This window comes from Perca fluviatilis, chromosome 19 (genome assembly GCF_010015445.1).
Source record: "Perca fluviatilis chromosome 19, GENO_Pfluv_1.0, whole genome shotgun sequence".
Taxonomy (NCBI): domain Eukaryota; kingdom Metazoa; phylum Chordata; class Actinopteri; order Perciformes; family Percidae; genus Perca; species Perca fluviatilis.
In genome coordinates this window covers 25,240,726-25,481,586 of record NC_053130.1, presented here as the reverse complement: position 1 = coordinate 25,481,586, position 240,861 = coordinate 25,240,726, and the positions used below count along the sequence as shown (strand labels likewise).

Here is a 240,861-nt window from a genome sequence, read left to right as displayed (position 1 = left end):
GAAACGCGAAAAAAGAAGAACAATGATGTGTTCCGCTGTCCGTGTTGAGTTGCTGTAAACAGGTAAGCATGAGAGGCCATATAAGTTAGGCTATTTTAACTAACACATACTGACACTTCCCTTTAAGGTATCGTTATGTATGTGCATGCATGTGTGCGTGTGTGTGTGTGTGTGTGTGTGTGTGTGGGTGGGTGGGTGTGTGTGTGTGCGCGCGCGCGCGCTCGGGGGATGCACTTTAGAGAGGTAAATCATACAAACATGGGAAGTGCTTTTGTCTCATGAGTGGGACATGGAGGTGCAGATAAGGGGTTCACTTGAATGAACACAGACATGCTTGTCACCCCACTTGACAAGTGCATCTTAACCAAACACACCTGCCTATGTTGGTTTTATCGTTCTGCCGCAACCAGTGCAGTGTGTACACGCCACTGGCCAGAGGCTCCGGCTGGGCCATCCATCAAACTGAGATTATTGCACTTATCTAGAGTACATCTCTGAATGAAATGCTAAGGCTTAGTGAAATATTACGCTGTAGCCTACAAAAATGTGAGTCAGATAGCATTTAATACATTTGAGGATCTCACCCTCATGTTTTGCATTAACTGTTGTTATTATTATATTATATATTATTATATTATATTATTATTATTATATTATATTATGATATATGTTACTGGTGAATAATTACAGTACAATGCCAAAATGTAGGCTGTAGATATCACAGTTAGTGTTTAAAATTGGGTTTGAGGCTCAGCTATAATTAATTGGTAAAGTAAAAACTTCTTCTCACCAGACAATTATTTGAACCAGTATTTAACCAAAGAAATAATTTATATAAAATGTAATGACAATACATTTACACAAACAATATGTTTATAAAATTTTATTTCAATTAACACACTTTAGGTTTATGTTTCATCATAAAATACAACTCCATTAAAACCCTTACACATCCAGTTTTCTTATTTATTTTTCCCCAAATAGCCATAAGGTTGGAAAATGGTCTTATTCCATACAGTCTGACAGTGTTATGTTTCTGTACCACCATTTAAGCTATATGTTCACATAGACTGAATGATTCAAATCAAAGGTGCCATGTTTTTTTTTATGCCTGCTCCACTTAATAATCTAGATGTCTTGTGCCTCATTTTTATACACATTTCCCCCCAAATCAGCAAGACATATTTGGTATTTTTGGAAAGACGAATTTAAGGTTAATAGCTATCCCTTTCCTATAGGCTATGTGGACAATGTTGTGAATCAGTGAGCACTGCAAGACTGTTTTATTTATTTATATATAGTTATAGTGTGATGAAGTAACAAAGATACGTGAAGAAATTTTTTCAAATTTTAATTCAATTGATTTAATAAAAACCGACACTGTTTTATACATTTTTTCCAGACAATTCACTGTATCACTATATAGATATTGCTATAAAAAATTATAAAGGACAGAGGATTTTATCTAAATTACTCACACAAATACTAGAATTTAAAAAGTTTTAAAATGTTTTGTTGGTTTGCACAAAGTGTGGCTCCACAGCGTGAGTGTAACTACAGACTTAGCTATGGGTCGAAATATAATTGCCAGTCAGCATTTCGAAGATTTGACTGGCTCTTGCGCCTGGGTGTATGGTGGCCAGCAGGGACAAAGTTTGAAGACAAGCAAAACCCCGAAGACTGTAACAAGTCCATATTTTGTTTACAATTTGAAGGTGAGATCTGATAAGGCTTCCCAGTCTAACAATAAAATATACTTCAACTGTTTTATGTATTCACACTGCAGAGCTCCTTATTGACTTCCAAGTGTTTGTGATTTATCCAGGCAGTCCCATCACTACTTACATTCCTTTTCAGGAATATTTTATTATCTGTTGTGGTTAGCAGTGTCAGGTTGAGCTGAATGAAATAACGACCAGAGGCATCCATATACACCATCAGGGTCATGACCCTCTTCCTTAATTTGACAATAAGTCAAACACTTTCATAGATTACTCTTTATAGGAACGTAACACCACTGTACTGCTCCTTTTGTGAGATAAAACATGAAAGACACTGCATTCCAACATCACTTGTATCCTTTTATTACTCTCTTCTACAGAGAATACATTGGTGCATATAAAAACAGAACATCACGCTGTAAATTAGAGAGTAGTAATGTTAGGACCCAGTCTACTTTCGGAGGGAATAACACTGAAGGTCATAAACTGTCCGACATGTAAGTGAACCTGCATGCATGGCCGGGTCCACATGTTGAGCCATATTAGCTGTAGCCCGTAACGGCCGGCCGCCATCCACTCCGTGCACATGGTTCTGGTTTAGGCCCCTTTCTCCAACACTAGATAGGTTGTATTACATTTATTAAACACTTTAAAAAATCCCTGGCTGCAAGATTGTCCATCTGTTGAGGACAAGAGAAAATATATGAAAGAGGCATAAGGCACAGCGGGAAGAGGGGAAACAGTTGTGATGTCAGTGCTGGTCTTAATGTGGTGCAGGTCTAAGTCCTGGACGGATGACTGATTTAAAAGGTATAGCTTTTAGCCGAGTGAACAGTTAGATCACAGATGAATTTTAATAAAAAAAAGGAGAAAGGCACACAAATCACCTCTGCTTCGCTCTCAGGAATGTTTTTGTGCACGGCTTTGATATATAGGTGCAGATGTGCGACTGCAGCGTGACGAGCAGAGCTAAAAAGGGCAGCTAAGCTGGGGCAACATGTCAGTTCGGTGACTCCCTAAAGGCCTTGATTTCTACATCGTAACCTCAAAAAGAGTAAGTGCAACCAAAAAAACTACAACATCCACAACTCGCTGGTCAATGAGGTCCACGTGTTGTTGTTTACTGACTCATTTTAAAAACAAAAAAGCAAGTGACGAGTAGGAACATCTAGAGAAGCAATGGGGAAATCTAAAGCTGCAGCGTTTTGATAATATTTGTTGAATTTCTCATCAGATCCCAAAACTTATCAATAAAACACGAAAAGAAAAGGAAAAATCCCACTAATTCTGAATCTAACCATCCAATTATCACGGGTTTGTTTGTGCAGGAGGTGTTTCTTCCTGCATGTCAATCATACTATGTGCACAGCTCTCTACTCTGCAACCAATAATTACACAAGACTCCCTCTCCTTGGTTTACCATATTTGACTGTACCACTAAAGCAAAGCTGTGCAAAATTATTTTCCTGTCTTTGCAGAACAGCGTGTCCGCGTGTGTTGTGGAAGCCGGGCTGCATCCGGTCCTCGTATGACCAGAGCAATTGTTGTGTCTGCATTTTCAGCAGTGGGTATAGGCTAGTCTCGCTTTGCCAGACCATCCTTCACACTCTGCGGAGGAGGGTCTGGCTAGTCCACACAGCATTCCAGGATGGGAGAAAAACGTGCTCTGGTTTATTGGCATTTCTTTAAACCAATCACAATCATCATGTATGTGCTGCACGGAGCCGCTGCAAAATAGCCTCGGGAAGGAACTTGTTTTGGTGGAACGTGTACGTTGTATTAGTCAGGCACCAGAAAACTCAGATTGGACAGATAGTCTAGCTAGCTGTCTGGATTTACCCTGCAGAGATCTGAGGAGCAGTTAAAGTGATGGTTTCGGAGTAATTCACCCTAGGGTCCTTTGCACCATGACCTCGAGCCAAACACCCCCCCAGAAGCTTTTTTCACCTGGGTCGAACATTGGGAGAGTTAGCGTTATCAGCTGAATGGGCTAATGGACCCACGTTTGTATCTCGTAAATGACCCCACTAATAATGCCCGAAATGATACCAAACGTCTACAAGTAGTACAAATAGGTTATGCTCTCATAAAACGATGGATTGGAAAGTTTGTAAATACACCAGAAGTTTATGTAAATAACACTTGCCTGCTGGCTTCTGCTCTCTGCCTTGTTGTTGCTGCTGTGAGACGATGCTATAGGCCGTCTTCACAAATTACAACACCGAAAGAGATGCAACAAAAATATTTATTAATTAAAAACATTTTTTTAAAGTAAGTGCTGTAGTATAACTAGCAGAAGACAAGTAATAATTGAGGTAAGTTTGGACACATTACCTTATTTAATCATTGAATTAATAAATATTTTTGTTGTAACTCTTTTCGGTGTAGTAAATTTGTAGACGGCCCTAAGCACTCGTCTAACTGCAGGTAGCAGCAACAGCAGCAGAGAGCTGAAGAGAGCAGGCAAGTGTTCATAAACTTCTGGTGTACTTACAAACTTTCCAATCCATCGTTTTATGAGAGCATAACCTATTTGTACTACTTGTAGACGTTTGGTATCATTTCGGGCATTATTACTGGGGTAACTTACAAGATACAAACGTGGGTCCATTAGCCCCTGAGAGTAATTCACTTATGATTCGAAGTTAACATGTTTTCATTCTGGAAGTTATTGGGAAAGCAGAGTAGCGTTATCAGCTGAATAGCTGTTAGCGCGGGGGTTATGGACGTGTAGGTTCATGACCCCACAATTGCCCGAAATGATACCAAACTTCTACACTAGTACAAATAGGTTATGCACTCATAAAACGATGGATTGGAAAGTTTGTAAGTACACCAGAAGTTTATGAACACTTGCCTGCTCTCCTCAGCTCTCTGTTGCTGCTGCTGCTGCTACCTGCAGTTAGACGAGTGCTTAGGGCCGTAAAAATATTTATTAATTTAATGATTAAATAAGGTAATGTCTCCAAACTTACCTCAATTATTACTTGTCTCCTGCTAGTTATACTACAACACTTACTTAAAAAAAAAAGTTAAATTAAAAAATATTTTTGTTATCTCTTTTTGGTGTTGTAATTTGTAGACGGCCCTAAGCACTCGTCTCACAGCAGCAACAACAACAGCAGAGAGCAGAAGCCAGCAGGCAAGTGTTATTTACATAAACTTCTGGTGTACTTACAAACTTTCCAATCCATCGTTTTATGAGTGCATAACATATATGTACTAGTGTAGACGTTTTGTATCATTTCAGGCATTATTAGTGGGGTCATTTACGAGATACAAACGTGTGTCCATTAGCCCCTGCGCTAAGCTATTCAGCTGATAACGCTACTCTACGCTAACTCTCCCAGTGTTAGACCCAGGTGAAAAAAGCTTCTGGGGGGGTGTTTGGCTCGAGGTCATGGTGCAAAGGACCCTTGGGTGAAATTACTCCGAACCATCACTTTAACCATAGTCCTCATAAATCCACCGGAGTTTAAAATTCTAACACAAAGATAGCGGAAGGAAATGGACTTCAGCTAAAAGACATGCATCCTGCAGCACCGGAGCAATCCCGGAAGTGGAACATCATGGATCTAGACTAGGTATAGGCCTATGCCTTGTCCCCAATTCTGTTTGAGATTGTCTTGGACCAAGGCTGCAGGCGCAGCTAGTTTGGTGACCTCAGGACCATATTTTTTGGTGATGTAGTTTTATTGTGTTAATAAATGGTAAATGGACTGAACTTATAAAGTGCTTTTCTACCTTAACAGACAAAGCACTTTTTTGCACAATTTGCATTCACCTATTCACACACCCATGGCAACAGACACTTTGACATGTGGACAGGAGAAGCCAGGGAACAAACTGTCAACCGTGTGAGTAGTGGACGACCCGCTCTATGTCCTGAGACAAAGTCCCCCCTCAGCTCAGCATGAAGGACTATGAAGTGATAGGGACAAGGGTCAGCACTTCCAAATTTGAGACTATGGTCTACTGGAAACTTGAATGCCCCCTTGGTTAGGAAAATGTTGCTACCCCAAGTGAAGAAATTCGAGTATCTCAGAGACATATCTTGTTCAACATTGAGGCTTAAATGAAGGTCTGTGGGGCCGTCTGGTTAGCTCACCTGGTAGAGCGCGCGCCCATATATAGAGGTTCACTCCTCAATGCAGAGACCGCGGGTTTGACTCTGACCTGTGGCCCTCTGCTGCATGTCATTCCCCCCTTTAAAAAAAATAAAAAAGATCTAAGGAGCAGTTAACCATAGTTCTCATAAAACCACCGGAGTTTAAAATTCCAACACAAAGAAAGCAGAAGGAAATGGACATCAGCGAAAAGACATGCATCTGGTGGAATATTTTTTGGGCCTAAAAATGCCCATAAAATAATCTTAAAAAAAAAAAATTAAGCTCCAGTGCTGCAACAGCAATGACGTAGGTGTTGTCCCAGACTGCCATGAGGAAGGACATTAACCAGTTTCAACCCTCACCTATTGTCATGAGCTCTGGATAGTTATTGAAAGAATGAGACCCAAGCGGCCGGTATGAGCTTGGTTTTAGAGGGTGTCTATAAACGCACTCTTCGGGAAAGGGTAAGGGCGCTCTGAATAAAACCTCTGCTCCTTTCTTTTTTTGTGATCAATTTTTTATTGATAATATACAGGTAGAAATTCATCATGATAGTACAGGTTTTAAGACATCATAAAACCTTAGGCCTATACATCACAGAAACAGAACAAATATCCCCACCCTCCCCCAACCCATAACCTCTGCTCCTTTCAATGTGAAGTTGAAGTTGAAAGGAGTTGAGGTGGTTCAGGTATCCGATCAGAATGCCTCCCTGTGAAGATATCTCAGGCATGTCCAACTGAGCGAAGACCCATAAAAGTCTCCGAACATGCTGGAGGGATTTTGTATCCCATCTTCCCTTGAAGCATCTTAGAATTACATATTACATATTACGGATTACGGATATCTCACCTAGTTATATTATTTTGCCATTTACAAAGTATATACTGTATAAGTGCCCAGCTCACTGTAAGACACCAAAACGCTGTTCTAGAGGTGAAACAGACATACATATAACTTCGTACGTTGAAAACAAAAAACTTTGCCTTCTGTCCCAAGTTTGACATCTAATATATGTCACAAAAAACACAGCTCAAGTCTTTTATAATCACCCATCCAGCTCATCAGAAATGGATGACATTTAAAGTGGCGATATGTAACTTTCAGTTTCTGTTGATTCTAGCGGCCCCTTTGGACAACAGTGGTATTGTTTTTACCACACGTGCTGTCGTTTTCTTTACGGTGCTGTATTGCCCACTATAGAATACTGCGTTAGCGTTACCGAGAGGTCATATAGTCGGGATGAATATTTTGCTCAGACAGAAAGTCATTCATTTATAATAAGAGAATACGTATGCATCGTTGCATTTCAAGTGTTGCATATGGTTACTTAGCCTTCTTTGGATGTATCTAAGTAGCTAAACCGGCTATTGCTGTCACTGTGTCACGAGCAACCAACGATGTAGCAACCACCATAGTAATAATTTATATAGCGCATTTTATGAAACCCATGGACGCTTTACACAACTGCCGGGGGACAAGGGAAAAGAAAATAGTAGGCCAACACAAACACGGACTAAAAGAAATAAAACGTCTGCGCTAAATGGAAGGTGGATGTAATTCCAATCGGAAGGTTGGTGGTTCGATCCCTGGCCCTGCAGTTCCATGCCGAAGTGTCCTTGGGCAAGACACTGAACCCCGAGTTGCCCCCGATGCTGCGCCATCGGAGTGTAAATGTGTGTGAATGTTTATCTGATGAGCAGGTGGCACCTTGTACGGCAGCCTCGGCCACAGTGTATGAATGTGTGTGAATGGTGAATGGTTCCTGTACTATGTTAAAGCGCTTTGAGTAGTCGTTAAGACTAGAAAAGCGCTATATAAAAACAGTCCAATGAAATATACATATTACATACCTGAGGGCCAATTCTGGGACGCTTTTGAATCATTTACAATCCCGTAATTGCGTCTCCATCTTGCCCGTTGTCTTTCACTTTCCCTTTTAGCTTTTAGTTGTTCTTCGTTTAATTTCCTTTTTTTCTGTGATGGCCCTGCCCCAGTATCAGCCATAACTACAGCAGATAACTTCTAAAATAAAATTTAAATACAATTATGCCTATATAAAGACATCTACTGCTATCTTTTATCTGGCTGGATCTGTGACCTGTCAGAATGTGTGCTCTGTAGCGCCGTCTACCTGCCATAAATAATTTTATGACTTCACAGGAAAAATCGGACCTGGGCAGAGGCGATAATAAAAACTATATAAAACTAGCGTTCTTTTCACTGTTAGTCTTTTTTGCTGTTACAAGTCATTTATGATCATCAGATGGAACATTACAGTTTCAGAAACATTTAAAAGTTACATATAGTCACTTTAACTAGAAAATGTGATTGTTTAAAGTAGTGCTGTCAGTTAAACGTGTTATTAACGGCGTTAACGCAAACCCATTTTAACGGGGTCAATGTTTTTATCACGAGATTAACGTTCTTTTTGGCCTAGCAAACTTTGTCGTTTTTTTCACATGCTGTTGCAACAACTAGTAACGTTAGAAAAACTACAACACCGCCAGACACACTTGTTTGGGCTTGCGAGCCGGCCAAAGAGTAGTAGGCTAACATTACGTTTTGAGTGAAGACGCCGAAATGGATGCCAATAAGATTCTGGATGGAAAAAGTTGGAAAAGTTGCCAAATGGTTCCATTGACAAGACCAAAGTGATCTGTGTGTTTTGTCGTTGTCAGGGGCGTAGCACAATATTCTGGGCCCTGTAGAAAGGCATTTTCTATGGGCCCCCCATCCACAGCTATTCATTCTAGCATCTTTTTGGGCCCTCCTCACATGAGGGCCCTGGGTACTCAGTCCCCTTTTCCCCCCAGTCCGACGCCCCTGGTCGTTATGAACTGAGCTATCATCGCAGCACGTCCAGTCTGAAATACCAAGCACACATCTGATGCGAATTCTCCACCCCCTCGTCAAAGCCTGGCGACAAAAGCACAAAGCAAGCCGATCCACTTTTCCATGTTGATAAGAGCATTAAAATGAGAAAAAAATAACGGGACAAAAAGAAATCAAGGGACATTTAGAATAGATAAAAATGTGCAATTAATTGTGATTAATTGCGAGTTAACTATGACATTAATGTGATTAATCGCGATTAAATATTTTAATCGTTTGATAGCACTAGCTTAAAGACAACTTTAATAGTCTATAAACGCAAGAAAAGAAATACAGATAGTAGCCTTACTGTGTCCCCGTAGGCCTCTAAATGAATCCTTTCTTACATGCACAGTTTAATGTCAGCAGCACACTCTGAGGTCATGTTTAGCGGGGCAGGGGAACAGGTGTCCGTCCTGCACTAGTATGAAAAGACTCTACCCAGGCCAGAGGAAGCACCCACACGTGTATGCCCCGCAGTCAGCCCTGTCCAGGATGAAATAATTCATCAGGACTGTTCAGAAGAGACATTGTGAGGCAAAGTTCAGAGGCATGCTAATGACAAGAGCATGTTCACAGAGAAAAGGAAAACTGTCAGCTCTGAATGAATTGGGAACGGCAGAACAGAGGTTAGGCCTTTTCCAACTCCTTATATCTTTGTATAATCCATGTAGAGGGCTTGCAAATGTCCAAAAGAAATTGGTGGTTTTGTCGCACATGGTGCATGCATTATGTTGTGCTCTCTTGGCTTGTGTGAATTTCTTTAGTCCAGCCTGTTGGGTATTCACAGATGAAAAATGTTGGAGAAAGAATGTTGCTTTTTTTCCAATCCCTGTCAATGCTATTTTATCAATAGAAAAAAAAAAACATATGGGCTACTATATTTTTTTAAACCCTGCAGCTGAAGAATTTCCCATCGTCAGAATAAAAATGCAACTGCATTTGCTAGCGGAATGATTAATCATATTTAAAGTAATGAATGTAGAACATGCTCTAAATGAGTCTCTCCAGATTACCATTTTTATAAAACGGTGGAATGTATGGTGTGCAGGCATTTGCATAGCCAATAGGATCTATGTTTATATATCTTAACTTAACAAGCAGTCAGACATTTAAATGTAAAACAAATATTGCATTTAGAGAGAGAGCGTGTTAAAAAAAATGTATAAAGTATAAAGTAGTATTACCAAAGCCCTACAGAAAAAAACAAGTGGTATACTGTATATCATTACGTTTACCAGTCTTCAAAGCTAGAAGCAGAATGGAATCAGCTTATTACCAGTTTCTACAAGGATAAACATCCCACACAGCTACTCAGTCTGCACAGTTTTATAGCAATTTGCCTATATTAAGTATCAAATTAACATTTTCTTCACACATATAAACATTTAACACAGTATGGCAAAGTCAGACTTGTGTTAACTTTAATGATTCCTGTTGGAACAAGGAGCCGGTGCAGCTAAAAACTGGAACTACAGAAGTAATGACAATAATAAATAGGTATTTATATTCCGATTTAATACGTACATGTGTCCTCTTAATTTCATTGCAATTGCACAGTGATTTAAACACATATGGTAGTTTATGTCAAATAGGCCATGGAGTTGCAACCAATTACAACATAGCATATCAAGACGCATGTGAATAACTATTTTGGGGGCTAATCCTAATATGTAACAAATTTGTTGAACATTGGAAATATGTAGGAAGAGAACCAAGGAATCAAGGAACCACGGGGAACAAAGTATTTTATTCGTAAGTGTCACTGATCAGGAGTTCATGAGCCAACAGACGAAGGGCTTTAAAATGCCAACAAAATCTAATCACCTGTTCTTTTTCCCATGGCCCCAACTTTCCCCCCCCAAAAAAAATCTGAAATCTGTAAAGTAGTTTTTGAGATAAACAAATAAACAGCTTAAAAGGGTCTTATGTTTGTTTTTAAAACTGTAAAACCCCTTAACCACTAAATTCACTTTACAGATGAAAATAACAAACAGATACTGATAAAGTAAAATTTTAACAAAATCTAGTACAAAATGTATTTGTTCTGTTTGAATAGTAATTAAATAACCTGGGTGATTGAGACTAAATGTATGCATGTGTGTGGTTGCTAGTTATTTCATCTATATTGAGTGATTGGTATTTATATAAAAAATGTATCTGTAGGTAATAAATTAAAATCCACTGACAACTGTTTCTTATAAAATAAGTTATTGCTTAGGGTCATCCGACTGGCCCTCTGTTACTGAATACAGTGCATGCTGAAGTGTTAGGGTGCATCTGAATGAATAATCTACCAGAGACATAATGTGAAAAATGGATAGATGATTTTGGTGCCTATGTTTTCACCCATGGCAATCTCCCAAAAACTTTTAAGGATTGTGTTTATGAAATGAGATGTAGATCTGGACAATTTCACAAAAGTTGCAGGTACATAATTACACTGTAATAGCTTTAGCAATTGGTACCAAAAAGCTGAAATATGGCCCTAAATGTTTCCTCGGAAGCATAATGTCAGGAAGATCATGAATGAAAAGATAATGTTCCTCCACCTGTGGGTAATACATGCCCAAATAGTTGACCTTTGTATTCACTGTGCTAAAGGCCAAGAAAGTGTGAGCAGCTACAATCATGAACCATTTCACAGATTACACTATGGATGTCTTGTCAGGTTAGATGATAGCTGCCATGATCTGCCATCACGGGTGTCAGCACCTCGGTAGCAGTGGGGATCAAGAGTTGGAAACGCATTGTATAAGTCCGAATTTTAAGCGGCAAAAGAAAAGAAAAAAAATGATGTTTAATGCCTGTTTTTGTGTTTATGTCTTGCAGCAGATTGGTGATACCAGTAAAGAGTGTGTGTTACTCAGACCCGCCAGTGTCTGCTGAAGGTATCTGGTCATTGTTCCCTGGAATCGTTCCTGTCTCAGGTCAGACATACTCCTGCTCTGTCAATCATTCCTCTTGTCCTTATTCTTCTCCGGGACACATCACCGATACTTTCTAATCTCCACACACTACATCTTCACATGGGTTAACATATCTTCCGGATGTGATCGTAGCAGCTTTGGCATGTTCACCACCTTTTGTGGCGTGTTTTAGCGTATGTTCTAAACAGTTAGTCCCATAGGAAAGTGCATTTTAATTAAAGTCCTCATACTACTACTGTGAGGTGATGATATATATAAAATTGGGAAAATCATTTTTACATTGCAATGTAATGTGTCAACAAAGGTCAAGGTCTGTGATGGAGAAATGCTGAAGTATTGTCTCTTTTGTGTCATATCAACCACAAAAGGTTACCCAGATGACATTAAGCAGAGCTGACTTCTCTGATTGGCAATTTGAGGCTCATGACCTTTTGTGATGTACACAGTCAGAACTGTACTGTGATTTCTTGATAATAAAATGACAATGGATAATGATAATTTTAGTAGATCTCGTCTTTGTCGGAGTATTTTTAAGCATTAAGGTGAGACATTTATATTCAAAATGTTTAAGTCAGCTGAGGTGTGTGATTCACAAAAGCTCCCACAATACCACAGTTACCTGTGCAACACACACACATGCACGCACGCACGCACGCACATACACACACACCACACACACAACGTGTTGGAGTAGGTAATCACTAGAAGAAAAAGGAAACCAGAGTCTTTATCAATGAACGTGGCAATGTGGCAAATTGAGTGCATGAAAAACTTCCAGTTTGGCTCCACTGGGACTATCAATAATATACGAAACAAACTCAATCCACATATGTTGACGGCACACCTGACAGCTAATCTCTTAAATTTGAATTGATTCCGATAACAACACGGTGCACTGTAAGCCTTTCCGTCTGTTTGTAAATAGTCACCCATTTTCAATTATAAATATGTTAAAAACCTCATTCTAATGCCTGCAAAAAAAGTCACATTCAAACATGGCTTTTGCCACAAATATGCTATGAAAGGCCAATTTGATGCTCATCATGTGCCCTGGTGTACCTAAGAGCTGTTTAAAGAACATCAATGCAAAGAGGGATTAAATATTCCTGTATTTTGCTAATCATTTATGAAATGCATAATTATCTCAGCCGCTTGTTGAGTGGATTAGGAATCATTGATTCTCTCTCTCTCAGTGTATATATATAGTGTCTACCTAACTCCCCAATAGAAATATTCTGAATAATACGTACGTATATAGTTGGCAGAGCTGCACTCCAGTTCATATTGCATGCAATGTGAATGACTAATCCATGAAGTGTGTGGGTGGGATGATTAACACAGACACCAGCACTGAAAATATGTTTGCTTTGGAACTCTGAATGTGATACAAACATGAAACTATGAATAATTGGCAGAGAATGGGTGCCTGTGTAGATTTAGAACTCAGAAACGCAGTTTATGACTAATTGTGTTAAGTGAAATAAAGTGTACTTTTGTTCCTGGGATAATTAGCTTTTTAATGTTGCGAAGGTGATTGGGGAGGCTCTCCTGGGCTCCTCTGCTTCTTTAGGGAGCCCTCTAGCTCTCCCATGGGGGTAGGGTGCTTGTTACATGTCAGACTGCAGGCCAGAGGAGAGGAGGGAAGGCAACACTTAGGAAACCAGCATGTACAGAAACCATTCCGACAGATAGACATCACAGTATGATTTCCATACTTTATCAAAGTTGTTTCTAATTGTGAAACATCATTCAAGTCCATTTCAGCAGATTATTTTACACACAGTTGACACAGCTACAAATACGTTGAAAAAGCGCCAAAAAAGTTGAAAAAAGCGTCAAAATTGTCGGAAAAACTAACAAAAACATCAAAAAGCGCCAGAAACTTCCATAAAAGTGGCAAAACATTGAGTAAAGCGTCAAAAACGTTAAATCAAAGTGCCTAAAGCATTGAAAAAAACTCTTAAACCGCCGGAAAAAGCGACAAAAACAACGTGGGCCTAAATGTATTGTGAACCTAAATTGAAATGCGGGCCGGCTCAAAATCTGGGAGGGGCCGGATTTGGCCCCCGGGCCTTGAGTTTGACACATGTGAGATAACAGGTCATTTTTTGTTTACAATCAAGATGAAGAAGTTTTGCTAGAGAGGATGTGCATTTTGTAATAATAACAGTAGACAAAATAAAGTAAACAATGCATGAGAAAGTACTTACCTTTAAAGCAACTAAATCATAATTGCAAACACCGTTACACTGCTGGAACATATTATTTTGAATACCACAACGATTTGTCAGCCCGCTATACCACTATATGTTCCTGTTGGTAAGTTTCAACAAGTGTTTTTCTTTGTCAGTGTGTTTTGTTTGTATCTGGCATATGATGTCATGACTTCCTTAGGCTGTTCCCATTGATATAATTTATAATTTAGCCGTTTTTTAACTAATGCACCAAGAGTTTTGGTCCTGGATAATCTGGCCTGTTTGGAGCTTTGAACAACTCACATTTCAAAGTGCTGACTGTTAGACCGTTTTACTACTCATAAATACCTCCAAATAACAATCAACATAATTCTAAATATATGGCATTACTTCTAATGTTGATTGAGTTATTTCCAAGTTAAAGTAGTCTTCCATGAAGTCAAAATTTTGCCCACCCTCTGTAAGGATCACTTGCACATGCTACTTAGGAAGCGCTAGATAATTAGTTGAAAACCGCTTTAAATGTGACTGAAATGTATTCACATAGAAGGAAACTATTAAAGGAAGGAAGCAGGGAATTTAGCTTCAGAAAGAGGTGAAAAAAGAGGAGGATCTAGGGAAAGGAGAGGACAAAATAGGAGGCGGCGAGGAGAGAGCGAGAGAGTAATTACTGTGTAAAGGCCACAAACAGAGCTCCTGCTGTCGCTGAAAAATCAAATCTGTCAGCAATTAGAAGGAGGCCAAGCAGCACTTGTCAGTGGACAATGAGGCAAGAGGAGAGGGGGTTAGCAATTATTAGAGCTGATAGAGTACCTTTATTTATCTAAACAGCAGGTTAGTTGCCCAATCTCCTCCTTTGTCACTTGTTGCTTATGTGAAAGGGGCACCACTTAATCCGAATAGTGTTCCTTGTGGCCACCAATGGGTATTATGCCCGGGCCAAGAGCTGGAGAGGGCTGCTTTTCAGCGTATAGTGCAGAATAATCCAGGGGTTGATCTCATGCTCTTGCAATGCTTCCTTTTCTCAAAGCACTGATCAGGATCCCTTACGTTTGAAGCTATTTATTAAAAGTTTAGGGAGGGGTCTAAAACATAGTAGTCTCAAAGACTTCTGCTCCTTGAAGGGGCAAAAGCCCACAGAGAAGGGATTTGAGATGCGTGGGGCTTATTTTCTTTTAAAGCCAACTGCAAATACAGACTACTGAACTCAGTGGTTCTCACAAAATATATCAGCATCACGTGAAATTAGGGAACACTCTTCTTGTGTTGTTATTAAAATAAATGTTATTAAATGGTGGCTTGGGGGGGGGGGTATTTTGGAAGTAAGGTTGTTATTAGTGGTTGCTTAGAATGTAAACTTCTCAATTAGTGTCAACATTTTATACTTTATAATTTGTGAGAGAAAGAATTCACAAGTTCTAACCTAAGGGTTTTTGACACTGTGGGAAGATGTGTTAAGCCAGTTTAATAACAAGATAAAATGATGTAGTCAAAAATATTGCTTTATTCTTAGCTACCGCGCCATCATTAACAGTGCACATAATGTTTTAGTTGACTACAGCGCATCCTTCATGCATGTGGATATTTATTTATTATACATGTGCCATTTGTTATTTATTTTTCCCTAAAAATATCTTGGAAAAAATAGTTTCTTGCACTTTGTAAAGGTTACTGAGTGCAGTTTGATGTGTCCTCTGTTTCTCTGTTAGTACAAGCAGTCTACGCTTATGTCACATTAATACCATAATGTTTTCTCACCGTGTCCATTAAAAGGTAACATTTGTTCGTGCAGTTAATTGCATCAGTATCTCTCGGATGCAGATGAAGAAGCTTCGCCGCAGTTTTACAGCAAGCAGCAAGAATACTTTTGGTCAGCAGTAGGCCTACTATGAAGAAAGAAATGGGGTGGAGTGACTATCAATTATTAGATAAACTGTTAAGTTTATGGTACTTTAAAATAAAATAAAAAATCACATGGAAGAACTCGTGTTAATAATTAAGACCAAACTGAGAATTAAACTATGTAATTTGCTGATGATGTGAATTTGTTCCATTAATGACGCGTGTGTATTTGTAATGTTTCTGACTTGAACTGTAGAAGTTAAGAGCTGAGAAACATCAACTCAAATGTGCAGTATCTTATAATGTGGTTGATAACTCTTGTGCTGACACAGGCTAATTTCCTCAAACATCCTTAACTGCAGACGGAATTAATATCAACTGCGCTCTCTAGTGCTCTGTTGTTCAATTAAAATTGGAAATTGGAAATTTTTATCAATAATGTTTCAACTAACTTTAAGAATAACAAGAACTGGCAAAGTTTATTTGAAGTATCGTTTTGAGTGAGGAGGTTATAGTTTCTGGATAAACGTCTAAAACAGCTTGCTAATATTGAATATAAATATTATTCATTTGCTCATGAAATTGCCTGAGGAGGCTGGGAGTCATTTCCAAACGTGTTTGCGGCAAAATTACAGTAAAGTTATTGCCTCGTGTTGGTGAGTGTTGCCTCCTCTCGGTAGTGCCTGGACACGCTATCTCCACACAGTCTCACCAATCAGCCCTCCTTACATCTGGCTTCTACCTCCTCAATCGAAAAGAGGGAGCATATTTGCAGCGATACAGTCCGATTGTCAATAAAGTATGCAGCGCGTAGTAAAGTGGTGTCTTAAATATTCCTTTATATATATGGATCCCAGATGTGAAAAATATGAAATCCCATAAATCACTGGAGGCTGATTATCTCCCTACATTTGGCCATTGAAAAATGCATAAGTACATCACTCATGGCTCAAAGCAGATTTCTGGAGATTTCTGGAGATTACAGAGTTGCGTACTTTCTAAATAGTGGCATGTTTTAATGTGGTTTATAGAGCACAAGCAAGCAAGATTCATAAACTGCTGATTCTTTAAGTCGACATTTAGGTATTTTTCCGTTTCTCACCCATATGAACATGTGCTGCTGAGATACATTACTGACATGAGACAGAGAATGTGAAGAACTCAACGTGTACGAAGTGATGTCTATTTATTAGTTTTCAGGTTTAAAAAAAAAAAAAAAAAAAAGAATCCGTTAATGTGGATTTGGGAGTTCAGTTAGTGATGTACTGCGTTGGGAAGAATAAATCCAATTCCCTTCCCACCTTAATTTGAAGAAAAATGTGTCTGATTGGAAACTTTGTTGAGGAAAATTGGTGGTCATGAAGAACACATGAAGAACATTGTTTCTTCTCTTTAAATTGCTTTCACAGCTTAAACAAATTTAATAAGACTTCTTTTGATTGACAGGAGAGCGCTCTCCCACAATGTCTTCTTTTTGCTCTCACATTCCTCGTCAGCAGCTGTGCGCCGTTTTGAATGAGATGAAGGCTGAAAATCTGCGCTGCACACACACTTGGAACAAGTGGGACTTTTATACAAGTCTCAGCAGGCCTGAATGTGCTACTCATGACACATTTCAGAAGTGTTATTTTGTGTCATTGAGAGTTTTGTAAATCCAGTTGGCGTACAGGACAAGCTACATATCACAGCGGTCGTCATTAGATGGTGTTTTTGGGTCAAAAGTCTGCAAATCTTTAAACATCATGTAAATCCTTTGCTTGTCTGACATTTGCATTCCTGGGAAATGCTGCACAGCAAGCGATGCATTTAACGTTACTTGCAGCGGCAACATGTTTGTTTGCACTAAAAAAAAGGCAGAACTTGTTAGCATGAACCGTGACAGCCAATAGAATAATAACGCCAACAAAACTAAAATTAAAAGAATGCACGGTACCGGCCACGCATCGGTGATTGCTTGAGTGGTCTCTGGCACAAAAACACACAGCAGGCGAGCACCAAAGATACCTCACAAATTAAAGCCAGATTACCACTTTAATTTGTCGTCAGTGGAGATTATTTGCTAACTTTTCCAGTGGTGTTTTTAAGTGCTAGTTTTGTTCGTTAGGTTTCCCATCGAGTCAGAGGCACAGTGGAGGTCTGTGCAGGTGTCAAGCCCGGCGGGGGTGTTCTGCTCCCCCCCACCTCTCCACAGGTGCTTATTAGCATATATGAGCTGCCACATGTTCTCAACCCGGCCACCGCCCGAGGGGGCAAAATCAGTCTTCGTCCATAATCTTCACAGCCTGACCAGGCCCTCACTCCCACTAACAGGGGCACATGGCGTAGCGTTTATGAAGCACAGCAGAGGTATTACCCCGGCGTTTTCTCTCTTTTTTTTCCTTCACTCCTCCCTGAACTGCTGGATAACCTTTCTGAGCATCTGCCCCTTTATTTCCATATTCCAAGTTTAAGGTCAGGATGAAAAAAGATATCGATGCACATAATACATCTTTGTAAGAGATATCTACTCTCAAAGGCAAAGAGTCATTTGGTTGCAGACTTTACGTCGCAAATGTTCTGTTACCAGATATCAAACATCTTCGTACTTGGCCAGCAGTTGAAATGTTTTGCACCTGGTCGGCATGACAGAAACCCATTGTCATCTTAACAGCCCCCCACTCTGTGAGACATGTGAATGGTTCCGCTGTGTGTATGTGAGAGGGCGAGAGGGGGAGCGCGGCTGGATGGGAGCTGTCCGTGTTTGAAGTGGGCATATGGTCGCCGCATTTGCATTTAATGCCCTTCAGATTACTTGTTTTAACTCGTGCTAAACACTTCACTCGGTTGGGGCTAATTTGATGAGGTCATGGTATGACCCCGTGACCCCCTCTCTCCATGTTCGCTAAGTGAAACCAGCTGATTCACAGAGGTGCAGGGGAGTGGGGAGGGTCTCTGTGTTGTGGCTGGATTGTCCTGACAGTCACCGAGCCTCACTTACCCATCAATCTGGAGCGGCGTGTTCGCTGCTCGGCGGGCTGGTGTGAAGAACCTCTCCCAACCGGCACAGAGCTCAGCAGCTCCGCAGCTCCGCAGCTCCTCTCCCAAGCAAAGCATCTAGTCAAAACACATTCAATAGACCTGGAAAGAATAACAAATGCCCCGGCTTCTTATCGCTCCATTTTCCACTTTGAAGATATATGCCAGAACGGATTTGCGCCAATACACTTTCAGCCAAAGATGTGTGTGTGTGCGTGACCTGCAAGACCCCTATTAGGACATTTGTTTTCCTTTGCATGGCTATACTTTCTTGTGTTTCAAAATTCTTAACGAGAGGTTTACCTACAACTTTTCCAACACAAGCAATCTTAAAATTCTAATTTTCTAATTGGGAACAATGTGTTTAGGGTTGATTAAATTTCACACTAAGGTAGTTGCTGTGCAATTTATTATAATTTTGAAATAATGTTAGCTTGTTAAAAACAACACAGCCATAAGTATACATAAATATGCATACCTACACTCACACACACGCACACACACACACACACATGCGCACACACACACACACACACACACACACACACACACACACACACACACTCCTCAACATGAAAGGCCGTCTATAGGAATAGTTAAAGCCCTCTTATGGAATGTTAGTGAGGCCCGTTGAAGTACTGATCCACAGCGGCAAACCGGCTCTTTTCTATTGCTGCAGACTCAAGTGTTGTCCAGACTCCAGAGAATAGTCCCGTATGGTCTTAGAGGCTACATTTTCCTAACCTCCAAGGCCACCGCCGCGAAGGCGCCTCAAGAGAGCCTCTTTCGTGTCAAAGGGGGAAAGCCATTCAACTCAAGAACGGCCTGTGGCTTTTGATCAGTTCACAAGTTACAGTTTTGCAGAGGCCCTTTTTACATGCAAATGGGAAATCTTCAAACACTGTGCGGAAATACATCTCTTTCGGATGTACCTTAATAGGTAGTGCTTTTAACATGGGAACTTTCACAGCCAAGGACTTGCTTGAAAAGCCTCCTCAGAGTAGTGAAAAGCACGCTCAGCGCCCAGGTGTAGATGGTCCCCTTTAATAAGAGCTTCATTCTGCTCCGAGTTCCTTCTAGCCAGCGTCTTTGTATGCTCACTGGAGACATTATTGACTCCCAATTAAGGGATTAGGATAAAGATTATTGGAACCATTTTCAAAACACATAACATTTACTGGCTTTCCCACAGCACTTTGGATCACCACTCGTGTTTTGGCACACATTAACGTTATTGTTATAGATGGAACAGCTGTTTCTAAGCTCAAAGTGTTATTAAAAGCGGTGCTCTAATACTCGCAGCATCCAGGATAAACTGTTTTCATTCCTATTTGGAGAAATTGTGTTTTGTTTTTTTATGAGCTTGTGTGCAATCATAAATAGTGTATACATTATGTATTCCCCATATATATGCTCAAATCCATACATAATCCTAATTTGCGAAGTTATTTGCAGTGTGGGGTTGCGTAAATACAGTGCAAACTCTATTCCGAGAGGTCTTTCCCATGTGGGTTTAAATCCAAAGGTGTTGGAATGTCAGGTTTTATTTGGGGTGTCTCTGTGTTTCATGTGTTTCTCTTGGCTCTCTAAAACTACCCATTATGCTCATATTGAAGTTCATGTTGCTGGAATATTGGGAAGAAGGAGGGGTGAACCAAACTCTCGTCAAGGTCATGTTCCAATGGAAAGAGCCAACAATGCCAGTGCTAATCCCTCCCCCACCACCGCGCTCTGACCCCATCCCGTGGCTTGTAGAACTCTGTGGTGGGAGAGGACAAGAGGCCCGACTTGTTCCTATACTCAACCCGGCATTAGGCAGCCCAGAGCTCCTGGATTATCTGCCAATTAGCACCAATTGTGCCGGACGGCATTAATGTAATGTTCTATATTTTTTAATACCGTTTAATTTTTGCTCCTCTCCTCTTCCCTCCTTCTCTTTCGCCTAATCAAGATTGTCAGCACTCTCTTTTGCCTTTTCTCATTTAAAATAAAAGACTTGGGGTTTAATTTGGCATTAAGGAGCGTAGAATATGCCTTGCCAGCAGAGCGTTTGTTGGAGGGAGAGAGTTAGCAGGGAAAAGGGGGGAGAGAGAAAGAATGGAGAAAATCATTTTATGGGAGATACTGTGAAGGACTTGTTTGAACAGGCCACGAGCCTCAGTGTCCTGCTATATTAGTGGGGAAGTCAGCTTTGTGCCGGAATAACGTGTTGCCTCACTATTGTGCCCCCTACGGTGGAAGGGTTTGGTGGGTTTGGATTAGAAGACTCCATTACATTACCCTAATAACTGGATAAAGCCGCCTCATCCAGTGCAACTGATCCTCAAGTATTAGCGCTCATGGCTCGTTACAGCATTTCAGCAGCTGATCTGCAGACAGTTGATTTCTCATTATAACAGACTGATAGAACATACAGCTGCAGTAGACGGTGCCCGAGCATGCCATGATGTGCAACTTTCATCTCAGAGCAAATGTGTTATTTATAAGAGAATTCCAAGAGACTATTACAGTGGTTTTAAAATGGCATGGCAATAAACAAAGTCAACAAACCTCCCCACAATTTAGGAGGCTAAATGATAATCTTTAGTCTGCTATGAGGGAATTTCCACAGAGGTGAATTTTATTACCACGAAAAATGTTTTAAACTTTACACATAATTGACTCTGTACTATCCATAAAAGGTAGCTAATCATTATAAAGCGCGGTAGTTTCACACAGTTTAATTATACATCGGTTGCAGATGTTGGGGCATGCCAGAGGCTGCATTATGAGACTCGCAGTTATTTGTATTGTTATCTTTTTTTCAAAATAGTCTCATTTACCTTGTGAGAGTTGTGCGAGTTGTTTTCACCACACCGTGAGAGGAAAAAAATAAAGACGAAGGAAAGAAAGAGGGAGAGAAAATGAAAAAGTGAGGGAAAGAGTGTGTAAGACGACAGCAAACCGGGGCGGTGAAAGCAATGAAGATTTCTTTTTTTTTTTTTTTTTTATTAAAATGCTAAATTTTTGTCATTTTAGATCAAAGTGAGTTGATGGAGAATGACCTTCATTACAACGTTTGAACATATTAAAAAAAAGCGCCGGCATGAGAATGTGGCAGAGGAGCGAACAGATTACACATAAAGCCCAGCTTCTTTGATGTTAACTGTCCAGACCAATTAGGCCCGAGGACATGTGTGAGTCCTGACGCTTTCATGGATGGATTCAGGTTGACTCTCTGTGTGCTGCAACCACAAACCAACCTATCCCAGAAATTTCCTCTAAATTAAATCACATTTCTCACTATGATTTTTAAAACGTGAAAATATTTGTATTAGCATTAGTAGAATTAGTAGTAATAGCAGTTTCTAGTTGAATGTACATTTGTAGGATGATCAAAATATTCACAAAAAAAGTGAATCAAAACATGCAACTAAATGCTCCTACGATAAAAGTCATCTGATTTATGAATACTAATGCATCCAGAGTGTAAATGAATAGTGTTAAATCTCCTTACATGCACTCGGAGGTCTGGCTGCTGTATGGGAGGAGCTCAGGTGAGGCCAGAGGCCACCGGTTATTAGCGATCCAGCTTCCCTTCATAGTGTTAATATGGGGTCAGGCTGTGGACTAGAAATCCACAATCCCAGCTGGCACATTCAGCATCTCCACGGTTGCTGTTTTCACTAGTGGAGTGAAAACAATCTGCCTGCTGTTCCCCCCAGTCTGCCGGGCTGACCTTGCCCTTGGGCCACACCACCATACACCACCCCAGCTGTTGTCACTCTGCAGCAGGGGGAAAAAAGCCCCGCCGCCTAGCCTGCCCCTCATGCTGGGCCCTTTTTCTTTGCTGTGGGCCCTTCCTGCAGGTGTGCTAAGGTCCTAGCTCCCCCTGTTTGATTACGGCACAGGCCAAACACCAGGGCTCGCCTCCACCCCGGTCCTGCGGGTTTGATTCAGGGCCTCCAAATGCCTTTTAGATCCCTAATCCTAAACACTTAAGCCCTTCCTGATGGGTTCAGCTCCAGGTCCCAGCGATTTAACCAATCCAAATAGTGAGAGCACTGAGGGGTCGAGTTCGGCCGACTTGCCTTTTGCCCTTTTTTTCTTTTAATTCAGTGTATTAACCCTTTCCCATTGATTGAAGATCTATAGATGCAGTTGTTGTATAAAGTGTTTCTTACATTTTAGGAAATGTTCTCCACACTCTAAAACTACAATTGCTACTGGCACTTGTATCCTCACAACTCCATCTTCACTTTCCAAAAGAATCCATCTCATTCAGTCAGAGATGCTATAATGTGTGAACGTAGAGGAAACCGCTTTTCGTAGTCTGAATAAGAAGTAAATAGATTCTGAGAACACTGGAATGTGAAAAGATGTTAATGAATTCTAAGAATCAGTGTCAGGTACAGTACGGTGCTACATATACATGACCATAAAAAAGAAACAAAAAAAGCTTGTTTTTCTCACCAAGCGTATACATTTAATCTTTCCCACTTTCCCCGTGCTGTTTGAGTAAACAGGGCTGTCCGGGCCTCCACCTGTTTCAGGGTGCTTGAGAAATGGACTTTTCCTGAAAAGTCTGTGACCTCTGACCCCTGCAGAGCAGGAAGGGGCTGCCAGCAGGCAAATGCCCTCCTGTGTGGCCAACTGCCATTTAACCCCATAATTGTTACAAGGCAGCTCCTGGCCATTCAAAACTTGGTTTCCGGAAATCGCTCTTAAACAATCAAATAAACGCACATGCGGGGAATTTGCCATGCCCAAGGCCCTGAGATGGAGCTTGTGAAGCAGTGATTACAGATTCACTGGTTGGACTTGACACCTTTGAAAACATATATAACAATATATAAAAAAAAAAAATATATATATATATATATATATATATATATATATATATATATATATATATATATATATATATATATATATATATATATATATATCTGTGTTGATTATGTAAGAAATGTCTTTTTTTAAAGCATTTTTCGAAGTTATTTCAACCACAACAAACATAAGCTCATACGGTTTTAATTTCCCATGTCAGAAAATGCTTACAAGTAAGATTAGTATGTCATTTAGAGTTATACAAACTAGTACACTAATACAGTTCTTAATTGAAATAATGGGTGAAATAATTCTCTTATTTCAGCCAACATTTCACCAGTTAAGATCATTTAATTCTTGTGTGGTGTTGAATCACAGCTGGCCTCAGGCTGTGTTGTAGATACAGTATCCACTTTACCTTTATCATGCAGCGCTCTGGCCCATCAGGCTTTCTATGTGGTTGGCTGCACTTGGTTATTTTTTCCATCCCTGCACATTTGCTTTTTGCTCGGCGCTCACCTCCAGACTCGGGCTTAGAGTGTTTCCCCCAGCAGCCTTTCTGATAGCGGTGCGCTCGCTGATTGCTTCCCAGGATCAGAGCGGCATGCAGCACGAGCAGGCGGCTCAGCATACCACACATGCTGCAAGATCAAAGGTCATTCTTGGAGGCCTGGGATTATGGCGGAGGTAAAATTATATTTTTTATCCTCCTGCTTTGTTTTTGATCACCCTATCTGACCCACCTCAACTGGCACTCCCACGCCACCTCTCACTACAGCCCTTTACACTCAGGTGTTAGTTTTCAAGAGGGGCTCGGGGTTGAAGGAGGGTTGAGGTTTCGCTAATGTAGAAAAACAACAGACAGATTGGATGCAACCTTGAGCGGCGGGTTTGGAAAGAGCTCTAAAGAGACTCCAAGGTCAGTGGATGTGGGAACTGCCGCTCTCTCCTGGGTCTGATGGAAATAGTGACCAAATCAAAGACGGCTCGTGAGTGATACGTTCACTGAGGTCACATCTATTTATTACTGCAGGGGGAGAGTATCACATATACAGCAGGTCTATAATGGAAGGGACAGTAATGATGCCTGATATATGTCATCAGCAGGTGTGAATGACTTGTCATCATGGAAGTTATTATCCAAGTGACTACAGCTTATATAAACCCTGTATTTATCTGTGAGTATATATTCTTTAGGACCATCACGTAACTGTGTGTGTGTGTGTGTGTGTGTGTGTGTGTGTGTGTGTGTGTGTGTGTGTGTGTGTCTGTGTGTGTGTGGTTTAAACTGTAGTCATAGTTTTATTTTGATATTAGTAATCAGGACAGGAGACGATGCTCTCCTCTAACTTTTAACTACGCAGAGCTCCACCTCATTTGCATGCCGCAAAGTGTGTAATTACCACAGAAAGCATTGCATTGTACTAATGTCAAAATTGTTCACATTTGTAAACAAATAAAGCCAAAACACAGTGAGAGTGTGTCATTGACTTAGTCTTGTAATTTCAAGGCTATTGCAAAAAAATGTCATGGTGTTCTCCACCCAACATCAAACACTTTTAAAAGAAAAAGTGTGTATTGTAATTATTAATTCACAAATATATCACCCTATGTGTCAGAGTATGTCTCTGGGGCATATTTGTTTTGTAAATATTTTTTTTTTTAAATATGTCTGCCACCCTGCTTGTATTCATTCATCTGGCAGAATTAATTAGGATGTTTAGTAAATGCTGGATTTTAATGTTGATATTCAGGATTTATTTATGAATATTTATTCAGATTAAACAACAAATATAAGTTTAGAGGCAAAGAAGAGGAGAATAATAATAATTAAAAAAATACTCGTGTTTAGTTTTACAAGTATTTAAGCACATTCAGAATTAAAATGAATTATGCAAAATATGGAAAAGGACAAAAATGATAATTACATTCGAAATCTACATGTGTTCATCCTTTTGACACAAATGTTTCATAAAACATGCAATGGCTTAAATGGGAATATCCCAATTCATTCAATAAAGACATGTGCATGCATCTGCAACTATAACAAATACTCATTTACAGATACATAAAAGTTCTAAACAGTTATACTTATGTACAGTATTACCCTAATAAGTAGCTTCAGTAAAGTTTGATTTTGCCTTGAAATGTGCATTTTGAAGACAAATTGTGTGTTTCAATGTAGCATATTTTCTTTGTTGCATGTAAAATACCAATAGAACAGATTGTTTTTGTTTTGATCAATATTTTGTCCTACGTATATCTTATAATTTAGTTTTTATACTGGTGTGTCTGAAATGATGAGAGGAAAGAAGGTGAAAACAAAAAGACAGAGTTGGTCGAGGAGGTGGAAACAACTCTAGTAGAGATTTTGCTCTAGAATACAAAAGAAACATATTTCACATCTATCCCCACAACCAAAAGAAATAAACAGTAATATGCTGTCAGAACATTTAATTGTAATATTAGTGTAATCTCTGTTTTTTTTGTTTTTTTATAAATCTCTCTTAGCTGTTTTGATATTCTGTGGACGAAAGAGGCGAGCTGGATGAATAGTTGATGACGAGAGCCTGTGGAGAGGAAGACGCTGCCCTCCGTGTGATTCAAAATGCTCTGACAGAGTGGGAGAAGACCATTAAGTGGCATGTTATTTACACATCATAAGCCAGTCTATTATATTGACATCCAGACGACCCAGTCCACCACTGTTCTGTGCACGCCGCGTCCTCTCTCTCTGTTTGCTTTCAACACCAGCATGCTGATTGGGTGATTTTCTGATATGACATTCCAATGCTCCGGACTATGTGCAAGATCTTTTTGTCTGAAATAGTCCCGAAAGCATTCATTACCCGCCGAGAAATGAGACAAAAGGTCAAGAAAGCGGTGTGACAGGGTGGAGCCATGTGAAGTGGAGGTGGGGTTTACAATCCAATTGGGGATTAAGTTATCTCTTATATCTCTTACTTACAATAAATCCACACGTCTCCATCAGAAATGTCTTGTTTAAACTGTGGAGGAGCATGAAGCAAATGTTTGACTTTATTTAAAATTCATTGTTCAGTATTACATTGCCGGCTGGGGTGAGCCCTGAGATTGGGAAGGTGAGCAGACAGGCTGTGTATTTTTTATTCTGATCCAGAAATTGCAGAATTGCCATCCAGTTGTTGTGTTCCACACCATTCTGCCATTTGCCAATAGCATCAAAATATTTGACATCCTATAATGGGATCGCATCCAGAGTAATTCTTGTAACTACTGTTGACATAGGTGCCCCAAGTAAAATAAATCTATTTTGGCCATTGATGTGAATGAACTCTCTGTGAACCATTTAAAGCATTAATGCAGATAAAGGAGAATGCATTCCCTTTACCCAAGATCATTAGAATATAACCACCACAGAGTTGTTACTGTGGGCTCCGCTGCGAATACTTTTTCAATAACATCTCAATAAAACTGCAGGAATGTGGAACAATTATCTGCTCAGGAATATGTACAGTTCAAAGCTACCCTATAAAAGGTGATTTCAACATGTCTTTTTGCAGAATATGAGAGGTATTACTAGAGTTTTGCATCCAAACACGTTCAATTTACAGAGCTCAAGAAAATGATGTTGCTTTTTATATTCTTCTGTCTCTCTCTGTCACACACACACACACACACACACACACACACACACACACACACACACACACACACACACACACACACACACACACACACACACACACACTAGTATAATACAGTAGCCTTTGAAAATAGCCTTCACAAGCAGGGGAGAAATGCAATTATAAGAGGTCATCTTTTACCCCAAAATATTTGCTTAACCGTTTCAAGCACTGTAGGCACAAGTACAGTACATGTTATGAATTTTGACTGATTCATCAACCAACCATAAGCACTTATGCAAAGTGTTTCTGAGAGAGACGTTCTTTATAAAAAAAAAAAAAAAACATTCATGGCTTCAATTTATGATCACAAGTAATCCAGCTGGGTTTTATAAATGAAATATATATTCAATAGGCAAATTGAGATTTCACTTTCATATCTGGATCTTTTTTTTTTTTTCTTCCTCACCAAATCATTATTGTTTTGTTTGTCAGCATGGTGTTGAATATATAACACACCAAAATAAGGATGCTGTTGAGACAGATTCTCAACTGAAGATTTTTGTTATTTTTCTGAACTGTAGGAGATGATAGTAGGGGAAAGAAATTCAGATCAGAGCAGACAGTCATGTCGATCCTATTACAGGTTAAAAGTCTAGTGAGTAAAATAATAAGTCCTTGTTATACCGAGGATCCCTGCGAGCCCCTGGGAGACCCATAGGAGTCCCTGAGCCCCAGTTTTCGGCACCACCAACACACTAGACACAAGTACATTCTCAGCCGTTCCAAACATTGTAGACGAGTCATAATTCCAATTAATAACCATTAAATCTCTTTTTATTTATGGTGTTATACCATTGTTTTTTATCATTAATTCTTTGTTAAAAAAAGTATTTAAAAAGATACATTTTAATCAAATTGTTTTAATCTGTTTGAATCTGTTTGAATCTGTTTTCATGTATTTATATATATATATATATATATATATATATATATATATTAGAAATTAGACTTTACATACTCAGAGATGAAGTTTCAAAGAGTAAACAAAACACATTTCAATGTTTATTTCCCTGTTTTACAGATCACTATCCACGAGTCAGATCATGATCCAGACAGAGAGATCAGAGGGTCATGTCACTGCAACACAGCACTGGTTGTAAAAGGACCATAAGTGTGTTTCTACCGAATATATTTAACTAAAATGTGCGAACTGACTGAAACCTCACAAAGACTGTAAATTAAATTATAGTACATCCCAGCTGTACGTTTAAGTTACATTGGACACCAACTTTATTAGTTTCCTTTTCCCCTTTAAACTAGTGAAGAGGAATGGAAAAGCACTCAAATAAACAAGTTTTATCATAATATCATAACTGTTTATGTTCAATCAAGTTTTTTAGAGCTGAGATTCATTGCGGTCATCAAATCAACTGGATTAAAGAGTTTACTAGTATGTATTGATTTAAAAATGACAGTTTTGCTTCCCTCTTATCAAATACATTTAAAAGGAAATTTGCACACACACTATAATATAAATTGTTCTTGCAGGAAGTGAAGTATTCCAATAAAAATGGAAAAATCTGGAGCTAAATTGCAAAACTATTAGGTTAATTGATTTAATAGAAAATCTTCAGCTACTGTAAACTGATAGCCAATCTCATCGAAGAAAACTGCATTAGCAAAAGCGCCAGCATACTGTTACTATCTATGTGTAATAAATACCATATTCTACGAGTGAGAACATTAGATTAGTTTGAGAGTTGTTCGACTAGGAAAAAAACAATAAACACTAATGAGAGGTTGATTGGGATCTGTGGCAAACTTGGCAGACAATTTCCTCTCCTCACCTCTCCCAGGAGAGGCAGCACCCACCAGAGCAGGAGGCGTCCCACTGGGAGAGCCTCTCTGCGGTTATCATACCCCATCTAGTGGTAGCAGAGGGTTAAAGGAGAGAGGAGGAGGACAGTGTCTGCAGCACCTTTTAGACCTCAACTAGCTGCTCTCTAGTCTAACCTAGTTTAAAAACACACAAAATAGATAGATAGATAGATAGATAGATAGATAGATAGATAGATAGATAGATAGATAGGAAGGAGGAGGAGATTTAGAGGAAATAAATCAAAACATCGTCGTTGGAATAATATCATAATAGAGACTTTGGATGCAAATGACTGTAAAATTAAAAGAAAAACAGAGACATCATTTCATTCAATTTGTTTGAATACTTAATATTGAAGAGCTTCAATTTTGTCTGACAATATAGTAGTGCACAACGTAACACTCTTTTAGGTGCAAATTGAATTTGATTTAGGAAAAAAAAGGCTTATGTAGGTGCTGAGACTGAAGCGGTACCCGGTTCGTGTTACAGAGATATGAAGCCATAAGAATGTATGAAAGCAATGCCCTCTAGATCCCCTCTTTTCACAACCCTATTATCCAATTGAAAACTGATCTTCAGCGAACTCCCATTGTGTGCCTCTCTCAGAGAATAAATGCACCAAAATTGATCTCAGGTCTGTGAAGTGGGCCCGCAGAGCTGGAGTTTACACATGGGACCATTTTATTCTCTTCTGGTGGCAATTTACAAACATGCAAAACTGAGAGCTCTCCACCACAACCTGCAAGCCAAATGCAGGAGCTCCACCTGTCTCATAACCTCGTTGGAGCAAAATTTTCCTGCCTACAAAGGGGGGAAATGTAGCTGTGACAGTGTCAAACAATGTGTGTTAACAATTCAACAGTACAGTGAGACTGTCATGCAGAAAGAGCAGCCAGTTGGAGGATCTGCTAATGTATTGTGACTCCTGCTGTCAGCAGTTCAGCTCTACAGTACACTCTCTTCCTGTAATTTTCAGCCATCTCCACTGCACTGATACCGTTTCAAAAGGCTGCTCGCTATCACTCATGCTGAAGCTGTGGGGGCTATTAACTGTTTGGTCTGGTTTTGATGTTTTACATTGTATGAGAGTAAAGAAGGATGCTTTCAAAACACGCATGTGGCCCAGCTGAATTAAAGATGTTCCTGTTGAAAGGATGATCAGACTGTTTTGTGCAACATTAAAGGTCTCCTTGTAAGTCCCAGCTTCCAGTCTCAATATTTAAACACACAACCTGGTAATACTCATAAATGGACTCTGCGACAAAGGGACTGTTTTGGAAATCAAGCATCACTTGTTTTATGTCACAACAAGTAAATATGCAAGTCTGTTAGCAATTTAAAGCCCAAACTTGAGTGTATAAAATAAATTAAATAGAGGTTGATGTATCAAAAAAGAAAATGTATTATGTAACTATAAAGTTTGGCATTCATAAGTGATATATGAAAAATCGATATATTGTTCACACATAACACACTATAATGTAGTTGTAAGCAGATAAAAGGACATTTTAGGTGTTTATATATTTGTCAGCATCTATAACTCTGTAACTGGTGTATAAACAGATTATAAATGATTGACATATAATATGACAGTTGCAATCTAAATTTGTCTCCATATATTATTTGATTTTTATATATATATATATATATATATATATATATATATATATATTATTTATTTATGACTATATATTTACACAAGTATAAATAAATAGTATATCTACATTATACAAGATTTTTACAACTTGACGAACAAAATACACACCGCTATAAATTAAATATAAATTTGCACTACTTTTTAGTATTAAAGGTCTTTTTTAAGCCTTTGACATCGTTGATCATGATATTTTGTTTGCCACCTAAGGTTTCCATAATACATTTAATGGTTAACTAGCCATATGTATTAACAAAAAACCAAGTCATATAACATGCGGTGCACCACAAGGATCTATTTTTGGACCTTTGTTATTTCTTTTCCACCAGTATATTAATGACTTTTCTTTAGGATGTAAATTTAATTTGCTGATGATACCAGCATGATTTCATCACCTAGATTTCCTTACTCTAATGAGAAAATGTATGCTGACGATTGTGCTAAATTATCAGTAAATTAATTTATTTACATTTCATTCTAAGGCAATTTGGTTAATGATGAGAGATTGAACTGGAAAAATCATTGAATTTGCTTATAATAAACTGTTAATTCAATGGGGATCATCAGCAAATGAGGTTTGAGATTCCACAACTTATTCATTTTTAAGTTATGATGGCATATTATTTGGGCCAATACATACTACTCTAATCACTGTAAGCTTCTGCAAAAAGATTTATAAGATTTGTAATTTTCTCAGAGTCATATATATAATTAAAGAACATATTACTGTACGTTCTTGACATTTTCTCTTATATCATAAAATATGATTAAAGATATGTAAAACTGTGTAATTAATCATTCATAAACTTTACATTTTCTTTTGTGTTAAGTGGTTTATATACCTCTAAATGCTAAAGGGCTGTATGAAAATGATTGGGTCAAAAGGGAGTCTGAATCTCATCTTTGATTAAATTAAAAACGGAAGCCCTCCACAGTGTTATTACTTAGAGAAAAACAGCAATACTCTCCCCCCAATACCTAAAAATAAGTTATTTATGGCAAACATAGTGAAAGTATAGCCACTCTCTACAGTACTTTCTTGGTAGTGATGGAAACAAAACCCTCTCTGGCTCTCCTATAAAATAACTATCCTTCTCTGAGCAACATATGCTCATACAATGGTTTGTAAAACATCTGATAAAAGGTTATGCACAACTTTTCGTGCGTTATCATACGAATGTCCAGCAACATAAGCGATCAGTGCGCCTCTGCAAGAACCGGTTTAGGACAGAAAAAACTATGATTGATTTGTTTGGTTTAGGAAATGATCGTGGTTAAAATAGGTAGGATAAGTAGTAAGTTGAAGTAAGTCAACTTTGGCTTCCACATGGGACACGAACAGCAGTTTCCTGGGTAAAAGTCCTGCTTTAGTTTGACCCATCCATCCGCACCGACAACCTTCCTACGCAGCCTTTGTCTCTTTTACTACGTCACCTAACTTCCTCCTAAGAGGCAGCCTTGCATGTCCTGCCCTCCCCCTTTTTTTGACCCCTGTACCCTTCCTAATCATTTTCATACAGTCCCTAAACAGAAGGGACTGTATGAACTAAAGTAAAGCGTTACCGTAATCCTTTTTACCTCTTTGTTAGGGTTGTTCATGTGCACTTACAGTAGCTTGAAATTTCTACATCTCTCGTAGCGTTCAAAATAGTATAGTTCTACTCTTGACTATACCTCAGAGTCTGATTTAAAACAAACCAACAGGAGCATCAGGATTGAGCTGTAAAGTTTCTCTGGTAGATGAAAAGCTGTCACAAGCTCGATTATATGGTTTATAATTATAAAGCCCTCCGCTGTTTCACCCTATTTCCTGAGCATCCTTTTAATCAGGCCATAACCGACCATTACATTTGTTCGTCCAATGGGTGATGCAATCCCTGAAGCCAAGCTCTCTATTCATTAGATTGTTTTAATGTGCCTGAAAGCGGTTGTCCAAATAAACAAGCGGTTACAGTGAAAAGAGAGGAATCCCTGAGTAGGATGGACTACAATTCCAACTTGGACCTTTTATCTTATTAATCCCACGCAACGTCATTTTGCAGGTCCCCGAAAAGGACTTATAAATTGCGTCTAATGGGCTTCAAATCAAGCAGTAATTAAAACTGCATTAACCTTAATGAATCAGAAAAATTGAGACCCCAATTTATTGGAGTTGTGTTTATACAAGGGCTGGTTTCAATAATACATGACGCAACCGGCTGTGTGGGATGAGCCCAGCTTCCTAATGTGAACCTCCTGTGAGTGTGTATGTATGTGTGTATGTGCGGGTGTGTGAGCATCAGTGTGGTGTGTTTTGGCCCTCGTCGTCATTACAGGCCTTGTTAGAGGTTAACTTTAGCAACATTCAGGCGTCTTTAGCGCCGCGGAAGGAGACGGTGCCGCATGGTGCCAATCAGCGTCACAGGTGTTCATAATTGTCTGTCTAATTGCTTCATTACTAGTGAGGAGGCCTGAGCCCCGTCTGCCCTTCCACCACATCTGGATTTTGGGAAGCTCTCTCCAGCTCAAATGAGAAGCTCTCTCCTGAGTTTCAACATGTATCTGCTTGTTGCCGTGATTTCCCAGGAGCGCGTCATTTATTTGTACGCCGATTCTGACTCAAACGCCTTTAATGGAAATTCCCATGGCTGCTGGGGGTGGAGCGCTTATGGCAATTTGTTGACGAGGAGAACTCATTTGTATTGCCATGAATGAATGTGAAAAGACGTTTTAAAAAAATACAACACACAAATGATGTGTAGTCTTGTGCTCCAGTGAAGTACAGGGAGGTTTTTCTTCCCTGTGTCTGAGTGTGTTTTTGCATGTTATCCCAGTCACTTGTATGGTTAGAAGACCCTTGAGATTTCCCTCAAGAGACCTGCTGTCCTAATGAATCAAGCCTCTCCAATGTGGGAAGGACCTGAGGGGAAAAAAACTGTGATTCTTTATTACTGAGGCTTCAGCAAACCTGCCAAACTCAGAAACCCCTATTCACTCTTATGTCAGATTACTGACTGAAATTACAAAATGACAAAACAAAAACCTAGACCTTTAAGATCTTTAAATTCACTCCCTGTCTATCTGTAAGTCACTGTGTAATGGCTGCAGTACTTCTCCCCGTAAGGAAACAGGCGATGGATTAGGCTGAGGTCACCGCCGTTAATGAGACATTTAACATGCCATTTGCAGGAAGTGCCCCAAGATCTCCCCTCTCTCTCTCAGATAAGCTCCATGACGCCCGTGTGAAAGAGTACGAGAGGGGACCAAGGCTCAACCTCAAACCTCCAGCCACTTTTGCCCACCCACACAGGCTGGTATGTATCCATGCTCATGTCAAGCCCGGGCCTGCGCGCGCCAATTAACTCCCAGCCATATGGATTTCAACTGTGGCTTTTGGCAGATGTTTGTCCAACCCATCGCTCAATTTGGCGCACGAGGGAGTTGGTGTCACCTTTTGGGAGTTTTGGAGATTTTCTGTCAGATTTTGATTATCTGTCTACATCAGGTTGATTTGTGTTTTCCCAGAGGTGAAGTTATGGCCCAATGTGGCTCTTTTTTATAAATCAAAGTGATCTCAGTCGCCTGCAGTGCCAGCAGTCACTCATAGGGGTGGGCGCCATTGTTCACCTGTACAGTCTCACATTGGATGAACACTGTGGATTTTTTTCATGTCCAATGATTACATTCTCCACTCAAATCTATTAAGTTAATTCAATTATTAAAAAAAAACATTTGCAGGTACAGTTCCTTTCTCCCTAACTGTCAGATGTAGATGGGCATGTCCTGACTTGATTCTCCCTGACAACAGACCTACAGGCTGCAGAATCTTCAGTCAGGCATGTTGAAGTCCTCTGAGGGCTCGCTGCTGTTTCATGTAATGTCAACACTCTAACACAACATGCTAGTCTTCATTTGTATCATGCTTCAGACTTTTACGCCCCTTACTGATGCTTGAGCATTACACGCAGGAATCCAGCTTTTATGACGTAATTAGATATGACATAATGGCCAACAATGAGCATCTTACTGTATGCATATCGATTGTGTGATCAGTCTTCTACAGGCTGTACCTTGACCCTAACTACCAACTGGAGTCAACATTTCCTGCCACTGTCTGCCCCAAATTGACTCGACAGTGGGTATTTCAAATACAAGTGGTGAAATGTTGCATGTTCTTTGCAGCTTATGTGCAATAGACTTGGCAGCAACACAATAGCTATGGGAGGTGATTTATTTTCTTAAAGTAATTAAATGCCTACTTGATCATTTTTTTCTGGGAAAATGTGAGAATGTGGCAAACAAATTAAAAGAGCACTCCATGACTAAACCTATCCCTAGGATTGGTGGAAACATCACAAGCGAAACAGGAGCCAAACCTTCTTAATCTACGTAGCTACATTTGGGAGTTTCTGAAGAAACAATTCGGAAACATGCATTCTATTTCTGTTTGCGCCCGATTATTAATTTCAATTTATGTAACCCCACTTACTCCCACAGTTTAATTAATGATGCTTGTTATCAGCTGTGTTTAAGAGGTAATGGACAATGCTGAATTCTGAGTGTTTACAGTGCTGGAGAAAAATCCTGCTTTACCCCTTTGTAATGGACTGCCAGCAAACAAGAGATTAACAGTGTTTGTCACTCTTCCTGCAGCTGTGTTATAATGCAAAGCAAAGAGGGGAGGGGGGGAAAGGGAATTAAGCACCTAACTTTGAAATGGTGACTTGAAATAGCTACCATGGTCAGAAGAACTGGCATGCCCCTCCATCACCTAATCCATACCATAATTCCTGATCTAATTAGAGGGAGGCTCAGCGCTAGGCCTGCCATAAAAGAATAAAGGGCACAGACAGACGTGTGCCCAGGGAACAGAGGGAATAAGAAGTCAGTAAAATAGAAAGAGGGAGAATTAGGAGAAGAAAGAGGAGGAGGGAGAAAAACCAGTGCACAGTGCGGTGAATTGAACAGGTAAACATGGTGGAGCGCTGGTTTATGGTCTCATCCACCTACTCACAATCAGCATAACGGCATGTATATTTGGAATGTGTACAGTAAATGTTTCATCTACTTGTTAGATTATTGGCTCAACCGTTATACTATCTGTGTGGAAACAGGTAAATCTCATATATTTCACAAATCTTTCCAACACATTTCTAAACTAAAAGCACATTATAAATTCTCACAAGCCAACAAAGTAACTAGAAAGTAGAACTAATTTGCTTTAGTAGCTAATCTCTTTTTGGCAGATGTATACACATGTTTAATAGCTAACAAGGCTAACAGTGCAGCAAACTCTACATCACACAATGATTTAAATTCAGTGAATCCACAGAATCCTTAAATCAATCACATAATCAGCAAGACAGATACAGTTTCACAACATTTTACATGTGTGGCCAACTCATCCTCATACCTAAATGACAAAATAGATTGATTTCCATTGACTTCCAAAACTACATGTTGGAGCCATTTCATTGGCAACCAACATGTGACGCTGGGGGTGGAAAAAGTTTATTTAAGTGTGGCCTAATTGGTTCAGCAAGGTCACAGTTTTTTTTGACTGTGGTTAAGGGTATTATAAGGTAAGACTGGTAAGATTAAAAGAATAAATATTATTTAGTTTGATTAGGTTGCTGTTTATTTAAAATAAACGGATTGTCATATCCAACTTTAAGTTTTAACTCTTGGACAACAAGTTATTCATTGGCAATTGATAGTACAAAATACACGCATCTACACCAATGCCACTCATTAATTACTGACCAAACAAAGGAACAAATGTGCGCCAACGCTACATATATGACCGTTTTATTTACTGCTGCACAGTGGCCATTTTAAACGCATGACCGTAACATGTGACCGCGGTGGCTGTCTTAATCACATGACCATTCTATTTAATGTAACAGCCGCCCTTTTACACACCTAGTTAACGTTGTGATACGGAACTACAGTAGTTAAGTTTAGGCATCAAAAATACTTGGGATTAGTAAATCATCAGGGATTGTCCTAAAATGAGTCACCTAAATTACTAAAATGAGGATGTAACTGTGTCACGGACTACGGTCTGTAAAAGTCTGTTCATTTCAAAAAGTGACTTTTGACTTTTGGTTTCACACAAGACACAAACCCTGGTTTCCTGAGTGAAAGTCCTGTGTTTGTCCCCTGTGGAGTTTTTGACCACTAGAAGCGCTGTGGAGCAATGTCTTTAAGAACACTGAATGTAAACCTAACTTCTGTTTGTTTACAAGAAAAATCCACAGGACACCTTTAATTCATTCCCAAACTAATAATCTGTGCAAATTTACAATAGATACTGTTAAAGTCTGTAACCAATATCCAACACATTGATATAGCAGGAAACAAATATTTGCTATGTAAAGATATAGTGAAGTAATAGCATCCTGAGTAGTGGATGAAGTTGTGCTCCCTCTGTGTGTGTTGTAAACTATGCTTCTCTGTTCTTTGTCTTGATAGCCGGTCTGGCCGCGTGTGCTTGTTAGTGCATGTGAGTACCTTGTGCGTCCGTATCAGACGCTGAGGGCCGTGACAAAGCATCGGTATTTGACGAGTTGGGAAAAGGTCTACGAGAGCCGTGTGGAGGCAATCCCAGAGCACTTAAAAAAAAATGTTTTTGGGGTTTTTCCTCCTTTAGTAGACAGGACAGCTAGGTGAGAAAGGGGGAAGATATGCAGGAAATCATTATAGGTCAGATTCGAACCCTGGACCTCTGCGTCGAGGCATTAACCTCTACATTTATGTGCGCCTGCTCTACCCACTGAGCCAACCCGGCCACACACCAAAGCACTTTTTTTCAGTATTTTGAATACAGCCCCTTTAAACAATATTGTTCACATTTAACGTACATTGAAGGGAAGTCAAAGATAAGGTTCAATACTAGTATATTAATATTAATATAAAGGAATTAACTAAGTATTTTTACACACACAACAGGCAAAGAGCTAGCCTGCTGCTAATACAACCATTTATAACCTTGGTAACTACTGCTACAGTACCATGGAAGCAATCATGACCACAAACTACTAATATATGTCCACAAAATAGAAAATCAGGAATACACATTTCTAATTTGTACACATAAGAAATGACCGCTCTTGAAATCCCTGACACCCGCAGGGCTTCGTAGACTATAACTCACACAGCAATAACTCAAACAAAAGCAGAAAACGTAACACATATCGTCAACCTTTGTTTGTGATGCTGAAATCTACCATTTTCCCTTTCATCTGAACAAGATGAAGTCATTTAAAACAGCCGGGCCCTGCTCGACTTCAAAGTGTCCGTTTGAGGTCTCAGACTGGACACTTGCTGCAGGTGCAGTGTTGGAAACACTGATGCAACACCAGAAATGGTCAACCCTTTTTCATACATGGAAAAATTCAAATTTCCAACATTTGAAGACCTTTCAAAACCAAACTGCATAAAACCAAGTGGGGAGATAAGATACCTCCCCTGGGTACTCAGGTGAAAGTAATAAAAATCACACTGCTGCCTCTCCAGATACAGTAGAGCTACAATAAGTTAGCTGAGGATTACGCTGTTAAATAGCCGGAGGCTGTGCATGTATCATCAGCCCGGATAACTGCACTATTGCACACTACACAATCGCGCATTGCCAGTAATGTAGCCTGTACTCTGAATTACATTCATGGGGATGGCAGTACACTCCCTTGTGATGTATCTTTGTGGGTTAAGAAATGAAATACACTGATTCACAAGTAAGATAGATGTGCTTACCAAGGTCAAGGAGGCTCCCCAGCGTAATTACACGACTACCAAACACAAAGGGCATTGTTATTGGACAAGTATAATGCTGCACATTACCAGAGCAACACAGCTGTTTCTATCAGCGAACACTAGCTTGGGAAGACATAGGGCGGGCATCAATTTAGCCTACTTATCTAAAGTCTCTAATTACTTGGTTTATTTGATAAACAGAACAAGGAGAATCCTTAAATGATTCTGCAAGATCCAAAGGGGATTAATTTCTTACTCCTTGAAAAAAACAAATCACTGGTAGAATCCCTTATTTCTCTCTTTAATCACACATTAATTAGAAGCAATAGGGGCACCAGTTACACTTGGCATTGGGTGAGATTGCAGGAGAAAAAAAAGGGCCTGCATTAGCCTCTCCAGAGGAGGAGGCGAGCACATCAGGCTAAGACAAAGACGACACAATCAGACAGAACAGCAGGAAGTGTGAGTTGGGAGAATGGGGATCTGAGCTTCTCAAGCCCCATTCCCACACAAAGCACATCTTTCCGGCAAACCCAGACTGGATACTCACACTCACTGCACCCTGGTCCAGCAGTCTGGAATAAATATTTTACCACTGTTTTATTTGAATATAGGTTTTTACGATGTGGCTAATACACACTTCCCATACTGATTTGACATGCCATCTATAAGACCATCCCACAAACACCTGCGCTCAAGTAGTCTATAGTCAAAAAGGTTCACATCTTCATACTTACAATTTAGTGGGTAATAAATCTGTTATTATAACCCTATTTTAGTCAATAAAATGTTTCTTATTTAGGCATAGACACTGAACTGTCAAACGAGGTAGTTCAGAAGGCATAAACATACATATGGAGCAGTTATGAAACAGCAAACATCATAATAAGTACCACTGTAAAATAAACCATTAAAAGCCATTAGATTATTTGACAACCACAGAGGTCGCTGAAGTGAGAGACAGTTGCACATAAACCTGTGAATGTCTGTAATAGCAATAAAATTGTCAAGTTTAGAGCGTGTGGGGGAAGGGCGGAGTGGGGTGAGGAGGCTTGAGTTCTGGGAGAATTAGCAGTTAAAGAATAGCACTCCGGGAAAAAAAAAGAAGCATGAATGCACCCTGCAAAGCAGAGGCCAAACACATTGGCTATGTTTACATGCATGGACTCACTTAATGAATGTCCAATTAAGGTTTGTTTGAGTTATGCTATTAACAACAAGCTGGCAAAAACATAGGGGAAGCCTGTGTGTGCCCATATGACTAATGTGGGTTCTTAAACAGAGAGAATAAATGATGCTTCTGCTTGTAACAGCAGTAGCACGAATTCTCTTTGACTTTCAAATTGCATCCATAGCAGATACTGATACTTTCTGCTGATATATGAGCCATTGAGCCATTTATAAGATATCAGCTTCTCCGTCATCTTCCACGCAGTAGTGTAGTTCTGAAATGTTTAGCCTTTTACAGTCCCAGCACAACGCTAACAGAGCGGTTGACACAAAAGTAAAGTCTGGGATAAGTGGAGATCTGAATGACAACATCATCATAAGCCAGGTGTTGCATGTACTGTACATCTGGGGTAACAATGGCATCCTTTTGCATTTTATCTGCAGCACGTGCTCACCATGCTTTCTACCACAGGCTGCGAAATAACCTTTAAAAAACACTGAACCTTCAACATTACAGCACCTAAACTAAAAATACTACTAAATGGCTTTCAAGTCTTCACTTCAAGATTTTTGGGTTGACTCCTCGTCTGAGATGAAAACCGTATCGAACACGATGAACAAAATGGCCTGTAAAGTGTGTTTTGAAACCATAATGCTCTCAGTCTGTTTTCTTATTCCGCGAGCTTGAATAAAGAGGTAGCTTCTCAAGCAATCTCGGCCTTGTTTGTTTAAGGTAATTACTACTTGTCCTCCCATCCTGCCGGCCCAGATGATGCATGAAAATTACCATTCCCCTACTTCAATCAAAGCTGGAAAAAGAAAAGGGAGAAAGGGGGGAACAGAGGCGAGCAGATGGGAGGGGGAGGTGGTGAGAGAAGAACTCTGTGAGACACACAGAGCTCCCTCCCTGCATGACAAGAAAGGGCACTGTCTCTGATTAATTAGCTGGAGTTGGTAATCAGTTTAATAAGACTGAAGTTGATGGTGAGAGGTCCCCTTTGGCAGAGCCACACTAAGCTTAGCACTCCGTTCAGGGCCCTCGCTTTCTTCCACCAAGTAAACACGCAGTGTCTATTTACATAAACAGTTGTTTCTTTTTTGTGGGGGGCTATTTTTCCATCCAAACTGCCTGAAAGCCTAACACCACCGCTTAAGTCGCTCCCAACAATGGCAGTCGGAATTGCAGACAAATTCATGAATTTTTCAACATATGAGAACTAATTAAATTGGGGCCTTTTTGAAATGAATATAGTGCGAGGTACTCACTAGCCATACGCACACAAAGAGGGTATAATTCAGCGATTGAATTCTGGCTTGATAGCATTCAGCCTTTTACCATGGTGAGCTATACAGATGGCTGGGGTCCTTTTCATTCTTTTCTTTCTTAATGGCAAATCTCATTATGGCAGTTATCACTGTATGGAGAACAAGACGGGAACGATGGGCCACAAAGCCACGCGGTGCAGGAATTTGGTACCTGTCTGCTGCAGAACATGATACTTACTGGTAGGTCAGATCGTGATGAGAATTTTAAAATTAGACTTTGTTTGGATGATTATTGTTACAGAACATGCATAATGTGTAGTTACTGAATACTCTCAGTTTGATCACAATAGCAATAAGATAGATGGGTTTGAAATAAAACCTCTTACAGGAATAGTTGTGACATTTTGGGGACTCATTTGCCTTCTTGCCAAGAGTTACAGAGACGATCGATACCACTCTCATGTCTGGCTATTAAATATGAAGCTGGAGCATGGCGACAGTTAGCTTAGCTGAGCATTAGGACTGGAAGCAGCGGGAAACAGCTAGCCTGACTCTGTCCAAAGGTTAAGAAAATCCACCTCCCAGCACTAAAACTCACTCATTAACAGGGACTTCCTGGAGTCTTGTCGTCACCATGAGGCAACCAGCGGAACCTACAGGGAATCACACAGCCTGGCCAACAAACAGTCCAGCACATAACCCCCCGTACGCAACTCGTCATTTTTACACTTGGCTTTTGTACGGATTAAACAAACAAGATATAATGTGTTAGCTAATGAGCTTAAGTATTTGGCTAAACCCACAGGACTTTATTTTAGTGGAAATGCCAAAGTTTCCTAAGACACCAAATTTGTCAGGCTGTTGGGATCATGGATAGAATGAAACGCTCCCATAAAAAAACATAAATTCTGGGTTTGAAAATTACACTTTCACATCATACTGTCAGAGCTCCAACCCCATTTCCCCCCCACTGATGCAATACATTTTTAAAACCAATGTTTTTCTTCAAAAAAATAAATTAAAAAAAAAGGCTCAATAATTTCCTAAAACAGCTGGTTACTGCCATATAGCGAACATTGCACAAACAGGAGTAAATTGTGTATTTGTTGGGGACTATTTTCAGCTGCGGACTAATACACAATTGGCGTCTAGTGAGTATTTCCAGCAGCAACACGGTGTATGTGTGATTGAGACGTGTCACCCAGTGCAATAGTGTTGGCTCATTGAGGTGTTTTTAATCGTTTTTAACAACAATAAAGCTCTATGGCACAGAGGTATAAGCTGTATCAGGCGCTGGCTACACAGACAATACTTGTTAGTAAGATCAATTCTTTGTTTGTTTTAGTCTTTTCATGGGATTTGTTAACAAGAAAAGTATTGAATCTGACCAGGCGTATCATTTAATGAACGTTTGGATGAAATCTAGGGAAAAAATTAAGAGTTGAAGTGGTGGAGATGAATTAACCAAGTGTGTCCTCAGCCTGTTTGAATCCTTGTCTTAACTCCATCTGTTCCAGCGGCCAAAATAGTAAGACCTCTGGGAACATAGCCCCTCTCAGGTGGAAACATGTGCCTGTATCAGCAGTTTAAAGTGCATGACATTTCTAGCTCCTCAAACTCAAACAACTCATTCTCCTGACCACTGTTATAATTAAGACAGTTGCCCATTTCAAAACGAAATAAAATACATCACCCTCTCATGACAAAACCTGTATACCTTTATACCTGTATAAAAGTATAATTTAACTTTCCACATTCATTCACTCTGCTGCACTTACATCTAATAATAAGTCCGGATGTAGACTAGTCTTGGAATAAAAAAACAAAAAAAACAAGTTGTTGCAGTCATGGCCGAGCAGTTCCTATCTAAAGTGAACTCTGAGGACCGAGCCGGAGATAAGGGCGCACCACATCACCCTGTGGCGTTAATGATCGTCCGCTGTTACAACACAAAGACAGTCAAGTAGCAGATAGTGCGCCGAAATAATTTAAGCAGTGCTAAGTGGTCTATTGTCATTCAAATGATAAATTATGCTTGGCAGAGGTTTTAGAGTCACTTTTACAAAGCGTTGCTATTGTTTATGTCGAGACAAGGTTTTAAGGAGTCGGAATAGAGGGAATTACTTGGGAGAGTTTGGAGTTTCTTGGGGTTTGGACACAAATTGGTTCCCTGCTCATCGGGCCTGCCCTGACTGTTAGACAACCCTCCAACATGGCAGCATTAGTGCTTACAAAGGACTGCACTGCTTAGACAACAGTGTGTGAATGAAGATTTGGAGTCAACATGAAGCTTAGATCAGTGTTAAAGCTATAAGATGATGTTCAGCTGAAAATCTATTTTTTCACCACTATTTAATGTTGCAAAGGTTCTTCACTCTTCGGTGTACAGTTGAGTCAAAAATGGGCATTTCCATTTGCCGATTTATAGGAGCCTTTTATCCATTCAGTTATTTCTGTCAGGTATATATACAGTATTTATTTTCCTTAAATACTTAAGGAAAAGCAGTCCTTAGCATCACCACTCAACTGCATTATTTTAAACAGCAAGACAGTTTGGTTTTAGGGCTTCAACTAACGATTATTTTCTGAAAAGCCCAAGATGTCGTCCCTAAAGCCCGGGACACACAGGGACGAAAATCGACCGTTGGACAGTCTGGTGAGGTCAGTGACTCGAATCTGTTCGTTGTGTCCCGTGCCGTCGTCAGTCTGGGGGGCTGTCGGCATTCATTTTGGCCGACCTGACATGTTCAGTCGGCGGCAGGGCAGTCGGGACTCACTCGGAAATGGAGAGCAGAACGAGGTGACTAGAGTCTCTCAAAATCTGACGAAAATCTTTTAAACTGACCTTTGTTTTATGCTGAAATGAAGACAGATTCAGCAACTGCTTGGCCTATTTCTCGCTTAAAATGTTTTCAGAAACATGTTTCAGTGAACTATTTTAGTACAATATGAGATCGTATTCTGAACGAGCCGCCATGACAGTCTGCCTTTGAATTTCCGGAGAAAACAAACCCATGTGACGCGTTCGACCAATCAGCTGTCGGTTTTCATTTATTGGGCAACAGTACAGAGTAGCGCCGCCTGCTGCTATGGAGACGTATTACGTTTCTCAAGTCGGTGTCGCCTCAGTGTGTTGCGAGGAAGTTTTTTGGACCTTGGGGACCCGACTGATCATCTTGACTGGCTTTTCTGCCGAGGGTCAGCCGTCTGGTTGGTGTGTACCGATTTTAAGGGGCCATCCACATGGAAACGTTTTTTGGTGCAAACGCACGTTTTGCATCGTTTTGGCCGATCGTCCAAACGAATCCTGTAAACGCACTGCCTGAAGACGCACTTTTTTGAAACCTGGTCCCAGGGTGAAAAAATCCCAAAACGCCACCCTTGTGTCTTCGTTTGGACGGCGAAGCCGCATACTTGCGTATATCGATGATGTCATCACCACACCCCTCGACCTCTAGCCTTCGACCTCTTACCCCGCGACGACGTCTCATAACAACAACAACAACAACAACAACAACGGCGGACTACATGCTTGTGTAGCTTCTGGTTTCCTTGTACTAGCCATTTTCGTCGTCTTCTTCTTGTTTGGTTTCTTCTTCTACTGTCTGTTTGTATACAGCGCGCAAGCGTTGTGCGCATGCTCCGCCTCTTCTTCTCCGTTTTTGGTGAATTTCTGTAGCAGAAACAGCGCCACCTGGAATACGAAGTAGTGTGTTGAGTCATTTACAAATGGATCCATTTGGATGCATATATTCGTGAAATGATGCCAAGGAAAAGCTGGAATCAGATAATTGCTAATTGATAAATTACTCAAAATGATAATTCAAATAAAATAGTTGGTGATTGATTTAATAGTTGACAACTAATCAATTCCTCTTTGCAGCTCTAATATGTTTACACATTGATTATAATTATGTTGAAGAGTATCTGCTGTTAGACATATATTAGCCTACTTTACAGCTAACTCACATAACTGTACAGTAGTTGTTGTAAATGCTTAGTAGCCAAGTACTATATTATAGGAATACTTTTACTATAGCAACTGCATATAGCAATAGGGCTGGGCAATATATCTATATATTATTGATATATCATGATATGTGTCTAGATATCGTCTTAGATTTTGTATACTGTAATATCATAATATGGCATAAGTGGTGTCTTTTCCTGATTTTAAAGGCTGCATTACAGTAAAGTTATCTCATTTTCTGAACTTACCAGACTGTTCTATTATTTGCCTTTACCCACTTAGTCATTATATCCACATTAATGATGATTATTTATCACAAATCTCATTGTGTAAATATTTTGGGAAAAAAGCAATTGTCAAACCTAAAATATCTTTGCAATATCAATATCGAAGTATTTGGTCAAAAATATTGTGATATTTGATTCTCTCCATATCGCCCAGCCCTATATAGCACACAGTTTTACAATTTTATATATGTATTAATGTGCCAGTAAAATCAGTGGCTTTGTATTTGTTTACATAAACAGCCGAACCGGCCGCACAAACGTTGGATAAGGAATCGGTGACGGGGTTAGATTTATAATCTGGCATCTCAGACGAAGGCGACCCAGACTCATGACTAAATCATCACAGTGTTTCCTCGGTTCACTAAGGAGCAACTGGAAGCCTTTCCCCAATATCAACCCACTTCATTTAAGCAATGGGGAGGTGTTGGGTAGGAACCAAACAGGAAAAGAAATGAAATGACCATAAAGCAAACAGTCAAATAAACATTACAAAACAATTCACGATCATTTCTTTTCGTGCAAACTTATGGTTTGCATATTTATTACCAACATAAACTATTGATTATGATGCGGGTCATTTTTGGCTCACTTATGGAAGAGCGTGGGTTGAAATGGCTTCTCCATCGAAGGGTTACTCCAACCTTCCTGGAACTGCCGCTGTCTTGTTGCAGCACAACTACTAGTATTACCAGTATTAATTGATCAATAACAAGTCTGGAGCGGTTTTCTTCCCCCCTTCTAATCAAGCCGGTGTTTGTAATTACCTGCTCTACAGTACAGTAGGTGAGTGTTTTTCATAGGAACTCGGCAATACGTTACCACACAAGCCAGACTTACTGAAGTCTTTCCTGTGACAAATCAAGGTAATGTTAATTACACCATTACATTCATTTGCTCAGTGTAAATCCCCCCCGGCTGCTCTAGATCATGCTGTGTCCATTCTTAAGATACAAAGGGATCTCAGGTCTGTGTGTGTGGAAATAAAGCCAGGTCAGTGTAAGTGATATAGTAAAGGTGGGTTTATACACTATAACAAAATGGGAGGTCTGAAATGAACATGTTCATTGTTAAATACAAATAACAATAAAAGCTTTAACATCTTAATACAGCCCCGCATGTTGCACCACATAACCTGATCGTCCACATAAATGCTATTCTCTCCTCTCTCTTCAGGTACATTGGCACTGCTTAAGATGTCATTACCTCTGTTGGGACTGTTAAATGGTTCCATAAAGAAAAATGAAATATTCATTAACTTGGTTAATAATTCATTCAGATAAAATGCGGTATGTGGTGTGCAGAGTGAAGATGAATGCATAACGAGTGCATGCTCAGCATATTTGTGCTTGGGAATGTTTTTTATTTCGCGATAGCAAAAGAAGAATTAATTGAAAGTTCATTTTCATTTTCTTTTTTCTTTTGGTTCTATAAGTTATGCTAAATGATTAAAATAGATGCTTTCCAAGCACTTTCAAACTGAGAAACAATTAAGAGGGCGTCTAAGTAACCCGCACACTACAGGATGGGTTTTTAATTATGGAGGATGTGCATTTAAACAGTCTTTATCAAATTGTAAATGTTGGCTTGACCTAATTCCCACAGTTTGAGGAAACTGTGGAAAGCACTTTTGTACTTTGCTGCCTGAAAATTGGAACCATAACCCCTGCTTATCATGTGACAAAAGCCTGCAGAATGAAACAGTATATTCATAATTTCATGAGAAGTTGAGAAGCCATTACTGAAAATATCCAGTTGCTGCTCCAGATGTCACATCAGCAGTCTCCTGACTCTCCCGTCCAGTAACAGCAGTAAGCGTGTGCACGTTGCTCCAGTCAACAGCGGAGTGGTAAAGTGTTCCCACACCGCCACACTGCAGTGTAAACACCGCTCATCCAAACACTGTCAAACTAATTTCCTCACACCACAGAGGTTCATTTTGGCTTTCAGATGAATCACTTCTTTCTCTAATTATCAATTGTGACACCCGTAATCACTGGAAGACTGTAGCGCTGAATAAATGGCATATCTTTTGTGTCATAATTCTGTGCATTTTGACAAACATGACCCATTAAACAACCCTGTGGCCTTTTTCAAGAGCGACGATTACGCTAATTAAAACGGCAAAACATCTGAGAGGGCTCCCGACGTGCCAGAATTAAACAGGTCATTAAATCAGCCAAGGAATAAGTCAACATCCACACGGCCTGTCGCTTCCACAATATGTTACTTTGAAAAGAAGGGGGGCAAATATACCTGTTGTGAAACATGCTCGTAATTTACATGATATTACACAGGAAAAGTAACATTCTGTGAGGGTTTTTTTCTACGATGGGCCTGTGGTAGAAAACACAACAACATTAGACAAAACACATGTGTCACAATTAGATTAAAAAAATGCATTTGTTAAGTTTTATCTAATGTTGTTTTGTCCCTCGGGGCCACCATACTGTAGTTTTCCAATGGGTACAAGTGAAATGTACTCACTGGAGCTGCAAGGATTAGTCCATCAACAGAAAACTAATCGCCGACTTTGGACGATCGATTAATCGTAAAAGCAATAATTCATGCAGAAATGGCAGAAAATGCTGGGTTTTTTTTTGTTTAGTTTCATAATTATTTTATTATTTCCATCAACAAGTAATACATGCATACTGTGTAATTGCATACTCCAATCAAGAGTACAACTCCTACTAGTAACAGTATTCCTCTACTCCACAGGATCTTAAACCACACTCATGCATGCTCATACTTTTACATACACACCTCCCCAACCATACACTCTCCATGCTTCCACTCATCCACATATACCATTCATTTCCACTCATCCACATATATATCTTTCACATTTTTGACACACAAACCCAAACACACAGCAACACAGTTTGACACACAAACCCAACCACACACCACCCCCCCCCCCCACACACACACACACACACACACACACACACACACACACACACACACACACACACACACACACACACACACACACACACAATGCTGTCTTCAGCCTCTCATATATAGAGACTTCCTGCTTTTCTCTGTTTTATATCATAAACTGAATATCTTTGGACTTTGGACTGACAATACAAGACATTTAAAGACATCACCTTGGACTTTGAGAAACTGGGATGGACACTTTATTTATTTTTTTTTTTTTACTATTTTCGGACATTCTATAGACCAAATGTCGAATCGAGAAAATAATCGGCGGATTTGTCGATAATGAAAATAATCGCTAGTTGCAGCCCTGTCCCTTATGAAGGCAACACATTTTATAAATCAAATACTGATGGAAACCTTTATTTACAACGCAGGGAAAATTCAATGAGAGCAAGTGTAACAAGCTGTAGTTACATGATAAAAGACATCACAGCTAAAATGTTATCGAAAGACCTGAACAATGCACACAAACAAAGCCACATCAGCATGTCTGATGTAGCCTAACACGTAGCGTTAGGTGGGAGCTGTTGAGAACGTTGCCAGCCTTTATCGGCTGCATCTCAGAGATCCTTCCTTCGAGTTAATCCTCTTCTAGCCGGCGATAGCAGAAAGCGATAGCGCCGATGTCGTGTTACCGGCAACATGTGTTCCCCTTTCATACTACAGTAGCTTTCCAACCATTTAATGGGATTGTTGCTGTTGTGTTTTTTCTCTCTCTCTCCACACACCCCCACTACACAACAAACACTTTTCCTAGAAGTGGTTCGACATGTGCCCAAGGAATTTGTCTCCGCCTTTCACAACAAATCAGCCTAGGTCAGGGGCTAAGACTGGCCTCCAGGAGCAGACTGTAGAAAACAGCTCCTCAACATGACGAGAGGGGAAAGTGGATTTTCCAGCTTAAAAGCAGTATCATCTCTGCTCAAGGCATTACCCTGTGTTCCAAGAGATTAATAAAGTGAGATGCTATTGATACGGCGCCGCGCTGCTCTTGGATCAGCGCTGGCCATGTTCACTGACAGCTACTGGCTTTAAAAAAAAAAAGAAGAAGAAAAGAAATGGCTACAGTACATGGCTTTTACATAATGGAAAACACATATTCACACATGCTTTCTGCCGCTTGTTTTGAATGCAAGATATTGAGAAATGTAATATAACCTTCTTGAAAAGTTCTTATTTTTTTGAGAAGTTGTGCAACGTTGAAATATGCAATAATCACACCTTTAAATAAAACCCGACTATTAAACCGTCACGTTGTTCTGGAGGAGTTATCCAGAGCTTTTGAAGGGGCTCCAAAATAGGACTACTTTTTTGTCTCGTTAATAAAGCATCTCTGATGTTTCCTCTCTCTTCAGTCAAGATGTATTTTTCATAGCAGTCATCAAAGTGAAGAAATCCCATGTTGTACTTTGATGTGCTTAACACAGTTTTAACTCGCGCCTCATTACAGAGATAATTAATAGTTTAATTAGCACCAATTCTCACCAACTGACAGCTTCTCAGACACACGGTCGTGTGACTGGCTTGGGTGTAAATTGTAAAATGATACGGAAAGCTCGATTTTTCAAATTTCAGCAATTGTTTTTGTGGTTTGTATACACATATCTCACATTATGTAGCTCATATCTAGGTTTCTTCAGCTCAGGTGTTTTGTATAATAATTGCCTACAAAAGTTTTTTTTAATCTCATTTTTCCTCGTCCTGTTTCAGCCTACACAGCAGAGCTAAGAGAACACTGCTCCTCACTAAAAAGGGACAAAGTGCCCAAATACGTGAAATGCAAACAACTTAGGTGGGAATTCATTTGAATTCTCATTACCTTGAAGCAAAGCAATCATTTTCTATGGTTGAAAAAAATAAATATATATATATAAGCAAGCATTATGAATAAAAGTAATTATCATGCATTTTATTTTATTTATTTTTTTTGGCGTGCCGTTTGCAATTAACACTTCCTGGAATGTGGATGAGCATTGGAGAGACGCGAGGAGCTGCGGAAGAAAAACGCTGCAGATCCAAAAAAAGATCAAAGTAAAAAGCGAGAGGAATCGACGCGAGTTTCCAGATGCTGAAGAGAGCTCATCACCCAATGAGAGGAGGCTGGAGAAACAGCGCGTGCCTCTTGTTCGGGCTGAGAAACAATAGCATGTCTCCCAGCATGGGTGAGGGACAACAGCAAAGCCTCTGTTTCATGTTCACCCCCAAAATCTCCCCACCCCCAAAACGTTCACTCAACTTCCCTGTTTACAACTGCTCACAACTGTTTACAGCAGCCAAATTTCATTTTCTTCTCCCAAATCCTATCGCACATTATCCTGTACATTGCATTAGGGCCCTAATCTTTCCTTTCTCTTCCTCAGAAGAAGAAAAGAGCGCCTTCATGATTAACCCACTTTACAGCAATAAATAAACGCATCATCCAGTAATGTACACCAGATTTAATTTGAAGGTGGGCCTGAACGCTAAAATCACTGAAATGTAATGAAAAATAACACAATGCAGACACCAATGGGCGCCTTAGGAATTAATTTGAATGCTCCATAATTTTTTCTCTCTCTTGTACTCTTTGGATTGGTTTTTCCTTAGCCAACTGTGTGACTCCACCCCCACACACACACACACACACACACACACAGCTGTTGAGAAGTCTTCAAAATATACAAAGGAGTATAAAAAGAAACAGGATCAGCCTGCCATTAAAAACACTACTTTTATCCAAGTAACTTAAAAAACACAAACAAACAGTCGTTCTCCTCTTCCTCCGTGTTTGTCACATGAAGCCCATGTTGCTTTTGGTTTCCCATCGTCTTTTGGCCTCAAACCTGAAACACAGGGGGAAAAAAAAACAACAACATTAAATTACTGAACCCTTTATGAATACAATCTAGCTGTCAACTTCAATCTCTGCGTGAGTAATCATTCAAAGTCCAGCTAATGCCGGTTTCAGTAGCTCCATCTTGACTGTACTTGAGCCCCGAGTGTCACACATGGCAGATATGATGGCAAACATAAACACGAGGACAGAGAAACAGAGAGAGAGAGAGAGAGAGAGAGAGAGAGAGAGAGAGAGAGAGAGAGAGAGAGAGAGAAGTCCTACCCCCAGGCTATTTGGTTCTTCCTTTTCTGCGCTGCCCTCAAAGCTTCCTCTTCCTGTTTGCGTTGCACAAAGTCACGGCAATCAGCGGCTTGAGCGATTTTCACAGCCAGCTATTTAGAGGCAGACAGAGGAGAGAGGCCCATTAGAGAATGGAAATCAGTCTGTGGCGAGAAAAAGCTTTTCTGACTGATGTGTCAGGGTGGCTTGTCGTCAGTGTCTCCGCTTCCCTGTGCTGCTGCTGCCGCCTCCTCCACACCACAGCACAAGCCTCACTGAGCTCAACAACACATGAATGCTGTCCTGCTACCCTACAACTGAACACATTTTACACGCAGACTGCTGAGAGCGTATAGCATGTCACAGAACGTAAATGTCCAACAATGTCCAACAGCAGAGAAACATTTGCACATTGTGTATACCAAAATCGATTAAGTTAAACGCGATGCGACAAGATGAAGCAGCAGCATGTGGAAATATAAATAAAACGTAAAACAGGTGAAGAGTAATATCAGGACATTTAACATGTGTAATGAACATTAAAGATGTACTAAATAAGTATATTTTTGGCTTTGTTGTCACAGTATCTCGAAAAGCTAACAAGTTCAGTTAGTTAGCCTTTACTCTCCAACTGCAGTTATTAGACAAGCAATTCCTCTCGTTAAGACATCGGGGGGGGGGTTATGATGGGTTCTTTTGAATTGTTATTGTTAAAATAACGTTTCCGGTTTCTGAAACAGACGCTAAAACTGAAACAATTAGTCGCTTTACCAAGTTAACAGAATATGCTGATGATCAATTCGTTTAGGCCATTAAGTCACTGATTCCATCTTTGTCAAATCCCAATATTTGCTGCTTTTCTTCGTATTCTTCGTATTCGGTCAAAACAAGCAATTTAAAGACGTCCCATTGGGCTCTGGGAAAACGTGATGGGCATTTTTAGCGCTATTATTTTATTAATTTAGGGAAAATAATTGGCAGATTAATCAATAATGAAAACAACCAGCATTTGAGAAGTGCTTCTTGTGTTTCTCTTGAAAAAAAATCAGCCCTACAAGCGGTTTATAATCTGCAACACATAACATATTGGGCAATAGTCAATGAAAAGGTAAAGAGATACAGTATAAATGACAGGGCTCTACAATGTGTATGTGTAGATATCTGTGGTGTGTGTGAGTGGGGTGGGGGTAGGTGCCCTATAGCTTCCTTTATTACAAGAGCACTGTTTTATTAAAATGATTCTAATCTATTTTGCCTTTTGTTTGAGGTGTTTTAAGAGGAAGTCATATTTTAAGCTCTTGACTTATAGTCTCTCCTGTGCATTCTTTCCTTTTGATTACTTCTTTTTTTCTTGTTTAATGTGCAAATGAAATAAGGGAATAAACAAACAACGAGAATGCTCAGCATTTTGCCTCCCCCCCCCTCTGTCTGAAAAACGTTGCATTGGCATTTTTCACTGATCACCAGTGTAACAGAGACTTTTTTTTTTTTTTTTTTTTGGAGTACTGCAGGCAGTCCCTGAAATCACAAGTGAAGAGAATGACCGTGACTGCAAGAGGCAAACATTCAAATCCCAGGGAAGACGTATGTATTGTGAAGCAGAATAATCCAAATAACCCCAGTCACACAGAAGCACGGGAAACAAAGAGAAAAATCCTGCCTCCTCTGTCACTCCTGAGATAGGTTTGTTACTCAAGCAAAAGCAAACTTTGATAAACAACTTGGAACAATTTCACCAAACCTTTGGGTAATTCTCTGTAATATTCAGAGTACAATCGGAGGGGTGGGGAATGGGAGAAAGTCTTAAGGTAATGAAGAAATGTGCCACCACTGCGCCACTTGAAAAAAAGAAAGAAAAAAAAAAAAGACCTGCTGAAAAAAAAAAAAAAAAAAATGTTTCAATTATAATTAAGTGGGATAAACTTTATTAGAAAGACTGAAACTAAAATATCTCCTAATGCATGCTGGGATTAAGCAGGTCAGAGCGAGCAGGCAGGAAAAATTAAACTCTAAAGGCTTTTTATCACCACATTTCAGGAACCAAGGGTGTAAAATGTTCTAATTTGGGATACATTAAAAGCCATAAAGGTCTTTCAAAAAGATTAATGGTACTTTGCTTGGATTTAAGATAAGGGCTTCGGCTGGCTGCAAGTACTGGGCTCCGGCTGGGCCCTCAAGGCATTCAGCTATACAGTCACTGGAAGATTTGTGAAAGCGTCTGCATAACCTGAAGCGTACATACTATGACAGTTCTCCAGTTCTTTGCCATTTCATAGGTTTTTAATTCCTCAAATCATGTTTTTCCCCTCTTAAAAGAGAGTTAGGACGGGTGATTGCTCTTCCATTTGCAGGAGATTTTGCGAGCAGATAAAGTCACACCAGGGTTTCCCTGCTCCTTGATGGAGTGGTGTGGGTGACCAATGCTTTCGAGTGTCTGCGACGCACAGAGATTATAAATCAGATGCTTATTTTTATTGTTGACAAATCGGAGAACAGCTCCCCCCGCGCCCCCCACACACACACACACACACACGCACGCGCACACACATTAGATCAGTCTGGGAGCAAATCAAATAAAACTGCATGATGCTAAATGGTTTCAGTTGGAGATTTACAGACAGAGATTTTTCCTGGGTTTTTTTCTACACCAGGATTACCCACATTACCCTGATCTCCTGTGGGGTTGCATTTGCAACGCTAAAAAGGTCTTGAAAACACGCCTTCCCACAACATTCCAAAAGCTAAATTAAAACCCACTTCCATGCCCCTCTTTTACATTCACAACATAACATTTACTATATTTAAAGCATTAAAACGGTCTTTAATTCTTTTCCCTTTTTATCAGTTAAGTCAACAATCCCTGATTGTCTTTACTGGGGCTCAACATTAATGTCACCCAAGTTACCTAGGAGACAGAACAGATCAAAGAGACAAAAAAAAAAGAAAAAAAAGAAGAAAAAAAATACTCAAATGTCTGATTAATCAAGCCTGCAAACAGCTTATTTCTTTTAGCCTGCATGCAAGTATGAAAATGAGATTCCGAGAGCAGTACATTGTGCAGATTTGTTCATTCTTATCTGAACAAAGCCAGCGGCAGCTTATTTCATGGATCACTGGCACTGTCAGCGCTGTGGCGCCGAGCAGGTGACGGCTCCTCTTTCTGTGGCGAGAACAAAATTAGCAAAAAGTCGGCACAAATTAGCCTCTCATATTTTCAGTAATATGACATTATTTTTCATTTACTTTTTTGATCCACTTTTCAGGATTTCTCCCCCCCCCCCCCACCCCTTGTGTGCATCTTAGTGCCAAATCCTTTCACATCAGAGGCTGGCGAAAAAATAATGAATGAAAGTACAAAGCTGAAATAAAAGCAGGAGACAGGAAAACCTCCTGCATGCTTTGTTTATGTGGCTCCTAAAAAGGCAATTCTTCCCACTCCACCACATATTAATATACAATTAGTTGTCCATCACAGCCGTGTTCCTGTGCCTTGTGCCTCTCTCTTGTGTGGCCTGGGCACAGGCCTGATAAAAACAAGGTTTATTCAGAGGATTAATACTCTGACCTTTGGAAGATTTGAGAGCAAAAAAAAAATAAATCATCATCATGCACAATGCTGGCACTGCAGCAGCAGCAGCAGCTTAAGACCACTACGAGGGTTAAGTCAATAGTACTGTTTTCTGTTCATTCATGTTTGGGTCGTCATGGAAATTCAAGTGGAGACCCAAACATGGGGCCTGAATAACAAAAAAAAACACTGCATTGCTGCTGTATAAGCCATACAGAAACCAAGTCTGTCTTAATGACAGTTTCACACTCTGTTTTCGTTTGTGTGTCTGTTCTATTGCATCATTTCTGAGGTGTTTGATAAATAAAAGAAGCATTAGGAAGTCTTTAGGAGCAGCGCAGGGTTCACAAAACACACTGTGGCAATTAAACAGTAAGTGCAAAAAGACAATAGCTGAATGAAAGATGAGAAAAATACATCTCCATGTGGATAAAGTGTTAAAGCTCCTACTAACAATAAGAAATAAATGATGGCTTTAAGGAAGAAAATGGCCTTAAACCCATTCATAAATTTCCTATCCAGGAAGCCTCTTCCAATTAAAACGTGTGAGAGGTGGATTAACAAGGGCTATATGGCTTTGCCTCGCTAAATCACCTCCCCGAGCTGCTCTGCTGCATTTGACGTGTAAACGATTAATGACCAGCCTAATTCCCTTATCACACTACCTTAATGCCTAAATAATGTGGCCTTAGTCAACTTTGGAAAAGCAGGGCTATATAAGAAAGGAATGAATATCAGATGAGGCAGCTTGTGTGTTATTTCAGCATAATTTCTTCGAACTGAGGCGGAGGGGGAAGAAAAATGTGTTTCTGGCTGCAAAGCCTCAGTGTCGCAGAGATCAAGAGGTCAATCAATACCACCCATATCGCATTACAAAAGAAAGGAAGACAAACTTTCATTCACTTAGTGAAGTAATAGACTGGAGTAGACACAAATAATGCAAATCAACCAGTTCCAGGTTTTGCATAAGACAATAGATGGGATTCACAGCATAACCTCAAGGGTTAAAAAGAATCCTTAGTCTCTAAATCGATAAAAATAGTTGCTGATCGCAGTGGTGGAGGAAATATAAAGATTCTTTACTTAAGTAAAAGTAGCAAAACCACGCTGTGAAAATACTCCATTACATGCATAAGTCCTGCATTGAAAATGTTACTACATGAGTATTATTAGCAAAAATACAGTAGACAAAGTACTTAAAAGTACTCCATGCATAAAAATGCCCCATGTGAGTGTCATACTATTATATCTTGTATCTTTAGATTATTCTTCCTGATGCATGAATGTGTAAGCAGCACTTTACTGTTGTAGTTGGTTAGGCTCATTTTAAACTATTGTGTATATAGGGTTTCAACTAATGATTAGTCTTATTACTGATTAGTCCACTCATTGTTTTCTCAATTAATTGCTTAAATAAATAGTGAGAAATGCCCATTCAAATTCCCCAGAGACAAAATATGACATTTTTAAAACTGCATGTTTTGTCCAACCAATAGTCCAAATCCGTTGTTTGGCAATTTAGGATACGGGAAAGGAGCAAATCCTCATATTATATTTAAGAAGCTGGAACCATGAAATGTTTGGTTGTTTTTTTGCTGGAAGAATTAATTAAAGGATTAATCGGTCATCAAAATAGTTGCAGATTTATTTTCGGTCGACCGACTAATCAACTAATTGTGTCAGCTCAAATGTACTACTGGGTAGTATGTATCACATGTTATAGGACCATCGTATGTTTTGCATGTGAAATATTAATATGTGAAGTAACTAGTAACTAGAGCTATAAATAAATGTAGTGGAGCAAAAAGTGGCATGAAATGAAATAAATCAACTGGAACATTTCAGAGAAATGAGCACAATAAAATAAAAGTACTTCACATTTGTATAAGTATGTGCTTTAGTAAATGTACTTAATTACACCCGAACACTGCTCAGTTGATTTATTAATTACTTAACTAATCATTGCAGCTCTGCTGAGTTTAATGGTAACTTGTTTTCCTCTGAATTACTAAAACTACCTTAACTCGACAATAGCAAAATCACTGTTAAACAAGGAGTAATGTGAAGCATTATTTCCATTGCAATGCTAAGTCCAACTATCACAGCATGGACCTTTTTTTTTTTTTTTTTTTTTTTTTAAAAACTCCCCCTCTTTCCATGCATTTCCATTATCTGACATCTTTCATCTGACTACAAACATGTTTGAACTCACACTTACAATAACATGCCATCAACAGTTTTATTAGCTAATTAGAAAAAACAGTTTAATTAATGAGTGACTGGCAATAAAATGGCAATCATGAAAAAAGAAACCGAGGCTGCTAAGCTTCCACTACCACCAATTAAGGCCTAATTACAAACAAATTATATATGTGTTTTGCTGTGGGCTTTATTTAAAAAAAAAAAAAAAAAAAAAAAATGGCTTTAATTAAAAGAGAAAACATGCTAATTAATTAAACAGCACACAAATCTACATTGAAAAGTGTGCTTTGTCTATCAAGTAATTAATGAAATACAATAATCCAAATGAGATTCCCAGGCATTTGATAAAAGCTTAGTACCCATTTCAAAATTAATGGGCGAAAATTTAATGTGAATCATCCAGAGATACAATAAAAGTTCATTCAGTGATAAATTGCTTATGCTGTAGGAAAAATGAACAAAGAGGAGAGTTTCCCTAAACTCTCTTTGGGGTTACCGGGGGGGGGGGACTGCAGGGGAGACAGTCAGCCTCCTACTTTGATGTGGGGCGGGGGAAGTCAAAATCTGATAAAGCCCGATTTCCACAAAAGCGCTGCTCATTAATCTTTTGATTACAAACACGGGGCATGGCAGGGAGAAGGTGGTGAGAAGGAAAAAAAAAAAAAAAAAAAAAGGTGCTAAATAACATAAATATCATGAAACACTCTTAGTTCAGCTCTTTGTTTCAACTAAGCCACCGTGTCTCCTCCGACAAAACCGCCGCGACACCTTTGTTTCACAGCATTTAGGCGAGGCTTTCCACAGGGTAGATTTCAAGGGCAGTGGGCCTTTACTTTCAGCTGCTGCTTCTATTGAAATACGAGCTGGAACATAATGAGGGATATTCTAACCATCCGCAAGTTCAAACACTACAGAAACCATAAATGGCTCGAGTTAATACATATTCATTATTCTATGTTAAGTGATCTAACTATTAGGAGGGAGCACTTCTCAAACAGTTTAAACTGATCAGGTTAATCATGCTCAAAACAGGGTCTAAAGAGAGGTCATCCAGAGTACAGGAAGCCACTGGTCAAAAAAATGAGGCTAGATTAGGGTTAGTTGAGCCAGAGGCTTTCAGGCATCAGTTAACAATCCAAAACGACACAGGCACTGAAAGACCAGTAATAAAATGCACAACTCAACACAAATGCGTATGATTTTATACTATAATATACCATGTATTCACTATTCTGTTTTGCGAACAATGTCAGAAACAAAAAAAAGGCAAAAAAAGCATCACTGCCTTTTACACGTTGTCTCTCTTCTCTGACAGAGCATTATTGGGGTTCTCAGAAATGATGATTGAAATTGTCAAGACTTCTCACAACAATGTTTTCGAGTCATGTAAGATGTTGCTGTGCTGAAGCAATATAACATATAATAAGCCGGACATCTTAAACATGTTTCTCTGAGGAAGGTGCTTTTGACATGTATGCAGTATGTGTGAAAAAAAACATGTAATAATGACACATTTACAGTGAGTGCATGTAAACATATCCAGAGCGGTATGCTGAAAAGGGGCGTTTTGACCGCACTTTGGTCAACAGTGGAGCCCTTCAGTGTGTTCTTTTACCTCAATAGTGAACACATCTCTACTACAGTAGAAAAAAAAAAAAAAAAGAGGTAAACGTTGTCATTCATATCACCTGTGGAAACTACTGGGCTGGATAGGAAAGGTCAATGAACCTGATGAGACCTGAACTGGATTTCCAACCCATTTTCACTCCCAACTTGTCAAATACGGCAGCTTGGTCAGTGTCCCTTTGCGTCTGATACCGATGCACAAGGCACCTTTTAGCGTCTTTATCAATTGCACCGGGCTTTCAAGTGTGCAAAGAGCGACAAAATCCCTGTAGGGAGGGGGCATGGGTCAAAGAAACACAGTGTCCCGTGTGAAACCAAAAGTCAACGTTGACTTATTGTAACCTACGTAATTAACAAACGTCACGTACATAAGTTACGTAACAAGCCTACTTTTTAATTACTTTATTTGAACCCAAACCACATTCTTTTCCTGAACCTAGTTTTGGTTCCTAACCCAACACATTGGAAAAATGACACCAAAGGGTTACCCAGAGCGTTATAACCCTAATGCCAAGGGGTCCGGTCCAAGCGGCCGAATGTGACTAGTTGGGAGTAAGAATATGTTGGGATTACAGCCAGTGACTGGGTTATTAGATGGAAATGTAGCCAGTGAATCAAGGCTCTATGAAGAAACTATGAGGTCAATTTACTGCAGTACACATCCACTAGATTGTAATGCATTTGGTCATCATTTGAGTTAATAATCTCAGAGATTCCAACTGACTGCTGTGAGAGGGATTGCACCAGCACGGTTGAAAATGTGTAACTTTACAACTCCAACTAGATAAGACACGGTGATCCTTATATTGTAAAACTGTCTGAAAAGTTGAACACCAGGTATGTCTGAATTATTCTGATCCTCGATAGCACCTAGCTGTTTTGTACGGCATAGACTGAAAATAAAAGCTGCCTTTTAGAACATGTTTCTCTATATGCCATCTGCAAGTCTGCTTCTTTCCTGTTGGTTCAGGAGGGGCCAGCAGCCATGCAACTATTTTTATTTTTCATATTCTTTAGCTCCTGGAAGTAATGAAATGGACTTGACACCCCCTATTGTTACAGACTAAAAGAGTTTCTGTTTTGAAGTGGTAATGCCACTTTAATAGCTGTGATGAGTGCTATGGGGAAACTGTAAGCTCTAACATGGCGTGACAGTCTTTTGTGGTGAAATATGCCCACTTACTATATATAAAGTACAGCTCCTGACAATTTCAAAAGACCTCAGTGGCTCGGTTATAGAAAGAGAAAAAAGAATGAGGGAGTAATTATTTGTTGCAAGGATTATGTTGTATGAAATACTACAATGAGAGGGTTAATTAGTGTAAAAAAGAAAGTACTGTACAAAGTACAGTAGCAGTCATCTTGATTTAGGGTACAGCACTGAATGAAGACCAGAAAATCACATTGTTCTGAATGACTTTCAAAAGACTTTTGAAAGAGAAAATCATTTCCTTTGATGCAGTGATTTTGAGACTATTAGGAGTGATAACCTAGCACTTTCAAACCTAGGTAATCATATTCAACATGTATATGCATGTATGAATGGAACCTTATCCGATCTTGGAGTGGCCATGTGTGGAGTTCCACAAAGATCAATCCTAGGACCCTTACTCTTCCTAATATGTTCAGGCCTAAACAATATTAAATCTGCAGTTGATTGTAACCATTTTCTCTATGCTGACGACTAGGCTTTGTTAGTTCAAATGTTGTAATGTAAATCTATGCTTTAAGAAATTGTCCAGAAGTCTAATGCCTGTCTAAAATAAGTTTCAATACATTTTTTTACATTAGTTGCAGGATATGCTGTGACAGAATCAAGAATTCACTATGTCTTTCTAAGGAACAACATACTTGCTTACAGACAAAATAGTCCATTACATTTTTGACTACAATAAAATAACATAATTTAAGTATAGGACATTTTAAAGCATTTAATGGTTAAACATTGCCATTAGAGTTAAGAATTAAATAGCAACTCATGTATTGTATATACATATACTATTTACATGTGTTTGGGCATACTAGAGAGCAGCATATGTACAGTATATTACTATATATGTATAATCAAAATTCAGCCAAAATGTATAGATATGGTTCTACTGGATCTAAATCCTAAACAGTTTAGCAGTTAACCAGAGCTACCCAGAACCTACTACAGCTTTAAAAAACAGCTGTAAAACATTTTTTAAGGAAATAGAAAGAAGAGATTATGTCTTGTGTACATACTGAACCAAAACATTACACATTTTCCTGAAGGTCATACTACACTTTAGATGACATAGGAAGCCCCACTGTGCTTTGTAGTCCTGATGAGTTATCAGTATTTTGCACTGGCTCATTAACACGGAATAGCTGCAAAATCAATCTGTCAAATATGAGCGGCTGGATACTATCAAGCCGCCTGTCAGGCTGTGAGCCGTTTATACCATATGTGTCAGTCACTCCGTGTTATGCTAATTACTGAATTAATTAGCCCATATGCAACTTGCAGCTGTGTAAAATAATGTGCAGTAATCAAAGGATGGCAACCCCAGTCGTCTTAATTCGAGGACTTTCACTTTTTAATCTAGTGAACTACTAGGACGACTACTTTAGAGGCGAGAAGGTTTTTACATTTTGTGTCTCCTAAGGCTTGTGAAAAGACATCTAAACGGGCTGAGAAGGATCAACAGACATCTTCAAGAGAAAAGAAACCCTATCTGCAATTTTTAAAGGAATACATTAGGGAGCTTTGTCTAAGCAATGTAGACAATATTATGTTACCTAAAAGGGGATGTGATTTCTTAACGCCATCTTCGGGGGCGTTATTACTTTTACATAGAAGCGAAGCATGTCTTTATGAATTCATCTAAAACAAAGACTCACAGCCTTGGGAAATATTTAAAAACTGTTATGAGAATAAAAAACCTCAACCTGCAATATCCGAGCAGCACGTCTCAGAAGTTTGACAGATGAAAGAACACCCATCTCAGAATTTGTAAGGAGCCTTCAAAACAGTTTTTTTTAACCAATTTTTTTAATGTTCAGATTAAAAAGAAGAAGAAAGTGGAGCAAATTAAAATCATTAATTGATTTGAGGGAGCTCAAAACAGCAGAAACAAACATTTTCGTCTTATAAAAGGGGGGATTCTGACAGCAAGCTCTCTATCTTCCTCCCATTTCCCTTTGCTTAGAGGAGATAAGTGGGGAACCGTTAGATTGAGGATGAAAATACACTGAAACATTGTCATCCAACATGTACTAGCGTTTTCTTAACAAAACAATGCCTAGAGGGACAAACAGGCCTCTTTAGTTCTTCACAGCTGTCGGAATGCTTTTGCATTTTTTGCAAAGAAAACCTGTTCCTATTCTTCCAGTGAAAAGCCTGCCACAATCATGTCTTGGTGTTATGACCGTAAACAAATTAAACATCTAAGCCATTCCGTACCAAATGAGCCACTCAATTATAACCTTGAAATTGATTCTGGCCACAGCGGGGATTATTGATCCTCTAAATGTTTGTCACAGCGAATCCTGTCAAAAGTGAACAGGAGTGCTGTAAACAAACATTGGTCTTAATGCTATCTGCATTACAAGCTGCATCGTTTAAGATAGAATATAATCATGTCTAACTGATTCAGAATCCTTCAAACTTTTTGCCTTTTAGCTGCCACTTCATACTCCCCATGTGTTCAGCAAATGCCTTTCTTTGTATTCAAGAAGTGAAGGATAAAGAAATGTACGTCTCCTACGTTTTGGGGATTTCAAAATGGTCAATTGACTCCACTCCCATGAAACGAAGTTATCGCTGCTAAACAATGAGCTGTGAATGCCAGAATGCTGTCACGTCCCATCACGGTTCTGGCAAGACGCGAGGCAGGTGCCAGGGAGGCGAGAACCTCGGCTCAGGCTAAAACCAATCCACCAGCGCTCTAAGAGGCTTTCTGAAAGCACAGCGCAGGTGCCACTCACAAGAGCTTTCATTTAACTTCCCCATATTTGACCACTCTGCTAGCAGTTAAGATGGGAGTATAAGGGCTCTGATGCTGCACACTAATGTCCATTACACACTGGAGATACCGGGGCCACTCATGTAATGCCAATTCAATGAATAGTACAACTGCTTTTTTTTCCCCTTCATTTTTAAACACAGACCCTTGTTGTTAGAGCCGACTTATTTATTCAAGAGGGTGAGGGTTTATAAGATTTACTAACATTATAAAAAAATAATAATTAAATAGCAGGAATGAAAACTCATGCAAATCACCCGATCTGTTCTTCAGTTTTGTGATGTCATTTCTTGCGGAATATTATCTTTTTGGGTGACATGTAGTTCTGAATGTTGGATAATGTTTTCAACTGTGAGTCTATTTACTGTTGCAGCAATGCACCCACCTGGTTTAATCATCAGTACTAAACACAAAACCGGTGTCAGAAATATCTGGTTCTTTGATTAAAAAAAACAAAATAAATAAGCTATAGTGTTAGTTGTTTAGCTTTTGAGGTTTTGTTAGGCAGATTTTGTTACCTTCTTACAGAGCCAGACTACCTATTTCCTCCTGTTGTCAGTCTTTATGCTAAACTAAGCTAACTGGCTGCTGCTGCCTCTAGCTTTATATTCAGCATACAGACATAAGAGTGGTTATTTATTTTGTCATCTCTCTGTCAGAAAGTGAAAAAACATATTTCCCAAAATGTCTAACTATTCCTTTAAATGATTCCTTAAAACTTTTTGATTCTTGGTCAATTTTGGCTTCTCTATAGCATCAGCGACACAGGCTTATTGGTATTGTAGTATTTAGAACTGTCCACCATGCTAAACTAGGAGCATTACATTATATGGGAGACTCCTAGGTTTCCTTGTTGAGAAATATTTTCTAAACCAGAAGTCCCGCCTACGTTGCAACTCTATTGCAATCCAGGACCGACAATGAAATTTGAGCCTACGGTGTTATACATGTTTGTGTTGCTATTATTACAAAATGAAAAAGCTTATGGGATGCTGTAAGCAACATGCATCATGAAACAAAGAAGTTTTACTTTGATGCTCAAAGTACAGCAGTTTCCCCAGTGGAGAAGTACCATCGCAGCTGTATGTCTTTTTAACCACAATTATGTGTGTGGGCTACATTTTATGCTAAATTAGTTTCGAACCACTTGATCCTTGATGCCTGCCAAGGCGGTTAGTTACAAAACTTCAGGCACTGCATTTAGAGACATGTACACTTCAAAGGTATGAAACTCTTACCTGGAGAATGATTTAACAGTTGGCTTGAAAGCAATGTACCCTTCATTAAAAAGCAGAGCCAAAAGTCCTTTAGACACTGCAGCACTTCAAAACTAAGGGGAGGGCTTTCCATTAACTCAATGGAAAAGGGCTGCAGGACTGAATGGTGGGTGTCTGCGTGTGTTTTTGTTCCTCTATGTCTTTCCAGCAGAAATGGCCACGGATCCATTAGCCCGATTTGTCACAGCGGGAGCACCCCAAAGATCTCTTATCAGCACAACGTACCTCTCGAGTGGCGAGTCTGTCGCTCATCTCCTCCGCCTTTGCAATGTCCCCTTCAGCTATGGCCCTCTCTATGCTCTTTTCTAGGCCGGACTGCAGAAGAGGGGGAAAAAAAAATTTTTTTTTTAAGAAGAAGAAGAAAAAAAATCAAAGAGTAACTTCAAAAGTCCCCAGGGCCTTATTTTTAATATGATTGCCATTACTACAAATATGTAGATTTCCCTTCACAAATGAAAACCTTTTTGATTGGATATTAGTGGGGAAATCTTAGAAATGCTACAGGAGATTACCAAACATAAATGTGACTCTTTAATTACACATTTCCATTACAGGCCTAAGCAGAAGGGGGTGCAGAGAGGCCCCCGGTTACTGATGGCAAGGCAGTTCTGCTGTGATGAGCCTATCTGAGGAAGCGGAGCACCAGATTTCTTCAGCCCCCAAAATGTCATCATGCAAAAAGAAACACACTGGAAAGAGGCTGCAATTCTTAATGGGTCTCCTCTGATGTATTGTTTGAGAACTTTGACTCAACTGTAAAAAGTACACGGACGATACCATCAGGCTTAAAAATGCAGAAGTAGTATCACAATTTGCTCTCTTAGTTGCTTGGTCTTGATTTCGCTTTATATAGTTTAGCATTCTGCATATTAACTGGAGCTGACACTGATACAACCTGACTTGTGATCTCAATTATCATCCATTGTATCTCACTAACAAAACTATAACTGACGGTCCATCGTCCTTTATGAACCGTGAAACATGTTTTAAAGGTCACTAAAGAAATGCTGTTAGCAGATGAATTAATGACATCTGGCTGCCATGACAGCTTTTCTTCAACAAAAAAACCCGATATATTAATTACAAGGAACTGCATTTGAGGGATAAAGGAGCCCCTCATTATGTTGATGTGACAAGTTCTGTTTCATTCAGCTGGTTAATCATTTCTTTTATCCTTTCATAGTTGCCCTATTCAAAATGAGGCTAAAAAAATCAGCAAAAACTCAATTTTATGCTGCTCGGAGATAAATTAAGCACAAAATACTCCAAAATAATCATTAAACGGATTTCAAATTGAAATGAGAACAGTTCCCATTCACTGGGTCAGCTATAATGTTCATCAAGCTTGCAAATATTTTTGCTTCATTGGCAATTTGCAAGCCTTTGCATTATATGTTCATTCATCTTTTAAGTGCAGAAATGTATCCGAATGAAAGAAAGTTATAATTTCTTTCAGTGATGAATTCCTCAGCAGTGGTACATACCCATTTATTATCTAACCATCAATTTAAATGTTCTAGCTGCAGTCACAGAGGCTGTATCAGGTACTCTAACCCTCTCTTCTTTTGTCAGGCAAAATTCAGATTTTCATTAGGTTTCTCACAGAGGAAAAACCTACATTTCACTTTAATCTCAAGCACACAAGAAGGAGATTCATCCTAATCTTATCACTAAACGTAGCTAAACATAATCCTTAATATTCATCTCAGTGTCAGGTTGAGTTGGCATAGGGATTCTTCTAATCCATATGTCATATCATATAAAACAATGAGAGGATACAGTGGCACGGAAACACAAAAGATGGGAAGGTGTTACTAACAGCTACGACTGACACAGTATTAAACCTCAGCAGATAAGTTGGAAGGCAGGAGTCTTTGTTACCTGCGGAGGGGGTCTGGAACATGCGGGGGGATGAAATCGATCATTTACACCAAAATGCTGCTTAAGCTCATCCCAGTGCTTCTCCCGATCCTCCTGACGCTCTCTGCTGACAGAGAAAACATGTGTTAATGTTCATTACATGTAGCGCAGCACTGTGATAAAGCAAACTAGTGCTGTCCATCCTACTCCATTTCCATCGCTATGCTGAAATCGGATCGCTTTGGATAAAAGCGTCAGCTAAATGACATGTAATGTAATGGATCCATATGTCTAGATGAGGGTCTATTACACAGCATGTTAACACTGGTTGCACATTGTGCCTCATCAGCATTCCCTCAACATAATACAGCTACTGTATGATGCTACGCTGGTTGATGCTCAGAACTTGCTGACATATAGGTGATTTAGCAAATAACTGCTTGACTATAAATTATCTCCGTTTCTTGCATGTTTACTACAAATCACATATACTGCCATCTTCTAAAGCATACAATAGGTTTTTAAGCCATTGGCTTAATATTCCTATCAATTAGATGTTAGGATCAGCTCGCAGTAAAGGTACTTGTTTGCGTTAGATCGTCCAACGTCCATTACACGTCTGCTTTTATTTCTGTTAAATAATGTTATCATTGCGTGATAAAGTGCCGGTCAACATCTAAGATCTGGCTGCATTCACAAGCTTTTCATTTTGACAGCCCATACTTCACGCTACACATTTGCCACAGTTGCATAAGAAGAACTACCTGAATCTTCTGTTCAATTAATTTCTCTGGTTGGACATCATCATTTAGTACCTTGTCTCTGTGGGTTCCTCACTCTCTGTTCCTGCTGATTGACATAAGAGACACAGGTAAAAGGTTTGTAAGACAGTTTGATACAAATTAGCATCAGCTAAACAGAAGTCTTCAACTATAGGTGGGCCAATAAGGTGCTCTGTTATATACAGTATTAAGTGGGTGGCCTAAAGGTAATATGGGTGAGACGACAGTGTTATTATTATTACGTATTTTGCTCTCCTTTGGTCATAAAGACCTTCAAATAATTTTGGCCAGTGGACTAGGCAAAATACATACTAACAGAGGCAACCATTGTGGCTCAACATCAACAAGCATTACGTTTTCATTATAGTAATACGGACACCTTTCTTGAGTCGTCGTCTTTTTCTTCTTCTGGGGACCTTCATTGTCTTCATTTCGTCCTTCTTTTTCCGTAGATCCTGGAATTTCTTACACACACACACACACACACACACACACACACACACACACACACACACACACACACACACACACACACAAACTGAATTCACAGAGCACCACAACCCTTTATTTACCTCTGCTGTACACATATTGTGTTTGTTATGATACACATATGGCCAAACTGGGTTTTTCAAAAGCTTTTATTTCCATTAAATTGTAAATGTATTGCAAATGTTATTGTAAAAGTGTTTTCTTTAAGAATTAGCACTCACTTAAAGACAACACCACCACCACCACAGGTACAAAACAGCTAGCTTGTAGTTCACAGAAGGAATGCTAACCAAGTCAACATACTTGCCACATTTCCTGTGATATACCAGGCATACTGCATGTCAGGGAATCCCTGTCTGCATCACTGCCAGCGGGAGTCGGCTGTGCCTCCAGAACTGAGACTGTGTTTTCCCCGGCGGAGCTCAACCTTTCAGCAGAGATCTCGCAATTCTCAACCTCCCTCTTCTCCTCAACATCATCCTCTTCGTCATCTGGACTGAGGTCGTCTTCGGTTAAACCTATGGGCAAGAGTCCACTGTACATTCTGAGTCAGTATTTTACGGTCAGATTATAACGGAAATATATCATTTAGTTAGACAAAAAACGGTCAGAAATGGGTAAATTATAGAATTGGACAGCAGCTTTTGGAGCAGGCTCTCATTTCCGGGTAAACATTGTGACGTTCCCTATAAGAGAGCACCGATTGGCTGATAGCTAGCAACGTTGAGCACATGATCCAATCAAAAATGTAGTTATAAAGGCTAAGCAGCCGAGCACGAGGGCGAGACAAAAGCGCTCATTGGCTGTTTTGGTTAGAACAACGTTTAACAGTTAAGGGGTTGATTTAGCTTTTAGGTTAGCAGGGCGGTTTTATGGTGTAAAGTTTACCGTCATAGTGACATTCACAGCTCAGAATAGACACGTGGAATAAATGTAAGGAGTTATAGCCGTCTAAGCTAGTCTTTGCAGTGAAGTGAAGTCAAGAGCAGGCTGTTGTGGAGCATTTCTAATTGAGGTGAGCCAGGCTACTGACAGGTCCGTGAATTACCAGGAATCATTCAAAAGTTAACCTATATTTGTGTCATGTTCTCGGCGAGATAAGCTTCCTTCTATGACCAATGGTTCGCAATTTGCTCAAAGTGCTTTGGGCATTACATTATTATTAGAATGATTAGCATGCAAATCTTGTATAGCCCCTGGCACTGGCACAGGCACATCTACCCTTAAATTGCTCTTTCACACTCATTCAGATTAGGCTTTCTTTTGGTTGCATTTTTATTGCACAGCCAATAATCTACATAAATTATAGCCTGTATGTTGTGTGCCATTTGAATGTAGAATAAAGAGTGAGACCTATAAAAAAGGTCAATAGCCAGGTTCAGGTAAACTGCACACTGTATAGGGAAGGGGAAGAAGTATCTCAGGTAAACGAGCAGTGTTGTATAGGACTGGGAATTGTGTAAAATAATTCAATACGGGTTCAATATCTGTGCCATACTCGTGTTTTCAGTGCCAATGCCATAACAATACTTGTTTGGTAATTTACTTAAAACTTCTCAAATGTTAAGCAGCCATCTGCAGTCTAAAATTGACACAATTATGATTTAAAGCAGTAGGATTAAAGAAGTTAAAGAAGTAGGATTGGACATCGAGAACCGATTTCCTACTTGGAATCGTTCCAAAAATTACGATTCCATCGGAATCGTTTCTTTATCGGAATCGTTTGGAGGATTTGGTTTCGAATCCGATCATCGGTTCCAAATTTGACATGCACAAGTTTTGGTTGCCGTTGCAGCCTGCCGCTTGTTGTGTTGCAGCCATGGAGCACAGCAAGCGGCGCTCTAGTCTGGCTATGTTTTACGCCCGGTAAAACTGCAAACCACCATTGAATCAAAATAAAACTTTCCTCTTATTTGTGAAATAAGCATGTGACCCGTTTCAACACCACCCCTCAAAGTATCAGAATCGAGAATCGATAAGAACCGGAATCGAAGGGAAGAATCGGAATTGGAATCAGAATCGTTAAAATCCAAATGATGCCCAACCCTACTTCTAAGTACACGTTAATCCGTGGACAGAAAATGAATTGACAATAATATTGATAATTAAGTATTCATTTAACTCATTTTATTAAGTAAAAATATCAAACATTCTTCCAGCTCCTCAAATGTATTTGCTGATTTCCTCTGCTTTTATTGTAAATGAAACAGTAAACTAAATTCACTTTAAATTGATGTGATGTGAAGACAGTATTATGGTCTGTGGGATCTTATGATTGGCATATATATGCCACCTTTTGACGTTATAGACTACACGATCAATTGATTCATTGAAAAGATAATCGACAGGTTAATCGATAATGAAAATAATATTAAAGTGCTCATATTATGCTTATTTTCAGGTTCATAATTGTATTTAGAGATTATATCAGAATAGGTTTACATGGTTTAATTTTCAATAAACACCATATTTTTGTTGTACTGCACATTGCTGCAGCTCCTCTTTTCACCCTGTGTGTTGAGCTCTCTGTTTTAGCTATAGAGTGAGGCATCGCACTTCTGTTCCATCTTTATTGGGAGTCGCACATTCGCAGTAACTAGGTAACGACTACTAGCCAGTCAGAAGCAGAGTCTGAGGGCGTGTTACAAAGTGACGCACATTCGTCACAGAATTAAAGGCTGGACTACAACAGAGCTGTTTGGAGCAGTTGGTGAACAGTGTTTTCTGTTGGAGATTAGGGTTGCACAATATTGACAAAATGTGATATTGCGATATCGAATATGAATATTGCGATATTGATATTAATTTTGAAATTTTTAAACATGTAAAATTACAAAAGTTACGGGAAAATGCATCAAAATACATTCATAACAAATTAAACAAGTTTTCGTACAACACAAGGTTTATTTCAACTGGCATATGTCATATTGGACTGGTACAACATGAATAAATAAATAAGGACCATGTCTACAGAACAGGACAGGTTTTACTGGTTGGACAGTATAAAATATATAAAGAGAACAGGGCACAACTTTTCTTTCGCTTCTCTGATTCGTTCCGTTTAGTTGTCTCTATCTTTCTCTTCACTTACACTGTCACTCTGTAGGGTTTGTCACGTAGTGGACCCGTGCAAGTGGCACGGTGAAACATGATCATCATAGCGTTTCAAGCGGGCTCTAAATCGAACACAACTAAGCCACACAGCCAACGGACGGGACGCAGCGCTCCACAAAAAAAAAATATTGTTATTATTATTATTGCGACACTTTCGATATATTGCGATAACAATATTGAGTCGATATATCTTGCAAGTCCCTTTGGGGTGGACTTTGGGCTTTTTCACTTTGTAAACCTATAACATGCTATATATAGATATATAACACAATAATGGAAAGGGGAAAAGCCAAAAAGAATAATATGAGCACTTTAAGTTGCAGCCCTAAAATCAGAAACCGGAAACAAGACCTCAAACCGGGCCAGACATTTAATGCCAGCTTTTGATACTCCGTACCACGGCTAGGTTTTGGTCGCCACCGGAAATGTAAAAGAAATAACCCTGGAGACCTTGCACTCTCCTTGACCTTCCTGTACCCTAAGATGAGAGATTTACACAGTTCAGCTTTACAAAATGCAGTGCATATTAAACTGGGCTGATAAGGCGTATGCTATATTGAATGTCATCTGGAACATGTAAAATCTCTAGCTCATCCTCTAAAATATGGAATCATTAACTGGTATCACTCACTCAGCATTATCGTGACTTTAATAACTTGCGTGGCAAGTTGATGAGCACGCCAGCGTCTGAAGGTAAATGAGAGTCGCAAAGTCCTGTTAATACCAAACAATTTTGGCATTGCAGGTCTGAATCATTTCCTTATTGATTACTCGACTTTGTGTTCTATTTCACACTCGAATTAATGTCTCTCAGCTTTCCCACCATCCATCTGGCTGTCCCTCTCCGTGTCTCTCTCCCTGGCATGTGCTCCAGTTCATTATTTCCGTCATTTCTTGGTAATTTGGAGTTGGCTGTTTAAAACTTAGAGCCTCTTATTAAGTTTTGGCCATGGTGGATAAGAGGCAGGACTGTAAGAGCACAGAGATAAACTAATCATCTTAAAACCCTAATTATTAGTATCTTACTGTGACAGACTGTTTTTTGCGAGCCAGCCAAATTGAGCCTCAAATGAGGAAAGGCATATCTGTTGGAAGTGGTAATAATTTTAAGTCATCTCGATCTGGCTTGGTGTGGCAGAATTCATTAGTGCAGATTAGCACTGTGTGTACAAAGTAAATGAGATATCTAATAGCAAACGTGGAGGTCCGGGGACTCGTAATTTCCTCCCGAATGTGAGGGATGATGTTAAGAGGTGATTATTTATATTTTAACATTGTGACATCTGCTATGTAGATTTGTCTGCTCCTTTACCAAGCGGTGACACTAAACTGTTCACCTGTCAACTTCCTCTGGATTGCAGCCGCAAAAAGGTGACGAGAACGAACCCCAAATCAGATTAAACTGTGTTACTCTGATGCAGAGACCAGCTGATATATATATATATATATTTTTTTTTTGTGAGGATATGAAGGAAGTTAATTATGTGTGTAAGGAGAAGGATGGGGGAGAAAATAATAAGATTACAAAGAATAATTTGCTGATATAATTACACCAAAATTGGGTACACACAATTGTAAAATACATGTATTGCTTGACCTGGGTTAGCCAGTGAAATAAATCCTCCTTCTATAGCCTTTGTTAATTTGTTTTTATCATCTCCAAGTGGTGTTTGTGCAGGCAGTTCAATTTGCATGTGTAATTCCACTGTGCAAATTGACAACAAGTAGATAATTCGAGGAAATAGGCTGGTTGCAGGCCCCTGCTATCTTCCCAAGCCTATTCATTTTGAGGAACCGCTGAGGCATGAAACTCATACATCAACTATTTCCTGACAACGCTTAGGCTTATTGTCCCCTAAAATGTCATTACAGTCATTATTTATGAAGCTAATTCATTTATTAAACCATATTTACTCTGACAGAATTTGTCACATTCTATCCATATCCCGAGCATTGCTTTTGAACAATGTCTTTCAGTGAGTATGTGTGAACACGTACAGCCTCACAAAGTTTTGAATCAACTCTATTTGTCACTCATAATAGTTGGGATATTGCGAAAAATAGTCCTCCTTTTTTATTGGCTTTATTCATGGAAACTTTTCATGGCAGAAGCCTTTACCTTGTGTCACAGAAGTCCACTGAAAATATTATAGTAATAACCTGCCACCTTTTTTTTGTGTTTTGGTCCTAACGTAATCAGAAGTATGGCAGCTATTTTAGTAGCGCTGATAATCCCCTTCCCAAATGAGTGTGCATTAGTCACTTTGAACGCGTTGCAGTCAGACATCTGAAGCTAAAGAGTTCTCGCGTCGAGCCTCCTGGCCTGTTGCTGCTGACTTATGGATCTGTCAGTTTAGCGCAGCACCCTTTATGACAGTGTGGATCATTTGCAATTGTGAGTGATGAAGTAGCACATAGGGTATACACTTTTTAATGTTACATGTTCTCTCTGGATAATTCCGTCATACTATTCTCCTGCATCTCTTTCTATGGACTTACCTGTCACCCAAAAGCACTTATCACAGCAGTGGCGATGAGTTGTGTTTGAACTGTTTTACAATATTGATTTGGAGGCATGACATTTTAATTAATACTGGGTGTTAGCTGTCATATAGGCAGCCAGCCTCATTGGGTGGAATATGAGACAGGCGAGGTGGGGGCAGTGAAGATAAGACTAAAGCACTTACTGTGAAAAGGCTGTAAAAAGGGATCAATGTGGAGGGAGAGAGACAGTCATGGGCTGAATTTAAGGTAGAAAAAAAAGCAGTAATATCGGTGCTCACTGTATTTCTGTCAAGGTTTATTCTCCGCCTGATAACACAAATCAGTGAGACACAGCGTGGCCTGTGTCTTCCACAGGTTGCAGAGTACATCATGTTATTGGGAGTCTGTGTTGCCAGCGTGCTAGGAGACAACCGGGGAATTAGGTAACTTTGTAGCACTCCATTGAACAGCAATAAGCTTTTAGGGCTTAGCGAGCATAAACACATTAAACTGATGAGATTCATCAGCACTCTTGTGTCAAATCTATTGTGCCCACAGGCAGAGCTCAGCGGCAGCAAACGAGAGAGAGAGAGAGAGAGAGAGAGAGAGAGAGAGAGAGAGAGAGAGAGATAGACCCCAGTGTCCTCTGGATGTTTCCTGGTTCACCCAGACTGACGCAGGTGATCGCTTAGCTGAAATATCTTTATATTGATCTGCCGTTTCACCTTTGCCATAGCAACGTAGGAAAGCTTTTTTGCACACCTCCTTCGTCGGGCAGGTGCATAGGATATGTAAAGTAGCAGATCAAAAAGTTTAGAGAAAGTCCCGCACACTGACCATAACGCAAGCAATAATTTATTTAGAAAAATACAACGTTTCAGTCATCAGGTAAATGCTTTGCAATAGCAGAAATATTAAGCCGCTTGAAATCTCTGGAAATAGCCAGAGCTTTTGAACACTGTGAAAACATTGGTTTCAAAAATGTAATTATCGCTCCACGTTTTGATAATTGAATTAAAGATGGACTCTATTTAATATGAAAATAATATTAAAGGGTAGGTAAAAGTTAGCTGCACCCACAGTAGTGTCTTTAATCTACTCATTTAAAAATTCGTAATCAAAAGTAAAGAGATACATTTACTGGAGGTTACAGACACAGGCATAGCGCTAAAGAAATATAAGCAAACGTACATATAGCTATTAGTGCTGTCAAACGATTAAAATATTTAATCGTGATTAATCGCATTAATGTCATAGTTAACTTTTTATCCCATTATTTTTTCTCATTTTAATGCTCTTATCAACATAGAAAAGTGGATCGGCTTGCTTTGTGCAAATGTTTTTTTATTGAAAACAACATTGGCATATACTGTAGTGTTCAATTGCACACTAACATTCTCACTTGGACCCATTTAGCTATGGCTGCAGTAAGTTGGTTCTTAGTTGTGGTATCCATGTGCTTCTGTCTGAAGTCATCCATTGTTGCCTGGCTTTGACGAGGGGGCGGAGAATTGGCATCAGCTGTGTGCTCGGCCATCAAGTGGTATTTCAGACTGGACGTGCTGCGATGATAGCTCAGTTCACAACGACAAAACACACAGATCACTTTGGTCTTGTCAGTGGAACCATTTGGCAACTTTTTAAAAGGAAACTTTACATTCAGAATCTTATTGGCATCCATTTCGGCGTCTCGTGCTCGCCATCCACTCAAAACGTAACGTTAGCCTGCTCACTCTTTGGCCGGCTCGCAAGCCCAACTGTGTGCCTGTTGTTGTGTTTCCGGTCTAGCTAGATCCGGTGTGGTGTTGTAGTTTTTCTAACATTACTAGTTGTTGCAACAGCATGTGAATAAAACTACAAAGTTTGCTAGGCCAAAAAGAACGTTAATCTCGCTATAAAAAAATTGACGCCGTTAAAATGGGTTTGCGTTAACGATGTTAATAACGCGTTTAACTGAAAGCACTAATAGCTATTATATACAGGCAAGAGCTGGACAGCAAATTGTAGGTGTTGTGGTACAGAACAAAGGAAGCCATATTGTTACTATAATGATAAGTATACAGAGGTGGGTTTATGTGCAAATATTGAGAGTAGAGTAAATGCAGTCTGCTTCCTCTATACGGTATGGCAATGAAAAGATAGTACATGTTATTGCACAATGTGTATATTATGCATTATATGTGTGCATATACAGTAAAATGCATACAGCATTTGCTCTAATCTGCAAATATTTGGCATTTTTCCTTGACTAAATGACTAAAACCATTAACAAAAGGCTTTTTAGTTGACTGACTTATTCCTTGACGTCATTGACCAATGATTTCAGCACAATATACAGTGTTTGTTTACGGCCTGTGTGAAGCTGCAGACTACAGTAATTGTGGTTGTAAGTGAAGCATAATACCAAACTTGTAACAGGAGCCCAAGCCATTTGTTCATTTGCGGTTAGTTCACCATATTTGATGTTTAATTGGTGTAATCTCAGAGCTGCAAAGCTGGAGGACTTTACCCTGATGAAGTGATACATTTAAATTGAAATATTTCTTCTCAAAGGTAAGAAGGCCCTTCAACTTCATTTCACCATTTATCTGTTGTCTCTTCTTTTCCAAATCACTATAGCCCCTTGCCTTTTGGATAGTTTCACTGGAGGCAACCAGATTGGCATGAAATTAGCTCAATTTGAATCGTTATATGGTCCAATCAGATGAGCTGAGATTTAATCTCGGCTGGCCTGCCCTACCAGAGTCCGACCCCTCAGATGAAATGGACTACATTTTCATAGGTTCACTTGCATGGTTGATTATGACAGCATAGAAGGTAGAACCTTTCTTCTGTTTATCTTTATTCCAATTTTCCTGCGTGAGAATGAAGATTGAATGTTGAATATTTTAATTGAGTCAAAACCTAAGGACACAATGACATTGCACTCATCTTTCACCATTCCAAATGAAATTATAAATCTCATTTGCTTTTATACAACCACTGAGTCCATATTTCATCCCATTCCACAGCTGATTGTGTAGTTCCTTTAATATTCTATATCTCTAGTAGTGTATATAGTGTGTACTGCAGTCTTTGTTGTATTTTGTAGCTAAATAGTGTGCATGCCCTCGTAGCTATTCATTACCTTGCCTGAAATAAAATAATGCCTTGCAATGATCGGAAATATTACCTGATGAATTAATTATGATGATAGCATCTAGGTTGGGAGGCTTAAATGCCATCTTAAATTACATGCAGACATTAGAAAACTTTCAACTTGTCTCATTTGCATAAAAGGAGCAGAAGTATGCATAAATACGAAGGCTTCCTTTAGAAAGACGTGAGTACATTCTCTGGAAAACCTATATCAATTTATTGTAGAAAGTATAAGCCACACAGTAATGAGAAGGTAGGATGCCTCACCTATGCTTGTTGTGAAAGCATGATGGTTTCTGCTGTCATCTCTACATCAGGCAGCGTGGGATTACTGGAGGATTTCATTATACTAAGAAATAATTAAATTTAACAACTATGTCCTATTTTATATATATATCAAAGGTTTCACCCTATCAATTTAAAACTAAATTTGTTTTTACAATGAAGCTGTGGCAGTTTTCCCATTATTTTATTTGAATGTCAGAAGTGATTGTCTCCTGCAATAGTTCAGCATTTTTAATTGACTTAATGGGCAAAATGCCAATTTAAAAACAGGAAATGAAAGTGGTGAGTTCCCTGATAAGAAATGCTCCATTGTACTGAAGCAAAATACTGATGTAATTCATTGTTTTCTGTCATATGTGCACTGGGCACCAACCAACCTATTACTATATAGTATGTGAAAGAGGTTTGGTAGAAGAGATTGGGAATAGGATGTCTTTTACTAAAGCCTTGTGACAGACATTGCAGTGATAGGATTCAGCTATAACTGTACTTATCAGGTTAACTACAGAGCTGCAGCATTATTATTACTCAAAGAATCCCAACGATTATTACGTTATTGTAATGTCCTGATGTTAAGGATTGCACCAAAAGGAATGTTTATAAAATATCCAAAACAAAAATAGAAAATGTGATGCGATTGCTAGTCAGGCTGTACTTTAAAATACGCCCTCCTGGCCTCCATTTATCATAACAAAATTATGGCTTTTTTTGGCAGTGGCAGTTTTTCCACCCCAAATTGATCCCTTTTAACTTTCTAAACCAACTGCCGCTCTCTTGTAGGTATATAATGCTTGTTTTCAAATGTCTCCCCATGTGCTACATTGTCAGAATTTTTGTGTATGCCTTAATGCGTTTTTATTTGCAGTGCAAAAATCTATTTTTCCTCCTTCACACAAGAGCCTTCTGCTAATTAATCTCATGTGCACGTACAGTAAGTTCACAGGTAAGCTCTCCATCACGGCATCATGGCACAGAAGGAGGAAAAAAAAAGCCCCTATATTGTGGAAATCTCCTTCTCCTGAGAGAAAGAGAGGTGTGGAAGTGGGAGAAGGAATGCCTTGCCTTCCTCATTACACTGCTGTCATTTACTCTTCATCCCCCGTACTCTTTAGTGGCATTAAGACGGGATGTAAATTTGACAGTTAACGCTGTTAGAAAATGGCTAGTTCAAGAAGGGCAGGAATTAGAGATGGGCATTAGACGCTGATAAGCTCCTTTCCTCTGCCGCGGCGGCTGCTTAACATTCATGGGAAAGTCATCATCAAACAACGTTATCACAGCTCTGTTGACGGCTGAGGAACATCATCACTATGATAATTTTTTTTATAGCTGTGAGCCAAAAAAGCACTCTTTTATTTCAGGGGTTTGTTAATGAGATAGGAGCTTGTTGGTATGGGCAAATGCAAACTTGCCACTCTCCAGCGTTTGTTTGAGTCCCCCAGCCCCCCCGCATGCCTCCCACTGCACCCCCTCCACACTGTTTAATGTTGCGGGGAGGGGGAGAGAGGCATTTTTATGTACTCCTTTCGAAGTGCTCTGTGTACATTGCTGAAGGAGGGCCTTTATGTGTACCTTTGCAGATCAGTCGCTCAAAGAGAGGAAAACACGGTTATATCAACAAACGCTCTCTCCTAACAGCCCTGTAGCTGGCACCTGTCACTCACCTGGGAGTTGGCCATAGATCTGAATAGAGAAGGAATGTTGATGGTTATTTAAGCTGAGTAAACTCCCACCAGCAATAGCATGTGATCAACTCTGCCTTTAATGATGAAAAGGCTACTTAAACTGACGGATCCTGAGGCCTTCAGTAATTATGGCTACAAATCATTTGCATTGTTTCTCCCCATTCATTCATTCATTATGTTCCTAACAGCTTGGTTCAGAGGTCCCTTGCACCCAGTTACCACCAGAGCAATTCACACATGTGCTAGCTGCCAAGGCTAAGCAGCTTTCCTATGGATAGGGATGCAAACTGTGGGCTGTAGATACCAAAATCTGATTTTGGCTTTATCGCTGTTGTGCGTTTTGTGGAGTGGGTTAAGAGAGATTTAATCTTTGGAAAATCCTTACCAAGGGAGATGACAAATCAGCGCTAACTTGCTCTAATTACTTCTAAAAACTTTTTTGTTTGCATTACAGTTAGTGAGAAATGGTAGACGATGAAAGGTAGATGAGCATGATGTGTGATGTTGTCATGATACTGCAAATCTTTTATTTATAATAGCATGTGTTTTGCAACTGGACACAAGTCAATGTATATATGTCGAAAAATGTAGAATATGCACCAGTCATTGGGCACACTTGACTGTCAGAATGAATGAAATGACCCATTGAGAGTAAAGCAAAGTATCTGTTGCAACCGTTTGAGACTACTGCAACATTCTTAGGTTGTTGCATTAGTACAATGAAATCATTTACATTCAGAAGAATACATTATTATTCTGAGTGTTGTTAAAGTAGCAATACAGCAGATAGTTGCTCTCATTTCCAGCTCAGAACTCTCACATGCACACTACCCGGTCCTCTCCCAAATTATTTTGTAAAATTTCACAAGTTATGGTAATTGCCCACACAGTGCAAATTGATCCATATCAAAACCAGCACGCTAGGGAAGCCAAGTCAAATCGTGAACTAATAATTATTAGCTTAACAACCACGTCATGCCTTATTAGAGGTTATGATGGTTTCAGTATCCAGTAAGTCTAATTCACATCTTTGACTTGGCGTTAGTACTGCAACTGTCACTGTGTTTGAATTCCAACAATTCTCAACTACTAAGAGCCCACTGTGGTGAAAGACAGCAAGTTTGTGTTGCTTCTGGTTGAGAAAGAGAAAATATATTTTTTAAACATTTACTGGCGCACATCAGCACGAACATGTCAAAACCAGGTAGAAGAACACACAGCAGCAATATGCCTGTCTCCACGATGCAGTGGAGCTCTTGGTAATCATTATGGCAGATGTAAGACCAGCAAAAGTCAACACTTTCTGGCATAGAATTACTCCAGACATAGAATCATGCATAAAATTTCAACATGTCAATTAGAATTCTGTGCTCTTAGGTAGTGTAGTGTTAAGAAGTGTTTTTCACAGCTTTTTGACGCAGAATTCCTAATGATGATTGCATGGCGCCTCCGTTTATTGGAATTCAGTGAATTAATGGACCTAAAAAAGGAAAACGGAACGACAGAGCAACAACTTTGTTGTATAATTTATAGAAAAAAAAAAACATTGTTTATTGTCACGTTAAGTGCAAGAAATTAAAAAAGAAAAGTCCCTTTCTGAGTAGGTAACTTTATAAAACATACACTACTGATTTTGACATGTCATTACTTAGGGCATTTTATTTTTTTCACTTTATTTATTCATTTAAGTGACTTTTTTTCACCATGAAGTTATTTTTTTTTTTAAATATAACAGTAATAACTATAACAAGTATTAAAATAACAAGTTTGACATGAACCAGACAAGTACACACTGTATACTATACAGCGTATATGTCTGCAATAAGGCCAAGTTAACACAGTGCTTGCACTTTGTTAGAACATACAGCAAAGTATAAAACCCTTCATAGAAATGAACTGTGCAATCTAGAAAACATTCTATTTAATGTTTCTGTATGTTGAGACTGTTTATTCAATACAGGCTGTGTTTATGAATTGATTGGATTCAAGATATCTGTGTCCACTCTAATATTTTCATTGAGCGATTGGTACGAGAACCGACAAAGCTGCAGCGTATCGTTGTGTAAGTCAGCTTGTTGTACGAGTTTGGAGTCGTTTCATTCCTTGGAAAAACCAGTACAATGCAAATGAATTGCAGATGTAGTGCAATCCTTTTGGATCCACAGTAATTCTGTCTTTTGAATGGAATCCACAGCATTATCTCCACTTTGTAGTGGTCTCTGAGCCCATTGTCATGTTAGTTCAATAGTCCTCTGTACTGTAAACCGCCATTACTCTGTGTGTAGCTCTGTTATTTAGTGCCACTTTGGGAACGTGGAGACAGGATTGAGCTTGATCTTGTGTTTCTGGGCACAGAGTTCCTTTGCAGGGTTGGGAACCCTGAAAAGCATGGGAATTAGATTTGATCATTTAATGAGACAGGATTTGTTGCTTTGAAAATACTTTTCATTACGTTTTCAATCTTAATATAATTAACCAAACCGTGATTTCATATGTTTAAGTGTTTATTGTTGTAAAACTATTCAGTGCCACCTACATTTTTCTGATCAATGACCAAAAACCCCAACAAAAGAAAGTCTAGCAGAAACATTTAGAGCTGGGTGGAAGGATCTGGGGCACACCAGCTTGTAACCTCCTCATAACTAAGCCGCAGTTTGGTTTTCCTTATTTATGATAATGAAATGTAATTCCGCCCTTCATTGACATTACCATTGCTTTCATATTTTGAAACCATTACTTAATCACATTGTCAAAATCCCCATTTCCTCTTCATCAATCCTACATTGAGCTTTATTTGTGATCCTCTCTTTCTTTTGCCCTCACCCATTTCATTCACTCCATTTCACTCGTTCAATTTCGCTCCACATTGCTGTTTATTTCTTCGAGGATGACTGGATTACCCCTACTGAAATAGCTGTTACTCAGATTTTAGGTCATCTACCAAATCCATAAGGGGGGAAATATACAAATAACTCCACTTGTCTCAGCCATCCACAGTGGCGTGCTCCTGTTTCTCATCTTGTGGCTGCAGAGGCTTACAGTGCTATTAATAGTAGGTAATCTGCAACAGTTTTATCTCCTAATACATTTATGGTTATTGTGTTATAGGAAATAAACACTTCATGTGGATAAAGGCTACACCACTAGCTTTACTCCTTCTTCTAATGTATACTAAACATTCTTGTGTCACATTATTATCAATAACGGAGAGGGAATGAGAGAGCCAGCTGCAGCCGTTCTCATAATTCATAATTTATTAATTTGTAATTAGCTGGTTTAATGAAACCGATACTGAAATATTAGTTATTAGGTGTACAGTTTCAACAGAAACAAATCTGCGCCTTCAATACAATAAAAGTGGCCGCATAAAAGAAATAAAGTGAAGAAGCAAAGAGCAATGGAGCTAACGAAGTGTATTACACACTTATTAAAGTAATTTTCACTTTGCCTCCCAGACCTGGCCAAAAACACTTTAAAATTCTCATTGTACTCCGAGGTAGGCTATGTGCAGCTTTTTTTTTTTCTTCCTTGTTAACTTTGAAGTAAGCTCAAAAACGTATAGGTAGACAGGGGTGGCATCAAATAATCAGCAACTTCAAAAAGCATGCGGCCACTTAGCACTCCTAAAGCTAATGTCCCCAAGACATTCAGAATGGAAATTATTCAAACTCATTTAGTGGCAGCAAATTGGTCTAAGTTCAATCAGAAAACAGACTGACACTGAACAAGAAGTGCAGCCTAATTATACTTGTTTGTCAAATGAAAATTTCATTTGGGCAGAAATGAAACCTTCGAGCAACTTCTTTTAAGGTGAGCTCCTAGTTGTATTATCAGCTAAATGCAGTAAAATCCATAATCATATGATGATAATGAAAATGGAGCCAATGTTAACATTCAGGCTTTCAATGCCCCGGGCACATGGCGATAAAAATTAAGTACCATAGTCCTCTGCCAGGCACGCTGACACCCGGGCTGGTCTTTAGCCTCTTAGATGCGTTTTTGCATTTTAAAAACTTTATCAAAGCACTGTTGCAATGTGGAAAATGTCAACGTGAAATGCACTGAAGGCAAATTGGAATTTCATTAATAGTAAAATTATTGCTTTTGACTGATGTATTACTATGCTTGTTAAGAGCTGGAGAGTGGAACGCTCGTCTGTCTGGTCGGCAGTCTTGCCTCTTCTTGTCCCATGCCATTTGCTGAAAGTTAGAGATCTGCTTTCCGACTGAAAAATAGCAATGAAGTTCCTAAAAGTTGCAGGAAGTGAAAAATATCTAGTTGAAGACATTTATTTAAAGGGTAGTAAGAGCACTAAGTCTCCTAAGCAGGATACATTATTAAAGAGAAAAAAGAAGGGTTTAAAGAGGATCACAACTAGGGCTGGGCAATATATCGATATATGAGACTATATAGCTTCTTACGTTTTGGATATTGTAATATGTGTTGTCTTTTCCTGGTTTTAGAGGCTACATTACAGTACAGGTAATTTTCTGTACTTACCAGACAGTTCTAGCAAGTCTGTTATTTTCCTTTAACCACTTAGTCATTGCATCCACATTACTGATGATTATCTATCAAAAATCTCATTGTGTAAATATTTTGTGAAAGCACCAATAGTCAACGCCACACTATCGGTGGAAAAGCGACATTGATGCATTTGGTAAAAAAAAATATCGTGATATTAGATTTTCTCCATATTGCCCAGCTCTAATGACAATGGCTCTGTTGTGTTAGATAACATTAATATTGACATCTGGGTAGTTTGCGCTCTGTGCTTTAACACGGAGCTGATGTTCTCCTCATAATTGCCCAACATCATGTGGATATGTGCTGTAGAGCAGCTAGGTGTCTTCTCATTGTTAGGCACAGTAACATCTAAACCTAACTATAGAGATCGGGCCCCAGAGGTCACACTGTGGATTGGTATATCACAGGTAAATAGACCTAACCTGGTGTGAAGGTATCAGTTCCCTGAGACTTGTGCTCATTCATGAAGCCGGTGGTGTTTATTGATTTACCTTTTGTAATCCTCTCAGTGTCACTGTCGTCAATGACGGAGGAGAAAATGGGAACGTGGCGTCTTAAGATGGAGGACATTTTCTGACCGCAAAAGGAGACAACAGATTAGCTTTTAATGGAATACTGGTATTCATGTTCTCCTGTGGGGTTTGGATTTGTGGCACTCAGTCCACGAGTGGACCAAAAATATTGGTGGCTTGAGAACTATTTTTAAAATGTTGTAAGACCAGCTAGCATGATGGAGAAGCTTACATTTTACAATTTTTTTTTTTCCATGACCCCTATCTTCCATTTTCTATAATTAAGCTAAGAACGTGTTCAGTGAGAGGTGAAAACGAAATATGAATTATTTACTGTTTTAAATTAGTGTATAGAAACTGGCTACCCTAAACTGAAATTGTTGTTAATTAATTTTGAGATTAACAATATTTTAACAATATTTGTTGAGTTAACCTAAGTGTTTTGGCGAACAAAGACAATTAGTGTACAAGATATTGTTTTTAGGTTGAAGCAGCTTTTTTGTTCATTTCTTATTAAGAAATTGACATTTTGCTTAAAGTTAGTTAGTATGATATAGGAAGTGCAATTCATGAATTGACTTGACACTCAATGTCTAGTTTTCACATCTGCATTGTCTTTCTGTGTGACAGTCCATCTGATACATGTTGATGTTTAGGTATATTTCTTTAACTTTTGACACTTTTTCTCAGTTTATTTGTCATATTCTATCATAGAGTCACAGGAATTGTTATTATGTTTTCTTCAGGGCTACCATAGCTACATACAATATTGTAACGTAAACATACATAAACCTAAGGGACTTCTTTAAGTTGTCTTCACAGATTTAGCTTGTTACAAAGATGAATGAAGCGTTTCTCTTGTCAAATGAAATACACATTGAACACGCTGTATCTTTTAGTCTCCTTTTCAACCTAAACCTTATTGCAGTGCTTTAATATTCAAGACAGATGCTGCTTCTTGGCAGGTCATTGTATTATTGTGTTAATATACATTGTGCCTTGCAATCTAATAAACAAAATACAGGATACGGCTAAATGCTATCCCATGGAAGAGGGTTTCTGTGTAAACAACCTCAACAAGATCAACTTCAAAATATGCTTTTCATATTGAATGTATATTGATATAGTATTACTGGTGTTAAAAGACAACATTTGGTCATACTTTCCAGCTGCAAATGTACCTCATTGAGATGAAAATCTGTCTGATAATTACGGTGCGTAAAGACTAACAACAGTAGCTCATGTCGCTCAGTAAAGCCCATAGCAGTACCTTCCTCAACAACGTCTACATTTAAACATCACTGACAAGATTGCTACCTGGTATTCAGCTGTAGGCTTCCTGAATTTTCAAAGAATTCAAATCACACAATGTTGTCACTCTTTTCATCTAGTTTAATGACACTATTAATTGGATTTGTAATGATGTTTAAAGCAAACTTATTTCAACAGACATCTTTCAGGCAATGGCCTTCATGATAACGATGAATAGTGCATGTCTGGCTTACACTAGCTGTGGATTAGATGAAGGTGTTACATAGTATTTGTAGTGGAGCTCTGACCTCTTGTGCCTCATTGTGGAAGTGCAAAATCCTCATGATACACTAGCAGTGGTGGTAATGACAAGCTCTGCAATGCAATATCTTTGTAAGTATGCACTTTCATTTTTGAAATTAAAGCTTGTTGGAAGCCTCTTTCACACTTGCTCCACATGTAGTACTTTATGAACCTCTCAGGTGACTTCCAGAAAAAAAAACGGTCACAATAGTCACCGTACGAACGGGCTGGGTGACATTTTGAAAAGCCCAAAGAAATGTTCCATAAAGATCCATTTATGGGCTGTGCACAGTGGAACTGTGAAGGAACCTTTATCAACTTCTGAAATGGGCACATTCGGAGTCACTGTCATCATAAAGTCTGCATGTAATTAACACTTGTCTAGCAGTGCCCTGTGGTTCTATTGTTTCACACGGTTCATGACCTTTGCTGTCTGACATCCCCAACTTGGTCTCGTCATTCCTGTCAGCCTCCACCGCACACAGTTATATGCCATTAAATGTCCCATGATCCTTCAACAATACTGATGTAACATCTGTCATACAGTATGTTGTAAAGCAGCAGGATAAGTTACCATTTGCTAAGTTCTACCTCTCGATGTTACTGTTGCTTACTTGGACAAACAATCCGACCCATAGTGCCAACCAGCAACAAAAAGGAAGTCTGTCACTGATCACTCTCTCAGAGGCCACAGATAACTGGAGACAGTTTGATAAATCCACCAAAAAGGACTCTAGCATGCTACACAGGGGGGAAAAAAACAAGATTTCTAATAAGAGGACACAAAAGTACTAATGCTTACTTGTCCTCTGTCGATAGCAAGTAACTCAAGAAATCTGTTTAATGGAGCTTCCAGGATTAACCTGAGCTAATGTGAAAAAGTGATGAGGAAAGGTTGGTTACAGCTGGTACTTTGTATCACATTGACCACAGTTGACTATATCCTTTTCTACAATACCGCTAAATTGGTTATGCCATTTTATAGGCTTTTTTTTTTTTAAACATAGTTTCCTATATAATATAATATCATAATACATGCAGTTTATTCTATGTAATAGTAACAATACAGTTAATGCAAACACCTGGTAAAAAATATGTGCAAATGTTTTTCCATTTGATTCAGTTTTATAAAATCAGGTCTAATAAATGTTTGTTTACCAATGTCAGTGTTAAACTATTTACACAAGAGCATGACTTAATGGAGGTAATGTGCAGTTCACCAACTATTTTTAACCTGCTATATCTTCTCCAATAACCACGTTAAGCTGCCTTTAAAGAAGCTTAAGATAGTTATGAATATTACCACCTTAAAACAATTAAATTCCACAGAAAGCTGGAAGATTTAATCTGGTAACCACTGGCATTTTTAGATCAATGCAAAACCTTTTCTCCAAAGGTGTTTGAATGTACCTCCAGTTACAAGAGTCCTCAATCATTATTAAAGTTTTATTTTTTTTAGTGCCATTTTAGGCCTTTATTAGATAGGACAGCTTTAGACATGAAAGGGGAGAGAGAGAGGGGGAACGACATGCAGCAAAGGGCCGCAGGTCAGAATCAAACATGCAACTGCTGCGTTGAGGACTAAGCCCCTGCACATGGGCGCACGCTCTACCAGGCGAGCCACCCAGGCGCCCGTCCTCAATTATTATTAAATATACCACTCAAAATAGTTTTGATTTATAATTTTGTATACAATTTTTTTTTTATTGGCACATTGGATATGTTGGAAGAACCTTTCTTGAACTATTACTTTTTAGGGTGTGAGTATTTGTATTCTCTTGCTGTCACCTGTGATCTGTGAATCTCAAGCTGTGAAGTGCGTACTTAAGACAGTACAAGGAGAGTAAAGAGATTCATGGAATCCTGCATATTGCTTTTGCTATTGTTGATTCATCTTATGAATCCATCTTTGTTAGCCCGATGAATCCTAATGAAGCAGGAATCTGTCACATTTACTCCACAATGAGGGCAGCTGGCAAACTTTCTCTGGAAAAATGAAACTATTATCTTCAAGTAGACACGCACTCAATATAAATAAATAAAGTCACACTTATCTAGTGGCCAGTGTGATTACTGTAGCCAAAGCTGACATCCAAATTGACTGTCTTATCATGTCGAAGTGATTTCAGCTGACTGGAGACTGTAGATGAAAACGAAATGATCTTTAAATAGTAGTTAAAGATGGTTGCTCGATAAGTTGTTCCACAACAGTTTTGATCAATGAAGCATGCATTCAATATATTGCCTATTTAGATATGTGAGATAAACTTAACAGGGCCTCTAAATGATTTATAAATTATATTTCCGTCAGTACAAGGTAATGACTTTATGGCCTTGTTGAATTCCCAATGTTGGGGCGTATTGTAAATGCTTCAGTAAAATGATAGTGAGCTGTAAAAGACATATTTTGAACATACAGTATATTTCCTTATGTATCTTGCATTTGATTCAGCTTTTAATGCATGATAAAATGTTGTCATTCTAATTTATATAAATATAAATATATATATATATATATATATATAGATTTATACGGTATAAAGAAAGTAATAGAAATTTCTATTATTTTCTTTATACCGTATAAATCAATATATATTTATATATCCCAGTTGTTTCATCAAACTGGCAAAGATACAGTGTTTAAAAATGTAAATGATTATTACACAGTAAGTATCTATTCTTGAACCACTCATATGCATGCAGACCACAGCTCCAGTAAGTGAAAATGGGCCTTTAAGCAGAATTTTAGGACAAAGCTTTGACTACCTCATGTCTAAAAGCCTATATGAATTGAATTTGCCTTGCTCTCATACGACAAAGTCTGTCAGGTGGGCGCTCCTGCTGTGGAAAATGTCAAAGCTATTTTCCTCTTTACTAGTCAATGCAATGCTTGTTTAATAGTAATTGGAATCTTATCCTGCTGTTTGCTCATCATTTCCTGTGCCTAGTTATTCCACACCTAAACTCCATTTAAGTTTTTAATAACATTTTAGAATAGTTCCCATTCAGGTAAACAGAATCTGATTACCTTGATGGATTGGAAATGTGTGTCTGACGGTAGTTTATTTGATTTATTTATTCAAGGGGCCTCAAATGGAGGCACTTTAACTGAGGCAAACAAATGGTTGCCGTACCTTTTTCCAAGAGCAGAGTGTTTTACAGTAACTGTGAGATTTTATATTCTGTTAGCCTATGCACTTCTCTATTCTGTTGTGGCGAGACGCTAAGAATGAAAATAATGTCTGCCAGACTTCATTTGTTTGTTCTGACACATTTTTTGTCAGCATGTCATTGTTGCAACCTTATAATGGGTTCCACAATCCACCTGCTAAAGAGAAATATACTGTCCAGTGAGTTTGTGTGACTTAAGATTTTTTCCAAAAAACGGAATACATGCGCACTCAGTGCCAGAGGCCAATGAGCAGGAGTCTCAAACTATTCTGTGATAGTTTTGGATTTCCCTCTCTCCATAAGCCCCTCATTGTGTTAGAGGACCTGCTTTGTACAAGTGCTTGCCAGCTGCTTACCAAATGAGGTTATAGTGTTTCCCTATCAACTGTAAATTTCAATAATTTGTTGGAAGGGCCTCTCACTGTCAGTTTTTATCATATTATCAATGACGACTCCATTTTCCTCTGTCACTCCATCTCAAGCGCTGACCCCCTGGCCCTATTACAGGCCTGTAATGAAGTGCAATGGAGTGGTAATTGGTCCACATTATACCAGATCAGGTAACATTAGACTTATTTTCTTATCACAATGAGCCCTGCTGGTGACTCTCAATGAGAAACCAAACACAGTTCCTTTCTTATGCAGGCTATCATCCAAATAACATTTCAGCTCGAGACCCTTTCCCCATTTCAGTTTTCCATTTCAAGATTGCACTCCGTGTCCTCGGACTGTGCTTTGTTTCTAGCTTCCTCCACTTGAAAAGTCTCCCAAAACAGCCTCAGAGGTAGTGCAGATATGAGGTAGAGCTTTCCCGGGATGGGGAAGTACAGTAAATGAGACTGTAACATGACCATTATGTCGGCAATATTAGATGTACAGTACTCTGCTTCCCCTCTGTTACAGCCTCCTGCCTTGGAGTGCTCGGTACTTTGTAACTTTAGTTTTGATGTTATTCTGTCATTGTAGAATTACACGCGTCTCTATGATCTGAGAACATTTCATGAGCTTGTGAAACTGTTTCAAAGTCTAAAAATGCATGTTTAAATAAGGCAGCATTTCTTCCGTTCCTAAAAATTACCTTTTAGGAAAAGTTTCACCAAGGAGGCGCATAATGTGGACGTTATTGAAATCAAATGCAGTTCGGAAAATTGGCCAAATCCATTTTCTCATACCCAATAATTATGTCTGCTAAGTGCAATTTCAAGTAAAATAAGGCAAACATAGTTAAGCAGCCTCATATTGCATCTCATATTAAGCGGCCCAGCTAACATCTAGGCATGGCTCAGGTAGACTTAAACTAAAAATAATGGCCGGCCTGGTCAGTAGTAAACTCTTTACCTCCTATAACATTAACTAATCCAGTGCCAGCAGAGCAGAATATCACAAACCTGTTAGTCCTTGCTTGAACCTTTGTGCTCCGAGAGGCACGTCAGGTCTCTGTTGTGAACTGATGCACACACGCTCTCTGGCTGAGTCGCTCTGTGTGCTGAAAACACACTGCCGACTAAAAAGACAGGATATTGGATAACAAGGTTAAAATATAGGAGCGAAAATATTCTCTTATTAAACTCAGGCTGCAGGGATTTGATTTGAGCCACCTAATAGATAGTGGTTTCAAGGGAGCCCAAACAAAAGGTAACGGGCCGGTCATGCTTATGGTAGCTAATGGCAGAGTTAGAAGAAATTAGGGGATTCTTTTTCTACAGGAAATTGTACTTAAAGGAGGGTCATGGATCACCCTGCTCTTCAGAAGTCAGAGTGAACTTCTGCTGCGGCCATTAAAAGGTCTACGCCGGAGAGAGAGGTCAAAGCAGGAACAAAACTAATTGTATTATTGGAGAAAGGCAAAGCTGTGTAAATTGATTTTGTGGTTGGAATTCACGGTTAGACAAGTGAATAAACTATTGTCTCGTAATTTTGTAACTATAATTAAAGAAAGTGAAGACTGAGACCAGGGCAAACCTACATGTACATGCCAGAATAAGCCAAACACCAACAAAAAGGTTTAAACCGCGAGCCAACAAGGAACAGCTTCTTGGCTTTGATTTCGAACAGGTGTCTGGTCGATGATGTCATTCTAAAAGAGATGTGATGGTTTGGTGTTTTGTTGGTGGAAGTGGAAAAAGCTGTTGGGCTGCGATCAGGTCCGTCCATTCTCACACAATGATCGGGATCACTGATGATTGCTTTGTGTTTATTGGCATTTACTTGGTCTTCCAGTTGGTTCAGCCATGCCAGGTTCAGCCATGCCAGGAAAATATACCTCAAGTGTAGCCTTCAACTCTTTTCACCTGCTAATAACACAGTTTTCACAATTTAAGTGATCAGTGGATTGAGATTTAGTACAGTTATGAATCATTGTCATTTTGCGTCATCACAAACAGGTGTAGGGTCACACAACAGTAAATGTGACGCATTGCAATGTAGAATTGTCAGCAGAAAGTAGTGTACTGCACATGCCATATACACTACTTTTTTTGTTCCATTGAATTTAAGGGCACCATATAGCACATTCAGCCTCCCAAAGCAAAAAAAAAATCTTTATAAGTACTCCATAAATGAGTAAAGTTCTTGTATTTTCCTTTAACAATAGAAGTCCATCTCTTCAAAGCAAGACAGGCTGCATCCACATCCCCATAAAAGGTATGTCCATATTCTTCCAGCAGAGCACAACAATCCTCCTGGCCTGCAGAAATCCAAACACTTGTCCTGTGTTGATGTGGCATGGGGATGCTGTCTTTAGTTCACGCCAACTTTATTCTAAGCGGAGAAGAAAAAGTTGGTGTTTGAAATATATATATATATATATATTTTTTTTTTTTTTTCAATGGAGTTGCTGCCAAGTAAAGATGCTCAAACCAACTCCCCACAGTTGGAAATACTTTGTTAAGTCTGTCGAACCAATACAAAGGATTTAAATAATACATCATACCCTACGATGGGACATTACTGCTAAAGTATTTTACCACACCTACAGAGGTACTTGCCTTGTAGTGACTGCTTTGTTCTGGTAGTTGTCTGCATAGTGACTGGTGATAGAGCCGGGCTTCTGGATGGTGTTAGTGATTGTCTGCTGCCCTCTAGTGCTTATGTCAGTGTGGTGCCTTGTGTTGTAGCGATAAGTTGTTGCATGTTAGAGGAACATTTATTGTGGAATCTAAAACTTCCATCTCCAGTAGTAATAGTGACACAATACGGATGATTCATTCAGCTTGTTTAACTTAGGAAATACATTGTGTGTGCTTGTGTGTATGTACTGTATGTGTGTTTAATCATTTTAGTCAGCATTTTTGAGCACACAAATAACTGTACAGTACTTAATAGAATCATAATAATAAAGCTGATAATGTAAAAATGTCAAGCCAAAAGGAATACTTGGAATTGATGGTGGTGGTAAATATTCATGAAAATGGACACGTTTGTCCAACACAGATTTTGATAATGAACAACTATAACACGTTACCCACTGGACCTTTAAGAAGTAGTAGAGAATGGTCAGGGAGACTGGAATGTTCACCAATGAGAGTGCATACATATTATATGTATTTGTTTTGGTTTTAATGTTGAGCACTTTGATTTTGTATCTGTGAAAGGTGACATATAAATAAACTTACTTACTAACTGTATGTACGTATAATACATATTAAGCTTTAAAATACACCCAGAAACAGTGTATCAGCATACTTAGCATCAGCAAGTCTGTTTTAATGCTTGTAAAAAATAAAGATGTGTTTAACATTAACTTTTATACTTTTATAACTGTGCCTCTGTGGTAGTAGAGTTTAAAGTAGGTAACATGATCATGGCCATAGTGTCGGTGTTGTTTTGAGATAAGCACATTATTTGAGATATAGTCTCACAATATCACTCTGACTGTGAAACTTTGGACACATCTCACCTTGTTAAGGAAGTGAAAAAACAGAAGAAGCATATGACTCGCACAACAGGTGAACTGTGTGTGTGTGTGTGTGTGTGTGTGTGTGTGTGTGTGTGTGTGTGTGTGTGTGTGTGTGTGTGTGTGTGTGTGTGTGTGTGTGTGTTATGTTTGAGAACAGAGCAAAAGTGTATCTAAAGTGTTTCCTACATAAAGACTAGAGGCTTTGGATGAACCTGTTTTCTACATCAAGGTCTGGGCCTGCATGTCTCAAGGTTCAACACAGTATCTCCGTTAACTACCCCTGTTTTTTGTGCGTCACTTTCCCTCTAAATGATCTACGTACTATGTACAAATGACTAATGAAAAACAGCCAAGGGTATGTGTAATCAAAGACATTGTTGTACGACATGACACCACTGCAGCGCATTTTCTCACTTCTTCAACTGTTTCAGGAAGTGGGCAGTGTCACCAAAATCAGGAAACTAAGCGTTGCTATTAATACAACTGAGCAAAGTGCTATAGCTGGTGAAAGCTAATTTAGTTTCAGTTGAAGAGGAAAGGAGGTTTAGTAAGCTTGACAAACCAAAGGGACATATTTGGGCAAACGATGCGTCTTATGGGGTGATTTTCTGCACTTTTTGACCATGGAAGAACCCATCTCAAGTGTTAAATCAGGTAAATATGACATATCTTCTACCATCTTTTTAGTCCGTTTCAGATGGTGAAAATATACCCAAAAGAAAGCAATCTTTTTATACAATATGGATTACTCTTTTAAAATGTTTTATCTTTTCTTTTGAAATATGTTTATTTAATTGGACTTAATTTAACTGAACTTTCATGTTTTGTTTTCTGAGCTTATGAAATAAAAGAGGAAGCAAGCACCTTAGCCTTCCTGTCGGGTTAAATTAATGTCGGTTATTTAAGAATTTCCCACACGTCTAAATTTGAATCGTGTCATCGGTCCATTAAGAAACAGATGGCAAGTCTTCTCGGCCCTGTCATCAGTGGGAACCGTGATGAAGGTGAAATAGTCGTGTTGGGTTTCTTTCCCAGTTAACGTGTACAGAGGTGAACTTGACCTGATTAAACACTGTAATGAGTCAAACAAAATTACTCTGACCAGCGTTGACACAGTGCAATGTTTGCACAACTCCTTGTTGGCTCGGCACTGAAAAAAGTCAAACAAATCGGACATTCATTCTGTAACCACACTGACCTTGGCATTTCACAGCCGGACAGCTGGTATGTTGTGGAGCATTTCCACGTCAAACATTACCTGCTGCAACATGGAGACCGACACATAATATCATCAGTGTCATATCATCAGTGCAATGTTTGAGCCGATTACAGGATTGTGATTCATTTCACGTGGTTAGGCTGGATCCGCAGCATTTAAGGAACTAATGATTATTATTTTCCAGTTTTATGCTTTGGCTAGGCAATTTGGAGAGTGTTTTGAATGCATGCACTGTACGTTCTAATCACACTGACGTCTTCTGTTTTTCGGCCAAATCTCTTTCAGCACGCGAGTTGTTAATTCTGCACACAGCTGAGGCAACGGAATGGGCATCATATTTGCAGCAGATCTTGAAATCCTCCAAACAATTCCGCAAAAGTTCTATTTTGCTGAATGCAGTCAACCCAGCTGAACATCTCTACGGATGTGACTTTGAATATTTCCAAAGCTGCAAGTGCATTGTGCTGCTCCTCACGGGAGAAATCCTGGACATGCTCTGTGACCCCGAACTGCATGGAGCACTTCAGAGACTCCTTTATCCTCCACATAGAGTGGTGGCGCTGCTGTTCGGCTTGCCAGAGGATGACATCCTGGCGGAGTGCTTCGAAGACTGGCCGAACTGGAGAAAACTCTACGCTGACGACGATCCTGCAGTCTACATTTCCACCATTTTGGAGTCCATCGCTGACAGTACGCAAAACTTATCACCCTTTTTTTTATCATTATTATGTTATTATTTCAGTTATTTTAATTTTTTTGTGCCTTCAAAGACCTAACACTTTGGTGGTGTTATTATTATAGCTAAACTGTATTTCTGAAGCTTTTTCCTAATAGGTTTCAACTTTTTGATAAAGTTGCAGATAAGCTGCTTCGAGGCCCAAAGAGCAAACATAATCCAAGAGTCAGTTCACCCGAATTACAAAAAGACATATTATCTCACTTACCTTAATACGCATGTGTCAAACTCAAGGCCCGAGGGCCAAATCCGGCCCCTCTCAGGTTTTGATCCGGCCCACATTTCAATTTAAGTTCACAATAAATTTAGGGCGACCTAGTTTTTGTCGCTTTTTCCAAAGTTTTTGGTGCTTTTTTCTGCATTTTTTACGCCTTTTCCGGCAGTTGATGTGCTTTTTTCAATGCTTTAGGCACTTTGTTTTAACGGTTTTGATGCTTTACTCAATGTTTTGCCACTTTCTCTGAAATTTTTGCCGCTTTTTACGATGTTTTTGGCACTTTCTGATGTTTTTGGCACTTTTTCAGAAAATTTGGATGCTTTTTTTGGGCCTTTTTCCAACTTTTTTGGTGCTTTTTTTCAACGTATTTGTCGCTGGCTGAGGAACTTTTTTTGCCAAACTTTTTTGGGGCTTTATGAGGCCCAAAATGTAAGTGAGAAGACTACAGTATATGAGACATGCAATAATATAGTCCAAATATTTGATTTATTTTCTTAAATAAACACAATAATCTCTACATGTCTGGCCCTCAATGTGATTCTCATTTTCCAGTGTGGCCCTTAGGGAAACTGAGTTTGACACCCCTGCCTTAATGTATTACCTTACATATCGTATCTGGTGGTCAAGAGCTGACAAGAAATGTTTGAAAAAGAACTCATCAGCATCTCGATTGTCCGTGTGAAAACTGTTCTCAGAGCAGGTTCACAGAGATGGCTGTGGTTTATCATATGGTTTTTAAACACAAATGAAATTCTATATCTTCATTGTGTTGTGTCTACAAGGTGGTCACAGAAGGTTTGTATGCGGATACCTCAAACTTCAGCATATAGAACTGAAACTATCAGCAGAGAAAATGTATATTTTGTGCATAAACTGAGCCTTTAGGACTCCCTGAATGAATATTGTATGTAGAATATTAAGGTTCACATCGAAGATTGATTGATTGATTTTTGATAATAACATCTTTGCTTTTTTTTATTTATTTTTTATTCAAAGGCAGACAAGTGGAGGCCGAACATGAGAGCGAAGCTGTAGCTGTAGCTGCAGCAGAGTTGCACATCCCAGCAGCATCTTCTATGGAAAATCTCACCCTTGATGAAACCGAGGAACTGGTGTCAGAAGAGCAACAAGAAACTGTCCTGAAGGATGAAGAAGCAGTGAGCACGGAGTGTTCAACAAGCAAGGGACTTTTTACACCCACGCACCTCACCTGTCTCACCGTTCAACCAAACCGAGTTCTGTGTGGGGTAAGACTGAAGTAATTACATCATAAAAACATCAGGTCATATTACAGTAGTATCAACACTTGTTTTCTAGAAATGAACTAGTAAACTCCTAGTTCAAAATAATTACTTGGAAGCTATATTAATTCTATTAATTTTTTTTTTTAAGGAACAGGAGAGAGTTTTTATCATTTTTACGCATAAAGTAGATGATTGGTCAGTACCAGAGGTAGAGTTTTCATCTGAAAATGTACCTGCAAAAAGGGTCCCAGGCACTGTGGAGAATGAATACACTATAAGTGTTACTGCACCTGGTAAGTATCGCCAGGAAGTCATGTGAACTTTTTTTTCAGTGTTGATGTGAAGAAACTTGAATCTGAAATCACCGTATTTTCTTTTCTCCCACTAGAGATGCCTGCTGGAGTGGCATCTCTCACCATGTACACTGACCAATGCTGTGTCAGCTTGAGGTCTGTTACATACTATACCAATATGGGAGAAGTCAGTCGGTATCTTGAAAATGCTACTGATCCTGTTAACTTCATCTGCCAGGTAAGACATTATGTCATATAATAAAGTGTTGTTTTGCTACTGTTAAAAGCTCTTCAGGCTCTTCATGCATGTCATTTTCTACTTTCAGGCCTTCAACTTGACTTCCAATGCAACTGAGTCGCTGGACAAAATGCTAACTGACTCGTTAAAGTCCAGAATGCCTGCAACTAGTCTTCAGCTGTTTGGAATCAGACAGATTGAAGTAGACAATATGGCGTCATGTGAGTACAAAAACTCAGATTTCTTGTTCTATTAGTTGCCAAAGCTGATTTATTTTGGGGCATTCCCCAAAAACTTTCCCAAAGTTGGAGGCTGATGTGCTGTTGTTGCAAATGTATCACGAGAACATATCTGGAAGCATTTGAAAGCATATTTGATCCACATCTGCATTGCCTGTTTGATTTATTATGATGAAACCTCACAGAGTGAAAGCAGCTTTCAGGAGTCAACATACAGTCCTAGGAATTGTTTTATCCGATTGCTTTTTGGAACTTCAGGTCAGCGCAACGAGGAGCTTCCCACGCTGCTCCACTTTGCTGCTAAATACGGCCTGAAGAAGCTGACCACCATTCTCCTTCAGTGTCCTGGGGCTCTGCAGGCTTACAGCGTGATGAACAAGTATGGAGACTACCCAAACAAGCTGGCAGAGAAGAGCGGCTTCTCTGATCTCAGACAGTTCATGGATGAATTTGTTGTAAGTCCAGCGATGCAGATTATTTGCATGCAGCATCCAACAATGTGTTGCATATTTTTTTTTGCATATCTTTTTACTCACTGTCTGCCTGTCTCTTGTGTTCTGACAAATCTAGGCGACAGCAGACATGCTCAAATCTCACATTGAGGACTCCATCAACACAGAAGAGGATGTAGAGATTTATGAGACGATGTCAACGGCCACTGATATCATGATGAATTACTCTGGTTGCTCGGAGGACATATATGAGTCAATGGTGAAGATTAACCCTGAATGTGCAGAGGAAATATGTAAGATTAGCATGATTTCATTTATTGGTCCTTAAAATTATGACGACTACAAAAATGATGGTCAAACTGTTTCTGATTCTGATGTTTTTTTCAGATGAGGTGATGACCGAAGTAGACGAGAACCCAGAGGAAGCTATGCTTAGGAAGTTCTTCCAAGGTATACCTTGATATATTGGAATAACTGAAGTAATGACCTCAAATTGCAACATGTATAATATAGTAAAGTATATACATATATATAAAATATAGTACGGTTATATTGTGTCCTTCAGCAAAACCACATGCCAGTGTAAACCAGGACAACAATGGGCACCCTAAAAGTGAGGAAGAGGAAAAAGAGTATGACTTAGATCAAATTGAAGAAGAGGAGGATCCATACAACCTCTGCCCAGAGGATATCTATGATACTGTGGATGGAAACGACACTTATAACCCAGCGATCCAGAACCGTCCACCAGCCCCCATCCCCAGACCTGAGTCCGAGTCTGACCCTGAAAAGCCTACGACCTACATCTCTAGAGGTATTGAGCGGTCTTTTTCTCTTTCCCCAAAAATGTTCAGATTTCATAAAACTGTTCCCCATGCTTAAAAAAAGATAACTCAATATATCTCTGACAGTATTTTCAGATAAAGCTACGTTCCAGAGTAAAACCATGGAAATGGGATATCCTGCAGGTATTCTTTTCTGTTCTCAAGTCTGTTTTTACATTTCAAGTTGATAAGATCATTGTAAAACTGTTATTAATCTCCTTGGTTGCGTTCAACCTCAATAAGGAAGGAGCCAAACATTTTTGGGGGATTTTGTAAAATACTAAAAAGGTTAATGGAAGAGGCCTAGAACTTGTTACTTTACAAAAGCATGAGTTGATTTGTCAACATTACCTATGATATTCCAATGACACCAATGTTACATTCAGTACTTCAGTGTGTTTGTTCATAAATCACTCGTGAGAGTACGTATGGTATACACAATCCTTAAATCTTAACTCTGTCAAATCAGTAGTGGAATGTAGGTACGTACTTCTGTACAAATTTGAGGTACCTTTACTTCACTTCAGTATTTCCATAGTATGTTACTTTATACTTCACTGGATTTTGGAGGCAAAGTTGTACTTTTTACTCCTCTATATTTGTCCAACAGCTTTGGTTTCTAGTTGCTTTACATATTCAGATTATAAATACAAAATATAAATCAACTAATACATTATGATATGATATTATAAGTTGAACTACCCAGCAGTATATCATTTAATTTAGTATATCATTTAATTTAATTTTATTTAATTTAATTTAATTTAACTATAGTCTATGTCCACAACGTTCCACTTCCGGGATTGCTTTGTTGCCGACGGAAATTCCGCCAGATTTCATTCATTTAGGCCGGATATCCGTTACCTTGGGCTTTCCTTGTGTTGACATTTTAAACTCCGGTGGATTTCTGAGGACAATGGTTAACTGCTCCTCAGATCTCTGCAGGGTAAATCCAGACAGCTAGCTAGACTATCTGTCCAATCTGAGTTTTCTGTTGGACGACTGAAACAACTTTTGAACCTACACGTGTTCCACCAAAACAAGTTCCTTCCGGAGACTATTTTGCAGAGGCACTGTTGCTCCGCTCGGCGCTTGGCGCCACCCAAGACGATTGTGATTGGTTTAAAGAAATGCCAATAAACCAGAGCACGTTTTTCTCCCATCCCGGAATGCTATGTGGAGTAGCCAGACCCTCCTCCGTATTTAAAGGAGAAATCCGGCACAAAATGAACCTAGGGGTTGATAACAAATGATAACAGAGTCGACCGTTCTCTGGGATATGTTTTCATGCAAATCGAATGTGACCAGGTTTAGCCCAAACCGCTAATTAGCTAATAACGCTATTCGTCGGGGCACGAGGAAAGTAAAAAGAAATAGCTATTTCTATACCACTAACAAGGCTCAAAATAGCACCACACTTCCACGGTAGCATAATGAGGGTCCCTACATGTAAACCGAAGCATTGAGAACTTTGTAAAGGTTTTAAACTTTGACAGTTTATTAAAAAGATAGATTATAAAGACAGTACCGTTCACGTATACAGGCGGGCGCCATCTTGGGAAAACAGTCGCGACCAGTAACATAGCTCAAACACGGCTATTTTGAGTCTTGTTAGTGGTATAGAAATAGTTTTTTTTTTTTTATAATAATAACCACGTTTATTTCACACGTCATCAATGTATCATCAAACACAATCCCACAAGGTACAATGATCATATATAAGCCGCGTGAAATGGGGAAACCCAAATAAGCTACTAAAAGCTTTTCGGAGGGGGCCCGATAACGATCATTTCTTTTTACTTTCCTCGTGCCCCGACGACGGCGTTATAAGCTAATTAGTGGTTTGGGCTAAAACGATTAGCATGAAAACATATCCCAGAGAACGGTCGACTCGGTAATCATTTGTTATTAACTCCTAGGTTTAAGTTTTTCAACATTTTTAATTGCATGTGGGCCTTTTTTGCACGTTCACCTCATTTCTTATAAACAATGAATGAAAATAAAATGTTGCCTTTTGCATTTGCTGTGCAACTAATGTAAGAGAGGAGATACTATGAGCACTAATTAAAATTTTGTTTTAGCGGACATACCCTTTAGGTTCTGAATTCAAATTGTTTTTGCTAGCCACTATACAATATACTATACTGTAGTTATTTCAGTAGGCTATTTAGGCTCATTTCTGTCATATGAATATGTCAGATAGATTTTTAAATACTGTGCTTCACACATCAGTGCTTCTTTGACTCTGCCTATTGAACCGAGGAGCTTAGTTCTACCGATAAGCACATCAGCTTTCTACAAGAAACCGTTGTACAACTTAAAACAATCCCAAAAGAAAACAGCCTTTTATTTTGACTTCACGTTGTCTTTTTGTAGTTACTAGGCATGGCATAATGCAAAGTGGAACATTTCACGATATATGATACCTCCTCTGTTTTTGTTAAATGACAAACTTTTCCGCCCATCCAGCTCAGTCTGTGTCGCGCCCCCTCTCTCCTGTTTATGACCCCTACGCTGGGATGAAGACACCTGGACAGAGACAGCTCATATCTCTGCAGGAGAGGGTCAAGGTGGGGGAAATTACCGTGGACGAAGCTGTCCAAGAGTTCAAGGCCTGGCAGTTTGACCATGAGCGGAGGTCCAGCTCCATACGCTATCAGCAGGTGGATCAACTATACAAACGTTATGGTCTGTCAGGTGCTGATTCGTGGTCAGGAAATGGATCTAACGTATGTGTGTGCTGTTTTTGTTGTCCTTCAGGAAAATCTAAAGAGATTACGAGAAAGCATCACCAGACGTCACAAAGAGAGAGAGAAGACAGGAAAGGAGCTTGGTAGAATATTTTGACTATTTATCATTGAAATATTTATTTATTATGAATCAAATGGGTCTAATGCAGCTTAAATATATCTCCACAATGAACAGTCTTTAAACGTATATTACAGTTAAGAAAGGATTAAATTATGGGCAGCATATAGCGGAAATACACATCCTGTTGTTGGAAAAAATATTAATAATATATATTTGATGTGGTCTCCCCCCTTTTAAGATTATGAGATAAGTGCTCCGCTGCAGAGGAACTTATACTGGGGCTCTAATGTGACGTTAGAGTGCTCTGTGTATGAGCCCGCTCCCAGAGTAGTGGCGGCCCCTCCTCCAGTGACTCAGAGTATCCAGAGAGGCACCTGGAAGACCGGTAGCACGTCCAGCACCTCCAGTGAGTCCTAATGGTTTTTTGTTGTCGTTGCTGCTCAGTGGCCAGCAGATCAGACTGTGGTTGTACCGGGCAGCTTCCAGGTATGAATGTGTAACCGTGTGAATGTGATCAGGGCAAAAGAGAGGTTGCCTCTCAGTGAACCTTCCCTGAATAAATAAAGGTTTAAAAACACCCCCCCAAAAAAAAACACTGGTCAGTGGTCAGAACTGTAACTAAACAAGGACCAAAGTGTAGGTTCTCAGCTCTTTCTTCTTGTGTTTGCGTGGCTTTCTTCCCACTTTCCAATTACATGTACTGTACGTCAGAGGCCATGTAGGCTCTTGCACCTGCTTGCTGTTTAGGGTCCTAACCCCACATAACCCAGGCAAGCGGGCAAAGGAAATAGCTGTTTATGACAGTCCATAATTTTATGTGTCTCATTAGTTAGCACTAAAAAAAAAAAAAAGTAAGGAGGGACTACTGTAGCAGCCATAAGACAAAGAAACTTAGAAAGGATGCAGGAGGAGAAAATAATACTCACTCACATAGTGGAAGTTGGGGGCAGTGGTAATATTGGAAGCAATTCAATTTCAATTTTATTTATAGTATCAAATCATAACACGAGTTATCTCGAGACACTTTACGGATAGAGTAGCAGCAACATTTGCAGCTGTTGAAGTTTTTTATGAATCTTCCTCTTTGTTTCAGTTGCATCTTGGGTAGCAGGATGTAAAATGTGTATAATGGTATAACAGTGGAATAATCCAAAACTACATTAAGTAGTAGAGTGAAGGGTCTTGACTCAGGAATGTTTTTTTTCATATAGGTACTAGAGCGCTGTTTGTCAATAAATACATTTCTTCTGACTTCATACAAAATAATATATTGCAGGAGGTAAAGAACGTTTGAGAGTGCCTACCCTTTTCTAAAGGAAATGGTAATAGTCATGATAATGGTGGCCATCTCATTACGAGTCAGAGACCGTTTTGGTTTGCCTCTTTTACATTTCTCATAACAGTGTGTTTCACAACACTAAACAAGCCATAGCTTCCTTATTCTGTTTGGGGACCTGAACCTGATAGGGCTGTTTCTCAGTTCCAAGAATAAACATAGATTCCTGCGAATAAGAAACGACATCGTCAATTTTATAGAAATGGTTCAGCCTCTGATCTTGACAGATGTCCTGACTTACAAACGAGTCCTGCTATAATTGGTGGTGCCCTATTTCTATGATGTATTTGAGATGTTAAGATCTGTTAACCCTCCCTCTGAATGCAAATGAGCTCATATGGGAGAAAGAACAGGTAAAACAAATCCCAGAGGAACCATTGTCTCAGATTAACTTGAATGTTTTGCCCTTTAAAAGAAAACTGGTCTGACATTTTAAAATGTCCCTGAAATGCTTATATTGGCCCATACTGTATTTTAAAAGTGTGAGTTGTCTCAGATTACACTTTGAGATATACAACAATCCCTCTCTTACAGCCTAATTAAAAAAAAAAAAAAAAAAGTCAGATTACTGTTTAACAAATAAGCCCAGTTTGTTAAAGACCGACTTTTAAGAAGATCTGGCAGCCTCTCATCAGATAATTAATCAATCCTTAACAGTCATTGCATGTTTAAGTTATATTTGTTGTTTTTGTTGGAGTTTTCACTACTCCTTTTATGTTTATGTTGTTTTCAAGCAAGCTATCTTAGAATAGTTCGGACATTGAACTGCTCTTTAGTATGCATTGTGGGTTATATATGTAGGTTTTATGAAATAACTATTACTTTAATTTCCTGTACTTCGTATCATTTTCAGAAAGTGCATATAAATATTGGAAAAGCACAAACACCATGCGTTCAAATGCGTATGCATGATATGTTGAGAAGTTTGAAGAATTTGCAGACAGCCTCATGATTCTCATGGTTCTCTGTTTAATCTCGCTATGATATCTCTCCCTGCAGTCATGTTATACAACTGTAACGTCTTTGTTGTGAGACTCAAAAATAAAAAAAAAAAGTCCACATTTGGCAAAGTGGTCTTACGCCACAATTCACCACAAGCACGAACCTCTCACAAACTTGAAATCCTGTCTTTTCTTTAACCGTTTTTTCTTTCCTTCAGGTACTGAGAGCAACAGACTCAGCACTCACAGCACCATTAGCTACAGCAGCGGGACAGAGCCTGAATTTGAGGTGATCCCGAAATAACAACATTTTGTACAACAATCTTCACATAGACTTAACTCCTTTTTAACATCAGCCTGTTATTGCTGCATTACTGTCTAACCAAACGGATCCTTCACTTTCTCTTGTGGTCCTGCACTTGACACGCATGACAGACAAAGAGTCTCGTGTTGAGTTTCATTCTGTAGTCACCGGCTACTTCAGTTCCTAAAATACTTACAAGTAAAGATCTACTTATAGTTTAAAGGTTTTGAAAAGACTCAAACTGCAGGATCCATGTTTCTCTTCTTGTTTTCTTGTTTGGCACTCATTGTTTTGCACTTAGTGCTCAATGGTTTCTCAGGAATCACTTGTCATAGTGTAGTCAGAACTGTGATGCTTTCTTTTGACACTCTTATGGAAACCCCTACTCATATCCTAAGAGTCTTAAATCTGACGAAGGTAGATACCCCTGCAACTAACAACTATTTTCTTTATTGATTCATGTTTAGTAATTTTTTGATTAATCGATTAAGCATTTGGTCAAAATTTCCCTAAAGCCCAAGGTGATACCTTCAAACTGCCCGTTTTGGTCCAACCATCAGTCTAATACCAAAGGATTTTCAGCTTAGTGTCACACAAGATCAAGTAATGCAGCAACTACTCACACCTTTGAAGCTAAAACTAGAGAGTGTTTGGCTTTTCTGCTTGAAATATTACTTAGGCAATTCATCAATTATCAACAAAGTTGTGGATTAAGAAGTAGGTTTCCGTTGATCCAGTAATTGATTTTACTGGCTTTGTTTCAGATGTGGAGCAAAGTGGAATGTTGGGTTTGTCAAAATGTGTTTTTGGTGTCGTCACAGTATAAATTTGATTTGTTTTGTTGTTTTTTTTCCCAAAAGGACACGATAGAAGGTGTCCCTCCTCCACCACGACCTCCACGGCATTCTGAAGCCGCATCCCTCACTGCTCCACCCAGGATTCCTCCACGGTTCCCAGGAAGGTCAGTTTCAAGACCACTGATTGAGTTTACTGATGTTACAATGCAGAACAATACAATATAGTTCAATACAATTGTATATAAAACAATACGAAGTAGCAAATGTATCGTATTGCAACTATGCAATGCCTAATAGCAATTCTAATAGTGTGTGGACGTGTGACGGAAACAAACAGAGGCCAATAATGAATCTACAGGCAGTGATGACTGAGAGAGGAAATGCTCGCCCACCAATGATTCACAGCTGTGCGGGGAGGAAGCCAAAAGTGAAAAAGCAGCGAAGGCGTTGATGTTGATTCTGTGTAAAAATATAAATATCTACACAGAGGCGAGAAAGCACATGCTGAGAACATTTTAAAATGAAAGCTCAGATCAAAGTGACCCTAAAAGTGGTTTGATTGTTAACTATAACTGCACTGAATTCCTGTAACTTTCAGAAACTCTGCAGTCTGATCATGTTATCTTATTTTCTTCAACTACTGAACATATTTGATCTATTGTATTATAACGTAGGCTACTTTATATATCGTCTTTCTTGTTCATGTTGCCATTTGTGCATGAAGAATCTTACTTGTTTTCTGTCTCTAAACCTATCATAACTTAGTACTGTTTCTTTAATAAATGTAAGGGGTCATAATAATGACAAAGGGAAATGAACACCTACATTACACCATGGCAAGAAAGTTTGAGGTGCTGCAAATACTGTAGTGTGGTAAAACTGAGTGGGTGTGTGTTCTATAGATTTTTGTTGAGACTGTGTGGATGAACTAGAGTTCAGCTGAAAGTTCACACTGATGATGGAGTGATTGAGGGGATTTGGGGTGTTTTTGTTTGCCTCATTCATTTTCTCAGCTGCACAGTTAGGAACAACATGCCAAGTGTAACGTGATAGAATTAAAAGATGCTGTGATGGGATACAATATTATACACAACGAGTAAATAAACGCAGCACAGCGTGACCGATAACGTATGATACCAAACAACCGATACGATAGGATATCCAACGTGACGCGACACAATATGACACGAGTATGATATACCTTTTCATGTGCCAAAGGAGATTCAGATTATTGGGTCAGTACGTTGCCCTACAAAGGCAAAATGCCGTAATGACATGTTTATTTAAGATGATTGACTAGAATCTTTGTCTTTTTGAAAATTAGTATGCCATAGGAATGCATAATATCTGCGAAAACAGTAATGTTCAGTTACTACAAAACAGAACTAAAAACCAAACCACAGTAACTGCGCTCAGGTTAGGTAATCTGTGGACGGAAGAACTCGTCATCACACAAGCCCTCAGAACAGCCAACTAGACAAAACAAGAACTGTATGAAGTGAGAGCTAGCTGGTGAGATAGCCACTGCTAGCTTACTGTAGCTAAAACTACAGCTCCATTTACAGATTTCCCCCTACACTATCTGTAATTTGAAAAATGTCAATTTTGATTAATGGACATCTTGGTTACTCAGTTTGTTACTCCACATAACTAAATAAGGCAGTAACTAATCCGATTTGATGATTTAGAAAACCCCACAATTAAACTCCTGAAGCTAACTAGCTTAGTAGGGTAGCTAACCACCATTTGAGCTTTTGACGTGAGTGGAATTCATGTGATTTGTTGTGCTTAAGCTACCTTTTAAAATTGGAAATTAATGTATTATATTGATTTCAGTACAAACTCTTAGATTTGTTCAAATGGATGTGAAAGCTGACAGAACACATTTGTTTGTAGAGACTGCACAGTCTCCCTCTCAGAATGTGAATGGAAGATAAAGTATCTGTATTTCTAGGTTTTACAGTGTTTAGCATTTCTGTTCTATTGCAATGACTTATATGGGTGAAATAGTCGGCTTAATAAAGCATTAAAAACATTACAACCTTTTTATTTGTGACACATTGTTATCACAATCACACACATAACCAGTGAATAATCCAATTATTTGTTTACCAAGGATTTAGTAAAGTTTGAATTGTTTAGTGTGAATTTCTGGGATAAAGAAATGGCACAGTATACTACATGAAACACTAGTTTTAAAGTCTGGATGTATATGTGATTATTGCTTCTGCTATGTTTTGTTGTTGATGATCATGATTTGGAGGTGACAGTTTACCCATAATTCACTGTGTATTACTACATACTGTTTCTTGTAGGGTGCCAGAGAAGATGAATGAGCGCTACTCATCCTGCCCGACTCGAGCACTTCCTCAAAGACCTACTCAGAGACACACAAACTCAGCAGCACCTCCCATACCTCGCCGCACGCGGTGATCGACACTGGGTTGCTGGGTTAAGTTTCTAAAGTTAGGAGTATTTTAAGAGGGATGGAAGAGTTACAAAAACAGGATTAAGCAAGATGAATACACACAGAGAGACAGTTTTTTTTTCATTTTATGTGTGTTTTCCTTTTATTAATTGTATCTATCAGTGTCCCTAACAGAGTAATTCAGTTCCCATAATATTTCTGTGTGTTTTGTGTGTGTGTGTGTGTGTGTGTGTGTGTAGGTGTGTGTGCGTGTAGGTGTGTGCGTGTAAGTGTGTTTGTGTAGGTGTGTGCGTGTAGGTGTGTGTGTGTAGGTGTGGTTTTATTGTGAAAACCTTGACCTGTAATAACCCTGGAACATATAAAGATTTAACTGTGGCAATTATAAAGTATAATAACATATATATATATATATATATATATAATATAATATAATATAATAAAAAGTCATTATAGTATTGTAGTTCTCTTTGTTATAAGTCTTAAGTTAAATGTGTTAGGGAATAATTGGTTTTGAATTGAAATATTAATTATGATATGTAATCATGGTGGGCAGTGGGTCTCGTGTTTACTGTTAATGCTGTTCAGTATATGATATTCCTTTTTATTGTACTTATTTTACCTTAAACAAAGGTATATAAAGACTTACAATTTGGTTCTGATATTTGTATATCTTCATGCAAGGATGATAAATTAACCTTTAGGAATTCTGTTTTGTTGTATATTAGACTTTAAGTAACTTCTGAATTTTATAATAAAATATAAAAATGCGTTCCTTTATACACTTAAATGTGTTCCTATTTTAATTGGCTCCTTTACAACCAGTATTGATTTATTTCTTGTGCAATATGAGGTTTGGCCACTTGATGGCGCTCCATATTCTGTTTGGATCTGTATGTGAAAACTTTTTCCAAGTTGGTTGATTTTCTTTCATTAAGCATGCAGCAGTTTAATGAAATTACACATGACTTCACTGTTATGAATATAAATGAATCTTGACTGCCAAAACGGTCCCCTCTAAAGTTCTGGGAGGAGAGCCACATGTAAAGTGTGAGGGAGTGTTAGCCCGCTACAGCTTCTGGTCAACACTTTCAAAGTAAAACCTTTGCTGATAAATACACAGCATCAAAATGAAAGATTTATTTTATCATTCACTGTATAGATTTGTGGCTTATAATAATGCAGATTTGGGTTCAGTCTCACTTTATCATCCCTGTTTTTCGCCGCAACAGGCAGCTGTTTTTTTTGGGGGGGAACAAAGCTCTTAAAAACCCATAGTGTATATATATATATATATATATATATCATATATCTATGTTAAAAACCTACTGTAGGCTAGCTAACCTTACCTGCCCAGCACAAAATCACAGACAGTTAGCAACTAGCTAGTAAACATAGTGGAACATTTAGTGTATAAAGAGCCAGATATTTTTCTTAGGTGTTGATAGCGACGAAAAAAGAGCTCATATGAGGGTGAGTATGACTTCAAGTGGTTTAAAACAGGACTCTTAATAGTACTTATAATCATTCCGGTTCCCTGAATGTGTAACGTTAGCTAAATGTTTGCTAACATGGTAGCCATACAATTTTTTAGTTAATGATGTCACTAAATTGAATCTTACTATTTAGAAGGTTGTGGTATATTGTGATATATTGTGATGTAAGCCTAGTTTAACAAGTGAAATAACAGCATAATTTGTCATCCTTAACTTGGAAACTTGAGATGTGCTACCTTTTCTTCACCTTTTGGAAGCACTCAACCGAGAATCTCCATGTTGAAGCGCAACCTCCTTTTTCAACTAGCTAAGGTAACGTTAATGATATATGTTGTTCAGCTGCCTCCAATTGGCCAACGCATCTATCTATTAATGGGAACTGCATTTTAATGTGTCTGCAACGTCAACATTTACTTCGGAAGTGGAACGTCAAGGATATAGACTAATTATGAAGTGACTGAGTCCAGGCTTTTATGGCGAAGGGACGATGGCCCAGCCCCCGGTGCTCGACGGTTGTGTTGTGCGGCGGTGTAGACGTAGCTGAGGCCGGTTGAGTGTGAAGCGCTGACAGGACGCTGGTGGAGAGCAGCCGTCGGCGCACACAGCTCAGTGAAGTGTGTCTGCAGCAGAGAGCATAACACTGGATTACCACCACACTGAGGTAAGCATGTTCCTGCTCTGGATCACTGCTGCTGTGACTCTTAAATGTTTTCTGGAGATTTATTATTATTATTATTATTCCAAGCCTATACCTTTTTTTCCTTTATTTATTTTTTATTTTTTACATTGGCATCATAACCGCTAACTTTGTGTTATTGATGATGCAAAAACTAGAGCCGCTTTATGTATTTCATATTCATCACTAAGTCAAGATTAAGTGTGAAAAAGTGCTTTTACGAGTCAGTGAATTTAAGATGATGCATCTCAGCAGAGAGGCGCTCTGGCTTTGGGACAGTTGCTGCAGTAGCCTACAGACTGAGACTGATACAGTGGGAATGCGACCCGCCATGGGTGCCGCACTGTGTAGCTGATATGCCCAGGATAAAAGCCAAATTCTCAAATCTGGGAATTAAACGCTTTCTGACTTTACACCTTTTTTTTTAATAGTGCCTGGTATCATTTTTTAAAAAGACTAATCCTTTCTAGTGTGGTTGTTTCTTTACGTTGTCAGGTAGCAGTGCTAGGCTTATATTCGCGGTTGTCATTGTGAGTCATATAGCAGACTACAGGCTACTCTGTATGCCTACAAGGAGGCTGTGACATCAGGACCATGCACTTAATGGAATGCATATTATGCGGCATGGAGGTGTTAGGAATAGTTTATTGAACAGTGTTTCACTGTCATTTGTATCACCATGTTGTCAGGTTAGATTGTAGCCTTTGCCATTTTGATTGGAGGACTTTAAAGGTGAATCATTAAGGAATGATCATGTTGGAGTAGTTTGAGTCCATGAGGTACTTTAGATTGTCAGTGATGTGTACTAACAAAACAGGTTGTAATGTAATGCTATTGTTGAGGAATATTTTAGTAAGGTTTCTTATTTCCACTTCTTAGTCCAGTGACATCAGTGCGTATGAGCAGCTGTGTTGTGTAACTGTAATAGTGCGAAGATTCTCTGCAGGTATTGACACAGTGGAGCTGAACGTTAAACTCCATACATGTTCTAGTCTGACAAACAGGTCTGGCTGACTGAATCCTCAAAATGAACAGCATGTGACATGAACAACTGCTTTACAGTAAGCGTGTCCCTATATAGACACATAGACAATCAGATTTTGCAGTACAAAGCACTGTCAGAACAGACTTTAAAAAAACAACAACAATTTACTAAGTATTTGACAAAGAGGAAATTCCACAGCATATTACGAAATATGGATTAGGAAAATACAGAACCGTACTCATCATTGTGCTAATTTTGAGCCAAATTAGTCACTGAAAAGAATTCCAGTGTTTTTTCTTTATTTCTATCCTAACGTGTCCTGTTAGCAGAAATCTGAAATCAGATATCTGAATATTCTGAGTGCAGCGTGAACTCTTCTTCTAAGTGTACCTCAGTTCATGGACGTCATTCCATCCCAGTAAAAAAAATAACGAGTTTCTCCGCTGTCAATGCGCTATGTCGTATCCCTCTGAAACTCAGCATATGTCTTGTTTGCCTGTGTCTTCATTCATGAATTGACTACATCGATGATTTGCTTTTTTTTTTCTTTTCTTTTTTTTACTTCTATGGATCTGTGTAATTATGCACCACTCAAATTTATTCATCAAAAATTTTTTTTTTTTTTTTTTTTTTTTTTTTCTTTCTGCTTTTATCTCCATGGACCCATTTAATAGAGATAGTGTATCTCAGAAAGAACAGGACCTTCGTTAGCTACGTGTTTAAGGACTTTGTGTATGTGTGACCAAATCGGTTTTGCCAAGTGTTTTGTCCATGAGTGAAAACAATACGTTAACTCTCCCCACAGCATGTGTCCTCTCTGCTCACTGCTACTACTGAGCGTGTTGACTCAGTAGTAGTTCAGCAGTGTATGAAGCACACTCCTTGTTGACAACATGTCAGCAGAGGAGTTGGAGATGTTTACACAGAGATGGTGATAGGTCCGTGTGTGTAGATAGAAGTCATATGTTACCTAGCAGCTCAGCCGCCATTAGTTCTGTCAGTCACTCAAAGAGCAACCAAACCCTGATGACCTTTTGCACATATTATTGTGCAATTAAAGCAAGTCAAATAAGAACTAAAAGGGCACTCGGAGAGCGCAGACCTCCACCAAGGCATGCTCTATGTCACAGTGTTAACGCAGTGTGAATTTTCCCAGTGGGGAGCTCACTGTTTTGATAATTCCGACACCACATTAATGCAGCACAAACGCCCTAATTCACCATGTTTACGAAAGTGAAAAATAATTTGTGCATCTGCTCCGTGATTTGGAACCGCTCCAAAATTTGATAGGTTCCTCCTTGTCCCATGCTACGCCCTTCCAACTAGTTTCATGAAAATCAGGCAAGTCGTTTATTTTCGTAATCCTGCTTACAGACAAACGGGCCAACAAACAAACCAAGCTGAAAACATTGAACTCTTGGTGGAGGTAAATGGGAAATAGCATTTTTATTTATTGAGATCGAAAGGATTCAACACATGTATCCAGTTTACAAATGTACAATTTATCGTTTGCACTAGTTCATACTTTATTTACATTAACTAGCCTCAGTTTTCAAGGAGAATTTTCTTTTGAATTAATCACAATTTGGGAGATTTCAGGTGTTTTAATATGTATGAACAGGATTCCAGGGTGCGGAGTGACTAGTAGTCAAACAGAATCTGAAGTTTGGCACCAGCTTTCATAAGCCAGCACATCTAGTTCTTGTTTTTTACAGGACACAATAAATCAAGGTCAAGGTGTTGCATTTCAGTCTTTTGGGCTTGACAAACAGAAATGATAACATGTGGAGTAGGCATGGGACCTGTTGGTATGAACCCAGCTCAGTTGTTAATATTTCATGAAGCTTGTTTAGCGTCCAGTTACACAGATCCCCTAGATTTGAGAGGCGCGACCCTCGGGAAACACGAATCTCAAAACTGAATTTCAAAGATTTGCCAGAGAGCCGGCTGGCCTCCAGATCACCCAGCCTTGTCTTTTCCAAGATGATCTCCATTTGGTTTGGAAAATCACAGGCTACAAGAACACAGAATATTAGAAAATATGAATTAGTTACATTATGCTTGTATAAGTTAAATCACCAAACGTGGCAGTAGAATTTGCTTGCTTTGCCAAATAATTGTGTCTTTCACCTGTTACTTTGACACAAATGAGAAGGAACTGCCTTTGTAGTGTCGGCCTAATTTACCCATGTGTTTAGAATAAGTGCAGACTAATCATTAGCTTTTAATAATTGCAGATCTAAATTTAAAACAAAGTTTAACTGGATAATAGCAAAATCACTTAAAGATATTCTTCTCTTTGTTAAGGTATATTTCTCAAAATCACCCTTCTCTATTAGTCCGAGTTCATCCATGCCACATGCTTAGTGAAGCTGGATAATAGCATGGCATTTACCAAAACCTTGGTAGTGACAGTAGTTGTAGAAAACAGCCTTGTCTTCACTGTGAATAACGGATGGGCTTTGAACACCAGGTTTCTGTTTTCACTCCATGTTAATGTTACAACAGGTCGCTTAGCAACCCCCCCCCCCCCCCCCCTTCTGCTTTCTCCATCTGCTGCCATTGGTTGAAGTGGATGGTGAAGTGAAGTGTTATGCTTTGGCTTTTCGAGGTCCGTGGCACAAAGAAGCCCCCAGATCATAGACCCATGTAAACAAGGCAGTGAAAAGACAATTTATGTTTCAGTGATGGATTTAAGCAACACTCCTCAGCGCCAACACCCCACCTCCGCCCTTCTCCTCTGTGTTATATGTCAGCGACTGATGGAAAACGGCAGTTGTTGGAAGATATTTTAATAGGAACCAGCATGTGTCCTCCTTACTCATCATCACACAAACCAAACCAGAATTACTCAGTGACACTGATCCATAACAGGTTTATAAATCACTCACCATACAATATGATAAACAATAATGAAACTCTAATATCCCGCCACCTACATGAAGCCAGGCTGTTATTGATGGAGCTGCCTGTTGTGTTTGTGTCTGGGTGTGACGGGACGGTGTCAGACTGGGCCGGCATTCCTGAAATAGACCGATGATGGGGACCCGCCAGAGCCCTGCTACACGCTCATTTCACACGAGGATACCTTCATAGCACTTAAAATTGCTGGATTATCACATCGCTGTTTATATTCACGTTTAGCCGCCATATCCTATGACTCAATTATCAAGTAGTGCTGTCACACAGGCGCTCCGGAGAGTTATATTAGGGAACACACTCCGAGTGTCCAATCCACGTCAGAGTCAAAACATCCAGCAGAGATGAGGAAACGCTTTCAGCACTCTCTCAGACAATGATTTGAATTGTCATCGCAGCTCACCTAATGTGCGGTACGCCCCATTATCTAAGCCAGGAGGAATCTATGGTGCACAGCTGAGCTCGTTATCTAGTGATGACATTAAAGGAACATCATGTGTGTCTCTTATTCATATTCCCAAATTAAACGGCAGCATATTATCTCAAGGAAATTATCGTTCTATTGCATTCGTTGTGGATTTCTTTCCAATGATGTCATACGCTGTATCCCAGTTATCTCCTTATTTGTTCGTAAGCTTTTCTTATTTTGAATTTGTCACTTTGCACCTACCAAAGTAAACTCTCTAAAAGCCCGCTAAAGAGGCACCACAGGGCTACTTGAATATTCAGTTTAATGTTTATCATCACTGCGGGGCCTTTGACCCAAGCTTTCCCACTCTTGGAGTGTAGCCTGTAGCCCTTGCTGAAGATGTACAGTATCACCCTGGGTAAACCGTCAACCCCCTGACATTCTTGTTACACGGGTCCGCTCTAAAAGCCTAGCAGGCATGTTAAAAGCAGGCTGGCTGTCTAACACAGCATCTGTAACAGTCCATGCGGCCAATTGCAGTCCTCCCCAGGACCGTTACACGTGCCAACCAAGTGTTCCCTGTCCCGGGGATCTGTCTATGGTCACGACCAATAACTGTCAGGGCTTCTCATGGACAAGCTGGCAGGCTGCGAGCCTCTCCAAGCGCGGCGGGACACTTCTTTCATTGGCTGGTGTGATGGGTGCTTTTGCTTTTTTTTCCTCGGAAAAAGGACATTTTATTCCCAAAGGTCACAAACCTCCTCAAATATAACAGTGGTCACAGGATCGCTATAAACTCCTTAAGACACTATGTTACTGTGCTATTTCATTAGGTGAGGTTAAAAGAATTAAGGCATAGAAGCAGTGTTCATACAGACTAAGCTTAAGCTCCAATCATTATCAACATGATGTGTAATCCAGCTCTGAGGCTTATAATGACTGCAGCGTGTAAGTTACATACATTTCCTTTTATGCTGCAGTTGTTTGAAATTAACTTCAAATAGCTCGGTCGAGGAATGTGTACAATCCCAGGCTGCTGTCCAACGTAGGAAGCTGTTTATGGAAGAGAGTTGGGAGGGTGGAGGGGTAGGTGGGGGGGGTCTCTTCTCAATTAGGAGGATAAGCTGCTGCTCCGGAGCGGCCCTTTCGAGCCATGTTTGGAGCTGTTTGATGGGATCCACGCACAGCGCTGGATAGCTTCTCTCCTCTCTGCCATTTGTTGACAAAGCAGAAGTCAAACTGCGTTACGTAACAGCCCTTTCTGTCCGTCCATAGTACAGCTGAGCGTGTGATGAGAGCTCTTTTGTGTTAACATAGCTCACTTTTAAGGCGGCCTCTGACTGCAGCACAGAGACCCCCTGTGTGAAATGCATTATAGTTCAACTTGGTACCACCCCACCTTTGTTTAGTTTTCACAGGGGGTAGACAGACAGAATCTGGAGCCTGATTCAGATAAAGTGATTGTTGCTGCTCTGGTCCATTGAACTCATAAAGTAATTCAATTTCATGAAGAAAAAAAAAGTACTGTATCTACTAGGGTCAAGCCAATTTGTTGGATACGACCCATTTAGTTTTTACCCACTTTCAATAAGATGAAAGTTTTTCCTTGACCTCAGCTACATACAACCAGTCGTCCTTTGAAATCTTTATTTATTACTGTAATATAAGAGTTTATACTTCCCACTACTATTAAGAAGGTGTGATCAGTTACATGGCTTTAGTCTTGGCTTTATTTATGTAAAGGAATATGCCACCGTTTGTTGAAATAGGGCTTATCACGGTCTACCCTGGCTGTAGATAGGTGGGCCAACACATTTTTTTTGTCTCAGTGCAAGCAATTAGGTTGTTTTTTTGTCTTTTGTTGGCTCACTGTTACTCTCAACATGCTAACCGGCAACATAGGATTCCATTCACTACGCTAAGCTAACTAGTGGTGGCGCTGCCGGTGTTGCACCGGACTAAAACAATGCATGCACAAAAAATGCGTTGGCCCGCCTATCTACAGCTAGGGGAGACCGTGATAAGCCCTATTTCAATAAACAATTGCGTATCCCTTTAGGAGAAAAATCTGTGGGGGGAAAATATTTTCTGTATTTTCTTGGAATGAAAATGGATATGTGTAGAGCTTAAGGCAGAAATATAAGTGTTGGTATAAAAACATTGGTATCAGCCCTCAAAGCAATTTTAGCCCTGAAGCTAAGGTTTCAATTATAAATTATTCCTTAACATTGAGAAATAATTCAACATTGAAAATACACTTATTCGCTTTCTTTCCAAAAGTTAGATGAGTAGGTTGATATCACTCTAATGGCTGTACGCTAAATATGAAGCTTCAGCCAGCAGCCAGTTAGCTTAGCTTAAAGATGCAGTAGGTAAGACTTATAAAACTAACTTTCTGTCATATTTGCTGAAACTGACCCTATGTTCCAGTAGAACTACATGAAGCAGGTCATTAAAATAAAAAAAATCCAGCTCCTCTGGCACCACCTACAGCCTGTAGTGTGATAGTAATAGATGCACCAATCAGGGCCAGGGGGGGTGTCTTACTGCGTGTCAATAACTGCTCATGCACACGCATTCATTCTCCCTTGTGGGGGGCGGGGCTTAGGAGACCGTTTTGGGCTTTAGCAGAAAGGGGGGGAGGGACTGAGAAGTTGTCGATGTTCAAATTGTTTGGCTAAGTCCTGGATCTTCCCAATCCTACCTACGGCACCTTTATCATAAATTGGAAACGGGGGTAACAGCTGGCCTTGCTCTGTCCAAAGTTTAAAGGTGACGCGTTTTGCTGGCGATGCGTGTCTAGCAACGCTTCTTGGTGTGATAGGCAACCCAAATGTGCCAATACACTTTGATTAAGTGAAAGCACACAGTGAGAGGGTCAAAGATGTAAGCTTCTGTACTGAGTGACAGGTCGGAATGTAGCCATGCCCTAAACCATCCCCTGCTTTATCGTCTATTTTAAAATACACAAAATGAACATCACGCTTTATTAAAGACTGACTTGAAACTAGCGATTGAGACCGTAAGCCTATTTTGAAAATGTTTACTGAGGTAATAAATCAAGTGAGAACTAGGGTCATTTTCTCCTAGAGTATATAATAAGACTTCTTTTTCCCTGCTGGAAATTAGATAGAATACAGGTTAAAGGCAAGCCTGCATTGGCTTCACTTTTCAGGCCAAGAAGTTGCCACCTGATTTTCACAAATGTTGAGCTGTTCCTATTATCGAGTTGATCTGATAATCAAATGATTGAGTCATTTTATAAGGCAAAAATGACAATTCACTAGTTCTACTCTCTCAAATGTAAAGATCTTCTGTTTTTCTCACTTTGGCTTTCGAACTGATGGTTGTACAAACTTGGACTAAACTTAAAATTGCTTAATCAATTTATAAAGGTTTAATTGATAATACTTGATAATACATATTAGTTGCAGACCTAATAACATTTCAAGCTGCATTGTCTACATACACATACATCTACATGTTCCTGCTATCTTCCAATTTTTATCACTTTTCAAAGATTTTGGTATCCTAGATGTAATCACACATTCACATGCAGTCGATAATAGTCATTGCAGCCTGTTGACTGAAGTATTAAAACCTTGTGGATGGTTGAGTCATCCAGTAGCGAATTCCAGCCGTCTCTCATCTACTGGCCCTGCAGGATCATTCCGAGGGGGTAGGAGGATTTTATATGGTGGTCTGCACAGTTGTTGAGTGGGTGCCACATTCCCAGGTGGCATGTGGTGGTACAAGTCAGGAGGCCAATGCTGGGTTGGGCAGCCAGACAGACAGTCAGTCACTCTCAATTTTTTTTGATTATTCTAGTGCATGAATAGCACCTGAAAGAAACGGTTTGTACAAGGTCTCTCAGGTTTGTGAATTTGGAGTCTCAAGAGACGACCAGAAAAGCACTGAGCTTATGAGTGTAGTTTGCGGCAGTTTTGTTCTCCTTCCTTATTTTTAAGGAAACACCAAACTCTTGTTTAAATCTAGTCCTGGTCTGTTCCGGTTATGAGACTGCTGGTCTAATCTAACAGCGCCAGTTCACCAAGATACCTTGTGGACATTCTGAGCTTAAAACTCATTCTCAATCATCTCATTGAATTGAATTAATCAATTCATCTGTTGAGTTTCTCGTTTTTTTTTGTTTTTTTTCACTATCTGCTGAACTTTGAGCTCCCCACTTTAACTTTATATGCATTTGTTTGTGCCTTAAAGATTTGTCAAATTGACCCCATTTGTGAAGCAGAGTCGTCGTGAGAGCTTTCTAGAATTATAAGGAGCGACAGTGCATTTAGGAAATTGCAGTTTTACAGGAGTTTGGCTAATAAAGTCTCCTCTTATTTTCCTGTTTGTCTTGGCCCAGTCACTGCTGGCCGTCCCAGAGCTCCTGCACTTGTCTCCTCTTTTTCACAGGCAGGATGGATGGTGCTCTGAGGCATCTCTCCTAAAAAGGCCAGTTGTGATCTGTGCACTTGTGTGTTTATACAGCGAGCAGAACACTGCAAGCTGTCATCTTCCCATTATCTGTAAGAGGTTCAAATACTCCCACATCTCTCTTTATACTGTATATTTACCATCTTGGGGTTCATCTGAGGATAGAACGGAAGTAGAGGTTGAGATCAGTGTAAGCGCTCCTCGAAGGAATGTCTGTTAATGATTTTGGAAATGAGATCACAGATGCATTCTCTCCCTGGGATGCAGGGGGTCAGGACGCAAGTTGATTTTATTAAAGAGAGAAGGGAAATACATACACAGAGTTTCTGGTGCTCAGGGACAGCTCGGCTCCAAGACTGGAAGATGTTTTAAAAGGTTTTTAGCTTTGCGTCCCCTGGGGGACTTGTTTGGAATCGCTCCCATTTTCCCTCATCCATTTCAGCCTATTTGTGGAGGTTTCCAGCCGGAACATGAGTCCCCTTCCTGTTCTGTAGGTTGGCTTATTTACCGCCATGTGTAAACATAGTGCACACACAGTCTCACACATACTCTACACTGCGGAAAAGGGCAAAGACACAACTTTAAAAGCAGCTTAAAATTGACATCATAGAAGAAATTCTAGATGAATTTTGTTTGTGTTTTTATTTTTGTAGCCTACAAACAAAGTACTTTGTGTGTGTGTGTGTGTGTTTGTGTGTGTGTGTGTGTGTGTGTGTGTGTGTTTGTGTCTTGACTCAATCAGCCCTTTTCTTGGCATTTTAAATGGGGACGTCTCCTAAATCAGTCGTGCTGCTGGCTGAGCACAATAAGGGGCCCAGCGGAGCAATGGGAAGTGTTTCACAGCCACTTTTCTGGTGGCCTTGGTGTTGCTTCTGCATGCTCGACTGATGCAGTTCAGATTAACATATGTTTGTTCTCGCTCACACCCTCCCTTCTTGTCCTTAAAGGGGAACACAGATACAAATTTGAATTCATATCACTGGTCGAGGAAAGGCCATACTTCGTCCCAAACTATAAGCTAAAGGCATGCAACGTGAGGCCTGCATTGTCGGAGATAAAAGTGTCAACTGCACCTACGTAATTGACAGTTTATCCTTTTACCTTAAATGAGTTTTAACCTTTCAAGTTTTTCCTTCAACTGACAACAGTCACCATGGAATTTGAAATGTCTGAAAGAGAATCATTATCTAGCTATCTACAGAAAATTCCCTTTGCTAATATATTTCACGCGTTAGCAGCTGTTGACATCCTAGATTAGATTGTTTTTTTGGGTTTGTCATCATAGATATCGCTGTCGAATAGCGCATGAATAACAGTGATATTGGACTGTAAGGACACTGTGAATAGATTGCTTTGCTATTTGCTCCCTTGGCTGCAATTCAGTCAGATTAGTTTTCATAGCACTTATCAGGGTAAAATAATACTAAGAAGACACAATTTTATATATTAGATCTTGCCATATTAAACACAGGTTATTGATTACTAATAAAATATGAGGTCTTGTGTGTTATAGACTAGATTAAAACTGGAGGTTCACCGCCTTCCTGTCTGGCCGCGTTGTATCTCCTTTCACTGTGTAACCCAACCATAGTACTACTACAATTTCATTAGCCGTATGCAGTCCCCACTTACAGCTATTGGTTGCAGTGACTCTACTATTTCTACAGTAGAAGCTACAGCCAAGCCAACCCTTTTTAAGAAATCTTCTCTTTGTGTGATATTGCTTCAGTGCTTAACAGTCTTCCATAAGCTGACATTGCAGCAAAGCACTGGCCTGGTTACCAAACTTACCCTGATCCCCAAGTAATATTAGATATACTAATATCTGCAGGTGTTGACATTGTTACGCTACATGGATTTTCAGACTGCATACCCAGCAATTCAAAATCACATGTGTAAGTTGGGGATTTTGCTTAATAATAAACAAAACAACCAGAAGGCATTTCACTTAAAGGCCCCATATTTTAAAAAGTGAGATTTGCATGTCTTTTTTTTATTATAAAGCAGGTCGAGGTGCTATTTACATATATATATAAAGCCTACTGTGAAAGTATCAAGGGACTACAGCGGGGCATTTTGGACAGAGGGTGAATACAGGTATATTCAGGCAAACATTGTGAACATAGGCGTTACATTTTAGTTTTAGTTTTTGTTTCATTTTATTTCTGTGTCATGCCAAACATTTGGCCCATCCCACATGGGATTACAAGACACCCCAAAACGCATACAAATCATATGGAGAAATACATGAATACAAGTATGTATATACATACATACAGTATACACACATATACACACACACACACACACACACACACAGTATATACAAACAACAAATCCTCATCTACGGATCATCTCGGTAAAGGGCTTTTATCCTTTAGAACTTTAAAACCATAGAGTAGTAGTAGAAACCCTAAATAAAGTATGAACCTGAATATTAGCATAATATTTGACTTTGTAACTGCATTTTATACAAACATGACACGCAATTGTCCTTGATGCACTTTGTTGCTGTACCAATCGTCTTTGTATATCTGCATCAAACTGATTTATGTGCAGTATAGTTCCCAGATTTCAGATTTCTTTCCATGCCAACACTGAATATTTGCATCCCTGTGTTTCTCCTCCAGGGCTCTCCAGAAGGGGGCAGCAGAAGACTGAGCTCAACGCCCAGTAAGACATTTCATTTTAAATGACCACTGAGTTATAATGCTTTCAGTTTAATAATTGGATGCTGGTGAAGCAGGCAAACATTCAAGTCATATTCACACACATGCACACTTTCATTTAAAGCCTTTTATTGTTACAGAATGTGTCAATATCTTTCATTTCTTCTATCGGTTTCTTCATTTTGTCCTCTAAATAGGGTGGTTTTGCATTTACTTTGTGAGTAACTGTAGTATCTTTTGACAATATTTCAGCCACATGAAAAGAAAGTATTTGTGTGCGTGTGTGTGTGTTGAAGTCCCATCAGGTCCTCGAACGGTCTGCTCTGTCAGGATCACGCCTCTGACAACAATGAAAGGCTCTCCTGACCTGATTCCTGCCGCAGGTGACGTATCCCTCCGCCTCATCAATCTTTCAGTGCCCACAACTGTGGGACACCTCATACTTAAAAAGAAACTCTTAAAACTCATTACTTGTTAACAATGTGGCGTCACTTTAATAGCCTGTGTCGAGACGGAACAAGCTCCAACTTCTCTACTTCCAGCTCTGACAGTGTGATCATGGCAATTAGTTTTACAGGACAGTAGGATGTTAATTTGATGGCCTGGTTTAGATGTTACAGTGAGTTCTATTTTGGTCATTTGGGGCATGCGGTAGCAATAACTTGGATTCCCAGGTGCTCTGAAGCAGGAGTGCTGCCTGTTAATACCAAATATAAGACTGCCATGCCTTGAACGATGAAGAGCCGTGGAAATGATACTCTTATTTTGAATGTTTTCAGATTTGGACCCCAGCAGAGTGTGCAAAGGGAAAGGAGTCGTGACTCTAAGGGCCACCCTCGTCCACATAGATGATGAGGGCTGCATCAGCGGCGAGCCAAATGTCATCACAACGCCATGTAAGTCACAGCGAATGCCACAGCTGCTTCATAACAACTCTCCACATGATGAAAAAATATTTAGAGGACAGTAATAGTTGCATGGCTATGCGAAAACAGGATACGTCACTGGAGAATGTGGACAGACAGTGTGAGCGTTGCTGTTATTTAAAAAGCATTTCATCATGTTCTTTAGTTGTAAAAATTCCTCCCATGCCTTCCGAGTTCTGTTTTGATGTCAGGATTATATAACGCCTCATGTTTTGAAGTGTATGCTTTATCACGGGCACACTCAGAGCCGCGATAAAGGGCAATTGCTCATATTTTCCTGTGAGTGTCAAAGAGCTTTATTGTTGCGGCCTGCCCACTGCACTTTGGAGCGGGGCGCCTGGACTGTGGGCTTGTTTGTTACGTCGAGCACATTGGACCAGGACTGGAGGCTGGCCAAGGCTTTTGGGGAGATGCTTTAATTGTTGTAGAGCCTGAATATAAAGGCCATTGGAACAAACAGCCTTTGCAGCTCTCTGAATGGGCGCTTTGTTCTGATGACAAAGTTCAGAGATTGTGGGAGAATCTTTTTTTTTTTTTTTTTTTCTCCTTTCCTGGACATTTCAACATCTCTCTGTGCGTGAAATGGAAAGCATTCACGCCCCGTGGAATGAAATGGAGATTTATTTGATCAGCAAATAGCTGTTATGGTTTACGTTCACTGAAATAGTGTACTTTTTAGTATCATCCTCAGTGATTATATTCTTGCTGCGCTGGCTGCCAAACTGAGAGAGTTCTGGACTCTTTTCAGGTGGCTGGACAAGCCAGATTAATGGAGACAGCTCTAAAGCAGGATTGGCTGAGGGAGGCAGCAACATCACAGCTGATTTACCTCCGGTAAACAACACTCAGTGCCAGGTACGTTTACTTCCACCCTATTTAACACAGCATCTTTGTTTGGCTGTTTGTGGTTTTACAATTATGAGAACAGGGGGATCTCTATATTTTAAGGTCTTGTGATTTCTGTATTTTCTGTTACCTTCAGGCCAATTCACCAGAGAGCATAAAAGAAAACCAGGCTCCATCCTCCACTGACATTCAGAACTATTTCACGCCGACCTCCAGCTCTGTTTATCCCTGCACTAGCGCAGTTAACCCCACCATAGTCCTACTGCAACACAACAGAGGTGAGCGCGCCGGTCTGGGAGTTGGGGATGACGGGACTCAGGAAGAGTTTCCAAAAGCTTGTCATGCTTTTCACATGTCTGTGTGGCATTTTATCAGCCAAGCTTTATGGTGCTCTTAGGTCTCAGCTGTCTGTGATCCCATTAGCCTTGTCTTGCTCTGTGTCACACATAACTGTGCTTTTCCACTGTTACTTCATTGCTTACTGTCGTCACATTTCACTGTCCTGTCCTTGTCTGTCTTTCTCTCACAACAGAGCAGCAAAAGCATCTTTCTCATTTTGAAGGTATGCATCTTGGTGTCGTCTAACAGATTGTTGTAACGTATCTTTTATTTCTTAGACTTAGCCAGCAGCAATCCCAAGTTTTATTACAGAGCAATATTTTCTGTTCTTCGACTGAAGCATCTGTCACCCTCCTACTGCCATGACACAGCGGGCTAAATTTGTCCGCCACAAGCCTGATGAAGTGAATGAGTCATGTTTGATGCGTCAATGTATTGAAAATATTGGAGATGTTCATTTGTTGAACAAAAAATTTTACCAGACTTTACAAAAACATCTTGGCTACGAGTTATTTTCTGTATATTTTCCTGCAATTTCATGTCTGTTGCCTGCATAGCATCAGTACAACATAAAGGTGACCATGAGTGCCAGATTGAGATTTGACACTGTCTTCCACTTACTTCCCACCTTACACATCTCATTCTTCGAGGCAAAGTGTCACATGCTGCATATGTGCTACAAAGTTTACCAGCAGTTCGTTCCATCGAATGCCTTTACTGCCATAAAGTGAGAGAACAAGAACGGAAAATTACAAAAGAATATAATTACAATGCTCTTAGGCTGCATTTACACCAAATCCGACGTTGCGGCAGAAACCCCAGTCCTACCATTGATTTGAATTTGGGTAGTGCGTTTCGGCTGCAGCGGTGGGGATCACAGGTTATGCCGGGAAAACAAGCATTTTCCAAATTTTTGGAGAAATGCAACGGCACACTGCGGTGGCCAATCACGTAACCTACTGGCGATCAGAAAAAAACACAATGGAGTACACTCCCACACTGCCGCGCAACCCTGCGCTAATTGCCACAACGCCTGATTTAGTGTGAATGCAGACTTACCTAACCCCAACCCTTACCATGACCGTGGTGGGAATGCACTTTGGTGACACTTGGTAAGCATTCATATCACAAAAAATAAATAAAAAAAACTATATATTTTTGTATATTTTGCACAAATTAACTTTTTGTGATATTTGTCAGGTATTTCATGCCTTGGCAAGTGTTGCTACATATATTCTCCCCGATTGTTGATATTAGTTACATTATAATCATTTCACTCACTCTTCATTACTGTGTGGTACAAAAAGAAAACTGTGATGTAAAATGGAACAGTTGGTGAACTATAGGTATGAAATCTTGATGTGATCAGTGGTGCAGAATATATTTGGTGCACAGCATGAAGCCTATGACATACACTATGCATAGATTCTCCATGTGGTTGAAACACATACTAAGATATAATTGCCATTAATATTTGACCCAAGTCCCACATACCGTACACCAATGTGTCTTTGTTTCTTCTTATAATGCCGTCTACCATTTACTGTATGCAGCCCGCAACATCCGTATATTTCGTCATGTATTTCAATGCAATACTTTAATTAATTTTAGTGTAATATTACTAGACAAGTTCTAGTGAAATGTGATGTGAACTTAGAGTTTTGTCTGGCTTACAGGGTTTTTCATGTATTTTGTTACAGACCCAACCCCAGAAAGGGACAAAAGCCCTGATCCAGGGAGAGACTCGGTCAGTCCAGTCCCTGATATGGACTGGAAGAGGCTGAGGCTATCGCTGCACTCCCCTGTCCTCAGTCCTCTCAACAAGCCCATTGTGCCTGTACGGGTGAGCCACAAAACCTTCTGTCAAATGAAGACAAATCTACTCAGTGCGGACGTTTAATGAGTGTTTTGTTCGTATGACACATGGGTCTTTGTTGTTACAGTAAATAGCATTTACATAAAGCACATTACTTTTCTTTATCGTAACATAGTATGTTCTTGTTTTATGCTGATTTAGAATTGTATTATTACTTTCATTAGCATTAAACCATTCTCACAGGAGATATTTTTGACTTTTCATAGCAGGTGTATAACAGTTGTAACTAATAACAGTAACAGTGGCAGCATACACATCTCAATGGAATGCAGCCACCGTTAATGTTAATGTTAATGTTACACTTGAACATCACCAGGGCTGCTGCTGCTCCTGCTGGAAAACCTAATGTTGATATATTTGTCTGTCATCCTCACCTGTTCATTTAAAATCTTACAATTTCAGAACACTGATAAGTCCAAAGACTGGTACAAGACAATGTTCAAACAGATACACAGAATACCTGGTAAGAGAAAAATCATCATTTCCTGTGTTTTCCAGGTCTGATCAGTTTTGCCTATCATGTTTCTCTGTTTGGTGTCCAAGCCCTGTGTGTGTGTGTTTCTACATGTGTTTGTATGTTGTGTCACGCTGTGCTCTGTCTCTCCATCACTGTGCTCAGAGCCTATTGAGGAAAACCCTTACCGCCCCACCTACATTTTCCCCGAGAACTATGACATTCAGATGAAATCAAAAGGTATCCGATGGCAGTGACTTTGTTGGCTTTACTGACCTGCAGCCATCCTGGGCCCTTTCAAATACTCTAGCTGGGTTTAACCTGTCATACTTGGCCCTGTGACAAAACCACACACCTCTAAGATGCTCAAAGTATTTGAAAGGCTTTTACCTTCTCTTTTCCGACGTCCGTTCCATACCATAGAGCCGCCATTTCTATTAGTTTTAAATGCACTGCAGGTTTCGTGCAGATTTCCTGATCTAACTTGGTTTTGCTGCCCTGGGACGTTTTCAAGATCAGTAAGCTTTATGGATTTAATAGGCCTTTTATTTTTTATTTTTACAGAAGATGTTTTGGCATGTAGGACGAGCACAGGTGTACACGATAAAATATATCCTGGCTGAATTCCATTTAGCTGCTTCAGTTTCAGGGTCCTGTATTGTGCATGCTGGCTCGCTGTCACACTGTCATGACTCACTGGGACATTTTAATAGAACAGAGCCGTCGTTAATGTTATTAGTGACACCTGTGCTTTTCCTTCTATGGCCAGTCAAAATGTCTGCTGTGAAATAAGCCTATGGTCTGAGTGGTTTTAAAGAAAAGTGTCAAACGTATTAAAGGGGCAGTCCAACAATTTTACACATGAAGGGCAGTTTATGTGTCTGGAGTAGTAGCCCTGATGATGTCATTGGGGTTATCTCAGATAGGGCTTGGAGACTTCATATAGAAACTGTTCAATACAAACTGGGGGCAGGGCATTTAAAAAAAAAAAAAGAGTTGCATTATGGGAAATGTAGTACTAGCTAGTGTTTTTGGAGTTAATACTATATATGATAAAAAGTCAGGATATCTCAGTTTCTGCTGCATTCATTTTGACCATTATTTATAGATCTGTCTCTGGCAAGTCTTCCAACTTTATGGAATTGCAACTAAATTGCTGAAATACCCCTTTAATGTTTTGCTATGCTGTTAAAGTGAAGTTTGTAAATATACTTTACCTTCTAAAAATGGATTGGGCCTATAAAATCTTAATTTAAACCTGGTAAGCTGGTTGATACATTGATATTGACGTGTTGACTAGGACGATGCACGAACCCTTGTAGTGTCATTCTACTTTCACTTAACAAATTGTAACAATTACTCATGGCTTTTAACATTTTGCTGTTAACCTTCTAATAAGCTTCAGACATTTGATTTTATTTTTTTTATATATTTCATTATTCATAAATGTCATCATCATCATACAGATGAGCATGAGCAGTCTTTTGATGTAGTGCACTACTGTAGCCACTAGATGCTGCTGCAGTCCTACACCAAGGTTATGGACTGTACTGTCGAGTGTAGAGTCTCTCAGTATCTAACCTTGGGCACCTGGATGGCTCACCTGGTAGAGCAGGTGCCCATGTTTAGAGGTTTACTCCTCGACGTAGCAGCCGCAGGTTTGACTCCGCCCTTTGCTGCATGTCATTCTCTCTCTCTCTCCCCTTTCATGTCTTCTCCTATCTAAATAAAGGCCTGAAAAATGCTCCAAAAATAATCTTAAAAAAATACAAACAGTACCTAACCTTCAGACTGTGTACTGCTCCTAACAAGCTTCATCAGTCAGTGTTTTGTAGATGGTTAAGGTTAAGTTTAGATTTCCGGTTTGGGGTCTGTCAGCCCTAGCGAAGAAGACAAGATTTGTATGCAGAGAAGAAGCTTCCCGAATGCTTATTTTTTCGTCGTCAGTTACACCATGTACATTATATAGACAATAGACAATTCTGATAGTGGAAGTCAAGGCCTTTTTGCTTTACAGTGCATTACTTATTCAGAGCCTTGATGCTCATCGATGCTTGCATCCCTTTTTAGCTCAGTAATGCTTCCTGTAAAGTGCTTTGATTTGACACACTTTGATTGTGTTTGGTGAACCTGTAAGGCTTGGCCTAATGGGAGGTGTGAAAAGAGTGTTTTAAATGCCTTCTGAATTATTTAGTGTTGTGCTATATTCATTACTTTTCAAGTAACCGAGCATAGATAGATACAAGTTGTAATAAAAGATGTTTGGTTGTTGTGTGCCCCTTTTTTAGATGATGGTCCCACTCCCTTTGGTTATTTGGAAGATGGTGAGTTTTGGAATTGGGCTTGCATGGAATTACAAAACTGTATATCATTCATTTTCAGTATTTATTGTAACTCCTCCAAGATGCAGCCGACATGCAGCATGCAAACTTAAACATTGGTAACATTTCAGTTGGTGCATTAATGTAGTCGTGTATCATGCTGTTGATTGTTTGTTCGATGTGCCTGTTTTCAGCGAGAGCAGTACCACGCTCAAAAAGCGACGCTGAGGTCGATTCAAGAGGCCGGTCGATGCCTGTGCCAACGCGGTCCTCTTCCCTCAAACCCTCTGCCAAAAGGTCAGCGTCCTCCATCTGCTCCAACCCTCCTGATGACATTCACTTTGATAGTTAACACAAAAGCACAGCACTGTTCACGTTTGTTAGTGAAGAAATGCTAAGACATAAAAAAAATGATATAACTCACCATAAATATAATTCTGAGTAGGGAAATCCTATTTATGTCTGTTTCTTAAACAGCCAGTGTTCCTGTGATATGAAACCATGGCTGCAATAATAATAATAAATGCATGTTCTCACATTATGACGTTAAAGTCACTTCCAGAATAAGTATTTTCTTTATTTACTAGTGTTAGTAAGCGTGACCAAACTTGTCTTGTTTGTACACAGCAGGGCAAAAAAAAAAAAAATCCTTTATCCTGACTTTGCAAATTTAAATATCTGCAAATATAATATTTTGTCCCCAGTGGCTTCCACTACTGTGTCCCCCAGTTTGTACCGGTGGGACTGTGTGTGTGTGTGTGTGTGTGTGTGTGTGTGTGTGTGTGTGGTTTGTTTTGTGTGTGTGTGTGTGTGTGTGTGAGATTACTGCACACACATGTCGCATGCACTGACTGCTCTCAGAGAAATGAGTGATAGAGTGATGAAGGAGGACAGGTGATGGAGGACGAACTGTTGCCCACTAGAGCTGCAGATGACAGGTCGAGATGACCCTTCTCTTTCCTCAGGGGTTATGTATGAAGGGCAGCTTTGCTAAACGCGTCTTTGTCCCTTTTTGAAAACATCGCTTGCTGTCGTTGATGCTCAGAAAGAATTTGTTGTGTTTGTGTTTTTTGTGTCGGGAGAATAGGTGTAAGATTGGGTATTTCTTATTTGGGTATTTCTTATTTAAAAGTCTTATTTTGGTCCTTTTTATGAGTAGTAATTGTAGCGATGGCTGTCTATTACAGTAAGAAATTCTACCAGGAAATGCTGCGCTCTGTTTTTTGTCACAAGGTCCAATCTTGTTTACCTTATCGAATTACTGATTTGGCTCAACAGTGAATTGGATTTTCTGTCATATTATCATCAGAGGCGGAGAGGGGCAGGAGGAGAGAGAGCGGGGGATAATGAGGGCGGACGTCATGTTTGAATTAAGAAAAAAAAATCTTAGCCTATGCTGGTTGCCATGGAGACTACTTGATAAGGATTGGCTCGCTTTCATCCCACACCACACCCCTCCCTGACACCCGCCTCTCCACAGGAACGAGTGGGAGCCCCCGGATAAAAAGGTAGACACCAGGAAGTACCGCGCCGAGCCCAAGAGCATCTTTGAGTACGAGCCGGGGAAATCGTCGGTGCTGAAGCTGGATAGAACGGTATGCTAGCCGTCTGCCTGTGTGTGTCTCTCTCTCTCTCTCTCTCTCTCTCTCTCTCTCTCTCTCTCTCTCTTCTCTCTGTGTGCATGTCGTGTATGCTGTCTCCCACTCCACCCACCATGCACACCCCTACCCACCACCTCTGTATCTAACCTCCCGGGTGGCAGCTTCACTAACAGATCGGCTGACGACTTATGTGTAGCCCGAATCGCCATGTGCACCACATTCCTAAAGGGTATCCTGTTGCGGTGACAGATGATCCTGCTTGGCAGCGGGGGAGTATCACTTTCAAGGATAGCCATTGTCTTCCTGTCTTCGATTTAAGGTTATTGGGCCGAATCAGCTCGGTGTCCCAGAGGATCCCAGCACAGACACAATACATGGATCCTGTGTGGGTTTTTCTAAAGAGGAAATCTACCCTACTTTTGTCTCTAGCCGTGGCAGTTTGTGCTGAATCGAATGGCGCAGCATTATTTAGTGTCCTTGAGGGCTGTCTTTTGAAGATGAGCTTTTTTTTTTTTACATTTAATAGATAATTGGCAGCAGCTCCCTAAATCTACAGTTTTCATATTTACCACATGAGAACACATACATTTTGCATTTAGATTTCTCAGGTCTTTTATATTTCCCTTTTACATAATAGAGGACACGGAGGTGATCAGTATTGCGAATAAGTAGTTAGTTGATTATGTAATTTTTGTTTGTCTGATGCTAGGCTACGTCAAGCTAGTAGACGTCGTTAGCCAAGATCTGGGCCTGATCCCAGTGGCAACAAATGCACTCATTAGAAAGAGTTTGCTCCAGTTCATCCCGGGACCACTGTACAATAACGGACTCTGTTGTTTGTCAACCACTAGCTCAGTTATTATGGATCAGTGTGTTCTTGTTGCGTTAGCTGGCCATTTTCTACGTCAGGTCTATTCTTTTTACTATTTGGTGCTGGAATTCGTGTTGGCACTGATTATGTATGTATGTGTATATATATATATATATATATATATATATATATATATTAAAGATGATTATATTACATCTCCAAAAGATGTTTTGTTGCTCGTCGTTGGTATGTGTCTGCTGATTAGATAGAATAAAAATGAAAAGTAGTTCCCATTGAATAACTGGGTAATGAACTTGGTTAAGGTTTTTTCCAGTCTATTTTAATGCGATACCCATATTCCCATACTAATCAATGTTCTTCTGGGCATATGGGTATTGCATTAAAATAGACTGGAAACTTGGTTTTTGGTGGCTGCACTCTTGTCCATATACTGGCCAAGCCAATTGCAAACCAATTGCATTCAGAAGTTCAGTCGAGGCTAAGAGGCTTTAGCAGTCATATCAAATGAGTATCTACCAAAGGCTGAGTCTTTTTTTCGTACAGAATTGCCTCTTTGTATTCAATTGGACAGTGTTTGCTTGCTGAGCTGCAATGGAAGGATAGTAACAGTATGTATAGGACAAACAATTGCAGGGACCTGTAACTTTTTCAATATGCATATGTGTATGTGAGTATTGTATTAGGAATAGGAACAGTTTGACATGTTAAGAGTTTAATGAGTAGATTGATACCACTCTAATATTTGACCATTGAATATACAGTATAGCTAGAGCCAGCAGCCACTTAGTGTGAAAATGACAGTTATGACTTTTGTGCCAGAGTATTACTTGGCTGGAAACAGTGACTTCCTTGAGTCTCAGTTGGTTGCCTGGCAACCTCACAGTGACAACAAGACAACAAGTGTGTAAAAAACAAATGTGATATAATATGAGTTAAAGAGGTGTTGGTAGGTGGACTCTGTTACTATTGCAGCTGTTTCCAGTCTTAATGCTAAGCTGAGCTAGCTGGCTGCTGGCTGTAGCTTCATATTTATCAAACAGATACGACAATCAACGATCAATCTTCTCATCTTACTCTCCGCAAGAAAGCAAATAAGTGATTATCCAGAGTATCAAACTTTGCCTTTAAGATAGACTTGAATGAATGTTAACCTATCCTTTAATTTACTTGTCGTAAAGAAGTCTGTAGGTACCTTCTTCAATGAAAACACCTACAGTATTGCTGATCCTTTTTAGTGTTGGGTACAAACATGGGCTCAAACAACAATATCTGACTCATTATTTTTGGTGTGCATATTCTGTCCTGTCTGAACTGTCTTCTCTTTGTCTTTCTCCTCCTCTTCTTGTTGCCATGCCACCTAGACTCAGGATGTAAAGCCAGAGGATGTAGATTTAGAGAATGAGCCTTGGTATAAATTCTTTTCAGAGATGGAGTTTGACAAAGCGGTAAGTGGTCGCTGTCTTTTAAGTGACAGTATATTGTACTTAATTGCATGTGATAACATCAATGTTCAAATAATGCCTAAACAAACTGTGTCTGTCTGTAAGGACTACTCCAGTTTCTACTCCCACTTTCACTCGCAGTATTGTACTGAATATTTTGTTATTGATCTTGCACATAAAAGATTATGTGACAGCATGTGTAAGAGGAAAATGTGTTTCCTCTTAAACTAAATGTACTACCATGTGTCCCACCACCGTGACTTAACGAGACCAACTACTGATTATCTTTTATGTCCTATATGTTTTTTCATCATAAACTCTGTTTATTGTACTTTGTTCAAAGCACTTTATATAGCTCCTTTCATTCCTCATCGTCACCTCATACAATTTAAAAGGATTTTGTCCCCAATAGTGTTTAAAATAGTCAACCGAGATCTATTTTTGCCCTCTTCAAAAGTGTCTCTCAGCAATTTATTTGTATCTGTGATGCTGAGTAAGCACAATCCGCTCAGTCAACAGAAAACTGTCTGACCACTTACAATAGCTGTGGCTTTTACCCTGCGCAATTTAGATCATTCATATTTAATAAGGCTGATTATTGATTAGAGTTTAGCAAAGGTGGCCATGACAAAGGATCAATTCAATTATGACAGGGCTGAGTTCATCAGCATCCTATTTTCTTTACAACAGGATCTTGCGATCTCTTGCTAACTGTAGCAGCATCCCTGTTCTTCCATGTCGTTAATTTCCATGAGGAACACGCTGTTTTGTTTATTTTGATGTGCACCTTGCCAGTTACAATACGTATCCTAATCCTGGCCTGGTAACTTGACGACGTATTTTTTTTTACACCAAATTTTCGTGTGATATGTGATTCTGCGATTCTCGCGTGATCTTGTGATAACGCGGGAATCCAGCTGCCGTGCAAGGTAACTGGCCTGGATGATTCATCCAGAGGTCACTCCTCACTTGGAGGGGCTGCAGTCCTCACGAGCATTAGGCTCCAGGGTAATCCCAGGCCCTTGAAATAATAATTGCTGCCCGTCTGCTATCCTGTATATTTACTAAAATACCCAAACAGGTGCAGGCATGTTGAAGCAGTATACAGTATCATGACAAGTCCATGCCTTGGGCCTTAGTTGGCACAAGACAAGTGTGGCACTGGCCGCCCACAAACAGATGTTGGTTCTCCTCGCTCTCTGTCAGACAGAGCCACACCGCCACACCCTGGATCATATGAGGTGGCACCACTGACTACGACATGAGGTCATGTCCTAGCATCAGCCAGACGCAAGGGCAGGGTCTCCCATTCCCGGTTAGTGAATATGTGGAGGAGGTTTAGTGGTGGAGGCAGCCGACTCTGTCTCATCGCAGCCTGGATGTTTGCCAGATGATCTCGGCTTGGTGACTGGCTCCTGTTTAATGTCAAAGTCACTTCTAAAGCTGCACCTGGTATGCGTAGTATTTGACCTTAAGGCCCAGCCAGACACTCTGGCTCATTGGAGTTTGATTGACATATCAGTACTCACTCGGTATTACCAGATGAGAGATATGGTTTTTGGAAGTCTGCGAAAGCCACAGTGCTCAGGTGTTAAATAAAGAGTTAGGCCTTCATGGCTCTGATCCAGTTAGGTCTTGTTCTTATTAATAACCTTCAAAGTGCTTTGGAGAACCACTTCTACTAATCAAGTAGTATTATAAGAAGGGGAAACTTCTTGACAGTATTAAAAGTCCATCTGATTCTTCTGATCCACATCTTTAGAACAGTCTTCTTGTGGTTTCATGCTGCTAATTAGCCAGTTGTCAACTAAATACCTCTAAAGAGCAGGCTTAGTGTAAGTAATACTTTAGATAATCCTACAAGACTGCACTATTTTCTCTTCTTCTTTATCCCGTCCTGTCAAATCGTCATTACTCAGCCACTTCTTGTCACCTAACATCCACTGAGTAAGAGTGACAGTAATCACAGTAATGGTCTTCCTGATTAATATTAACACGTTCTGGGTTCAAGAGGAGTCTGAAAACCCACCCAGTGACAGTTACGGTCAAACATAGGCCCATCGATATACATGGCTAGCTGGAACTGGAATTCCACACATAACTATGGTCAGGAAGAGCATTTTGGCCCCCTGCAACCGTCAGAGTGACTCCATCTGTCGAGCATATGCTGACGAGGGGGCTGCTGCCACACTGTCTCAGCGCTGAGTTACATACATCCCCCAACACCCACCCACCCCCGCGCACACCACCACCTGACATATTCTAAAGGAGGCGACTCAGTAAGCCCGCCAGCTCATTGTGCTTTCATATTTAACCTCTGTTACACACTTAGCCTTTACCTTTAAGCATTTAGCGCGGATGAGATGAGGGGCGCTCATGGCTATAACAGGCCCTTCACACTGGGGGAGCTGTTTGTTTTCATGAGTACATATCAACACAAATAAGGTGTTGGAAAGAGTGAGATTCATGTTACCATGACCTACTCATGATTGCTATTTTGAATATGAAAGTGGCTCTGAGTAGCCAGGGACACCTGTTAGGAAACATGCACATTCTGCAGAAAAGTTGTCATCGGTGTTCCACTGACTCACCAAAGGCCTTCATTCATGTCCATATACAGCTTCGGACATTTCACACTCTAACTGCTTTTAAGCAAGTAGTTTCATCCTCTGTATTTCTTTATCTGATAAGTTAAACCGATTTCATAAGATGGATAAAAAAAAGTGTCTAGGAGTAATGTGATTTTAAGTGATATCAGTGTAGGATTAGTTTCAAACTGAAGTTTTGTCCTTTTTTGTATGAAGAAAAGTTCATATAAACTGAAACTAATCAGGCATCTTGTAAATAACCAGATTAAAATTCCATTCCTTTACTCCAGATAAGCCTTCAATGCCTGTTTCCTGTTTACTTTCCATTGATGCTGTGTGTATAAGCCCAATTACCCAGGGGTGTAAGGGACACTATCTGTTCCCCCTGATATCAGATTTGGGGTGGAAGGGGGGGGGGATACAAGACGTGGCGGAGGAAGGAAGAGCTGCAGATTATTCAATGACACTGGCGTGTTTCCGAGTCGACATGGAACATTTGGCTTTATAAATAGATCCGACTACAGACCTGCCAGCCTGATGTTCCGGTCTTATAAAGATAGGCATTTATTCTGAAAGGTTATAAATGATCATCCTGCCCTGGCAACTAAGTGTAAAGGTATGTTGTGGCAAATGAGCTGTTGAGAATGCTCCTTGTCTGGTCATCGGTGTGTGGAAGCGGAGACTTGGCCGCGCCGTGGGGAAGTGGATGTGGTATTAACAGCATGGCCAGGCTGGCTGGGATGGGGATTGTGCAATCGTATTTGCAAACAACACTTGCGCTCTTATTCCTAGTGCCCGTGTCACGTCTGTTATTTTTACCTGCTGTGACGTCCAAAAAGAGGAAAGCAACAGAAACAGTGGGCTAAAATTAGTTGGCTCTAAACCATTGAAAGTGCTAGTGGGTGCTACCACACTTATGACCACCTCTGTGTTTTGGAGATAATATCTCCTTGTATATACATATTACATTTACACTTGTAGTCCTTTAAACATTTTTCACTCATGTGCTTGCAGTTTATTTCTTTCTGCCTTTATATTTGCTCTTTATCTTTTATAACATGGTTATAATTATCTGTTTCTACAATCAATATGTGTTACTGTATTCTTTACTTTGTCAGTAAGCATTTGTTTTGTCTTATTGGCTCGTGTGTGTGTGTGTGTGTATGTGCGTGTGTGTGTGTGTGTGTCGTGCGGCCGTGTGTGTGTGTGTGTGTGTGTGTGTGTGTGTGTGTGTGTGTGTGTGTGTGTGTGTGTGTGTGTGTGCGTGCGTGCGTGCGTGCGTGCGTGCGTGCGTGCGTGCGTGTGTGTGTGTGCGTGTGGGCGTGTGTGTATGTGTAATTTAGCCTGCTTCCACCACCAGCTGGTTAATTGTCCCCCGGTCTGGTCCAGTGGTAATGAGAGTGACTCAATACCAGACAAAAGAGACGGCTTCACTGGGAGACAGCAGCCCATTGGCTGAGCCTGTGACAGCCCCCTCCCCGCATGGGCGCCCCCTGACCGATGCACGCCCACTCCCCCCTCCACTCTCCACACTGCCGCTTGTTTTCTCCAACTTGCATGCAGGCCAAAACACACGCTTACTCCTCCATGCCAAGCCCAGTCCAGAGAAGCTAAGAACCCCGGGTGCTCGAGACAAAAACCCAGAGCAGCGAGTGAACGACAGAGAGGAAAAGAAGAGAGAATCTGACCATAGCTAATGCTCCTGCCTCTGTTCTAGCTGGAGGAGACCTTCCTGTGGATCTATCAATGACTTCTTTGTTTGGTTTGTTGCAGAGTGCCCCCTCTTTCAGCCCCCTGGAAACAGCCTCCGACCTGCAGCAGTAGTAAGTCCATCCCCTCCTTCTTATTCCAATACTTGTGCTTTAAATCTTGCTTCCTCCTTCCAGCATGTTGATGATTATTTAAGGCGTGTTACGGGGATAAATGTCAGTGAGAGGTTTCCCCACCCTGTAGAGCTCGCCCACCCTCAGCGGAGGGACCCCTGCTTCCTGAGGAGATCCTGTTAATAAGGCAAAAAGCTACCGGAACAGTGTGTCCTCTGTCTGTATTTCATTGTGTTTTTTAGGGGGGTTGGGGGTTGTAGTGTGGAGACATGGCTGCTATGTGGTGATTTATTTAAAGACAGCAACCTGGATGTCACTGGGATAGAGGGAACTCGCCCAGCTGCTGCATAACTTAAAAACCGTTATCTCCTTCTGAATGGGTGTGTGAACATTACTATGACCGGCAACTGGATCATTAAAGAGGATGCTAGCTGTTACTTAAACAAGGCTTACCAAGCCTTTGATCGTTTTTGTCCGATGAGATTGACATTTTCTATTTCTGTTTGTGTAATAAAATGTAAGGAATTTAGGACCGAGCCACGGGGACTCTCTTGCACTCCAGCCCGGGGAAAATAAACTTCCTCCCACCATTTCTGCTAAGAACTTTCCATCTGCTGCAATCATTAGGTCATCGTGGCCAAGTATCTGAAAAGACTTTTCCAATCCAACTTTTTAATCCATTGATTTGTTGTTCATTTTGGGAGTTTTTCCTCGCCACTGTCGCAATAGCCACTGCTAATGCTTGCTCTTGAGGGAATTACTGTAATTGTTGGGGGTTTTGGAATTTATAGAGTGTGGTCTAGACCTACTCTATCTGTAAAGTGTCTCGAGATAACTCTGTTATGATTTGAGACTATAAATAAAATTGAATTGAATTGAATTGAATTTTGAAAGGAAGAGGCTCCTGACGAAAGGGGTGGTGGAAGTTCACTCACCCAAACTTTTCAAAGGAAACCTCAAGTCATAAACTGACTTCCCTCAAAGGCACACATGTTTAGGGCAGGATGTTGTTTTCTCTGGGGTCTGTTTGAAATCAGACACATTTTGAAGAACGTTCTTGTAAATATATCATTTGATTGTAAAATGCAAAAACATGTGCCACTGGTGTAGTGTCTTTAGATGAATGAACAAACCTTTAAGTAAACGTGTGTCTTTTTTTCCGATTAGACACACACTGTGTGCACGATAGCTCTTAGAAGATTGATATAAATAATCCCCAATTGTTTGCATGGCCTTACAATAAGAGCTGTCATCGCGATGCAGTAGTACGTTCTCCGTAATTGCCATTTAAATGAGCCCCTTATCATTCCAGGGAAATATATAAACATTATAGTTAACCTGCAGTAGGTTCTGCCCCTGGTTCTCTCTCAGGCAGCATACTGACTGTTGATTTAACCAGAACCGTTCCAGAAGATTGTCTTAAATCTTGCATGGCTCCTGTCCTGCACATTTCCTGTACAGCATTTCTGTGAATTCTTCTAAGTAACCTAGAACCAACGTGATTTTAATGGCTCTCTGCAGTCAGCAGTGCACACAGCTATGAAAGAGCTTTTTGTGTTGAGGTAGTGAACAAGGAGAGTAATGTATCCATACATTTGTGCAAGCTTGTAAAACTCTTACAAGACTTGGCAACTCTGCAGATATAAAACACATTTGGGAAAATACATTCCTCTTTTTCCTAACACTAGTGAAAAGTGTTTGTTATTTCACCTAGATGATACTGGAGTCTGTCAGTTTAATGACCGTGTTTGTCTGCGCAAATAGAGGAGCAGCGTGAGTAACACGAGAGCGGCATTTGAAAGAGAGTAAACCTGACAGTTGTACAGGTGCATGGCAGGGGCTGATTCCCCATGTGGGAATGTTCAGAGAATATTTATAGAAATCTGTCCTGTTGGCCTCTCGGGAATGCCAAGATATGTGTGGTAGCAAATGCCTCCAAATTCTGCACTTTTTTTCTCAAGTTTTTTTCTCTGCGTCTGATTATTTTGTCTCCCACAAGTCTGCGAAGACAGGAATTACCTCAAGATATACTAAATAAGAACCATATGACTGCTCATTACCCAATTTGTGCGCCTCTGGTTGTCATAAAAAGCATGTAACACAACTCTTCTGAATGAATTTGACTGTGTTTAATTAGCTGTCTGCGTTCCTCTCACTACTGTCTAGCTCCTCGAGCAAGTCTGGACACAGCGAGGTGGAGAAGGACGGAGGATCATCCACAAGCGAGCCTGGGGCTCCAGAATGCGACCGCCATGTTTACAAGACTGTCCTGGAGGGCGGCGACATTCCCTTACAAGGTCTACGGGCCCTAAACAAGCGCCAGGCCAGCTCCTCCTCCTCTAAAGGTAGGATGACAGCCACTTCATGTGTCCAGTAAAATGGCAGGTGTGTGTGTGTGTGTGTGTGTGTGTGTGTGTGTGTGTGTGTGTGTGTGTGTGTGTGTGTGTGTGTGTTTATGGATGTGGGGGCTAGACAGGACAGCAGGCCATTAAAGGCCTTTCCTGCTGAGACAAAACCAGTGACTTACAGACATGATGTTGGACCGTTCAAAGTCCGTTCAGACAGGGATACATGTGTTTCCGTTTACGTTTCTGTTGGTATCCACACATTTTCTTCGCTCCCAGACCTCACAGCATCGGCCAATCACCTCGCAGCATTCATCCCCCCAGCAGCTTTTGATTTATTATTGATGCCATGGATGTTATCGTCAAACGTGTGCTGGCCATCTGCTTTGGAAAACTCATGGAGGGAGTGAGGTTGTCTTGCTAAGTCGATGGAAGCTAACCTTGGAGAGTTTCCCCTCTCTCACTCCAGTTGTGTTGCTAGGCAGGCTTAGGGCAAGACTCCAGAGCGTTCCAGCGCCAGGGAGCGGAGGGCCAGAGAGGGGATGGATGAGGAGGGACGGGCGAGATAAACAGACAGGGGTGAGATAAACAGGAGGGACACAGAGGGTGGGTAGGCGTAAGGAAGTCAGCTGTCAGTGTGAGGTCAGGGGCTGGAATGCCTTCGCACATGGCCAGGGAGAGAAACGCTAGGGGAGGAGAAGAGATGTGAGAAAAAGAAAGGAAGGGACAGTGTGACCCAGCACGTCATTACATTACATCTGGAATGGCACATAACAGACTGCTTTAGAAACTGTCCGCTCAGAGTTAATGTTTGGTATTTTTCCACAGTAATTAATAACTAATGTATTGACTGTTTGAACAAAGATGTATCAGGATAGTTGTTTTGGCGTTTACCCAGTTGAATTGTGGGCCCATGTAGTAAATGGATTTGGCACTCCAGTCAACTGACTAGCACGCACTTTCATTAGCCTCCTGCCCAAAGAAATAACCAAGTGCTAGAAACCAAAAACATCATCATGTGTTTCTGTCTTGTGCTCACGAAATCAAAAAAATATCTGTATTAATCTTTGTCTTTTTTTTAAACTGAGTCTCCTCAAGGGCTTTTCAGCAGCTAGGACTCTTTACTTGCCACATTCCCTGGATAGAATATCTAGTTTACTTTCTCAGTGTGTTTATTTTATTATTTTTTTAAGATTCTTTTTTTGGGCATTTTTAGGCCTTTATTATTGACAGGACAGCTTAGACTTGAAAGGATAGAGAAAGGGGGAATGACGTGCAGCAAAGGGCCGCAGGTCGGACTCCGTGTGTGTTTTTTTCTGGTAGATATGAAGCATGACAGATGGGTCACTCATGCTACAGAAGTGTCTCGCAGCATGTGAAAGTGTTGTGTCACTTCCAGGTTCCATCTGTAGTACTATCACAAGCATACTATAGCCAGGACATGACTATTGCCAGGAAGTGACATGAGTAGTTCAGTTTCTCAGAGGTCTGTGACAGTCATATTTTACTGTCCAAGTTGACTCAGAATCCATTTTTTTATTTACAACCGTGTAGGGGAGCAGTGTATTAACAGAGGTGCCACAGAACATATATCACTGCAGCCGCCTGTCTAATTGCTGAAAGCAGAAGAGAAGAATATATTGCATGTAGGAGGTTAAAGCGGGACAGGCAGCGGTGATGTTATGAATACAAAATGGGGAACAGAAAAGATTTGAATAGGTTTTTTTTTTTTTTTTTTTTTTTCTTTTAATTTATGATACTGCAGTCAGTGTTAAGAATTCCTATATGAACTACAACATCACATAACATTTCATGGCATATTGCTGTTTTAATACTTTATGTTCCACATGTTATGTTTCTGTTTACAGTGATATTGATAATGCAAAAATCTGTTAGACAGTAAATTTCCTGGTGTTCCATTTTTACAAAGCATAATTCCTCACTGCAGTACCATGCTATTACTATAACAGTCATCTATTAGTCTGCTTCCTCTTCTCATCTACTTTTGATGGAACTTGGTCTTTACTTTAGAAATGTGCCTGACTCTGTTTTAGTGTGTGTGAACCTGTGACCATTGTAATCTAATATGTTGTTTATTCTGTTGTCCTGCATGCTTGCCAGTGGATTATAAAGGTGGGAATGGCTATATAATTTCACCCTGCTCCTCTGTAAATAGTCGATCGGTTCTTGCCAGTAATGCAATAGGTAACCAGTGTAAGACTATGAAGCCTCTATCTGCTGCCAAAGCCTGCATACCCCAAATCCTGCCCTCTAAGTTCAAGCCCAAGCTGCTGCCGCCCAGTGGTGACAGTCAGGAGAGCAGGACTAAAGCTGTCAGGCACCCAAAGGCCCACAGCTGTGAGGATCTGTACACAGGGCCATGTGACACAGACTTTGCTGGAGCAGAGGAACGGGAGACCGGGCAACATTCAGACTCTAAGTCCAGCTGTGGCACCGAGTGTGCGGACGGCCTCAGGAATGTTTCCCCTGCAATTAGGAGGAGCGCGTCTGAGTTTTCCAACCTGTACAGGACCATGCATTACATCCAGCGGCCCAGCTCGGCCGGCTGCAGCCCCCACGGCAGCGTCCGCAGCCTGGCGTCTCTTTTTGAGAAGTCAAAGGCCGAAGGGGATGAAAGGTCAGAGGCGGATGACGGGGGTAACATTCCACGGGATGCAGTGTCGTCGCGGGTCAGCGAGTTTGAAATGATCATCCAGCGGTCCAGCTCGGCGCCCAGCCGCTCCTCCTCCCTGCCCACCCTGCACTCCAGCCACAGCCACAGCCCCGACCACAGCCCCGCCCACCTCTACATGGCGTCTGCAGTGTCAGCGGAGTCCCTTTTGGTAGCTGACGCCACCCAGATGGATGCCTGCTCCCCAGTGGAGGCAGACGCCAAGAGCTGTAGGGAGGAGGCCTTGTCACCAGGCAGTGTGACTGTGGAGGAGGCTGCTTCCTCCTCAGAGGACAGACGCAACGTCAGGACCGAGTCCCCCTCTAACACTGAGGCCGAGGTTGAGCAGATCTTCAGTAAAAGTTCCCCAGACCTGATCCACCAAAATGCCAGTGGATCAAAGAGTCCCTCAGCACTGTTTGCAGCATCACCTCCACAACAGAACCATCTCCACCACCACCACCACAACCACCTCCTGCACCACCTGAACCATCAACTCCTCCTCAAACCCAGCAAATGCAAAGGCTCTTGCCCTGCCTCCTACACCCGCTTCACCACCATCCTCAGGCACGAGAGGCAACAGGCCACGACCCAACAGGAGAGGCCCCCACCTTTGGAGAAGAAGACCACGCTGCCTGGGAACCTCTTCCTCATGGGCCCCGCTCCCTTCAGGTTACGTAAGAACCTGCAGTCCCAGCAAACTCGGAGGACCCTGTTAGCCACCAAGGTGACAGTGGGCACCCAGAGACCCAGCACTTGGTCTCCTGAGCCCAGACCTCTGATCCCTCAGCGCCTGTCCTCCCTGGAGGTCCTGGAGAGGCTGAGTAACGGGGAGGGAAGCAACACTGAGCACCTGAGTAACGGGCAGGGCTTGGACGCCAACGGAAACCTACTGCAGCCGCTGGCAGCTCACCGCAGAGGTGGCTATCTCCATCCCTTCACACCACTGTCACCCTCCTCTCTCCTCGCTGTGTGGTCACTCATTTATCTCGACTCTCTCTCTTCACATTGTGTCCCTTTTTTTTCCTCCACAAAGCAACGCCGCCACCCTCCATCTCTAGTCTGTGTGGTGTGTTTACAAAGTGACAGGGAAGCCTCCATCTCATTCTGAGTGTGCTGTTTGGTGCTCTTCCATTTCACTGTGAATATGGTTCCCCCCAAACGCATCAAAACACTCCAGTGACTCTAGGAAGTTCAGGCAGCTTTTGGTAATGTATATAATCTCCTGGTGACATCAGATTTGAGTTGTATGCAAGAGTGCTAGAGCCTGCATTAAGCCTTACACCGAATTCTGTGTTTTATGACATCATTAAGGTCTAAGATAAATGGAGATGAAACATCACTTCTGTCTTTTTTATGATCCTCAATGAGACAATAAATCTTGTCCTTACACAGGCAATACATTTGAAAACCTTTTAAAATACAATTTCCAGCCTTCCTCTGTAATGTTTAAGCAGGATATTTCGATATAACATTGCATACGCTCTCTTGAACTGATGTTTCACCATGTTTTTTTTTTCTGTTTTGGGAACAATTTACATCTACAAGTTTTCATTCTCTCCCCATGAAAGGTTTGTTTTAGCCTGACAGGATGTTCCCTGCTTTGATTTCTTTTACGTAACAGCTGGGACAAACCTGAAACATTGATAGTTGTTACTCGTGGCCCTTGCTGGGACACAGAATGAAACATCTACGGTGGTGTGGGGAACAAATTAAGTCATGAAGATATGTCGGATCAGTAAATCCATAATGTCGTGTTTATTCTTTTGGCCATTATACAGTAGGTTTCTTTTTTTTCTTTCCTGCATTTGTTTTTTCACAAACACACATCTGACCATTCTGTGTTAATTCCTATGTGCATGCAGGAATACATTTGGCTTTTTGGATGTGTGTGTGCCTTTTTGTTTTAGTGTTGCAGAGATTATGGTGTTCATTCCAAGCATGCGTTGTAGTTGTATTTTATTGAATATTTGTATGATTCTATTCATTGGAATTAAGGAGTTGACTGCAATATCATCATCTTCTATTTGAGACGTTTTGTTCTTTTGAGTTGGATTTGCCTTGAGGTTGACAGTAAAAAAATGCTTCACGGCGTAATCTTCTTTCTGTTTATGTTTCAGACTCGTCCCCAGTTCTCGGAGAGAGCCAGGATGACGTGTTGCGAAGGCGTCACGGGGACAAAGAGGTGAACTTTCTTTACATTTAAGCCAAACTTTCATAAATTACACCCTCACTGGCAATGCTTTAGTCAGGAGAGCTGTGTTAAGAAGGAGGAAATCAGACAAACAATGTGTTACATGAATAAAAGAGCAGAGGAGAGCCATATCTGGAGGGGACAAACACTTTAGTCTGGTTTCCTGTCAGAAAATCTTGGAGGAGCAGCGGCGGCTGAAGCGGGAACAGGAAGAGGCTGACACGGCGTCGAGACGACACACAGGCATTGTCCCGACGCACCACCAGTTCATCACCAACGAGCGCTTCGGGGACCTGCTCAACATCACAGATAACACGGAGAAGAGGAAATCAGGCGTAGAGGTACAATACAGGGCCGTGTCTTATCCTTCTGTAGGCAGGAAAAAAGACGGCAGATGCTTTGTCAGTTTGCGTGTGAGTCAGAATGAGGGGGGGTCGAGCTTGTCAGCGGGATTTTTGCGGACACAGATGGCTTTCTCTTCTGGGTCAACAATTTAGAGGGTGAGAGCAGTGATCGAAGGCAAAATATGAGTGGTTGAATGTATCACTGAATATCTCCAGTAGGCTTCCAGGCTTCACTTGCACAGTGCACACTGTTTACCGGATGTATAGCTAGCCTTTGGTGTGTTTACCAAGGTGTGCCTGCTCCCTTGGCAGGCCAGTCTCACAGTAAACGACCCCCAGTAGTTTATTACTGGACATGCTCCAAAGGAACCCAGTCAGTCACAAGCACGTCATTCCTGTCATTGTGAGAATATTTATGTTCAGACGGGGCACTGAAAGGACAACTCAGGCAGATATACAGCTCACAACAAATTCCAGAAGAATCTTTTCTCAATACACACATACATACATGACAACGCCCAGAGAGTATAGTAACCAAAAAGTGACAAAAGCCCTATTCGCGCGAGAGTAGTCCCCTGGTAGTACTAGTTACCAGGTCCCCTCAACCTGGTTTGAGAAGTCGGGGGGGGGGGGACAAAACAGGGGGTCTGGGGGTCTGAATTTTTTTTCAATTTGAATCCCATTTTCTGCATTTCTACATACATTTATAGGGACTATGGTGATACAAAATCCAGGAAATAATTTAGTCGATCATAATGATACATTCTTCCGGAAAATATAGTACTAAACCATGTGTAAGATAAAGATGTCTTACTTTCTTTATTGTTTTAAAATATTGGACGATCACCGAGACTTAAAGGTCCCATGACATGGTGTTCTTTGGATGCTTTTATATAGGCCTCAGTGGTCCCCTAATACTGTATCTGAAGTCTCTTTCCCAAAATTCAGCCTTGGTGCAGAATTACAGCCACTAGAGCCAGTCCCACAATGAGCTTTCCTCAGAATGTGCCATTTCTGTGTCCGTAGCTATTGAGGAGGAGAGAGGGCGGGGCAAGGTGGAGGGTGGGGGTGTGGCCTTGATCAACTGTCACTTTTCTCGTTTGAAAGCCATGATGTCTCTCTCCCATGGGTTAGCAAAATTTTCTGGGCGGGCAAAGCAGAGAAAGGGGAGGTAACCTTGCTCCTTATGACCTCATAAGGAGCAAGATTCCAGAACGGCTCATCAGAGCTTTCATTTTCTCAAAGGCAGAGCAGGATACCCAGGGCTCGGTTTACACTTATCACAATTTCAAGCCAATTGGGGACCACAGGCAGGCTGGGGGAACGCATATTAATGTTAAAAAACCTCATAAAGTGAAATTTTCATGCCATGGGACCTTTAAATATAAAATACCATGTCGCCCGGGTTGGCTCAGTGGGTAGAGCAGGCGCACATATATTTAGAGGTTTATGCCTCGACACAGAGGTCCAGGGTTCGACTCCGACCTGTGGCGATTTCCTGCATGTCTTCCCCCTCTCTCTCCCCTTTCTCACCTGTCATGTCCATTAAAGGCGGAAAAGACCAAAAAAATAAATAAAAATATATAAAATACCATCAAACTAATTTGAAAGTGGGGGGGGGGGGACACATAGGGGATTTTGAAGAGTCTGTGTGTGTGGGGGGGACATGTCCCCTCTGTCCCCAATGGAAGTTACACCCTAGCCCCCACTTTGTCTGTTTCGTGTGGCACGTTCACACGGGATAAGTGAAGTCTGTATTTTACTCAAATTTACTGACATCTTCCCATGGATAAGATGTCAAAGCTCTGTCAAAACTTTCATTTATAATTGGCAACGCAGCCAAAACTACCTCAAATCACAGAGATGCCGATTCGCATGGGACTAGTATTATCACACAACCTCTGTGTCTGGAAAAATATAGTAGGTAATTTGTGGTGGAATTTTTACCTGACAAATTACTGACAGTAATTGTAACAAATTACTAGAGGTCCCTCAGGTAATACTAGTCCTGTGCGAATAGGGCTAAAGATGTGTGTGTGTGTGTATATATATATATATATATATATATATATATGTGTGTGTATATGTATAGGGGTATTTAATGTTTTGGATAACTTTCACTGACTCAGTACATAGTACAAATGTACATATACATTTAATAGTATGTAAGTAGTTATGACATAAGAGTGAGCGAAGTTTCTTTTTTTAATTTACACAGAGAACTCCAGCCATGGCTCGCTTCGACTTCAGAGCAGAAACTCTAAAGTGAGTAATCTCTCTATCTATTATCAGTCTCACAACCGGTGGTATTTGTTGCAGTTGTCCAACTTGTGTAGATTTACATATGAGCAGACCTTGCTGATGTAATTATCGGCATGTGTTTGAATTTCTATCTCATAGGTGGGCTAAGCAACTTCTGACAAACCAACACCAAATCATACAATTGCAGGAAATTACTGTTTAGAATAGTGGAATAACAATAGATTTCCAAGCTTTGACTTGAATGTGAATAAATCCCACCCATCTGTTTAGAATCTATTAGATCACCCTTACTTAATTTTCACACTGTAACATTTTTGGTCGCTTGTTTCATTTGATGTGAGTAACTAATCTCTTTGAAACATTTCTAGGGAATTACCGTTTCAGAAGGGAGACATTGTCTACATTATTCGACAGGTGGATCAAAACTGGTATGAAGGGGAACATCATGGAAGAGTTGGCATTTTCCCTCAAAGTTATGTCGAGGTATGTGAGTTCAGTGAGTTTCCAAAAATAGATATTTTATGTAATTCTCAGTTGCAGTGTTGCAGATGTTTTGCATAATCTTTCTGCTGCACAGTGTGATTCGACTTGTACTTTCTTACTCAATCAGTTGTTATGTGTTGCCTTCTTCAGCTCCTTCCCCCCACAGAGAAAGCCCAGCCAAAGAAAAGTGCCCCAGTGCAGGTACTGGAATATGGAGAGGCTGTCGCCCGCTTCAACTTCAACGGGGACACGGTGGTGGAAATGTCCTTCAGAAAGGTATGGAGGGGGAGCTAGTCATTACAAACTGAAGAACCTTTAGAAGCACTTTAAAGTGCCCATATTATGAAAAAAAAATCACTTTTTCTGGGATTTGGGGTGTTATTTTGTGTCTCGGGTGCTTCCACACGCATACAAACTTTGAAAAACCCCATCCATGCTGTTTTTAATGGGGGAGATACGGTTTCTGAATGTGTCCTGCCTTCAGTCTCCGGGTGAGCTGGTCAAAATCTGCACGGCTTTCTACGTCACTAGCCAAAACGAGGGGGCTAGGGGGCTAACCGTTAGCAACCAGTAGCTAGCATGCTAGCTCATTCTCAATGGCAAAACACTGCTACAACACACACGAATTCACCCTAATCTACAAAATAAACTGTATAGAACTCCTTACATGTCCCTGTTCTGCAGGTATTCCACGCAAAGTTGGAAGTGCGCCCTCGTTTAGAAGATAATCCAGCCTCGTACAGGCCGAAGATGGAGAAACGGCTAGCTAGCTCATGTAATCCTTACCTAGCTACTGCGCATGTTCGACTGCCAACAAAGATCTTACAGAAGTTAAGAGGTCTCACTCTGTAGCTAAAACAGAGACCTGAGACAGGGTGAAAAGAGGAGCTGCAGCAATGTGCAGTACAACAAAAAATAAAAAATTGAAAATTAAACCATGTAAACCTATTCTGATAAAATCTCAAATTACAATTATGAACCTGAAAATAAGCATAATATGGCCACTTTAAAGGAACTTTATAGGATTTTTCGTATATAGAGTTTATCCTTTTGTTTCTCACGCTTTATTTACCTAAAGGAATGGTTCACAATGTTCTAAACCGACTGAATATGTATCTGCAGGGAGAGAGGATAACGCTGATTCGTAGGGTTGATGAAAACTGGTATGAAGGCAAAATCTCAGGCACCAACCGCCAAGGCATCTTCCCCGTCACCTACGTAGAAGTGAACAAACGACCCCGCATCAAAAACGGAGTGGAGTATCTGGACCCTCCTGTCAGCCAGTCGCCACAGCGCAGCACCAACGCTTCTCCTCAGGTACGGAGACCAAACTGGTCGGTCACTTAAACGTGGGATACATTTACGGAGGTGGTGACGATTGACGAGAGTCAGGCAACGTGTTTTTATTTGTTAATGTGTTGTTGTTGTTGTTGTTCTACTACATTTCTGAAACTATAAAATAGCTTCTATGTTCACCTTGACACCCACCTTTTCATTTAATTCTTTTTTTGCCCAGTTAATTTGTCTCATCTTTCGTCTCCTTTTCTTTCTCTCATCCCCTCTTCTCCTCTTTGCTTCCATCTCCTCCCACGTTCCTGTTGCCCTTAAAAGCTGTATCGTAATCGTCTGACCACCTCCCCCCTGCCCCTTCCCCGCTCCCCCCGCCGCTCCGTGTCCCCCGAGGTCCACGCCATCTCCTCTGAGTGGATCTCCCTGACTGTGGGAGGAGGGAGTCCTCCTGCCGCCCCCACCCCTCCCCTGCCACCGCTGCCCACTGTGTCCTATCGCTGCGGCGAGTACCTGCCCCCGCCCTACTCCGCCAGCCCCGTGCCTCATATCACTGGCAGCCCATACTGCGTCTCCCCGGCGGCTTCCCCATCTGCCTCCCCTCTTCCCCCACCTTACCCGCCCAGACCCAACTCAACCACTCCCTACCTCACGTTCACCCCACCTCAGGGGGGGGACTTCCTGCTCTCCCCTCCCTTCCCACGTCTGTCAGGCAGCGTGAGCCCCAGTGGAGGGCCGGTGCTGGAGGGCTGGCTGAGGGGGGAGAAGGAGTTGACAGAAGGGGAAGGCGCAGAGGGGGACAGGGGCCACGCAGCCCCGGGCAGCAGGCGAAATAGCCCTGCAGAGGTATCTTCTGCATGGTGTGCGGTGTTGCATTTCAGGCTCACTTAGGAACATGGGCTTTTGGCCACAGTTTGATTCTCTAAGATAGATGTTTGATGAAGTACTGTAGCTGACATTTCTGTGTGAAAGACGTAACTAACTTGTAGATTTGACCTGAAGTTGATTTTAGCCTCTTGGGTGAATCTGCTGGTTTAGTGGACGCAGAATAAGTTGAAACTGGTCACACTGCTTAAAGCTGCAGGTCTGCATGTTGTTGTGTGTGTGTGTGTGTGTGTGTGTGTGTGTGTGCGCTACTAACACGCAAGTGTTTTACAGTGTCTCTCAGTGTTTATGTAGTGCGTTTTAGATTTACTAGCTGTAAAGGACTGAAAGAGGAGCTACTGTGCTTGCATTTCCAGGATTGATTTGAGAGTTGAAAGTTTCTTTCTCTTTATAAAATTCAGCAATTTGGTTGCATGTTGTTGTTTTTCCATGCAGACGTGTTATGACTTGGATGCCACTGGAGTTTGGAAGTTTATTTAGGACAGTGACATATTTCTTAGTGAGTATTTATAGATTTCACGTGTTGGCTTGTCTTTCAAAAGCCGCTGTGAGGTTGAAATGTCCATCTACAGGGGAATGCAACCTGACTGTGACTCAAGTATGAACATATTTAGAGCAGGTGGATACGTGGTGCGGGCTTTAGAGGAAAGCCTTTATTTTGAAATGACCTTGCTGATTTGACTTTTTTGTTGTTGTTGCAGTTTGTGAAGAATGAGGCTGACCATCATGGACGGAGATCCAGAAGCCCTGTGATGCTGTTTGACATCCAAGACAACAACAATGTTAACTCATTTGCGGTAAGATAGTGCGAGAGTTTTCTTGGACCTCCACTGAAGTAATTACAAAAGTAATGTGTAGTTTGTTAAGTGACTTCATCACCTCTTTCACGTTTTAACCCATTACCTTCAAAGATCCATTTACCTCACGTCATATTTAACTCCCATTATGTATTTGACTCCCTTTAGTGCTGCATGCTCATACTGAATAGTATCCTGTAAAGAAGTGAACTAATATTTCATGTTTCCTGTCTACATGCTCTCACTCTGGTGTCTTGCCTTTTCCATGCCTCTCCTCCTGGGCTCCACCAACGTCTCCTCTGCTTTTTCTCCTGGCTTTTAACGGATCACTTCCTTTTCTGCCTTGCTACGTAATTACTGGACCTACCTTCCTGTCTCGCCCCTTCGCCCTCCCTCTCTCCCTCTCTAACTCTTCACCTCCTCCCCTCAACTTCACCTCGGCCTCTTGCGGGACTCTCGGTGGGGCCGCTGTCTGTCTTTCTCTGACGACTTCACCTACTACTACTACTACTACTACTACTACTACTACTACTACTACTACTAGGAGGCAGTGTGTAATGAGATCTTGAATATAGCTGAGACCTCGGTGAGGTACTGCAGCAACCTGTCCCACCACCCTCATGACTCTGTCCATAGACTGCACCCCCACCCCAGTAAACAATCTCTCATCATTTCCCAGCAACCCCAGTCCCACAGCAGCAGCCCGGAGCCGAACCGTCTCAACTGCGGAATGTGAGTAAAGATATGTGTTTCAGTTTTACTTTCACGTGTTTTTTTTTTTGTTTGTTTTTAATTCACTGGTTTCACATTTAGTTTCTTCTAAGCTTGGCAAATTTACCAATTCATCTTTGCATCCTACTCCAGTTTCCAGGCGCTGTACAGTTACGCGCCGCAGAACGAAGACGAGCTGGAGCTGCAGGAGGGAGATCTCGTCAGCGTCATGGAGAAGTGTGATGACGGCTGGTTTGTCGGTATGTGCCTGCAGGAATCGGGATACATTCCTCAGACACTCACTGTGTCACATAAATCCATATAGGGTTTCTGCAGAATGACAGCAGAGGACTGCATGTGTGCAATCTGCGTGCTCAGTGCAGAAGTAGAGTCACTTACAACGCGTCACATCCTTTTTAGAAATGGTTTCTAAAGAATGACAGATTGAGTGCAAAGTACATGCACAGGACTTGCACTTAATTTTAAATAGAGCTTAAAGAAGTTGTTTCTGTCTTAAAATCAAGGCAATTTTAGCTTTTAATCTGAGAAAGAAGCCATTTACATTCTTTTGCCTGATCCATGTTTCTCTTTCTTTTTCTCTACAGGTACCTCAAAGAGGACAAAACTGTTTGGGACTTTCCCTGGGAATTACGTGAAGGAGGTGAAACTGTAAAGATATCTAATCTGGCTGTAACACATGGTTGCCTGTCAAGCTTGGGAAGTCATTACTATCGCGCATGGCTGTTGGTTAGCATAGTAATTTAGCCAGGCGAATCCATTTTTGTCTGGGAAAGTGATCGGTTCGGCCGGAGGTATGTCAAAACTGCACGGCGAGGCGGAGACAGAGACAGCTCACTGCCCAGACCTCAGTATGGTGTACACCTTGACCACATTTTACACACTTCTTGACAGAATTCGTCCGTCTCCACATGTGGAATTTCTCCTTGAGAACCTACCACAAACTAGCTTTTTCTTGTACAGATAATAGCTTCCATCCTGTCCATGTAATTTACAGTGTTTACGTAGCACCTCAGTCTGGAGGCCGGCAGCAGAGCAGTGTATGGATTAAAGAGTGGATCTTATTACCTGAACTGGACTTGGGAGGAATTCAGAATGTATTTTTTTATGGGATGTGTGGTTGGAGCTGTTTGTCATAAGCTACCTTTCAGGACCAGAGTTGTCTGGTTTATCATTATTAGCCAAGTATGATGCAAACCCGGCCTTTGCTTCCAAAAGAAAACCTTCAGTGGTTGGATCAACGTACGTAAATGAAACTGAATGTGGTGGTTCATTCTTGAACTCCATTTAGATATGAGAAAAGGACTTAAATTCAGCGCCCTCCAGGGTTTAAAGACTTGTGTGTGAAGCCCCTTTTAGAGACTGGTCTGACATACCTGTTTTACTTTTCTGTTACATGTTATGGATCATCATAAAGTCAGTATTGGCTACCTTTGAAGAAAACGTCACAGCATTCGCAACTCAGTGTAACCCAAAAAGCTTTCGATACCGCTGCAGTATTGCCTTCATTTTCTGTCCAACGATTGTTATACGACAGTTATTACCACGTCATTGAGCATGACGAAAAACACCTTGAATGTTGAAGTGTGCGGTTAGTTTCTCTTTTTCCCCGGTTACCACAGCAAACACAGATACAGGACACATGGACTGTGTTGCATGTCTGATAAAAGTGAAGAGAAACTGTGTACATGCACATCTGATATTTTCAGAATGTATTTATTTGTCCTTTTATACCTCTTCTGTCAAAATAGAAGTAAACTGCGTTTGCTGATGGATGATGCCTGTAAGGTAGCTGGTGGTAGACGCCTGGCTCCAGCGCAACCACAGGACAGGCGTGGTAGCACTTAACTTCCTGTTTGGTCATTTTAGGGAGATCCCACCTAACAAGATAATAGTAGAATAATCACAAACTGTTTAATGTTTCAAGTAAAGCCAACAAGGTGTCTTTGAAAATAATCATACTGATTTTTAAGAGCAAATTGAGATTTTAACCATGCCCTTACTGGTAAGATTGTATTGTTTTATTTCGCCATGTAAATGTGTACAGAAATCTTTAAGAGGCCTTCCATATATGGCTACATATTTTCATATGTAATGACTACAACTTGGGAAGTACATTTAGTGGAATGATTTAAATAATACGGTGAGCATTAGTACAGCGTGCACTGTAAAATCAGTAGAGCTTGACAAATCGGAGCATGGAACACGATCAGCCCTCGCCTAAATATTTGCCACCTGTAGCTGAAAGCAAACAGAAGTGCTGACAGGGTTAACAGTCTGCTGAGCTTAAACAGCTGCCTGATGGAAGATCGCTTTGAATTTTGCTATCAAAGCATCAGAGCCGTCTTCCCGCGAGTACAGAGCTCCCACATCTCCAGCAACGACCCTGTATCAGAGGCCACATCATCTACTCACGCACAGATTGAAAAATGATAGCTATTGGGGGTTTTTTCTGCTTGTGTTTTCATCAAATTCCTTGTTGTCATCAATTGCCGCGCCGTACTCATCAATACTTTAGCAGAACTGTCAAATATTGCCCGCAAATCATTCTTAGTGCTTGTTATGACCTGCTTAGACTTGCAGACGGGTGCAGTTTGTAGGGTAATTGCTAAGGAAGAATTTGAAAGTCTGTTTAGTTTATACCAGGTGGACTGAGGGTAGTGAGCAATCTGATGCTTCAAGTAGCTGAAGTCGGATCCTTTTCCCAATCCACACATTTCTAATGAAATGGTGCCAGACTATCAGTGGGCCTACCTTTTAGTATAACTCTTTATGTTTGCCTGAGTACACAAAATCAGAAACATAATGTGAAGTATTGAAAGATAAAACAGTAGCTCTCACTTGGATCTAAACGTGTGTGTTTATATCTTTGTTTTGTTTTTTGTATGTGTTAGCTACAGTTGTGCAGTGATGATAAACATTGACCTCATTGGAACATGGTTTGAAGCTGTATGTGGCCGCCACATAAGTGATATATGAAGTTAAGTCATTGATGAAGTGCATTAATTTAACAAAATTCAGTAGCAATCAGTGTTTCATCCTCTCTGGCGTGAGACAAAATCAAGCGCGTCTTCACCGCTGACAATTTTGCCAACATCTGCAAAGGAATGTTTTCTCAAGATAATACACTTTATTATGGGTTTGCCTGTATAGCACTGATATAATATTCAGGTATTTTGTTACGCCACAAAAGCATGTTTTTCCCTCCACTGCTGGCTAAACATTTTTGTTCCTGTGTAACTCCAGCTCCACATGAAAGTGCTGATTGGTTGGGAGTCTGATGACCTGTAGGCTTTTCTTCTCTGACAGAACAACAAGGGGGGAGCGTTCGCTCCATGGCAAACACACGGACATGATGAACAAGTTAACAATCACACATTTAGTCATAATAATACAACTCACTCGAGATTGTTTCTGTGATATTGTGCTCCAGAAAACATCACAGGATGTATGAATGTATGAATATATGAATGTGGCGCAATGCACACGTAATATGTAAAAAAAAAAAAAAACTCTGTACTTTCATCTTGAATGAACATGCAGACTATTGAGCAACATGGCACAAGAAGGATTGTAAATATGTAAAATTAAAAAAAAGGACTGCGAGTGACTCTCTTGTCACTTGCAGCGGTTTATTTACCTGAAGGATTTTTTGGCAAAGCACAGAGTGGAGCATTATTGAGCACAGGAAGTTTGACGCATATTAACATTACGCTGCCATTTGTGACGATCATAATGCCTTATGTTAGATGCAAAATTGTGCCTCATTTTCATGTAATTGTTTTTTTTTGGGAGTATCACTGAAATGTATCCATGACATATTTAATGTAACTATGGTTTTCCCATTAGTCCTAGTCTCTGTGATGGGAGAACATTAACTAGGAACTTGTCAGTTACTGTGCAAGTACCTAAAAGTGTGACACAATGCTTTAACTTAATGATTAATAATCATAAGAATGGACTAGTTTGAGGAGACGCACAACCTGCAACAGGTTTGGTTTGTTTGCTTCAATTTGCAGTGCTGTTACATTGACAATATTAAAATAAAAAGATACTATACACTGCTGTGACTTCGGTATTATGCAATATTTAATAAACCATTTAAACCACTTGGTGTGTTACCCGTTTTGATTTCCTGAATGATAGTAGAGCTGTGCATTTTTAGAACATTTAATATCCTTTGGCATATAAATGGCAATGGAGTAAAATCTTGCAGCAGTATAAAGGTTAAGGAGCAAGTACACGTGGTTTTTAAAGGCACGTTGTCTGAAGCTGTGTACTCATGAGCATATGCAAATTCATGTGAGCTAAAGGTGGAGCTGTTAGTCTCTGTGTTGCTGACCTGTGGATCTGATGATCTTTCTCTTTTTTATGTTGCACATCATTAAGGCTACACCCTGGATAGTTATTGAAGTTATTGCTACAGGGGTGAAATAAGAAGTACTAGATATTAGAGGATAACTTCTGTAACGTCAGTAAGTTTACATAAGGTAGGCCTACACTTATTTTGGCTGCTGTGTCGACCTACAAAGCATCAGCATGTCTGATGGGTAAAATCCCATTAGGGTGATTTGGGTTGACAGATTTGTTTGTACAGCCTTAACAGTCAGGAGCAGATGTAGGCTAGGCCTACTTTAAATTTAACATTGTAACGGCTTCACTGTAGAGAAATCCAGACTTCACTGGCATGCCCGAAGGCGTGTTAAGGTTGCACGTAAACCCCACAGAAAGGACGTGTTTCATTCGGTCGGTCTGCCCGGAGCCTTTTTTCTCCACCTTCAGCAGAGATCCCCTGGCAGGAATTCAACTTTTGGGAGCGGCACATTCCACATCCTGGGATTTAGCTCTACCATAAATGGTAAGCTTGCATGTAACACGGTGACGTAGCCGGCAGGCCGACATCCCTAAAACAAACACTGGAGCTCATCTGAGAGCAGCAAAACACGAAGAGGGATCACTGCTCTGCTTTCAGAGTATTTTCAATTAGGGTGAAAAGTTCATTCGATATGGTCATCGGGGGGCCAACTATTTAAAACATTTAAGAGCTACCATTAAATTGTTGTTACTCATATAAAAACGTTATTATTAATAATTATAAATTAATTATTTGTGTTGCTCGCTGGTTTCTAGCAGGTTTAAAAAAGATAATAATAATCATATCCAAATTCACAAAATGTATTCAACCGTAGCCCCACAAAGCCAACCTTATTATCCAAACTGGATCATGCGAGCAAGAAGGTGCTAAAACGCAGTTTCGAAACACTGTTTGTGCCTGTTAATGAACTAGTTAGATTGGCAATGATTCGCCACTCTCACTTCGGATAGGCTATGGATTTTTTTTTGTGTGTGATAACGCACACAGGAGCCCTGTGTGTAAAGTGGAGGTGAAGATGATCTTTTCTCTCTTTCTGTAGCCTATACTTTATCAGGACACAGCATACAAAGTTGTGAGTAATTTTTGAATGTGTGCATAGGCAATTTCGTTCTCAGATTAAAAGATAAGTCTGGCGTCATCCTATCTTTTTCTTGTTGTCAATAAAGTCCATGATAAAACCACAACCAGCAATGCATTCATTTGGCTCTCGGCTCCAAGCCCATTCATTTCAACTTAAGATGTTTACTTTAAAATGGGGCCTAAATGTATAATTGTTCAAATTTTTTTTATTTTAAAGGCTCAAAAATGCCCTGATTAAGCTGGGCACTGCAGGGTTTTTTTTGTTTGTTTTTTTAGCAAATGTTACTCAAACAGAAGTATCGGGGATTTGTAGGGGACTATTTTTTAGATGCAGTCCGGCGGATTAATACCTACACATTTGGTGCGCAATATGTTTAGTTTACAGCAGCTGGACGTGTTTGTTTGATTGACTCCAAACAAAAAACAAACGAGAGTGCCCATGTATGAGGGAACAAGTCACAGTAGAACTAATGTAGCCTATGTGTTTTAATAGTTTTTGGCACAGATGAATATTTTTATTGGGCTTTGGATACACATTTACCAATTAATAGTTGGGTTTGGTCTTTTAATAAAAAAAATATAAAAGTCTTGGTCGTGGGTCCTATTGTTACTTGGCCACTATGAACAAATCACATGACAATCCTGGAGGTTTGATCAACCTCCCACAACACAAAAACACACCACACACATATCCCGGAGTGATCCATTTTCTCAATACACGATCTTTGTGATTTCACTTATCAGCGAGGAAACTTCAAAATGTATTCGTCCACCAACTGTAAGCTGACGGTCCACCCCCTCCTCTGATGCTGCGGAGCGGAACTCCTGGACCTCGTATCGATCGTTGCACATGTCATATGCAGCAGAAGGAAGTGAACTGGTACTCTGAGACAGATCTTGAAACACACATAGTCGACTCTGTTAAAACCAACATTAACGTCATGCCTCTCCGGGTAGTAGTGCAGGGTCCTGGACCCTGGGGATTCAGGTTGGTTGGGGGAAAGGACTTCGACCAGCCACTAACTATTTCCCGGGTAAGTGTTAGCTTCTACATTGTAACTCGGTGTATTAACACACCTGGGCTTGTCACGACGAAACTTTAACCTCTCGTTGTTTCCTCTCTTCTTGACTGAGAAACAGACTGTCAGCTATGTTAACAAAAGGCTAACGTTACTTCACAGAGGCTAAACTGATGGCACTGTAATTTAGCTAACGTGAACTATTGTTACAGTCTCGGTATGTTGTGAACTATAATTGTTACACTTTCGTATGTTGGTCTATGCTTTCAGCTAGCGTTACTGACAATTATGACTTGTCCAGTGTAAAACTACATTTCCCGGTTTCATTTCAAGGTTATTTGAGATGCCTTTTTTTTCCTTCGATTAAATATGCAACTGTAAGTCACGTTAACGCTAACTGTATCTGTTGAACAAAAAAAGTAGTCGAAATATCATGTCTGCAGAATTTCTTATGTACTTGGGCTGTCGTCATATTTAACTTCAAGTTAAAAGCATAATACGGAAGGGGACAATTCGATTCTATTACTTTACAACAGCATGGTGTACATAAACGCAAAGCGCTCCTGTGACAGTAATGGATCAGAATATGACCCTCCACTGTGTACTTTGCCTGAGTGGCGGCTGCTGTTCCTGTTGTTCCAGTGGTCGCTCCACTCCACCCATGGAAAAGTGATTAGGAATTCCTGTTTTTCTCCGCTTCAGGCCTTTATCTGCCACAGAGTGTCTGCCCTCGAGGCAGCTCTAGCTTGAGACGCTGACTGAAAACACCTCTCTGCAAGGGGCTTTGCCCGTGTTTACTGAACAATGAGATGTGTGTTAAGGTCCTTGAAGATCAGAGTGTAACAGTATAGCAGTAGGTTTAAGCTCTGGATAGAAAAGAAGCTGTCGGAATAATATCTGACTGTAAATCAAAGGTGTGTTTTCCACATATTCGTGATTCAAGTTAGGTTGTGTGTAAGTGGTGTTTACTTTTTAAAGAATCTTTTCAGAAATAGATTTTTTTTTTTTTAAGACTGTAAAGGTACAGATACCTTAAAACCTTATAATCCAAGCTCACACATATGCCAAAAAAAAGTGTCTTATCAGTTATGTCTCCTGTGTTGTAGGTCACCCCTGGGAGTAAAGCTGCCCAGGCCAACCTGTCTATAGGAGACATGATCTTGGCTATCGATGGGGAACCGACAGAGCACATGACTCACTTGGAAGCACAGAACAAGATCAAGGGATGCATTGAGGAAATGGTGCTCTCCGTAGACAGGTAGGTTGTAGCAACATGTGCCAGTCTGATCTGCATAGCCGCGGGCCTGAAAAACAATGAGTAATCTGAGACAGCTCAGCTGCAATCCAGGTGTTCCGGCAGTGACGTGTTGTTGATTCATGGTTTTCAAAAGTCTCTCGTTTTTAATGAACTCTTTTAGTTTGAGAAGTGTATGTACGCAAAGCTATGTCATAATTCTGTGTTGTGTCAGTGCATTACATCATAACTTTCTGGTAGCTGATGATTTCAAGCAGCAGGGATGTTGAAATTGACTCAACAGGCAAGTTGAAGCAAATATGTTTGTTCAAATTAAGAGGGAGGTAGGCCTGCACGATTCGGGGGAAAAATATGAATCTTTTAGCTTAGAATTGATATCACGATTTTCTGCCACGATTTTTTTTTCTCCCGAAGTGTAATGTTTATTGCACACATGAACCATGACAAAACAAAACAAATTGGCAGTACCAAACATAGACTTTTTTTTGCAGCACCTATAGCACATTGCGCATCACCACAAGCCTGTAAACATAGCAGCTTCAATGAATAAAGTACATACTGGCCATTTAAGTACAGTAGGCTACCAAAAATGGTGACCTATAACAATCTACGTACACCTACACCAACATATAACGATTTATCGTGCAGGCCTAGAGGAAGGCATGCAGGGTTAGGTAAATTATGGAGGAAACTGCAGCAGAAGAACATAACTGCAAGGGGTCTGTTGCATTCAAAGACACAGGCATAATACCATGTTCATGTGCAGCTACACAGGTCAAAAGCAAAACAGGCATGTATTTAAAGCAAATGTGTGAACGATTATTTTTTTGGCTTCTTATTCCTCTGGTCTGCAGGTCAGAAACTAAACTGTGGTCGCCACTTTCATCTGAGGAAGGGAGGACCCATCCGTACAAGATGAATCTTGCATCAGAGCCAAAGGTGTGTGGATGTGTGTGTGTGTGTGTGTGCTTTCTCAATATCAAAGCAAGATGAGCTTTTAAAAATGACTCTCATTGGGCTTGAAATCTGGAATCTTTACAGGTAGCCACACAGTTTCTGGAAGCCTGCATGCTCTTTTCCCACCGCGCCCACAAAGCCTTGTGGGTTGGTTTTTATTTCTTTATACTGCCAACGATGAAGTCATTGTTTACTTCCCAACAGGAGGTTTCCTAGGAGACGGTAGTTTGTCAGCCAAGCTCTGACGCAAGCCTCAGTTCCTGTCCCCGATGAGTGAAAAGTTGCGGCCAAAGTTTGAATCCATGTAGGAGACGTTGTGGTGTGTGTATTAGGCTCACAGGTGTTGTGCATTTTTCTCACACACAATTCATACGCTTCTCTGGAGTCTGTCACTTTGATGTCTCTTCACCGTTTTTATTACTTTAAACCATTGTAGTGTTGTCAGGTTCTTTGCTCGCAGAGACTCTGGGGTATTCTGCAATGTAATTGTCAGATGCTTGAAGCATGAGCTATATCTGGAGGCATTTCCGTGTTCCCACTGTGCTGCATGAGCTAGATTTGGCGGTATTTATGTGCCCACTCTCATGGCATGCCAGTGCCATGACGCGTTGGCCTTTAAAAACAGTTAACTATAATTAAGGCTGAATCCGTAGTCCTATATTATCCTGCTAAATGATGTGCGACATTGAGTCAAAGTAGAAGCAGCAGTTGAAGACCCATACGTTTTTGCCGTTTTCAGGTGAACAATATTTTCAAGTCTCAGTTTTTCAAAGTGTGCAGTTGCAACATTATTGAATTCATTTTCTAAAACACTAGAGGTTGGGTGTTTATATTTATATTTATTTATTTATATATATATAAAATATATATATATATATATATATATATATATATATATATATATATATATATATATATATATATATATATATATATATATATATATATTCTTCCAAACTGTCATGATATCAGTTGTGTGTTTGTACATGTGCAAACACATAAGAGAAAAAACATTCAAAGTTCCAGTTCATCTGAAGGTGTCAAACGTTGTGACCACCATTGCATCAAGTTTGCGCTACGAGTGTTGCATGACAGTGTGCGAGTTATGTCACAAATCTCTGCACTCCCCATACCATTTTGCTTGATTACTCCCACAAAGCTGCTTAACCGTATCATGTTGCATTCATTTCCAGGAGGTGAAACACATAGGCTCGTCCCACAACAGAAGTGCTCTGCCGTTCTCTGGTTTTGGCTCCAAAGTTGTGACCAACCAGTACAACAGCCCATCGGGTCTCTACTCTTCAGAGAACATCAAGGACTTCAACTCGGCTGTGGACGAAGTTAAAACCATAGCTACAGCTAATGAGTCCAACAGCAAGTAAGATACACCTTAGAGATGATACCACTTTAGACCAAGTGGTCCAAGTCGAGACTTTTAAGAGGGTTAAGTCTGGACTGGCCCCAAAGCAAATGATGACCTTAAAGTGCTCATATTATGCTTTTTGGCCTTTTTCCCTTTCCTTTATTGTGTTATATATCTTGTTTTGTGCACGTTATAGGTTTACAAAGTGAAAAAATGTGGGGGGGGGGGGGCAAGGTGGAGGGTGGGGGTGTGGCCTTGACCAACTAGCACTTTGCTGGTTTGAAAGCCATGATGTCTCTCTCTCTCTTGGGTGGGCCAAATTCTCTGGGCGGGCAAAGCAGAGAAAGGGGAGGTAACCTTGCTCCTTATGACCTCATAAGGAGAAGATTCCAGATCGGCCCATCTGAGCTTTCATTTTCTCAAAGGCAGAGCAGGATACCCAGGGCTCGGTTTACACCTATCACCATTTCTAGCCACTGGGGGACCATAGGCAGGCTGGGGGAACACATTAATGTTAAAAAACCTCATAAAGTGAAATGTTCATGCCATGGGACCTTTAACATTGAAGCTACTTTTTACTGTACATACCTTTTTTTTTTTTTTTTTTTTTTTTTTTTTTTTTTAAAGACAAACGTTTATTCAAAAGCACCGTTCTAAAACTTTGATTAAAGAGGTCCAGTGTTTAATCCTAAAAAGAATCACAGTGTATCTAAGAATCAATTATTGTATTGACTGAAACCCCATAGGTCGCTGGTTGCTCTGCTTCTAACTGCTGAAATAAGTGGATTCTTAGTGTCTGATTAGTTTGCTCAGCACATACTGAGCTTGCAAGAATTAGGCCGACTCCCAAAGGCTGGGGGATACATGTCTCTACAAGTCCTAGTAATGTGGATATGAGGAGGTGTTCACTCGGCTTTAGTCGGATCATTTTAGAAAATTGTGCCACCTTTTTAAGACCAGGAAAAGCTGACGATTTAGCGCAGTATTAAACTATATCACAATATTAAACTATATCACAATATTAAGAAAAACTAAATTTGGACAATATTAGACGGTCTTAGATAGTCTTACATCTCAGGCCTGTTGGGTACTAAACAGACGTGTCTTTTTTTTTTTTTTTTTTGTCCTAGTGAAAATAAGCATGATACACAAAAGTGAAAGGTTTTATAGTCATGCTCTTTGTGTATTGACATCGGGAATCACGAAAGACAGTGTTTGCTGTTTGTCTCTGTCATGGCAATTTTGTAATCCCACTCTGACAGCGAGGAACGTGACCCAAATCTCTTACAGTATTGTCACACTGTTAATGCTCGGAGCATGGCACACAAGAGAGAGGTTGGTTAGTAATATGCACGCTGATGGGATGGAAGCTTACCCTGGAAATCCAGAGTTCTCGCGAGAGCACAGTTTGAATTTGCTCAGCGAGTCACTCTGGCATTGAGTATAATGATGCTCATTAACTATGCCCTTGTAGCCGAGCTGCACCAATCACATCGGTGTATCTGATATAGGCGGGCCAGAGGCGAGCTAACCAGATGACGACAGTTTAATCTACCAGTTAGCTCCGCTGGTAGCTAAGCGTACGGGGCTCTGGATACGTCGCCCCGTGTATTGTTGTGATTGGTCGTAGTGTTATCCAGTTGAGTGCCGTGAGATTTTCAAATGCTTGCTTGGTGCCAGCCCTCGAGTTGGGCCATTTTCATTACTCAATGCCAGGCCCTTAATCTTTTGGATTTGGGTCTGGATTTCCAGGCTAATGGAAGCAGCTCTCTCTTTTTATACCATGGTCCTCCCCCTCTGGACTCTTTCAGTTAGTAGCTTGCACGCCTTTGTTTTCAAGACAAAGGGCTCAAAAGCTAAAGGTCAGGATCTTCCGATGACATCCAGGTGGGCCACGGTGCCTTAGTTAATGCAGTCAGGCCATGATTCATTCAGTTAAAGGTCCCATTGTAAAGCATTCAGCATGATCAAACACAAGAGAAGTTAACGTGATGTAGTATGATCAAATTCCTTCCAATAAACTTCTGATTTCCCTTACAGCCTCCTAAGAATGGTTTGACATGTCTGCCCCCTGTGCCTCCTGCAGACATAACTGAAATGTGCACACTTGCTTTTGTAGAGCTCCATCAGATCCATCGCAGACGGGCAAGCGGCCGCCTGTCGCAGCCGATTCCGAAGTTTACAAGATGCTGCAGGAGAACCAAGAGTCTGATGAGCCTCCTCGACAGTCGGCTTCATTCAAAGTGCTTCAGGAGATCCTGGAGACGGGTAGGGATTCTCCTCAAAGAGTAGTCGCGCTTTACTCGTTTACAATGTATAGCTTTAGGGCACACACTTATCTTTTTAAGATAATTTTTTTGGGGGGCATTTTAGGTGTTTAATTTTAACATTTTGATTGACAGCTTTTTAAAAGCCCGAACCCGTTTACAGCCCGACTGTAAAGGCCGTCTATCAGCAGTCATTAGAGTGTCGGAGAATAGCGCGGACACGCGCTTCGCACCGCGAGCGGGCACACGCACCACTCGGCGGAAAAGGGAGAGAAAGAAAAAAGAGACTGCGCCGCACGCACACAGCTCCTTTTGTCTTTCGTAAAAAATGAGTCATTTATACATGTTTTAACATCATTTATTCATGACTAACGGAGGCTATAGGCCACTTGGAAGTTGGAACAAAGAAATGAATTAAGTCCTCCAGAGACCAGCCTCCGTTTCACCTCCTCAGGATCCATTTTCACGCTAATCGAAACGCATCAGCTGACCGCTCATATACCATGCAGCCCGAAGCGCAAGCCCGAGCCCGGCCCGAGCCCGTGAAAAATAATAGAAATTAAGCCCGAACCCGTCGGGTCCCGTCGGGTCCCGTCGGGTTCGGGCAAAGATCTTCAGCTCTAATCTCTATATGTGCGCACCCGCTCCACCAACTGAGCCAACCCGGCCACAGGGCACACACTTATCTGTTGCATTTCATTAGACAACAGATTTCTTGGGGTTGTTTTTTTTTGTTTTTGTTCCTGATAAGCCATTGCTTAAAATTACAAATTCCTAAAGAAAACAAGCACTATATATATGTGTCGACTTAGTGAAAGCTGTGTGTGTGTGTGTGTGTGTGTGTGTGTGTGTGTGTGTGTGTGTGTGTGTGTGTGTGTGTGTGTGTGTGTGTGTGTGTGTGTGTGTGTGTGTGTGTGTGTGTGTGTGTGTGTGTGTGTGTGTGTGTGTGTGTGTGTGTGTGTGTGTGTGTGTGTGTGTCTGTAGGTGACCCTGATAAACCGTCGGGGTTCAGGAGTGTGAGAGCACCCGCAACAAAGATTGGATCATCAGTGGGAAACACCGAGAAGTTACCTGCCTGTGACAAATGTGGATCCGGGATTGTGTACGTATTTTATGATTCCTCAGGACTGTTTTAACAGATGACGTGTTTATCTTGCAGCACTGAGGAAGTGTACCAGAGCCGTTTATGGCTTCATGGGACTCCAAACCTCCAGTATCAGCCCTGATCCAGTGGTACCTGCTGCTGCTTATCACTGCTGCTTATCCCGCTTAGTGTTTTAACACTGAAAACGTCCACATTGTGACTAAATGTTGGGATTGAACACACAGGGCAACACAAAAGTGTCGTCGTCTCTGTTTTGGAGTTTGTCTCCATCTTGTGGCTGAATCTGGTTAAGACAAAGGCAGCAAGGCCTGTTGCTACATTAGTGGATTTCCCCCAACACATATTTAATATAATGTTTTGAGTTGGCTTTACTGTTTTGGATTCAGTATCCCTTAGAATATGTGTAGTTACTTGTGACAGATGTTTTTCAGCAGAAGAATAATAATACTAATAATAATTAGGGAATTTTGCTCACATAAATCACAAAAATAAGATCCACTTACTTGGGGTCCAATTATAGGTCCAGATGCTGTCAATACCCCTTTTTGATTGTAGAATTGTTTTAAAAGTGTGTGTGTTCTTTAAAAAAAATATGTGTTACAAAATACTAACTATTTTGTCTGTCTCTCTACTATCTGTAATATAGGCATACAAATGCCAAAAGCATTTAAGATGTAAAGGCTAATGTATGTGGACGCCCCTGTTCATTTTATTTTTTCATGGTTTGGGCCCCTTCGTTCCAATTAAGAGATCTTAACACTACAGCATACAGTGGTGTTTTAGACAATAGTGTGCAACGTTGTGAGTTTGGCAGTTTGGGGAAGGCCCTTCTCCTGTTTCAACATGACAACATGACAATTCTCGCGTGCACTAAGCCAGGTCCATGCAGGAATCACCCCTATCTAACACCTTTTAGGATAAACTTGGAACACCAGCTGCGAGCTAGGCCTCGTCACCCATCATCAGCGGGCGACCTCATTAATGCTTTGGTGTCTGAATGGGAGTAAATCCCTGCAGCCAGGTGCAGACCTGTTGTGGAAAAGCTGCCCAGAAGAGCGGAGGCTGTTAACAGCAGCAGATTGATGATTGATGTTCAGCAATCACGTAATGGGTGTAATGTCCTGGCATCCAAATACATTTGGCCACGTAGTGTAGCTCCTAACCTTTTTGCAGTGCACATACCATAGAAAACTGACCCAAATCATTTAAATCCAGTTCGCGAATTAGTGTCTGGATAACTAGATAATTTTGTGTTTTTAATCAACGGATGTGATCTCTCTTCTTCAGGGGGATGGTGGTAAAGCTGAGGGACAAGTTCCGTCACCCCGAGTGCTACACCTGTACAGACTGCGACATCAACCTAAAACAGAAGGGACATTTCTTTGTGGAGGACCAGATTTATTGTGAGAAGCACGCACGCGAGCGAGTGACCCCGCCTGAGGGCTACGACGTGGTCACCGTCTTCCCCAAGTAGAGCGCCCGCTGAGCTCCACCTCGGACTGCACGCCATTTAAATAATCTAAGACATTCAACACTTAACTCGTGCTACTCCTAATACTATAAAATGGTCTTCTCTCGCATTATGCTTCAGTGCAGTCACTGGTAGGCAGGGCAGTAAAGAACTACATCTTTGAAAATGTTGATTTGCACATTGACTTTGGCATCTACGAAAGGAAAATCTATGAATACAATGAGATGATGGCATTCATTTTTTTTTCTCTCCCTAAAAAAAAAAAAGAATCAATTTTTCATTTGAAAGACAGCCACTGTGTTTAAGTAATATTTGTCTTTATACATGTTCAGTATGTTCTTTTGAATCATGGAAACAATGTTTTCTACAGTTTTATGAAATAAATAGACCGACTTTCATGCAGCAAAAAACATTTGAATACCATTACCAAATAAATATGTTTAGCTTAATCCAATTATCTTGTCTTTCTAAATCGTTGATTGTGCTTCATGGTATTTTAGTGAAACTGTTATTGTAAGATTGTTGTGCAAGAACTGTGAGTGCAACATGGTCATGAAATCACATTCTAAAACAACGAAACCGCCTCAAATGACAGTTAAGGTTTACTTTGCAAAGTACAGATTTTCTTTTGTGAACTCAGTTTAAGTGCTTTTTAAAGAATACATTTACAGCGAATCTAGAACACGCTGCTGCACTGAGCTGTATGGGCAGAAGCATGTTAAGTTTTTGGCCAATTAGGATCCCAATCAGTGATGTCACTGCAGGTTGTTTTTTTTTTTTGCCCCTGATTGCTGATGGGGAAAACTCCTGCTCTGACACCACTGATCAGTTATGTGTCTAGAAGCGCAACATGCCTAAAAGTTTAACACCCATAGACGGAGAGCAGTGCAGCAGCGCTGTTCTGTGTCATGTGGCCAGCCATTCAGAGTTCCATATAAAAAGATAGTCGTGATCATGAGAAGTCAACAGTGCCAGCAGTTTTTGACATACTTTTCACCACAGAATGACTTCAAATAAAAGGTAACGGGGATAACACTGGATTGATCTCTCGATAAAATCGTGTACTTCATTTGATGGGCGGAAGTGTAACAGTCTCTTGGGTCAAAGTCAGCTGAAGTCCCATAACCGGACTCTGCGGATGAAACGCTTGTTGGGCTGCTCAGATCAGGCGCCGCCGGCAGGTATTGCGGCGTGTGTCCGTGTTGGTCGGTCATGCGCAGAGTCTCGGTCAGAGCCCAGATGTAGTTGTGGGCGAAGCGCAGAGTTTCGATCTTGGTCAGCTTGGCGTCCTCGGGCAGCGCCGGCAGGATGCTTCTCAGCGCGTCCAGAGCGGAGTTGAGGTTGTGCATCCGGGAGCGCTCTCTGTCGTTGGCCTTCATTCTGCGCCTGCCCCGATGTCCAGACCGCCCACATCTGCTTTTGTGTTTTAAATTTGTCACTGAGGACGCTTCGTCTCCGGTAACAGGCTGTGGTTTTCGCGTCAGGCTTTCACCGGAGTCTTCTGAGGGGTCACCAGATTCATTAACGGGGCTGCGAACAGTCTGAGGAAACCTGTTGAGCGTCACTGCGTCTCTGGATGTGCGCAGGTGATTGGGGGCGCACGGCACTTTAGGAGACATCCTGTGCAATTGAAATAGAATAAAAACTCTGATGCATAACCACAAATATTAAAGAGCATTTACTACTATTTTACAAGATTTCGCAATCATGATTAATGTCTTAAATAGTAATTCAATCATGTTTTGTTTCTAAAGATTATTCTAAACTCTCTGAGCTCTTTTCAATAAGCCTCCAACATATATGTGTAAGTCTTCCGCTGTGCTGAAATGATTTCACTTATTTCCAGTGCAGGTTTTCACCTCTAAATTATTAAAGTGATTACATAGAGACATGTAACTGCACTACTATCTAGAAAATCAAAACGGAAAAGATCAAATACCAGATTTTGAAAAGCTTCAGAAGGACGGCTATGTTTGCACTTACTTGACAGGTGATGTTTGTATAAAGAGACAGCCAGTCGTCCTTGTGAATCCTCTTGTAGTCGGCGGCAGCAGACACTGTATATGTGCAGCTGACAGTGAGGGATGGATGCGCATCTCTGCTACTTTATATGGCCTTTATCTTATCTTTTTGCAAGGTGGACGCCTGAATCAACAGCGCCTTGTCAAGGGGGCCAATCAGCTTCCAGGCAGCGCGTCCTTCACCCTCTCCCCCTTTCTCTCTCATTCTTCGAACTGCAGTATTTCTTTGTGTATTCTTTGTCATTTTCAATCAAATACATGTGCGTGGTAGAGTGCCACATATGTGTGCCAGGTTAACCATAAAGCACATTTTAATTGACCTTTCCCAAAAGTCTGCCTTTAAAATCAGGGAGCATTCAGGACCACTGCTGGTTCTGAGCTGCTTCTTAGGGGATCTTACTGTAACTGTTAATAATATATAGCCTACTGTTAATTATAAAGTAATAACACCCTGTCAGTCACGCAGTCGTTACTTCACCTCACAGAGCCAATGCTGGATGTCTAGGTAGAAAACACAATTGGGAGATGTATTATGGGGTTTAGTGAGGACACGCTGGTTTTCTAAAAAAAAAAACAACGGAGAGATTATCATTCAGACCCCAAACTGGACTGCATTTTGCCATTTAGATTTCAGCCAGAGTGCAGGAGCTGGAGAGTTCCAAGCATAAAAAGAAAGGTACTGACATAAACTAAAGATATATTAAAAATATAAATATATATGTCTTCTTTTTAAACATAGAAATGATTCATCCACAACCAAGCTCTATAAGAATGACCTGGTACAGTGTTCAGCTTTATTGGAAGCTCTCAACGCCAGTCAGTACTTTTTTGGCATCAACAATTTATCTGTGTTGATAAAGAGACTCTGGGAAGTTGTCGTATCTGTAATGCTCAAATGTTGTGGAATAACATTTAAGACATTACTATATTTCTCTCCAGATTTCTTTTTTTTTTAAGCACGAGCTGTGAGTTTGCTTTTGCAAATGTTATCAGATCTCTATCTTTAAGGACACTTGTAATGCCACGTTTTACGCACTCAAAATATTGGCACATGCCGTGCAGGGTACATAGTAGTCATGGTAACATGGCAAACTGGCTTCTAAAATCAACTTCAAATGCACCACAGTAGTAAAAATGCATGAACAAACAGCAGCTCCGCGATTATTTTGAAATAAATAGTTTATGATGAAGTCAGCTGTTGCGTATTTTTGATTGTGCGCATACAGTATTACATGACCTGGTGAGGTTGGCATATAAGAACTTTAAGCTGCTGCATGTTGGTCCTTACTGTCTTGGTAAAATTATTTTCATTATCTCTTTGTTAAGCTCCAAAAATGTGATCTATATCAACGAAAATGTTCGTTTTAATACCACATATATTCGGACAAACATTTGCTTAATGCGTTAGAGCGCAAAGCTCAGGTAGTTGGACAAAGACAATTACGCATGGGGCCACCTACCATAGAGTATTTGAGAGGGTGAAACCCGTTGTGTGAACTGATAGTACAAAGGGTCTTGTTGTGTGCCACAACAATAAAAGCTCGATTTCTTCTATAATGTGAGCCTAGATGTGCGCGCTATGACATCTCCAAAAACATGGCCACTATCGCCACAACTCGGGGGCGCATTAGATTTTATAATGTAACTCTGCTTTTAGAAAGTTAAAGATTAGTAAAATGTGTCAACAACATGCAGACACGTTTCAGCTCTGGTGAGGGGGAGAGGGGGAGTGTGGCAGAGCTCAAACATGATTTACAATTGCCAACAAAGGATCACAAAAAGCTCTCCTTAACTTTCTGTCTAAATATGTGTTTTGGGACCAATCTGATAACCATATGCTTTCAATAAACTGGACAAATACACCAGTGAGATACGAGATGGTGCCTTGCTGTTATAAAAGGCAGGAAAAGTCTAAAGTAAACTGAATATTACCACTTTACAAATAATCATTGATGCCAAATCCATATTCGGATATCATGGACAGGTGTGGGTTTGAAGTTGTCAGTCTCTTTCCTTGATTTTTATCAGTGTGCTGTAGCGTCCTGCTTGTTATGCAAAGTGTTGGCAAACATAAGCGCCCAGTTGCTGTGGAAATAGCAGATATCGGAGCAGACTTGGTACGAAAAGTGATTTAACAATATTTAACAATAAACTGAGCAAGCTCCAGAGCAGGTGATACCTGCCCGCTGCTGCTGATTAATACTTCCTCTACTACTTCACTTTACAGTCCCCTTTGCTTATTTATTAAACGAAATCTATTTATTATTATTTTAGCAAACAGAGGTACCAGGTGGGGCTTTATTTTCGTCTTCAGCTTTTTGTTTGAAGGACGTTTTGAGGGGGGCAATCAAAGTCCAACAACTCGCTGACCAGATTGTTGTCATCCCAAACTAGCAGCGAAGCCATTCAATGTGCCCCCCCCTCCTCTTCTTCTTTCTGGCAAAGAGCTGCCGGGAGAGGAAAAAAAAAGAAAAAGGAAACTTCTTCAAGAAAGAAAAACCATCTTAAAAACATTTAATTGCAACCCGGATGCCATATGTACACCTCTTGTGAAACCCCTAAACAATGTGACTGCCTTTTAAAAAGTATGGAGTGCGCCTTTGGAGACTTGTGCGCTTTTGGTGAGGTGCGCGCGTCGTGACCAGAATGACCCCGAACACACTCTACACAAGAAGTAATTCACTTTTAATGTGCTTTGGAGTTCCCTTTCACAGGCAATGCATTGTACCTCTCACCTCAGCTTTAGAAGACAGTGTACACCAATTACAGAGGAATAGCTGTCCTATGGACACGGTTTGTCTTTTTGTAAAGACTTGAAGCACGAATAGAGCTGTGGCTGCAAGTCGCCCTCTTTCACCCAATGCAGAATGTTTTTTTTTTCTTTCTTCTGATAGCTTGTTTACGGTTAAACCGTGTGTTCATTAGTGGGTTCTTTGTGGACACAAATAAGTTTCTACAAATGGATGAAATCCTCAGAAGACATGTAACACTGAAGCTACGTTCATTTTTAAATCTATAATTTAGCCATCGAAGATTAGACTTTTACTATGCAAAGCTCATATTCCAGGAGTTCTTTCTTGCAGGGCTTTTGATTTAAAAGAGTTAAGTAAAATCCAATAGTTCTGCGATGAATGGTGTCTAATCTGCAGAAAATATTTGGTATACCTTTTTACATGTTTCAGTATTCTGCATTGCCAACGAGTAAATCTACCATAAACAAATGTTCTTTTGGCTGACTGGTAAGGATACTTTGTCTGGTCCCTTCAACAGTAAATGTGGATCTATTGTCATTTTCTCACAACTCTGCTATTAAAATTACTCATGAAATGAACAGCATGATTAATTGTTCGGGGAACGCAGCCCACTCTGAAGTGTGATGGCAATTGCAATTGTATCCCAAGCATCTATAATTACTTGGGATAATTACCCTACATATCTTTAGAGAAAATTAGAAAATATCTAACAATTACTACTAATTATGGTCATTTTCAAAATGTGCGTATGGATCTCAGTAGTGCACAAACTCTTCAGGGCCCCACTGTGGACCCTAACCATCACTACACACCTGCCCATAAAGGATAATAATCAACAGCCTGTCACATACAGTTACAGCCACCTTGTACACCACCTTCAGCTCACTGACTGAGTTATTGTTTCAAAACTGTTGGTCCATCCATATTACCTCGGGAATGATTATTTGAGTAATACAATAATACCTTTTGTTGTTCGATATGGCAAAATGTCTGCAGAATTAATACTAAATAAATGAAGAAGAAAAAAAACGTTCCCCTTTAAAAGAACAGAATTACCTCAACAAGAAAAAAGGGTTTGTATCTGCAGCCTTATGTCCTCATATCATGTTGTTGTTGTTGAAGGTGTTGGTGTAGTACCAGGGCTCGGCTGCTGGGAGGCGCTGTTTTCACTCCTGGACTATGTAAAAAAAAAGCATAGTCACAGAGATGGAAATAACAGGTCTGACTTTGTTTAGCTCATGATACGTTTGTTGATGTTTTCATGTGGAGAAACAAATATACAGACAACATAACGGAGCTGTTATAAATACATAAACTGAATGCATAACTTTTATTTAATTTTAAAAAAAAATTTTTGTGTCAGGTCAAAGTTTACTGGGTGGTGGTGGTGTCGTGGCTTCATGACCCTAGTCATTTTTTTTTTTTTTTTTTTAAATCATGGCTTTTATTATTACTTATTTGAATGCGCTGACGTGACTGGGAGTTGGAGTTTACCAAGAGCATTAGAACGCAGCACCAGCTCTTTGCTAACTCATCCAGTTGTGGGCGTCAAAACGTGCGACGTTTCTGTTTCTTATAGTAGATCTACAAAGCATGCGGCGTCATACGGGAACGTAACCAAGCCTCACCGCAGCATTGTCAAATCTACACGTGCTTGGACCGCGCGCAGCTTTGTCAGCCTGCTGGTTACTTCCTGAATCAGGGTTAGCTTGCAGCTGTGTTTGATAGTAGCATGTAGATGAGAGCCCGAGACTCAAAGCAGGCTCTTTCCTGAGTAGCAGAAACAAACGGAGGACTTTCGGCGAGGGTTTGCCTCGACAACATGGATTACTGGGTAGGTGTCGCTTCACTTTAGTGTGTTTTCTCACATTACGTTACATACAGTGTGTGTGTGTGGTACACGGGACGGTGGCAGTGCTGCAACAAGACACTTGAAGAGGCGAAGACTTGTTTATCAGTAGTGTGAAGTGAGCTAATGACCCGACGTGTTTGCTATCGGGGATGCTCGAAGTCCACAAACTGTGTTTGGAAGTGACCCTCGATAACAAAGCCTAACCAACATCGGCTCCTAAAATGGGACACTTCGCATAAGATGAGCAGCAGTCTTTTTTTTCCCCCTTCTTTTCTTCAGACAGCTAAAATAAGACAATTAAAGAAAGTATACAACTGTTCCTAAACATGACTTCATGTTACGCTTCTATAAAGTCAAAATCAGATTAATTTGTTTGACGAGGTGCCTGGTACTAAGGTTTACATCTCCTTCCTATTGTTTATTGTTGCAGCCCCTGTTTAGAGATCCGGTTCAACTTAAAGCTGCAGGAAGATTTTACAAAGCATTACTCGTATTACTGCCACCAGAGAGCTGTTAAGATTGGTGGGATTTCCCTTTTAAAGGAGCTGAATCAAGTTTTGCTGATAATAACCATTAGACAGAAGAGATTCTGCACCAGGGGGCAGCTCTTCTGACACACATCTGCTGTCAGTGCAAGATTAACCCCCAAACTGTCTTTCACAGAGACTCCTTAAGATAAATTCAAGGAAGAGAATGAAAAAGAAGTAACACAAAAAGCTAATTTGGCCTACATGTCGCTTCATGTCATGATAGTCCTGAAGCCAGAGAGTTAAAGAAAACACCACACAGCTGTAATTAGTTCCCCCTGAATGATTTGTGGATCTCTGTTTGACTCCGAGCTGTTGTGATGTTGTGCCCGCAGTGTATTTTCCCCTTGATGTATCAAGGAGCCACCACCTCACACCCGGTACATTTCCATGAGAACATGACCTCCCCTCTGAGACAACAAAAGCTCTCCTAACAGAATAGTAAAATGTTGTATGGGGGGGGAGCAAAGAAATGGGCGTCCACTGTTCAACAATGACTCGGACATTACTGTCTTTGTGTGAAGTTTGTGTACGTTTTCCTGAGGGGCAAAGATAGCATTGAATGGTTTGGAAAAGTGTGGGTGGACCTGAAGGCGAAAATCTAGACAGTGTTGTACTGTGTTTGGCTCAGTGGGTAGCACTGCTGCCTTAATGCAGGGAGGCACTGCTGTACCGGCGCTGGGTTCGGCTCGGTCCGGACAGGGCCTGTGTGGAGTTGTTCTCCCTGGGTTCGTGTGGGTTTCCCCCGGGTGCTCCGGTTTCCTCCATAAAGTCAATCCTGCCATTGCCCTTGACATAGGTACCAGCATTACAACTGGAGTTGGTTCCCCGGGCAGCCGGACTGTGGCTGTAGCCAGTGCTCCTAATTAATTAGGATGGGTCCTTGTATGTGTAAAATGTACTTGGCAAATAAAGGCTATATTACTAATATATATATACATATATACATACATACATACATACATACATACATACATATATACATACATACATGTGTTGGATAACAGAGTTCTGTATCTTAAGAGGCAGACTGTCCTTTTGCACTGATGTTAGATAATACCGTTTAATCTTTTCTTTATGACAGATGCGTGACGGCCCTCACTGATGGGCTCTTGGCACCCGTACTCTACCTTGACATTATCTCTATCGTGAAAAATCAAGTCAAGCCTCACAGTCAACACGTGTTAATGGCTTATTTTCCGTTGCTTCCCACCCAGGTCTATGCAAGCTGATCAGGCCAAACCTGTATAAGAACATGTTATCCAACAGGCAGGTATGGCAACTGTAGTCTGGGCAGCGGGGCTGACTCCTGTCGCTCACTGACAGCCCTCCATTCAAGCTTCATTCACTAAAAACAAACTCTCTATGTATGACTTTTCACTGTTCCCTGATGCTTTAAATTACACAATTACAGTGTTTCAATTGCACAAGGGATCTTGCCTCATTTGCACTGTTATGGGATGTTTATCAGGCGGTGCAGACTGGGATTACTTAAAATGTTGTCTTTTGAACCTTAAGCTTTTCTCCATCTGATTGTGGCTGAGGTGGAGAAACAAGGGCCCTCGTTATCAAACTATTGGGTCGTAAATACACCACTGAGGAGAGATAATGGAAAGATAATTTTTTGCTGCACTTATGAAATAGCATTCATGGGACAGTTACTTTGGTATTGTGCTGTGGTTTAGTTTGACCTTCTCGCGTTGCAGTCACATACAGATTGACAACAGATATCTCAGCATTTATTGGTGATAAAGCGTAGAACTAAATGTACAAAAATATCATTCGTGGTTTTGTCTCTTTGAAGACGAACTTTCTGCCTTGTGTAATCGTGATTGATGATCAGCTGGCTGGATGTGTTTTTGCCGGTTTGGGTGCTGGGAGGAGTCTGGTGATAGGCAGCTGAGAGAGTTCTCTCACTCTCACCTGGAGAACGACGAGACAACTGTCTGTCTTTACTGCTGACAGTATTGGTGGGAGAGGGAAACTAAACTCTGTAGGCCTGACAATGTCTTCCGATGTAAGTACTTGGATTTGTGATATTGGGCTATATATAAATAACACTGAATACTAGCATCGTTAATAAACATTTAAACATACTAGGATTGTCTTAATATGCAAGAGCTGTGTTATTGAATTATAATTACTTTGGTGTCGTGGACATCTTTTACTTCAACATCTTGTGAAAGTATGTTCTAGTGCTCAGGCAAGTTGCTTTGAACAATTTGAGCCTTTTAAAATTAATTAGTTACAAAGTTACTCTTTCTTAAAAATGAGCTGTTGGAGTATTTTTCTGTTTCATGGTGTATATGTGTTTAAATTGAAGACAAAAACTGTAGTTTTTTTTTAGCAACATAGCATGCAGCCAGACTGAATGAATAATTACACATCAAGATTTAGGGCTTGACTTACTGTATTTTATGAGATAATATGCTGTAGTATTACTATAATTGAATGTATGTATATCAATACATAGGTACTTGTGCAATGCAGATACACAAATCATGCATCTGGTCTCAAAAAAATCTCAACGATTTGCCTCATTTTGAAACTAAAATGGTGTCAAACGATGACGATAACTTTCATCAACACAAAGTATTCAAAGGTCATTTCCTCATATTTTCATAGAGGAACAAAGATTTGTAACAGATGTGTTTACACTAGTGATGTGAGGTTTTTTTGTTCTTCATTCAAAGCAACCTTAGCATGTTGTAATCTCTGTGTCCAGAGTGCCTTGGAGGTGTATAAGGAGATGGTCCTTCTGTACCTGGAGGATGGCCGGCGGCTGGTCAACTCCCACTGCGTGGACCTGGAGCCGTGGCAGATCATCGGAGCGACAGTCATCACCACACTAGGCGCGGTCTGGATCAAAGGCTTCCTCTTCCAGCAAGAAAGTAGGCTTATATTTCACACGTGATACGTGATGCGTACAAAGTAGGGGGACAAAATCAGACATAACCCATGAAACTAAGATTCTAGTAGCCATGTTCTCAAAGCTTTTTGAGTCAATGCCCCTGTTTGGCCAGTTTAACAGCATGTGAGTTTGGATGCCATACTGTAATTTGCAGGCATATTCTCTGAACTGTTAACATCAGGTTCCCTGCCAATCTACTCTATGGTAACTCCGAATGTGGTCCGAGCAGTTAAGTTAATAGCTTTTTGATGAAAGCCTTTTTTTTTTTTTTAGTTAAAGTTCCTTGTTACTCTGCAGATAGTATCTTCTAGTTCAGTACTTGTTCTGTAGTATGTTTGAGTGAGGAAATGCCATCAATCAACAAGACTTTCTAGATCTGCTATCAATCAATCAGTGGTTGAATTCCTCTGCAGCAAGGTCCGCTCCGCCCATCTCACTTCAGGTCTCAAAGAGTGAAAATTAAGGCTTTGTGAAGGAAACTGCATGTCTTCAGTGCTTTCAGGGTCGGAATGAAACGCTTTGCGAATATGGCTTCGATTTTCATAGACCACGTCTTGTCTTGACGTGTGATTATAGGTCATAGTCAGCTGTTTAATGTTTGCGGTTAAATGTGTGTCAGCCTTTCACCACAGCTGCTGCCTTGTGTTTTTGGCTAATAGGTCTCCCATCCCGAATTAAGAAGCTGTGCTTTCGACTCGTCAGAAAAATACCCTTTGTTGGCGCAACAGTAAGTATCAGTGGTGAATGGGTTCCTTCTTTTTCCAGCAGATGTGCATCGACTCTGGCGTCTGAGACACTTATGAGTCATTCTTGGATGACTGAGTACAGCATGCAGGGGGGGGGGGGACAGACCTTTGGCACATTTAACATCATGCACTGGTGATAACATTCGGTTACTTTTGGTCATTATGTTTCCAAGGCTTCAGCAAAAAGCCTTGGAAACCTTCTTACTGCATCCTGTGACAGTCAGTGTCTATAAAGTAACTTTGTCCTCTCTTCATGACAGATCCAGAGGCAGCTCAACAAGGCTTTGGATGACATGTCTGCTAGTCTGTGTACTCTGAAGGAGGGGATGAGCTACACTAAACAGCTGCCCTCTAAAGGCCTCTCTCAGAGCCAAGTGCTGGAAAAAATCAGAGAGTACGAGACTCTGAGTAAGTCATCATTCATTCCTGAGCTTCATTATATGTATATCTGACTTCCTGAAGAGTATATCTAAACTTGTGGCCCTTTTTTATTTTTTAACATTGAAAAGAAATTCCGTTGTGTCGTTGCAGATGAGGTGCAGTGGGAGAAAGGATGTGTTTCGGGTGCCGTGTACTGGGGCGATGAATCACTGACCAATCTCTTGGTGAAGGTATGCATCTTTGCATGCATCTCTGGACTTTTGCATTCCAAGCACAAATAGTCAAGGTTGAACTTGAACACATTTTGGTGTTGGCTACAGTAAGCAGGACCGACAGATTTTTTTTGTGTCTTTTAATTTTTTGACCAACAACTCCTCTTCATTCCTTTTTGAAAGAGACTACTGCAACCCTGCTTTGTGTGTCACAGAGTTTATCTTAACCGTTTTTATATTGTAAAAAGTGAGATTTCCATGTCTTTTTTTTTTTTATTATTATTATAAAGCAGGTTGAAGTGCTATATAAATACTGTGAAAGTATCAAAACACTCAATCCACAGAGAAATGTACTCCGTATTCAGAACCTGTCCCTTTTAAATGAGCCGTCCGGACTGTACGATTGTTATGTCACAACTATACTACTGTGCCATTACATTCATTACACAGCTGCATACGGTGCAGAGACTCAGGTAGCACAGATGCTGAACACCTGGAAACACTGACCAATCAGAGCAGACTGGACTTTTTCGGGAGGAGGGCTTAAAGAGACAGGCGCTAAAACAGAGCATTTCAGACAAAGGTTGAATACCGGTACATTAAGACGGACAGTATGAGAAAAATTATGTTTGTTACATTAAAGCATGTAATCCTGTTCTAGTAGAAACCCAAAATACAAGAATGAACCTGAAAATGAGAATAATGTGGGAGTGTTAACTCTTTTTTTTCACTCTTTTTCTTTCTTTGTCCCTAGGTATATGGAGATTTTGCATGGAGCAACCCACTTCACCCAGATATCTTTCCTGGCGTAAGAAAGATGGAGGCAGAGGTTGTCAGAATGGCCTGCACACTTTTCCACGGTGGACCGAACTCCTGTGGCACAGTAAGCTGTCATAAGCATATGCTCACAAGTTGTTTAGGCTGAGGATGGATGGATGGATCCAAAGCATTTTCACAACCTTTGCCTTTTTGTCCAGGTTACTTCAGGGGGAACTGAGAGCATACTGATGGCCTGCAAGGCGTACAGAGACATGGCGTATGAACGTGGTGTCAAATACCCTGAAATGTAAGAGGAGCTTTATTACCCAGTTTTGGTTGGGTTCAATCATGGGCAGTTTGACTTTTTATATTTTAGCATGATAAAAAATAATTACACGTTCAGGTTCAGAGGAGTGTCTTTCACATAATCTATAATATATAGATTATAGGAATATATATTTTACTCTTGTTTCTCCACTAAAATGTACTTTTCTCTAGTTGTATTGAATTATTAATTTCTGCAAGCCACATTCCATCTGGTCAATCATCAATCTAGATTGTTTTGGTGAGTTGCCCAGTATTGGAGATATCGGTCGTAGAGATGTCGGCCCTCTCTCCAATATAATGGAACATAACTGGTCGATGATTACACTTCATCTGCGCAGTGATACTGTTGGCGGGGGGTAGTTCGGTAGAAAGAAAATAGTTCCTACATGAAACTGCTCACAACCAGGACTGTGGATTATCCTGAATAACTGGGTCATGATTTCTCGAATGAGACGTTATGTTTTTCAAATGTTTTTTTTTTTGGGGGCTATATGATATGGCAATGATATGGGTCGCTGGTTCAAGTCCCCATACGGACCAAATTATGGTGGTGGACTAGTAGCTGGAGAGGTGCCAGTTCACCTCCTGGGCACTGCCAAGGTGCTCTTGAGCAAGGCACCGAACCCCCAACTGCTCGGTGCGCCTTTCCATGGGCAGCTCCCTCACTCTGACATCTCGCCATTAGTGCATGTATAGGTACTGAGCATGTGTGTGTCATTCAGGCCTGTGTATAATGTGTGTAATAACAACAGAGTGAAAACATTGTAATTTCCCCTTGTGGGATTAATAAGGTGTACATTATTTATTATTAGTAGTACTTTACACAATTATGGTCATGCCAATAGAGAAAGTCAATATAATATTGAATACAAAACATTTAAAGGCTTATTCTTGACTGTGTTTTCCATAGACATTCTAACCTTTTTATTTTTGTGTTTTTTCTACTGCAGTCTTGCACCTGTGAGCGTCCATGCAGCCTTTGACAAAGCAGCACATTACTTTGGGATGAAGCTGGTTCACATTCCGCTTGACAAGAAAACCATGAAAGTAGACGTGAAGGTGAGAATACAGTAGGCACAGTCAGAATGTGCTGATTCTGAGACATTAGTTGTTCCAATATTGTTTCTTCTCTTTCAAGGCCATGAAGAGAGCCATCGGCAAGAACACTGCCATGCTTGTGTGCTCGGCGCCTCAGTTTCCTCATGGAATCATGGATCCCATTGAGGAAGTAGCCAAGGTCAGAAGTGAAACATTTTTGCCATTTATAAAATAAAAAACAAAAAGGTTCTTAAAATGAAAACAGGGAAGTCAAATCTCTGTCACTTTCCCTCGGTGTGTTCCAGCTGGCTGTACGCTACAACGTCCCGCTGCATGTGGATGCTTGTCTGGGAGGTTTTCTTATTGTCTTCATGGCCAAGGCTGGTTACCCACTCGCCCCGTTCGACTTCAGGGTAAAAGGTGTGACCAGCATCTCTGCTGACACCCACAAGGTAAGGAGTGGTTGTTTTACTCCCTTCAAATCAACGCTTCTTTTAAGCTTACTTAAAAAAAATCCAGGAAATAGACATTGTACTCTGTGTAAAGCAATAGCCATGGAATTTAAAGAGCGATCTTAACTGTCCCCAGACCATACTTTTATAGGTATGCTAATACTGCATTGTGTGTCACTACCTTCCTTTCCAGTATGGTTATGCCCCCAAAGGTTCCTCAGTGATCCTCTACAGTGATAAAAAGTACCGTCACTACCAGTACTTTGTGGCTCCAGACTGGCAGGGAGGAATCTACGCCTCGCCCTCTGTTGCCGGCTCCAGGCCCGGAGGAATCATCGCTGCCTGCTGGGCGACCATGATGCACATGGGAGAGAATGGATACATAGATGCCACCAAGAAGATAATCGGCACAGCACGCAAAATCAAAACAGAGTAAGACACTTAATGTCATAAAGATGTGTTAAAAACCGCCACCAGAGCTCTTGAACTTTGATACAAATGATCACCTCACCCTTTCTTTTATTTTTTTACTGACAGAATCCGCAAGATTAAAGGCGTGTTTGTGTTTGGGGACCCAGAGGTGTCAGTGGTGGCAATAGGCTCAGACATTTTCGATATTTTCCGTCTTTCTAATGCGCTGACTTCAAAGGGCTGGAATCTGAACACACTGCAGTACCCATCCAGGTACACACAAAAACATAATAATAATAAAAAAAGTACTGTCATCACTAATCAGGAGTATAACAACTGTATGATGTTCTTTCACAGCATCCACCTTTGTTGCACAGTTCTGCACACCCAGTCGGGCGTCGCTGATCACTTTGTCCGTGACGTCAAAGAGCAGGTTGCTATCATCATGAAGAACCCCAAGGAGAAAACCACAGGAATGGTGAGCTAGCTCTGCTTACACACTCGTTCATGCTGCATGTATGCACTTAATATACAGTACAACATTTAATAAGTACATTCATATATAAGTAGTCTCTAAAAGAGCAACTATGTTGACATTTTTAAAGGTTTTTTTTGGGGGGGGGCTTTTTCCGCCTTTTAATCAATAGGACAGCTAGGTGAGAAAGGGGGGGGAGAGAGAGAGAGGGGGAAGACATGCAGGAAATCGTCACAGTTCGGACTTGAACCCTGGACCTCTGCGTCGAGGCATAAGCCTCGAAGTACATGTGCGCCTGCTCTACCCGCTGAGCCAACCCGGCCACTATGTTGACATTTTATATCAAGTAGAGTGAGATTTATAATCTCAAACAACAATAATTTATACAGCAAGGCCACTGCAGCACTAAACCAGTGTACAGAATAAGTGCTCTGTTCATTTATTAATACCGAATTGTGTAGACGAATAGAACCAGCACACGCTTAAAAGGATCTTAAACTGTACAACACCCTTCAGGAGCTTTTAAGACGACATTTAAAAAAAATGCTGTAAAAAGACTGATGTCACATCAGTGTGATATCTTCACTGCAGCTACAATAGATTATGATATCATAAGATGTGTTGTCTATCTAAAGCAATAATGGTAAATCGCCGTATTGGTGTCAGAATCAATAACTCACCATTTTGCTTTGAAGTTCTCCCATCGCTCAATGTTACCGGCTACATTTTGCAGTAACATGTTGCCAGTCTATCACAAAACTAATGGACACATTCACACTGGTAGTCAACGTGCAGTACAGGTTTCCAATTCAGATGACCTACATGTCTCTGGACTGTAGGAGGAAACCAGAGAACCCAAAGGAGAGAATCCTGTCCGTGTGGCAGTGTGTATTCAACCTTTGCATGTATCATTAGACCAAGTGTGAGTGAGAGTACAAATTCCATTTGTGTCGAGGCATGACAAACCATGTGAAATATGTTTGCCAGTCTCTTATCGTTTACCATGCTGTTGGTTCATGTGGCATTTAGTTTTTCTGCTGCACGAGCCGTCGATTCAAGGTGACAGCAAACTGCATGCGCCGTTTTGTGTGTCAGTTTGAAATGGAGTGGAAACTCTACCCAACAGGCACAAACCGGCCCTGTGCCTGTCCAGTTCGTGAGTAAAGCGTATCTTCAGTTTAATAACAGAAATGTAAACAAAAGGTTGTACATAGAGCAAGACCCTACTAAATAAATAACCACGAGATTTACAGTCAAATATAAAGAAATTATAATAACAAATTTAGAGTTTGTTTTCAATTTCTTTTTGTATTTTACTAATTCTTTCATTTTTTTTTTAACACTTTTGTTCACTAACTGATGTAGTTGTAACACAGCTCACAGAGGCAATTAAGTAACTTTAAAAGCGTTAAAAAAATAACACTCTTTCTCTGAGTCGTAACTCGGTCAGCTCTGAACACACAGATATGATACACCTTTTATATATTCAGTTTGACTTACACTTTCAATGTCATCTGCACGAATAAACGTCCATAAATCTGCTTGGAAATCATGAAAAAAAATATTTTTTTAAAAAGACCTCCTTATAACTCCAGAACTTGCCTGAGAGTCATCACACAGGTTTGGGCCTGCAGCGTCAGACTTTTACTCTCCATCTACAGCATATGTATACAGCGCAGATAAAATCTCTTCTCTGGGCGTTGTAAAACACAGATATGCTGGGGGATGTAGGAAAACCCTAAAGGAAGTGCATGTAGTCAAGGCAGGTAGGTTTATAAGAAAAGTAATATAGAAAAGTAATGCACACCAAGGGTTGTAGTGAGGTGCTGATCACAGGAAGTAGTCTTGAAAGTGCGAATGAATAAAAGAGAGATGCACATGGAGCCACAGTGTGCAACACTTTTTCCTACTTAGTAAATCATCAAATCTTTCCTGAAATGCTCTTAACACCACAGACTGGTGATAATCTATTAGCGTCAAAGGAGGGTGTGCTCCTCTTTAATTGCTGTGTGCTTCCAAACTCACTTGCGTCTTGTTGCTGTTTCAGGGAGCGATCTATGGCATGGCCCAGTCTATCCCAGACAGATCTATGGTGACCGAGATCTCCCGAGGCTTCCTGGACTGTCTCTACAGCACCGAGGTGTCCAAGTCAAACACCAGTCACATGAACGGCAACGGCAAAGCGCACTGAAGCAGGACTGGGCCCTCCTGGCACGGCCCCACCGCACGCAGGGAAACCTCCTCCCAGAGCCCTGAGCTAATTGCTCAACGGTTGCCTTATCTTGCATACCTACACCGTACGGAATCAGCTGCAAAGATATTTGAAAGCACAAGCCATCGTCATTTTAATCAGCCCAGAGGGAAATCGCTGAAAACACTGTGTCTATGTGGCACAGAGAAGAAATGACTGGTTCCAAAAGTGTGTCTGTGTGTGTGTCTGTGTGTGTCTAAAAAGTTCATTTCAATTTTAGCTTTTGTTAAATGTCTGTCATAATCTCTACTGATAACCTAGAAAAAACATTGAAATATTTTTATTATTTTTTCTTTTTTTACTGCCGGAACATTTCAGCTTGTTGCCATCACTGCTTTACTATCTGTAATGACGACTCAGCAAAAACACATACCACTGAAAGCTTGTTAAAAACGCTTTGCTGCTGCCCTCTAGCATGAAACCTGATGTACTGCTTTAGACTGGCTTTACAAGTGGAGGCTTGTGGCAGATGAAAGTTTTCATCATCATCATCATCATCATCACGTAGTAGTTCTCTGGAAGACAGCATTTTAATGTAAAAGCACTGCAATGCCCTGACAATAACATATCAGGTTAATCTGTAAGTCCCTTGAAACAAGAATTCTGATGTTACGGTTGAAGTTTGTCTCTAAGCATGACCATGCATGTCCTTGTTTGTTAGCACTTAGTATGATGACATCCATTTTGTTTTGAAGTCTGCATTTGTGGTTCAAAGTGGTTGGATTTGTAGACAGAGGGAGAAGGATTTTGATAGTGGGAGCTTTTAATGTCAACATTAAATAAAATTGTCTTTTAAATTTAAATAAGGGAGAAGTTGTAACCAGGCCATGAATATTTTGAAAGGGGCTAATGGAATCCAAAGCTTATTAGCCACTTTGGTTATTTTTTTTTTTTTTCTTCATTGTTTTCAGAGTTGGAAAAGAACTTCCATTCAGTAGCTGGCTTGTAAAGTAAAGCAATGACATGTAACATCTTTTAACAGACTGGACTGAAGGCTGTTTCCAGCCCTGGTCTACTGTATATTATCAAAAAACAGAAACTCAATAATTCCTCTGTAGTCTGCTTAGAGTCACCGGTGTACCACTTTGTTTTAACATTTGTCTCCTAATTCAATCTACCTCAGTTTCTACTTGATGCAAGTCATTTATTGATCCACTGAAACATTCTGACAGGGCAACATTTCCATTTCAAACATTTCAACCATTTCAACCATCATAAACTTCACAATGTTAGGGCATTTGATGAACTGTAATAAAGTGTGCTCAGATATACTGATGCTGAATGGAAACTGATCCACTGTGATAGAGGTTTTTGATCCACAGACCGACAGATTTGATAGTGTTTTATTTTGGGAGAAACCCGCTCTGCCCTGACTGAATGTGGATATCCATTCAGCAGGATATGTACGCATTTACTAACGGGTTGACAACAATGTATTCCGTAACACCAAAACGACATTGGGCCTCATTCACCAAATGTTCTTAAGAACAAAACTTAGGAAGATATTGGTTAATGAGGCCCACTGTCTTGTTGTCTTTCATGTGCTTTCTCCAATATTGCTTGTTAAAATTGTCTTTCCATGAAATTATTTCCATGTTTGTGCAATATATACATTTTCCTATTATGAAGTGAAACGAAGGGGAATGCTCTACTATAAATGTTTTAAGAGATAAGTCAGAAGCATAGTATTGAATGCAGTATATCGGTTTTGTTAGTGTAATTTAACCATTTGTGTGACCACTGGGTGTTTATTAATCACTTAATGTGTGAGTCTTCTTTGTGAGTGTTTGTGTTTTTACATACTGAGCAGTTTTAAAGAGATTAGACCTGAATGTATTTAGGTTCCTACATGTGTGGAGATTTTCCCATCTGTTATTCAGTACCTGGTTAAAAGACTGAAGATGGACACAGGATATACTGTAAAATCCCCACTAATGATTGAAGCTTATACCATGTGTCCATCCATCCTCAAATACTGTGCCCAGTGACCGTGTGGAAACCCAGGCCCATGCAAAAAAGACTTTTCCAATAATGACTCATCCTGTTTGCTTTGGAGAAATATTCTCAGAAATGACGATTGAATTGTCAACTAATCTCTTTTGAATAAAAACCTTTTAATGCAAATTCCTCTTCAAGCATTAATTGAAAGGGACTACAAACTGGAACAGGTTTATTACGTTGCAGATTGGTGACAATGTAGCAAGAATGAGCGTTCACCTCTGTGCTTTCGGAGGTTTGAACTCACGTCATTGCCGATTTTCTCTCTAACATCCTCAGGGATTTGGCTTCATAACTTCATTGAGGTCCACTGGTCTTTCAAACATACACAAGGTGGACAAAGTAAGACAAACAGGGGTACTGGAATTGCATTATATTGTAAAGTCTTACTGACTTGTGTCCACCCCTGTACACTATGTCCTCATGAAGTTCTGAATGTACACAGGTTTAAAAATTTGTGTTCATGTCAGCGTACATCCTTGTTTAGCAAACACTGTTAACCCACTCTGAGCAGTTAACACAATCCCTCTTAGTTGAGCAGACTGTCTACAGTGTTCTCAATAAAATGCATTCAGTCTGATGAGAAGATCATTTTCTGGTCATTTCTTTCAGTTATGACATGAACAGTTTGACAGAAAATAACATTTATGAACAGTAAAGTACAAAAACAATGGCACAAAAGACTAGTTATGTGACAGAGGAACACGTACCACTGTAAATGTTCTATGGAATAGTTGCTGAGAAATAACTTGATTCTTAAGACTTTAATGTGTAAACATTTTACCATTAACCTTTGGCTAATAATTATTCACCAAGTGCAAAACCAACAACATATTTTTTTAAACAAATTGGACCCTTTGCAGTCTAATACATACAGCTACATTATTCACAATTCATTGGAATTTCTTTGGATTTGCAGGTCACATCTTCCGATTCCTCAGTGGAATGAATATACGAAGCACTTCAGTTTTCACTGTTGAAATGACTGACAATGTGGGTTGCTCACATCAGTGATGCCTGGTCAACGAAGGTGGCCAAAGTGATGTCTCGCTGGGACAGCCCCCCACAGTCATGTGTGCTGAGAGTGATCTGGACCTGGGGACCAAAGGAAAATGGAGCAGAGAAGGGAACGTTGATTATTACACTAAATCATATGACTAGAACATTATTTCCCTTAAGTGTGTTTGCTTTGGCCAAAGGATGGTTCTTTAATGCACATCAGAAAGACTCAAGTCTCAAATCAGCCAACATCATTAAGGCATCATCCACTCTTGCCTTCCTATTGACATACAGTCAAGCCCTAAAAAGTTGAAAGTTAAGCACTGAAAAAGGTGCACAGTTGAGACACTATATACATATGAAAAATAAGTATGGTTTTATAGATGGTGTGATATGCAGTGTGGGTTATTGCACATTATTTGCATATTGCCCAATAGTGGTTATCATATTCAATGAGTAATAGATATTGGACAATGAGAGTAATGATATTGCACAGTATACAGGTATTGCACAGTAATTATGTATCATGTTGTTAATCTTCCATTGGACCAAGCCTCTCATCACCAACTCCTAAACAAAATATCTGGCTCTTTAGCTGCTAAATGCGACAGTATGTTTACCAGCTGAACAGTGTAACAGTGGGTTTTTTTAGAGCTTTTTTTGGCAAAAAAATAAAAAATAAAACAGCTGCCTAGAAGCGATTGTGATAAGAGCCGTAAAAGTGAACCAAAACAGTCAAGTTTGGGCCTTTGCCTGCTTTAGCTGAAAGACAGACATCTTTATTTGCAAGGAACACGTTTCAGAAACACACCCTTTCCCGAGGCGATGTCTCATTAGATCTATACACCTGTGTGAGTTTGGACATTTTGTGACAGCAGGGAGTGGCGTTGACTCAGCTGTGATGTATTCACCAATTATCAAAAACTGCAACCACCCTAAGGGTTGTAATGTCATTTGCATGAGTCCTAATTAGTCTTTTATACCTTGTTATAGACGTTGAACCACTCCGGATGATGGTCCATCTTCTCTGCTTGTAAAGCCACTCTGGACATGAAACCAAAAGCCTGAAGGGAAAATAAATCATATACATAATGTACAGCAGTTGCTGGTTATGTGGATTTGTGAGTTGTGCAGTAGGCTAGGATATATTAGAAACCTGATTGAAGTCTTTGAAAATAAACTCTTTGTAAATAGCGTCCCGTCCCACAACCTCCACCCACTGAGCGTTGCGTAGCAGGGGGAGTAGGTGGGCCCTCTCCTCCTCAGTCAGACTCTGAATTTTACCAGCCTGGTGGGAGAGAGAGCAGAGGTAAAAACAGTACAACAGATCTGAGAGGGGCAGTTTCACAAACACTAAATGTGATTGGTTGCACAGGATCCCATCTGGAAACAATGAGAAGGCTGCATTCCTGGTTTAAAAAACTAGCTGGTTCAAAGGTATGTGGTGGTGGTGGTGGTGGTGGGAGGGGGTGGGGCTCCCTTTTGGCAACTCAAGTTCCTGATCTGTCACAGTCACATGGATTTAAAAGTTAATTATGCTCGTTTCATTTAGCCTTCACAACCCCGACTCCAAATCTAAACTGCATTGCCAATGTCAACATTTCACAACATTCCCCAAATAGATGTCTGCTTTGGTTGCACAATCAAGAGGGGACTTTTGAAGGCTTTGTCCCCGGATGGGCCATCATGCTCATAAACCAGAGCAAACAGATGTCATGATCACGGCCTGAAACAGAGCAATGACATCAACAGGTATCATAGCAACACTCTAATGTGCTCTATCAGCCGACAGAAGCAGCACACAGACGTATACCCACCACTGGCTTTAACCTCGGCTATCACATGCGGCGGCTTAATGCATAAAGACCGGAGAATGAGCGTTTGTCAGTCTAATCCTTGCAGAATTATACGTGCACATGTGATACTTTGAATCAAATTAATCTATCTGTATTCGTCAGTCTGCCATAAAACATTATCTAGGGGAGTTTTATACTTTGAGAGTGACTAAACGGCAACAGGTAGGTGTGTGTGTGTGTGTGTGTGTGTGTGTGTGTGTGTGTGTGTGTGTGTGTGTGTGTGTGTGTGTGTGTGTGTGTGAGGTAGAAAGCAGCCCTGTGTGGCAGACCGGACACACCGTAGGTTGTGTACTCACCATGTTTGCAGAGTGTCTTCGTGCACAGAAGAGGTTCAGCTCCAGCTCCCTGTTGCACAGAGCGACTGGAATGAATCTAATCTGACACATGCACATGAGCCGTAGGTCCTGCTTAGCTGCCCCTGCAGAAGCCTGAGCAGAAATCCTCACTGCTGATAGGCTACTCTGCCACATATGTCAGCATTGGTTTAATCATAAACTGTAATATGTTGCACAAGGCATGCGTGAGGCCAGCTGTTGTAGCAGGATTCAGTAAACACTGCTGCACTGGCAGTGTTTACTGTGTAATGAAAGGTGAAAGGTCGGCCTACTGTCCCTCTTATACACTCTTTAGGAATCTTTTTTATATGCACACATATTAAACATGGACTTAAACTTCAGAATAATAGCACACTGTTAATGATGTCTCTATTCAACAGGACTGCAGATTTTAAAGCAAGCGCAGCTCTTCAGCTGGCTGGAGTTCATGTCAAAGGTTAATGAGTTGCTCCTGCGAGATTGGCCCCGGTGAACTCATCTGTCACGGCAAACGCTCAGGGAAATGAACTGGTTAATGAAATGAGGAGAGGGAGAGGATGTGGCGAGTGATCAGCATTTAACAGTTGGCTGGGTGGGGAAATGAGAATAATGCTTCAGTGTTTTAGTTAGAAAGGAAGGAAAGGCGCTATTTAGAACAAAACCATTAGATTGGAGTCAAAATAGAATGTGTTTGGAAAGAAATATCACCAATAGATATAGTTTGTAACAGCTTTAGATGTGTAGGCATGCACTGGAGTGTGTTGAACTGATCTGCAATTTGTGTTGGTATGTAGTTGGTACCAGTGCATTTTGTTAGTGTCTTATTGTGTCCTTCAATATAAAATGCAAATGTACACCACAAGGGCCCATGCATTTTGACAGATGAGGACAAATGGCTTAGTTGGTGGACATTGAAAGATGTGGCCTAAGTGGCCAAACACCCACATCCTATCACCTACACCAAGGTCTGATGAGGAGCATGATGTTAGTGTGTAATAGATCTTATATGTTTATAACCACTATCCCATTTTGGCCTCACACAAAGATCTTTAGCTTCATTATACAACAGCTTTCAATTTTTGCATTAAAAGTTTGCAGTACAGTATTCAATTAGAAAAAGTATTGTCTTCCTTTGAATAACTAAATGTTGTGTTTGACTTTTGTTTTATAGAGGACCTATTTTCCTTCAAAGTCAAAGAAGAAGAAGGAGCAGCCCAAATAAATCTCAAGGTCCTATTTAATGGAGGCTAAACAAAAGGTAGTTTTCAGGCAGACTACAAACGCAACACAAATGTGAAGACTGACTATTAATTGATACATTCACAAATTTGATTCATATATATATATAATATATTAAATAACATACATATTGAATTATAGAATTTAAAGCACCAGTATGCAAGTTTCATTCACTTTTTGTTGAAATTCCTACTAAATCCACGTCACACTATCTACAATAGTAGTGTCAATATACAAAAGTTTAAATTTGAGCTCAAAACGCGTTAAGTCAGAGTGTTTCATGCACACCGAGCAACAATAACTGTCCCATCATTCATACAGCCATAACCTGACATAAGTGCCAGAAGGGTGAACTGGTCTGACCTAAACATTACAAGGGAGTCCTAATTCTTGAAATCCTTTCTTACTTATTGTGTATTTTTTTTTGTGTTTTACATCTGTTCCTCTACAAGGACCCACGCAACATGCTGCGTTTTGAGTATCAGTTTACTGATCCTTTTATCTGCTATTAAATGCCTTTCATAGATCAGTATTTTGTTTTCCATTTTCAAGTAACTGCCATTACAGCAACGGATTATGATTACAGACTGTATATCTACATACGTACTGTATGTACAAGTGTTGTAAACAAATAGAACATATCATATCAGTGACATCCCTAGGTAATATCCTGAGCACTCTCGCTAGGGTAGAGGGGACCGGATCCACAAGGCCACTGAGAGGCTCAGGAGGAGCTTCTACCCTCAGGCCACTAGGATCCTAAATGAGGACACTGCCTAAGATTGTCCCCTTCGATTTCATGTGACAAATAACATTGATTGATTCATTTATTGATTGATTTATAGTTAATAACTCTGATATATACTCTTATGTGAAAACATCAACTGGTTGTTTTGGTTACTTTAGTGCTTGATATTTATCTGGCAACTTTGTCCTCTTTTGTTTTTATCTGCAGAACACATGTCTGTCAAAATAGGTCTAGGAAGACCTGATAGAAGGAAGTTGATTGCGCAGAAGTGTGCAGATGAACAAAAGTTGAAGTTTGATTTAACTTAAAGGTATGTTCAAAGTTGATGTAGGATTTGAGCTCAGAATATCTAACCAAGCAAATCGACTACGTATGTGAAGACATCGATGGGTCATCTGTTGTTTTCCTACTCATGAACGCTAAAGCGTTACATTTTCATCATGTAAACAACTTCTGCTCAAATAGATTTTGCATTATCTTTTTTGTAAAAGATTAAAGGTACGTAAAGTCAAGCACTATTTATTTAAGAAGCAATAAATTAAATTAAAAAGCATATATGATGTTGAATAAAACAAACAAACCTATAATCCTACTTAATTATACAATTCTATTAATGTATAGTCCATTGTATGGGATTATTAATTATCACAATACTATATAACATTTTGGAACTGTAAATCCTGTTAGACTTTTATAACCCTTAATCTGATAGGACAATTTACAGATTGTTGTAGTGGTAATCAATCCTATAGGAGAGGAGCGCAATGCATCCTGGCACATGTAGTCACAGCTGCCACGGCGCCGCAAACACGCTGCCCTTTGACCGCTTCTTATATTGATGCGAGTGTCATAAAGATGAGCTGTGGAAGTGGCTGTTTTCAAGTAACGACATGGAGCCCAGGACACCGCTACACGCAAGTCTAACTTTGTTAATCCTTGTTACCAGCAGCCATGGAGGACACTTAAAATCAGGTGAGTCCTCTAGGATTCATCCTGCGGTGGGTCATTCTGGTGTTCAGTCAGTCAAAAGTGTTCCTGAAATGACGATTTGACAGGAGGATTCTACGAAAGAGCAGTCACTTTATGTCAATCCAAAAAACATTTGTACTCTTTTTAGATTCTTGTGATAATCAATGCTTGGTCTCCATAATCAAGGTTAACACTTAATTATGACAAATTGACCTCAGTAGTATGAGAACTACCTCAGTCAATATTATTGAGTCAGTGTTATGATCTGGATAATGATAGTGATCTGTTACACCCTGCTGCTTTTATATTTATGATGTACAAAACGTTTTGTGTACACCATAAATCAGTGCTGCTATCAATCTATGCAGGGCCCGCTCTAAAAATGGACCAGGCTTTGTTAACGTTTCATAACCAGCTGACGGAAGAAGTGCAGGTGTTCTACACGTCAGATTCCTGCTACAAGGTAAATAATACTGTATACTGTCCCTCTCTGTCTGTCTCTTCCCTCTGTCCGTCTGTCCAGGTTGTCCGAGATATCAGTCAAGATACAACTCAATTTTGAGAGGTTCATAGTGACACAGAACAAGTCAATACTGTAAAGTACTGTCAAGTTTGACATTCATGTTTCTCACCCAGATCTTTCTGGTCACTATAAGGTTACAGGGTTGCTCCAGTGATTTAGCATTGGAACCTTCTGAAGTTGCGGGACTCACACGATAAATATATGAATAAATAGCTCAAAATCTGTGATATCTTGACTAGTATGAGGCCACATTCACACTTCCAGATACTACATTGTTCCGAGCCCCTAAATCAGAGACATTAAACACTGATGATCCTGTTTGTAAGACGCTGCATGTCAGTCAGTCTTAGGTAGGTCTACATACCTTTTCAGTAAAAGGTACACATACCTTTTCGTCGTCGATCCAAGCAGATACATCCCGGGTAATACTTTACACCATTGTTGTTTGCAAGTATTTTCTGTCTTGTGTCATGTGCCAGGATGCATTGCGTGCCTCTCCTATAGGAAAGTCTTTTCTAACCTCTATACCAGTAGTTCCCAACTTTTTTGACAAATTAATATTCACTTGCGAACCATTGTCTCATGTTATGGTCTCACTGTGCACATGAGCTTTTATCAGTTCTACTAAAGAGTCATTTTTACTTTTTATAGTTTTTTAGTTTTTTAGAGACCTGAGGAGAGGAGGATCCCTGTATTTCACAAAGAAAAAGCTATAATTATAGGAAAGACAGAAAATAAATCCAATTTTGCACAAGAGAAATACTCATTGGCCATTTTCACTTGTGACATATGTAGATTTCCTTTTTTTTCTTCTTTTTTCTAATCCTTATTTTTCACACTAATCTTTTAGCATGCCACATTGCATTTCATTACATATATTACTGGTGTATCTGACAAATAAACCTGAGAATCCTTGAATCCTTATAGCTTTAATCATCATGACCTCATCAGATTTCCTTTGACCCTTTTGAGTGTAAAGTACATTAAGTCAGTGTTTCACCTGTTTTGACTTCTCAGTGTGTGTACCAGCATTTGGTCACTGTGAAGCCCAACAACAACAATGCATCTGCGGTGATCAGCACTAAATTCCCACTGACTCTGCAAGTGGAATGGACCAGGAATGTAACTCTTTGCAGGTAACAAGTTTAACATTCTAACAAAGCATCAATAAAATCAAACCAGCTGTTAATGTCCCCACAATCCCCAGAGGGAAAAATGCTGATTTGTTTCCTGTTTACTCATATTAACTGCCTGTGGGAGTGTATTGTGCTTGTTGCCAGCCAGCCATGATATACTGTGGTGTGGTGGCATCCGATGATTGCATCAGCAGTCTGCGAGATTATTTACAGGGCTGGGGGAGTAATCCTGACCTGCTTTCTAGACCTGAGTGATGCCCTCCCTTAAACTACCTCCCCAGGTATCGATCTCCAGCCTTTTTGGGGTTAATAAGACCTGACATTCCAATATTGATGAAAAGGCCTCATTAAAGCTTCAAAGCTGCATGTCCTGTGGAAACCTCAGCGGGGATGTTAACTAAAGGAGACAGTCGACATATGTATAAACAATCAGGACTGACAAGACACCAGGGCAGATTTTTCCATTTGGGGGTCACCTGTAAACACGGTGCCAGAGATTGGGTTGCAGCATGACAAGCCTCTGGTGCTTTTTCTTGCTCTCTCAGAGGTTTGATCTTGGGCTTCCTAGATCAATGCTGAGGTCTCTAACCAGACTGTGCTGCTATTGATTTCCTTTTCCCCTTTGAAAAAACACTCCAAGTGATAGCTAGTATGTCATCCCAACAGTGGATCAATATAAGCGTGTAATGCGTGTTTTTGGGGGCCTGAAACTGGAGCTGATGAGAGGACAGAGTTAGTGTCTGCAGACACTAGGTGGTGCTCCTGAGCTTCATAGGTATTGATTTAAAACCATCAGGAAATATATATATATATATATATATATATATATTTTTTGTATATATAGTCAGGTCAAGAGGAAAACAGCAGCAAATGGATGAAAAAAGTAATTTAATATACGCTTCTAGGGAAATATAATTTCAAATGGGATCAAATAAAAACCTGCAGTTTGATGTGCTTTTAAGGAAAGTGTGTCTCAATTTTTCACTGTTTTGAATGCAGTTGGAGTCAGACATATGGAGAAGGTGGTCATTACTCTGTTTGGATCCAGATGTCTGAGGCTGCCAGTAACCCCAGCTGCACCGACGCTGTGGATAAAAGACCAAACAATGCACACCTGCGTAAGTACACAACCCTGATGAAGAATACCAGATGATGACATCACACAGTTCACACACAGTTTTGAGTAGCGGACCGAGAGTGAACCCGCTTGCTGTGCTGGGACACACAGCGACAGTAAAGGAACCTGTGTCCACACTCAGGCCGAGCCTTTGATCCACTCTCTGCTTAATTGAGTCAGCAAAGAGAAGAATCACTCGGCTTGTCCACATCTACTGAGCAATACTCATCCATCTCCTGGGACATGATGTGTATTGATCAGATAAGATGTGCTTTCTTGAAAAGGAATAAAAGAAAGGTTTTTCTGTTTGTTTTGAAGGCCTGGCTCTGCGCGTGGAGGATTGTGGGTAATACATTAGGGAGTGTGGAAGGATTAGGGCGTAATGGGATTTTGAAAGCGTCTCCTTCCATAATGTACACTCTACTTAACAATATTGCAGATTATGTTGTAGATCAGACTTTTAAGGCCAAGTAGCCATTATCCAAGCAGATATATGGTCAGTGTGACGGCACCCCTCACAGTATGATGAGCTTCCATTAGCTCTGCAGACCAGTGATTATACAAACTCCCCATAGGACTTGCTCAGCTTAAGTAATGGTCTGGTCAGCAGCTCAAGACAGGTTAGAGTTGCCCTGCTAGGGAAATTTCAAAGTTTACTTCAGCGTCTCAGATTGATCGGCCGTGGGGCTTCATGAGATCACTTGATGGGTGCGGTATTTTTCCGTGCAGCTACTATCAGATCTACCCTTTAATCATGTTAGTACTGTATTCTGCCTTGTACCACAAACCACAAGTCACCTTCTGAGGCCTTAATTCTCACAAAAATCCAGAATATCGACTGGCATCAAGTGTTTGTTTGACTTTAGCAGAGCTTAATCTAGCGGTTTTGAAATGCATCTATTCATATTCTATTTATTCACCTCAACTCATAGAGCGAGCATGGCTGCGTGTCGTTTTACTTCATGTGCTGAGAGCTTTATGGTGTTTTTTATGAGTGGGCAGCAGAGATGCCAGGACTTTCCCGAGGCGATTAAGTGACCACTCTTTGTTCAGAGTGGATGTCATATTGTGGATTCAAGCTCAGGTTAAAATAGCTTCTTTTTGTTTGTTTTTTTACCAAAGACAAACACGTTGCGTACTGCCCCCTTATTTCCTGTGCTTTGACGCAAGAAGACTGATATCTCATATCTCTGATATCTCCTGAGCCTATGTGTTATAGCTTTGTAATCAGTAGCACAGCTGTAAAATTTCTGCTGGTGCTGATGGGTGAGCAATAGCAAACTTGCATTTTTGCATAAAAGAAGGTAAAATCTGATTAAGTGGTATTCAGCTTCATTTATGTTGCATTAATGTCTATCAACATACCCTTTTTGTCTCAAACAATGAATCCAGAAGCGTTATCCCAATCTTTGTTCTATGATCTGGGTAGATTTCATTGTTTCATTGGCACCAAAAAGACACCTCAGCTGCAGTATTTGTTAAACCTTATCTTGACCTTGCTCCTTTCTATGATGCTTTCTCGCAGACCAGCTCTTCCCCTCTGTCCTTGTTTTCTTGTCCTTCCAGTGTAGCCTTACATTTTCCTTTTTGTGTATGCCAGATGGATCGACCAATAATTTTCCATTAGATCCTTGTCACTTGTTGACTGACAGAGAGCCACAAAGGAGTCCAGAGGCGAAGAAAGCAGGCCGTTTGGACTGCTAATCAGGCCATTTGTCCCCAGTCAGATTCTATTCTGATAGAGGTCTACACTATAAAGCTCCTGACATGGACTTTTTGACAGAAAGACTATGACGGAAGGTGGTACAGTCTGATTACACAATGTCCATTTGTAAACATTTCCTTTTCTTATTTTCCAGCTCTTCTGGTGGGAGCTCTCTCTCTGGCCATAATCGCTCTCTTATTCGTTGTGGCACCCTACATCTATAGGTACCTATATGTTTTTTTACATCACCCACGATGAAAATACCATCCTGCACTGAGAACTCCTCCATCAGAACCAGGCAGCTCAAACTTGTTGTCCCTTTAACAGGAGGCGTTGTACGTCAAAATGTATTAGGACCATTTGCTGCCAAGGCCCACAGTACTCAGTGGATAATGTAAGTAAAGTGCTGCTTCTAATGAATGCATTAGATTCTTAATAAATGCAATGCGGACACAGATGAGTGATTTGATTGATTGATTAGATTTAAATCAATCATAAACCAATGAAATTAAATGATTGCTAAAGTGGCTCTCAACAGTATCAACTGTACAATTTTGAGATACTGAACTAATCTCAATATGTTCAAATGAACCATTAAAACCATAATTTTATTCATGGATAATGTGCATATGAGAATAATTTATGGAAACCTTTGTTTGAAAAAGTCTTTATCTTTGTTTGTTCCCTTAACTCTTGGATTTTCCTAGAATCACTGCACCACATTTATTTATTCACTGCAGAAAAGTATTGGCTTTATGCTTTCTTTGGAATCGTAAACATTAAAGTTGCCTTAATCCAACAGTAACATTGCATTATTTTTATTGGCTAACTATGCAGCATGAGATGCATACCAAAATTGCACTGAGACTCCATCAAGACGATTGGGAGACACTAATGGAATGATTGATACAAATGTTAGCAGAGCCAATTGTACAGCAGACTTACATGGAAGCGATACAGCATTGTATCCGTCCAATGATCTTGCTTGATGGCAAGAGCTGCTGTGTAATTTTGGCGAGCATGAATGGCTCCACTCATTCTTCCAAGCAAGATGTCTCTGTCTTCCATATGCTGTCTGGATGGCATGCAGATCCATCATCACATATTAGTGCTGGTGTCTTCCTGCTCTGGCTCTTCAAACTGCTGCATGGAGGCCAGCGAGTCAGGCTAATCCAACTGAGAGGGCAATAGGCCAGAGTCATCTCAATGCTGCCTTCACAGAGAGAGGGAAAAAGCGGCGCCGACACAGCACAGATGATGACCCAGGATAGAAAGATGGCCAACATCATTTTAAGGAGTTCTGACCCATATGGCAATTGGATTTTTGGTTTTGTCAACATTTTTACAGGACAATTATAGTTATGTAAAATTTTCAAACAAGTTTGCATTACAGTACATATACTCTATACTGCATATTTTGTGGTTGCTACAAGTAGGCTATATGACATGTGTTGCCACTTTATGTATTTCCAAATGTGTCTCCTTCAACCTTTCCACCTTTTTTGGCTGGACTGTAGGACCAGCCCTATAACCTCAAAACTTTGTCCGTCTGTCCGTCTGTCACTGAGTCACTGAGTAATGAAGGTCCACCATTGGTCTGATTGAGTGATGACGTGAGTGTTGGTGTTTCCCCATTGGCCTGTTCCTCTCTGTCGCTCTCTCTTTGGACACAAATTAATATGTGGAACAAGTAGGCCTATGTAATTTAGAAACAACAATCACAAACAGTAATGCACTCACCAGGAGGTATTTGTGCACACAATTTAAATGGCCATTAAAGTGTAGCGGTACACATACCTCCTGCGTTGGGCGCCACAGCTGTCAAACACCTGCCAACAATATTTATGTTCCCACCTTAATAGCTTTGCCCTAAGTAACACACAAAAAGCAACACCCAATGTCTGATTATTCAACATATTTGATTTTTTTATATTTTATTCTACACATTGTGAAGAAAGGAAAAATCATCTATAAAATGGAACCATCTGAAAGTAGTGCAAGGAAACAATGCCAGTGGAACTTAAGTTTCACTTTCAGATTCTGGCGGATATATTAACATCGATGCACCGAACAGGGCAGAGAGTAAAGTTGTGAGGTGATAGTAAATGTACAGTGTAGGTTTCAGTTAGTTCATAAAAAAATTCTGCAGCTCATCAAGACCAACATTTGAGGCTGTGGTTCATAATTGTAATAGAGTGAAACCTCAGTCTGGTCTGTTTAACTAACATTAAATACACTTCCAGACCAATAACTTGTTGAAAATTGCCTGATTACATTGAAAAGCAGTCCTCAATTATTTATCTTTACCGTGTCATTTGATATGCTACTTTAGTACGAAATAAACAAATATTAATGGGACCACTACAGATGAACATTTAATATCTATATTCACATTAGAGATACCACCACTGACTATTCCTGTAACAATTTGGCCACAATTAGGCACATTGACCATACCAGCTAAATACTAGGTTTCCATCTAGTCTGGTTAATCTAAAAGTACAGAGGGTACAACAAATAATGTGACCACTTCAAGAGACATAACTTTATTACAACATAATAATAATTAATCACTGCTACTGAAGAGGGGCATTTCAAGTGTAATGCCAATTAGTAGAACTTGTCAGTTATTAAAAGAGGTCTTGTAATCAGCAATTTGATATTTAAGCATCCAGAGCAACATGAGGCAACTAGGCTCAAAAAAAAGAAGCTAAATTATATAGAATTATCACTCGCATCTGCAGTTACACGCAGTGCTACAGAGCGCTGTAACGTCTTCCAGATCATTGTTTTGGTTTTACTGTTAGCTTCAGTATTTCTGTTCTCGTCAACCTGAATTCCAGCAAAAGCAGGCAAAAAGCTCTGATAAATCCACTGCACGCCACCTACTCGCCACAAAAAGACCGACAAAGTAGTAACCATAGAGGACCATATAGCAGCTAAAGAGCCAAATATCTTTCTCAGGAGTTGGTGGAGACGAAAACAAAGATAAAATTAAAGGGAATATGACTCCGAATGAATGTTAATGTTGCTGCGTTAATGCCTTGCCTTATCAACTTTATGAGGCGACCTTCAGTGTTTTACACTTTGTTCCACTGCCCCCAATTGGCCAAAAAAAAATCTGTTAATATTGCTTTAATACGTTAAACTGAATAGTCTTGAAAAGTCTAACAAATGCATACACAGATTAACTGCAACAAAGAGAAATAGCAGTCACAAGCTGAAACAACAGGGATTCAACATATACATACAGAAGTCACATACAGTAAGTTAACAAATGTTGCTACCTTTTCAAACAACCGTGTATAGCCTTCTGACATTAGTTTGTCTTCCCTCTAATTGTTTCTACAGGACGGAGCACAGGTTTGTGAAGCTGAGCACAACACCACTAAAGCTAAACCAACACGTCTGCGCTCACTGGATACTTTCCGAGGGTATGTACGCCATCAACAACCATCCTGTTTATCACTCTATCACCACATGCGGCCAGTTCACATGCTAATTCTTTTTGGAGCAGTCTGAGGCATGATGAAGAGCTACAGGCCCAGCATAATGAATAATTACATGGGTCACAGTCTGGCCACAGTCTCCCCCAAGCTTTTTTTATCAGGCGGTATAGCTTTGGGCATGATTTCTGATACAAGTGCGTTTGGAACAGTGTGTTTCTGTTGGACAGGAGTGATGCATGTGATTGAATCTGGGCTCCCTGCTAGCCTTAATTGTGGCCTGGGGGTAGACACAAAGCAAGCCTCTCTGGAAACAGGATGCTGGTGTGGCTTTGACCTCCCCCTTGCCAAATAATTGATGTAATAATACCGTCAACATATCAGCACACATCCACACGGCCATAGATCTCCTTCCAAAATAGAGAGCGAGAGGAAATCCAGCAGCACAGAGGCAACATCCAGCAGACAATTGGCATCTTCTCCATCTGTGGCTTCCCAGTCCATCTGAAACCACCGTGCATACGTGCTGAAATACCACATAGTTTTATTTAGTTTGAGAGCGGAATTGGTTGAGTACACTTGGACCAGAATTTGCAGAGGTTAAAGGAAAGGCTACATTTGGATTTTAATTTCCCTTCAGTTACTGTGCCTGCCACAGTCCTCCCAATCTTATTAGCTGAAATATCACTCTGGGGTTACAGATACTTGTCACATATTGATGTCCTGATAGGTAATACTGGAAATTCTGATACCTGACAACACACTTAATCAAACTGTGACTCAGCGCTCAAGATTAACGCTGCGTGTGCCTCCTCAGCCCTGTGACTTACGATCCATACTCCCTGATAAGTAACAACTTTCTGCAGAGAACAGACACATCATCTACCATAAATGCTGAGACATTTCTGAAGGCAAAAGGCTTTTCTTCTGAGCTGAAAGGTTTTTCTGATCATTGCTCAGGCTGCGCTGACATGATATACAGAGAACAGTAGAAGTATGGTTGCACATTAATTTTTCTAAAAGGATTTGGATTTTAATCTTGTGCCTCACTGCTGAAAGCCTGTCGCCGGTTTCGTTACTGTTGAAAATCGCACCGTCAGTAGTTAGCAGTGCCATACAACAGAGGGAACTATTCTCAGTTCAATTTAACACCAGGTGGCTGACTCATTCTGTACCTTATTTTGACTAAGCTTCAATTTCTCCTCCGATTCAGTTTCAGATATGCTCTGATGTTTGGCCACAAAAAAAGAACCTTGGCATTTCCACTCAAGTAGTAATATATTATGACTAGATTGGATGTCTGTGTATTTGATATGGCCAGCACAGTAGGTAACTCAATACTCTGCAGAGATAGAGTGTAACTATCCATTTGCAACGGGGGGGATGTATGAAGCTTACACTCGTAATTGGTAATGCATGTACAGTGATTCAAATCAAAGAAGTCCATAAGTGTCTCTCAGCGAGTCATAACCAGTTGTCATTGCTGCAAGAAAGACACGTATATCTGGAATCAGTTAGCTATAAATCATAAATGCTGATTCCCAGACATGAATTAAGTCTATTACTGAAGTGACAAATGCTCAATGAAGAGCTTCACAGGGTAATTTACAACTTCAACCTGATTAGGAAACCAAGAAACAAGCCTGTGGTGTTTCAACCTGGACATTATCTGGTATTAACTTAGTCGCAACATAAAGCAAAGTGATCTCAGTGCACATCATATTATTAAGCACAAGTTACTTAGTTTCCCTTAATCATAATGAGCATGCAGTAGTGACACACGTGCGTGGCATTTGTGATGTAATGTGCCTAAAATGGAGTTCTCATTCACAATCAGACACCGAAAGTGTTTTGATTTAAAAAAGATGGCCAGTAAGCGCTGATATTGCAGGGATTTACACCGGGTCTCATCTGGCAAGTGATTTACCTCCGTCTTTGTCACTATGGCGACTAATGGATTTGTTCGTCAAAATTTAAATGATAGCCTGCATGTGTGTGTGTGTGTGTGTGTGTGTGTGTGTGTGTGTGCGTGTGTGTGTGTGTGTGTGTGTGTGTGCGTGTGTGTGTGAGAGAGAGAGAGAGAGAGAGAGAGAGAGAGAGAGAGAGAGAGAGAGAGAGAGAGAGAGAGAGTACATGGACACATGCAGCAGGGTTTACTCTACTTTAATAGCCCTTTTGAGATGATAGTGGCTGATTAAAATCTTGTATCAGCAGGTTGGGGCTAAAAGAGCAGTAATGGCTTTGGTTCACCTCTTAATCGAATCTAGGCAGAAAAACAAGAGGAGGCAGAGGTAGATACAGTGCATCTTATCAGAGAGTCTTGTTCTTAGAAGTTGTCCTAATCTTGTTATGGCTCTTAAAGACCCCCCCATGATAATATTTTTCTTTCTTTTTGATTAAATTAAGCACAAATCAAAAGCTTAAATTCAAGTATTTCTGATGGTAAAATGATTGAATTTGCCTCGGAGCAAAACTCTGTAGCTGCTTGACCAATGCAACCGTTTACATTCCCTTGCAAGTTTGTGTTGTGTAATGGCCCCACCCATTTTCTGACATGCAGCTCAAACACCTCTTTTCCCTCCAGTGTCTGATTCAGTGAAGCACTCCCATCACGTGTGCTGTGTTTCAGCAGCTTTGGCCACTGCTAAAGTATAAAGTGTATCATATATTAGACGCAAAGTCTTTAGTCAGCACTCCTGCTCGAGGAGATCCAGAGGACAAGTGTTCATTTCCTGAGTGATTCATAATGCTTAGATTGCATTACCGTGCATTTGGAGTGTGACAGAATAAAACGCCCCTCCTCTGGCCTTTTTGACTTTAATTCCAATTTTAATATAGTATCAGATGTGTTAGTTATATGGTAAGAAAACTGTTCGATTCTAATGTGTGTATATAATAGTTATACAAGTTTTAACCCATATTTCCATCATTCACTCCAATTATAAATGTGTATAATAGTGCTTACTCATTGTAGTGTCTTTGTAGGTTTGCACTGACAGTGATGGTGTTTGTGAACTATGGTGGAGGAGGCTACTGGTTCTTTCAACATGCACCATGGAATGGTTAAGTAAAGTATAAGACCTGCACAATTTCTGCTATTCAAGTAGATTTAATAGCTGAAAGGACCAACGGCTCACAGTGCTCAGTCTGTTTCACGGACGGAGGAGATACTTTACTTACACATTAAGCCAGATATAAAATGAATGTGTGAACTCAAGGCAATTATTCAATGGCAGCGTTCTCCTCATCATCTCTGCAGCATTTTCTGACCTGTTGTCACTAATTATGATGAATGCAGTCTCAGACCAAACACACAAGATGCCATTCCTCATATGAGCCAAATGACACATTCCATAGATTTTGATTATGTTATTAACAACCAGGGAGGAGACGAGAAGGAGGAGGAGGGATGAGTGTTTAAATGGCAGCTGGCAGAATATGGGAGGAGGGCAGTGAATGAGTAGTACTCACCTCCTGCAGCACTGGTTGTCCAAAGGTTAGAGAATGCGGAGTCCCTTTTCCTGATGTAAGTTTAAAAAAAAATGTATAAAGCAAAAATGTCACTGCAACTTTTGATGAAATCCATGTCATTGTTTAAGGGTTTTCTCAATTTAAATCTTATAATAGCTTCTTTGCCACAACTACAAGGGTGTATTGATTTCAGGGGTTTGATTAATATTCTCTTAGCTGCTGTCACAGGAGTGTAGACATGTATTCTCCTTTTCAAAATGGAAAGTTAATGACTGAAGCAGAACTTTATGGACATAACAGTGTTCCTAATTTACCTTGTAGTCCTTTTGGATTGCAGAGATTAGAAAAGGGCAAGAACTTTGAACTCTGTATAAATGCATGGAATTCAAGTATCTGTGTCTATTGATATTAATGTATGCCTCTGGATTTGTTGCAGGCCTAACTGTGGGAGATCTTGTTATGCCATGGTAGGTTTGGTACAAAACCACTGTTTTAACATACACACGTACTGTATACACAACTTTGTACAACACTTTGTTTAACACTATGTTTAACACTGTAATACTGTTGTTTCTCCCAGGTTTGTGTTCATCATTGGGACTTCAGTGGTGTTGGCTTTCAGATCCATGCAGAGAAGAGGAGTTAGCCGGCAGCAGCTGCTGCGCAAAATCACCTGGAGAACAGTCGTCCTCGTGATGCTCGGCTTCTGCTTTATCAACTACTCTCCAAGAGACGGACCACGTGAGTGCAAAATATGTACAGTAGCACATAATTGTTAATGGGAAAAATAAGTTGGATGTGGATGTGCTTGTTCTGTACTTTTTGTTTGTTCTATACTATGGAAACAATTAAAACACAGACGCTGGCATGTCTAATAATATGTCCAGTTGGTACATGTACAGCACTTTAAATCACCATCGGAGAACAGAAAGAGGCTTTTCTCGTGTTAATGCACCTGTTAGTCTGAAAAATGAAGGTAGGTAAAACAAACTGCATTTGTGATTATAGTATAGTATAAGTATTTTCAAGATTTATTTCATATTATGTCATATAAACCTGCCACGATCAGTGGATTATTCAATCCACAGAAAATGAATCAGCGACTATGTTGATAATCGACTAATTGTCATTTAAAAAAATAAAAAATTCTTGTTATAGCATTTTAGTAAACTGAATACGCCTGGGTTTTTGACTGTTGGTGGGACAAAACAAGATATGTGTTAAAAAAGAACAGAACAAGCACATCCATTGTTTAGCTCTCTGTTGTTATATTGACATCTGGATATCCTGCTTTTGCCTTTCTTTGTCTGTCATTTTTTATCGTTTTATAGACCAAATGAATATTCTATGTATTGAAGAAATGATCAGCAGACTAATTGATTATGAAAGTAATCACTAGCAGCTGCCCTAATGTCCTAATAAATGCCCTAATATAAGATAGGAATAATATACAGCTTATATTTGGTATGTTTATACTATGCACAAACTAAAAGCCTTGTTTTCACAAAGACAAAGATGTTGTATGTGTTTGGATCCAGATGTGGGATTAAAGCCAAAGCTGCAGGGCTGTGTCGGGGTTAAAGGAGGGGAAGCAGGCTGAAAATCCCCATTTTCTCGTCCACCTGGGGATGCACAGGGCTCCCTTCACACATTAGCCATCCCCAGTGCTAATGGACTTTCCTGGGTAGATGTCTGCGTAACTGGGTTAACAGAAATATTGTTATTGTGTGTGCAGTCTCAAAATCCAGCACCAGGGGACCTTTAACAGAGGCACACTGAGCAAAAACAACCACTGCGGTAATGGACAATTACAAACAGATAGTGTTACACTCTTCAGCCCCATGCAGCTGCTGAAGGGGCTGCTGCTGGAGCTGATCAAAACAGCACAGTGACTTGTACCATAAACTGCAGCTTTGCCCTCCGTCTCCAAGGACGTCCTCGGCAGTTGAGTTGCACGGTTTGATCTAATAAGAGAATGGAGTCATATCGGCCCAATATGTTAAACGGTTTCAATGTCAGACGAGAAAGAAGAAGGTGTTAACCTTTCACAGAAACTATGAGTTATATTAAATAAACGCTGCTACCGTTAGATGTCCAAATCGTCATCAAAGCAGTGACCTCAAGCTCTAATTTTGGTTATTTTATTTTGGATTTTGTCACTTCAGTGAAAGACGTACTGTACACACTGCTTTGTTGGTTTAGATGGTTGTGAAGCACTTGATTTAAAGGAACACGCCGACTTATTGGGACTTTAGCTTATTCACCGTATCCCCCAAAGTCCATACATACCCTTCTCATCTCCGTGTAACTCTGTCTGACGCACCCACCGCTAGCCTCGCTTAGCACAGATCCTGGAGGTAACCGGCTCCATCTAGCCTACTGCTCCCAATAAGTCCCTGCCCGATGTGAGTCAACTGCAGATGTGAGTCGCGCATGCGTCACTTTGCGACGAGTGCAGATGTGAGTTGCGCATGCGTCACTTTGCGACAAGTAGCCTACAAGATGCTAACGAGAGACTTCTGTAATGTCAATACAGTAAAAATAGACCATTCATAATGAAGTTTGTTCACTGCTGGCTACAAGTTAGCAATCAAACAAAACAAAGGCTGTCACTTGAATGGCGTTTTGAGCTAACGTTATCAAACAATCATAGATAGCTAAAATGTTTTTGAAATGACTGCTAGCTACAAGTTAGCAATCAAACTCAACAAAGGCTTTCACTTGAATGGCGTTTTGCGCTAACGTTAGCAATCAAACAAGCATAGATAGCTACAACGTTTTTGAAATGATTTCCATCTTCTGTTATTGTTTGTAATGACAAAAGTTTATTATTTTATGGATTTCACAAATTTCGGTATGACACGTTATGCCCGAAACTGTTTAAATCTGAGCATGCGCAACTCACATCTGCACTCGACCAGAGCCGGTCTGACTCGACTAACATCGGGTAAGACACGTTTTGTCGTAAACCGTTTAAATCTGAGCATGCGCGACTCAAATCTGCACTCGACTCATATCGGGCAGTGACAGCGTGTGAAAATAACAAGGTCATATGAGACACAGCCATCTTCTAACCGTATACGAACTGGGAACTATATAATCAGAAGACGAAGCACTGCTACTTGGGCGGAGTGATTAGCGCAACACCTGAAAAGCACCGTTGTTGCTCTCTGCTCCTCACCACGGGGCTTCTCAGGTGATGCGAGCAAATCACTCCGTCCAAGTAGCAGAAATAGCAGTGCTTCGCCTTCTGAGAATATAGTTCCCAGTTTGTATATGTTTAGAAGACGGCTGTGTCTCATGTGACCTTGTTATTTGTACACCCTGTGACTATACAAATCACAACATGTAAATAGGAAAATGTTGGCGTTATTTTGTCACTTATTGGGAGCAGTAGGCTAGTTGGAACCGGTTACCTCCAGGATCTGTGCTAACCAGGCTAGCAGTGGGTGCGTCAGACAGAGTTACGACACGCACAGAGATGAGAAGGGTATGTATGGACTTATCTAACTCTGGGGGATACGGTGAATAAGACAAAGTCCCAATAAGTCGGCGTGTTCCTTTAATGGATTAAGTTCACATTCCATTAGATAAACTCAAATTTCACCAAGCTATAAACATGGCTGTTTCTCTTGAATTCTTAAATGTTGAAGTTTTTGAAATTTAGAAATATTCTTTTGCTTAAGGCGACAATGTGTTTTCAAGATATCTCTGACCATTTGAGAGTGTTTAAATCTTTTTGGATGGTGACAAGAAAAGACCAGTCAGATGAAGATGAGGTCAGAAAGCCAGATTCATCAAGTAGCGTTCAGAGGATGTTCAAACGAGAAAAACCCTCTGAAAAGTTTTTGGCTCAGCTATTTGCTCTACTTTCGAATGGCTTTATTCCATTCTGCTCACTTCTACCTTAGAATCATTATTTTGTTCAATCTATCACTGAAAGTGCTCGGAGATGGGAAGTAGACAGCAGAGCTTTCACTTCTTAAATGTTTCTTGAACGTCAAAAGGGATTTCAATTTCACACACAAAAAAAATACATAAATTGATCAGAAAGGGAAAAAAGATGCTACAGTTTCCTGCAGTTCACCTAAAAACTGTGATTTTCAAAATTATTTTTATTTAAGTGACAATGTTGTGGGGGGACATATACAGTAAAGTATCTGGGTGGGGGTGTAACCTGCAGATTTAACAAAGTGTCATAAGTAAGAGCTTCCCCTTTTCCTGTGAAAGGAGAGATTTCCGCCCCTTATTTGATTTGTCCGGATCAATGATTGGGATTACACTGTTTTCACAGCACTTTGTGCGGCAAAGAGGTTTTCAATTAACTAATGTGTAGATTACCATCAATCTCTCAACCACAAGCCAATCTTATCCTCCCCAATTTGTGGAGACAAAGAGATAACTGGGAATCTTTGATTAGCTTCCCACGTTCTTGACATGTCCGTATCCTGAAGGCTGACACCATTTCCCAGTGTGCCGTGCTGTCCATCATCCTCCTTTAGGAAGAAGTAGTGCTGAATGATTGAGAAGAGCCTCTCATGTCCTATACTATCAATTTCCTGCTTAATAATGTGCCTTAATCAGCAGGAATAGTTTACGCCACTGAGGTTTATCTGTGCCTGTACCTGAGTTGTATGTAAGCTCATATATTCATCATTGGGTATCAAGGCATGCATGAGTCTTCATGCTGTGTGTTTTGGACTGTGTTCCAGTGTCCTGGTCCTGGCTGAGGATCCCTGGAGTACTGCAGCGTCTGGGCTTCACCTACTTTGTTTTGTCTCTCCTGCAGACTTTCTGGGGCCTGAAAGAAATCCCACTGAGAGCGGTGAGCAGCTCTGTCAAGTTCACTTTAGTCTGTCATTACACACCAGGAAAGTCTTGTCTGAAACAGCACATTTCTAAACAGCTAATTCACTGTGTGCACCTTGGATTCCTGGATCCATATTTGTCATTAAGTGTTTTTCTCCTTGCTGGGATAACATATACCAAAGTAAAGTTTCCTGTCAAAAAGATGAGCAGTTTTTTACCTGAAGACTATTACATGGTATTACATTACATTAACAAGATTTGTGTGCTGTGTGATGCAGAATCACTGGTGGAACCCTGTCCAGGATGTGGTCCTTTATTGGCCACAGTGGCTGATTATCATCCTGCTGGAGACTCTGTGGCTTTGCATCACTTTGCTCATGCCTGTACCCAACTGCCCCACGTAAATCCAAGCATGTAACCGACCGAGTCCGATCCACTCATTAATCCACTGTACACATATGCTAAACGTGTAAATCTCTCCATGCTGAGATAATATCCAGTTGGGGCTTTTTCACTGCAGCAGAGGTGTTAGTGTGCACCTTGTGTTGCTGGTGTTATGAACTGCTGTGATTTATGGGCCTGTGGTGGATGCTTCAGCTGGCATAATTAGCCAATCTCAGTCTGTCATGTGCAATGAGAGGAGCGGAGGCAGAGGATCCATCTTCCTCGCTCTGTGTCTTCTGTTCAGTGCTGCTTTGTGTGTGTGTGTGTGTGTGTGTGTGTTTTCTCCATTTCTGTGACCCTGCATGGCATCAGTTTTAGAATAGTATGAGGTGAAATAGTAGCACTTAGGTTTCTTTCAACAGAAGCTTCCTTTGGTTAATTCTGTCTCGTTCCTAAAATAGATTTTTTTTTTTTTGGAGCCTTGCATTAACAACATACTTTAAAATTTATTATTCTTTGAATACTGAGTATACTATATTGTTTGCTATCAGAGGGTATTTGGGAGCTGGTGGAATCGGTGATAACGGTCTTTACCCAAACTGCACTGGAGGCGCAGCAGGATACATTGATAGATGGATGTTTGGGGATAACATGTATAGATACCCTACATGCAAAGTAAGATCTGTTTCACACAACACCATTCATTATTTACCCATCTGTCTTAAAACCTTGCAGGCGGTATTAAAACAACCTTGCTGGTCCTTTTTTTCAGGAAATATATCGCACCACACAGCCCTTTGACCCAGAGGGGGTTCTGGGTACAATCAACTCCATTGTCATGGGATTCCTGGGAATGCAGGTAAGATGGATCATTTATTTATCCTGTATGATTCAACAAGTTGTACAAGAGTATTTCTAATATTTCTGAATTTTGTAAAGTGTCCATGGAATAGGATCAATGTTCTTCATGTTACTGTATTTTGCAAATATATAGTTCAGTTTAGTTAAAAGATTATTTATTGAATAATTGTTACTCTCATTTTAAATTCACATTTAAATAATTCTCAGAAAAACTGTCTATCCAGTAACAGTTACAGTCAGTAAGGGTCAATCACAGACTTCACCATTTCCATACGAAAATTTAAAAAAATGTCTATATACTACTAGAAGTAAGTGAGAAAATACTGTATGTTTTTCTGTGATTTGGGTGAACCGCCCCTTACGTCCTCACAAAACTGGCCTCTGATTGGCTGAAAGCAGCAGCTTCTTTAATTCATATTGAACCAAACTCCTTCAGTGAAGGCTTACTGATCAAATACAGAAAATAAAGAAGATATATAAGATTCAATCAATGGTTTTAGAGACAGAAACCAATCAGAACCATGTGCAACTATGGATTTTTTGAAGTGGGGCTGTATGAGGTACTTAGTCAGTGTATTACCTACAGTAAATGGCAGTCAGCACGTCCCCAGCTTGGAGAAGCAGGCAGGAGTACCACTGCCTTGATCTGTTAGTTAGTTAGTGTTATTAGGGGAATCAAAACTAACCCTATAAAACACTCATACATTGACTAATGGACCTCCTACAACCCCAGTACAAGAAATCTGAACTATCCCTTTAATCTGAATTTCTTGCAATAACTCCATTTAACATTCATATTTGTGATTGAACAGGGACAATTTAAGATGTCTATAGCAGAGCTTCTTTACCAAAAAGATAAGTGCTAGTTTTCTTCAATGATAAGACGTTAACAAGAAAATATATTAGGCAGTGAGACTGCAGTTAACTCTGTACTTAAATGAAGGTTATGTGAAAGACTCTTTCCCGCCTTAAGAGCACAGCTGCCCTCCTTTAATTACAAAATGTTGTCAAAAAGGGAGACGAGAGCTTTTGATCTATAGACCTGAGCGTCTGATGGCGACTGTGTCACTTATAACCATTTGGGTTGTGGGAAGTAGCCATGCAAAAGCAAGCACATTGCTCAATTCCCTGTGGGCGGTTAGCACTGAGCCCTTCAGTCAGCGAGTCTTAGACGACACACCAGGTGTCCGCTGCCCTCCTCTGTGCTCGCCCATGCTAATGTCCTCAGCTGAAACATATTTATCATCACCAAATTAATCAGAGGGTGTGGATGACTTACACGCCACATCTGGCTCAACAGGATAGGAGAAATGTGACCGCCACGTCAGGGACACGGCATTGACACCAACATCCCAGGCCTATTTGGTTACCCAAGGGCAAATACATGTACACACCGGTGGTTGGTGTTTACATGGTAGTTCTCATTAAATGTGGGATTGAATGAGCTGCGGTGTCTGTGCTTATCTCTGTCTCTTTCTCCACAGGGGGGGAAAATTATCATTTTCTACAGGGGGGCGAACGTCCGCATCCTCTGTCGATTCCTTGTGTGGGCCGTCATCCTGGTACGTGACATCATGTGGAGGTTTTGAACACAGCTGGTGAAGTAAATGAGCATAAAAGTCCATCGATAATTTAAAACCAAGACAACAAATCACTTAAAACATCATTCTGCTTCTATGACTCACAGAGCTGAGCACTTTTATGGTCTTGCTGTTTTACTTTGCCTCGCAGGTAAAGTCTGTCGGTATTAGTCATAGCCGTCCAAGCCATTCATTAGCAGGACTTAGTAGAGGACATGTGTGTGATCTCAGTACAATTAAACAACATCCATGTGTGGCTTTGTTTCCAGGCAGACATGGGTATCCAGTGCCTCAGGAGAATACTGTCTCTCATTGCCTTTGTGCCTCGAATGTGGTTTTACATTGTATACGGCAATCAGTAGCATCTGATGAAGAGCATGATAAATTCATATACCCGCACACTAAATCTCAGCAAACATTTACAGACCATTCACACAACGGTATGGATAAAGTGGTATAACAGAAATAGATTAAAGTCCATTCAAACCTAAAATAAAAAGATATGTTTCTTCATGAATCTGCTTAGATAGCATTTGAGGTAATATTTGTTTTGGATCTGTGTTCATTCTGGGTGGTCTCAAAACACAAGAAGAGGCAAGCTGGCCGCTATTTCATTTAGAGGGGGAATGTGTCCCACAGGGAGAAGCCAAGTGTTATATGAGACGGTCCGTTTTGCATTTCTAAACCTGTGACAGGAGGCTTAGTCTGCTCTAACGAGACTGACAGATATCCATGTAGAATTGTCGGGCTTTTCTGAACTGTGCTTCACCACTGTTTGTATGAACATACAGCGAGATGCTGCAGAGATGTTTGCTGCTTTGCAAAACGTGGTTAGTAGGAGCCTGCATGCTGTGGAGGCAGACATCCTGAACGGGCAGTGCCGTGACCTGAAGCGTTGATGGAGCTGGAGGAGCTGACTGCATCACTCAGCCATTGAAATCGGAGAGAAGGAGCCAGTAGATGCAGCTACACTGTCAGAAATAATGTGCAAAATTTGTACCTTAAGGGGTCCAACAGCTTGTCACTGGGGCAGTACCCTCGAATGTACACCAATTGTACCCCTTTACAAGGGTAAATACTTGAGCAAATGTGTACCCCTGGGGACAATAATGGACCTAAATGCTCTAGGACTAAAATGGAAAATGGAAATGGTACACATTCAGCTTTTTAGAGGATACTGCCCTAGCTACTTTTTCCTAGCATTAATAACAATAGACTTGTTGTTTCTAATCTCCTAGGTAATGAATTTGAGAACTTCATAATTTCCTTGACAGCCCTGAGGCACTAGCCATCCTATCCCCCAACATAATTTTGGTCACACCATGGGTCACACACTGACATCTTTCTTATTGAACCCCTATATGTAAAACAATCGGAAAATGGTACAGACATGGACCCTTGCTCACGTTAGAACTTATATGTACCCTTTCAACCTAGAAAAAGTACAAATGTGTACCTTTTGGATCAACTATGACCCTTTGGGGGTACATCACCAGCAGTTGTACCTCAAAGAACATAAATGGACCTCAACCGTACCTTTATTTCTGACAGTGTAGATGAAAATGCACAGAAACAGATCCTGTCCAAAAAGTTAGAAGTTACATTGTTGTTTACAGTCATGCTAGCAACTCTGTGAGGCTCCATTTAGGTTTAGGCACAGCGGTGCTTTGAACTAAAACTAACATCAGCAGGCTAACATTGTCACAGTAACAATGCGCTGTATGTTTACCATGTTCATCATTATAGTTTAGCATGTTAGCATGCTAACATTTGCTAACTAGCACTAAATACAAAGTACAGCTGAGGCTAAGGGGAATGTCATACGTTCAGCAGATATTTCGTCATATACCAAAGTATTAATAAATTGAATGGCAGCCCAACCTTTAGATGTAAGACTCAATAACTACAAATGTTGACCTCATGGTGGCGCTAGAGGAAAAGTAAGAGGCTCACCAATGTCTTTAAGATTCATCATCTGGGAACCATGAATATCTGCACCAGATTTTATGGCAATCAATTCAGTAGTTGTCAAGACTGGTTTGAGATACATTTCACAACAATCCATCAAATAGTTGTTATAGTTGATATTTCAGTCTGGACCAAAGTGGTGGACAGACAGCATGGCTGAAAATAGCAATTGCAAAAACCTGAAATGTTGTACACAATACAACAACAGTATATTACTAATAAGGTTGGAATAGGTCCAATATAAATGTACTATATCCAATATAAGAAGTCTGAGGAATGGGTCTTTTGTGTTTGTGAATCAGAAAGAATCCTGCTCATATACTTGAGAATCAATTGAAATTCTGTTGTGAGAATTGAATTTCATTAACCTCAATTCTTAAATGACAAATCTCCCCATTATGTCTCCTGGTGTTGAATCTTATTGACTATCATTGTGGAGCAAGTGACTGGAGGGAGGTGAAATAAATTAGATCTATTTGGTTTTTGCCAGAGGCACAGAGTGATAAAGTAACACATGAGGAAATAAATAAACAGTAGGCTTTATGTTTTGCCACTTTATCTCTAGATGATGTGGATGCTACTCAAGAATTACAATGTTGGAGACGTTATATTCAGGAGCATACTGTGTTTAATGGTGGATCAATACAAGGACTTAAAATCCTGTAACTGAAATAGAGAATAACAATAAAATAGATTTTCTCACATTGCAATGGTTTAGAAAGAGCGCTCAGCTTTTTATTTATTGATTCTGGGAATAGATACAGACCATGTGTAAAGTAGGAAAACAGCATATGGTCGTCACACATGTTCTGCTGTATATTTATATTTGCTTTGCTTTTTTATTTAATCTCAGTAGCTACATCAGCTAAATCTATTTTTAGTTCCACAAAAATGTTTTCACCACCATAGAAAGCAAAATTAGTTTTAGTGATTGGCCTGCTCTTCCTATTGACTTTTCTAATACGATTTTGCCTCAGACGGGAGGCGGTAAGGAGAGCTGAACTGCCTCTGGTTTCAGACATGTGTTCTTGACATTAGCAGGTCTCCTCAGGGTAGGAGGGAGCTCATTTCTGCAGGCACCCAACCACAGGATTGATATTATGCACAGGAGGTTCACAAAGAACCAGAAAGCGTTGATACAGTAAACGACAAGCCGGGTTTTACACCACAGTTCACTGTGGTGGGATTTCTGCAGCGGATTGATATTCAGGGGCGGCCATGCATCTTCCTCCTAATAAACAACAGCCCCTGTTAATTAAAGTCCAACGATCAGGCTCCAGAAGTGAGAGATTGAAATTGAGCGATTGCCCCACATACCAGCCCGGTCCCACATCCTGCTGCCTGGATAGCCTGGAGACTCAATCCAGCCCCAGCTAGGCTATTTCCACGCCATTGATTCTGTCATCTATACACATGATGGATATCCACCTAACAAGCATGTTTTGATTCTGATCCACTGCCCTGGGTTTCTCTCTGGAGCACAAAATGCTTCCCCAAGTATCTACTGTAAATCATATGTAAAGGTAAATAGATGAGGCAATAAAAGCTATTATTGATGAAGAGTTCATGAGATCATACACGGTTCCTCTGGATCGTGGTAAATAAGGCTGTGGAGTTTACTTTAAATGGGTGTGACTCTGTAGGTGGTTGTCTTTGAGGAGCACAACATTCCAGTGTGGACGATTAAATTGCAGTGTTTTCAGTCCGATGTTGTGTGTGTGACTTGATGGACCTTGTTCATCTGACTTTCAGATAATCGGTTAATCTGCCTGACTGGCTTGATTCGGTTTCCCTCACCTTTTTAGCAGCCCAATACTGCTTGCTTTATCGCCCTCCATCGATTTGAAATCTGTTTCATTTCCACCCTTAGGGAATCTCTGCAGCCATCCTTTCTAAGTGCACACGAGACGGAGGATTTATACCTGTCAATAAAAACCTTTGGTAAGTGCTTCCTGACCCTCTAAATCCAGCCACTTTTCCTCACAAAAGAAAGGATGGGTTTCCAACAGGCACAAATCAAGGCTGCTAAAACACACGTTTACTTACCTCTAACGACAGCTACCACTGTAAATAATCACCCGCTCTGTTGGGAGTGCGAGGTGGAGCGGTTATACATCCTCCCAACATGATCACTCTTCCTTATGGCCAGGAAAATAAAGGATGCTTTATCCTCTCTACTCACTCACTACACATTTACTAGCTCTGTGTGATGGAATGGGATCAGTCTCTGGAAAAAGCATCTATATAACCAGTGTAGTCTAACCGCTCCCAAACTATCATGTGCCTTTTTGGTAAAACAAGGCAGGGCATCTTGCATAACAAACAAATGCTCGAAAGGTTTCCCAAAAAGTCACATCAATGCTCGTAATGGTTTTGCATGAAACGCAGTGCAATTACTACCTCAAACGTAAATTACTTTATGACCTGTGCATTTGTTCCACTCCCACATTCCCCTTAATATGATGTGAATCATTTTAATGTTGCAGCAGGAAGAATACCATTTCATCTCTGATGTGTAAGCAAATTCTTCATGATGTTCCACAGGGGCCCCCGCTGATGCTGTGCTCATCCCTCGCCATTACCTGCCTGGCTTTTATAGGCAGTTCATAATACACAGGTTATTGAGCTCTTGAGTACGAGGCCCTGCCTGGATGTCTAGAAGTAATTAACTCCCAGCTAAGAGTCCTTTTTGGCCCCACTTCAGCTAAGATAAAAAAAAAAAAAGAGCCCACTGCTAGAAGGCTCCAGGAGGCAGCCATTTTACGTCAGATGATATTACATCAAACATTCTTGCACTTAGGAACAGACAGGGACATGGCTGGCTGGCATGGATCCACGGGGCACGTGCCAAGGATCCACTGCTGATGCTTTAGACCAATCCAGCAAACTGTCCCGCAGTTTGCTGGATTGGCTCGAGACCCCTGGGTGTTATTTATCTGCAGTATAGGATTGATGGACTAAGTGTTTTTACACCCTTGTTCTCACCGCACCACTAACATTTTAGTGATGCCCAGATGTACAGGGAAAAATGTTGCTGTTGTAAAGTGTTGATGATGGTCTGTTTCTCCAGGTCATTGTCCTATGTGATGTGTACGGGCTGTTTCTCCTTCCTGCTGCTGGGAGGCATGTACTTTGTCACTGATATCAAGGGCTGGTGGGGTGGACAGCCATTCATATACCCAGGTACTGTATATGTATATACTGTACAATTAATTTCTTAAAGGTGCAATATGTAATACTGACAGCTAGTGTTTAAAATAGTTACTGCAGTACAAATTTAAAATCCTGGAGAGTCGTCTCCCCCACCCCCTCCTCCCTAGACTTGAAGTTCACGGAGGTTGCCAGGCTGAGACCGCAGCATCCCCAACAATGTTGCTAGATGCTTGTCTCACATAGCCAGACATTACTTCACAGCACAGCGGAGTAGCTAACGTTAGATGCTGGCTATGTTGACAATCATAAAAGCCCGTGCTCACGCGGAGCTCTGTACCCAACTGACAGACACACTTTTTTGTCTTAGAATTACAGTAGGAACCGCTAAAAACCCCACAACCTCGCCGTCCTCTCCACCTGACAGACAGACACACTTCCTCGGCTTAGAATTACGGTAGGGACCGTTAAAAATAACACTACCTTGCCGTCCACTCCACCCGACTGAACACAATTTATTGGCTTAGAATTACGGCAACAATCGCTAAACACACTGCAAACTCACGGTCCTCTCTTCCCGATTTACAGCCCCCCTCTCTTGGGTTAAAGGAACACGCCACCGTTTGTTGAAATAGAGTTATTCACCGTCTCCCCTAGATGTAGATAGGTGGGCAAACGCGTTTTTGTCTCAGTGCATGCATTGTCTTAGTCCGGTAGAGCTGCTTGTCCAGCATCAAACAGACACAGAGCAAATAGCTGGTGAACATAGTGGAGCATTTAGCAGCTAAAGAGACAGACATTTCCCTCATGAGTTGGCGGAGAGCAAAACAGAGCTAAAAGGAGAGCAAATATTGAACTTGCGTTCACCAGGTGGCCAGAAACACGAGTCCAAATGAATGCTAATGTTTCTCCGTATCTGCTGGATGTGTAAATAGGCAACTGTTTGCTAACGAGTTTACCATATCAACTAACAAGGTGATAATGCGTCAGTGTTGTGTTAACAGCTTGTTTCCGCTGGCACAACTTTCGGCTTTAAGCTTACTTTGCACTCGCTGTCTCCATTGAAGTAATTCGGGAAACAGAAATTTTGGTATATCGGGGCAAGCAAATACAAAACTCCAGTTTTTGTAGCTAACTACAAGGAATCTGCTTCCAGGGCAACTTGCAGGCTAACCAAGCCAACTGTCTGTTCAGCTGCAGTAGTAACAAACATTTAATACCCATCATGTTATATATTGCAGGATTCTGCTTCAACATGGGTTAATATTACAAAAGTATCCTAAAAGGGTTTAATTGCTTTGTCGGGATTGTGATTGCTGATCTGGTCCAGCTGTCCTCTATCCTTTCTTTCAGTTATTTGTTTACTCTTTTTCAGACTCAGAGACTCCCTTTTGAGATGATTAATGTAAACTTTAACTTTATTTTAAATTATTTTGGAGGTTTGCACTGCTTTTCCATATATACTTGTTTTGTCCAAATACAAGTTTTCCAAATCTCTACTGCGGAGGTGGTGGGTGCCAAGTAGCATGACTGATGAAAAATAAATAATTACCTTTAAAACAGAGGAGTCCTGTTCAATAACAACTTGTGTTTATCTATTTTCCTCTCTTCCTCAGGGATGAACTCCATCTTTGTATATGTTGGCCACTCTCTCCTGGGTTTCTACTTCCCGTTCAGCTGGGAGATGCGCTTCCAGGAAAGCCACTGGGAGTGGCTCTTCCAAAGCCTGTGGGCAACTGCACTGTGGGTGCTCATCGCTTACCTGCTGTACAGGAAGAAATTCTTCCTCAAAATATAAACCAGGATGATCATATGTGCCTTTTTCATTTTGTAGATGTAATTATCTTATTTTATTATAACATCTGTGGGGGAAATCTAGCCTACTGCTGTTGGCTTAATCAGTTAGTTTACTTTTCAGTGATCTAAAACCTATCCATGTACATTTGAATGAATTGTAATGATGCTAAGATCCAAGCCATCTGATAAACCAAGCAGCTCAGAAGAAGTGCTTTAAGTTTTTACCAAACACAAGCTGCAGCACAGCGAAAAAAAAGTATAAAAGTGTTCATCTATGAAACCCTTTAAATCACCGCCTAGTTTCTGAAGAATCTGTCTAGTCCACTGTCAGTGTGGGGCAGCTGAGGATTTATTTGATGCCACTTGTTTTGCGCACTGAATAGACTGATTAAATCAAATATACTGAGGTGGTACTTAACAAATTAGGCCGAGTGATTCCACTACACACCAGGCCAGCCATTATGAGTCTGTTGCCATGGCCACTCCTCTGTGTGTGTGTGTGTGTGTGTGTGTGTGTGTGTGTGTGTGTGTGTGTGTGTGTGTGTGTGTGTGTGTGTGTGTGTGTGTGTGTGTGTGTGTGTGTGTGCGCACCATCTGCTGTCCTAGTGACAGTACTTTAATTGGGGTCAAGATGCACAGCTCACAAAGAAGTGTCATTAATGGGACCGACACCTCTTGCACTCATTGTATTAGAAAATCAGGGAAATTACACTAATCCAATTCATCACAGAACAACGATGAACCGTCTCAAATAGCCTGAGCCAGTTACATGTTTTACATATTTAACACATAAGATACTCACCTACTGAAACAGGGTTTATTCTACATTTGGATTATAATATTTCCACATGGTTGACATTCGGGTTGAGTGATTTATTGATATTTTTTGTGTACATGATGCTATTGAACAGTGTGCCCTTAGCATCAGGTCAGATGATGTGTACATCATGAAATGACCATCTAGTTAATGAAATGAAACAGCACCATGCTCTTCTTCCAGAGTGAAATCAGATTACACACTGCTCAGCAGCATAACATAATATGTACTGGTTTTGGTAATTGTCTTAAGAACAGAAGTTGTTGTTTGATTCCCTGTAGCTGCATCCTGCCTTCTTGAACAGGACTCAAGTTCATAATTGCTTTCCCAAACTACCGTGCCAGCAATGGAAATGCATAGCTGCGTCTTCTTGAGATGAAAATGAAATCAATACAGACTCACCACAGAGGTCTAAAGATATCTTTTGTGTGTTTTCATGCAATGATAAAGTGTTGTATTTAAATATCAGCATTTAGCTGACTCATTCTGAGTGACTTACAGGAACTGTGACAGCACGACAAGCTCAAGGCCCATCAGAAACATCACAAGAAGCTGTTAATAAAGGTCAAAAGGGTCAAAATAAGAATGTCTAGACTGCGAGGATAATGAATCCTGAATTTTGCTCATGTTTCAGATTGAATTTCTGCTGAACCTATTGTCAGAAAAAAAGCCCATAAGATAGCATTGTGGTGCCACATACTGTGACTACAAACCACAACATTTCCTTGTCTTTATTGATTAGCAAATGTCTCAGGATACCTATAGTCTGTCATATGGAAACTTTATCCCAGATACAATGTTCTCATGCAAACCGCTTAGCTTCTTATATCACAAAATGATCCCCACACTCTCCCTTGATACAGCGAGCAGCATTACATTCATCCTCCTATATAGCATTGGTGAGTACAGTATCTCTTAATGTATTGACATCACTTTCACAAATAAAGACAACGTGATATCTGGAAGAAAGGGATACATTTCAGACCTTTTCTTGGAAGTTTTAAGCAATAACTTAATTTTAAATTGATATACTGGGTTTTAGATAGAAACTTATATGGGTGGAAGTTACATCAGTTTTGTGTGGTTCAGACTAAGAAAAAGACTGAATAAAAAAGCTAATCTGGATATTATTAGGCTTTCACCATGTATTTTCAGTATAAGATCAGGTCCCAAGCCAGCATAATTCAAATGAAATATACAGATAAATATAAACTGACTACAGCTATTTCTTTCTTTTACTTCCTGCTGATTATATGCCTTCTTCTAGTTGGTATGTATAATCTAGTTGATACAAATGAGACAAATTGAGTAAACCAAAGACAGCAGGTGGAAATATAATGGCAGTGTTTTCTTCCAAGTTGCTGGAGCTCCTGATAAGCTCTGCTGTCCCCTCTGCAGCCCAGTGAGCTCCAATGTTTTTGCTCCATGCAGAGACATTGATTGGAGAGTGATTGCTGTGTGAGTGACTGGTGTCCTGCCCCGAGGCTGCAGCAATGCATCACTCCACACCATCCAGTCACAGAGAGATCCCTAACTTGAATGACAGCCTTTAGCCCCGGACACACACTCAAGACCTGAGAGGGGAAAAGGTCCCACAGAGTTTGACCAGAGTCACACAGCTGGTCTCAGCTGATTTTGTTCTGACACTTATTATAGACACTGCATGTCTGCTAGTCAGTTGTAAAGTCTTATCACTCCATGTGGTGTTTAGATTCTGCAGCTCAGCAGTGAAATGGTTCATCGTGTAGCCCTGCTACCTCCCCATAGGCAGGAGTTCATCTGAAGCTGGACCACTGACTGTTCTCTAATGATGCTGTCTGAATCCACTGAAGTAAATATTTTTGATGGCATCGGTGCTAGATGTGAAATAATGATTATTTCAAAATAAAATTCATACATAAATGATTACAAGTGTGTTATAATGCAGCAGTGATTAAAATGAACACACCTGATACCCTTTTTAAAAACAGTGCCTGTACCTTTAAAATGCACCATTACACATTATATGATAATTGTGGATCATTTTTTTCCCCCACAGAGTGTTAATGAGGTAACTGACCTGCTGTTAAATTATTCTCTTAAATTTCCTGTAGATGCTGTGCTGCGTGCTGCTGCGGAAGCAGCGGGGCAGTGAGTAGTCAAGCAGTGAGCCTCCTCCCCCCGGCCAGCCAGCCAGCCAGCCAGCCAGCCAGCCAGCCAGGCAGCCAGGCAGCCAGTCAGCCAGTCAGCCCAACAGCAGCAGCCACTGGAGCCGGCCGCTCACAGCAGCCCGCGTCTATGGGACACTGAGGACTTCATCTCCCAGACCGGAGCCGCGCACACACAGGACACACATTGGTTTATACAACGCCTTGTTTTCTTTTTATCGCTCTTCTTCTTCTTCTTCTTCTTCTTTTTTTAATTCGTCGCGCAAAGGAACTTTTTTTGAATCTCATTTTCATTCAGAAACTTTCACTTATGGTTCGCGAATATGGGGTCAAGTTGTGGTTTCTCTCGGGGAAACATCGTTGTGGTGCTGCTGCTGCTGCTGTTAGAAGGTAAGGGTCATCATCAGTTTTGTTGTTAGACTTGTGCTAAAGGTTGGAAACAGTTTTACTGTTGCATTTAATGTTTCCAAGTGGCGTACTTGGAAAAAGATAGGGAAAAATAACAATAGTAATAATTTAATAAAAAATTAAAATTAAAAAATAGTCTAAATGTTAATCTAGAGAAGAAAATTTGAAAGTGTGTTTTCTTGTCCTCTGCCCTGTTTGAGACATTATCTGCTAATCTTACAGCATCAGTTTTAAAGCATCTTCTTCATCTCTGGCACTCCTGCCAGTCAGAAAGGCAATTGTGGTATGAGCACAACATGAAGTAAAATATGTTTGGTTTGGGATGCACTTTAGATCCACAAATTGTATGATTCCTCGCAAACCTGACAGATTAGAAGAGAAATACACAGAGGAAAGATTTTTTTGATCTGCTACAGTACAAACAGAGCCAGTGGACCTGAAGTCTAGATGGCAACTGGCAAACACACAATTGGCTGCTCATGTATAAAGCTAAATTGCTTTGCTAAATTGCAACGTTTTGGAAGCTGAGTGAGTTTTTAAGGCTTTTCCAAGAAGTACCTGACATGGCACGGACACTATTCCGACAATGTTTCATGCTGCAGAAAGTGATACTTGCATTGTGCGCTGGTTGTTATGCATGGTATGGCACACTGGAACATAGAGTCAAATGAATACAGCCGTATATCATAATATTATAATCCCATTCACAATCCCACAGCCCAACTGTACCAACACTGTCCTCCCATGTCGTCTATATTTAAAGTGCCTCTCATAGCTCAGGAGTGTGGAAATCTCAGTGCGTGGCAAGAATGTCAAATGTGATGCTTGGACAAATATAGGCTGTAGTGTGGGATTCCTGAATTTGTTTTTTGGACTTAACAGAGGTCACTATCAATGCTTTTCATCAGGGATGTAGAGTGTAAAAGTACGATTATCATCACAGTCATTCAGTGGAGTTGAGAAGAGGAAAGGGCGTTAATTTCCATGTGAATGGGTCAGTGCTATTTCATGCCTGAAAAAGTGGGCTTACAGTACTATTAAACTAGTGGCCTACGTAATCGCCCAAGGGAGCACTTTCCTGCAGTGTTGTTAATATGATTAATGCAATTTTTAAGGTGCCACAGTGCACGTACAGGATATAGTATATGTAATGCTCTCTGCTTATTTTTCATTGTGACAGACAGTGTAGCTCAGGGGCTGAGAGATGTATTCTCCCCTTACACTTACAGTAGATATGATGCTATGATCACCCACTGCATCCATTTGCATCTCAGCTCTGCTCTGTTCTGCATGTATTGTCACTGAAGCAGGCCTGATATTTATAGATGAACACAGTTGGTCCAGTTCGATTCCATATGTCAAGGACGTGATGGTAATTAAATGGGTGCTGAAATCTACACCCTAGGTAAGCGCGGCGCTCCTCACCTGCCTGTCTGTTGCAACAAAAGACTACACTTGTTCAGAGAGGAGAAGAAGTGAGCTGCAGGCAGGTGTGCAGCAGCTGCTCCTATCTCTAGGCAAACACTGGCTGTTTGTTTTCTTTAGGAAAATATCGCCTGTTATATAAGTGCACACACCGTTCGGATTGCTCTTCGGACATTAACTTCTCTCAAAACGACAGATTGATTTTGCTATATAACTGATGATTTTGAACTTTTGGAGGATGTTCTGACTGTTGACGTCACTAACAATATAACCAATCCTTCCTCTACACTTCTGTATATGTTATTACAGTTTTATAATGTGTCAGTCCTCATCTTTTTGTATCACATAACCTCTTATGTGAATTTTCATCACCATACATGTCATTTAATTTGTTAGAAGATGGTAGAAAACATGGTAGTTAGTGTTTGGTAATTCCCATCATCACTGTTTCAGGTTCCAGGTAACCCATTAGTTTCACTAACTCACTATAAGAGTAATCAGCATATTTAAATGTGGCTGCTTCGCCATGCACTCATGAGTAGAGTTACGTAGAAGGAGTAAAGCAGTCCAAGAGAGAAATTAGAGTGGATTAAAGGCTGGGACACCCTATCGCTTTACTTTTGTAGTTAGGTATCGTGGAGTTGGTTCCAGTTTGGATGTAAAAATGTTTTCTTGCAATCATGTTTGAGAAGATCCAAGGCGCCGAAATCTTCTGGTCAGTCATGGCTTTGATTTGAACTTTTGATGTTATGAAGAAACATATGGAAGCTTGGTGTGCATTCAGAGGATTTTGAAATGACTTTGATTTTTTTAACTGGAGGCAGGCTAATGAGATCACATGACTTGGACTAGTTTAAAGAAATGATGGACTGGTTACTTTGCAGGGGTAAAAAAATAAATAATAGAGACTCAATAGTACCTAACCCTGGTGAAAGCCTTTATTGAAATTAACCAAATCCTCTTAGCAGAGACATCTGTGTAATCCATCACTTCCCCAAGAAGAACCACAGACATAAAAGTATTGATCGGTTTATCTTCCACCGTGACCTTGCTACTGTAGCTGTGGCCCTGTTATGCCCTTTGACCTTTGAAACCTTAACCAAACGGTAATCTCCAGTGATGACCCCACCATCCAGGATGTTTTTCAGCCTCTTTAGCTGTTCCTCCTTCTCCTTGCATTAGAATGATCATTTTCATCAGCATCGTTTCCTTTTGAGAAGGACCAGACCAATCAATCTCATTTGATACATGCTGCTATTTGATTAAGCTCCATATAACATTATATTACATTATATGATTTAGTAAAGCTTCTGTCTTGTGCTGCCTATGGATGCATTGTAAATCTAGCCAATTTTCTGCTCTTGCTGTCACTACTGTACGTCTCTTTTAGGATAATTGGAAAACATCATGATACAAGTTGTTTGCTGCAGAGTTTATCTTTTGTATTGAATTGCGTAAACAGTGTAAATCATTTGAGTACTTGTCTATGGTACTAGCGCAAGGAATATATTTTTTGGGTCTTTAGTTTATTGATTTTTGAAAAAATGGTGGCATACAACATCTGGCCTTAGCTTCCCTCTACCCATCTCCCCTCCCCCTCCCAGTTCCTGAAAGGACAATAAACTACGAATGCTAAGAAAATCTGCTTCCCAAAAAAAGTGATTAACATTTTTTAGAGGCAAATCAAAAAAGAATAATGAGCAGCAGTAAACATGCTTGGAACGGTTGCATAATCCCTCCAGTGATGCAGCAACTTCAGCCTTTCAAAGTTTGACATTTTGAATTTCGGTAATAGCTCTTCCTTTTGCCAACGCATTCAATTTTTAATGACCAAAGTGTTGGCAAAAATGCATCATCCCATTAAGTCTTTGGCAAACTGGAACATTGTTTTTTTTTTAAATATCATGTCTGATGGAGGGACACCACCCCACTTTATTATTACTTACTTCCATTGCTGAGAGTTATAGTCCCGACCTACCTGTCAAAGCTCTCTGCCTGATCCTCTAGTCAGTTCAGGGTCACACTTCCCTCTCATGCATGGATAGAATCTAATTTGCTGTGGTGAAAAGACAAGGAGACATTGATTGAAATTCCGCCCTCGGGGCATTTAGTCCTCTCGTTTCACATGGGCCTTGACAAGTTATTTTACAGTCGCCTAGCGGCGCACGCTGTGTTTGACCCATCGTTTACAACAATGAAGGAAACAAAAGAGTGAGCTCAGCTCATTTGATTCCACATGGTCGTGTGACACTGCAGAACTGGATGTGGGTGAACGTTCTTTTATGTTTTTTTGCTGTTTTAAAGGTGTGTAACTTGCTTCTTGTCAAAATGCAGTATCGCACTGCCAGACCTATCTCCACAGCGCTGTGGAGTAAAGTCTGGCTACACGTTTTGAGTTGTTTGCATTTCTTTAAACCAAGCCCAATCATCGTGGGCAGCGCTAAGCTCCGGACGCAGCAACGGTGGCTCTGCAAAATAGTCTCAGGGAGGAACTTGTTTTGTTGGAATGTTTGCACCCCACAAAAAAGAAAACGCCACACACACAAAGTTAACTGTTCACACAATGGAGTAACATGGCTATTTAAAGCTGGATACAAGGTTAAAGGTAATTTGCTCTTACCAGTGCATTGCCTTTTTGTACTTTTTCCATAGCAATCCCCACCAATCGGTCCCAAAACGTCCTGGTTAGATAATAAATGCAGTCAATATATTATTTGTAAATCTTTACAATCATTCCCCGAAAGAACCAAGCAGGCCTGTGTTGTTGCACGATCCAAATTTTCTTCAGAACTTGCCATTTCCAGCGTGTAGCTTGCTGGCTCGAAGTTTGTTGTTGTTTCCCCATTGTGAAGCGATTCTGGAAACGACAACACACAGAGAGTGGAAAGTGTGGGGAGAAACTTGACATCACGCGCCGGATGTCAGGCTTTATCCTGAAAATGTACTTCTGTTTATTCAGGCTATTCAAAATGAGAATCCGCCAGCTGCACCCTGGCATCACCGTGTGTCCATTTGTGTGCTCCTTCACTTTACTGAAGTAGTTAAACATGTAGGAAATTATTTTTCCACTGGCCTTTCACTCCTTCCACCACCTGCCAGTGCCAGAAATTCTGAGAGCTCTGAGAGGAAGATCAGCACCGTAAACCGTACTGTAATCCATCAGATTCATTGTAAACCTGATGTGGTGACACACAATGTAACAAGCAGTCAGAAGTAATAGTTATGTCAACAGTGCTCTTTTTTGTTTAGGTACTGCATGATATCTCAGATTTAAAAATGCTACTAATAGTACTGTTAAAGTGTAATGTGGAAATAGAGCCCCACAATAATTACATTTTATATTTAATTCATTGCATTTTTTGAAAGTGTTTATTTCCTTAGCATGACTGACCTCTTGATACAATAACAAAAACGTTTAATTTGCAATATGTGTAAGGTATGGATGTTTGCTTTTAGCCATGCTAGCGGCTTATCCCTAGGAGGGGAGGGGGGGGGGGTCCATCCCTATGTTCCGCCACAGTCCTATGTTCCCTCATTTCTATTAAATTATCCCCCCATCAAAACTAGACGCTATGTTCCCTCAAGGATTTCCCCCCAAATTAGGCCCTATCTATAGCCGCTTTCCGACCGGATGGATTTTTGCAGTTCCTAGAACATAACGTTCCTAGAACCCTTTTTTTCTCGTGTTCCGACTGGACCAATTTGGGGATTATTAAGTTCCTCTGGCCACAGTTCCTGTAACTCTTTCAGCTCCTACTTCAGGGCAGGGTCTTTTCCCTTTTCTGCATAGTGGTGGTAGGATGGCTGTGTTATAATAACAAAAGGTTAAGTACCCAGTAAAAAGATGCTAGAATGAATAGCTGTGGATTGGGGAGGGGCCCATAGAAAATGCCTTTCTATCGGGTCCAGAATTTTGTGCTACGCCCCTTTATGTTACCTTGTAGTCATTGCTGCAGTAATACTGATCATCTTGGTTAAGGGATTAGGTTTGGGTTAAAACGCAGCGCCCAGGATGGGTGCTGCGAGGGGCACTTGCACAAGGGGACCACTGGTGTGAATAAAACACTTTAAAGAACTCCTTAAAAAAAACGGGTTCGGTCATATAAAAAAAAAGGGGGGGGGGCTGTTTAAAAGACGGCCAGATATTTAAAGAAGGTTAAAAGAACCACTGGAAAACTTTAAATAAAAGGTCACCTCCACAACTACCCTGGTGTCTCTCCTAGACGTTAAAATCTAAACATTAAAACAGTGAGTTGGTCCCCAAGGCACTGGCAGGGGTTAGGTTTGGGTTAAAACGCAGCGCACAGGATGGGTGCTGCGAGGGGCACAGGCACAAGGGGACCAACAAAATTTATTTATTTATTTAATTAGTTTATTTGTCATGGACAATGTACAAAATACATTAATCTTACAAAAAGATGTTTTGTACCAGAGTTAGCTAATGCTAGTTTCCATCTGCAGTCCCCTGGGCAGGTGCACACAATATTAAAACATTATATTACAAATAACTGTCAATAGTACTAACAAATACATGCAAGATTACACTAATCAGATGTTTAAATAAAAAACTAATTAAAAAACCATCACAGCCTAAAATATATACAACATAGTCAAAAAAATTTACTTCAATATTACATTTGTAAACTTTTAAGTGTGCTGATGCTCACATAGCTGGTTATCGAGGATGTATTTCTTTAAGTTTCGAGAGAAATTATTCAAATCTACAGACAACTTTAGACTGCCTGGGAGTTGATTCCATTGTTTAATGGTTTTAAATGAAAAGTCTGTCTGTGCAAAGGCAGAGGATCTTTTCAGGATAGCACAATTTCTGTGAGCAGTGGAGCGCGATGTTCTGTTCGTATGTTCAGAATAAAGTTCTACGAATTTTTTCATTGAGGGTGGAGCAATATTATTAACAATTTTGTATATCTAATTAGGGAATCAAAACATAATATTTTATATTTACTGAGAATATTGCAATGATGATAGCAAAGGGCTTTTCTATCAAGCACTTTCAACGCTTGATGATAAAAGGGTTAGGGTTGAGGGAACATTGCTCAGTTGATGTGTCTGTCAACAACTATTGTGTGGCTTGCCATGAACAGACATTCATGATCCCCAGAATCAATCAATCAATCAAGCTATGTAACCAAATACCTGCAAAACTAATAACAGTACCATGACAGCTGCACTTTTTGTTTAGTGCTAATTAGCAAACACTCTAAATTATGATGGTGAACATGACAAACATTAAACCTGCTAAATATCACAGTGTTAGCATTGTCCTCATGAGCATGTGAGCATATTGTTACTGATGTTAGCATTTTGCGCAAAGCACAGCTGTGCATGAGTACAGCCTCACAGAGCAGCTAGCATGACTGTAGACTCTTTCCTGTTTAGTTGTGAAGGGTCTGTTTCTCTTGGCAATGGTTGGACAGATGATCTTTATCTGGATGCATTTAGTAGGAGCAAATATCAGAATCAGAATCAGCTTTATTGGCCAGGTTTGCGAAAACAAACAAGGAATTTGACTCCGGTTAAGCTTTGCTCTCAAAGTACACAGTAACACTCGCATAACATATAAAGAATAAAAACAGAAAGGACAGTAAGAAATATATAAAAGAAAAATACTGTATAGAAGTAGTATACAGTATAACAAAACAATAGAATTTACAAATTTACAAGAAATATACATAACAATTGACAATTGAAGCGAGGGAAGGAATAGTGCAATATCAGTATGGTCTGAGATTTAAGATTTAAATATAAATATAGTGCAAGGCAGCTCAGTGCAATAATTGCATATGAAGATTAAAAAAGTGAGCGTTGGTCAGAATGCTTTTGATTCTCAATATCAGTCATCTAGTAAGCTGAAACCTTCCTCAGACCTGCGCCAATTAACTATTTATGCAGATAAAAATGACTTTACTGTATTTTGCTACAGGCAGCTATGTCTGCTTACTTCTGTGCACACGTCAGAGAATCTGACCGCTATGATGAGGATATAGATCTTTTTCAAAGCAGTCTAATGACTACTGCGTCAAACTCAGTCTGGAGCTCTATGATGTGCCACGTGTTCAATATTTGATGCCACTGTCACTCCCACAGGAATTCTTAAACTGAATTTGTACTTGCAGCTAACCCCTGAGGAGATGTTCTATTAGATTTCTTGATGACTGATGAACATGGTTCATTGGATCTCGACTCTTGTATTCTCTGAGGGCTAATTGGATTACATTATGTTGTAGGCTAATTGATTATTATGTTACGGTATGCATCACGGTAAACTGAGTAATCTACCTGGAGCCTGACTACCTCCTCCAAACTGGGATCAGATATCGTATTACTCCGATGAAAAGTTTGATGACTGTGTCATCATAACAGGAAATGACTTTCTTTCCTTATTACGCCTTATTGTTTTGAGATTAAAAGCATCACAATCAGACTATATTAAATCCAGGTTCTGGATCCAGAGTGATATGACGAAGCAATCGCGCATAGCATACTGGCATAGGAAACTAAGAGGGAGAGATTTCCAAACATCTGATCAATAATAGCTTTCATAAATGGAATTATAGCTCAATGTGCAGCTTTTTACTTAATTAAATTCCTTTAAGAGAACCATTCCCATAACTGTTACATCTTTGGAAGCAGAGTAATCATCATAGGTTTCAGAGTGATTGTCATATTTATTGTATTTATATCACCATGATACAACTGGGTGAATGCTCCTTAATGCTGCTGGCTACAACTACTTTGTAACAGGTGATGGATTATTTGAAAATGTGGATATCGATGGACTTTATTGAGGCCGTGAAATGAAACCCGTGCAGTAGATGTAATATTTCTGTGGCCATGCAGCTAAACAAGTGGGTATTATGTGCAGTGGAGATGATTGCACACATGTAGCCATCGGCCTTTCTCGCCGTCTGTCTCATCAGTGGAAAACAATCAGCATCACTGTTGATTAGTACGGTTATTGATTGGTCTGCTGCTAGATACACGGCCTTTCCAATGGGTCGTTAGCAGGCACAGATGCAACACACGTTGACATTGGGAAGAGAAAGGGCACCAGGCTGAGCTCTCACCGCAGGAGCTCCAGTCTACAGACACGATTAGTGAGGGAATGAATTAGGGGTGCACCATATGAGGAAAATATCTAATTGCAATTATTTTGACTGATATTGCGATTGCGATATGATTTACGATATTGGAGGGAATGATAATTTTTGGGTCATTGTTCTCATTGAAAAATATTAAATAAAAAAAATAAAAAAGATTATCGTATGATTTTTGCAAGAATCTATACCAAACAAAGACTTTTTTCTTTAGTCTGTAGGATGGTACGTCTCAGCAGCATGTACAATACTTATTTCAGAATGGTTTGACACCTTGTTTGCCTTTAACACATATTGGATATTGCACTAGTCCATATTGCGATTTCAATAAAATTGTGATTAATTGTGCAGCCGGATGAACGAATCCGTTTTCCAGATCTGCAATGCCGATGACAAGGATGCTCAGTGAGGACGTCTGGGTGGGAGATTCAACGTTTTGTTTTATTGAGACTTAGAGGGGCATTCACAGAGGTAGAGCCTGTGGGATTGATTAGTCTAGCACATGAGCTCATAGCTGGTAAATCTATCAGCCGAAGCACGCATTGAGCTAATTGAGTTCCTGTCTTTGTCTGGGACGCGGAAAGGGCGGCGCCCCCAAGGTCCGCCACCAGTACCAGTCAGTTCTGGACTTTTTTTTTGGTGGTGTTTTTTTTTTTTTTTTTTTCGCAGTTAAAATATGAGACAGAAGTGACACAGGCCATAATTAACTTACGGAAACTGCCATCTCCAAAGGCATACGTGTATAGACGAGTGAAAGGCTTTTCCATTGTTGTTGTTTTTCACCAAACAAGCGACGTACGAGTTCAATTTCAGGATCCACTCAGCAGTACATGATATCTATTGTAAACATGGATTGCTACAATAGTCCTCCTGTTCAAACACTGGCTTTGTTTGCAAAATTACTTCGGCTTTTGAAGAAATGACACTATATATGGCAGCTTAGCATCAGTTTTATAGATGTTTGAAGGCTGTAAAAGGTCTGCTTATGATGCTAATGTTTACACACTTTGAGTTATGGGAGGTCAAGGCTGTTCCAAAAACAGCTTATTGTTCCAGTATACGTCCAGCTCTGAAAATAATATTTGTCAATGTTCCCACGACAGAAAATTTAAATAAAACCTGCATTGCATCTTTTATTTTGAAAGTCATTAGCCGTGCATAGTCATCAGAGGTGAAATGTCATTACTATGTGTATATCCTTCATTCTTGTGCATCAGGGATGGTAATGAGTCATGCTTTCGGCTTCACAGACCAAAGATGCCATTTGCTAAGCGAGGCCTGCTTGATCCATTCAATTAATTAGTTTTGATATAAACTGCTTGCTTTCTGTTGGCTTCAGTCCTGGAAAGAAATTGAATTTTGAATGATATAAGCAAATTGTGTTGCATGGGGTCCAGCCACCGTGGCTTTGAGCCAAGCCCAGCATTCATAAATGCGTTCAGCTCCCACTGGTTAATACGTTGAACCCTCTAGTTTTATTTGTAGAGCTGTTGTCATCTGCTCTGCTTGATTCATGACAGTGTCATGTGTTAGATATCGGTAATTCAATTAATTGTCTGTATTTATCTAAGGGCTGTAGGAAGTATTTTCCTAGTTAGTGTTAAAGATACAAATGAAACCAGGATCCTAGCATATTAGCAAATTAATACAGGCATTAGTCTAATAATGTATTTTGATACTGATTAAGCTGCAGTTCTCCACTCTTGAAGGGCCTGTGTCAGTGAGATAATGACTCCCTCTGTAGGCCATTTGAAGTACAGATCAGACTGCATGATTTTTTTTCTTTCTATGTTTCCTCACATAAAACCATCCTAAAATTCAGAGTGCATATGTTGCTGAGAGTTACATGTAAATCTTTTTTTATTTATTTACTGTGTGCGATACCATCTTGTACTACTATAGTAAGGCCATCCATCCATGTTGAACCATTTTGTTTCTGTCTCCCAAGGTTTTGCAACACTGTACTATTTTATTATGTTAGAAAAAGTATGATGTTTTGAGCCCAAATTGGCCATTCATCAGGCAAAGATGTATCAGCGTCATTGAACGTGTGTCATTGAATAAATGTTGTTTCACTAAAGAGGAAACTTTAGATCATCTTTTCATGATCATTTGGTCTGGTTTGAAATCTACAGCTTGATAACATCCCAAATTGACTGTAAATGATATCCTGTTTTATGCAACTCAGGAAACAAACATAGCCAATTGAATTAACCTCCTTTTTATTGTGGGTCCAAAATAGAGACATAAAATTATGAATGAATGACCTATTCCATTGCCTGCTGTTTATGAAAGAATGTAAATGATCATTCGTATTATTTCATGTTTTCATGTTTTTGTTAAGCCTTGCCAATAATGTTTGCCTCTAAATTGTCTTATTGAGTATATTGTTAAAAATATCTCATGATGTTGCTCCCTTTCGTCATTGTACTAGTTGAGTCTTGTACACAAAAAATAACAAATCCATATGAAATGTTTTTTTTTGTAGTGAGCAGTTGGGATTCTTTTTTTGACAGCAGCAACATTTTGGGTGGCGTCTATCAGTTCTATATAAGAATGATATGCCAAACAAGCCCTCAAGATTTTTTTTTAAGCATGAGCATGAATGGTTCTAATCTGGCTGTGGTAAATTTTTGTAAATGGAAAATCATTCCTAAAATCTGAGTCATGAAACTGACTCCTACCATCCCAGCAGGATTAACAAACAAGTGGCCTGCTGTTTGTATTTGTCTCAGGAACACTTTTAATAAGTGAACGAGCGTATTTCCATCCTTCAGGAAGGACGGCCACATTTTATCCGTCAGCTCGGCCTCCTGTCATCCAACCCCCGCAAAATTAAATCAATGTCTGAAACCAGAGCCGAGGCCTGAACTGCGCCAACAGAAATAGAAAATCCAGTTTCGCTGTCTGCTAATGACATTAGTGCGTTCCCTAAATGGTCGCCTACCATCGTCAAAGAGGAACACAACAGGGATATAATTACAGGAGGAACACTCACATCTCCATTTTCCTGTCAAACACACAGCCTGCTTTAGCTCTTTATGGATTTCCTCCACACACATGCACACACCCCACACTCCCTTCTGGCAGGTAATGATTCATTTCTCCTCCATATCACGTTATCCCTTGTAATTAAACTTCTCAAGGTGAACACAAGGAGAATCGGAAACCACATGTTATTGACCGTATGAGGAATTTATTAAAAGAGCTGCATAAGTGTCATTTGAGCCCTCCTTTCAATTTCCGCTAACGGGAGAGATGAAAGACGTATGAGTGGAGGAAAAAAAAAAACTGAAGCCGTCATATTCCATGTATGTGTTCATTTCCATTCAGTGGCCAAGAAAGCATTGTCAGTGGGTATTGTTCCCACAGTTAAATATCCAGAAAGAGATGTCTGATAACTGCTCTGTAATAAGAGGTCTCAGCAGTACTGGGGATACTGTTGATGTGTAACTGTGCTAATGTCTTGCTGCGTCCTGTAGCTCTGCGTGGCTTACTGAGAAATCTTATTTGTTGCTCTAGCTGTCCGTATGGTGTCATGTTGACTTCTGTCTGTATAGTGTAACCTGTACTAATGTCTTGCTGTTTCTTGTTGCTCTGGTCTAAAATCATCTGGCCAAAGGACTACAATTGAAAATTAGCCGGCTGGCTAACACTGGCACATTTACAGAAATGTTGATTAATGTGTGTTGTCCTTTATAAAATAAAGAATAAGAATACTGTAATGCTTAATTTTCAGTTATCACAATGATTTCCTTGAAGGGAATATAATCCCCCTGTGATTCATTGCTGCCTGTTTTTTTAACATCTGGTTATGTCTTCTTTTTGCAGGAGCGACAGGGCTGTACTTCCCTCAGAATGAGTACATTGAGACTGTGTATGTTGGCCAGCAGGCGGGGACGCCGATCCTCCAGGTCCACGCCATGCTGGACAGCGACTCTGAGCGGCCGCACTTCTACCTGTGCTGGAAGAGCTCTATCAGACGCCCAGCCTACAGCTCCTGGTTCAACATGGACGTCAATACAGGAATACTGTATCTGAACAAAACCTTGGAGGAGAGTGACTTCGCCTTGCTGAGTGAGTTGCATGCAAGCCTTTTAATGGTAGTGTATAGTCTCCTCTCAGTGCCAGGTGTCCCCTACACATGAGAGTAAATTAGGCTCTTGACGTTTATGCTCTTTGCATACTAATACTGCTTTGGCTCCGTGTGCAGGTCTCTGCCCTCGGGATGATAATGTAATTGCATACAGGCAACAAAAAAAAAGAAGCTTAGTCATCAAAAAGAGCACTGTCTGAAATTAAAACGCTGCTTGTTTTTGTTTTGGCTGTGCGTCTCATCAGATCAACACTCGTGGTCGGTGATGAAGTTGTTCCTGTATGCCACTGTGTTACCCAACTTCACCAAGAAGTCCCAGTGCATCAGAAACTACCCTCGGCTCACACTGGACTTTGTCAACGCCACGATGCCTCATTGTGCTCAGACGGACATGAAGGAACTATGCTTCCCGCACAGAGACACCTCCAACCCCCACATCATGGAGAACAGGTTCCCAGGGGCCCTACGGCAACTCCGACGTCTCACCAGACTCAACGTTTGCCCCAACTACACCATCTCATACAATGTGCAATCAGGTTAGCCGCAGTAAAGAGAGACTTTGTAACATTTGCAAGAAGAAATGACACATCCTTCCTCTTACAAATTAAAAGTTAAAATCGTGGGGCGGCCTCTAGCTCACCCAGTAAGAGCGTGCACCCTGAATTGGCTGAGTCCTGTGGCGGCGCAGGTTCGAGTCCGACCTGCTTCCCTTTGCTGCGTGTCATCCCCCATCTATCGCCCCCTTTCATGTCTATCCACTGTCACTCTCTAAATAAAGGGAAAAGCCCCAAAAAAATGATCTTAAAAAAAAGAAGATAAATCATAAGTAATAAAAGGCACCATTGCGTATTTTTTTTTGTTGATTCTTAGCAAAAAAAACTTTGTTCTTTCACAAATATGTGCTCATTCATGTGTAATTACTTCGTCCAACTAATCAAAGTATTCTCATAAGCATAGAATCTGGCATTAAGAATCATTCAGAATACATATGAGCAACTCGAATGACGGTAGCCATGTAGCGCCTCCATCTTTAAAATACATTAGCCAAAGAGGGACATACCTCCGCATTTCGCCCTCTTACACCTAGTGGCACCGTGACGAATGCAATGGGGAGATTACTCGCCAGGGAAGCGACAAGACCAAATTTTATATTGGAGTGGCTACAACAGCTGCGTATAAACGATGGAGAGAGCTAATTTCGGGTTCGGCCACCGTAGGAGTTAAAACGCGCTTGGAATGGGAGGGGCTAGAAAGTAATATTCACTTGTCATATACAATTTCACCGCTAGATGGGAGAAATTCTTACACAATGTAGCTTTAATTAAATACAGGGGGTTTTGTCCATAGCCCATAGTTAAATGCTATCATTCCATTACTGTTACCTGTAGCCACAGTGGCAACTGTTTGGCAAAAATGTTGCTTGTAAATCACGCCCATACCATCTCTGACACATACACACCTGCTTGTGGTTGCTCCTCTTGCCTGCAGATACCCCAGCACCATTTGCTGTAAATGGGAACACCACAGAGCTGGTGGTGACGGCTCCGTTGGACCGCGAGGAGAGCGAATGCTACCGACTCCTGCTGGTTTGCACAGTCCGGACAGAAACACTGATCACCAAGGTGGAAACTTCCCTGGATGTTTATGTCAACGATGAGGACGATAACGCACCCTACGTGAATGGAACAGACACAGCAGATATTATCATCAGCTTCAATCGGACAAAGGTGAGAAGACTGATGAGACACAGACGGGATCAGTTTTGATTTGGTTTTATAGACATCGTTGGACGATTTGATCTTCTTTACAAATGTCTCCCTTTTTTCCCCCCAGGGTGGCTCTTTTGGTGCTTTGTTCGTCTTTGACAGGGATTTAACCCCCATCTACCCCATAGACCAGAGTCACAATAAGTATGTGGGGACCTTGCTCAATAATGAGCCATGGATAAAGGAAACATTTGACATAAAGGGCACCTTCAGTGAAAAGAAAGCTGCTCTTGGAGGAATTCGAGAGACCGTCCACGACTACCGTAAGTAACCCTTAGGGGCTACTACGAATCATCTGCTTTTATGAACACTGTCATTTTTAATCTACATTTCCCCCTTGATTTTAGAGCTAGTCCTGAAGAAGAACCTGTATGTGACCGAGAATCGCACCCTGCAGCTGGATTACCTGGTCAATGACACCACCTACCCAGGTCTAGAGGGAACAGTGTTGCTGCACTTCAACGTCACCATCTTACCCGTCCACATCCGCTTCGCCAACATCACGCACATGTACACATTGACACGCAGAGCTTCTGTTTACGCTCAGGTACTCATGACTACCCGCTTTACAAATCTAGAACTCTTTGTTTTTCGCTGTCATAGGTAGACATGTTTTTAAGTTTTTAGGAATTCACATCCAAAGCTCTCTACTGGATGAGCCACAGCTGTAGGCATCCCAATCAACATGTTTGAAGATGATAAAGATGTCACCTGAGGAGCTCAAACAAAGCCTCAGTGCTGAAAGATGCTAAAAATAATTGTGCTGGGATTCAGAAGTGACCCAAGGGTAAAAACCTCTAAGCATGTTAATAATTTCTGTCCAGTACAGAAATAAGCTACAGTCCAGTACCTGTGTTGATGTGACTGAAGTGGCCAGAAGTGTAAAATGCTTTAAAGTGTTGATGTTGCAATATTTTTATCCCCCAATAAGATTTAACTCTGAAATATTATACAATGTTAATTCTATTCACTATATAGACATCATAGCCACTTAAAAAGTGTTGAACAGTAGCCGGTTAGCTCAGTTGGTAGAGCGGGCGCACATCTGCAGGGGTTTCTTCCTCGACGCAGAAGGTCCAGGGTTCAAGTCTGACCTGTGACAGTTTTCCTGAATGTCTCCCACCTCTCTCTCCCCTTTCATATCTCAGCTTTCCTTCGAATAAAGGCAAAAATGCTCCAAATAAAAAAAAAAGGTGTTGAACACACTAAGAGGGCTGCCACCTGCTGGCTCAATAAGAAAATATAATAATCAGTATTTCTGTAATACAGCGATCCATGAATGTGTTTACATTAAGCCAACCTTCCACATAAATTACTTACTGTCTTTCAAATCTCTTGTCCCATTCACCTCAGGTGGGCAGAGTCTGTGTGGAAAACTGCCAGCAGTTCGATGGCTTCAGGGTCACATACCAGCTCGAGGTGCCAGATAAGAACATGTCTGCTGATGTGCAGTCCTGCTATGCAGCCGTAGGCATCACCCAGGCCCCCGACGAGATGTGGGGACTGCTCTATGTGAACGACTCGGAGGCACTGCGCAGGCCCGAGTGCCAGGACCTGCAGTACCTTGTTGTAGCCCAGGAGGAGAACTCACAGCTAGAGGCCAGCACGCAGCTCCACATCATACTAGATGGTGAAGGTGAGACTTTAACAGTCAGGGTCCACTTTACATATCACAAGGTTTTAAAAAGAAAGGGTTTAATCTTCACATCATAATGTAGTCTGTGTTTATCTTTAATCTACATTGCACACAGCGTGCTCATGTTTGGAAGAAGATTGTCCTCACTAGCTCGGTTTTCTCTAGATATGGTGATCACTTGCTGCTATTTAGGACACAGTTTGTGTTTCACTTCCTAACTAATTCAACACCACCGCAGGCACACATGTGCAGACTCTTGTCAACAGTTTTCTCTTCTCCCACATGTCTTTTAAAGATATTTTAATGTGTGTTTTTTGGCACTTGTTGTACATAGCAAACAAGGCCAGTCAGGAGAGCCAGCAGTTCCTGTCCTGTGCAGAAAACAGACGACGAGGAGAATGTGAGTCTGTCCGAGGCCTCGGAGCCACAACAGGGAGATGCCAGTGGAGGCAAGGCTCTGAAAAAGGTACATTTTTTTAATGAACACTTACAATAAACAAATAGCTGTGTTGTTTTTTTTTTGGAATTGTATAACATTTTAACATCATTGAATCATGTCTGTGGACTATATAGTCCAGACCTGAGAGTTTTTTAACTAGAGCCAAATGTGATGGTCTTCACTGAGAACATGTTTTCCTCAGTGGTGGTAATGGAACCAGCATGTGTATCGTTCCCAGTAACATCCTGTCCTGTCAGAATCATGGAAAATGTGGTCTTAATTTTAATAAACACTGTATGATGGCTAAAGAGGGCCACCACAGTGTTCTTTCAGCCTCATTTTGAAGGACTTAAATTCACTCTAACATCAAGCCGTGCTAGCCAAACTTCAACGTTTGTTTCCCTCTTACGTTTTTCTACCTTTTGTGTTTACGTTCCAGGAATATCTGAAAATTACTCGACCTGCTCCCCTGACCTTCGGACATGTCCAGATAGCTTTTGCGATGCAGTTGAAAGCAAAGATACATCAATATGTCCACAAGACTGTACAAGTAAGAAACACTTGCAAACATTTGAAGATGTAAAGCACATCTGAATCTGTAAATAAGAGCATTCTGACTGTTTATTTGTCTGTGCAGAGGAAACTGTTACTGGAGGTCATGAACGAGGCTTGAGGAACGGGATCCAGGCTGGCTATGGAACCTGCTACTGCTACGCTGAGAGATGCTTCTGTGAGAAGGAAGATATTGAGGGTGAGTTGTCATAAATCACACAAAACTGTCGATAATAAAGTGAAATACTGTCTTCGAGAGGTCCTTATTCACGTCATCTCAAAAATGAACCAGTAAATGGATTGCTACATGTACTTTCTTGACAAAGTATCACATACTCTCCAACAGAGGCGATATGTGACGACATGTGCAAGACCATCATTGCCACGGCTCTGCTCCTCTCCTTCATCGTCTCCATCCTCCTGTCCTCATTCTTCATCCACCGGTACCACAAGAACTCGCCTAAACCCCCAATCGCCTCTGCTGAGATGACTTTCCGCCGGCCAGCTCAGGCTTACCCCATCAGCTTCCCTGGTAACTTACGCCGCGGCTCGCAGGAATCCATCGAGACCGAGACCTTTAAAATACCTGTAAGCTGCTTCTTTCAGCCTGTGACATACATGTCTTTAGTAAACTATGTTGAACCGGTTAAGAATTTTCAAAGTATTCATATGTTTTTTCAACAGGAGGATCCTAAGTGGGAATTTCCTCGTAAAAACCTTGTACTCGGCAAGACTTTGGGAGAAGGAGAGTTTGGGAAAGTTGTCAAGGCAACAGCATTCCGGCTGAAAGGAAAAGCTGGTTACACCACTGTGGCTGTGAAAATGCTTAAGGGTAAGACAAGCCAGCCAGAGACCAGACAAGGACGTAATGGTGATATATGAGAAGTGAATGTCAGAAGAGATGAATGGTTTGATCATTACAATCCCTTCTTTTCCTCCCTGACAGAAAACGCCTCCCATAGTGAGCTGCGTGACCTGCTGTCAGAATTCACTTTACTGAAGCAAGTCAACCATCCGCACGTCATAAAGATGTATGGAGCGTGCAGCCAGGACGGTAAGACCTTGTTTCCTGCTCTCCTCTCTCAGGGCATGTGTGTTGCACATAGACTTTAAGTGCCGCGTTTTCTCTGAATAGGTCCACTGTATCTGATCGTGGAGTATGCCAAGTATGGTTCGCTCCGCAACTTCCTACGCGAGAGTCGGAAAGTTGGCCCCAGCTACATGGGCAGGGACACCAACAGAAACTCCAGCTACCTGGAGAACCCAGACGACAGGGCGCTAACCATGGGTGACCTGATCTCTTTTGCATGGCAGATCTCCAGAGGCATGCAATACCTGGCCGAAATGAAGGTATTTGACAAACTTGGAAAAAACTGAAATAGTTGAAATACTGAAACAGTTTCAGGCCAAAACCAGTTTTAGTTTGAGTACAAGGTCTGAAGAAGGTTGAAATGTCAATTTAAGTGTAAATACTGAAGGGAAGTTGAAATCAGTTGAAATGAAACGGCTGAAAGGGTTTGAAGATTCAATTGAAGTTCAAGCATTAAAAGGAGTTAGAGTGTCAGTTGAAAATTAAAAAAAAATAATGAATGTAGCTGAAATGTCAGTTGACGTGTAGCTTAAATTTCAGTTAAGGTGGAAGAGCTAAAGCCACTTTAAGTGTGTGTACTGTAAGCAGTTGAAATGTAGTTTGGTTTTGTAAGCACTGAAAGGCATTTTGGTCCGACAGCTTGTTCACAGGGACCTTGCGGCACGAAATGTCCTCGTAGCTGAAGGACGAAAGATGAAGATCTCAGACTTTGGCCTCTCCAGAGACGTGTACGAAGAAGACTCCTATGTTAAGAGGAGCAAGGTAAAGAGAAGTGCTCATTTCGATGTATTGACAATCTTTTAAATAAAAGGAAAACAAACCAATAAGGTCTTTCTCTGTTTTCCAGGGCCGTATACCTGTTAAATGGATGGCAATAGAGTCCTTGTTTGATCACATTTACACAACACAAAGTGACGTGTGAGTACTATCATCATTTAAAGAAAGTGGTTATGTCATGTTGTCGCTTTATCTACCCAGAGTTGGATGAAAAGATTTGACGGATGTGGTGTCGATCTTCTCATCCAACTCTTGGCAATAAAGCAAACATGGGTATTTCCCAAAATGTTGAACTATTCCTTTAAGCAAATGATTCCATTCTCTATCCATTGAAATATTTGTATGTTTTCTTTCAGCTGGTCCTTCGGTGTGCTGTTGTGGGAGATAGTGACACTGGGAGGAAATCCATACCCAGGTATCGCTCCTGAACGCCTCTTTAACCTGCTTAAGACTGGCTACAGGATGGAGAGACCAGAGAACTGCTCGGAGGAAATGTGAGCGCCACCCTGCTACTCTACAGCACCTCAATAACTCCCTTTCACCATATTAAGACAGTCATGGAAAATGACTGTTGAACGGATTAAATAACACTTATTCTCAACCACTGTAAAACCTTTTTCCTCTGCAGGTATAACCTCATGCTTCGGTGCTGGAAACAAGAACCAGACAAGAGGCAGACATTCTCAGACATCAGCAAAGAACTGGAAAAGATGATGGTGAAAAGTCGGGTATGGTGAAGCTATACAATACATTATAATAAGTTATTCATATTCTTACACAGGAATGAAGTGGTGGGAAGCTATTAATCAGCCTCTTTCCATGCATTACTGGCGCAATCTTTGACAAAACGTTGGTAATACATCATTGGGATTTGGCAGTCAGAAGTTAGTTTGTAGCTTTTGAATCCATTTGGATTCGCAGCTGGCCCAAAATAAGCAGTATATCATTTTGGGTGGAAATCATGTATTGCTGGCCTGCTGTTTATAGTCATATACGCACATGCTGTGTAACTCTGCTTCACTGTATGATCTTTCACTCTTCCCAAATGCTTGAGGTACCGTAATTAGTGGTTGAAGAGCAATCCTAAAATGTGGCCTTGGCCAGCCTAATCCAAGAGCATACCAGTCAGGCTCCTGCTGTTGAAGTGATTCTAAATATAGAGCATTTAAGGACAAGAGAATGCAGACATCCAAGCATACGGCAGGCTAGTTTTTCCCTGATATCAAAAAGAGATGGTAGTGGACATGTGACTTGATGTAATGAATAGAATGTATTTTGCATACATTTCCCTTTTATCTTGTCAGTAGACTTCACTGCCCTGCATGTGTTTGTCACCTTTAGCATTCGCGTACTCAGCCTTCAGCATGCTGTGACTCCTCGCCTCAGTAATCAGCCTAATCACACCTTCATCTGCTCTTGTCAGGATTACCTGGACCTGGCGGCGTCCACGCCTGCCGACGCCCTGCTGTACGACGACGCCCTCTCTGAAGAGGACACACCACTAGTGGACTGTAATAACGCCCCTCTCCCTCGAACCCTCCCCTCCACATGGATTGAAAACAAGCTCTATGGTAGAATCTCCCATGCATTTACTAGATTTTAGAAACAGGACACACAACACAAGCTCTCTTTTTTGGCAAGTTGTGATTGGCTTTTCCGTAGTCAAGTGTGCGTGACTGTGATCTAGGCATGCCTTTCTGCTGATCAATGCTGACATATCTCCCATTTCATCGTAAATGAGAGGCTCAGTGAAAAAAAAAGATCTTGTGTCTTGACTTTTGTTGTTTTACTAGGACCTGCTTCTAATGTACATGAATGCTGACCAAAAATGCTACATTTGTAAATATTGAATATACACTTCATTCTAATTTAAATGGCACTGCTCATATTCATGCTTTGTCTGCATTTCATTTGTAGATAGTCCATTTTTTTCCCACCCCATCACATTTCCATTGTCATCATTTCATTATTTGTTTGCATTGGGAAGACACAGTGTGTAACATTTGAAACAGGTCCTTGCTGAATCAATCACTCACTGTGTTTTTTTTAAATTCCAGATTGTCTTACATTTGCTGACTTTCTCATGTATATTAGCTTTTGATCTATGATGATTTCACAATGCTGAACAGAGAAACAGTAAGGCTTTTAAATGTTACTCTCAGGTGTTGTTTAATTAAATGTAAAGAACACATTAGACTAGTTACTTGTTGTCCATGTGCATTTCTGAACAGTTACGGGAAGGCAGCCATAGGTCACATATAGGGGCATGAGCAACATTATAGCTTTAACACATTACAAAAAAACGTAATAAATAATAAATTATATGATATTTCACTTTATATAACATAATACAAAGCCATAACATTACAACTCTGGGAGTCAAATCAGAGACTGGCACTACAGAGTTTGATTTGAAAGCCATACTGTCTGCACGCTGTTTATCTTTCACTGAGTGCAGAAAAATGATATGTTCTCGTTTTTAGGCATGTCATACCCGAACTGGCCTGAGAAGAGCCCGGTACCGCTCAACAGACATGATGCCACTAATCCAGTCTTTACAAGATATGCCAATGATAGTGTTTATGCAAACTGGATGGCTTTGCCTTCACCCGCAAAAGCTGTGGACAAGCTTGATAGCTAAAGACAAACCAACATTGTAGAAAAGATGACTAATTGGTAGATGTGTATATTTCTATAAGACTGTACATATACAATCTGATGCTAAAGTTGGTTCCCTTTTATTTCTGTTGCACGGGTATTCAACGTTTAAAAACTGGGATCTTTTTGCTGTGAGAGCGGCAGGATCATTGTAGACCACGCTTCATTCAGCTCTTCAGTATGTTAATTGTTACCTCACAGGTCATGTTGGCCAAGTTGTATCACTGCATGACTATTGTACCAGATTGTATGCCAGTGTCAATGTCTTTTAAGTGCCTGTGCCGCTTCTACAATAGCCTCTAATTATTAATGTGCGACTGTGAAGATCTTGTTCCAGCCCAGGAATTAAAGGGGACTTCTTTACCATCACCTGCTGTAGACAGCTGGGATTGAGTGGACAAAAGCAAAGATGCTGAACTTGTTCTGAAAATGTAAAGTTTCTACTTTAGAGGGTTGTGCTCCTCAAAATGTCAAAGACCCATTTTGTGATTCTCCCACAAGATGTTTCAAAGCTGTTCTTGCCAAAGAAAAGTAACACAGACATGACCAGTGAACAGTTTTCTTGCTTTTGTTCTTGTTTTTTTACATGAAAGATATCAACTAGTGAGTGCTACTCCAGTGTAAGGACTCGAGACTTAATGTAGATTGTGACCATGTCTCGTGTCGGACTACAGTTCACTTTTTGATTCACTGTAATGGCAATCTTTGTGGAAAATGTATGATTATGTAAACTAATAAGTGTTATCATTGTTTTGTTATGATTTGATTATGTTCCAATTATTAATAAACGTAAAAAATGTGCAGAAGGTCTATTCCCCTTATGTCTTTAAAAATAGATAGTAAGCTTCTGTTTACTGATTATTTAAATGATCATTTTTATTTACAGTGTTCAAAATGCAACTTATGTTTGGTGGTTCACATAAATTATATATATATATTTATAACATTACAAAACAAGGTTTAGTCTCAGTTCACCTCCAGACATGATTTGGCCTAAATCATTATTAAATATTTGGGAAGCATTTGTCCACAGAAGCCATTTCATGTGTAATATATGTTCAATGTCTCAGAATGATGCAAGCGTGTGCCTTTTTTTTTTTTAATTGCCACTCAGCCGAGTCTCAGCTCTGCTCTGTTTTTGGCTGTAAGCAAATATGTATTTTGAAAAGCTGATAAAGTTTTTAGTTTTTCTGAGATTTGTGTTTCAGTGTAATTTCAGCATAACATTCAAAAGCCTGTTTACTTTATTGGTTATAACCATACAGTCTATGGATTTAACATACTGTAAAACTTGAGATAAAGTTTTGAATAAAGATGTCTTACGTAGGCATAGGATGATATATTGGATCTAGGATGTAGGATTCTTATAAGATTTAAATATACACAATAAAATATTATACATGTCACCCCTTCCTTCATCTCTTCCAGGATTTTGATCATGCTCTATAATTTTGATGAACAGGTCAAATTTGAGACTCTCAGTTCTGAATTATATGAATATCATTATATGTCAGAAAAGACAAAGAAAAATAAAAAATAGCTCTGTGACGGACTGTTGACCTGTCCATGGTGTCTCACTGATTTCGTCATAATTCGTGCTGGGATAGGCTCCGGACTCCTGCCACCCTTAATGTAAATTAATAAAGGAAATGAAAAACGACCAAAAATAGAACACCACGGGAACATTTCCTGGTTTACTTTATGCATGATAACAGATTCCATGTTTGGACATTAAACAAGGGATCTGTCTCCAGTTAGAGCCCACTTCAGTGTTAATTCAATTCAGAGTTGACACATAGTGTATCATCACAGATAAGAGGGTTGTTTTACCAGTTAGGACAGAGAAAACAGGGACCAAAAATCCATTAAATAATA

At 40.4% G+C, this 240,861-nt stretch overlaps 9 protein-coding genes and 1 long non-coding RNA gene across 30 annotated transcripts; 7 read left to right on the top strand and 3 right to left on the bottom strand.

Moving 5' to 3' along the window:
• Positions 1-50,677: 50,677 nt before the first annotated feature.
• On the bottom strand, positions 50,678-67,594 carry fam204a (family with sequence similarity 204 member A). 6 transcript variants are annotated; one of them, XM_039784513.1, is made up of 7 exons: positions 67,200-67,594; positions 66,787-66,862; positions 66,441-66,471; positions 65,647-65,752; positions 63,991-64,080; positions 51,107-51,216; positions 50,678-50,831 (listed from the first exon to the last, which is right to left on the bottom strand). In XM_039784513.1, exons 1-7 carry the CDS (start codon positions 67,437-67,439, stop codon positions 50,780-50,782), a joined length of 705 nt encoding a protein of 234 aa, XP_039640447.1. In that variant the 5' UTR covers positions 67,440-67,594; the 3' UTR covers positions 50,678-50,779. The 6 variants fall into 6 exon arrangements, with proteins under 6 accessions (XP_039640447.1, XP_039640444.1, XP_039640446.1 ...); XM_039784510.1 differs by having other exon boundaries at positions 66,787-66,871; positions 67,200-67,593; XM_039784512.1 differs by having other exon boundaries at positions 66,441-66,474; positions 67,200-67,593.
• A 146-nt stretch (positions 67,595-67,740) lies between these two features.
• On the top strand, positions 67,741-105,995 carry pik3ap1 (phosphoinositide-3-kinase adaptor protein 1). 3 transcript variants are annotated; one of them, XM_039784414.1, is made up of 17 exons: positions 67,741-67,911; positions 92,769-93,173; positions 94,433-94,683; positions 94,829-94,973; positions 95,069-95,211; positions 95,300-95,432; positions 95,709-95,905; positions 96,021-96,195; positions 96,290-96,352; positions 96,468-96,716; positions 96,814-96,870; positions 99,196-99,389; positions 99,487-99,559; positions 99,776-99,943; positions 102,033-102,103; positions 102,979-103,079; positions 105,231-105,995. In XM_039784414.1, exons 2-17 carry the CDS (start codon positions 92,975-92,977, stop codon positions 105,346-105,348), a joined length of 2,337 nt encoding a protein of 778 aa, XP_039640348.1. In that variant the 5' UTR covers positions 67,741-67,911; positions 92,769-92,974; the 3' UTR covers positions 105,349-105,995. The 3 variants fall into 3 exon arrangements, with proteins under 3 accessions (XP_039640348.1, XP_039640347.1, XP_039640346.1); XM_039784413.1 differs by lacking the exon at positions 67,741-67,911 and adding an exon at positions 91,585-91,918 and having other exon boundaries at positions 94,835-94,973; XM_039784412.1 differs by lacking the exon at positions 67,741-67,911 and adding an exon at positions 91,588-91,918.
• A 1,347-nt stretch (positions 105,996-107,342) lies between these two features.
• LOC120547752 (sorbin and SH3 domain-containing protein 1) lies at positions 107,343-152,089 on the top strand. Of its 9 annotated transcripts, none has more exons than XM_039783395.1 (28): positions 107,343-107,497; positions 118,896-118,938; positions 119,231-119,317; positions 119,714-119,830; positions 120,609-120,715; positions 120,843-120,984; positions 121,239-121,268; positions 122,746-122,882; positions 123,324-123,384; positions 123,541-123,615; positions 125,664-125,699; positions 125,891-125,993; positions 127,177-127,291; positions 129,491-129,574; positions 133,933-133,982; positions 136,149-136,327; positions 138,449-139,918; positions 141,119-141,183; positions 141,363-141,533; positions 143,755-143,801; positions 144,167-144,281; positions 144,432-144,557; positions 145,404-145,598; positions 145,893-146,414; positions 147,155-147,250; positions 147,930-147,982; positions 148,115-148,221; positions 148,567-152,089. In XM_039783395.1, exons 3-28 carry the CDS (start codon positions 119,284-119,286, stop codon positions 148,632-148,634), a joined length of 4,305 nt encoding a protein of 1,434 aa, XP_039639329.1. In that variant the 5' UTR covers positions 107,343-107,497; positions 118,896-118,938; positions 119,231-119,283; the 3' UTR covers positions 148,635-152,089. The 9 variants fall into 9 exon arrangements, with proteins under 9 accessions (XP_039639329.1, XP_039639328.1, XP_039639326.1 ...); XM_039783394.1 differs by having other exon boundaries at positions 122,746-122,888; XM_039783392.1 differs by having other exon boundaries at positions 122,746-122,888; positions 147,795-147,982.
• Positions 152,090-154,158: 2,069 nt separating this feature from the next.
• On the top strand, positions 154,159-163,325 carry pdlim1 (PDZ and LIM domain 1 (elfin)). Its single transcript, XM_039784395.1, has 7 exons — positions 154,159-154,468; positions 155,560-155,711; positions 156,563-156,647; positions 157,859-158,043; positions 160,148-160,296; positions 161,280-161,397; positions 162,688-163,325. Exons 1-7 carry the CDS (start codon positions 154,241-154,243, stop codon positions 162,872-162,874), a joined length of 1,104 nt encoding a protein of 367 aa, XP_039640329.1. The 5' UTR covers positions 154,159-154,240; the 3' UTR covers positions 162,875-163,325.
• Positions 163,326-163,453: 128 nt separating this feature from the next.
• Positions 163,454-165,192, bottom strand: neurog3 (neurogenin 3). The gene is made up of 2 exons (XM_039784396.1): positions 164,855-165,192; positions 163,454-164,491 (listed from the first exon to the last, which is right to left on the bottom strand). The coding sequence occupies exons 1-2, from the start codon at positions 164,965-164,967 to the stop codon at positions 163,834-163,836; spliced, it is 771 nt and encodes a 256-aa protein (XP_039640330.1). The 5' UTR covers positions 164,968-165,192; the 3' UTR covers positions 163,454-163,833.
• Positions 165,193-169,309: 4,117 nt separating this feature from the next.
• On the top strand, positions 169,310-182,111 carry sgpl1 (sphingosine-1-phosphate lyase 1). Of its 3 annotated transcripts, XM_039783762.1 has the most exons (15): positions 169,310-169,479; positions 171,242-171,297; positions 172,750-172,915; positions 173,595-173,662; positions 173,942-174,089; positions 174,213-174,292; positions 175,029-175,157; positions 175,252-175,340; positions 176,311-176,419; positions 176,499-176,597; positions 176,704-176,850; positions 177,044-177,282; positions 177,388-177,534; positions 177,619-177,739; positions 179,784-182,111. In XM_039783762.1, the coding sequence occupies exons 2-15, from the start codon at positions 171,280-171,282 to the stop codon at positions 179,925-179,927; spliced, it is 1,704 nt and encodes a 567-aa protein (XP_039639696.1). In that variant the 5' UTR covers positions 169,310-169,479; positions 171,242-171,279; the 3' UTR covers positions 179,928-182,111. The 3 variants fall into 3 exon arrangements, with proteins under 3 accessions (XP_039639696.1, XP_039639697.1, XP_039639698.1); XM_039783763.1 differs by lacking the exon at positions 171,242-171,297 and having other exon boundaries at positions 179,784-179,927; XM_039783764.1 differs by lacking the exons at positions 169,310-169,479; positions 171,242-171,297 and adding an exon at positions 171,793-172,041 and having other exon boundaries at positions 179,784-179,927.
• A 29-nt stretch (positions 182,112-182,140) lies between these two features.
• On the bottom strand, positions 182,141-185,324 carry pcbd1 (pterin-4 alpha-carbinolamine dehydratase/dimerization cofactor of hepatocyte nuclear factor 1 alpha). The gene is made up of 4 exons (XM_039783765.1): positions 185,137-185,324; positions 184,141-184,272; positions 183,968-184,048; positions 182,141-183,080 (listed from the first exon to the last, which is right to left on the bottom strand). Exons 1-4 carry the CDS (start codon positions 185,308-185,310, stop codon positions 182,988-182,990), a joined length of 480 nt encoding a protein of 159 aa, XP_039639699.1. The 5' UTR covers positions 185,311-185,324; the 3' UTR covers positions 182,141-182,987.
• Positions 184,809-187,492, top strand: LOC120547935. The gene is made up of 3 exons (XR_005637117.1): positions 184,809-185,002; positions 186,326-186,412; positions 187,349-187,492. It is a non-coding gene; the product is annotated as an uncharacterized LOC120547935 (long non-coding RNA).
• A 489-nt stretch (positions 187,493-187,981) lies between these two features.
• si:dkey-192p21.6 (uncharacterized protein LOC565246 homolog) lies at positions 187,982-215,125 on the top strand. Of its 3 annotated transcripts, none has more exons than XR_005637080.1 (18): positions 187,982-188,113; positions 188,479-188,573; positions 189,651-189,769; positions 190,769-190,887; positions 192,746-192,815; positions 192,919-192,985; positions 195,943-196,025; positions 199,023-199,099; positions 199,945-199,975; positions 200,089-200,249; positions 204,298-204,333; positions 204,596-204,727; positions 205,253-205,376; positions 205,474-205,560; positions 207,047-207,124; positions 210,981-211,051; positions 212,181-212,293; positions 213,877-213,895. XR_005637080.1 is itself a non-coding variant. In XM_039783045.1 (18 exons), the coding sequence occupies exons 1-18, from the start codon at positions 188,032-188,034 to the stop codon at positions 214,056-214,058; spliced, it is 1,731 nt and encodes a 576-aa protein (XP_039638979.1). In that variant the 5' UTR covers positions 187,982-188,031; the 3' UTR covers positions 214,059-215,125. The 3 variants fall into 3 exon arrangements, 2 of the variants coding, with proteins under 2 accessions (XP_039638979.1, XP_039638978.1); XM_039783045.1 differs by having other exon boundaries at positions 204,596-204,731; positions 213,877-215,125; XM_039783044.1 differs by having other exon boundaries at positions 204,221-204,333; positions 204,596-204,717; positions 213,877-215,125.
• A 1,942-nt stretch (positions 215,126-217,067) lies between these two features.
• ret (ret proto-oncogene receptor tyrosine kinase) lies at positions 217,068-240,383 on the top strand. Of its 2 annotated transcripts, XM_039784606.1 has the most exons (20): positions 217,069-217,411; positions 229,804-230,049; positions 230,314-230,604; positions 231,557-231,795; positions 231,902-232,097; positions 232,182-232,381; positions 233,188-233,470; positions 233,805-233,936; positions 234,349-234,459; positions 234,547-234,660; positions 234,808-235,049; positions 235,146-235,293; positions 235,408-235,515; positions 235,597-235,811; positions 236,191-236,313; positions 236,399-236,469; positions 236,685-236,822; positions 236,957-237,056; positions 237,752-237,899; positions 238,812-240,383. In XM_039784606.1, exons 1-20 carry the CDS (start codon positions 217,345-217,347, stop codon positions 238,967-238,969), a joined length of 3,330 nt encoding a protein of 1,109 aa, XP_039640540.1. In that variant the 5' UTR covers positions 217,069-217,344; the 3' UTR covers positions 238,970-240,383. The 2 variants fall into 2 exon arrangements, with proteins under 2 accessions (XP_039640541.1, XP_039640540.1); XM_039784607.1 differs by lacking the exon at positions 238,812-240,383 and having other exon boundaries at positions 217,068-217,411; positions 237,752-238,620.
• The last annotated feature ends 478 nt before the right edge of the window (positions 240,384-240,861 follow it).

Coding starts and splice junctions, on each gene's coding strand:
- pcbd1 (XM_039783765.1), bottom strand. CDS start 185,310: ATGTGGCAGAGTAGCCTATCAGCAGTGAGGATTTCTGCTCAGGCTTCT. Junction 184,049..184,140: donor TTTTCAAAGACTTCAATCAG/GTTTCTAATATA, acceptor TTTTCCCTTCAG/GCTTTTGGTTTCATGTCCAG. Junction 183,081..183,967: donor GGTTCAACGTCTATAACAAG/GTATAAAAGACT, acceptor TTTGGTCCCCAG/GTCCAGATCACTCTCAGCAC.
- si:dkey-192p21.6 (XM_039783044.1), top strand. CDS start 188,032: ATGGAGCCCAGGACACCGCTACACGCAAGTCTAACTTTGTTAATCCTT. Junction 188,114..188,478: donor TGGAGGACACTTAAAATCAG/GTGAGTCCTCTA, acceptor CAATCTATGCAG/GGCCCGCTCTAAAAATGGAC. Junction 188,574..189,650: donor CGTCAGATTCCTGCTACAAG/GTAAATAATACT, acceptor TTGACTTCTCAG/TGTGTGTACCAGCATTTGGT.
- ret (XM_039784606.1), top strand. CDS start 217,345: ATGGGGTCAAGTTGTGGTTTCTCTCGGGGAAACATCGTTGTGGTGCTG. Junction 231,796..231,901: donor TCAGCTTCAATCGGACAAAG/GTGAGAAGACTG, acceptor TTTTCCCCCCAG/GGTGGCTCTTTTGGTGCTTT. Junction 237,057..237,751: donor AGATGATGGTGAAAAGTCGG/GTATGGTGAAGC, acceptor TGCTCTTGTCAG/GATTACCTGGACCTGGCGGC.
- neurog3 (XM_039784396.1), bottom strand. CDS start 164,967: ATGCGCATCCATCCCTCACTGTCAGCTGCACATATACAGTGTCTGCTG. Junction 164,492..164,854: donor ATACAAACATCACCTGTCAA/GTAAGTGCAAAC, acceptor TCAATTGCACAG/GATGTCTCCTAAAGTGCCGT.
- pdlim1 (XM_039784395.1), top strand. CDS start 154,241: ATGCTGCGGAGCGGAACTCCTGGACCTCGTATCGATCGTTGCACATGT. Junction 154,469..155,559: donor AGCCACTAACTATTTCCCGG/GTAAGTGTTAGC, acceptor CCTGTGTTGTAG/GTCACCCCTGGGAGTAAAGC. Junction 161,398..162,687: donor AAATGTGGATCCGGGATTGT/GTACGTATTTTA, acceptor TCTCTTCTTCAG/GGGGATGGTGGTAAAGCTGA.
- LOC120547752 (XM_039783392.1), top strand. CDS start 119,284: ATGAAAGGCTCTCCTGACCTGATTCCTGCCGCAG. Junction 123,616..125,663: donor CATTCAGATGAAATCAAAAG/GTATCCGATGGC, acceptor CCCCTTTTTTAG/ATGATGGTCCCACTCCCTTT. Junction 148,222..148,566: donor TGATGACGGCTGGTTTGTCG/GTATGTGCCTGC, acceptor TTTTCTCTACAG/GTACCTCAAAGAGGACAAAA.
- pik3ap1 (XM_039784412.1), top strand. CDS start 91,888: ATGGAAGAACCCATCTCAAGTGTTAAATCAG. Junction 95,212..95,299: donor CTGTTAACTTCATCTGCCAG/GTAAGACATTAT, acceptor TTCTACTTTCAG/GCCTTCAACTTGACTTCCAA. Junction 103,080..105,230: donor CCTCCACGGTTCCCAGGAAG/GTCAGTTTCAAG, acceptor TGTTTCTTGTAG/GGTGCCAGAGAAGATGAATG.
- sgpl1 (XM_039783762.1), top strand. Junction 176,420..176,498: donor CCATGAAAGTAGACGTGAAG/GTGAGAATACAG, acceptor TTCTCTTTCAAG/GCCATGAAGAGAGCCATCGG. Junction 177,535..177,618: donor ACACTGCAGTACCCATCCAG/GTACACACAAAA, acceptor GTTCTTTCACAG/CATCCACCTTTGTTGCACAG.
- fam204a (XM_039784508.1), bottom strand. CDS start 67,439: ATGTACAGTGGACTCTTGCCCATAGGTTTAACCGAAGACGACCTCAGT. Junction 64,081..65,646: donor GTTCCAGACCCCCTCCGCAG/GTAACAAAGACT, acceptor CCTCTTCTGCAG/TCCGGCCTAGAAAAGAGCAT. Junction 50,832..51,106: donor AAGAACCAAATAGCCTGGGG/GTAGGACTTCTC, acceptor CCTGTGTTTCAG/GTTTGAGGCCAAAAGACGAT.